The 230595-nt window shown below is 43.4% G+C and overlaps 2 protein-coding genes, 1 long non-coding RNA gene and 1 other non-coding gene across 15 annotated transcripts; 3 read left to right on the top strand and 1 right to left on the bottom strand.

The window, feature by feature from the left end:
* The first annotated feature begins 1481 nt into the window (after positions 1-1481).
* MYZAP (myocardial zonula adherens protein) lies at positions 1482-135257 on the top strand. Of its 10 annotated transcripts, XM_060005896.1 has the most exons (16): positions 1482-2782; positions 12308-12385; positions 18269-18711; positions 23324-23666; positions 46474-46560; positions 58845-59000; positions 62087-62179; positions 67629-67742; positions 71415-71567; positions 75222-75347; positions 76327-76455; positions 80867-80946; positions 82617-82722; positions 103536-103619; positions 117048-117148; positions 134316-135257. In XM_060005896.1, the coding sequence occupies exons 6-16, from the start codon at positions 58875-58877 to the stop codon at positions 134410-134412; spliced, it is 1209 nt and encodes a 402-aa protein (XP_059861879.1). In that variant the 5' UTR covers positions 1482-2782; positions 12308-12385; positions 18269-18711; positions 23324-23666; positions 46474-46560; positions 58845-58874; the 3' UTR covers positions 134413-135257. The 10 variants fall into 10 exon arrangements, with proteins under 10 accessions (XP_059861879.1, XP_059861881.1, XP_059861882.1 ...); XM_060005897.1 differs by lacking the exon at positions 1482-2782 and having other exon boundaries at positions 12190-12385; XM_060005898.1 differs by lacking the exons at positions 12308-12385; positions 18269-18711.
* On the bottom strand, positions 83323-158380 carry LOC132420962 (uncharacterized). 3 transcript variants are annotated; one of them, XR_009518483.1, is made up of 5 exons: positions 158313-158380; positions 128109-128180; positions 86639-86823; positions 86035-86253; positions 83323-84104 (listed from the first exon to the last, which is right to left on the bottom strand). It is a non-coding gene; the product is annotated as an uncharacterized lncRNA (long non-coding RNA). The 3 variants fall into 3 exon arrangements; XR_009518482.1 differs by having other exon boundaries at positions 86639-86792; XR_009518484.1 differs by having other exon boundaries at positions 86639-86789.
* Positions 135911-136017, top strand: LOC132421509 (U6 spliceosomal RNA). Its single transcript, XR_009518753.1, has one exon. It is a non-coding gene; the product is annotated as a U6 spliceosomal RNA (small nuclear RNA).
* A 124-nt stretch (positions 158381-158504) lies between the features above and the next one.
* POLR2M (RNA polymerase II subunit M) lies at positions 158505-172200 on the top strand. The gene is made up of 4 exons (XM_060005905.1): positions 158505-158747; positions 160473-161120; positions 163994-164198; positions 165932-172200. The coding sequence occupies exons 1-4, from the start codon at positions 158635-158637 to the stop codon at positions 166076-166078; spliced, it is 1113 nt and encodes a 370-aa protein (XP_059861888.1). The 5' UTR covers positions 158505-158634; the 3' UTR covers positions 166079-172200.
* The last annotated feature ends 58395 nt before the right edge of the window (positions 172201-230595 follow it).

The raw sequence follows: 230595 nt of genomic DNA, 5'->3' as shown, positions 1-230595 counted from the left end.
AATTAGATACAAATATTAAGTCCTTCGTATATTTGTGGCACACCAAATTTCTCTGCCCTTGGGCTTTGCTAACCCTCTGTCTATAGCCAGTGCCACTGGTTTCCCCTGGTTTTCCACGTACAATTCAATAGCTAAGTGTGTTGAGCACTTACTGCTGTATATTGGGCATTGTTGTAAACCCTCACTTGTATCTACTCACTTGATTCCTCTGACCACCCCCTGAGCAGGTGCTCGTGACAGAGGCAGAGGGAGTTACTAACCTTCCCCAGGGCACATGGCAGCCCATGGAAGAGCCAGGACTGGAGTCTGGGTCTGCGTCTGGAGTTCACACTCGGAGCTGAGGAGCTCTGCTGCCTCCCGCCACACGCACTGCCCCGGAGGACGACGGTCTTCCATTCGATCCTGTGTCAGGGCCTCCCAAGTCCTCCTGGTTCTTTGTCCTTCAGCTCTCCCCTTCGTTTGTGAGTGTCTGTGCAACCCAACAGCCTGCTGCTTGCCTCCACTCTGAGTGCTTTAATCAAAGGCACAGAGAAATCAAAGTTAACTTCTGAAGCCACAGACTTGAACTGCAAGGAGGTGCTGAGAGTTGCCAAGGTTTAGAAGGTATTGGGAATGGTCATACTGTGCTAGCTGAGACTGTGAGGGAATGGAAGCTGAATAACCAGAGGAAGCAGGGCAATAAAGAGAAGGGAAACTGAAAAGAGAAGCAGAGACACTGATAGAAAGAGTGGTTGAGTTTTAGAGCTTTCTTGTTTTCTGACAACTCTCAGTTGATCCATGAGTATCCTTTGAAATGTTTTCTTGAGTTAACTTGAGTAGATCTCTAGTCTTCTCAAGCATATAAGTATTTTGGGGGCCATATGATGAATTACTTTCGATGCTAGGGCAACACGTTTTTAACTCTCTAGGCCATGGGTACCTAGTAACTATTTCTGAGATGGAGAATGGTGTCATTAGAAGTGTGTTAAATGAAGATTAATCTAGAAGGAGTACGTAGGAGAGATGGAGAACCGTTTGCTACTGTGATCTTTGGATCTCTCGTTTTGCCATTGATGCCGCCTTGGTGCTGTGCTAACCTGACTTATCTGGGCCTGATCTCGTGGGGTGATCTTCGGGCCACCCCACCATCTCCCTGTGTGGAAGGTGGACTTGGGCAACATCAGCAAGTCCCTGGGTTTGGGTGAGTCTCAGGGAACATTTACCTTCTCAACCTCCAGGAGACTTTGGGATGAGAACCTTCTTCTAGAGTGGTATGTAACCATAATAATCTTCTTGTGCAATGCACCTTTCATATTAGTCTTACACTCAAAACTGCACTTGCACCCTGAAATCAGTAAGTTGTCCTCACTGGGACACCATTGACTGTGGTCACTAATAAAAGCCCTCACCCCAGAGTAGCTCGTTCAAGAGTAGGGGGTGGTCGGGCTGCAGTCTGGAGACCCTGGACAGCGGTGGGCTGCCTTGTGGAGGTGGCACGTGTTTCTGCTAAGCTGGGTGGGCCTGGGCTCTAGAGCCCTGCCAGTGGGCAGGGTCCGACCTTTGTGCAGGGAGGGAGAAGTTCTGCGGGGCAGAGCCAGCTTCAGGCCTGAGAGCTGTGTGCAGGTCATCTTGAAGGAAGGGGACCCCTCTGCCCAGCCAAGGCCCAGGAGTGGAAGGACTCAGCTGTGAAAGCTGGCTCCCCGCCTCCTTAACTTGGGGCGTCAGGGTGGGGTTATGTATGCCGGATGGGCAAATCATGCCTGGTCCATCTCTGGGATTGGCCGCCTTGCCTTTCACCAGGTGCCAGTCGTTCCCGGCCTGTCACTGGGAGTGAGTATGGCATTCTTTGGAGATGGGCACAGGGCTCCCTACAGAGCTAGACAAGGAAACAGGATCTGAAAAAGATGGGTGCCAGGGTCCCTCCGGGGCTCCTGGCACCTCCAGAAGGAGACAGTCCGTGTCCCTGTCCACTCTCTCTGGGCAGATGTATCCTGGCGTTTAGATAACGAAGAACTAGAACTAGATAACAAACTAGAACTAGAACTAGAACTAGATAACGAAGAACTGGAACACAACAGGCCTCCCCTCGACTTGCCTGCCGGCTTCTCCTGTGACCCAGGTATTGTTCCTGATTCACACATGGCTTCCTAAACCAGCTTCATTTTCTGAAACAATTCACTCTACTACCACCTCCCCTTCATGGAAATTAAAAACAAAATTTTTTTTTGGTCTGTGTCATTGCTGCTGGATTCTAAAATCCTTCCAGTCTAGGCCCCATGGAAAGGTTAGGTGTGCCCAGTATAACCAGGTTAGTCCACCCCTGTGATGGGCAGAGGCGTGCAGGCAGGAAGCATCGAGCTCTCCCTCCTGGTCATCACATGGTCAGCACGTCAGAGGACTGCCACTGTATGTCCAGAGCTGCTTCCCAGATGTTAAGAGGCCAGGTGTGGAGTTAGTCCCTGTGACTTTGCTACCAACCTCAGCAACAAAGATATTTGGGGAGCATCAAATATGGGGAGGCCAGAAATAGGCAAGATGATGCAGCATGGCACTGGGTCTTAGAATTTCCATTTGAAGACTTCTGGTTCATTTTGTTGAGAAATTTGTGTTCCCACCACCAAGAATTAATAGTGGTTCATATTTGGTCATATCTGCTTCACATTTTTAAATAAGAGAAAGAAAAGTTTCCCCCTTTGTCTCTCCTTCCCTGCCTCATTCCCTTTTCTCCTTCCCAAAGGCAACCACTGTTCAGAGGATCCGCCAGTTTGTTGCATTAGCATCTGGGATAAACGAATGACTGGAGGTGAGACTATAAGAGAATTGTTTTAAATGCTCTACGGGAAGTCAGGACCTTGATAGCTGCACTGGGGAGGGATGAGACCCCACAAGGGGGACATAATTGCCTAATGGTTTGAAGACTAAGCTGTTTCTAAAGGTGAACCCAGATAGAGGCAGAGCCTTGTCTTGCCTGGGTTGGGATGTCCAGGCTTGGGTGCCCTGAGCTTACCTTCCCTCCATGGTGGAGAAGAGACCTTATGCTGCCACAGAGATATTCTTTCCCCTTTCTTACCCAGCATACTGCTGCCTTTTGTCCCTCAAATATGCTGAACAAATATCGAATAGTATTGATCTGAGGGAACACCTAGTTCTTTGCCTGTTTGGGAAGGGGCATTTTGAGTTGCCTGTGGTGCTCGCATATCTAATTCCAGGCTCAAAAAGACCAGAGTCTCACTGGCTTCCTCCCTTGGAGAACAAAGAGCACAGCATCCTCTGTCGTCTCTGGGAACACCCAGCTCTGGCCTGGAATTGCCGTTGTCCCTTGGCTGCTGCCTTTATGGGCCCTTGTGCTTGCAACCTGGATGGTCACATGGGTGAGGAGGGATGCTATGCACCTCATTCAGGGCCAGCTGGGTGCTAGTGGCCATGTTTGTTTAGCCATGTTCTATTTGGACCCTTGATGATCAAAATGTGAACATCATCTGGTAAACTTTCCTTTTTCTTTTTTTCTTCTTTTTGGATTTTATTTTAAAAGAGTTCAGTGACATGGATCTTATTTCATGAGATGCAGTAAGGTACAAGTCATGGAAATTTTAAAGTTTGGGTAAACTTTCCTTTTACCTTCAACATTCCAGGAGCTGGAATCCTTACACACCAGGAGTAGCTCTTTGAACGTTTGTCAATAGAGGCGTGCCTTGTGGTGTTTGTTCTTCCTTACGTATACATTTCCTAGCCAGAAGTTTCTAAAAATAGGATCATACCTCAGTTTGCCAAGAGGCCTCACCCATGCTCCTGCTTGGCAGGTAGAGGGATTGAAAGATGTCCCTTCTTTCTTTACATATTTATTTTTCCATATAAAATAGAGTAACCGTATTAACAAAAAATTGGAAAATAACCCCGCCAGCCTAATGCAGCCATCCTGAGCATTTTAGCACATTTCCTTCCAGTCTTTTTCCAATGCATTTTTTTTATACTTTAAAAAAAAATTTATTCTATTTATTTTTGGCTGCATTGGGTCTTCATTGCTACGTGCGGGCTTTCTCTAGTTGCGGTGAGCAGGGGCTACTCTTCATTGCAATGCGTGGGCTTCTCATTGCAGTGGCTTCTCTTGTTGTGGAGCACGGGTTCTAGGCACGCAGGCTTCAGTAGTTGTGGCACGTGGGCTCAGTAGTTGTGGTTCAAGGGCTCTAGAGCACAGGCTCAGTAGTTGTGGCGCACGGGCTTAGTTGCTCCGTGGCATGTGAGATCTTCCCAGACCAGGGCCCGAACCCGTGTCCCCTGCATTAGCAGGAGGATTCTTAACCACTGCGCCAACAGGGAAGCCCCCTATGCATTTTTTGTTTTGAACATTAGGGTACGTGTATCTTCTTTTTTTAAAAATATATGTATATTTATTTATTTGGTTGCACCAGCTCTTAGTTGCAGCAGGCAGCCTCCTTAGTTGCGGCACGTGTGCTCCTTAGTTGCAGCCAGTGGGCTCCTTAGTTGCGGCAGGTGGGCTCCTTAGTTGTGGCATGTGCACTCTTAGTTGTGGCATGTGCACTCTTAGTTGCGGCATGTGGGATCTACTTCCCTGACCAGAGATCGAACCTGGGCTCCCTGCATTGGGAGCACGAAGTTTTACCCACTAGACCACCAGGGAAGTCCCTCCTATGATTTGTTTAAGCATAACTATACCCACAGTATTGATGTGAGTTTATATATGCTTTGCTGTCACTTAACATTAGAATAAGCATTTTTTCTGATAATAGATAACCTTTATCTCTTTAAAAGTGCTGCATAACGACGAATTGCATGAATCGCATCAGTTAATTACCATCCCTATATTATTGAATGTCTAGGTTTCTAAATTTTGCCTTCCTACAGTGAATATTTTCCGTCTGTAGTTTTTTCCGTATTCAAATTATTTGCTTTGGCTAGATAACCAGAACTGGAATTACTGGGGTATCAAGTGAAAAAGAAATCTTTATGTCTCTATAAATGTTGCCAAAGTGCTTTTCAGAAGGGTTTACCAATTTGCATAGACCAACAATATACAGATGTGGCCGTCCCTCCGGGTCCCCCACCCCTCACTTTTGCTAATTAACCTCTCTAAGTAATAGAATAACTTCTTTCATCAGGTTAGTCTCCTTTTCTATTGTCAATGGGTTTATTTTATAAGATGTCCTTCTGTGACTTGTCTATTCTTATCCTTTTAGTTGTTATCTATTAATTGTTTTTTAAGTGGCAGATGATAAAAATGAAAACAGTATAATAGAGTAAAACCGTGAAAAATAAGTAAAAAATAAGTAAAACAGTAAAAAATAAGTCCTCCATCCTTAACCCCAATCTCTCCACTCTCTACCCAGAGGCAAACACTCCTTCTTGTTTATTTTATTTCTTTCAAGTCAGCTTTTCAATGTTTCATCCAGAATTTATGTGTGTCCCACTGGACACATTCACAGAAAATTAAATGAAAGCAACTTGAGGGTATTTATAAAAGGCGATGAGGAGAGTGTGAGCCCTGGGAACACCCCTGCCCCAGGCTGACTCTTTCCCCCCAGTAAAGGAGACCTGCCTCTGGACTGCTCACCCAAGGGTTACATCCAGGATGTGGGACTCATGGGTCAGTGAGGTGATCCTGAAAGAAGGCTGCCCACCAAGTTGGGGGTTTTTTCAGTGACTCTAGTGTCAGATACATGAGGGAGCTTCAACGTAAGAGGCCAAGGTCTGTCTGAAGAGGCCTAGGCTTTCCAGAGGGAGCCAGGCACCCGAATCCCTATGCCTGCACACTCCTAGGACTTTACACGCTCAAGCCCCAGGCCGCGGCTGTGTCAGCCCCAGACTACTGCGTGGACTGTCCTTTCCCATTTGCCCACTGAGGCCTCACTATCTCTTCTTCTCTATTTTGGCAATCATCCTCTGCCTCTTACACATTTTTCTCTGAGGATCCTGATTCCTTACTCTCTGACTGCCCCCCGGCTTTCAGGTCCTCTTCCAAGGGCACTCTCTGCCCCAGCTCGTGTCAGGCCCACTGGGTGTCTCTCCTCTAGCAGGTCCACATGGTCAAAACCGTAAATGTAGGAACTTATTGGGGAGGGCAGCGAGGATGGGGACCATTGGGCAAGTGGCCCAGGAGGAGAGAAATGACAGGGTCAACACCATCTTCCTAAGATGGCAACAGGAGATTTGAACCAAAGGCTCAGGGTCTGCTGGAGGCTGCGTTCCCAATCAGGTATTAGTGGTGGCTGCTGCAGTGTAGTTTTCTCAGGGCTCCTGGGTTCTCAGGTGGGCTTCTTAAGGGGCTAAGAGGCTGATGGGATGGAAGGCTTCACGGGGCTACCTGCTGTGAGTCCCAGCATGACCACCGTGGTGGCCAGCAGGGGGCCTTGGTGGCAACTTCTGGCTGTGATGTGGTAGATTAGTGGGTGCTGGGTATCCAGGGCCCCGCCCACCAGTGGTGGAGTCCCAAAGAGGACTTTGGACAACAGCAATGTTTTGTCTTCCCAGCCTCGCCCAGGTCACCTGGTCAACTGGGGCTCCACAGTTACCTTTATGTCACAATGTTTGCATCGTACTGATTTGAATTCCAGCATTTCTTGTGAGCTACTGTTTTGTGACGGGCCAGAGTTTTTCACTTGCACCTTTCAAAGAGCGTTTGCCGGGCTTCCCTGGTGGCGCAGTGGTTGAGAGTCCGCCTGCCGATGCAGGGTACACGGGTTCGTGCCCCGGTCCGGGAAGATCCCACATGCCGCGGAGCGGCTGGGCCTGTGAGCCATGGCCGCTGAGCCTGCGCGTCCAGAGCTTGTGCTCCACAACGGGAGAGGCCACAACAGTGAGAGGCCCGTGTACTGCAAAAAAAAAAAAAAAAAAAAAGCGTTTGCCGTACACCTACTGTGCACTGGTCAACGTTAAGATAAGTAGGGCTCAGTCCCTGGACTTAAAGGAATAAAAAATGTCCACTAAGAACTAAAAAGCAGTAAGGTCTAAAGCACTAAAAAAGAGGTATAGATGAAGTGCGTTGGTGGTTCATGATGGGACAGGTCCTTACTGGCCGGGCTAATTAAGGAAGGCTTCATGGAGGAAATGGCATCTGAGAGGGCGTTAAAAATGGGTGCAATATTTTAGGGCATTTTTAAATAAGATTTTAATCTTACAGATGGACGTGTCTTTAGTGGAAAGAAGAAAGTGAACACTTGGATGCAGGCAAGATTCAGAGAATCAGTCAGTTCATTAGAATCTAGGATAAATGAAGTGGAGGAGTGATTGGAGGTGAGGCTGGAAAAGAGGTCTGGGACCATATTTTTGGAGGACTTCTAATGCCACTCCCAGAAATAGGAAAGCAGTGGATGTTTATAATCAGATTTTGGACAGAGAACAGAGGAGTTGGGTTTTATGCCTCCTTGTCCTTTCTGAGGAGGAGATGAATAATTTTTTTAAAGTGGCTGGTGAACCTTGTTCTTATAGAAGTTATGACACTTGATCATTAATAAGGAAAATTAGCTACTCCCATTGGAAAAAAATCTCTTTATTATCCGTTGCATGCGTCTCAGGGTGCAAATCACTACTTAGTCTAAGCCAGTGCTTCTCAAACTTAAAGTGTGCATCAGAATCAACTGGAGGGGGGGCTTGTTAAAACACAGACTGCTGCCCTCACTCCCAGAATTTCCGGGACAGCCAAGAATTTGTTGCTGATGCTGCCGGTCCGGGGACCACACTGAGACCCTCCCGATTAAACTTCCTACCTGACCTTTCTCAATAGATCCACTGGGTGGCAGCAGAGAGCACCACAGTCCGCCCACTGGCCAAAGCTGGAGTCCTCAGGCCGGGGCTGCTCGGGGCTGCTTCCCTGAGCCATCGATGCAGGCCTTAGCTACTGAATAGCCACACAAAACAGCCACGACACCCAGCTGTCCAACACGCAAGGACGCCTTGTAGAAGGGAGTGCTTGGTGACTTGGATCCCGTTCCTTCTCCAGGGTGTCCCCACCCCAAACACTCTCCTCCAGGCCCTCAGATCTCTCTTCAGCTTGTCCCTCCCTGAGGAGTGGAGTGTATGTGATAACGTTCAAAGTTGCTTCCACAAAGCTTCTGAGGATGAGGTGACCTAGAGCTTGGAAAGGGAACCGTGGGGTCCAGAATGGAGGGGTTAGGCTGTGGCCGCGGGGTCCACCTGATGTCCTCAAATCAGGGACGCACGGCCCACTGTGTTGGCAGAGAACAGCCCTGACCCTGACACAAGGCTGGAGGTAGCCAGGTGCCATCCTGAGTGAGACGCGTTCCGCCGCGCCTCCGGGTGTCTAATAAGTCTGCAGGTTTTTCGGTTGATCTGTGAATCACTGAGAAAGAATCCACCCTGTTCTGGTCAGAGGTGGCAAATGGAGTGAACTGTAATCAACAAAGGGCAAAGGGTCAATTATGCCTTCTGCTAATGGCTCCTTAGTTTCCCTCTGAAGGTTTTCCTCTGGTTCTTTATAGTCTAGTCTGCTTACGATATTTATTCTCCTTTGTTTTATACTTGCTAGCTAGCTATTTTTATCCTGGTTAATATACTTACTATCAATAGTATTCCATAATGTGTTAAAGCATTATTCTAGTGTTTTTGAACATTTTTGAACATCTAATGTTTTGAACATCATGAATATCTTTTAAAATCACTATATATTTTTCTATCATGTATAGAAAATACACTTTACTTAATTCTTGTAGGCATTATTTTCTTTGGTATTTGGCATCATTTTCTTGGAGTGATATCCCAAAACAGGAATTATTGTGTCAAATGCCTTTTTCGCATGCAAGTGGAATTTTTATTAACTTTTTCATTTATGCAAATAATTTATGCTCTTTATTTTAAAATACAGATAGGTAAGTGATAATAATATGAATATGAATGAGAAGGATGGGGGGGAGAAGGAAAGTCACCCTTGGTTTCACTATCTAGAAATAACTTAATATTTTTGTGTATATTTGCCTAGGCCTTTTCTCTATATACAGGTTTATTTTTATAAAGTGTGGAATCATACTTTTTGTACTGTTATATAATTTGCTAGAGATATCATAAATGTATACAAATCAGTAGTCTGTCGTAGGACATTTAAGTTGCTTCTTTTTTGTTTGCTGTCATAGGTGATACTGCTATTAATTCATTAAACAAATATTCACTGAGCTCCCACATATGCCAGGTGTTTTGCTAGAAGCTGTGTCTACAGGGGTAAAATTGTCAGCAGAAGACAGGATTGGTGGGGAAGAGACCCAGCTGAAAGGCTCCTGTCATCAGGCTGGGTTTTCTCCATTCTGTTTCCTCACATGGCTGAGAGGGACTCAGCGCTATGACAGCAGCCACTGGCTGGGTGCGGTTCTGTCTCTTCCATCAGCGCCAGTGTTTCCTGGTTTCTCTTCCTGCCCACACACCTGCCAGGGTGGGGCCTCATGGAGTTGTCCTCCTTCCTTCCTGAAACAGCCAACCAAAGCCAGAGGGGTAGCCTGGGAGCTGGTCCCACACCTCCGATTCTGTTGTTCCTTCTATGCAGTATGTTCAATGATCATGAGAGTGACTAGACATATTCATTGTCAGTTATTAAAGAAAAATGACACTGGCTGCTTCACTGTGGAAAAGTCTCCCATGGAGGCTGCTCCATCCTGCTAGATCCCTACCCTTTCTTGCATGCTATTTGCTGATACATATTTGGTGTATTGGGAGGGAGGCTAAGACCTTTTTTTTTTTTTTTTGCGGTACGCGGGCCTCTCACTGTTGTGGCCTCTCCCGCTGCGGAGCACAGGCTCCGGACGCACAGGCTCAGCGGCCATGGCTCACGGGCCCAGCCGCTCCGCGGCATGTGGGATCCTCCCGGATCAGGGCACGAACCCGTGTCTCCTGCATCAGCAGGTGGACTCTCAACCACTGGGCCACCAGGGAAGCCCAAAAGGCCTTTTTAAGTTTACATTTTCATTACCCCTAAAAGAAGCCCCATACCTATTAGTAGTCACTCCTCCTCGGCCCTGGCAACCACTCATGAGCTTCCTGTTTCTGTGGATTTGCCTGTTTGGGACATTTTATATAAATGGAAGCATAGAGTATGTAGCGTTTTGTGTCTGATTCAGTTTAACATGGTGTATTCAAGGTTCGTCCACATGGTAGCAAGTATCAGGACTTCATTCTTTTTTATGGCTGATACTATTCCATTGTGTGAATATACCACATTTTGTTTGTACACTGGTCAGTTGACTGGCATTTGCGTTGTCTCTGTTTGGCTATTATGAGTAATGCTGCTATGGACATTAGTGTATAGGTTTTGTTTGAACATAAGTTTTCAATTCTCTTTGGTGGAATTCTCTCTAGGAGTGGAATTCCTGGGTCATAACGTATCTCTGTGTTTAACCTTTTGAGGAACTGTCAAGCTGTTTGCCAGAGGCTGCGTAATTTTACAATCACACCAGCCTTGGAGGAGGGTTTCATGCGTTTTTCTTTGCAGTGACCATGACAATCTCTAAAATCCAGGCAAGTGACAAGCCACCTGGCCCAGTGGCTCCCCAGCTCACAATGCCACGTGCAGGAAGTTTTCAACTTGGCTGTGATCCTCTTATCTTTCTGCAAGACAGGTTGACGTGCGTCCTAGGTCTTCATGTGTCACGATTGCATATGTTCTTTAGACAGTTGTCTCTCGGGACTCATATTTTCCCTTCTGGTACCTGACTTTTGTTGGTGTTGGTAACCTATGAGGCCAGTGACTTCAGTGCAGAGGCTCTATCACACTTTAACCTAGAATTCCATTGCTTTGGACCAATAATAACACTTTCTTCATACAGTCCTTTGTAATTAACAAAGCCCTTTCCTTCAGGGCCTTGGGCTCTACTTTCAAAGGTGTTAGCCTTATTAAAGCACAGTAATCCCTGCTAAGGTGTGTTAATGGCCAGCAAGATGTTGACCTTTCATCGGGGACTCACTGTGTCCTCCTGTTTGTCCAGTACAAATGAGTCCGTAATGGTGAGAATAGAGTAGCTGTGGAGGCCCTTTCAAACCCAGCCCTGGAGGACTCCCCCTCTACGCGTGGGTTATAACCTTCGCATTGCTGTAGGAAGGTAGTGCCACGTTCAAGCCAAATTTTTCTAGATTTTTTCCTCATACACAAAGATCCTTGATGAAAAAGCTAAGATGGGTGGCAGGATTTCAAGGAATTTTTCTTTCTGCTTATGTTATTTGAATTTTCCAAAACATTGAACATGTAATAACTGAAAATTTTAAAGAAAGCAAAAGAGGGGTGTGAGGCCCAGGGTCTGGATGCCTCTGGAGTTGACAGTTCTTCCACAAGGACAGTTCCTATTTATGAGCACTCCTTCCTTCCTGTCCATAAGCTGGATCTCCATGGCTGAGAACATTCTCACAGCCATGGTTTCTTTAAAAGGAGAGCTTTTGCAGAAGACTTGTCAAATATTTTTTCGTTAACTATAAATTACATACAACTCTTTTCCCCCTAACAGCAGCACCAATGTACATGTTAATTCCCTCTGAAAATGGTCAGGCATGATTACTCCTCAGAAAGGCCACGTTTCTGTCTCTCTCACTCCCCAAAGTTTCTATATTCCTAAGTATTCTCAGTAGGAACTTTTCATTTTTTCAACTCACCCTGGATAAAAAAGATCGCAGATTCTATGGGTGAACCCCCTTCAAACAACTCCTATGACAGCTGTGTGTTTCCAAAGGCTGAACAGTCTAGAATCCTAGTTCCTGAAGGCCCTGTGGGTAATCTAAAGGCTGGGTGTTCCTTGTTTCAATTCAAATTTATTTTCTAGCTTGAATGCAAATACACATTTGCAATACTACCCTAACACCACGTACTAGTGCAGTCCATCTGTATGTTTCCTATCCTAGCATTATATCACTCAGAGAGTTCTAATATTCCAACAAGCTACCAGCCTGGAAATAAAGCAATTCAAATTCCCAGGAACGGTGGGCTGCCATATTACCATTGTCCTATTTCCCTGTGGTACTTATTCATCAGAGATTATTTTATAAGATGATCTCTTATAATTTCGGAGGTCATTTCATCCAGTTCTGTTTCCAAAAAGGACTGTATCTAAAATGACCCAGGATGAGGCTGTCTACCATATTCTTATATTATGAGTGTGGAAAGATGACATGTTTGACAAATAATTACTTCCAGGATCTAATTTTTATGAATTTAGGAAGTTGTACTTGATCTAACCTGAATATTTTTTTTGCTGTGTTGCATGCCATTTTCTCAGGGTGGATCTGGTAACTGAAAAGAGTAAACTCTATGCACTGAGTACATTTTATGTACCAGAAACCATACATCATGCTTTACAAACATTACCTTATTTTATTTTTAAAACAGCTCCGTGAGGTATGTATTACTGGCAGCCTTTTCCAGATGAGGAAGAAGAGGCCTAGAAGCATGAAGTAGCTCGCCCAGGTGACACAGTGAGACTTCTGGTTAAATGTGGCAGGTTGAATGCACTAGTTTACCACTACTCCTTCCTGAAATTCTGCTAAAACATCACATTCAAGAGATTTTTTTAATGGCTGTAAAACAACCGCAATAGAAGAGGACAGTAAACAATAGCAATAAAATCTGCAGAGCTGAAACGAGATGGACATGTGTCAGTTTAACAGACCAGAGAATGGTACGTTGTAGCAGACAGTGAAAGAAGCTTGAAGTATGAAGAATCCTCTGAAAATGGTACAGGTGGGGCTAACTATAGGATTTGTCGAAAATTTGCACAGATCCTCTTCCATCCTAGCAGAAGACTGGACGTTGGTTCCCTGGAGCTGCTGGCTTTGGGCAGTTGCACAGCTGAGGAGAGGGCACTACGCTACACTGGGGATTGAGCTATAATCTATATGCTGAATGATGAGACCACCGGCCCCTCCACCACCCTGCTCCAAGAGCACTGGCAGCCAGGTTGATACCTTCCAGGCAGGAGGCTGTAGGATTCCTTTCTGGGGAAGATGACCGGCTCAGGACATAGAACTTAAAGATGCTGAGGGTTAAGAGTCCCCACTGGAAGTGCCCCATCAAAACAACAGGAGCTTGGGAAGAGACAGGCAGTCTAGCTAGCAGAAGGAAACAACCCTTGGGCAACAACATCAAGGTCCTATGATCAGTTGATCACCAGAGAATACATACTCAAGCACAGGAGTTTGTAATAAGGGAATATTCAGAAAACAGAAATAATCCTTGGACTTCAGAGTTTAAGAGCAGAAAGAAAAAGAGAAGATGAAGTTAAGGAAATCACCCAGAAAGTAGAACGATAACAACATACAAGAGATGGAAAACAGACATAATAAAATGATAGGATCCTTCCAGACAGCCTAACATCTGAATAATAGGAATTCCATAGAGATGGAGCAGAGATTATAGAGGGGAGAAAAGTGTCAAAGACATGATTTGAGAAATTTCCCCATATCTGAAAGACACGAATGTACAGACAGAAAAGGTCCACAGAGCACCAAGCACAATGCGTGAATATAGATCCACACGAGGCATGTAGTGGTGAAATTTCAGACCACTAGGGGCAAAGAGGAGACCCTATAATCTTCCGGGGGGGGGGGGGGAAGGGGATATTAGGAATGAGACTAGTGTCGGACTTCTTAAGAAAAACAAAATATAAACTAGAAAATCTGGACTAATGCCTTCAAAATTCAGAGAGATAATTACTTCTCCATACCTAGAATTCTGTACATATCCAAAACACCAAGACAACTTCAGAAATGCCAGATCCTCAGGGGGCAGACAGCAGAAGCAAGAAGAACTACAATCCTGCAGCCTGTGGAACAAAAACCACATTCACAGAAAGGTAGACAGGATGAAAAGGCAGAGGGCTGTGTACCAGATGAAGGAACAAGATAAAACCCCAGAAAAACAACTAAATGAAGTGGAGATAGGCAACCTTCCAGAAAAAGAATTCAGAATAATGATAGTGAAGATGATCCAGGACCTCGGAAAAAGAATGGAGGCAAAGATCAAGAAGATGCAAGAAATGTTTAACAAAGACCTAGAAGAATTAAAGAACAAACAAACAGAGGTGAACAGTACAATAACTGAAGTGAAAACTACACTAGAAGGAATCAATAGCAGAATAACTGAGGCAGAAAAACGGATAAGTGACCTGGAAGACAGAATGGTGGAACTCACTGTCATGGAACAGAATAAAGATAAAAGAAGGAAAAGAAATGAAGACAGCCTAAGAGACCTCTGGGACAACATTGAACGCAACAACATTCACGTTATAGGGGTCCCAGAAGGAGAAGAGAGAGAGAGAGGACCCAAGAAAATATTTGTAGAGATTATAGTCGAAAACTTCTCTAACATGGGAAAGGAAATAGCCACCCAAGTCCAGGAAGTGGAGAGAGTCCCAGGCAGGATAAACCCAAGGAGGAACACGCTGAGACACATAGTAATCAAATTGACAAAAATTAAAGACAAAGAAAAATTATTGAAAGCAACAAGGGAAAAATGACAAATAACATACAAGGGAACTCCCATAAGGTTAAAGGGAACTCCCATAAGGTTAACAGCTGATTTCTCAGCAGAAACTCTACAAGCCAGGAGGGAGTGGCCTGTTGTATTTAAAGTGATGAAGAACCTACAACCAAGATTACTCTACCCAGCAAGGATCTCATTCAGACTCAATGAAGAAATCAAAAGCTTTAGAACTTCTCTAAGTGGGGAACACAAGAGAAGAAAAGGACCTACAAAAACAAACCCATAACAATTAAGAAAATGGTAATAGGAGCATACATATGGATAATTTCCTTAAACGTGAATGGATTCAACGCTCCAACCAAAAGACACAGGCTCGCTGAATGGATACAAAAACAAGACCCATCTATATGCTGTCTACAAGAGACCTACTTCAGACCTAGGGACACAAACAGACTGAAAGTGAGGGGATGGAAAAAGATATTCCATGCAAATGGAAATCAAAAGAAAGCTGGAGTAGCAATACTCGTATCAGATAAAATAGCCTTTAAAATAAAGAATGTTACAAGAGACGAGGAAGTATGCTACATAATGATCAAGGGATCAATCCAAGAAGAAGATATAACAGTTATATGTGCACCCACCATAGGAGCACCTTAATACGTAAGGCAAATGCTAACAGCCATAAAAGAGGAAATCGACAGTAACACAATAATGGGGACTTTAACACCTCACTTATGCCAATGGACAGATCATCCAAACAGAAAATTAATAAGGAAACACAAGCTTTAAATAACACAAAAGACCAGATAGATTTAATTGATGTTCATAGGACATTCCATCCAAAAACAGCAGATTACACTTTCTTCTCAAGTGTGCACGGAACATTCTCCAGGATAGATCACATCTCGGGTCACAAATCAAGCCTTAGTAAATTTAAGAAAATTGAAATCATATCAAGCATCTTTTTTGGCCACAACACTATGAGATTAGAAATCAATTACAGGGAAAAAAACGTAAAAAACACAAACACATGGAGGCTAAACAATACGTTACTAAATAACCAAGAGATCACTGAAGAAATCAAAGAGGAAATCAAAAAATACCTAGAGACAAATTACAATGAAAACATGATGATCCAAAACCTATGGGATACAGCAAAAGCAGTTCTAAGAGGGAAGGTTATAGCAATACAAGCCTACCTCAAAAAACAAGAAAAATCTCAAACAATCTAAAAAAAAAAAAAAGCCAAATCTTGAAAAATTTAATTCCTTTTTACCCTTGGTGTTTCCAAAATTGGAAGATTATCCTAGGAAGAGGAAGACTTAAAGTAAGCTGGTGATCCATCCCAGGAAACATACCTGGAGAATCGCCCAGGACAAAGGTAAGAGGAGACCCAGAGTGGCGCTGCGAGACTGGCCTGGAGAACCACCAGTCCAGGCAAGTGCAGGAGTATGGAGGGCTCTTCCAGGAAGTCGGGTGGGAGCTGTCTCCAGAAAAAGATGCCATTGGTACAGGACCAAATGAATTTTATCGTACTGAGAGACTGCTACTTTTGCAGGAAAGTTAGTGATGAGTTAGTAATAAGTACATAAAAAGTTAAGAAAAGTGACAATTGTTAACTCCAGGAAAAACACAAAGTTGTCTAAGAAAGAAGGTAGTACTATATATAGTGCACTTTATGGTCTAATAATCACATGGCCATAGGGTGTAAGCACTGAATATTGATTTAACCAAAATTATAATACGGCTCTATTTGGAGAATGGAGGAGGGCAAGTGGGCAGGGAGATTGAAGAGACCAAAACCTCTTTCCATTTGGAAAACCAATAGATAAGATCTAAAATTTAAACAGAATCTAGATATAGCCATGTAAGTGTCGTGTTTGAATATACAGAGATAAATATCAGAGTAAGTAGCTAAAAGCAGCTGTGTCTAGAGAGTGGGAATCAGGGTGTAGAAGATGGAGCAGGAGAATGCTCATTTTTGTTAAAAAGCTTGTAGAACCACTGGACTTTCAAAACCATGGATATGTATAACTTTAAATTCTTTTTAATGAAGTCAACAGCAAGTAGTTGCAGAATCACTATCTGAACCCGATTCTGTCTGAAGCCAATCCCAATTTTTCCTCTCAAGATAAATTCTTTGTACTTATTTGCCTCTGGACTTTGATTTTCTTTAGAGTTTGTTTGTACAATTGATCCAATAATCTACAAAATCCAGGAGCATATGGGCTGGGGTAATCCCACGGGGATTACCGTAACTGACAAGGAGAACTTGTTTTGGGGTAGGAGGGATGTCTCACAGAGCCAGAGGGCAGGGAACTTGAAGCAGGGACTGGGGCACCACAGGGAACCCTGAAAGTTCTTTCTCTCCTTTGCTTCTATATGCTCCCCTGCCTGTGTCTGCTTTGTTTATCTGATTCCCAGTTCACAGGCGAGGAAATAGCCCCTCATAGCCCCTCAGTCTGCACCTGAGGGGAGCGCTTGGTAGGGGATGAGATAAACCCAATTTGAATGCCAAGTTCTGGAAAGTCAGAAGGGAGGCCCCAGTGGGAAATACATGCTCTTTTAGGAGCTTGAAAGGGGTCATCTAATGAATGGCGTTTAGGGCCCTGGACCCTGTCTGCCCCAAGCGGCCTGCTGGTCCTGGGATGTCCCTGCAGATCCCAGGCGTCAGCAGGCAGCCATGCCCTGCATGGGTGGCTGGACTGGGGGAGCTGTAGGGATGTCTGCAGAGAAGTCATTTACTTGTGTTGGAACAAACACAGGGCTTAAGCAGCAGAAATGGCACTGACTTGGGGTTTGAGGAAGGCATCCCAATTCAAGCTCCTTCTTTGATTAGCTGTATAGCCACTAGCCCCAATGGGCTATTGAGAGCTTGAAGTGTAGCTAGTCTGAGAGCTTGAAATATGCTCTGAGTGTAAAATGCACACTGGATTTTGAAGACTTAGTATCCCCATAATACAAAATATCTCATTACTATTTTTTTCTTATTAATGGTAATGTTAATATTAATGGTGAAATGGATAATATTTGGGGTATATTGGCTTCAATAAAATATATTATTAAAATGAATTTCACCTTCCTTTTACTTTTTAAAAATGTGACTCTTAGAAAAATTAAAAATTACTAAGACGGCTCACGTTATATTTCTATTGGACATCACAAATCTAGGCTCTAGACGTAACACATTGCCTTTATTGAAAAGAACAAAATCACTCAGGCTTGGCATCACTCTAGAAAGCTGGGGAGAGGTGTTTGTGCAATCCTGATGCCTTAGCTTCCATTTAGTGTTAAACAGCACCTTGTTTTTCAGGGTCCCAAACCCTGGTAAAATCCACAGCTGTCCCCTCTCTACTCTGCCTGTGACAAACCAGCCCTAACCACAGGAGACAAGGTGAGGACAGTGTTCCTGACAGAAGACTCATGTACCCTTAGGGGCCTGCAGAAGTTCTCAGGGGACCTGAAGGCCATTCCACTACTCTGGAAAGCCTGACGGAAAGAAATTCTACAGCTTCCCAAGTACTGATGCCTTGGCCAATGAGATCAGTGTTTCTTGGCTCGAGGCTTCTAGCAACCCAGCCAGGCAAGGTTGATGGTCTCAACTATCAGAAGCTCCACCTGGCAATTAATTGTAAGTCTCTCTGACTTATGAAAATGCTGAAAAGTTAATTATTCATTAAGATGTAATGGGATAGACGAAGTTTTTCCAAATGTGCTATTCTTAGAGAATGATACCCCTGGTGCCCCTGGTGATGGAAAGTTTAGGAAGCTCTGACAGAAGTCATTGTGTCCTTCAGGGTCCTGGTTCTTGCATGTTTTGTTTCCACATTTGGTTGGTAAGTGATGGAATTTCCCTTAACTTTCCTGCAGGGATATGTCCTTGGCACGTACATCCCTCTGAAATCCATAGAATTTTGAGATTTGGGCGACTTCAGTTATTTCTCCATCTGGGATGATGAGCAACCTATCATCACTGTCAAAGCCCCACGACCAACCCCCATGATCAGCCCTCCTTACACCTCACCTTGGAATGTACCAAGCTTTAAATTATCTCATCACCAAGAACTAAGAGTGGTGACCACAAATTCCACAAATTCCTGCAGCTCTGCACACCACTGGCATACCCACAGAACCAGTTCTCCATGCTCCTTGGGACCACGGGCACCTGGGCCCTCCCAGTGCGCTACCATCCCACTCTCCTCGACCTCCACCCTTGGGGAAGGCGGCATTGATCAGGAATTAAGTGCGTGTGCTCAGGGGCAGGCTGCCCGGGCTGTGTCTCCACACCTTCCTTACAGCTTGTGAAACTGGGGGTAAGTTATTTCATCTTTCCAGAACTCATTTCCTTATCTGTAAGCTAGGGTTTATGAGAGCACCTACCTCACTGGGAAGGATGTGATATTTAATTATGTATGTGCATCTAAGTACATGTACATGTGATGAGATAATGTGGGTAAAGCTCTCTGTAGTGCTTGGTTCATGGTTGCTCTCAGCAACTGTTAGCTCTGCTTAGTTGTTATCGGCTCTGTCTTTTCACCTGCTTTCTCCCCCGGCCACCTGGGCTGCTCAGAGAAAGCTTGAGAATCAGACTGCTTGTCTCTGCTACAGAGTCACCATACTCTCCCACTGGGCCTCCCCATGGCCTGGCCATCTGTGTGTGTGTGTAAAAGTTTTATCCACAAATATGTGTGTCAGTGTGTCCCTTTTGGTAACAGCTTTATTGAGATATGACTCGCATACCATATAATTTACCTGATTTTTAGTATTGCTGCACACAAGCTTTCTCTAGTTGCGGCGAGCGGGGGCTACTCTTCATTGCGGTGCACGGGCTTCTCACTGCAGTGGCGTCTCTTGCTGCGGAGCACGGGCTCTAGGTGCGCGGGCTTCAGTAGTTGTGGCTCGCGGGCTCTAGAGCGCAGGCTCAGTAGTTGTGGCGCACGGGCTTAGCTGCTCCACGGCATGTGGGATCTTCCCGGACCAGGGCTCGAACCCGTGTCCCCTGCATTGGCAGGTGGATTCTTAACCACTGTGCCACAAGGGAAGTCCCCACCTGACTTTTATAACTGGAAGGTTTGTACCTTTTGACCCTCTTCACCCATTTTGCCCATCCCCCCCAACCTTTTCCTCTGGCAACCACCCATCTGTTCTCTGTATCTATGAGCTTGGTTTTTGTTTTATTAGATTTCACATATGAGCAAGATAATTTGTCCTTCTCTAACTTATTTCACTTAACATAATGCCCTCAAGGTCCATGCATGTTTTGCAAATGGCAAGATTTTATTCTTGTGGTTGAATAATATTCCGTTGTGTGTGTGTGTGTGTGTGCATAAGTATGTGTGTGTGCATATGTATGTGTGTGTGTGTGTGTATATATATACACACACACATATATATATATATTTATGTCACATCTTTATTCATCGGATGATAGACACTTAGGTTGTTTTCCATGTCTTGGCTATTGTAAATAATACTGCTATGAACATGGGGGTGCATTTATCTTTTCTTTCTTTTTTCTAAAAATTAATTTATTTAATTAATTTATCTTTTCAAGTTAGTGTTTTCATTTTCTTTGGACAAATACCCAGAAGTGGTATTGCTGGATCATATGGTAGTTCTTTTTAATTTCTTTTGAGGAACCTCCATACTGTTTTCCATAGTGGACACACCTTTTTTTCTCTTTAGATCTGCCTATTCTGAACATTTCATGTAAACGGGACCATACAATATGTGGTCCTTTGAGAAGAGGTTTTTTAAATCAGCATAATATTTCCAAGATTCATCCATGTTGTAGCATCTATTAGCACTTCATTTCTTTTTATGGCCAAATAGTATTCCATTGCATGACTGTACCACATTTGGTTTATTCATTTATCAGTTGGTGGCCGTTTGAGTTGTTTCACTTTTTGGCTACTGTGAATAATGATGCTACGAGCATTTGTGCATACATCTGTGAATGGCTACAGTTTTCATTTCCCTTGTGTATATACCTAGGAGTGGAATTGCTTGGTCTTATGTTAGGTCTCTGTTTAACTTTCTGAGGAGCTTCCAAACTGTTTTCTGAAGTGGTTGCACCATTTTACATTCCTATCAGCAGTGTAGGAGTGTCCCAATTTCTCCATATCCTTGCCAACACTTGTTATTATCTGTCTGTTTGATTATAGCCGTCCTAGTATATGTGAAGTGGTATCTTATTATGGTTTTTATTTGCATTTCCTTGATGGCTAATGATGTTAAGTAGCCTGGCAATCATTTTAACCAATGTTTGCTTATTATCTCTTAGATTGTCATTGTGGGTGTTCCAATCACTTTCCAAACTTCACAAGGTCCTAATTCCTCTCATCTCTAGAGATTCCATCTCTTCTGCTATTCTCGAACATCTTCATGCACTGATTCATTCTCCAACAAATAGTTACAGTAAGTCCCCTACCTACGAATGAGTTCCATTTCGAGAGTGCGTTCGTAAGTCCACTCTGTTCTTAAGTCCAACAAAGTTAGCCTAGGTACCCAACTAACACAATCAGCTATATAGCACTGTACTGTAATAGGTTTATAATACTTTTCACACACATAATACATAAAAAACAAAAATAAAACATTTTTAGTCTTATAGTACAATATCACTCACTCCTGGCATTGATGGTCCAGGTTCTAGTTCTTTGCTGGATTCAATTCTGTCTACCCTCTTGCTTCTGGACATCCTGGGCTTGAGATACAGATACTGTATTACTGTACTCTCTACAGTACTGTAAAGTACACAAAAGCACAGCCTCTTGTAGAGGATGCATGCACGTGACAATGTACTCCAGGCCCGTGAACTAACTTACGTGATTGGACATGTGAACGCGTGTTCACGTCTTTGAAAGTTCGCAACTTGAAGGTTCATATGTAGGGGACTTACTGTATTGAGCTTCTTTTATGTGGCACGTACTGATGGCTGGGGATGTACAACTGAGGGGCCACTTACAGTCTGATGGCAACATGTCATCATGGAACTCCTCTGCTTAAAATGCTTCAGTGACATTTAAAAATTGGGGGTAAAATTTAATAGCAAAATTCATGGCAACCAGGGTTCTGTGTATATATGAGTGTTAGGCTAGCCCAGCTACCCTCCCCGCCATTCTCCCTGCCTCACATCTTCTGCTACTGTCTTAGGCTCCAAATGAATAATACTTTCATGCAGCCTGGTCCCTGTTCTCCACTGCCCCTTCTAGACTGTAAGCTTCTGCAGGAGGGGATGATTCTAACGCATCCTTGCATTCCCCACAGCACTAGGACAATACTTGGCACCTTGAAAGTACTCAGTACAATACCACACGATGTACTTGATACATTTATCATTGAATTATTAAATGAATAGATGGCTAAATAAGTGAATGAATGAAAATATGTGGTTCTGCTAGGTAGTACAATTTACTTTAGTTTTTAGTTGGCTGAAGTTGGGCTCTATTCTTCTTTTTTCTTTTCTTTTTTTTTTTTTTTTTCTTTTTTCAGTACGCGGGCTTCTCACTGTTGTGGCCTCTCCCGTTGCGGAGCACAGGCTCCAGACGCGCAGGCTCAGCGGCCATGGCTCACGGGCCCAGCCGCTCCACAGCATGTGGGATCTTCCCAGACCGGGGCACGAACCCGTGTCCCCTGCATCGGCAGGCAGACCCTCAACCACTGCACCACCAGGGAAGCCCTGCACTCTATTCTAATCCTCATTTTAAACTAGCCTGAATGATATGCCAGGCCTGCTGAACTGAGGGCCGCTTTATTTTAGTCAAATATTTATAACAAATAGTGATGCTCTAAGGGGTTTTAAGTCATGGCGTGTTCAGATTTGTTTGTACCCTGTAGGGTTTTAAGAAAAATGAAATAAAATGACATAACACAAAATAAAATACCCACATTGCGAACGTAAACAAGTTGAACAGAGTCACGTTTGGGGGCCTGTGTGGAAATTTGCAAGGAAAGCTGGAGAGTTAAAAGTGTTCAGGCACGGTGCACCTTCCCTTTCACCCTCATACAGGCAGGACAAAGGTCTCTCTTCTCTTAGGACAGGAACATGTTTCTTTCTTGGATGGTTTTGTTGAGGGAGAGGATGGAGGGGGAGGAAGTGGGCTTCTCCTGGGGTATCCAGCTGGGTCTAGCCCTGTGGGAGACAGGATGCGGGCCAGTCAGGCCCTCCAGCCCCCTCTGTCAGGCTGTTTCCTATTTTCAGAGGTCTATAGGGTGGCCCTTGTGAGGCAACAGTAATGAACACATTGTCCTGAAATGTAAACTGGGGAGGGAGGAAATGCCTGGCATTGGTGATATGTCTGTCTGCTTATTTGCCGAGAATGTTGTTTGGGGGAGATAACGTATACTGTGGAGACAGTGTTTTCAGAGATGTTTGTGAAGATGACGTCCTGATGAAGGACTAAGACAATGATGACATCTGAAGCAGGACTCAGGTCTCGCAGCCCTCCTGAGCTTGCCGTGGGTCCTCCCTGCAGCTCCTTCCTCCATTTTCAGGGTCCTCCTAGTGGCCCGTGCTCTGACCATCACACCCCCCAGCTTCTGGCCTCGTTTCCCCCGCACACCTCCCCCAGGAGGCCCTCTCATGCTCACAGCTGCTTGCAGCTCCTCCTCTCCATTCCCTTCCTAAAACTGAATTATGAGACCTTTGCTAATAGGCAGTAGAAAAGGCTCCCGGAGACAGCCGTCTCTGCTCCTCTCCTTTATTAAGTACTTTCCATGTGCCAGTTGTTTTACTTATATCATTCATTTAATCCTAACCACCTAAAAGGCAGCGATAATGGCCATTTCTCCCAGTTTACAGGTTGGGAAACTGAGGCTCAGGGAAGGAAATTGATTACCCTCACAATGGGTAGCCCTGGGATTTGAACTCATGGTCTGATGCAGAGACCTCACTCTTGGTCAATATATTCTGTTTCCTTCCAGCTGCCTGCCAGGCATCACGTGACTGTCTGGTGCAACAGAGGTGCATAAGGCAGCCATAGCCTTGAGGAATAGGGCTGCAAAGAATGCTGAATCGCTGGGAGAAGCACTGCAGCAGCAGTGATGGAGGGGCGAAGCTGGGGAGATAAGGAAGGATGGAGAGGAGCATGAGCAAAGGCACTGTGGTGGATGCTGCAGGCTGCCGAGCACCGCTCTCACTCCCCCAGCCGCCGGGAGCAATGGATGCTGATGGCTCAACGGACTTGCCCTTGGCTGGAGCGAGCTGCCTTGCCCAATGTTAGGCTCCCTCCCCAGGGGAAGCCTGAATCCAGGGATTGGTCATTAGGTGAGTACAAAGGGCCGGCCCCCTTGCCTCAGTTGAGCACAGCACTGAAGGGCCAACCCAGCTGCAGAGGGTCAGCCCCACAGGCTCAGCTGAGGCCTCTCAGGTCAGCCCCTTCCTCTGCCATTCCTGGTCCCATCGCTCCAGGAGAGGTATGTACCCCCAAAACCCTTCTGCACAGAAGCCTACCTCAGAGCGTGTGTCCCAGGGAGCCCAAGACATGTGGAGGCATGGAAGTGTAAAGGTACCTACCGTGTTCCAGAAAGCATGGAAAGCCGTGTTCCAAGGCTGCTGGGCTCTAGGATATGGAGGGTGTAGGACTCCCGTGCAGGCGTCTCCTCCTGCGTTGTGATCTGAACATCCAGTGATGGACATGCATCTACCTTTTTTCAGGAATCTCGCCTGCAACTCTGCCCAGTGCCCCAGAAGCCTGACCCATTATAAGATTAAACTGCTTACAACTTTGGGGAAACGGCAGTTTAGAACCCCAATACGTAACAACAAAGAAGTGTTTGGGATCGTTTTATTGATGCTTTTGGAACGTCAAAGCTAAAAAGCAGCCTTAGAGCACATCCAGTCCAAAAACCCTCCGTTATCACAGGGAAGTGAAGCCCCAGAGAGGTGACGTGACTTCAGGTGAACGCAGATAGGGTCAGGGCCACCACCAGAACCCAGGTCTCCTGGCCTCCAGTCCATTGGTCTCTCCACCTCTCCTCGGGTAGGTCTCTACCTCATACCTAATAAGAACTTAAACATGAGCCCTTGAAGACTCACTCAAGGGCTCTACTAACAGTGACTTGTCCATGGGAGGGCAAACTGCGCTTGAAGAAGACGACCACCCAGCTTCCCCCAAGGGCCCCAGCAGTCCTCCACAAGGCTCCCCACAGTGAGGCTGCGTTGCCGGTGCCAGGCCTGTCAAGGCTCGGTGTTGTTCCAGACCCTTCTGTACTTCCCTACTCCCTATCAGGTCAAATCCAGCTGCTTTTCTCCAACCATGGTCAAGGTAAACGTGGAAGCCGTAGAGCACCATCGGGGGCGCTCTACCTGTCATGCACCTGCTCAGTGTTTAGTGCCGGCTTCTCTTCACCTCTTCACTCCTGGCGTTAGATGGGTCCCTCCCTTCTCTGGGGAAAGGGTTATTGGATAAGCTCACTTCCAGCTGGGGCACTTGTTACAGCGTTAACAGTCCTAAGCCTCAGGACATTGACCTCTGATAAATGGATGACTCCAGACCCAGCACCGTATTGGAGACAGCAGGGCTCAGCTTTCACTGTCCTGTCTTGAACGGTGACTTTGCCCTCGGACCTGCCTCTCGGGGCTGGACAATTATTTACTCATGTAATCGGGCTCTGTGTGAACTTCTCTTGCCAGATAAGGCAGCTTTCTGAAAAAGTTGCCTTAGATAGAGCAGGGTCTCTCCAGCTGAGTGTTGTGTTTTGCTAGTGTCCTGTGGGCTGCTTGTATTAGTCATGCCATGGGCAGGGAGCGTCCTGTGGTCAGTTAAGCTGGAGAAGCACTGCACAGTTAGTTATCTTTGGAAGATGCTCCAGCTACTTGAGGGCAATAAGTCCTATCTTAAATCTGCCTACTTTCATTTAACCTGTATCTGCCTGGTTTCACTTGTCTGCAGAAACTTTTAAAAATGGAATACCTTTTAACCTCCTTGAGGGGGGGGACTCAATCTCACCTCTTTCTGAGCTCAGTTTCTCTCATCCGTCCTGTGTTTTACAACTGGGCTTTCCTGTCTGGGTCACTCTTCTGGCGTCACTGTTGTGTATCTCTGCAGTGTCCCTTCTGCACACTGGGGTGTGGCAGTGCTCCCTGTTTCTGGTCCTGGTTTGCCTGGGACTAATGGGGTTTCCTGAGACATGGGACTTCCAGTACTAAAGCCAAGAAAATCCCAGGCAAACTGGGACATGTTGGTCATCTGTACTGAGCCCTGCTTCTTGCCTGTAGCCCCGCAGCTCTCTGGCAGCCACCCTGGTGCTTCCCAGGCCTCTTCTGGGATTCCCTGTTGCTGGGCTCAGTCTACCTGGGGCTGCAACCACAAGCTGCTTACGTGCCTAGCCTCTCCTCTTTCAGCTAAACCCAGTGTCCTCATCAGCGCCTACAGCCGGGGTAAGTTCCCTTGCTGCCCCTGTAGCAAACCCTGTCTGACCCCGTCTTATCCACCCTGAATGGACTTGAAAACCCACAGCACCATGATACTCACTCCCCAGGCTCCTGGCTCTGACCAGCACAGGGGTAGCTGAGTGGCTCTCAGGAAGGGTCATGGTGATGTGACCCAGCTGAGAGAGCTGATGAGGTAGGGGCTGCCCTGACATTCTGTGTGGAAGGCAGAGAACCAGTGTGTCCGGGGGAGAGATGCTGCTGCCTCCCAGGCCCTCCGCTCCCCTCTGCTCCTCTGCCAGTTGCAGGGTTTCAGGGGGGCGGGGGTGTTGGCACTGTGTTCGTCTCTGGGCCACAGATGCCTGCTCTGATGAGTGAGTAGTCTCTGCCTTGAGGGGCTCACTCACACTGGAGGAGAGTGACATGGGGACTAGTGAGTGCAAGCCAGTGTTAAGGTGTGTCACAGCATAACTGATGGAGTGATTAACTTCTCCCTTGTTTTTACTCCTGTAACTGTTTTTCCATGTCCCCCGGTCTTTCCCCAAGCCTTTCTATTGCCCTGCTGCAAGGCCTTTTGTGTAGGTCCAAATCAGGATTGCTTTTGTTCCTTAAAGCCCTGACGTACTGGAAGATTGGTGACATTTGCTCTTGAAGGGGAGGGGGAGGAGATGACTTGCAGGGGGCAGGCTGAAGTGTAACCACATCAGGGAAGGTTTGGACCCAGAAGTAGATGTTCTTCCAGGTCTGTGAGCAATGGATCCCAACAGCACCCCTCTCCAGAGGGGCTGGGATCTGGAATGGACTGATCTGAACATGCCGCAGCCCTGGGGACCATGGCAAAAAACCACTCGCTCACTGTAGAATGATCTACTGAATGTGTGCTCTGTGCCAGGCACTGTTGTAGACACTGGGATGAGAGGAATGAACAGAACAGATGAAAACCCCTGCCCTCATAGACCTTGGATCTTAGTTAGGGGAGACAAACCGAGTGCTCAAGACTTGGGCTTTTATCTGAAGAGCTGTGAAGCCATTGGAAGCATTTACCCAGAGGAGTGTGGGTTTAAAAGGATCACAGTGGCCTCCGTGTTGTGGATGGACTGACTAGAGGGGGGCGGAGGCGAAAGACCAGTTAGGAAGCTCTTTCAAGGATCCAGAGGAGAGGCAATGGTCGCTTAAATGTTGCTGATGAAAAGGGTTTAGGGTTTGGAGATGCTTTGAAGGGAAAGCCAGATAGATAAAATGTAAGCTATGAGATTAAAAGGAGAAATCATAGATGACTCCAGGGATTTTGGCCTGAACACCTAGAAGAGCAGAGTCCTCATTAACTGAACTGGGGAGGGCTGTGGCCGGAATGGGGTTTTTGGGGGGAGGGATTTTGCACAGAAATAACCTGTGCCCCCCGATTCCAGGCAGGGCCACACCAGCCCATATGGCTGTGTGTAGATTAGAAATGGCATCCCTTCCTCTGGCAGACACAGCTCAGGGCTGGGGGCACAGCTTGTCAAGGGGACAGTCCCTCTTATAGCCTGAAGTCCTGTTGCTATGAACAGTCTTCACAGTCACATACAGATGCCCTGCCTGGAGTGACTAGTGGTGTATCAGAAAGACCCCCACTGGCAGGATGGGAACAGATGGGTACCTGGGGCAGTGTAAACTGAACTTAGAGAAGTAACTGTTCATATCCCTATGTCATGTTTTATAGTAAATTGTATACTTGCCTCAGCAGCTGCAGTGAGAGAAGGCCTGTTTGCATGAGTTCATTAGAGGTCTAAAGGCAGAAAATAATGTTAAGGAGTATTGTTGGTCTTCTTAGGATTAAAAAATAATGAATGCTGTTTTGTTGTGAAGTTATATGGTCCTCTTTTGTTACATGCTAAGAGCAGATAAGTTCTCTGTATCAATCTCTCTTAATAGAGCAAACCAAATATAGGGAAAGAATCGCTTTTATTGTTTTCCAAATGTCTTACATTAGCAGTGGTATGGAACACTCAACATACTAGCTTTGAAGAAGTTGTTCGAAATCTAAAGGAGGGTTCCGTCCTCTATACACTCAGCATTACCCCACACGTGACCGGGCAATCCATAGTTTTCTCTAGAAGGGACTTCACGACATACTGTGGTCATACCGTTTATATGTTATACTCTCATTCAAGCCTCATAGTGACTCTAAGAGGTGGTACTGTTATCTGCCGTTTCACAGGAGAGGAGGGGAAGCCTTGGAGCGTGGAGACGACGCACCCAGGACCCGTCAGCTGATATGTGGCAGAGCCTGAACAGGCACTCCTGTTAGTTTGGCTCCAGAGTCCCCCTGTGTTAAACACTGTTCCTCAGACTGACTTCCCCGATGCAACACCTAGAATTCCACAATCCCAGGGCCACACGTTTCTAGAATTTGAAGGGACTAACTGCATCTACTCTGTGCCCCCTTCCTTACCTGATGCCTGAGTTCTCTCCAGTCATCCCTGATGAGATGTCTTCACCCTGGTCCTTGCACAAATGCCGGCTGATGGCATGAGAAGAAGTTTGGGAAGCTTATTAGAATGTGAATTTCTGGGCATCGTCCCAGATCCACTAAATCAGAGTGTCAGGGCCCAGAAGTATATTGTTACCATGACCCCAGGTGGCTCTAGCGTGCAGCCGGGCTTGGGGAGCCCGCCAGAGCCACACTCTAGTGATGGGGAGTGCCCCGTCTGCCTCACAAGTTGGTCCTGCCCATCATTTCCACCCTTAGCAATTTCTTTCCTTGATCCCCTCTCCTTGGCTAGCTCTGGCTATTAAAGTATTTCTTAGATTGCATTGAACTCCATCTCCCTGTAGCTCTCACTGGGCCCCATTCTACATTCTGGGTTACACAGAACAAGTTTAACCACTCTGCCACAGTGCCAGCCTTTCAAGAATTGAAGTCACCAAACAACCCTCCCCCCTAACCCCGACCGTAGTCTTTTCTTCTCTAGGGACAATATTCCCAGTTCTGCCACCTGAATCTCATTATTTAGTGTCAAGTTCTTATATCATCTGTGTCGTGTTCTTCTGAAATCATCTGGATGGTCCTTGTTCCTTTAAACCGTGGCACCAGAGCTGAAGGCCACTTCCCAGGCATGGTCCAGCACCTCCCAGTGAGGACTTTTGCCTTTCTGGTTCCAGACCCTGCCTTCCTCCGAAGTCATCTTGAAATTAGAGGACACGTGCTGGGTCATAGAGAGGTGGGCTTCTGTGGAGCTACTGGCCCAGCTGAGTTCCACAGATAGCCTTAGTACTATCTGTGGATACTAAGCCTGGTCCCCTGTGTCCTCTGTTGGTGTTGCTGTTGATTTTGGATGCAAGGTAAGGACTGTAGATGTATTCTTGCTGCATTCCATCTTGTCAGATTCTGCTCCTTGCTCCAGCCTCTTGAATTTGGGGATCCTGCCTCTTGCATCCGTAGTTGGAGTGTTCCTTCCTCTGACCCTTTCAGACTCTCTGTACTCACAGTGTTTTGTACCAGACTCTCTGGGCCATACAGTGGTTTAAGGTTATTGCTGTTCCAGAGATCTTTGCTCTGAGCAGTGATGTTATCGTCTACCCCTCGGTATCTGTATATGTATCCATATTTTATGTAGATATAGTGGACACAGCTGGTGCCCACCCAAATATTCTCAGCCGTCTTTTACCAGCTGTGTGTATCTGTTTCCCAGCTTGCGTGTAGCTTTGATGCTAATAGTCTGTGTTTATTAGGGTTCTTTGCCCCTATGGAGTGCCACAGTGCCTGTGAGCTATATACTTCCTCTACCCCGTTCGAGAAAATGACAGACTAGTGAAGGAGTACGAAAGCCCAGCTCTTTTGTCTGGAGGCAGGACTCACTCTGAGGCGCAACTGACATTCCAGAGCTGCCGGTGGGATCAGGCTGGATCTGGAACTTTACCTAAGATGGTGCCCTTGCTGACTTCTTCCCCTTTCTGAGCTCCCACTCCCTTCCTGGTTTCTCCTGGGGGCACTTCCTCAATAATCCCCTGCACATGGATCCTTGGTTCAAAGTCTGCTTTTGGGAAAACTCATTCCCCACCCAAGATGGTGGTCATAGCATAAATAGTTGTATCAGCCATTCTACATGAGTATACATAGAAACATTTCAGGGCTTTTTTTTTTTTTTTTTTTTTTGCGGTACGCGGGCCTCTCACTGCTGTGGCCTCTCCCGTTGCGGAGCACAGGCTCCGGATGCGCAGGCTCAGCGGCCATGGCTTACGGGCCCAGCCGCTCCGCGGCATGTGGGATGTTCCCGGACCGGGGCACGAACCCGTGTCCCCTGCATCGGCAGGCGGACTCTCAACCACTGCGCCACCAGGGAAGCCCAGGGCTTTTTCATTTAAAAAAAAAAAAAAAAGGAAAAAATTCCTTTTTGTAGATTAGTGATTTTATTTTTGGTACAGATTCAAATACAGGTATTACTTATATGTTAACAAAACGTAAGGGGTGGCAAAAGGAGACGCTCTTTGTACCGTATGCTCAGGAAGGCCCCTAATTCCTTTAACATTTCTCACCTGACTTACTCTGTCCCTTCTGTGATTTTTTCTTTTTTTTGACATTGGGTGGAGCCTGCTTCCTCTTAAAGACAGTCACCAGGATGTCTTCCTGAAAAAATAAATACACAAGATTTCCACCTCTGCATCTGCAAGTTTTCTACTACAAGCCCATTTGGCTACTTGGAAAAGCCAGGAGGCTGCCTTCCTCTGGGTGTCCAGACTTTTTGTGTAACGCACAACAAAGTCCCAGAGCTAAGAAAGGGAATCACTTATCCTTTATCCATCCATTTTCTTTACTGATTCTCCTCCCCTACGCACTAGGATAACGTACAATTCACAAAAATCCTCCAACTTTTGGTTGGTCACTCAGTTTTGTTGATTTTCTGCCTTTCGAATCCATCCCCCTCCTTTCCTTTCCACCACCGCTGGCTCCTCTAGTTCAGAGCCTCTTTATCTCTTATTAATACTTTTCCCACAGACCCCAAAGCACTCGCCCTGCGGTCTCTGCCTCCATCCATACTCTTCTCTCTGCTGCCCATCCTGTCACTGCCCTGCTCGCAAACCTTCACTAGCTCCCCATCACCTGCAGATCGATTCTCAACTTTATTCAAGGCCCTTTGCAGTCTAACCCCAGCCTGCTTTGTCTCCAGCCATTCCGTCTTGTTCTGAGATTTAAGCTAGAGAGGCTAACACACGTTTCCCGGACCCTCTGACCTCACTGTTTCCTTTGACTCCCAGTCTAGAATGCCCTGACCTTTCCCTCCTCATTTTGCAGTGCCAGCTTCCATGCCGCCTTCCCAGAGGAGCCCTCCGTCTCTCTGCAGCTCAGCGCCTTGGATTCCCTTGTCCTCTGCCCACTAGAGTGCTTTGGACACACTTCAAGTCTGGCTCCTCTCCCAGTATAGGAGGTGAGCTGTCAAGGACACAGACTCTGGAGCCATCTTGACTCGGGGTGACGCTCAGCTCCACCACTTACTAGCGTTGGTATCATGAGCAAGTTACTTCACCTCCCTGTGATGTGATTTCGTCATCTGCAAAATAGGGGACATAATAGCACCTTCCTCACTGAGTTGCTGGAAAGGTTAAGTGAGATGATGTATTTTAAGCCTCTGAGCACAGTGCTGTATAAGTGTTTGCTAGCGTTGTACTTTGCTAAGTTCACATCCCTCTTCCCAAACTGATGTTGAGCTCCCAGAAAGCAGGGTCTGTCTTACTCCTCTCTGTGTCCCCAGTGCCTTGTACGTAGTAGGTGCTTGGTACCTATTTGTTCAATGAATTGACTTATTATTAGCCTGCCAGTTGCACATTCATCCGTGAGTTAACACAGTAAGCACAGGATCGTCTTCAACGAGTTGTATTCCCCAGAGTGGGTCAGCAGCAGCTTCCAGCCCCTGCGTCTAGACAGGTTTATAAATTCTGTGTATCTGGGTGACTTGGCTGGGGTATTGGGTTCCTCTCAGTCTGCTTTCCTTATCTCTAGGCCCTGTTCTCTGCTTCTCAGACACCCGGTGAATATGGGGTGTTTCTTGTTCTACTTTATCCAGAGGAGCTTTGTAATTCAATACCCTTGTCCTTGGGTTGGAACTGCGTCCTTTCTGTATTGTGAAAGTTTGGCCTCTGTTTGGCATTCAGAACGGGAATATTCCAGGACTTTGGGATGCTGTGACACCTGAATGGAAGGGGGAAAAAAAGAGAAGCCTCAGAGACATAAGAGTGCAGAGGGCAAAAATACCAGCAAGCCAGGCATCGCTTGGGCTCACTTCTTCTGTGTCCTGCTCAGTGATTCCATTCCTGATTGGTTCTGCCAAGAAATAAAGGTAGTCTTTGCCACTCAGGACTTTGCTGGAGAAATGGGTCCCATCATAAGCTCCTCAACGAAAGATGCCGATAGAGAGTTTGGAGAGGGTTTTGTAGAGAGTAACAGGGACCATTCAGAAAGCAGAAGCTGGAACATGTGAGAGAGAAGTCCAGGCGCTGGGATGGGAGAAGGAGCTGCAATCTAGTGACTGATTTCAAGAAAATGGAGGGTGTGGATACAGACATCTAGAATTTTCTACAGACCTGTGCTTCAGCAGAGAAATTTAGGACAGCTTTTAGGCATATGTGGCTATTACTGTGGATGGGAATGGGTGGCGGCTGAGAGTTGTAACATCTTTTCCCTCCAGCCCGGTGGCACTCCTCTGTCAGCAGTGCTCAGGGAGGGCCCAGAGTTGGCTGGGGCAGTGCTGAAAGGGAACAAGCAGGGAGGCTGTCCCTACCAGAGCCCCGTCCCTCTCCCCACTCCCCACCCCCCACCCCCCCACGTCTGCCCTCTTCCTATTCACAGTTCTAGACCAGGAGGACTTCTGGCAGGGGCAGAAGTGCTTGGCCTTTGACTCCTCTTTCAAAAAGGGTCAATCCTTCCTTTTGATCTCCTCCCAGAACCCTTCATAGAAGTCCTAGTTCCTAGACTATGACTTCATTTTTTCCTTTCTCTGCCAGATCTACCTTTTCATTGGTTTTTCCATCCCTACTTGTCTTCCTATTTTCCTCCTTCTTCTCCTTTTCCACTTTCTGGGGGCTCCCACTCCCCTCTCTCTTGCAGTTCCTTAGGTGTTGGCCTGGCATGGGGGGGGGTGCGCTGTGTCATAAGCCAGAGCCTGGCATCTGCCCCCATGCACCACCTGCAGCCCTTAGTGACAGCCGGCCTGGGGAACTTTCCTGGCTGGGACAGTCCTGGGGCTCAGCTGGCAAACTGCTTGGAGACCCCCGCCTACCTTAGAAGCTGGGTTAGCAAGGGTCTTAGGTTTAGTTTTGCTTGGCCGTGAGTGAGTTGAAGTATTGCTCTGTAATATCATTTCTTTTTTTTTCCCTTTCTTTCTTTATTTGGCCATGCTGTGTGTTTAGTGGGATCTTCGTTTCCCGGACCGAGGATTGAACCCGGGCCGTGGCAATGAAAGCGCCCAGTACTAATCACCAGACGGCCAGGGAACTCCCTGTAATATCATTTCTTCATTCATTCAACATTACTGTGCACTTGAAGCATGCCAATTACTCTGTAATATCATTTCTTCACTCATTCAGTATTTACTGTGCACTTACAACATGCCAATTACTATTCTAGCCACTGGGCAGGCAGGAATGTAAACAAGATCCAGTGCCCACCAAGAGCTCACAAGCTAACGTGTAGTCTGCTGCTTTTGTAATGAAATGTAATAGAGTATAAAAAAGGATTAACAATATGAAAAACACTTGGATAATGGAGAAATGAATCCATGCCCCACCCTTCCTCTCAAATGCTGACTCCATCTTGAGTGATCACTTGGGTGTTTGCCATAATATAAACAAATATCGATGATGGCAGGTTATTTTGACTCAGAACAGCAGCCCATTTCCTAGAAAGGAGAACCTCAAGGCAACATAACAGCAATAATCATTAGCCTCTTTCTCCTGAGGTAATCATGCAGGTATCTCTAACCCATATTGGCTTTCAGCAGCTGTGTTTTGACAACTTTTTGTTTGTTTTTTATTGAAGTGCTGTACACCGAAACTAACACAACATTGACCACGTTTTATTGAAAGGCAGACCCATCTTTTAGTCACATAAAACCCTCCCAAGAAAAGGGGCCTTCATGGAAATAACGTGGGAGAAGACCTCTCATGAATGATCTCTTTTTAGAAGTGTGGGTGGATAGGAAGATGCAGGAGGACTATAGTTAAAAAAAAAAAAAGTAGACCTGGAGTTAGAAGAGTAGAGGTCTAGTCCCAGCTGTTCACCAGTTAACCTAATGCCCTTAGGTCTCAGTTCCCTCATTTGTAAAATGGGATAATAACTGTATCCACGTTTTTGGTCACGGTGAGACTTTGATGAGAAAAGGCATATGAAGCAAGTATTGTAGAATGCAGACATAGCTGGGATGATGATGACCAAGATGTTAAAGCACAGGCTGTGTGACATTGGGAAAGTCACTTAGATACTCTGGCTTCAGTTTCCTCATCTTCAGAAGGAGCAAATCCCATAGGATCAGTTGGAATTCTGTTCAGCAACAGTTCTTACGTTTCTTGAGTATCTTCTGTGTTGGTGCCACACTGAGAATTCAGAGCAGGATGAGGCTGGGTCCTCACTCTCCAGAAGCTCACCATGGGGGAAGGGGACAGACACACACACTGATGACTCTTCTTTTGAGAAGACATGGTCTCAAAAAGCATAGAGGTTCATGGGTGTAAGTGTTCAGGGCAGGAGGGTCCTGGAGAGCTTGGTAGGGAGGGAGTGTTTGGGCTTTGAAGGGTGAGTAGAGAGGGATTGTCTTCCCCTGTTGAGAAACATTTATCCTCAGGATAAAGGCCAAACTCTTCAGCTAAGCACAGCAGGTTCTTCATGATCTGGCCCAGCGCCCTTCTGCTGCTTGTCTACCATTTGCCCCTTGCACTGTGGTATTTTCAGTTTCTAAAAAATCTACCAAACCTTCTCTTGCCTTCCACCATCTTTGCACTTGGCAGTTCTTTTGGCCTTCTCCCTCTGCTGGGGGGGCAGCAGAGTTGATAAGCAAGGCACTAGGGTCAGACTGTACGGTCCATCTTAGCTTTGCCACTTTCCAGACAGTGGGACCCCTGCCTTGTTACTTAATCTCTTGGTGAGTCAATGTCCTCATCTGAAAAATGGGGATACAGGACAATAACAGTGCCTACCTCAAAGGGTGGTTGTGAGAATTAAATGAGGTAGTAAATGAAAAGTACTTGCAGCCGGAGTCACAGGAACCATTACATAATTATGAGCAGTTGTGATGAATATTCAATGCCTGGCTTGCTTCTACTTGTATTTAAGGTCTTCGGTTAGTCATCACCTCCTCTGGGAAGACTTTTCCTACACAAGCTAACCCCTAAGGCCACGTTTTGAGCTCCCACGGGTATCACCTCTTCTACCAAAGCACCGACACCAGTCATCTTTCGGTATCCCCACCAGATTGCAAACTCCATAGGATAGGAGCCCGTGGATTGTGTTGGCTGCTGGAAGGGACGCCTGGTAGGCACTCCGTCCCGCCCCGGGACTGACCCTGGGAGGGCGCAGAGCCGTGGGGGAAGGTAGGTGACCAACGCGGGCTGGGTCTGCGCCCTAGGGAGAAAATGCAGCTTGACGAGTCTGGCGAGTGCGGGACCCCGCCCCGGCTCCTCCCCCAGCCGGGCCTCAGCCCCGCCCCCGCGCTGCCCCTGCCGGCGCTACTGGCCTGCGCGGTCCCCACCCTCCCCGCCTCCAGCGGGGCGGGCCCCGGGCTTATTACACTTGCGAGAAGCACCGCGCCGAGCCCGCCACCAACGCCGCTGAGGGATGCTGCGCTCCACGTCCACAGTCACCCTGCTCTCGAGCAGCGGCTCCAGCGCTCCCGGGGCGCCCAACAGGAGGGTGAGTAGCTGCTGTCCCGCTTCCTGTCCAGGCCGCCCGGCTGTCTGGGGATGGAGACGCACGGAAACCGGTCCCTTGGCCCTGACACCCCACCTGGATTCAATTTTAGGTCCTGTCTCAGCTCTGAACGAGACCTTTCTTTTGTACGTCCCAGAGGCGCCGCACTGGCTCAAAGGGCTTAGGGGACTTTAGGGAATTCCCAGAGATTTCCTCCCCTTCCTGCCTCGCCTATCAAGCCAAGTGTATTGGCACCAGTTTAAAAAGCAAGGGAATCTTTCTGCATTGTCCGTATCTTGAGACTCAAAGGTAATGAATGTCTTTAACACCCAAACTTTCCTCCTTCCAGTGATGAAAAGAAAGGGCCACTTGTCCCCACTCGTGATAGAGTAACACTGATTTGGAGTGCGCTTAATCTAGGTAGGCTTCATTTTTATCAATACAAAGTAGAAATTAGCTGCTGGCCACCTAGGAGCCCAGTTGTGGGACTTGGGTTTATGCAAACTGCTTTCTTCTTTCTGATTTAAGTATTGGCACAGTGGGCACCATCTTCACCTAGGTTGCCCTTTGGAAGTGATGTTTCTTTGCCATCTTTGTTGCATCTTTTCTCATCTCTCCAGATGCTCTGTGAAAGAAATGCTAGCCACATCGTTCCCATTTCATATCTCTTCCAAGACTCGTACCTCAGAGCATACTGCCAGGGCTTTCGTTTGTGCCTTTTTGGTTCACCTGTTCATTATGATGTTCAGTACTCATCATCTGGGTGAGTCCTTTTCTGTGGTTGAGACTTCTCTCATCATATTTCCCCTAGGTTTAGCTAAACAAGTAGGCAAGTCCAAGCCAGGGCCCCCTTTGGGACTCCTGTTTTCTAGACTTGTAGACGTGCTTGTTTGATTTTGTGTACCTCAACCAAGAGACTAGCAGTTGTCTTCAATGCTGTTTTTCTTTAGCTCTGGAAGAAAGACTCTGTGTTACTCCTGGTGATGGGTTGTGTTGGCTGGGTTTAGGACATGGGTTCAGATATGTGCACGTGCACCACTTAGGGCTGACAGAACTCTGGTTGTCCAATCATTAGCTTCATAAATAAAGATCCCCATTAGGTCCAGGTGGGTTTCCAACCACAATCCCAGCCTTACACCGAGATGGGTGTTTGCCTTTTTTTTGGGAAATCCTTCTCAGTTGGAACATAATTATGACTGAGAAAGAATGAAGTCACTGAAAAGCTAGCCCTGAGCCTGGACAGCGTCATACATGGGATGAGATTGCATTAAATTCTCTAGGTCCCCCTCCAGAGTGGGTACTAGTTGGGTGGCTAGAGTGATAATGGGTGGATGAAATGTGACTAGTATAGTAGGTAACTTTTCTGAAGATTTTTTTTCTCAAATATTTACTTTCAAGTATTTCTGTAGTTGTAAGTGCTGTGGTGTCTGGCACAATGAGCACACTACTGAGAAGGCTTTGCTCTTTGAGTAAGACAACTGAAATACTTTGGTCTGAAGGGGTCTGCAACCTGAATCAGACCCTGTAGGGCTGCTCTTAGCACATGGGTAGGTTCTGCAAAGAAGATATCTAAAGTTTCTAGGGTCCCCTTTATGACTTCCAGCTCTGCTCAGGATTTGCAAATGGCACAAGTACTGTGTGTATGTATGTGTAAACTATGATCTTTGATTAATTGATTTATTAAGCCATGTTTATAGATCTGTGTGATGCAGGGCTAGATATTGGGGTCCACTCCAACTGTGGGAGCAGACATTGTCACAGACTACCATATGCAAAGTGATGGTTGTAATAGTGGGGTAGAGTGTTGACAAGCTTGTGTAGAAGCTAAAAGAAAAGGCTCTTCTTGAAGCATCTGAGGAAGGCCTCCCTCTGTAGGAGACGTGTGTTTAGTCTTGCAGGATGAGTGGGACTTTGTAAGGCAATTGACATCGTTGAGATACTGAAAAAAGGAAATATGATTCTTCTGAATGGAACTCTTGGCATATACCGTATCACAGTGGTGTATTGGACCTGCTTTAGGGCAAAACACTTATTTTTTTGGAAAAACAAGAACAGGATGCCTTGAAAATAAAATTGTAGACCAAACAAGTGAAAAGCAAAAAAGTGTTCCCTAAGTTGAAAGTTTTTCAATAAACTCTGTATCGTTCTGTCTTTCCTCTCAGATATTGGACAAGTGATGGTCTTGAACAGTAACAAGTTAGCCATTAAAATAACATTTCTGTTTCATCCAAAGAGCTTACCAAATTAGGGACTGCAGGGGAACCAGGATGTTTTGATCCAGGCATTCAAGCCAACCAGAAATGGCGCTGACAGCTGACACTGAGCAGGGAGTTCTCTGAGTCAGCCACCAGGGTGGTATGGCCAGACCAGACTGTCACTAGTTATCCTTTGTTCAGTAGCTGCCACCTACAATTTGTACTTACTTCTTATCTGAAATCTCTCAAGGAGAAAAAAAAAAACAGGTGGGAGAGGAATTTCTGTCAGCTGATAAACAAAGCTCTGAGAGGCATTTGTGGATGCCAACCAGCAGGGGTTATAAAATTAAAAAAAAAAAAATCTGCCTTCCAACCAGTTGTGCACTAAAAATAGTTTTATCTATGGCAACAGCAGGAAGATAAATTGGCTGGAGGATAACCATAGACAGGTTGATGACCTTGGAGAATAAACGTTTTTTAAAATATTGACATCGCTTTGTGATTTGGAAAGGAATTTTGTAAATGCAGTTAATCCCACTGAAGGAGACTTTGCAGTGAAAGGTCAGTTGTGTGGCCAGGTTGCGTGCTTTGGGGGAAAGGCATGTGTTGCTTTGTGCAGCCAGATGTATTTGGTTGAGCTGTTCAGCGAGGGTGGTGTGAGATGATAGACTTGTCAAGGGTTCCCCCAGCACCATGCTCTGTCGATAATAAGAGACTGTTGGCTACCGTTACTGGTATTGTGGCCCCTCAGTGGCACATAAAAAACAAAACCCAACCCAACAAGGCCACAGGGATAGGACTGTCTCGTGGCCTGCTTTTGCCAATATTTCTTTGTATTTGGCGAAGGCTTCCTCCGTTCAAAACTGGAATGGGCTGCTCAGTCATTACTTCCTCACTCTTCCTGGGTCCCGTTTCTGTCTGATAGGCTCAAAAGAAAGAATTCTCCTTAGCTGGCCGGTGAACAGGTCAGACAGGTGTTCACCTCACTTCCTTTTCCTTTCCCAGAAACATCTATGTGCATAACTTCTGTATCATCCTATGGGGCTCTGAGGAAGGGACACTGGGCATTGTGGGACCTCAGCGTCTGGTGGAAGGAAGCTGGCTGCAGCATCCCCCAGGGAGGGGATGGGCAGGGGGCCCGCTGTACTCAGAAAACAGTTGGCTGCTCCCCTGGGACCTCCTGAACCCAGTTGAGGGGTTTTAGCCAAAAAGCCTCTGCCACTAAGAATTGATAGTTGTAGGCTCGGGAAAAAAATGTCCCGACTTCTCTGCTTTGGTTCACCCATCTCGCTGTGTCACATGTAGGATGAAGGGGACCCGAGTTCTGGGGATCCTTAAGGAAACCTGAGACCCGGAGGCTGGGTGTTACCACTGAGCTTCTGGTCACTTAGGAAACCCTTTCAGGTCAGCCTCAAAAATCGTAGAATTGAGTGCAGGGAGCTGTGGATCCCGGGCCAACTAACTAGAGACCAAGTTGAAATGTTTCGATCTAAAATATAATACTTTCAGTGATAACGTGTGTTACGGTCTTCTTGCTTCCTGCAGCCGTCTCTCTCAGCCGAAAACTGTCCTGATAGATATCTCCCAGCACACAGAATAGTAGCACAGAGGTATTTACCTCTTTCCCTCCTTAGAAGAGTGATATTTCCTAAATGTTAGTCACCCTGTTGACTGTTCTTTGTCTTTTAAGGCCAGAGTGATCCCTCTAAAATGCAGTTACCTAGCTCCTCTACTTCAAGACCCCCCTCAGTCTTGTACCCCCAGGAACAAGCACAAACCTCCTTAGTTTAGTACCCAGGGCCTTCTGATCTGGCCTTTGCCCTCCCCTTCCCCCTCCTCTTGCATACTCTTTGCAGATGTCCCAAATTACTTGCTATTCCCCAAGCTTTTGATGCTGTTCCTCACCTCTGACAAAGGGTCAGCTCCTGCAGGAAGTCTGCTCTGAACCCCCTCTTCCGTGTTCCCCTAGAGGCCTGTGCACCCCATCATTGCTCCTACCTATGATTAACTACTTGAGAAGGTTTCAGGACCCTGCCTCCCCAAGCCTGGTGTAATAGGTGCTTAAAAAGAAGAGTGTCACCAGGGTCCTCAAACAGCCACACTTAACTCTGAGCTGGCAAACGGGAAAACAGGAAGAGAAGCTTGGGATGAAGCCAGCCCGTGACCTCTGGCCCACCTGGGCAGGAAGCAGGTGCCCTGTGGATGGGAGTGTCGGCCCAGGTGAGGAGTTTGACAGCTCTGGGAAGGCCTCCAAATATTCCAGGTGCTTCATCCTGTTGTGCTGTCAGAGTTTCATTCCTTTGGTTAAGTGAGTGGCTCTCTACTCTGGTTATGCATGGAATTCCGAGAAGCTTAGAATACCTCTGCCCAGGCCCCAGCCCAGACCGTCTAAATGAGAACATTGGAAAGTAGAGAATAACATCAGCTTTGTTTGGGCAGCTCCCCGGGTGATTCTAACATGTGGCCGAGGATCCAGGGTTGCTCTCCCAGACAGCTTTCTTGGAAATGCAGACAGTCCTGGGCCTGTGTTCTGAAAAGTCCCTTTGCCTTGGTGGAAGGGCAAGGTGTGTGTGTGTGTGGGGGGGGGGGGTCAGGGGGGGGGAGTCATAACACGCCAGGTCACACTGGTGTCTGTGTGTGTTCGTACCTGTGTTTTTCTCTCTGGGTCTTGGCATTCGGGGCACATGGTGAGCCTGGTACAGATGAGCCAGTCAGAGCAGGAAGGAGAAGTCACCATCCTCCTACTTATGAATTTTGTCTGGAGTCAGCCCTGACACAGAAAAGGGGGTTCCAGGACACTTTATACCGCCTGGAAGAAGCGTCCAAGTATGTAGGTCAAGGGTTGGCAAGCTACAACCCCATAGTCAGATCCAGCCCTCGACCTGTTTTGTATACTCTGAGCTAGAAATGGTTGTTACAGGGCTTGCAGACTCTCAGTGTTTACTATCTGGCCCTTTACAGAAGAAGTTTGCCCCATCCTGATGTAGATAATCAGGCCTGCAAGTTCAGGGCCAAAGCCTACTTCAAAGGAAGAGGCCTGCTTCAGACGGGGCAGGCCCTGTTCCACCTGTGTATTCCAGAGATTTTATGCTTGTGCTTAGCAGAGGGATTGTGGCGTCCGTCCTCCCAGCCACAACCTTAGTGGCCACACCTTCTGTTGTTAGGCGGAGCTGGGCAGGGACCCACGGTCACAAAGTGGACTAGGCCTGAGGGAAGTGTAAATGCACTTGGCTCATTTCCTTAGGGAAATCCATGTTTGTAAACTGATGAGCAAACCCGGCACCTCGCTAGGTCATCTTCACCCCTTTTTAATTGAGAGGGACAGTTTTCCCTCAGGTGAGCCCAGGTACTTGAAGCTGAGAGCATGATGGTACGTGGATCCCAGAATCCCCCCTCCATGGGGACCAGCTTTCTGCCTCCACAAAGGGGGTCAGAAACAAGTCCCCAGAGGCCCGGCTTTGCTCCTGGTTGCCCTGATTGCAGACAAGGGCTCGGTTGTGTATCTTCTTGTGGAAGAGGCTTGAATGCTCGCTGCCTCTGCCTTGCTATTCCTCCCATGGGGGTTGGTTTTTGAAGAAAGTGGAAGGCTCTCTGGGGAGTTTCAGGTACATTCTCCTTACCGTGTTTTAGTTCAACCTAAAAAGAAACCCACACTGATATTTACTGAGCAGGGCCTATTACGTGTTGATACTATGCTGAGCGCTGTAAGGGCTACAGAAGCAATTAAGGTACAAAGCCTACATGGGAGCCCTGTTTCCCCCTCTCCAGTCCATGTTGTTGGGTGTGGAACATAATAGGAGGTACTCAATAATTGCTATTGAATCACTGAACCCTTCCTCCAGAAATTTAAATGGCTCCCCAATGTCTTCCATTAGAGGCCTTGCTTTGCCATTAGGCATTTGTAGCTTGTCAGAGTTTGGTCCCTACCTGTTTGTCCATTTTCCTCCCCCACTGTTGCTCAGGCTGCAGGCCCATTTACCATTTTCAGAACGTGCCAATGTCTATGCCTTTGGCCAGCCTGGAATGAATGCCTTGCCTGGTAATTGTCTGTTGTTATTCTGATGATGGATTCTCCCAACCTCACTGACCCAAGCAGTCCTTTCCTTCTATACCCAGCTCAAATGTCATCTCTAGGAGCCTTCCGACGTACTCCCACCTCCAGTTAAGATGATTGTTCTCCTTCCTATATTCCCAGGGTAAAAAAGACGACTTACAGAATACTTGATATGTACCAGAAACTGTTCTAAGCCCTTTTCATTAGTTTCTTCATTAGTTTATTTAATCCTTGCCACAAGTTCAACAGAGTGGGTCTGCAGTATTGTTAGCTGTGTTTTACAACTAAAGTAACTGAAGCAATAAAGATTAAGTAGCTTTCCAAAGGTTTCATAGCTAGTAGGTGTCAGAACCAAAATCGGAACCCAGAAGTGCAGTTGCATCGTGCCTTAACCACAAACTACCCTGTCTCTCCCAATATTATATTGGTTATACCAAGTGCTCTTGTTTGCCCTTTGTGGGTGTGTTTCTGCATTATGAGCCTCTATGGGCATGGCTGTTTCTTTTCCATATTAGTACCCTCATAGCCCTTAAAAGTATTTTACAAGTAGTGGGTGCTCAGTACTTGAAGTACACTAAGTCCATTTCCTGCTTTTGATGCACTGGAAGGGACCCTTTCTTGTAGGGATGGCTGGTCCAGCAGTAGTGTTCAAGGTAAGTAAGATTCAGCTCTCCTCGAAGTTCAGAACACAGGGCTGAGCCAGCTGCCGTGGGAACCCCTGGGAATAAACTACCTTACCTGCCTCTCAGGTACTGTCCAGCCTGGGCTGCTCTAGGTATTATGTACCTGAGTGTCAGGAAATCATGAAGGTCAGCGTCCTCAAAGGCTCAGAGAGATAAGCAACACTGCCTTGCCCTTACTCAGTGGGACATTTTCCCACGGGGAGATTCCTGAGAGTGAATGACTAAAGGGAAGTAAACTACTGGGTCAACCTATCGGATGCGTTCAGGGGTTACTTAGTGCTTCTGTAAAGAAACTCAGAGTACTTTTTAGACCTTTGGGATGTTCTCTTTGCTGCTCCTGAAGCAGTCCTGTGGGTCTAGGAAGGATTGATCTCTCTCTCTCTCTCTCTCTCTCTCTCTCTCTCTCTCTCTCTCTGTGTGTCTGATATAGTTGCTCTCAATCTTTATTATTGCTATGACTACTATGATTTTTAATTTAAAAACTTACACATACTTGGAACAGGTGTAGACATGGCAGAAATCCCACTTTCCAAAGATCACCACCACTACCACCAGCAGCAGCTGGCTGTGTTTCCTTAAAGACATTTTTTTCCTCCCACAAATCTATACAAATTATCAGATTGTATTTAAAAAACAAACATGGGGTTATTGTTAACATTTTTCCCCCAGCACCTTTCTTTTTTTCACGTGACAGTACATTTGACCATCTTATTAGGAAGGGTCTGATCCTGTTCCAAGCTGGGTTGGGATTGCATCTGTATAGTCAGTCCATCTGTGGACCAGCACTGATTACAGAATGCAAGCACCACGTGGAATCCATGCCTTACTGCTTCCATAAAAGCACTTCTAATGACAAGAGTAAACACTCTGCACAGGGGCCTGGGTGTAGCCGCAAGCACCTGCTGCACCTGCTGCACCTGCCAGATAGCTTTGAAGTCAAATGTTTATCTTACATGTTCATTTTATTTTAATTCATTATCTATCACCAGGTAAAACTGATAGTTTAGAGACATGCATTCTCTTTATCCTGCGTCTTTGCGTACCGTAGGGCATACGTGGCTCGGGGAGACTTACAGGAAGTGTGTTGAGGAATATCGGAGTTCTGAGTAGACAAATAAAGAATTGTCTCAATCAGGGGAAGGGACTTCTCATTTTGAGTGATTGGACCCATGAGGTCCCTTCTGGGCCTTGTCTTCAGGTTTTTGGTTTATTCTGAAAATTATTGTCATTAGGGATTACCCCCGTAGGGCAATCAGCCTAAAAAAAGGTATCACTTGCAGTACTAATACCCATTAGATCCGTTGACCAAATTGCTTAGTATTATAGAAATCAGAGCCGGGAAGCCAGTTAAGCCTATATCATCATTTTGGAGCTTGTAGGATGATGATAATATCTAGATAATAATAAAAATATCTAACACTGATAGAGGCTTACTGTGTGCCAGGCATGTTCCTTTACCTGCCTTTTACCCTTGAGATTCAGAGAGATTAAATAGTTTGCTCATAATCAACACAGCCTAGTAGGTGTTGGAACCTGTGTATGTGCGTGTGCACCTGTGTAGGTATGTACATGTGTGCGCATACTGTGTGTGTGTGTGTGTGTGTGTGGGTGTGTGTGTGATGTGGTGCAGGAGAAGAGCCCTTCCTTTTCTCTGCAAAATTGTACTGTGGCTCAGATCCTGCCTACCAGACAAGATTATTGAGCATCACAGACTTGGATTACCTGCCTGGTGTGGGTTACACTCTGATGTGTGTGCAAATGCCAGCTGTTTTCAACCAGTCCAAGTGGCCTGCAGTCAAAGTGTTACCTTTCTCTGGAGGCCCTCGAATTCCCATCAGTGTCCTGGATGGTCAGCTAAGAGAGCTACGTGCCGGGACGGCTTGGTTCCTCTTTGGCCAGCATGACTGGCGATGAGCTTTGAAGGTTTATTGCAAAGTTGGCCATGTGTCAGGCCACGTCTCACCCTGGGGTCACTGGACTCAAAGCTTGCCCAGAGGAGAGTGAGGATGAAGAAGGATCTTGAAACCAAATCACATGGCTGAAAGAACTGGGGTTGTTCAGTGCAGAAGAAAGGAGGTTCAGGCCTGTGGAGAGTCAAAGGGAATTCTGTGGCAGTCCCCGAGGGCACCCTGGGTCCATTAGGTAGGAGTTCTGAGGAAGAACTTGTAAGTTCATTATCAGGAAGCTAGAGGTGTCAGGTAGCAAAATGGGGTGCCTCAGAGGGAGGCAGTGGTGTGTGTGGAAGCGCTGATGTGTCCCAAATGTGCTCTCACCTGTACATGGAAAATGTTACCTTCAGGCTGGGTGTCCACCTGCCAGGAGCACTGTTGGGTTAGGGGGTTCCTCCGTAGGCTGGCAGGTTGGCATTCAAAGGTCTTTTACAATCATATCCAACCCTGGGCTTCTTGGATGCAGGGTACTTTTGCCCAGAAGCTGCCCTGAGGACCAGTGCAGATCTGTGACCCTGCAAACCAGGTTGGGGGGTGTATTAGTTTGCTAGGGTTGCTGCAAAAAGGTACCACAAGCCAGGTGACATAAGCAGCGGCAATGTATTGTCTCACGGTTGTGGAGACCGGAAGTCCAAAATCAAGGTGTCAGCAGGATTGGTTCCTTAGGGGGGCTGTGAGGGAAGGGTCTGTTCCAGGCCCTTCTCCTTCGCATGCTCACATGGTGTTCTTCTTGTATGCGTGTCTGTCTCCCAATTTCCCCGTTATATAAGGACACCAGTTATTTGGGATTAGGACACACCCTGATGACCTCATTTTAACTTCTGTAACCTCTATAAAAACTATTTTCAGATAAAAGTCACATTCTGAGGTGCTAGGGGTTAGGACTTCAACATAATACATTTTAGGGGGACACAGTTCAACCCATAACAGGGACAAGCAGTGCTCTCATGAGTGCAGTTGGCTGTGGGCTGGGCACTCTGGGTGCTGCTTTGGCCCTCTGGGGTTTTGTTGTTGTTTTAATGGTAGGATCACTTCTCTCTGGAAAATGTCACAGTAGGACCAGGCTGTGACAATAGGATGAAATAAACACGATGTGGCGTTAAGTACATTGTCATTGTTGTGCAACCGTCACCACCGTCCATCTCCAGAATCTTTTCATCTTTTGGAACTGAAACTCCATACCCATTAAAGGATAACTCAGCCCCTGGCAACTGCCATTCTGCTCTCTGTCTCTATGAATTTGACTACTCTAGGGACCTCATGTAAGTGGAAGCATATTGGATTTGTCCTTTCGTGCCTGCCTTATTTCACTGAGCATAACGTCCTCAAGTTTCCTCCATGTTGTAGCATGCGTCAGATTTCTCTTCCTTTACAAGGCTGTATAATATTCTGTTCTATGTACGTACCACATTTTATTCATTCATGCATTGATGGACATTTGGGATGTTTCTACCTTTTGGCAGTTGTGAATAGTGCTGCTGTGAACATGGGTATATCGACTTTTAAAAAAATGTTGTGATTGAACATGTACATGTCTGTTATAGGAGAAGCCAACACAGAGTCTAGTAGAAAGCACCCTCCTACCCCATCACCACTGTGTATCGTTTGGCCTCTATCCTTCTAGCTGTATTTTGGCCTATGGATGTGAAATCAGATCGTTCTGTACTGTCACGGAACATGAGTCATTTAAAAAAAATGTTTGAACTCTGTGAAACTATTCAGTAGTTTCCCAAACAAGGAAAACATAAAACATAAGCAGTGAGGTGATGAGTGCCTGTGATGGGCCAGGCAAAGGCTGGTCTTACCGCAGCGTCCCCTGTGAGATTGGTACCGTCATCACCATTGCTAAGTAGGGGAAAGAGGCTCTGAGAAGCCCCAGGTCATCTGGCTGCTGCAATTGCAAATGCAGGTTCATAACAGGCCTCTTCTCTCGTCTCTCTTAGGCAAATGTCTGCAGACTACGGCTGACCGTACCTCCTGAGAGTCCAGTGTCTGAGTCAAGTGGAAAGAAGGTTGAAAGAAGAGAGAAGGTAAGCCATCTCTGAAGCGAAGCCCTGACTGGTTCCCATCTTTGTACTCTTTTTCATTTTAACCCCTTTTCCTGCCATCCTCCATCCAGGCTATTCACAGAGCCTGCATGTCAGCAGCTGTGTGATGAAAGGCCCTCTTGCACTTGCCCCCCATCTGCCATCTTCCCAGAAGTCAGGCTGCTTTGCTGCCTCCTGTCCTTGCTTTTGCTTCTTGGTGAATGTAGGCTCTGTGTGGCCTTGAGACTCCAGGAGTGCTGGCCTTAGTGACGGGTGCTGTGGCTGGGAACGTGTTTTTCCTGAAAGAGCCTCATCCCGTTGAGTCAAAGGGCCCATTGTGAGCTGCCCCTGAGCCTTTCTCTGTGGCTGGAGCTGGAGGCCCAGCTCACATGGTGGAGGGGTTGCCTGGAGAGGAACAGCCCAGCAGCAGCTCTGCCGCGGCAAGGGCACCCGGCTGCAGGGAGGAGTTGCGCAGGCGTTTTTGTGCCAGCTGCTGTGCTACACGCTGGGCCACAAAGATAGCTCTGACCTTGGCCTTGCCTTGAGAAACTCGTAGTTTTGCAGGTGAGACAGACGTAAGTAAACCAAGATGACGTGATCGTTCGAGTGTTAGGCTCCAGAAATGTAAGCAGGGCTCTGGGAACATGGAGAGTTGGGCCATATCAAAGGACCCAGAAGCCTGTTTGAAAGGGCTCTCACTGGTTAAAATGGAAAAATTTCAACATTAAAAAGAATTAATGACAGTGAGGAGCCGTGGCACATTGAATAATAAAAAAACCTCATGGATTTATAGTAATAATCAGAGAGAGAGATTCAGAGAGAGATTATAAAAGGGAAAGCTGTTCTTTATATGACATCGGCTGATAAATTTAGAAAATCTCTGCTTTGTAACCCCCAGGTCAGGTCATCAATGAATGCAAATGCTAATTGGTGGAAGATTACTGTGGAGCAGTATTTTCATGTGAGCTCAAGAGTATTAGTACCTCACTGATCACTTACTGACTCTAAAGGTACAACATGCCACAAGAGGGTAGCCAGTAGCTCTACCAGGTGATCCGATTCAGCATTACCAATAGTGGGCAGCCTGGTATTATGTGACTTCTGATGTGATACAATTCAGAAGTAAACAATGTTACCAGTAATATTCATGCCAAACTTGTTTAATTGAATCTAGTAATAAGGACACAGAAAAATCCAAAATGTGGGACTGTCTACAAAAAATTAGCCAGGCTCCCTTAATAAATTCAATGTTATTTAAGAAAAATGAGAATCTATTGGAGATAAAAGGGACTAGAGAGACTTAATATCATTATAACGAATTAAACCTTAATTAAATCCTGTTTCCCAAAAAAAATCTATAAAAGATATATTGGGATAACTACAGTTTTGAATATGAACCCATATATTACATATTATCGAATGAATAGTACTTTTCTTACTTGTGGTAATGGTACATTGGTTACGTAGTTCATTCTTCCAACCTCTCTGTACCTTTGAGCATTCTCCAAAGAAAAAGTTTGTGGGTAAAATCTCAGAACCAAAGAGAGCGGGAGTGGTCAGGCTTTGGTGGCCTGTGTTGCTGGGGGAAGGGGTCCCCTTCTGCCCTCATCAATCCCCTCCCTGTCCTTCCTTTCAAAGCTGATAGATTGGTCAGAGAAGTGGCCCTGGGCTGTGCCTAGGGGTTCATGGGCAGCTTAGCACATGGGGAATCAGAACGAGTGCTTGCTGGAGAAAGGGGCCCAGGCTGGGGTGAGTGACAGGACAGGGGCCCCATAGGCATGGTAGGCACAGTGGGAAATTTGGTCTTTGGGAGTTATACCCGCGCTGCACGCCTGAGGAGATGTTTGTGAGGGGCTTCTGGGCGCCGACACTGGGACAGTGGGTGATGTGAGGCACCGGAGGGCATGTCCCTGCACAAGAATAGTCAAGTATTCCCGAAGAAAGAGGCAATGTGTTCTGTGTCACAGGTGCATTGGTGACCACGTTGTGTACCGAGTTGCCTATTGGTCTTGAACAGTGCTTTTCAAACTTTTAAGAGCAATTAGACCCTCCTTTTTTTTTCTTTGTTTTTTTTTTTTTTTGATCAAAACGTCATCCTGAACCAGGATGTAATCCAGGTGAAAGTGGTGCTGGTGGGGGACAAAGTCCTTCCAGTCTCCCTGCACCCTACACCTTCCTGCCTGGGAACTCAAGGGGCGTGCGGAGAAATGCTGGGGGAGAGGATGCGCCAGTATGCTTCTTAGACTGGGGGGACCAGGTGTGCTTCCTGAGTGCCCATCTTTTCTCACTGCAGAAGAACTGGGGTAGAGAGGAGGAGAGTGCAGCTGGCTGTTACCCCAGAACCGAAGTCCTTGGGTGGTGGCCGCACTTGAAGGTCCTGATGGTAACTGTGAGGCTGTTCTGGGTGATTTCGTCACCATGTCCTAGCCAGGTGCCTGGTCTTGAGTCATTGGGAGCCAGAGGCAGGCACCAGCAAGGAGGCCCTGGGGCTGCCAGCTCCTCTGATGTGCCTTCGGTGTGGCTGCCCCTCTCTGTGACATCATACGTAGCCCGCAAAACCGCAAGATGCCGGGAACGCTGGTGAAGTGACTTTGGTTCCTTTGGAGGGGTCTGCGGCATGCAAAGGCGGGGTTTGGCGCTCGCTCGGATGTAGAAGCTGTAAATGGCCCAGTGGGTTGCTGATAAAGTGAACTTTCTCAGAGGGTTTCCAGGGCCCTGTTAGAGCTTCAGCCGGCTGAGGGCAGGACTGGGCCTTGTTCTTTTTCACAGTCGTGGAGGATGCTTAGTGTCTTTTGAGGACCTAAGGATGCCATGGGGCAGCTGGCCACACACAGACACCACTGCCAGCTGGGCCATTCTGTCTACTGGCCCCAGATCATCAGGAAGAGGAATTACAGTGGAGCAGGGGGAAGGGTGTAGCAGGTGGTACAGGTTGCCCAGCTTCAGGATGGGGTGTTTGGAGGCTTCTGGAGGTAATTACAACAGAGGCAGCGTCTCTCTCTGGAGTCATGGGTTCCTTGGGTGGATGTGGACGGCTTCCTGCTCCTAAGGCAGATGCCCAGCTGCCTGCTTCTCTTTGTCTTTCTCTTAAGGAAGATCCCACCTGCCCCGAGACTGCTTTCCCCAGTCCACGGATGGCTCCCAGACACTTTGTTTCTCTGCTGTTAGTTTCCTCATCTTTCAAGTAGGCACATTGAAGTCTAGCTGCAGAGAGTAACTGAGCTAGTATATGCAAAGGTCCCACCACAGTGTCTGGCCTGTAACACTGATTAGAGAGGCGATGACTTAATGCCAAATTGCTTCCCCTTTTTTGTCAAACCCAGTGGCCCTGGTTCTTCGCTTTTCTCCCCTGTCCCCCCTGGAGAAGTCATTCTCCTTCCTGAAACTGCATCTCCTCCTCCCTTTTGGGCTGTGCCTGCTGCATCTTTTCTGATGTTATGATGTCCTCCTCTGAGCATCCCTCTGCCAATATACCTGGGTCTCGCCTCCTCTCTCTGCACAAACCTTACCTCAGAGAACTCCTCCATACACAGGTTGGCCGCTTTCGGGAGGATGCACACCCTGTACATCAGCTTTGCTCTCCCGAGTCCTGTCCTGCTGGTGGCTGAGTTGGTGTTCATTGTTCTCTGCGTGGTGTTACTTTTATGGACAGATATTTTATTGCTGTATTACCATTACTTTAGTATTTAAAAGTATGAAATCTGGATCATTTATGAGTCTCTGCCCAGCCACACTCAGTTTATCCAAGTCTCCTCACCCTTCAAGACCCTACTGAAGGCCCGCTTCCCCACGACCTTCCTGGACTGCCTGTGCTTGGGTGATTATCCCCTCTCTTGAGCTGCAGGACACCCAGGCTACCCTCTCCCTTGGCACCTAGCCATCTGCTGCTAAGCACTCCACATATGTATACATACATACTCCTGCCACATCCGTGTACAACTTGTCCATATATACACACACTTAACAATGTGCAGTCTTTTCATTTTGCCCACAGTTGGCGCTTAGTGCGTGACTGTGGATTATGGTGATTCAGTTTTGTGTTAGTTTCCTTGGGCTGCCATAAAAAAGTTGCACAAACTGGGGGGCTTAAACAGCAGAAATTTATGGCGTCCCAGTCTTGGAGGCTGAAAGTCCGGGATCATGGTATCCGCAGGGCTACGCTCTCTCTGAGGGCTCCAGGGAAGAATGCTTCCTTGCCTCTTTCAGCTTCTGGCGGCTGTTGGCAATCCCTGGCTGTGGCAGCATCACTCCAGATTTACATGCTGTTCTCCTTGTGTGTGTTTGTCTCTCAATCCAATTTGTCCTCTTTTTGTAAGGACACTAGTCATATAGGATTAGGTCTTAACTCCAGTGACCTCTTCTTAACTTGACCCTGTCTCCAAATAAGGCCAAATTCTGAGGTACTGGGGAAGGGGGCTCCAACGTGCTCTCTATTTGCAGGACACTGTTCAACCCATGATAAGTTTCTTTGTGGAATATTATCACCTTAAATTGTATTAACAACTCGGGCAAATGAGCAATGGACTTTTATTTGTATATTAAACGTCATTAATTATATGGAAGAGGAAATGCTGATTAGTTTGTAGACACAAATGTCGTGTTGAGGGATTGATGACATGTTTATTAAATTGTTGAACATTAAAATTAAAATTGGTAGTAGATAATTGTGGTTTTTTTTGCAATATGCGGGCCTCTCACTGTTGTGGCCTCTCCTGTTGCGGAGCACAGGCTCCGGATGTGCAGGCTCAGCAGCCATGGCTCACGGGCCCAGCCGCTCCACAGCATGTGGGATCTTCCCGGACCGGGGCACGAACCCGTGTCCCCTGCATCGGCAGGCGGACTCCCAACCACTGTGCCACCAGGGAAGCCCGGTAGTAGATAATTTTGAAATTAAACCCCTATCATTTTCAAAGAACTTTGTGAATGTATGTATCCATATTCCTATCCAAATCTATGTGCAAATATTCTTATGCACACACAGATACACGCATACACAGAGAAGTAAGAGATAGAACCAACACCAGTGTTGAATCAGGGTCTCACTGCATAGTTGAATTTTAGAGAATACGATCTGAGCTCTGCCTATTCGGAGGCTGTGCGATGGTGAGGTGTTTCCAAAGTGACAAAGTAGCTTGAAGTGTATAATATTTTAATTAGCTATTAGCATCCTTCTGTCATAGATGTCCTTTAGTGACTTGTGTTTTTAAAGAAGTTGTTTCTCTCTCGATCTTGGAGAACCCTGAGTGAGGGAGAGCGGATATATGTGTATGTATGAAAAGTCGGGGACTTTCCTAGCCCAGTAAAATGATTCCAAGGAAACCCTTGCCATTCGGTTTTATAGTCCTTGTTCCCTTAAAAGCCCCGGATGAATAAGCCTGCTGCGTTCTCATCCTTGGTGTGACTGTTTATACAACATCACGGGCTGTTGCCAGATGAGGGAGTGTGCTGCTGTGATTCAGATGGGGCTGGAGCTGCCCTGGTGATAGCGTGTAGGACTCTATGTGCCTCTCAGAGATAGCAGCCCCTGGAGGGCAAAGAGGCCTGGGTTCTAGTGCTGGCTGCCTGATCACTCGAGGTCGTGGTCGGGCCACTCAAGTCATCTCCAGGGGCCTCAAATTCCTCTTCTAGCAAATGGAAATGTTAGCCTGGAGCCAGCATTTCCCCACATTTCTTTAGTTCTGGAACTCTTTATTCAAACGAATATGTACGACACCACCATCTGTAGAACGGTGAAAGTGCAGTGCCTGTGGTTTAACATAAGGTCAGGGCTGCGTCGGCTGCCCCAGCAGTGCTGCCGCCCCACAACCTCATTGGACACCGAGGAGGGGCCAGGCGATGGCGCACCAAGCTCTTGAATTTTCCTAGCAGGGAAACCAAGGCCAGTTCAGGGGTGAGCGTTTCACTGTCATAGTAAATCTGGTGACTGTGATGGGAATACCAAAAGGATCCAAGAGGAGAGAGGTGGACAGACAGGCGGAAGCATCCAGACAGATGTGGAGAGTTTAGTAGGAAATCAGATGCTCGGAAATGTCATGCCCCCACCGCTAACAATAGAATCTGTCAGTTACCTGCTAGTGTGCCCAGCGGTGCACTAGATGATTTATGTATATTATTCCATGTATTCCTTAAAACAAGCTTCTGAAACTCGTGGTATTATCCCCCTTTTACTGTTCAGGACCCTGAAACAGTGAAGTTAAGTCACTTGCACAGGGCCACACAGCTAGTAGTGGTAGTAGTTCTGTCTCGGATCTGTGCCCTGGCCGTGTCGTCATGGTGATGTCAACTTGCACACTTCCTCCTCTCAGGAAAGTCTGTTGTATCAGTCGAGGTAACTTACCTAAGGTGTGTACTATACCCCTGGGTTCCAGAAAAGAACTGATCCTCCCACCTCCCTGAAGATATTCTTCTCCTTCTCTGTTTCCTGGAGTGTTTCCTGGAGGCCTAAGCAGCTATTGTCTGCTTAGAATGGAGTAATATCTTTAAGATACTACTTAGAGATATCTTTACAGAGAGAGTATATCTTTAGAGTAATATAAAGAGTAATATCTCTAAGATATTAGGATAGAATATAGAGTAATATCTTTAAGAGGTTACTCTTATAAGGATACTGTCATTAGAACTACATTCTCTTGTGGGATTTCTGCTTGGCTAGAATTTTTCTTTCCCTTCTCATTTTTTTTTTTTTTTTTTTTTTTTTTTTGCTGTACGCGGGCCTCTCACTGTTGTGGCCTCTCCCGTTGCGGAGCACAGGCTCCGGACGCGCAGGCTCAGCGGCCATGGCTCATGGGCCCAGCCGCTCCACAGCATGTGGGATCTTCCCGGACTGGGGCATGAACCCGTGTCCCCTGCATCGGCAGGCGGACTCTCAACCACTGTGCCACCAGGGAAGCCCTCTTCTCATCTTTAAGCATTCAAAGTGATCCGTCTTTTTCCAAGCACGAGTTTATGTAGGCAGTGGTCTCTATTCGATCTGTGAGAGAGTCAGAAATAACAAGTATCTCAATAAGCCAAAGGTCTCCATTTCTCTGAGGGGACAGGCCGCCCATCCCCTCCCTATTTCCCTCCCAGGCTGTGGAAGAGCCCCTTAGGCTCAGCTGTAGCGTTCATTGATGTCACAATCGGGCAAAACAAAGTCAAGCATGAGTAATGACCAGGAACCGTAATTTGCTATGATGGACACACAGGTCAGACAGGTCAGAGCACATTCCTGAAAGTCACCTCCTCTGCCTACAAGATGGATAGGATGCCCGGAGGCTCAGCACTTACAGTCCCCAGGTCAGCTGCCACCCTCTGGCTGCAGGAAGAGGTCCCAAACAAAAAGTTTTGGAAATAACTTGGCTTATAGCTTTCAAGTCAGTCAATCCATGTTACGGTCCATCTAAGTCATATTGGCAGCTGGACGTGTGACCAGCTGCCTGTCCTAGCCTCTGGGGTCAGGGACTGACTATGGCGTTCCATCACCATCAATTTGGATTTTTGGAAAACTGTGCTTTCTGGTATTATTCTCTAAGAACCCTTCTTGACCATGGGATTTTCTTCCTTTGCACAGATCAGTGTCTAGGATGACCACATACTCCAAATATTCTGGCCTAAGCACAGTTCCAAATATTCTCTCTCTCTCTTCTTGCCTTCAAAATGGACTTATCGAGCATCTATTTATACTAAGTGTCGGGGATATAGCGGTGACTACGGCAGATACAGTCACTGCCTCTATAGAGCTTATCTCATTGTAAGATCTTCTATTCTGACTTAGGGTTTGGAAAATATGGTCATCTGTCACTGGATTCGTACCCCAGCTCTCCCTCAGCAGTAAAACCCTTGCAGCAGGAGTTGAGGCTGGGTTACTTTTCTATAGTTTTTCTTTTCTAAGGCACTTGCCACCAAGTGTGTCTTTAGGGAAAACAGCCATAGCACGAGCCTGTAAGTAAGTAGTAAGCTGTGCATACATCCCAGGGAACAGTGTCACGGAGACATTCTCTGTATAGTTGACTGATGGTGCCTGTTGATAATTCTGCGGCATTGCACCGAGGGGGTTGGGATGCTCTTTCAGCTGATCGTTTCCTTTTCCCTTCTTCGGCGATAACTTTTTCATTCGGTGCATTTATTAGGGCTTTTGTTTGCAAGGCGATTTTACCTCCTGTTGTTTCATGCCCAGGAGGCTTTTCATAGGCCTAGTGTACATTTCTGAAAATGTGATTTTTATTAATACAGAGCAGCATTATAAAGAAGTGTTAAAAACTTTTAATTCTGGAGAATTTCAAACATAAACAAAAGGAGAATAATGGACCCTTCACCCAGCTGACGACCCTCAGCCCATAGTCAGTCCTGCCCCGTCTCCCCCCACCCCGTCCACTTCCTCCACCCTGTATCCCAGATATCGTAAATAGTTTAAGCATATTTCTCTAAAAGATAAAGATTATCTCTTAATATAATCACAATGCTATTATCATGCCTAAAAATTAACACTTATCTTATGGGGAGAGTAAAGGACACGAGAGGAGAAAAATTTAGCTACAAACACAGTGCCAAACGTGTCAGCTCTTTTCATTTTCTTCTGGATCCTCCAGTTTTTGACCAAAATCATACTGACCTTTCATAAAAATGATAGCAATCTCAGCTCCTTTGCAATATTTTCTGGATGTAGATTTTATGATTGGGACAAATATCATCTCCCTGTCCCTCCATCTAAGAGGAACAAAGGATGTTCTCTTTAGGGGACCATATTTACATATTCTGGGTAATTCCCCAGAACCTCTTCCAGCTTCTAAAGCTCCCTATTCATTCAGCAAATATTCACTGGGAAACTCCTTAAGTGGTGATCACTGTTAGATGCCAGGGATTATGGTGGAAAAGACAAGACTTTAGACTTTTGGGAACTTCCAGTTGGTAGGGGAGCAGGCCTCACATATAGTAACGATGCTGACAGTCACCCCGTTGCGACTGTGGGAAGTGTTGTGGCGCCCTGACGGTCTGAAGGGTCAGTGCAGATGACCTTGAGGGAAGGACGTTTCAGCCCAGCGGTGGGCTCTGCAGGCAGAGGGAATAGCCTGTGTAAATGCCTGAGGCAAGAAGGAGGTTGGCTGGGCTTCCCTGGTGGTGCAGTGGTTGAGAGTCCGCCTGCCGATGCAGGGGACACGGGTTCGTGCCCCGGTCCGGGAAGATCCCACGTGCCGTGGAGCGCCTGGGCCTGTGAGCCATGGCCGCTGAGCCTGCGCGTCCGGAGCCTGTGCTCCTCAATGGGAGAGACCACAGCGGTGAGAGGCCCGCGTACCGCCAAAAAAAAAAAAGAAGGAGGTTGACTGATAAAGGAACAGAGAGGAGGTGGTGGGGGCCAGGGAGATGGATGCCAGGAGGCTGGAGAAGAGCCTCCCATCCCGGCCCGTCTCCTCCCAGTGGCCCTGGACCTGAGGGCCCGGCTCTTGGCTCCCGTAGCCCTGAGGTCTGTGGGCCGCAGGGACATGTGTTCTAGTTCCTCTCCTCTTAGCTATCCTGAAGGCTTTCTGGTCAAGGAAAGGGCCTAGATTTGGAAAGACATGCACAGGCACTTGAATGCTACCACCTTGGAAGAAAGAGTAATGTTTACACAGTAGGGTTACTGTGAGGATTAAATATTGTATAATAAAATGGCTAAGCAACAAATATTTTCCCCTTCTCTTTCTCCATAACCATCTGTTCCCTTTCCGCATCACAGCCCAGCAGCTCCTCGTGCTGCCTCAGGAATCCTGTGCTTGTGGGACGGCCCATGCTGGTGGCCCTGCCTCTGAGTAGAGTCCTGTGCTGGGCCCTTCCCTGTGGGTCTGTCATTTAGACCCTGACCTTGTAATAATTTTTTAGTTTTCATGTTTTGAAAATTAAAATAAAAATGATCAATTCAAATATAATGCCTGTTATTTCAAACTAGTTAAAAAATAGAATACAGAAGAGCATAAAGGGAAGAGTGAAATCCCCTTTTTCACGGAGGAAACTATCATTAACGGTTTGGAGTCCATCTTTCTAGGTGTTTTATATACTCAAACACACACTTCTAAAACAAAAAAATGGGAATATGAAATTTACTCTTTTTTACTTAACAGAACTTTGGTATCTTTCCATGTGCATAATTTTCAGACCTCCAGGGTGGTGTTTCACAGACTGTGTTGTCCTTGGCATGTTTGTATTTGCCTCCGTCAGTGATGGACCTCATCTCCCCGCGTGGGCAGGGAGGCAGAGTCCTCTGTATCCGGCCACCTGAGCATTTTCCTGTAAGCCAGTCCACCTGCCGACATCAGCTTGTTTTTCAGGAACTGGGTGGAGTTGGTGACAGAAAGAGCATGCTTTTGTTTCCTGGTATGTGGGGAGTTTCATTAGAGCTTTTCCTCTTCCTAATTAAATGTGTAGTAAAGCAGGGATATCTAATCCCAGCTTTGCACTCCACTGAGAGCCATTTAACCCCCCACTCACCTAAACTTAGGTACCAACTTCAAGAGTTGCCTCAGTGCCCGTGGGACCCAGGTATGAGGGGCTCAAGTGGAAGCATTTTCCAGAAGCAAATGCAGAGTGTCCCCCTCCTCATATTTTCTCTCTTAACAGGGTTGTACAGAAGAGTGGGAAGCAATGGCTGTTTTGTTTTCTTAATTTTTTTTAAAAAAGCTCACATTGCAAACAAACCATACACAAGGGTATAAAGAAAACATTGAAGTCATCCTCTCCTCCAGCATCCCTGCCCCTCCCCACTGTCCCCTCCTTAGAGGTCGTTAATGATTAATAATTTGTCTGGTAACTTTGCTTTACTTTTACAAACTTTGACTGAATGGGAATATAAAGTACTTACTATTCTGCTGCAAATGAATGATTTTAAAATGCAAATTATAGTTGTATATGTCAAAGATGTTTCGCAAGTGCATAGAAAGAATTTATGCAAAGGTGTTTTTTTTTTGTTTTTTTTTTTTTTGCGGTACGCGGGCCTCTCACTGTTGTAGCCTCTCCCGTTGCAGAGCACAGGCTCCGGACGCGCAGGCTCAGTGGCCATGGCTCACGGGCCCAGCCGCTCTGCGGCATGTGGGATCTTCCCAGACCGGGGCACGAACCTGTGTCCCCCGATTCGGCAGGTGGACTCTCAACCACTGCGCCACCAGGGAAGCCCGCAAAGGTGGTTTTAAAATTAGTGAAAGAACAGAGTTGCCATAATGGAATTCAGCCTTCTGTGGCATTGTCCCAAGGAAGATTAGATGTAGGCTGGTTTTTCTCTGAAGTCTCGCTGTCTCATCTTGAGTTTTTCCTGTCCCTTCCCTTCCATATTGTGAAGGCCTACTCTGTGCCTCTACATGTAACAGAGCCTGCACTGTGGGAAGGTGTACTTAGTGTCACACAGAATTGGGCTTGAATCTAGATGTGTGACCATAAGGGAGAGACTTAACCTCTCTGAACTTCAGTTTTCTCAGCTATAAAGTGGAGAGGACATTCACCATGTCATGGTGTCGTTGTGAAGATTAAATGTATAAGGAACATTTCTAGCTTATAGAAATGCTCAACAAATCTTAGTTTCTCTTCCTCCTGCTTCTTGAGCCTTCAGTCTGTGAAGATGTGTTAGGACTTGGACATGTTCCCCACTTCCCAAAGGTATTTGCACTTTAGCACTGATCAGAGCTTTAACTGAGTGAGTTAAGGAGCAGAAGATTCTTTTGGGGTGAAGTTATGCCACCTCTGCCTGGCTTTCCAGAAATATTTCATGAATGGTCACAACAGGTGTCCCTACCCCCTTTCCTCGGAACTGGCTCCAGGGTCAGCCCTAACCTCAGAGGACAATCTGGCTGCCAGATGGCTGCCAAAATTCTTCCCTTGCGTATCTCAACCTCATGCATTTCAGGCCACACAGTTAATGATGAGGACGAAGTCATACAGAGGAACTGGTATAAAGAGAAAAACAGTATTACCAAGAATGCGAGATTTTAGACACTCTTGTTATCAGGGATGGCGTAAGTCCGCCTGGCGCCTTTGTGAGAATTAAATAAAGGCACCTTCTCTGGGAAGATGGGGCCTGGCATATGTACTACAAGGTAAAGGAACAGAGCTTTGGTAGAAATTAGGGAAAGGTGCTATTCCTCGAGGGTAAAGGCAGGCTCAGCCCACGCCAGGTGTGACTTGGCAAGCAGAGACCAGGCTGGATTTCTACTGGCCGCTCTCCCCACTGCCAGGCCCCCTAGTGCTGGGTACAGCCTGCATAACCATATACAGTGGGCCCGCGATGACAGCTGTCTCTACGAGGCCTAAAGAGTCATTATTCTTTCTCTCTTTCTTTCCTCTTTTAGTATCGTGACCTGAGTAATGGCGAACCCACCATGAAACTCCCTCAGGGTGTTGTCTATGGTGTGGTACGAAGATCAGATCAAAACCAGCAGAAAGAAATGGTGGTGTATGGGTGGACCACCAATCAGTTGAAAGAAGAGATGAACTACATCAAAGACGTGAGTTGTTTAAGGATTTTTTTTTTCTGGTTTATACACTTCTTGTAGCATGTAAGAGGGTGGATATGAATGTAATAAGGCATTTTGAAACAATTCTAAGTGTTATCATTGTGGATGGAAATGTGGCCACAGATCTTCATGGTAATAGGAAAAGCGCAGATGTAACTCTGCAGTGAGGTATAGAGTGAATTTCTAGATGTTACTAAGTAGGGATACTCAGGAGACCAAATGGCTTCTTTCTTCCATGTATGATAAGTAGGCTCTTAAGTAGTTTTGCTTATTACATTGAACATTCCTAATGTACGAGTTTGGACAACTGTATTAATTTGGATGCTTTTTGCTGCAAGTAACGGAAAAGCCAACCTGAAAAGGAATTTGTCTCATGTGGGGGTAACTCTAGGGGTAGGTGGGCTCTACGCAGGCCTCTCCAAGCTCCAGTTCTACTTCTCTGAGTTTCCCTGGGTTCTTTTCTCCTTCAGCCTCATGCTCATGGCAACATCTAAAAATATGATGGTGTCTGGAGGAGGAAAAGAGGACAGTCATCTCTGGTTACTTTATAGAGACCCTCCATTAGACTTCCCCTTGTTTCTCATTGGCCAGGACCCAGGTCACATGCCCGTTCCCAAATCCATCACTGGCAAGGGGAATAGGATGACTATTGCTGGTTCAGACCAGTCAGTTAGGTTGAAATGGATGGTGGGAAGTCAACCATGATAGACATTGTCCAACCCAGGTCAATTAATTACAATTTTTTTGTAATTAATATTAATTTTTTTTTTTTTTTTTTTTTTGCCATGCTGCACGGCTTGCAGGATCTTAGTTCCCTGACCAGGGACTGAATATTATGTTTCTTTTAAACTATATGGTCTATTGAGAAATTTTGGAAAATGTAAATATGTATGAAGAAGAAAAGAAAATCACCCGTAATTCTACGATTCAACCAGAACAGTTGTTAACATTTTGGAGCATTTCCTTGTAATTTTTTCATTTCTTTTTTATCTATCTATCTATATCTATCGACTTACCTACCTGTCCCTCCATCCATCCATCCATCCATCCATCCATCAATCCATCATTTCCATTCCTTTTTGGTCCACCCCGTGTCTCCCTAGATTGACCAGTGCCTTTGTGACCCAAACCAGAGTGATTAGATAGAGAGGCAATGAGCTGCACCAAAACACTGGCCTGTAGACTAGAAAGTGAGAAGCAGGGGCAGCGTGGGCAATAGAGTCCCCATGGATCTTGGTTCAAGGTCTGGCTCTTTGGCCCAGACAAACTTCTGCCCTGTCTGGGCTTCAGTTTTCTCATGTATAGATTGTGAGGTCTGGGAAGGGACCCTTAAGGTCAAAATGAGTTCTTCGTGCCTCATTTTATTTGGTTGTGTTTGCGAATAAGACACAAAACACATGTTGTCGGCTTTTGTTTGAGTTTTTGAGAAGAACATCTCTTATCAAATATCAAAAATAATAAATGTGCATTTCTTAATGTGTCTCTAAAGATTTGGATACTTGTGTAATTTTAAGGAATAAAAGAGACAATACATGCTTAGCAGAGAAAATGAAGGAAAGGAGCCATAGTCATACACAAACACGCAGAAGATGTATGACGACCACCAGCCTCAGAGCCCCAGTCATCCAACCCCCAGAGATCAGTTTTAACCATTCACAGTATCCCATTCCTCATCTTCCCAGGTGGGAACAGCTTGCACCTTCCTAGTTTCCTGTATTTTCCTCACTGAAATGCCCCAAATAACACGGCACCACTTCAGAGGTAAACCTCCTAAGCAGATTGGAGAGTTGCAAATTGCCCAAGATGAGATAGTAGGTTCAGGCTGTCAGGTGCCCAGGTCACAGGGGAGTCACTGACCTGAATTTCCCAACCGCCACTGTGATCTGCAACTTAAAATTAATTTCTGGGTAAACACCTTCTATAGCTGGTTTCAGACCTGTCACTCGCTCCTCATTCCTGAGTGTATTTATGGGTTTGTGTGCCCTCCCTTGCTTGTGGGTGACTCTGGCTTAGTTGGCTTCCTGCAGTATTTGCCAGTGGGAGCAACACCCAGCTCCACCCACTTCCCAATGGTGAGCAGCCCAAGAGCTAACTCAGGGCCGCAGATGAGAGCCATTCTGCCTGCCCAGAATGAAAAGTTGCGCTTTTGGCTCATTTCCCCAAAGTGTTTGTAGTCAATGACAAGAAAGCAGTCTTTCTTACTAGAATTCATCTGGGGAGGGCGTGGTGTCTTGACTTGCCCTCTCTTTCCTGCCCTGGAATCTCCACCAATATCCAGTCACTCCTAATAAACATGCAGTCAGTTTAAAACAACGTGCTAGTTGTGCAAGTACAGCTTCAAAATTAGGTCCGCTCGTGCTGTGCCCTACACGCCCGTCAAACCAAACTGCTGCCTTTGAGCCTTTCCTGTGATAGAAGTTCCAGAGCATTCTGGAGAGGGCTCCCTTGAGGCTTCCTGTTCTATTCGAAGATCCCTGAGTTCTTCATCCTCCTAGGGGCACCAGAAGAAGGGGGAAGACAGAGACTATTTGTTAGGTTTTTTGTTTTTATTGAAAATGTATTTAAGGCCCCGTTACTCCTCTGGAAGAGTGGTACTGTAGAGAAATTGAAAGAGTTTGTATAAACAGGTGTTTGGGGGATCAACTGACTTTTCTTATATTTAGTGCCTTGTGTATCGTTGGTGATTACTGAGGAACTGAATTTCACATTTACGGGCTCTCTAAGCTCATACTTTCCTGACTCATATTCCAAACATTTATTTGTTCTTTGGCAGTCAGGGCAGAGATAGGGAAAATTAGAGGTGGCTTTTGCTTTTTGGTTTTTTGGTCCTCCTAGCCATGTGTTTAGAAAGTCAACTTGTTCAACATTTTCTACTTGTAAAAACATGTGATAGGAGAAGGGGAAAATCTGGCCTGAATATGGTTTTTAGGGTGGTAGGTGAATTTCAGTAAACGAATCTTTCTTTAGAGTATGTTATTTGTATAATTAATAGTTATCAATAATTATATATAATCATAATATGCATTTATTATTATTACTATAGCTTGATCTCTAACTAGCATCTTTGTGGGCTGCAGGTAAGAGCCACTTTGGAAAATGTAAGGAAGCGAATGTATGGAGACTATGATGAAATGAGACAGAAGATTCGACAGCTCACCCAGGAACTGTCAGTAAGTAAAATGTGGAGGGATGCTAGAGCTTAGAACTCCCTCTCAGTTGCTAGTGCCTGAAGATATTTGAGTTTATGATGTTCCTTATGATGGAGTCATATTTTAAATGAACCGAGGGAATTTTATCACAGAATTAAGTTTATTATTTACAGGAAAATTTTTGTGGCGAGAGTAATCTTTACATTCAAATCATTCCCTCCAAAATCAGGAATAAGATGAGGAAGCCAGCTACCACTACTATTATTTAACATTGTACTGGAGACCCTAGCCAATGGAATTAAACAAGAGAAATAAATTAAACAGTTTATAGCCAATGGAATTAAACAAGAGAAATAATTAAACAGTTTATAGAGGTTTAAAAACTGGACAGGTAGATGTAAAACTATCACTGTTTACAAACTGTATGGTAATGTACCCAGAAAGCTGAAGTGAACCAATAAAAAAACTACTATAAACAATAAAAGAATTCTGTAAGGCAGCAGGGTAAAAGATTAATGGACACATGTTAGGTTTCAATATACAAAAAACAACCAGTTAGAGGAAATAACAACAACAAAAACTACCAGGTGTCTGGAAGTAGACTTTAGCAAGTAGAAAGATGTGCCACGTACTTAGAAAGGAAGATTCAACATCATAAGATGTTAATACCATTCAAGTTAATATACAAATTTAATATAGCCCAATAAAAATACCAACAGATTTTTATGTTGCTTTTTACAACTGGACTAGGTGGTTCCATGGTATACAGAAAATAAATATGAAGAGTTGAAATTCTGGGGAAAAAAAGGCCATGAAGGAGACTATCCCTCTTAATATTACAAGAAATTGAGAAAGCCTCAGTGATTAAAACAGTATATAGTACTGGTACATAAATGAATAGACATCAATGAGAGAAAGCCCAGAAATGTACCCGAATATATGATAAATGTGGCATCTGAAATGAAGGGAGGAAAATGGACCAGTCAGTATATGTTTATACCTGGATAGACTTATACCTGGGTAAATTCTGAATAGATCAAAGATGCTAAAAAGTGAAACTTGCAAGTGCCAGAAGAAAATATGTGTGAATTCTTTTATACTCTTGGGGTGGGGAAGGCAGTTTCTTGCTATGACATGCAGTCCCAAAATCACAAAAGGAAAAGTTGATAATTTTGACTGCATTAAACTGACGACTAGTGCTGACAAAAACACCAAAGTCAAATGACAAGCTGGGAAAAATGATTTGCCTTCATATTATAGATAATAGGCTAATATCCTGAGTATTTAAAGAGCGCCCATGAATCAAGAGGAAAAAGGCCACAACTCATAAAAATAGGCGAAATATTTGTACAGATAGTTTATAGTAAAGGAAAGATGAAGAGCTCTTTAATGTATGACGAGATGCTTGGCCTCATTCTCAATAAGAGAAATTCAGATTAAAATGGTCCTGAGATGCTATTTTCACCTAACAGACTGGCAAAACTGCAAAAGTGGGACAAGATGCTGTATTAGCCGTGCTGTGGAGGAACAGGAAGATTGCTGCTTAGAATGTCGTTTGCATTACTCTTAGGGAGGACAATTTGCAGTATCTACCCAAATTACAAATGCCTACATCCTTTGACTCAGCAAGCTTCTTTCTAAGAATTTATTCTGTAGATCAAATCTCACATATGTGAGATGACGTATATATGAACTTAGTTGTTAAGCATTGCTTGTTATAGTAAAAAGATTGGAAGCCTACACGTCCATTAAGAAGGAGAAAGTAAAATAAATTCCATCTCTATAATACAGAGTTGTAAAAAAAAAAAAAAGAATGAAAAGAATGAATAAGCTCTTCAAAAAGAGATACAGAAAAATTTCAAAGATATAGAGTAAGTGGTAAAAAAAAGCAAGACATCGGAAAATACGAAAATATCATATGTAGTGTGCTACCATTTATGTAAACCAGGAGGGGAAAATAAATATATCTAGACTGTCTTGTGTGTGTACACAAAGTTACTAGAAGGATCATCAAGAAAGTAATTAACAGTGATTCCTTCTTGAGGTGCAGAGTGGGCGAGGTGGTAATTGAGCAAATAGGACAGGAGTGAAGGGGAGATTTATTTTAGTGTATACCTTTTCTACTTTTAAAATGTTTGAACTCTATGAATGTATTACCTACTAAAAATGAAAGAAAAAATAAGCTTCCTCTGGTTTAACCTAGCTAACGCATACGGCAGAAAACATTTTAAAAAATATTTGTGATTCATAACCTTGAAGAAAAACATTCGTTTTGTGTGACATACTTGCCATAAAAGTTAACATCTGCAGAAAACAGAAACACAGACAGTGGCACAGGAGAGAAAGCCCAGAGACAAACCCACACGCCTGTGGTCAACTAATCTATGACGAAGGAGGCAAGGATATACAATGGAGAGAAGACAGCCTCTTCAATAAGTGGTGCTGGGAAAACTGGACAGCTGCATGTAAAAGAATGAAATGAGAACACTCCCTAACACCATACACAAAAAGAAACTCAAAATGGATTAAAGACCTAAATGTAAGACTGGACACTATAAAACTCTTAGAAGGAAACATAGGAAGAACACTCTTTGACATAAACCACAGCAAGATCTTTTTTGACCGACCTCCTAGAGAAATGGAAATAAAAACAAAAATAAACAAATGGGACCTAATGAAACTTAAAAGCTTTTGCACAGCAAAGGAAACTCTAAACAAGACAAAAAGACAACCCTCAGAATGAGAGGAAATACTTGCAAACAAATCAACGGACAAAGGATTAATCTCTGAAATATATAAACAGCTCATGAAGCTCAATATTAAAAAAACAAACAACCCAATCAAAAAATGGAACCACCATATGACCCAGTCATCCCACTACTGGGCATATACCCAGAGGAAACCATAATTCAAAAAGACACATGCACCCCAATGTTCATTGCAGCACTATTTACAATAGCCAGGTCATGGAAGCAACCTAAATGCCCATCGACAGACGAATGGATAAAGAAGATGTGGTACATATATACAATGGAATATTACTCAGCCATAAAAAGGAATGAAATTGGGTCATTTGCAGAGACGTGGATGGACCTAGAGACTGTCATACAGAGTGAAGTAAGTCAGAAAGAGAAAAACAAATATTGTATATTAACACATATATGTGGAACCTAGAAAAATGGTACAGATGAACTGGTTTGCAAGGCAGAAATAGAGACACAGATGTAGAGAACAAACGTATGGACACCAGGGGGGGAAAGCGGCAGGGGGGAGGGTGATGGTGTGATGAATTGGGAGATTGGGATGGACATGTATACACTAATATGTATAAAATAGATAACTAATAAGAACCTACTTATAAAAAACGAATAAATAAAATTCAAAAAAAAAGTTAACATCTTCAGGAAAGAAGCACAGTTGCCACAGTTGTGTATGAGTCTAGTTTATGTCTGGTCTGTGAAATTATCGGCTTAAGTAAGACCTACTGCCTTGATTACAGCGGAGGGGGGTATACAAACATATCCACCTAGCCCATGCTCACTGACACGTAGGAAGAGATTTGTGAAATTCTCACATGTCTATGGAAATTCACTCTGCCATCCACTGACACTAATGACTGTAATTAAAGCCAAAGGATTGGATTTGCAATAGATGCAAAAACAGATCTCTGCCCCTTGCTTTCCATTGCCACCTCCTACACACCCTGTTTTCTCATGCTAGACTGTTCCAGGAGCTCAGTCTCTACCCTCAGTCTCCTCCTCCTCCAGGCCACACCATGGACTGTAGCCAGGTTAAGATGCTAACTTACTGCTGTATGAACACACCGTGAGCAGGAATGTGCCTCCTGGGCCTCAGCTGCTCTCTCTCCCACTCTCAAGGGTGCACCTCTCGCTCTCTCATGCCTGGCTGCTTCCTGTGGCTCCCACAGGCCACACGGGGTCTACCCTTGAGCCTTCCCAGAAACCTTACCCCTGGTTCTGCTGCCTCCCAGCCTTTTTTTTTCTGGCTGCACTGCGAGGCTCACGGGATCTTAGTTCCCCAACCAGGGATTGAACCCGGGCCCTCGGCAGTGAGAGCGCGGAGTCCCAACTACTGGACTGCCAGGGAAGTCCTCTCCCGGCCTTTCTATATCCAGCCCTTCTTTAAGGCCTAGTTTAAGACTGGCCTCTGTTGAGTCTCTCTCAAACGTGTTAAATACACGTCCAACAAAGACAGCACAACAACTGCAGCAGCCACAAAACAACTCTTGAGAACTGGTTGAGCCCAAAGTATATTCCTTCCATGGTGAGTAGAAATAAGCAAGATGGGACTTCCCTGGTGGTGCAGTGGTTGAGAATACGCCTGCCATTGCAGGCGACACGGGTTCGAGCCCTGGTCCGGGAAGATCCCACATGCCGCGGACCAGCTAAGCCTGTGTGCCACAACTACTGAAGCCCGCGTGCCTAGAGCCCGTGCTCTGCAACAAGAGAAGCCACTGCAATGAGACACCCGCGCACCGCAACAAAGAGTGGCCCCCACTCGCCGCAACTAGAGCAAGCCGGCGCGCAGCAACGAAAACCCAACGCAGCCAAAAACAAATAAATAAATTAAAAAAAAAAAAAAAGGCAAGATGGCACAAGAAGGTATTCAACTGCATTCTAGGTTCTAAAAGTAGCTGTTACACTTCCTAGCTATTTGCATACAAATCCCTTAACTTCTCTGATCCTGTTTCCTCCCTATGAAAGAGAATGTTCTGGCTGCCGCAAAGTGTTGCGAGGACTAAGTGAAGCCCTGTGGGGGAATGTGTGACTAGTATCCGAAGGAAAAGCAGTCTTGTCTTTCTACTCTCTGGGTCATGCAGCTGATGACTTTTTAATTTAAAGCTGTACTTGAAATATCACTGACCCATATGTGGCTACCATCAGGGGAATGTTCCAGCCTAACTGAAGGTTGTCATGAGTGTGTGTGCATGGGTTGTGTGTAACTGAAGGTTGTCTTGAGTGTGTGTGCATGGGTTGTGCGTAACTGAAGGTTGTCATGAGTGTGTGTGCATTGGTTGTGCGTAACTGAAGGTTGTCATGAGTGTGTGTGCATTGGTTGTGTGTAGCTGAAGGTTGTCATGAGTGTGTGTGCATGGGTTGTGTGTAGCTGAAGGTTGTCATGAGTGTGTGCATGGGTTGTGTGTAGCTGAAGGTTGTCATGAGTGTGTGTGCATGGGCTGTGTGTAGCTGAAGGTGTCATGAGTGTGTGTGCACTGGTTGTGTGTAGCTGAAGGTTGTCATGAGTGTGTGCATGGGTTGTGTGTAGCTGAAGGTTGTCATGAGTGTGTGTGCATGGGCTGTGTGTAGCTGAAGGTGTCATGAGTGTGTGTGCACTGGTTGTGTGTAGCTGAAGGTTGTCATGAGTGTGTGTGCATGGGCTGTGTGTAGCTGAAGGTTGTCATGAGTGTGTGTGCACTGGTTGTGTATAACTGTCTCCTCAATCTGTCCAGGTTTCACAGGCTCAGCAGGATTATCAGCAGAATTACATCCAAACCCAGTCGTCAGCCCTGGACAGTTTTAATACGATGAACTCGGCTTTGGTGTCGGACTCCATCGGCCTGCAGGTATTCATCCGCTCCCGATTCGCCTGGGTCTCCTCTGTTCCAGTGCAGGAGAGCTTAGCCAAGGGTGGGCCCTGTGTCTTTGTAGAAAAGTAAGTCACAGAATGTCTTCAGCTCATTATTTGCAATCCTCTACACACAGCCACAGTAGAGGCCAGGCCAGGGAGACGGTGAAGGAAGGAAGCCGATGGAAATGCTTCCAAGCTGAGACTCTCAACCTTGGAGTTGCAGTTGTTTTTGTGCTTATTAAAACGGGGGGCTAGATACTGAGTTCAGTGCTAGAGATGTCACTTGTTCCACTAGACACCCAAGTGGTTCTAAGTGTCAGTGCCTAAAACAGCACATCAGCCCACTCCCTTAAGCCCCAGTGTTACGAGAAGTTCCACCAACCACAGGAAAGCCAGACTTAAGCAAAGGAAATCTGTGTTCATTCATGACAAGTAACTCCCAGAGGCTGTTAGGTACTTTTTTCTAATTTAGAAATTATTACTGTTACTATTGTTTGGCCGCGAGGCATGTGGGATCTTAGTTCCCCAGTCAGGGATCGAACCTGCACCCCCTGCGTTGGAAGCACGGAGTCTTAACCACTGGACCGCCAGGGAAGTCCCTAGAAATTATTTTGCTTTGAAAGAAATCATGTGCCTTCCAAAGAATATCTTGTAGTACCAGGCAGGGAAGCCAAAAGAGTCAGGATCCCACATTTGTGCAAATGTGTGTGGTCACCACACGTCAAGGGGGTTTTTCTCTTGATTAGTTTCATTTGCTAGGAGTTAACCCCTCATATGCTGCCCATTTTTAATCTTCCGACTGACCCCCGCCCCCTACCGCGTAACATGCAAATTAACTTGAAAATGTTCAGAGTAAAGCATTATATTCACCAGAAGCAGCTTCCCTTAGCTTTAGTTTCCAAACGTGCAAATAATAATGTCTGTCCCCTTCCAACTTTATTTGACTCTTATCTCTTTACCTTCCTCTTGAAAGTTCACACAAGCTATTTCACATCCTTTCTGGTTCTCTATAAATAATTCGCTAGATAAGCAAACAAATTTTCATGTTGGGATTATCCACTTCCCTTAGGATCTAGTATTCTCTACTAACAGCTGTTCGGGCAGTAGTGCCAACAGCAAAGCTAGGCCACGGTCACGCAGTGGGCCTGGGTGGGCCCCGTGTTTGGATTTGTCTGGGAGGCCCATTTCTGGTGGGGCCTCTGAGTCCCACCCTTTTCCTGGCTCTCCCATAGTACCTGGCAGCTTTCCCCTGGCCTCAGGCCAAGCCCTACTTTGGGTCTGGTTTATTCAGGAGCCTTTATTTTCCCTTCCTCCTGCTATCAAGGGGGCTCACCCAGGCTCCCTTTCCTTCCCTCTCAGACATCTCACTACCGTCCAACCAGGAAATGCTGTATCTCACCTGAGTTCAGATCTGGTTGGTATCTGGGTTTTCTTCCCCATCATACTTCTGATTTGCCTCCCCACTGTTGATTAAAAAAAAAAACCCATACAACCCAAAAGTTCAGAGTTCTGTTTTATTCGGGGACCTTACTGAGTTCTATAGCCTGGGAATCAGCCTCTCGGACAGCTCTGATGAACTGCTCCAAAGGGGTGAGGGAGGAACCAGGATAGATAGGAGTTTCGCTTAAAAGAAATGTAGCCAAACATCAGAAGATGACTGTTAATCACAAAAAAAACAGACATCTTCAGTTAATGCTTTTAGTGCTTTTCTATGTATAAGAAGATGTAAGAGTCTGGGCTCATTGAAATTATTTCTTTGGTTTGCATCTGGACTATCTAGGGCTAGTATCCTGCTTTTTTCCATCTTGAATCCCCCTCAGGGCACACTGTCGTGGGGGCTGCGGTGGCTGATGACTTGATGGTGGGCAACAGTCATTGTTGACTGGAATGGCAGGCACCATTTTTGTCCACACCACTGACACGCCAGGCATTTACTTCAGAGGTCAACTGTTAGAACAGGGTCCCCCCTAACCCAGGGACCCTGACTAATTTCTAGTTACAGTCTAGTCTCTTATTCCAGGGTAGACAGAGGAGCCTTATAATGAAAAGATTAAAAACTGTTGTTTAAAAAAAACAAAAGAAGAGGGGGGTGGAGGCTGGGGAAGAGGGAGGAGCAGAGGAAAGAAACACATCATCTCATGGCCAGGAAACTCAGCTGAGTCTGAAAACAGTTGCCTTCTTATTTCTTCCATTGTCTAGTCTACCCCATTTTCATTATTACTGACGAGACCAGATCCTTGGTTTGATTTTATAGAATGTCAAAGCTGGAAGGCACTATTGAGATGATCTCCAACCCCCTCGTTTTATGGATAAACAAACGGAGGCCAACAGAAATGACTTGAACAAAGTGTGTAGCTAGTCCAGGGCTACAGCCCTGGTCTCTTGGTCCAGATATAGGTTCTGAGCACAAGACCGGTCTCTGTAAAGCCAGTGGGACTTGGAGAGAGGGTTGTTGGCCAGATGGTTTCTAAGGCTCCTTGCGTCTCCAATGCTCTGTGATTCCAACTTTCAAGAGGCTTCTGTATTTTCTTTAATATCTATTTACCACCATTGACAATCCTTTCTACTGATTTGAATAGGTTTAGGTATGAGGCTTATTCTCCAAAGTGGAGGCTAAGGGGTGGAGGAGCTTCAGAGCCTGGTCATCTACAAAGAGGACACAGGTATTAGGATGTGTGTTCAACACCAGAGTTTCCAGATCTTCTAATATAAAGTTGTAGGTGACTTCAGGAGGTGGTAGAAGGTGCCCATAAACCTGTGTCCGTTGGTAGAAATTCTGGGGTTGTGGAAGCCATTTCTCTGTCAGGAGAGTTAAGCAAGTGACCTGAAGCATGAAATAGCAACGATATTAATTTAAGCATTCCTGCTCCAGTGGGCAGCCTGGAGCAATAAGCAACAGGCTTCTGACACTTGGCAGGCACTTGTGGGAGTCACAGACTCGGCTCCCTGCCCGCCCCTCCCTTCATCACCACCCTTCTCTGCCTGAGCGAGGGAGGTGAAGCATTTGCAGGCATTACAGGATCCTCAGCCCTGTTGTCACTGTCCTGGCAGCTCGTCTAGAAGTACAGAAGTAAACAACCTGTTTAAGAAAAAAGGGGAATATCTCCATTTTATAAAACACGTATTTTGTTTTCTGATTTCAGTTTGGGAATATGGAAAATATAGAAGATACGAAGAAGAAAATTAATACCATCTATAATCCTATCCCATAGTGAAAATCATTGTTTGGATTTTGGTGACTCCTTCTAGTTTTTTTTTTTTTTCTAGGCTTGAATACATTTGGACAGATGCTCATGCATTATTTTTTTCAGAATGGGATTCTTCTGTACCTACTGTTTTCAAACCCAATTTTTTTCCACGTGAAATGACGTATTACGAACATTTTTCCTTGGAAAAGTGTTTTAATCCATTTCCATCCATCCTAAGCAGTGGCAAGCGGTGTTAGCAGCAGCCATGGCATGTTACGGGGGAAAGCTGGCTGGCCCACCCAGGTACAGGGCGGCAGCCCTCCTGACCACCAGGGCGCTCTAACACCAGGGTCCCAGGCTTGCAGCTCCTGTGGGCCGATGTCTCCCTCAGCCGTTAATGACAAAGGGATGTCCCGGTGTATGACTCTGGCCATGTTTCCTCACACCGCTAGATCTGGTTTTTATTTTCATCCTGACAGAAAACCCTTGTGGATGTTACCTTGGAGAATAGCAACATTAAGGCTCAAATCAGAAATCTGCAGCAGACGTATGAAGCCTCCATGGACAAGCTGCGGGAAAAGCAGAGGCAGTTAGAGGTAGCACAGGTTGAAAACCAGCTGCTGAAAATGAAGGTAAAGTACAGGAACGTAGATTTCCTGCTAACCTTTCTCTCTTCTTCTTTTCTCTCTTCTCCCATCGCCAACTCTCCCATTTCCCTTTCTCTCTTCTCTTCTCTGTTGGGCTTCCCCACCCTTTTTGTGGCCAACCCCACAGGATTTGACTTGAAGGGACTGAGGGGGTTTCTGTGTTCACAGCTGCCAGTGCAGATTGGGGGTACCCTGTATATACCCCTATTGGGCTCTCCTGCCTTGGTCCCAGTGGCCTCAAGGGCTACTGAGACCTCATCGTGGCACTGCTCTTATGTACTGAGAGGACACTTGGGCTGCCCACAGGTCCGGGACTTCAGAAGCTTCACTGTTTAGATTCCCTCTGAGGTTCTAAGGCCTCATTGTCTGGTTTGACAATGAAGAGCTGAAGGTCCGCTAGGAAGAAAATGGGTGGGTGACCAAGGACTCTGGGCAGTGTCCCTCCTGCACCCTAGGTCGTTCTTATTCCTCAGCTCAGCTTCTAAGGCCCTGGAGATGTTAGTGCTCCTTCCAGCTTTGAAACTTCCAGGAACCGACCCACGAATGGCCCACAGAAGTCACGCAACAAATTATTTCCCGAATGAATTTGTTTTTATTTAAGCCTGTGCTTTTCAGATTGTGTTCAACACAGCCTTAGTCTATTCTAGGGGAGAGCGTGTTATGGGTAGTGTCCCATGTGATTTATTGCTCAAACCAGAGTATGTTCAGGAGTGAGAGGAGGTGCTATTAAGAATTTAGTTAGGGGAACAAACTGGGCCACGTGGTCCCCCACCTATGGACTGCCTCAGGGACAGCTGATGGGGAGTACAGGCCACCACACTGTGTAGCCTCTGGGATGGCCGCCCCACAGGCTGTGCCGTCACCACCCACTTGGCCAAACACCACCACCTGGGAAGGGGGAGGGACCAGAGAGCTACCCAGTCGATCAGCTCCTCTTTGCTTTCACTTCAAACAGGGAGGCTCTTGTACTTTTTCATATATTGTATTTCTGCGTAAGAGGTACTTGGGAAAAAAAGGCGTTTGTTGCTGAAAAATTCTGAAATGGCTGGAGTCTTTTCCTCAATGTAGGATCTCTATGCAGTCATTCATTCCACAAATACGTACTGAGTATCTACTCTCTGCACCTGTGCTCTTCATCCATGTCTGTTCCAGAGGTGCTGTGGTGTCAGGGAGACCAAACCTCTAAATCCAGTCCGCAATTGCCTGTTGTAGAGACTAATGCTCTGCTTTACCCAACCCCACACCCCCCAAATTACAAAAGTGACAGGACTCAGAGTATTTCATGTGACCTGGATGCAGCGTAAACAGGACGTGAGGGACAGAGCCCATTCTAGAAGTGGAGATAGGGTGCAGGACACGCTGGGTCTCTTTCAGCTAATGATAATCTCTCTTCGGGATTTCCCGTTTTGTGGTTTCTTGGTACCAAAACTTGCCTAGAGATGAGAGGGGAGATTGAGAGGGCGTCAAGAGAGACTTTAGTCCAGTCTTTGGAGTAAACATCACGTAGCCTAGCCGGGTTGTAGTACATCTTACTTATCCAGAGGTCACCTACCCAGCTAACTCAGCTCTCTTAAACAAGCAGTAAGCTGGAAGGAAGGGATGCAAACAAACCTTCAGAGGCATAAAATCAGTGGCCTGAAGTTCACAGGTGGGGGCAGGGCCAGGGAAGAAAGGAAACACCAGCCACTCCCAACATAAGCCTGCTTGCCCACGCCTCTACTTTTTCTCATCTCCTGTGCAAGCCCCCAGGAACCCCCAGCTAAGGTCCCCCAAACCAGATGGGAATGTTTCCAAACACAACATTTGGAAAAGCACAAAGGTATGGAAAGGATGAGTCCAGATTTCTTATATGAGCTTAAGTGTTTCCTAGAGCCTGATGGGCCAGTGCAGCTAATGGGACGGCTTCAACTCCATGCGGGCAGCTTCTCTTCAAAGGCCTTCCTGCTTTTCTGACTTAAAAAATGTCTTAAAGTAATGTATGCACCTGGGGAGAAAAGTCAACCAATATGAAAGGTAACATAGAGTGCGTGGCCTGCACCATTTTACATTCCTACCAGCCATGTAAGAGGATTCCAGTTTCTCCCCATCCTTGCCAACACTGGTTACTCTCTTTTATTGTCATTCTCGTAGGTGTGAAGCTCATTGTAGTTTTGCATTTCCCTGATAACTAATGATGTTAAGCATCATTTCTTGTGCTTATTGGTCATTTGGTTATCTTCTCTGGAGTGTCTATCAGATCCTTTGCCCATTTTAAAATTGGGTTATTTATATTTTATTATTGAGTTGTAAAAATTCTTCATATATTCCAGATACAAGTTATTAGATCAATAATTTACAGATATTTCCCCCCACTCTGGGTGTTATCTTTTCAATTTCTTGATGCTATCTTTTGAAGCACAGGAGTTTTTAATATTGAATATTGATGAAGTCTTATTTATCTTTTTCATCAGTTATGCTTTTGGTGTCATATCTAATTTTAATCAAAGGTCACAAAGATTTGCCTTATGGTTTTCTTCTAAGAGTTTTATAGTTTTGGCTTTCACATTTAAGCCTTTAATCCATTTGGAGTTAATTTTTGTATATGGTGTATTAGGGATCCAACTTCATTTTTTTGTATGTGACAAAATCCGATCATCCCAGCACCATTTGTTGAAAGGTCTGTTCTTGTCCCAGTGAATGATCTTGGTAGATCGTTTAAATTTTAATATTTATAACAGATAAATTATTTACTTGGTTTCAAAGTTAAATCTACAAAACAAAGAAATAGAACATCAATATCTGTAATCTCCTCTTTTCTCTTTAACTCCCTCCTTCCTCCTAAAGCAAACCTTTTTAGTTTTTAATTTTGTAGGGCTCTGACCCAACTCTAATAATGTAGTGGTCTTATTTTCAGCCTACAGTAGAATACTGAAGAATTTAGAAAGCATATCTTTCTGAGGCCAATCAGAGTGTGGATATATTAACTAGAGAAAAAGGTTTGTTAAAACTGATAGAATAAAAGATGATAGGGCTTCCCTGGTGGTGCAGTGGTTGAGAGTCCGCCTGCCGATGCAGGGGACACAGGTTCGTGCCCCGGTCTGGGAAGATTCCATGTGCCGCGGAGCCGCTGGGCCCGTGAGCCATGGCCGCTGAGCCTGTGCGTCCGGAGCCTGTGCTCCACAACGGGAGAGGCCACAACAGTGAGAGGCCCGCGTACCGCAAAAAAAAAATAAAATAAAATTTCAGGAGCAAAAGAACATTAGACAGGAAGAGTCATTGAAGAAAGAGGTAAATAAGACAGTGGAGCATGATACATTTTAGAGAATTCAGTTTAAAAATGGCTAAATTTGGGGGGCAAGGTTGACATTTAGAGAGGTACGTTTCTGCCTTTTGAAAAATTCACTCCTGTGGAGCACCTTTTCCAGATAATATCAGTAAATTAGTGTAAGGGGCCACTTTAATTTTCTCTGCACCTGCTCACCCCTTTTCCTTCTTCCTTCTACCTCTTTCCCCGTTAGTTCCTGCTGCCTCTGTCTCCTGCAGAGCCCTGGGGCATGGGTCCACTCCCCCGTGAGTCCACACTTGATACCTACAGAGTGAAAGGTGTGGATTCCCCCTGAGCCCACCAGAGTTGTAGCTCTGAACTGAGTCTCTCTGCAGGTGGAATCCTCCCAAGAAGCCAACGCAGAGGTGATGAGAGAGATGACCAGGAAGCTGTACAGCCAGTACGAAGAAAGGCTGCACGAAGAGCAGCAGAGGCACAGTGCTGAGAGAGAGGCGCTCCTGGTGTGTTATGTGCTACCTGCTGATGGGATAGCAGAGAGTTTGGGGTGCATTATTGTTGGTGAGCTTTGCATGGTAGGGTTTGTGCTTAGAGGTGAGTTAGTGGACTCTAACGTGGGTGACGGGTCAAGGAATTTATTATTTGCCGATTCACTGCTCTCCCTTCTCCCTCCCTTCCTTTACTCACCACCTTCCCTGCTTGGAATAGTCCTCAGTCAGCACTTTCTCTAGCTGGTCTGACCGTTTGCCAGCATCCGAGCAGATGCTGGGCTTACCTGCAGCCACGCCCTTTCTCACTCCATTTGCTCTTCCTTGCCCGTCCTCGATCCTACCTACGCTCCCTGAAAGCCCCGAAGATGCCAGCATCTCCACGAATGAAGTCGTTCCCAGTCACACACCTGCAAGTGTCCTCTGTCCTTGGGAAACCCACACTTTCTCTGCTCTTTGCCATGGAATTCTCTTGTCCCTCTTATTGGAGCTGAGCTGTATATCTCACATCTTGGCTTCTCTAAAAGAGCATAAATTCCTTGAAGGCAGGGACTCCATTCTGCCTCATCTTGTGTCCTCACAGGCTTAATACATGTGCTGACTGATTGACTGAGTTGGTGGTTTGCAATATGGGAGAAAGATCTGGGCATCCTGCATTCAATTCCAGATCCAGCCCTAATTCCGTTTAGGTTGTGTGACACTCTGAGCACCTAGTCAGGGGATAAATAACATTTGTAGGCTCTTTTTAGACATAAAGAGTCAAGGGGAAAAAAAGGAGAAAAAATAAGTAGGCCCATTAAAAATCCATGCAATGTGTCTTTATTCACGGGTGAGAACCAGAATCATGGGATTTGAGTTCATGATCTGTGAGACACTTCTAGGCCCCCAGGTCATGCTTTTAAAGAGACATGATGATTTAGCCAGGCCTGAGCTGTTTGGACCCTGATTGGAGGCTCCTCCACGCTCTGCTGAGGAGAGTGCGTTTCTTTTGCAGGAAGAAACCAATAGTTTTCTGAAAGCCATTGAAGAAGCCAATAAAAAGATGCAAGTGGCAGAGATCAGCCTAGAGGAGAAGGACCAGAGGATCGGGGAGCTGGACAGGCTGATTGAGCGCATGGAGAAGGTAACACAGCTTGGGGCCCGGGGCCCCCTCACCCAGCCTCCCTTACGGTGCAGCAGTTCCCCTGCAGGCCTGCCCCAAAGTATGAGAAGCCCTCACCACTTGATCCCTCTCGTCCCTGCAATTTGTGAGTTGAAAAAACCAAAGAGAAAACTGTAGAAGAAAGTATAAGGAAGTCCCACAAAGTTCTAATTTTTCCCACGGTGAAAATTTTGATGCTTCAAAAAACATTACGTACAAAATTATTTACAGAAACTAATATTTTAGCAGCCCTGCTTTGCTGGGGCCCCAAGCATGAACTTAGATTACTTGTTGAGCAGGCAAGCCCTATTTCGACGTTACAGCGACACCCCAAGCCCTGCCTGGGTCTGACGGGTTGGCTTTTCTCTGACACTCTGTGTCGGAGCGGGGGACACTGCCTTTCTCTGTGGGTTTGTGGGGGAGGCCTGCAGAAGGCAGGAGCTCTGCCCGGATAATGAGCCAGTCTAGAGAAAGGGAAGAGGGAGCCTGGAAGTTAGGCAGGAAGTGGAGAAACGGGAAGGAGGGGTGGGAGAGAGGAAAGAGAAAAAAGAGAGAGAAAGGGCGGGTGACCTTTAGCAGGTGACGGCTAGCTGCTGGGGGAGGGGGGTAGTTGAAGGCTAGGGCTGTGGCTGCTTCCTGGAAAGTGGCTCTCTAGTGGCATGGGTTTGCAGAACAGCCCTGACCGGCCAAGACCTCACCCATCAGCATCCCGTAACTCACTCACGCTGGATGCTGAGAATCCCAGGCTGACGATGGCGGGAGGGGGAGTGACAGTGTGAGCAGGGTCAACAGCTGGGCCCCCCCGGGTGATTCTGAGAAGAGGGCCGACCTGTGGTGTCTGCGGCACGATTCCCTCCACCGTCCCCTGTTAAGGGAGGCGTAACCAGCTTGGGAACAGCCTTAAATGCAATACTGTGGAGCTTCGGGGCTGGTGGGGGGGCTCCTGTTTTGGGTAACACCTTTTTTGGGGAGGGACTTGGGCAAATAGAGAGTCAATTACAATTTCGCCTCCACCCTCTGGGAAAGCAGAATCCCATGTGGTATTGAAGAGTGGGTAAGTGGCATAGTTAGGGCTAACGTCAGCCTTGGCTGGAGGTGGCAGTCATAACGATTGGGCAACGAGGGCATTTTCTAGAACGTGGGGGGAGCTATCTCCCACACCTCCACTCTCCTACCACAGCAGGCGGTGCTGGTTAAAGCGCACACTCCCCCTGGGTGACAGATTGTCCTGCAGCAAAGCAGCAGCCAGGTGAGCGGGCAGCACGGGGAGATGTACAGACAGACTGTCCGTGTGCTGGTTAAGAACATGGGTTTTAGGATCAGACAGACCTAGGGTTTGAGTCTTGCCTCTCTTTCTCATTGTGGGCAGTTACTTGACTTTTCCAAATTCAGTTTCCTCTTCTGGAAAATGCTGACAATAGTCATTCTTATTCTTAGGCCTTCTGTGAGGAGTACACGAGAAAAATCCGTGCCAAGTGCTCAGCGCGGTGCCTGGCATGTATAAAGTCGGGGCTCACCAATGTGTGGCCCTGATTTTTATGTTACTTGCATAAAGGTCTGCCCCTGGTGTCAGCTGCTTTTTCAGCTGGACCTGTTCTACAGCTGAGTGTCTTTATACCCTTGCGATTCTGAAAGTTCCTAGCTTTTTCCCACTGATGTGCACGTGCTGCCCGGGTGAGGGCCATATGGCTGGGGGCCAGGCTGGTGTTGGTAAGGCCGGCCGTCCCTGCCAGCGTTTGTGTGACACAAAATGTTCCCCACATCCTCTTGGCTTTTTCTTTAGTGATTGAAAATCTATTGTCCTTCCTCTTAATCTTTCCCATTTAAGCTAGCGAAATGCTTGCTTTATTTAGCTAAGATTAGATTACCCATTTACTGTTTTTCCCCCTTCAGGGATAAATCTGGGACAGCAGGAACTGTGCCAAATCTCTGTCACACAGGATGTGAACAGCATGCCCACAGAGTTTGTATTCCTGTTCTCACCTATTTTTGGATTTTTCTTGAGGACAAACCATGTCCTTTTGAATGGCTTCTGTGCTGTATCCCTTAGTTTACCGTTCTCAGCATTGCGTCCCAAACACCTTTTTTTCCTGATCGGTAGAAGTCTTGTAAGGAGTGTGTTCTATCAGAGACCCTTCTGCAGAATAGATAATATTCTATGCCTTGATCCCAGTGGTGGTTTCACCAGGTAATGTGTATACAAATGTATTGATTGTGCAATACTCAAGATTTGTTGTACCTCAATTTAGAAAAAAAATGGAATTTTAAAGTATGCTGTAAGTTAGGCCTTGCCCTACTTTAAGACAGCTTTCTGGGGAGTCTGAGGGAAAGCTCGCTGTTAAAGAGTCATCATTATTTCAGGGCTAATGTAAACTTCCAGCCAGTGGCAGAACCCGTGGGGACAGTAAGAATGTGCATTCGCTGTAGAGATTTAAAAGCAGTAATAAAACCCCACTGAAAAGTCGGTCTTCCTTCATTATTCTAAGGACATCGATGATAACACACCCTTCCTCCCGTGGTGTACTGCTCCCCAGCTCTGGTCTGCCCTTGGTCTGCCACTGCTTACAGCTTCAGAAGTTGAGGGGGCTACAGTTTCAAGGATCTGCTTTGAATATTTGGTGGAAAAGACGTTTGGAATGTGTATAAGTAGCCAGAGCTTGCTGGGGAGAACGTCTGAGGTTAAAGAGGAGGCACGGCCATACTTAGAGAAGGACCTAAAGTAGAATAGTCTCCTCCCAATTAATGAGCAGAATTTGATAAACTTCATTGTAAGGAAATTTATTATACTATCATCTGTAACATTTCTAGGGCAATTTTGGTTGTGGTGGGCACTACATTTTTATTAATATTTTCCACTTTGTTCAAAGAAATGTGTCCAGATTTTATATTACTTTTTAAAAAAAATATTTGTTTGTTTGTTTGGCTGCATTGGTCTTAGTTGCGGCACGCGGGATATTTATTGCAGCGTGTGGGATCTTTTGTTGCGGGGCGCCAGCTTCTCTCTAGTTGTGGCACATGGGCAGTAGAGCACGCGGGCTTAGTTGCCCCGCAGCATGTGGGATTTTAGTTCTCCGACCAGGGATCGAACCTGCTATCCCATGCATTGGAAGGCGGATTCTTAACCTCTGGACCACCAGGGAAGTCCCTTATATTACTTATTTTAGGTAAACTTCTAAATTTACACACACACACACACACACACACAGACACACACACAGACACACACACACACACACACACACACACACACACACCCCAAAATGTACAAATTTTAAGTGCACAGCTTGATACATGAATGGGTTTCCTATTGAAACTGTAACAGTTTACCACAGTTAGAGGCCTAAAGCATCATGGATTTATCGTTTTTAGTTCTGGAGGTCAGAAGTCCTAAAATCAAGGTGTTGGCAGGGCTGGCTTCCTTTTGGGAGCTCTAGAGGAGAATCCATTTCCTAGCCTTTGTTCCCTTCTAGAGACTGACTATATTCCTTGGCTCATGGCCCCATCCTCCAGCTTCAAAGCCAGCGTTGTAGCATCTCCTAGTCTTTGTCTGTTTCTGACTCTAACCCTACTTCTTCCTTCTAATACGAGCCCAACTAGATAATCCAGGATAACCTCCCCATTTTCAAGACCATTAACTTAATCATGGCTGCAAAGTTCCTTTATCCATGTAAGGCAGCATATTCACAAATTTCAGAGATTAGGATGTGGACACTGTTGGGGGACTGTTACTCTGATTTTCACAATGTAGTTTTACAAGTGAACACACCCGTGTACACACCATCCCAGTTAACTTATAGGATATTACAGGATTCCAGACCCTCTTGATGATTCAGAAAATAATCCCAAGGAATTTGTAGTATCACAGGCCACTGATTTAGAGTATTGATTAACATTATTTAGAACCATAAATTTTCACAAGACATCTGAGCCTGGGCTGACGAAATGCTTTAAAAAATAAATAAATAAATCTTGGGGCTTCCCTGGTGGCGCAGTGGTTGAGAGTCCGCCTGCCGATGCAGGGGACACGGGTTCGTGCCCCAGTCCAGGAAGATCCCACATGCCGCGGAGTGGCTGGGCCTGTGAGCCATGGCCGCTGAGCCTGCGCGTCCGGAGCCTGTGCTCCGCAACGGGAGAGGCCACAACAGTGAGAGGCCCGCGTACCGCAAAAAAAAAAAAAAAAAAAAAATCTCGAATGGCTTTATCCAGGATATTCATCTGTAAATACACACCAGTAAATTTGACATTTTGAGCTTTGTTTGGACCCTGGCAAGTGGGTGTATAAAACCCATGGGTGTCACATAGACTTGAATTCACTAGTGCTGGAGTTGCTTGCTGTACATTCTCCAGCCAACTTGGGATCCATAGATTAAATATTAGTGTCTGTCTGTTTTAGGAACGCCATCAACTTCAACTCCAGCTCCTGGAGCATGAAACAGAAATGTCAACGGAAATTACCAATTCTGACAAAGAAAGGTAAGATGTAATGCCCTTTATCTTTTTATTTTTTTTAATTTTTATTTTTTGCGGTATGCGGGCTTCTCACTGCTGCGGCCCCTCCCGCTGCGGAGCACAGGCTTCGGACGCGCAGGCCCAGCGGCCACGGCCCACGGGCCCAGCCGCTCCGCGGCACGCGGGATCCTCCCGGACCAGGGCACGAACCCGCGTCCCCCGCATCGGCAGGCGGACCCCCAACCACTGCGCCACCAGGGAAGCCCTGCCCTTTATCTTGTAGTGGATTTAGATGGTGGACATGCTGTGTTTTTGTGGGCTCACTTGGTCCTTGCATTGTCATTCGTTTGGTCATCACCCATTGCAGACTGATACATGCAAAACATTGGACTGGGAGCTTCCAACGTGGAGCTTCCAGCCACATCTTACAACCCAGGGCTGGTTGTTAGTGCAGTGGAACACGTCAAAGCCTGTCACAAGTACCGGAGTTCAGTCTGTAAATGTTCTCCATAACCTTGAGCTCCACAGGATGCACCTTGTTGTTGAGAAAACTCAAGAGTGACTAATACCATTGCCATGGAAACTTAATTTTACAATGTCTTTGTTTCCAAACATTCCTCAGTGAAACTTGCCTTGTCCTCTGGCTATGAGTGTATAAAGCCCTGCATGGGAAATGCAGGAGCAGTCCACGGCCTCTTCTGGAAACCAGAAGGCAGCGAGGCCACGCACGGCCCTCTAGTGAAGGAAAACAAGGTTGGGATGCTTTGAGCAAGTCACTTAACAACCCTGAGATTCTTTGCTTCTCTGTAAAATGGGAATTCTTTTTTCAAGTGGGGAGAGTTGTAATGATGTGAAGAGTGCCCATCTCATTGGGGTGTTACTGTGAAGGAACTGCTGGGTGTACTGCCTGCCACATAGTATGTGCTGAAAAGATACCTGTCCTCCTTCCTCTTGTGCAACTTCAGAGTTTGCAGAGTTATAGGGATCTTCCCTAGTCTTTAACATAGTGCTGAGGAGGGACCTGGCAGAGATGGGAAGTGGTAAGCAGACCACCAGACTCTTCGTCCGTGCTCCAGTCCAGGGGCCCCAAAGGACTGTAGAGTCCATCTGCTGGTTCCTTTGGTTTATTTGAACCAAGTAAAGTCTGAGGATAATTTGTGCTTTTTTTTTTTTAAAGTATGAAATGTTTTATGAGGTGGTCTGCTCTGTTTTGATGGAGAGAGGGTCTTGCAGCATCTTTCCCATTTTCTCAAAATAAATGATGTATGGAACAATTGTAATTCCTGACTTTCCAGGACTCTGCCACTTGATTTCAGATATTTTGTTGTGTTGCTAGATTCTTCTCCTTCTCTGTTTTCCTAATCTTGGTAATTACTGGATGTTCCAATGCTGTATTAACCCAAAAAGAAAAAGCCTCTCATATCTGTAAGTGGTGCAAAAAAATTCTCTCTCAGCCCCTGGAAAGTATAGTAACTGTCCTTATACAGGATAAAACTTGCAAGTGGGAACTTGAAAAATGGTCCTATCTTCCTTCTACAGTGGGGTGGTCGATTGGTAGTTAATAAGCTAGGATACACACAAAGTAGGAAGAGCGCATCTTGTTCTGGGCAATATTCCCTTCAAGCGGTGACTCTGGGTGCTGCCCTTGTTGCTTTGCTTGAGGATTCACTTGCTCTTCCTTCTATTTGTATTAGGTATCAGCGGCTGGAGGAGGCATCGGCCAGCCTCCGGGAGCGGATCCGACACCTGGATGACATGGTGCATTGCCAGCAGAAGAAAGTCAAGCAGATGGTTGAGGAGGTAAGCCCCTGTGAAAGGGCTTGGGCCCGGGATTGCTTCCTGTGGTGGGAACACTTCAGCGCTAGAGCCAGATACGACTCTCAGCTCCATCCTCTGTGGCTCACAGTGAACTAGCTCAGGCCACTGCCATCTTGGCCCAGAGGAGAAGGTCCTCATATGTCCCCTGTGGACTGGTGATGGTCCCTCTAAAAGAGGGCCGTCCCCAGAGGAAAGGGTTACAGTTAAGAAAGCTGGAAGGTGCGGTTCATAAGCTCACTCACCTACACAGGACAGCAGTACCCTTTATGGGTGCCTGCAGCTCAGGGACCAAAGGGTGTGACAAGAACAGTGCACTTCAGCTCAGGCCTCTGCACCCTGGGACCTGCCTGCCTGTCCCCTGCTTCTGCTCTTGTCCTTTCTCCACGTCTGGTGTGTCTCTGTCATTCCCTTTCCCTGTCTGTCCCTTCTTCTTCATTTTTTCTCTTTTCTACTATCCTTTTTCTCCTTAGCTGTCTATGTAACATGAAAGCAAGTTTTAGGCTTACTGTATGCAGGACATAGTTTACTATCCTGTTTTTCTAAATGAAAAAACAGGTAAGTTGAACTTTTATGTTTCTCTAAGAGGAAAAGAGTTTCTTTTAACTTGTGTCACTGTACCTGTCTCTCTCATGGTGATGCTGCATAGGAGAAAGTCCATGCTGTGTACAGCTCATCACATATTAGTGTATTTTTCTTGCTCGATTAAAAAATCAGATGGAAATAAGAACAGTTAGTACTAACAAGGTGATAAGTATTCCCTAGGGACTAATTCTCTAACTTGCAAAGAAAAGGTTTCAATTTAATTAAACATTTGGTTGGCAGTGGAAAAACTGGAAAAAAAATTTATAATGTTGGCACTATGAGTGGAGTTAAGGTCAGGCAATTGTGAGGATGGGCAGGGACACCTTTTTTTTTAATTGTGTGTAGGATAAACGTACACATTAGATAAAATCTGCTCCCAAATGAGAAACCCAGTCACACAGTGTGATTGGCCCGTGTGTCAGTCTCAGGGCTCAGTAGAATAAGAGAATGGAGAACAAAGGCTCAGATGAGGAAACCCCGCATGCACTTTCACAGTTCCTTGGCACTGCCAGGCAGGAACAGTGCCAGCAACAGGGATGGGTAGGTCTTGCCGTATATCAGCTTTGGGTAGTTGTCAGGAGTGTGTTTCCCAAGGAAAAGCATTGCTTTGTCACATTTAGCATCTCTGGAACCATGGCTGTTAGATCATAGCTTTTCTGCTTCTGAACTTCACACACGTGAAGTCTGGGGCAAGGCCGTCCCTCATTTCCCCGTGGGGCTCCTTGGCTGTGGTGCACTCCATTTCTCCTGCCTCACTGCAGGGTGCTGTCTGCGTTGTTTCCCTGTCGAATATTAGAGAACCAGTGAACAAAACCTCATATGCCTTGGCTTCTGATTGAGTTATCATCTGTAAGCGTTTAATGATGGGTCTTTTTTAAAAGACATTTTCAAGTAGTTTAGAATTCTGTTTTCTAAGTGACTTCTGGACTCTAATAGACATACCAATTTGAAAGTAGGGGAATATTTATATATGAAAATAGGGAAGCATATAAAGATCACTGTCCATGCCTTGCTTTACTACCTGTGATTTAATATCTCCTAAATAGAGCTTCTCTAAGTGCTGACGATGTGGTCTGAAAGACCCAGCCATGGGAATGAAATGACAGGCTGAAATTTAGGATGGCGCCGTCAGAATGAGCACCACCTAGGGGCCAGCTGGGTTTCAACAGTTAGATAGAGACAGAGGAAGAGAGCTTTAATTCTAAATTTAAACTAACAACTACTTAAATCAGGTGGTAAGGATTAATGTATTTGTCTAGTACACTGTATTAACTCATACAACAAAAGGATGGTTTAAAATTTCAATTGCTGTAGCCATTTATGTGAATACTTTTTTTAAAAGTTAGAACCATGGAAAAGGGACAAATGAGCACATTGAGATGTTCAGGATCAGGCTGGAAAGGAGTTGAAAACTACAGTAATCCAGGGAGTGGTTGAAGCACTCAGGCAAGACACGGGCAAAAGGGGAGACGTGAGAGGTGAATTCACATCTTAAAAAACGGTCATGGAGAAGATGGAATATATTTTTGTTTGTGTTGCAGTGCAAAGCCAGGCTGGAGCCACTGGGTGGCAAATTTCAGCTTTCTGTTCAACATAAAGGAAACATTTCTAGCATTGGCTGTCCTGGGAAGTATATGTAGTCTTTAATCACGGGTGCATTTTATAAGGAGAGAAATCGGGATAGAAGCTCCTTATATAAAGAATTCTCTATTGTTTACTAAGCTGTGCCTGTTGTTAGGATCTCAGCCTTTTCATTGCTTTGCATAATGAGTGAAAGCAGCAAAGACATATTATATTGGTTCAAGTCATTTGGACCAAAGTTTGAAAAATCCAGACAGCTGAATTAGTCATGTGTGGCATCTTGAACTCTGACTTGAGAAGTGTCTTTCTGTCTGTGAACTCCAGCCACCCAGATATTGAGACAAATTTGACCTGGAAATAAAGGCAACCTTTACGTGTCACCAATGTTAGGGACAGTTTTCCTTCCCTCACATTAAGTCTGAAAGCTTGTCCCTGTGATGGCTTCACACTCACCAGGGGTAGGAATCTAGTTCCCATCCATTGTTGCTGTCATCTGAATCACAGTGTCTGTGAATGAAGTTAGTTTATTAAAATGATGGGCTTCTTTTTTTAGCTCAAAACATCCAGGTATGATTACTGAGGTTCTTGGAATCCTTAAACGTTAAGCAGCATATTTACTTCCACCTCAGTGGAGTGTAATTTCTAATAATAATAATAATGATGATGACATATTGAATAAAAATTAACCAGCGTAGGTGTTGCAGTCCTTAGCTCAATAATGACTTTTCATTGTGTGGGACAGTATATTTCAGTAGGGATTTGTGCATGTAAGAAGGGGGCAGGATGGGCCCTTTTGAAATGAAGGATTATGTATCTTATGGGATCAAGTTCATTGAGAAAAGATACAAAGCGTCCTGCGTGAAGTGTGGGAGCACATACCCCCACTTGGCTAGATCTTTGTACCAAATTAAGTCTCCTTTTGTGGTGTTAGACAGGGATTGGTCATCTCCCTCCCATCACTAGTTCTTCTGACTGGTTCTGGATCTGAAAGAAAAACACACACACACACACACACACAAGCCCAAATATGCCCCTTTTGGCTTTCAAGGGTTTGCCAGAAAATACAGAGGGACTGAAAAAAATAGCATTCATGAGGAAACTCACTCATCCATCCATTTACCAGTTACCCACCGGCATTTTCTCTGTGGTGGGGCTGGGTACCCAGTGGGGAGCGGGGCAGATGTGGTCCTGCCCTCATGGATCTTATCATCTGGTGTTAGCTGAGTTCCAGTCGTCCTTGCCCTTGGGCTTCATTCTTCTGTTGACAAGCCGTCTGGAATCCCGCTGAGTTCTTTAGCTTGCTATTAAAGGAACCAGGAGATCAGGGAGGAGCACAAGGCTGGGCGGAACCTGCAGCCAGAGCAGTGAACACGTGACACATCTTTAAACATCTTCAGTCAACAGGACATTGACACCTCTTTACCTGCTCTCATCAAGGCCCGGTGCCCCGCCAACCAAAGCAGCTTTCTGCCCAGGGGAAAATTATCTGGAGGAAAGCAATTTTAAAAATTTAAATTCTCTCCATCCCAAGAATCTTCCCTTTTAAATGGATCGGCCATTTGTTAGCACACAATTTATTTTAAAAGTCTCGTGTGGTGTGCTGAAACGTACAATGCGAAAGCACATGTTTGCCCAATACCCTGTGTTTAGAGGATTCAGAGTGATCTCCATCACTGATAATTAGCCACATGGGGGAAGGGGAAAGGAGCTGTGGCACCGAGCCCACCACGCTAACCTGCTCAATTGAACTGTTTCCAGATCATGTCCCACGAGCTCTTCTCCAGATTTAGTCTCTGGCTCTTTGGAAGATGACACAATGGTAGCTTGCTCTGGGTCGGAAGCAGTTCCTTTTATCGTTCGTGGTTCGAAGAACACTTTTACTCTCTCTGCTGGGAAGAGGTGGCGTGTGTGTGTGATGAGCTGATGAACAAGACACGAAGGACATGACATTGAAAAGGAAATGTGGCCACGTAGGGCTGTTATTTGTGGAAACACCCACATTCTGTAACTTCAGCTTCTACAGCCTGACACTGCAGAGTCAAGAGAACTCAAAGATCCATAGAGTATTTCTAGAAACGTGGGCTCCTAGACATCAAAGAGGGAACTGTGATGAAGAATAGTACTAAAAAATAATTTAGAAAGTGCCAGGTGGAGGCTGGTCTTGGAGGATGCAGCCTTATTCATGGAAAAGGTGCCAAGGACACATGCCAAGGAGGTGGGAAGCGGGCTCGAAGGACTCCAGCGCCCCAGGAGGAAGTGCTCCCCACCTGATCACACCCCAGAAAAGACAGAATAATCCAGGTGTCTCCGTAGTTTGATTATATTTGTATGTAGGAGGTGGCCCTGAGGATGTCCTTTCTGAATGAAGATCAACGGCACTAATCAACTTAGCACTCTTCTTGTTTAAGAAACATTTGGTTTGCTTCTGTCATCACGCATAGACAGTTCAACTCACTTCATGAAAAGGAGAAGTATATCTGATGAAAAGAAAAATGGGGACTTCCCTGGTGGCGCAGTGGTTAAGAATTCGCCTGCCAATGCAGGGGACACGGGTTTGATCCCTGATCTTGGAAGATCCCACATGCCATGGAGCAACTAAGCCCGTGCACCACAACTACTGAGCCCGTGTGCCACAACTACTGAAGCCCGCGTGCCTAGAGCCCGTGCTCCGCAACAAGAAGCCACCACAATGAGAAGCCCACGCACTGCAACGAAGAGTAGCTCCTGCTTGCTGCAACCAGAGAAAGCCTGCGTGCAGTAAAATAAATAAATAAATTAATTAAAAAAATGTACTTGGCTGAAATATACTGAAGTGAAATACACTTTATGCATGCTTTATTTTCATAGAGGGCTTCGTGAGACAGCCACAGGCCCTGGTATCTCATCAAAACTAAACGGTGTTGCTGAGAATTGTAGTAGCAGCAGTGGTAGTAATAGTCAGTGGGTGGTATTAGCCTAATAATAATGAAGTGAGTTCATTAAGGGGGGGGTGTCACTTAGACGTTGGGTAGTCTTCCGCTCCGTCCTCTTTTCCGTGGCAAAGTGGGCAGGTAAATGCTTTCTTGTCAATAGTTGTCTTTGGTCTTTAATTTAGATGCTTCTGCCCAGCTGAAGCAAGTAGGTAGTGATGGGAAAGGAAGCAGATGAATAACTTCCCACATGCGTATGAACCGTTGATGCAGTTTACCTCCACTGTGTTCTGTCTGAATGCAGATCCCCAGATACTCTTGCTGGGTTTCCAGACTTCCCCTAGGGAGCTTTGAGTCAGATCTGAGAATCGCTAATCTAGATGTCACTCTAGTGTAGGGACCTACACTGTTTCTAGGGATACCTTTACTGCCCTTGTGTTTTTCAGTCTGTGGTGGAAAAGTTACTGGCATTTGTTCTAGTGGAGTAGACTCACTGCCCAGCTTCAAAAATTGAAGTAATATCAGACAAGGGGATGTAATGACTTCTAGAGGAAGCGGGGTACCCACTTGGGCCTCTCTCCCAGGATTGTGTGCTCTCCCCCCTGCCCTTGGAGTTCCTTCTCTCTTTTGGGGCACAGATAGTACCCTGAGGCTAGGTAGACCTTATGTTCTGGGGCAGAGTGAGTGAGGTGCCAAGGCTGTCTGCAGGACCGTGAGAGTGCCTGCCCCCCGCCCCCCCAAATGCTGTGCCCTAGACGACCCCTGCACCTCCCCCTAGGCCTGATGCTGGGTCCTGGGCTAATCGGGGATCTCCTTAGATCCGGGTCCCCTGCCTGAGAGGAGCTCCCTCCACCTGCTCCTCCCTGCCTTTGCCTGTGTCCCTAAATTCACCCCTTCCTGCCAGGACTGTGATATGGTATGAACTTGACTTCCTGCATCAAACATGAGCTAGGTGCTCAAACCCTGCCCCACACTCACCCTGCACTACCACCCCATTCCCTGACCCCTAACTGGATCCTAAGCCTTGGGCTCTTAGTAAGGCCGTGATTCTGTCTCAGGGCCACTCACACCCCCACCCAAAGGAGATGCTACTCAAAAGTTGAGGCCAAATTTATTTATAGTAATCGAAAATGTTACAGTTTCCAATTCTGGTGTTTAACACTGTATTAGCCACTTTTTTATTTTAAGATCTCAGCTGCTTTATCTAAAGCATGAAGTTTTTAGAAGGTAACCAGAAAGCTCACATGGTGTAAACCTTTTTCGTATGCATTATAGAAGTATTGCAGGTTCATTGTGTGACATGTGTTGATTAATGTATTCACGATTCAAATTGTCCTTTCAAGGGAGAAGGTCTTTTCTTTGCAAATGTCATCGAACCCACTTTCTGTCTGTTGGAATTGTTTCTACTTGGCTCTGAAATGTTTCTCAGACCTGGGTGCTCACGTTCTGCCCATAGTAGTCTGTGTGCCTGTGCTCCTCATCCAACTCCTAGCTAGTGGATGTTTCTCATGTTGCCAGGTGTGCCTCATGTGTTGTAGGTGTGCATCTAACCTCCCATCCCACGTTCACCCTCTGTGGGAGGTATTATTAGCACCATTTTTTACTACTGGAAACTGAGACTTAAGAGTCTTAAAAAATAAGTAGCGAGTGGTCTCTCCACAAGTGATGATGGTGCTAGGTCCACACCCAGATTTTTGACTCCAAAGCCAGCCTTGTTCTTTGCTTCTTACTTTTTTATAATTGGAAAAAAATTTAAAATATAGAAACTTAAAGAGAATGATAAGAAATAAAACCCATGTATTCTCTTCTGGAATTGACAGATGTTAGCATTTTGGCGTATTTCATATTTTTTCTAAATAAAACATGAGAAGTTCTCATTATACTCCTCCCAGTTTGGATCTTTTCCCTTCTTACCCTCCACCCCATCCTGCCCTAACACCTCCTCCGGAGGCAATTTGGCCTCTATCCAGACCATGTTTCTATGCTTTTACTACACATACATGTATTTATTGTTGGCATATAGCTTGGTTTCTGTGTTTAAAAAAGTATGTAAAATTTTATTTATAATATATAAATAAATACTATTGTATTTATTTTGCAACCTACTGTTTTCCCCGGTTTTGTTTTTGGAGTTGTTACATATAGATCAGAATTATGCATTTTGATGGCCATCTAATATTCCATTAGATGAATATATTGTAATGTACCCTACTGACAGACATTTAGCTTGCTTCCAATTTTTTATTCTTTTGCAAACAATGCCACACATGTGTCTGTGCTTATCTAGGGAATGTACTCAGAGGAGGAATCGCCAGGGCCTGGGGTTGGCACGGTTTCTTCTCTGCTAGGTATTTCCCTATTGCTCTCCAAAGTGTACGTAGACTTCCACCCGTCATGTATGAGGGCAGATTTCTCCATATTCTCATCACCTCTTGGTGCTGTTGGACTATAATTTTAGCCAGTTGTGAAATAGTATCTCTTTGTCTTGGTTTTAACTTGCGTCAGCCTGGTGACTGCTCATTACAGCTGTAGACATTGAGCATAAACTTCTCACCAGTCAGGCTCCCATTCTTATGAACTGGTTGGTCATATCTTTTGTTCGTTTTTTCTGTTTGTTTTTCTTTTTTTCCCTGCTGATTTTTAGGAACTCTGTATACTGCCAATATTAGTCGTTTGTCAAAAAGTATTTGAATGCGGTTATCTTCTCCCTGTCAGTCATTTTCGTTTGTTTGTTTATGGTGTTTTGTATAATATACACATTTTAAATTTTGGTAGAAAGTTATCAATCTTTCTGTGCTGTGTTGTGTGTCTTGTTTGTCTGTCATAAGCTTTAGAGTTTTGTTTTGCATCTTTAGGTCTGTAATTACACCCCTCCCCCACATTCTTACCCATCGTTCTCTTCCTTACTCTGTTTTTCTCCATAGCACTTATCATCTTGTAATATATCCTACACTTATCTGTTTTGTTTATTTATGTGTTATCTGTTTCCCTCCACTAGAATGTAAGCTCCCTGAGGGCAGTGGCTTTTGTCTGTTTTGTTCATGGCTATATCCCTAACACCTGGAATAGTCACGGGCATATAGCAGGTGCTCAATAAATATTTGTTGAACAAATAAAGAATAATCCACATGGAATGTATTTCTTGTGTATATAGTATGAATAGAGCTGTCACCCTTTGTTGCCCTCATGGAAAGCTGGTTTCTCTAACACCATTTATTGGATAGTCCATCCTTCCCCCACTGATTCTTTTCATTCAACCTTTATCAAGCTGGAGTTGTTTCTCTCATGCCACTGTCTTTATATATTTCTGTTCCCCTGCCTCTGTGCTGAAGTCTGCAGGAAAGCCAGTCTTCACACACACAAGTGGGAGTGGGGGTGATGAAGGGCTAGGTTCCACTTACGGAGAGTTTTTCTCTGATGGGTCAATCGGTAAACATTTAAGAAGCAAGTTTTATGAACCAAATGTAAAAATGGACCTGAGTCCTCAAAGCCCTCAAAGGACTTTCTGGTTGACATTAAAACTCGTTATAACTCAAGGCAGAATATAAGGGTTAAGCAGGACAATTAGCTGTGTGCTGGGAACACACAAGCTGGAGAACATAGTGGTTAAGTTTGTAGGCTTCAAGTAAATTCAATCTTTGTATCCTGCATCTGCTCCTGACTGGGCTTTGTATCTTGAGCAACTTATTGATCTTCTCCAACATTTAGTTTCCTTATCAAAAAAATGGGAATGATGATAATAGTACCTGCTTCAGGGGTTGTTGATTGACTGAAAGAATGTACGCTAAGGGTGTAGCTCAGTGCCTGTAAATGTTCACTAATTCTAGTGTGCGTGGAGTCTTTAGGGAGGAGGTGAAATTTGACTGGGTCTTGCAGCATGGGTTAGATTTTTCTGGGCAGGGATCGAGTAGGTGGAAAAGGACGTGCCAGACAAGATACAGAATAAATAAAAAACAAAAGCATGGAAGCCAGAAAGTATAGGGTGAGTTCAGGGAGCATTATTCTAGTTTGACTGGATTGTAGGAGGGAGTAATGATGAAGAGACTGGAAATGTAGGTTGGGCCTAATTGCTGTGGATTACCAGCAACAAGCCAAGAAAACGTCCTTTATTACTAAGCTCCTAATTCCTCGATGGCTCCCCATTGCCTGATGAGATCTGAGCCTCAGATCTCTGGAAGGGCGTGCTTGGCAAACAGGAGAGGAGAGGGGCAGGGAGGGCAGCTAGGGGGCTCCCAGGAGAGTCCTGGTCAGTACAGTTGAGGGTCCATGTCCCAGGGCACCTGAACTTCAGGAACATATTTTTTGTGTGTGTGTGTGTGTGTGTGTGTGTGTGTGTGTGTGTGTGTGTGTGTGTGTGTGTGTGTGTAATTAAAGCCTCCTTTATTTTTTTGTTTTGTTTTGTCTTAAAATTGACAAGACTAGTATAAGCATCTTTAAAAAAATTTTTTTTTATTGGCGTATAGTTGACTTACAAAGTTGTGTTAGTCTCAGGTGTACAGCAAAATGAATCAGTTATACATGTACATATATCCACTCTTTTTTAGATTCTTTTCCCATATAGGTCATTACAGAGTACTGAGTAGAGTTCCCTGTGCTATACAGTAGGTCCTTATTAGTTATCTGCTTTATATATAGTAGTGTGTATATGTCAATAGGAACATTTATTTAAACTACTTTTTTTTTTTTTTTTTTTTTGCAGTACATGGGCCTCTCACTGTTGTGGCCTCTGCCGTTGCAGAGCACAGGCTCCAGACGCGCAGGCTCATCGGCCATGGCTCCCGGGCCCAGCCGCTCCGCGGCATGTGGGATCCTCCCGGACCGGGGCATGAACCCGTGTCCCCTGCATCGGCAGGCAGACTCTCAACCACTGCGCCACCAGGGAAGCCCCCATTTTTTTTTATCATCAGCTTTGTGCCAGGTGTGGAGCTGGGTGCTTTCATATACATGCCTACCTCAGAAATACTGCGGGTTGGGTTCCACACCACTGCAATAAAGCAAATATTGCAGTAAAGTGAATCACATGAACTTTTTTGTTTCCCAGTGCATATAAAAGTTATACTGTAGTCTATTAAGTGTGCAATAGCATTATGTATAAAAAGACAATGTGACACCTAATTAAAAATACTTTGTTCGGGACTTCCCTGGTGGCGCAGTGGTTAAGAATCCGCTGGCCAATGCAGGGTACACGGGTTCGAACCCTGGTCTGGGAAGATCCCACATGCCACGGAGCAACTAAGCCCACAAGCCACAACTACTGAAGCCTGCGTGCCTAGAGCCCATGCTCCGCAACAAGAGAAGCCACTGCAATGAGAAGCCGGCGCGCACCAACAAAGACCCAATGCAGCCAAAAATAAATAAATAAATTAAAAAAAAAATAAAAAGGGCTTCCCTGGTGGCGCAGTGGTTGAGAGTCCGCCTGCCTATGCAGGGGACACGGGTTCGTGCCCCAGTCCGGGAAGATCCCACATGCCGCGGAGCGGCTGGGCCCGTGAGCCATGGCCGCTGAGTCTGCGCGTCCGGAGCCTGTGCTCCGCAATGGGAGAGGCCACAACAGTGAGAGGCCTGCGTACCGCAAAAAAAAAAAAAAAAAAAAAGAAAAGAAAAAACTTTGTTGCTGAAAAATGATCACTAATCATCATCTGAACCTTCAGTGAGTTGTAATCTTTTTGCTGGTGGAGGATTTAAAATATTGCAAGAATTACCAGAGTGTGACACAGAGATACAAAGCGAGCAAATGCTGTTGGGAAAGTGGTGCCGACAGACTTGCTCAGTGCAGGGTTGCCACAGACCTTCAATTTGTGAAAAATGCGACGTGTAAAGCACCATAAAATGAAGTGCAGTAAGATGAGTGATGCCTGTACCTCCTCTAGTTGTTTAGCCTGAAACAGTTCTCTCCCTGGATATTCCTGCTCAGTGTGTGGTCGTGTGTCCCTGATACTGTACCCATCCAGGGAAGCACAGGGACAGAGAAGCTCAGAGGACCCTCTTTGCCACTTCTCCATCCCACCTTCCAATAAGGTCACAGAGGAGGAAAGAATAGCCTGAAGACTTAGGGCTCCAGCAAATCCTTTGTTAAAGAAGGTATCACCTGCCAGTATTCTTCCCAGCCTGGCCTGATTTCTAGGCAGCATTGCCGCGATAGGTTGTCGTCATAGGGAAGATAGACCTCTGGACATCAGGCTGGTGTGAACGGAAGAGCCTGGGCCTTGTCATCAAAGAGAAGTGGGTTTAGATCTCAGCCTGCCAGAGTCGAGCTCTAGGGTGACCACCTGACCTGGTTTGCCTGCGAATGAGAAGGTTCCTGACTCATGAGACTAGAACCTAGAAAGTTCCGGGCAAGCTGGAACGAGCTGGTTACCTCTTTAGCCCTGTGGTCTGAACCTTTCCCTCACCCCGTCGGCAGACGGCAGGTGCATCCTATCTCTTGGTAGGTGGGGAGACCTAACGTCATTCTGCCTGCTTCCTTATTGCGCTAATGTGTGTGTTTCTTTCTCCATTTACTGCCTCACTGGGATGTTGATTCCCCGAAAGTGGAGACCAGGTCTTCCTGGCTCACTGCTGTGCTCCCGGAATCTAGCACTGGGCCCGATGCAGAGGGGATCACAGCTGATTGTTAAGGAATGAACAGACAATGAAACTGTAGGAACCCCAGTTCCCTCGTCTATGGGGATAACGACTCTTAGGGTTGTTTCTGAGGATAATGAGCTAAGCCAGAAAAAGCCCTGGTGCTCGGTACACCCCTTTTTCTTCCTTCCCAGTGAATGCACACAGATTGGAACGCCGGTTTATCCATCCTTCCCTGGTGTTTACATGGCCCAGTCACGTTCAGGCACCCAGGGTGCTATTTCTCCTTAAACAGAAGTTGGGTTATCTTTAATATAAGACAGAAATCAAACCACATTAGATTATTTTACCTCAGAAGCCAGTTTCAACCGATCCTTTTGAATAGTATAGTTCTATTATTATATATTACTTCAAACTTAATAGAAAAAAATTGATTAAAATGTGTGCCCTGTTCATATCTGGCCTGGCTGAATGCCACAAGACACATTAATTGAAAATGAATTTCTACAAACCCAATCAAGCATCATGAAGATGAAAAATGTACCTTTTCCCCTCCATTCCTTCATTGATTTTTCATTTTCCCCACTCAGAGCTTCATTTAGCAATTTTTCAGTTTCGTTTTGTTGTGGCCTTAATTCATCCCCTTCACTCCCCCCAAAATGAGATAATGTACCATTTTCCTTGTCCTTTTTAAACTGTTCTTTCATGCTGCATTAGTGCAGGGCAGATCCTGTTCTTGTCTTACATCCCTGTGCTTTATTGTTTTTTAGGAAAAGAGGGTAACTTTCTTTTTAAAATTCTTACCATGGTGGTTTTTATCAAAGGGAATGCACTTTAAAAATACATAACTATGAAATTAGTGTTACAACACTTCTAAAATGAATTAAGAGAAACTGCAGCAAAAATAAAAAACCTTTTCAGAGGAAGAGTATTAGATATCAATTATTCTCATTTTTCAGGGTGAGGTATTTGGGGATCAAACACGAGTCCTGTTTTGTTGAGGGAAATGGAGAAAGCTATTTGCCAGATCACAAGAGGCTGAATTGAAAACAAGGCTGGGTCAGGACAAGAGGGAGCAAAGGGAGGTGACTAAAACCCCAGGTGAGTTCTAGAAGGTTCTTGCCTGTCTTGTGCCAACCGTGCCCCAGTCTGTTCGCCGAGTCCCTGGATCTCTAGGGGTTTTGATAACAATAATGGGGATCTTCAAGCTATCTTCCTGTCAAATTTTCAAATAATCGAACAGCATACTTTTCCCATGAAAAGTTGAGAAGGGCTCACATTCAAGTATCCTACTGCTTTACCCTGAGCTAGAATTCAGAACCCTGGTTATCTCATTTTGATTAGAAGCTTTGATTGGCAATTAGCCATCTTTGGTAGATTTTCAATGGGAAAATGAATTATTTCTTTATCAATGCAGTTTAAAGTAGAAAGTGTTTTTAAATGAGGGCCCATTAGTAGGAGTAACAAAGTGGGGTGTTGGTGACAGAGGTTTGGAAACCTTATTAATGTGTCGAGTTTCATGATAGGCACATACACACACACCCTGATTTTGAATAAAAGTACCTGTGGACTTTAATTGGTTATTCTTAAAATTAGAATGAAAACAAAATAAAACAGATTTCAAAGAAAATGAACACAAACTTAGTTTGGATTTAAAAAATTGAATTCCCTTTTCCTTACAAGATTTTAAACAATTTAATTCAATGTGATCATCAGTTGTAACATACCTTCTAATATCATGCCCTGTTCCATTGTGTCTCCTGTTTTACATAAGGCATTTTCAGATACATGTATATCATCATTTGCCAGCTGGTAAGAGAAAACACCCCAAAGCACAGTTTCTTAAAAAAAAAAACATATCAAGTGCTATCTAGTATTTAATACTTATTTGTTGCTGCATTTCTTATATTCATTCATTTCTCTCCACATCCCCAACCTCAATATTGAGTTATGTTTCATGAGTCTTGCACAATTGGGTACTATTCACATCCTTCTAATTATAGGGCTGTATCACATTCTGACATCTAACATGAAATGACCCGACATGTCTGTCACCAATGGAAAAAAATTCCAGGAAGCTGAAAAGCCTTGCAACCTCCTGGGTTGCTGTGAATCCATAACAGGACCTTACTAAATTTTTGTACAATTTCATTTTGGTCTGGTTGACATACAAGGTCTTTTTGAAAGAAATTGCGAGGGATCCTTTCACTATAGGAATCTGTTTCCAAAGAAGTTTATAAAAATGTGTGGATTGATAGGGGTGATTTCACCTCCTCAGAGGACTACTCTTTCATGTAAGATAATTGATGCACTAAACATCTGTTCCATGTGGGTTTGCTGTCTGGTGCAAGGGAAAGATGTAAACAAAGAGTGGTAGTGACAATGATGGGTTCTACTAGGGGTTTGCTCGAAGGGCTGAAACGGAACAGAGGAGAGAGACACAAAGCCAGCCTGGAGGACTTGGGAAGAGCTGGCCTGGGAGGTGACTGTTGAGTACTTCCTGACGGAAGATTTCCTGGTGGAAAAAGGAATGGAGGGTGGGAGGGCATGCCTGGTGAAGGCACCAGCCTGTGCAGAGGCCTGGTAGCAGGACCATCGTATGTCCACAGCACGCTGAGTATGGAGTGGCTTGTAAGTAGGGTTCATTGTGGGACAGAGCAGGCACGAAACGAAACTGGGGAGATAAATTGGGACCACGGCAGAGGTGCCTCATGTCAACGCTAGGGAGTTGGAACATTAGAAGCTTGGGAGGGTTGTTTTGCTTTGTTTGTACTTTTTTCTTTTATTGAAGTATAGTTGATTTACAATGTTGTGTTAGGTTCAGGTATACAGCAAAGTGATTTGGTTATATATAATTGATTCTTTTCCATTATAGGTTATTACAAGATATTGAGTATAGTTCCCTGTGCTATACAGTAGGTCCTTGTTGGTTATCTCTTTTCTATATAGTAGTGTGTATATGTGAACCCCAAACTCCTAATTTATCCCCCCCCCCAAGAAGCTTGGGAGGGTTTTTAAGTAAGAGGGTGATATATGCAGCATCTCTGGGGTAGAGCCTAGAAGTCGATGACTCCATCCAGGTGACTCCAGTGTGTGGGTCTGGTTAAGAGGGATCGCTTAGCTCGAACCATCTATGCAGGTAACTCAGTTGTGGCTGATGTGAAGAAAAGCCGGTTCTAGTTTTAAGAAACCAGATGACCCCCCCACCGCCCACCTTAAATATCAAGCTGGCCTGTAGTCTTAGAAACCTAGCATCCTGCATTATCAGTTAGGCTGTAAGACACATACACAGTTTGAATTACAAAAAAAAAAATCATGCTAACGAAGACAAAATTAGACATCAGTTCAATGAGTTAACATCAGTTAAAAGGTTCTAGATTTTACCAAGATGGGTTTCTTCCCTTTGTTCTCTACGGGGGTTTACTGTTTGATATTTAAATTTAACTGTTACAAGAAGATTACATTCTTGGGTAACTACATTTGCCAGACCTCATCTAAGTTCTCATTTCTTAATGCCTTGACTTGAGCCTGGTAACTTGGGTCATTTACCACCACCTGGTGACAGCTAGATTTAAATGCAGATTCTTGAAGTGTACATAAACCTCTTGAAGGTCAAATTTACAAACTTACATAGAGCATGGACTTGAGGATATGGGGAGCGGGAAGGGTAAGCTGGGAGGAAGTGAGAGAGTGGCATGGACATATATACACTACCAAACGTAAAATAGATAGCTAGTGGGAAGCAGCCGCATAGCACAGGGAGATCAGCTAGGTGGTTTGTGACCACCTAGAGGGGTGGGATAGGGAGGGTGGGAGGGAGGGAGACGCAAGAGGGAAGAGATATGGGAACATTTGTATATGTATAACGGATTCACTTTGTTATAAAGCAGAAACTAACACACCACATTGTAAAGCAATTATACTCCAACAAAGATGTTAAAAAGAAAAAAAAAGAAAAAAAAGCGAGAGCAAAGGTGCCAAATGGATTTTACTTGCATACCGGCTGCATAGTTCCCTGGATTTTGGGTGCCCCCGATTTTGCGAGTTGCTTTGGAGGTTATGTGTTTAGCAAGTCTGTCTTGGTTCATGTAGGCCTCCAAGAGTCTGTTCCAGACAAATATGCCCCTGGAGTCTAAGGGGTGGATTGTTTAGAGATAATGGATGGACGGATTCTTTGATTCGTCCATTCAATGTCTGAGAATATGAAGATGACCAAGGTCTTTATTCTCAAGCTGACAGTCTAGGGAGGGAGAAATACCAGTAATAACATAGTAGTAGCTAATTTTTGAGTGTTTATCATGCTAGGTGCTACAGGAGATGATATTTCAAGGCTCTTTGAAGTTGGCAGTCAGAAATAACAGCATTTTCCACACAAATGTGTGATTTAGATATTGTGGAAAAGAACCAAAGGCTTGGGAGTCAGACAATACCTAGAATATTAGCAAACCCAGAGGCGTGAGAGCCTGCTTATTTTAGAAACTGGGTGTCGCACTTGGGAGAAGGCATGGGATGTGCTCCAGGAGCAGACCTCAGGGGGGAGTAACTTGGGGTTCAAAGTTGGCACCCCTTCTAGGGCATGAGGGGCCAGCCATGAACTGACTGCCAACCTAAGCATCCTTTTTCTCTAATCCGAGCAAGTCAGCTCTGGCCACAGAATGTACTGTACAAGACGCTTCTATGAGAAATGCTCAAGGATGAAAGCAAATGAGTGTGCACAGCATTCATTTTTAGTGCAAAAGCACAATCGCTTCTTGAAGCATCAGTTGCTGAAAAATGCGATCCTTGTCAGAAGCTTCAGATCCCCTACATCCTTCCCTCGACCTATTCTTTTTCTCCAGAATGAGATGCCTCCTCACGCTAGCATTAGCCCAGAGTTCTCCCCTCAGCTGTCTCTCCAGATGATATCTCTGCTTTGCATTATTTCTTTTTAAAACTAAAATCTAGGGACAAAGGTGAGCAGAATCATCTTGGTCTCCTCCTGTGAGCTGTTCATTAGGGTGCCCTTAACCCACACCTCTTGCTTCTCTTGACTCACAAAGCACTCTGATTACTTCAGAGATAGTGAAACTAGTGTGCGTGAAGTCACTTTTTGTGTTATTTGATGAAGTACTACCCCTGACCTTCTTGGAATATTTTAGTTCATTTCAGTACACACTTTACCTATCATTTAAAGATTTTAAAAGCTTTAAAAATTTCTAACACTATAAGAAGGAATGAAAAAGGGACACTGTAAGGATGATTTTTGCAAATTATTCCTACAAAAATGAAGGAAATTTAAACAAAACAAACTTTTGTTTTGCTCATAATCCTACCCCAACCCCGGAATGATTTTGTTTATCTAACTTTTCTTCCAGCTTTTACTTTCATCATTGTAAACTCTTGTTTTTCTATCCCTGGAGGCTTTTTGTAAACACTTTTCCATTTTGTAATATATTTGTTTTTAGTGTTTGTGTAATATATTCCATCCAAGTGATATTCCATAATTTATCACCCATTCCTTTAGTGCTGGACATTAAGGTTATTTCCATTTTCTCTCTATTATAAATAATTGGAGCAAGAACATCTTTGTATATATAGCTTTCTTCCTACATCTGAATTATATCCTTAGGATAAATTCCCAGGAGTGGGATTAGTAGGTCAAAGGGTATGAACAGCTTTATGGCTCTTCATATTTATTGCTACATTGCCCAAAGGGTCATTCTAATTTACAGCACCACCTGCAACACATGAGAGTAGCCATCCCTCCCAGCCCTTCCAACACTGATTTCTTCAGTCAGTAGTTTGGGGCAAATTTAATAGGTACGAAAGGATAACTAAGTGACTGTTTTTAATTGTTAATTTAAAAAATAATTATCAATTTTCTTCTTAAGTATGTTTATTGTATTCTATTTCATATGGTTTGCTTTTCATGTCGGAGAATTATATTTTTGACACCAGGTGGAATTTAAAATATTTTATCATGAAAATGTCACATTCTCTCAGAACAAAGAGCGTAATGATGAATCATTACTTAGATTCAACAAGCAGCAACATTTGGCCACATCTGCCTTATCTACACCTTCTTTTCCTTTTATTTTTTCCTTTGTGCAGTTATTTTAAAGCAAATCCCAGACATTCTGCATGTTTCCTGTATACGTCATTAAGCATCAATAAAACATGTGGACTTTTTCTTCTGTAATCATAATGCTTATTGCCACACCTAACAAAATTAATGATAATTCCTTGGTCCCATTTACTACTAGTCTGTAATAACATTTTCCAACATGTCTTTAAAATTGTCTCTTAACTGATATTTTGTTCCAGTCAGCATACAGAGAGGTCCACTGTATTTGGTTGTTAGGTTTCTGAAGCCCTTTAATCTAGAGCATATGCTCTGTTTACTCCCCTGGTACCCCCAACTCAAATTTACCCCCAGCCAGTGACTTATTGCAGGAACTAAGTCAGTTGTCCTATAAACGTTCCCGCATTCTGAATTTGACTTTTTGTTTCCTTAATAGCTCAATTAGATTCCGTTTCAACTTTGTTTTGTCCGGGGAGGCAAGAATACTTCAAGGGTGGTGCTGTGTGATTCATTTCGTACTGCTCTGGGGGCACACAATGTCTGGTGATCCCACTTTGGGTGATGCTAAGGCTGATCGTGGATCAGGTGGTGACAGCCCACAACAAAGTCGTAAAGTCCCTCGCCGGCTTTGCCCCTCACTGTCTCTTCTGTCCGTGAAGCTTGCTTGAGTCAGTTATTTCCTAGGGGATCGCACAATGGTGATTTTTGAATTCTCTCATTCCTTCCCCACTTATTAACTGGAATTCTTCTGCAGAGTAAAACTTCTTTCTTCATAAACTGGGACTTTTTAGTAATCTCAACGTGCAGTTTGTACAAGTAAGGCAGGATAAATGCTTTTTTCTTTTATCCAAATTGCCAAGCTTCTAAGTAAGGAGTTGGTTCCACTGTCATTTCCGAGGAGTTGTTATTGCTGCTTTGTTTTTGGTTTTCTTTTTTAAGAATAATAAAATACTCAGGGTTTTAAAAAATATATATTCCATGTGTTTTACTCATTATTCTTTTTGATGCTCACATTGTCCCATCTTTGCCCCAAGGGAGACCCTTCATGTCCTTGTTTTCAGGTAGGATAAGGTGTCTTAGGCTCATCTAGTATATTTTTTAAAAAATAAAAGATTATGAATTCATACTGACACTTTCATTTCAAATCTAACAGAACTTTTTTTTTCTTTGATTTTGTACTTGTATTTCTTTTTCTTACATTAAAAATCTTGGTTCCAAATGTTATTATACTACAGTCTATCAAATAGTTTAAAAATATAATACCAATATTACTACTAAAATTTTCCCAGTGAGTGCAACTGTTTATCTTTAGAACACATTCCACTAAAAACATCCAGTCAAATTACCTTGTCCTAACAACACTTGAATTAATTCGTTTAACCAATTTGATACATGGTTAAGTTCTTTCTGTTCTGTTTCTTTTCAAATTTTAGGATTCACTTTTTTCCCCTTTTTGGTTTTTATTTTTTGAATCTGTAAAATGTGCTTTCAAAATTGAACTTATGTAACAAGGTATTATCACAAAAGTCTTTGTTCTGTTCTGTCTCCTCCATCTAATTTCCTCCCTCTCCCTGTTGGTAAATATTAAGATTTGTTTGATCTTTGCAGTGTTTCATTTTGCAAATATATATTCATTCATATGTCTTCACCAGTTTTACACCAAAGCCAGCATACCATCTACTCCTTACAATATATCGTATCAGGGTTTTAGAGATCTTCATTTTTTCTTGAAGGTTACATAGGCATCCATTGTTAAGATGAACCATAGTTTATTTATCAGGCACTTATTGATGGAGTTCTGTTTTTGTGTGTGTGTTTTCTAAAAACAAAAATCCTGTGTCCAAGTCATTTCATATTTTGGCTAATGATTCTTTGGGATCTATTCCTAGAAGTGGAGTTGCTGGGTCAAAGGTTAAATGTAATTGTATACTTCTTTTTTAAAGAAATTAATTAATTAATTTTTGGCTGCCGTTAGGTCTCCGTTGCTGCACACGGGCTTTTTCTAGTTGCAGTGAGCGGGGGCTACTCTTCGTTGTGGTGCGTGGGCTTCTCACTGCAGTGGCTTCTCTGGTTGCAGAGCACGGGCTCTAGGCACGCGGGCTCAGTAGTTGTGGTGCACGGGCTTAGTTGCTCTGCGGCATGTGGGATCTTCCCGGACCAGGGCTGGAACCCATGTTCCCTGCGTTGGCAGGCAGATTCTTAACCACTGTGCCACCAGGGAAGTCCCTACTTGTACTTCTTTTAGTTATTTGCTAGAGTCCCTTCTATACGAATTGTGTCATTTTGCACAGAGAGGGATTTTTTTAAAAAAGATTTTGCAGTTGCTCAAATGTCATATGAAAGGTTGTTGGAAAATTAGTGCATTCTTCAAAATCACATGTTATTTATCGAACCTACACACTGTTCCCACTATTGCCCAAGACATGGCCTGGTACAGAGCACCCTGGTTCCTGCTTTTAGGGAACCTACGATGTGTCTGTGGAGACATGATATGTGAATGAAAAACAAAGTCAGAGTAGTCCAAGATAGATATAGTATAAAAACAAAGGTGAAAACCCAGCTCAAGTCTCTGTCTTTCAGAAGCCTTCCCTGCTTAACCCAGGCCACGTGAGTCCTCAGTCCTCTGAATTTCATTATTACTTTCAGTGACAGTGACCTTTTTCCCAGAGCAAAACTTTTGACACGTGGTTGAACAAATATGAATATACGAACAGGAACAGCAGAGCAGAATGTATGAAATGCAGGCTGCTGCATAAATTCAAGTGAAATAATTTTTTTATGTAGAGTTATGTCTGCATTTCCCAAAGCATCGGTGGGATGTTACTAAGGGTTACACGGCAGAATCAGTGCAGAAATGTTAGGCTAAACAGACCTAATGAAACAACTCCACAACCACGTATGATGTCCCAAGCATACCTGGGCACAGAACCCCCCCGCTCTGCCTCCGTGAAGCACCTCATGTTAATACTGTTCCACGGAACACAAAAGAACCAATGTGTAGTTTCTATTTGAATGAAAACCAAACGCTTCTCTTCCAGTTGATTAACTTGTACAAATTCTGCATTTTTGATAACAATTTCCAATTTGTTTCTTTCTAGATTGAATCACTAAAGAAAAAGGTGCAGCAGAAACAGCTCTTAATATTGCAGCTTTTAGAAAAGATATCGTTCTTAGAAGGAGAGGTAAGAAGCTGTGTTTCTTTAAGCTGGGGTCTTCCCTATCATTAAATTTTATGTTGCTGAGCCTACCACCGACACTTAATTAAAAATATGGCTATTTCCTGGCCTTATAAAATTGATTGAAGGTTAACTGCCAACACTGAAAATGAGGTTCTGACAGCTAGTTTTTCTTTACCATCTGACTCTCCTCATTCCCCCTTGCTGCTCACCTCTGCTTTTTGGCTCCCATTTTTCTTATTCAGGAATTTTCTTAGCAAGTCTGATAAGCTGTCGATGAACACTGATAACTCCCCGCATCTGTGTTGTATGTTATAATTTGCCAAGTATTTTCACATACATTTCTCAGTGATCCTCTCAACAGCTTTAAGCAAGGCAAGACAAGGATTATTATCTCCATGTTAACCAAAAAAAAAGAAAAAGAAAAAAGGCACAGAGAAGGCAGGTGGCTTTTCTCAAGGTCACACAACTTAATACCAGAGCCAGGCTGAGAGACGGACTCCTCATTCCAGGTGACTTAATTTCACCTGGAACTTTTAAGATATTTAGTATTCCTGACTTTCTGGTCTTTTGAAAGGCATTTTGGGGATTTTGTGGAGGTTCTAGGGAAGGAAATTATGAAGTTGGAAGAATCTTAAAAGCTTAGGTGTTACTAGAAGGGGAAGCCTTCTGTTTTCTCTGAAGACTATTTATTAAGAACTTGGCATTGAGCCTCTTCCTTTTGAGCCTCCGTGAATCTCTCCTTGTCTGTGCCCCACTTGTAGTCCCTCCCGGGTGAGAGACAGCCCAGAAGAGAATAATAAAATAAGAAGACAGGAAAGTAATGACAGTAATTAAGCTCCTAGTGTGTGTTGGGCACTTTTACTTTGCATATCTTTTGTATAACCTAGAGGTTAAGAGTGGAATCAGACTTGCCCAAATTTGAATGCTAGATCTGCTTATTAGCTGGCTGACCCTAGGTAAGTTTCTTAGAATTAGAAATTGAGGATGAAAACTGTACCTGCCTGTGTGTTCGTGCGATGAGAGTGCATACAAAGTGCCTGACGTGCCTAAGCACCCCATCATTTTCTCTTTATTAAGAGCGATGCCCTATGAGTTAGATTATGTTTCCTGCATTTTGTAGCTGGAGAAACTGAGGTTCAGGGATGTTAAGGAATCTGCCCAAGGTGACTGTTAGAAATGGGTAAGCCTGAGCTCTTAACCACCATGTTTGTAGGGATGGGGAGCAGTGTCATTATTTACTCTGTGTGGTGGTGGGGCTGCCTATAAAAGTCGTAAGCAGAAGTCCCTCGTGGCCCATGGGGACCTGGCAGCAGACTCAAAGCCCAGGAATCTCAGTGTCCTGACAGCTGACTAAGTGGACACTTGTCTTGTCCCACTGTTTTCCCCTCTGCAGTCACTGAGTCCACCTCCAGCTTTGTGAATGGACATTTCTGTTTCTAAGATTGCCCTCTGAAATCACAGCTCTCTGTGGGAGGAATCATACTTTCCCAGTGAGAGTCAGAGAGTGAGTGTCCTGGTGAAAGTCATGGGTCCCAAGAGAGTCTGGTTCCAGGAGGGAGAAAAGAGACGCCAACAGGAGAGGCAGCAGGTTACCCAAGACAGTGCCCACCCCTCTCCCCTTCCCCTGGCTGTGCTACTCAGGCCTCCTGGGAGATTAGGAAATGTCCAAGGGGTACTCTGCATTGAGAAGAGCCTTCCTTACACATACGTGTGCTTTGTTTAATCTCAATTTATTAAATTCCTTTCTTCTCTTAGTTTAGGTTGCCCAGACTCTGAGATGTGGATACGAGTCCACTAGTTTATTTGGGAGGTGATCCCAGGAAGCCCCAGTGGGAGAGGGGAGAAATGAGTCAGGGAAAGGTCGAAGGCCAATAATGGGTGCCTTACAGAGGTTACCACTGTGGAAAGCTGCTGCTCCCTTGCCCTGGGCATCTCTGGAAGATGATGTGCACTGGCCTCTGAGTTACCCTTACCAAAAGGTCAGAAAGCTAGGGCATTTATCCATTAACTCCCATCAGTAGCTGGTGAGCGCGGCTCCTGGGGGTGTGTGGCAATTCTGGCCTGCTCTGGGCAGAGCCAACTGGGCTCCAGGGGGCAGAGGAAGCCCCAGGGAAAGAGTCACAAGTGGCATGCCAGGAAATGGTGAGTGTCCAGAGCATATGGGTGTGTCTGGCTGTGTCTGCTATGTATATTCAATAAGCCATTCAAAAATGGTTTGAAAACCATCATTCCTTGAGCATTTAAACATTGATTATAAATTTGGTTGATTAAACTATTTAAATTCTACTACAAATTTAGAATGACTAATTCCTTTTGATCATCCACCTTAAACAGCAGATCAAACGTAGACAAAGTGTCAAGATTTGATAATACATTTACACTTTAACTTATTCTAAAATATTAAGTATCTTCGGTTTAATTTATTTCTTCATTGTTTGTGTTCTTGGTTTTTAGTATCTTCCGAAGGCCAATTTCCCTTAGTTAACATCATTTTGACAGTTTCCAGACAAATGCAGTGATCTTTTAGATTCAAAGGACATGGAATACCTTCTCCGAATAGCTAAGGCTAGAGGATGCCAATTCTTGGACGGACACAATTCTTGCTTTACAATATAGGACTAGGTAGCTTCAAGGTGATTCAAACTCAGGACCCCTAATCATTGGGATGCATTGACCTATCTTTAGCACTATTAAAAAGTATGCATTCCTTATTAATATTTTACTGTTCTTTGTCAGACTAGGTAGAGATTTCACCTCCTAGGAGATGAGGTTGAGTTTGGGTACTTGGTTTTCCTCTTCAGGCTGTGTGAGTAGTTTATGATGTTACAAACACACTGCTGACTGACTCCTTGCTAACTGTGTGTGACCACTGATGCCAGTGAATGTCTGCCCCTCTTTCCACCTGCTTGTTGTATGACCACCAATGCCAAGCAGCCCTTCCAAGGGCCCTCAAATCCTGGGACGACCTGACTTAAAGTTCCTTTTGTTATTCTTTACTACTCAACACAGAAATCTTATAAACAAACATGTAATTAACACTCTATAAAAGAAACGACATCATCTTATATATTAATGCTTCCTAGTTTTAAAAGTTGATGACAAGTTGTAACATATTGTCATCTTTGTTCGCTATTAAAACTATCTTTCTCTACACTTTATATTAACTTTCCTTTTGGGTGACATCATGAACACAAGGCATTTCTCAGACTCACCTTGCTCCCACAATAATTTTTTCCTTCTCCTCCTAGTTTTTTTTTTTATCTTTATTGGAGTATAATTGCTTTACAATGGTGTGTTAGTTTCTGCTTTATAACAAAGTGAATCAGTTATACATATACATATGTTCCCATATCTCTTCCCTCTTGCGTCTCCCTCCCTCCCACCCTCCCTATCCCACCCCTCCAGGCGGTCACAAAGCACCGAGCTGATCTTCCTGTGCTATGTGGCTGCTTCCCACTAGCTATCTACCTTACGTTTGGTAGTGTATATATGTCCATGCCTCTCTGTCGCTTTGTCACAGCTTACCCTTCCCCCTCCCCATATCCTCAAGTCCATTCTCTAGTAGGTCTGTGTCTTTATTCCTGTCTTACTCCTAGGTTCTTCATGACATTTTTTGTCTTAAATTCCATATATATGTTAGCATACGGTATTTGTCTTTCTCTTTCTGACTTACTTCACTCTGTATGACAGACTCTGGTCTATCCACCTCATAACAAATAGCTCAATTTCGTTTCTTTTTATGGCTGAGTAATATTCCATTGTATATATGTGCCACATCTTCTTTATCCATTCATCCAATGATGGACACTTAGGTTGTTTCCATCTCCGGGCTATTGTAACTAGAGCTGCAATGAACATTTTGGTACATGACTCTTTTTGAATTATGGTTTTCTCAGGGTATATGCCCAGTAGTGGGATTGCTGGGTCATATGGTAGTTCTATTTGTAGTTTTTTAAGGAACTTCCATACTGTTCTCCATAGTGGCTGTACCAATTCACATTCCCACCAGCAGTGCAAGAGTGTTCCCTTTTCTCCACACCCTCTCCAGCATTTACTGTTTGTAGATTTTTTGATGATGGCCATTCTGACTGGTGTGAGATGATATCTCACTGTAGTTTTGATTTGCATTTCTCTAATGATTAATGATGTTGAGCATTCTTTCATGTGTTTGTTGGCAGTCTGTATATCTTCTTTGGAGAAAAGTCTATTTAGGTCTTCTGCCCATTTTTGGATTGGGAGTATCACAGCTCAGCTGCGGAGAGTTCTGCATTACCTCCCTCACCTGTGTAGCAGGGTTCCTGATGTTTATAGAGTCATTCTTGCTGTATGGCAACAACAGGCATTTCAGATTGTCCTCATTTTTGTCCTGTCCCTAGATACGATACTGGCTTGTCTCCGAGGAGCCCTGGGTTGTTTTAGTGGAGAGGTGTACGGCAGGCTATCTGGGCATGAGTGTTGGTAGTAGGCTAAAGTGCTGTGCCTACTGTTAGGCCCATTTTATTTGTTTTGTTAATTTATTTTTTATTGAAGTATAGCTGAATTACAGTTTTGTGTTAATTTCTGCTGTACAGCAAAGTGACTCAGTTATACATATATATACATTCTTTTTCATATTCTTTTCCATTATGGTTTATCACAGAATACTGAAAATAGTTTCCTGTGCTATACAGTACAACCTTGTTGTTTAAGGCCCATTTTAGTACTGACGGAACTGGGGAAAATGTTTCTTTTTACGATTATGAGGTTGCACTGACATTTTCCAAATTTATCTAATTGTTTTGTTTTACAATACACGGTTCTGTTGGCCACGAAGAATTTCTATTTTGTTGACCTATTCTAAAACCAGGACTTTTTATACCTTGACATTCCATCCCCTGCCTTAAACCATAATGATGCCAGTGGTGGTGTTTCAGGTATCTCTGAAAAGTTTTGGTGGACAGAGCTGGTAACCTCCTATATCCCATCTTATTAATAAAGTAGCTACCCTCTGTTAAGGGCCTAACTGCAGACTCTGGAGCTAGACTGCCTGAGTTCCAATGTCGGCTCTGTCACTTACTAGTTATGTGGTCTGGAGCAAGTTACTTAACTGCTCTGTGTCTTAGTTTGCTAAGGGAGTCCTCTCCACAGAGTTGTTATGAAGACTAAATTAGTTAACACTAAGTGATTAGAAAAGTACATGGCTCACAATAAATGCCATGTCTTTACTGTTTCTTCAATGGCTAGGTCCCAGGAACTCCTTTCATTGTTAATGATATATATGTTTCCTCTTTGTCCTTCTCGTCCTCCTCCTTCTTTTAAATAGAGAATGTAGGTGATTTTGGTCCCTGAAATCATCATTTGTACTTACCAATGCTAAAACTCATTCTATTTTGCTACTCCCACCCCCATCAGATCCCTAGAAGTTTGTGCTAGCCTGGCCCCATCAGACTACGTTTTCATCAACTGATTCAAAAATCTGTCTGATGTGAAAATATGCCCATTCTATTTTTTTTCCAAATAACTTTTTATTCACTCATCTCTTGAAGAACTATCCCATCCCCTATTTCCAATATAGAAAATTTTATTATAATAAAATTATGAGTGTCTATCTTCATAAGGTTGATCAGCTTTCTAAATCTGAACAGATTCCATTTCATTTTTCTCTGCTGAAAATTCTCACCTTACAGCTCGAGGAGTCTTGGTTTTGTCCATCTTGCATTTAATGTGTGTTGTGTTGCACATAAACCTCTCAGTGTGTCTGCTGTGCATTCCTGGGTCAGTTATGAATTTTCCGTGTAATGCTAGGGCGGCAGCACCAGGCACCATGTACGAGTTTTCCTGGACATGCATTCTTGTTTAGTGCATGTGTTACAGCCCCGGCTGCTCCCTCCCCTGGGCCTGAGGGAGCTGGGGGAGGAGGCAGCTGCCATTCATTTGACATAATTTCCCCAAAATGCCAAGAGGTGCCATACCAGGTCCTTCTTTTCGGGAAGGCGCACAGCCTCCCAAGCCCCCGGGTGGTCTGTATTTCACAGCTCAACACAAGGTGGTGGTATTTGAAAGGAAAACCCTGGAACCTGATTCTCGGTCCTGGAAGCAATCTCTTCCCCAGCACAGGCCAGGCGGCCAGCTGAGGCTGCTCTTTAGTCATAGTCGGCAAGACTCAGAGTGGAGTGTCCTTGCTTTCCTGTATCAAGGCCTGTCCTTTTTTTAAGTATTTCTGTCGTCCCTCTCTAATTTCCTCCTAGTGCCCATATTCAGGCTCTCATCATCTTTTTTTCTGTCTTGTCAACCTGGTATTAATTCATGTAAATAAAGCTGCATCTTTTTAAAGCCTGCGGTGACAAATGTGAACTAGACATACTGTGGTGATCATTTTGCAGTGTGTACAGATACCAAGTCGTTACGTTGTACAGCTGAAACTAATATAATGTCAATTAAACCTAAATTTTAAAAAGTATATAATTTAATGAATTTTGACAGTTGTATATACCTGTGAAACCACCACTGCAGTCAAGGTATAGGACATTTCCATCATTCCCCAAAGACCTCTCTGTTTCCCTTTTGCAGTCCTCTCTCCATTCACCCCCAGGCAACCAAGGATCTTTTTTGGACTTGCTTGCATTTTGTATAAATGGAATCATATAGTTGTGTGTTCTTTTGTGTCTAGCTAGCTTCTTTCACTCAGCATAAGGATCTGAGATATATCCATGTTATATGCATTCTTTTTTGTGGCAGAATATTTTTTATTGTATTAAGATTCCACAGTTTATTTCTCTGTTCTCCTGTTGATACACATTTGGGTTGTTTCCAGTTTGGGGCGATTGTGAATAAAGCTGCTGTGAACATTACAAGTCATTATGTGGACATATGGTTTATTCCTGTTGGGTAAATTCCTAGTAATGGAATGGCTGGGATGTACGGTAGATATAGGTTTAACTTTTTTTTTTTGGCGGTACGCGGGCCTCTCACTGCTGTGGCCTCTCCCGTTGCGGAGCACAGGCTCCAGACACGCAGGCTCAGCGGCCATGGATCACGGGCCCAGCTGCTCCGCGGCATGTGGGATCTTCCCAGACCGGGGCACGAACCCGTGTCCCCTGCATCGGCAGGCGGACTCTCAACCACTGCGCCACCAGGGAAGCCCTGTCAGTCTTTTTAATGTAGCCATTCTAGAGGGTGTGTGGTGGTATCTCATTGTGGTTTTTATTTGCATTTCCATGGTCACTAGCAATGCTGAGCGTGCTTTAAATGCTTACTGGCCATTTGTATATATTCTTTTTTGAAGTGTCTGTTCAAATCTTTGGCCCATTGTTTTACTGAGTTTTTACTTTTCTTATTTACTGAGTTGCTAAGAGTTCTTTATGTATTCTGGATACCAGTTCTTTGTCAGATATATGTACTGTGAATATTTTCTCCCATTTCATGACCTGCTTTTTCATTTTCTTTTCAATTTAGATCTAAGATCCATTTGGAGTTAATTTTTGTGTTTTGTGTGAAGTAAGGATTGATATTCTTTTTTTCACCATAGCTATCCAACTGTTTCCTTTTAATGTCTCCTTAATTTCTGATATTGATCATTTGTCCCCTTTCCCCCTTCTTTGATCAGTCTAGCTAGAGTGTTATCAATTTGTTGTTTTAAAAAAATTAAAATAGCTTTTGGCTTTGTTGATATTCTCTATTATCTGTTTTCTGTTTTATTGAGTTTTGCTCTGATATTTATATTCCCTGCCTTCTAATTATTTTGGTATTACTTTGCTCTTCTTTTTCTAGCTTCTTGAGGTAGACCTTAGGTCACTGATTTTAGTCCTTTCTTTTTAAATATAAGCCTTTAAAGCTCTAACTGTCCTTCTGAGCTCTGCTTCAGCTGCAACCTACAAGTTTTGATATGCTGTATTCAGCATATCAAAATGTTTTCTAATTTCCTTTGAGATTCTTCTTTGACTTACGGATTATTTAGAAGTGTGTTTAACTTCCAAATATTTGAGGTGTTCTTAAGTATCTTATTGATTTTGATTTCTAATTTGCCGTGGTCCTAGATGATGCTTTGTGTGGTTTTCATTCTGTTAAATTTATTGAGAATTGTTTTATGGCTCAGCATATGGTTTCTCTTGGTTGAATATTGTAAAAAAAAAAAAAAAAAGAGAAAAAAGTCTTCTGCTCTTTTTTTGTGTTCTATAAATAATAAGATTTAGGTCGTTGATAATGTTTATTTATGATTTTACTGGGTTTTGTATAATTGTTCTATTGCTGAGAGAGGGGTATTAAAATCCCTTGCTATGGCTTTAGACTGTCTCTTTCTTTGTTTAATTTTGTTATTTTTTTACTTCATATATTCTGAAGCTTTGTTATTAGGTACATAATTTTTGATTGTTGTGTTTTGGAGATGAATTGATCTCATTATTATGAAATGGTGGTCACTACCTTTGTTCATACTCTTTGTCTTGAAGTCTATTTCATCTGGTATTAATATTACCCTTTCTGCTCTCTTATGTTTACTGTTTGTATGGTATATCTTTTTCCATCCACTTATTTTTAACTGATCTGTGTCTCTCTATTTAAGGTAAATATTCAATACATCTCCTATTGACAATACATAGTTAGGTCTTGGTTTTTTTTTAATATATTCTGATATTCTGTCTTATATTGAAGTATACTGTCCATTGACAATTATTATTGATATGGCTCAATTTATTTAGGTCTGCCATTTTATTATTATTATTTGATTACTTTTTATTTTATTTCATTTTATTATTTTATTTTTGGCTGCGTTGGGTCTTTGTTGCTGTGCGATGGCTTCTCTTGTTGCGGAGCACGGGCTCTAGGCGCACGAGCTTCAGTAGTTGTGGCCCACGGGCTTAGTCGCTCTGCGGCATGTGGGATCTTCCCGGACCAGGGCTCGAACCCCTGTCCCCTGCATTGGCAGGTGGATTCTTAACCACTGTGTCACAAGGGAAGTCCCTATCATTTGTTTTCTATTTAGTCCCTCTGGTTTGTTTTCTTGGTCTTGTTCCCCTCTCTTGCATTCTTTTGGGTTATTCCAGTATTTTTTAGAATTCCATTTTAATTTATCTATTGGCATTTTCTGTGTCTTTAATATTTTAGTGATTGCTCTAGGTATTACAATATACTTCATTATGTGTTCACAGTTCACTTAGAGGTAATATTGTACCATTTCATGAAAAATGTAGAAGTCTTTTAATGATAAGGTCCATCTACCCCTTCCCCTGCTGTTAGTTATCTCATGTATTGTATCTTATATATACTATAAACCCACAGTACATTGTTATAGTTTTTAACAGTCATAGGTATTTTAGAGAAATTAACAGAAAATAATCATCTTTTATGTTTACTCATATAGTATTTATTTCTGATGTTCTTTACTCGTTTCTGAAAATCTGAGTTTCTTTCTAGTATCTCTCTTCAGCCCGAAGAACTTTTATTTAGCATTTTGTATAGAGCAGGCCAGCTGGGGACAAATTCACTTAGTTTTTCTTAAAGTAAGGCCTCTAGTTCACCTTCATTACTAAAATATATAGAGTTCTAGTTTGACAGTTTCTTTCTTTTAGTACTCACTCCCTTTTGGCTTTTGTAGTTTTTGATGAGCAACTTTTGGTAATTCAAATTATCGTTCCCCTATATGTAACAGGATGGCTTTCAAGGTTTTTCTTTGTGTTTTTCAGTAGTTTGACTCTGATTTGCCAAGGTATGCTTCTCTTTGAATTTATTCTGTCTGGGTTTGCTGAGATTCTTGAATTTATATACTTATGTCTTTCACCAAATATGGGAAAATTTCAGGCATTATTTCTTTTCTCCCCCCGCCCCCTCAAAAAGTATCTGGAGATGTAAGTGCTTTTCTTTCTTTCTTTTTTCCTAGCCATTATTTCTTTGAATATTTTTTTCTCAAGTTTCTCCCTTCTTTCCTTCTGTGATTCCAGCATCTCTATGTTAGGCTTTTAGAAATTGTCCCACAGTTCCATGAAGTTCCATTTATTATTTTCAACATTTTCTTTATCTTATTTTGATTGATTTCTATTAATGTGTCTCTGTGTCCTCAAGTTTACTACTGACTCCTTCCTTTGTGATATCCATTCTTTTCTTAAGTCAATCTAGTGACTTTTAAATTTCAGGCATTGTATTTTTCTGTTCTAAAGTTACCATTTGTTTTATATTTATATTTTCTATTTCTTTCTGGTTTTTTTTTTTTTTTTTTTTTTTACTCCTTCATCAGTGATGTAAAGGAAAATAGGCTTGTGATTGTTTTAAAAGGTAAAGAGTCTGGTTAGACTCAATTGCACCCTGCCATAATGTAGTGGGTGATGGCTTAGATCTCAGTTCAGTTCTTTACGCCTTGGCTGCATACTTCTTTTACTTTGCCCCACACATACGTGATTCAGGGGTCTGCCAGAGACTCGAACTGAGTTTATATACAGAATTCAGAACTTCAGTCTTCTCTGACCCTTCCTTTTTGGCTTCCCCCTTACTCTTGGTAACCATGGTTATTCTTCTATCCTGTAGACTCCTACTGGTTTTCTTCTACCAGAAAGATGATTTTTCTATTGAATTTTTACTGTGTCTGTGCTGCCAGCACCATGACTGTACTGCCCTTGGGCAAAGCTGCAAACAAAAACAAATGAATCACAGAGAACCCATTCAGTGCTTGTCATTTGCTCCAAGCTTTACCTCCCCTCTAAAACTTGCCCATCCTTGTTGAGTCTTTAAAGACCTCAGCAGTTATCTTTTGTCCAAGGTTGATAGCTGTTCTTTGAAGGAGGATCTATTCATTATGAGCTTACTCCTATATACTTGAAGTGCAGCTCTCACTCTACCTGGAAAATTGCAATGACCTCCTTGATTGATCTTCCTTGCCTATAGTTTTATTTCCTTCCAGTATAATTTCCACTCAGAGCCCAAGTGTTTGAAATAAAATCTTGACCTTGGTCTTATAGGATTGTGTGTAGAGTCTTGGTAATGGCATACATAGTCCTTTATAACCAACTCCTGCCCTCCTGTATACTGCAGTCAGGTGCCTGTTCTCAATCTGGTATGTTTCCATAATTCTGGATTACTTACCCTTTTGTTTCCCTTACTCTCTTCCCCTTGCATAACTCCAGGAAATCTTCACAGACAATTCAGTCCTTTTCCCCATTTTGAGTTAGGCATCCCCTCTGAATCACCCCATAATATTCTCTAGGTCCCTCTGGCATGGGACTTGTGACTTTGTTCTGTGATTTTCTGCTTAGGTGTCTCTACCTGCAAAAGACTGAGCTCCTCAAAGGCTGCAAATCACGACCTATTTCTTTAACTGCCAATATCCTCCCCCTACCTGATTTTACATGCTACCTGATACATACTCAGGGTTTTATTGTTTTTTTGTTTTTAACTGATAGTATTACATTTCTAAGCGTATAAGTTTTTGTATCAGTGCTTCAGTGGATAGCTGATGCGTACACACAGAGTTCCTCTGGAATAGAACAAAGGAATTGGGGCTACCAGTACACTATTCACTGTATACCAGTTGGGGCACGCTTGCTAACCTTGTCTTTTATGCCCCCTAACTATAGGAACTCAGCCCAGCATTTTAAGAAATCCTCATGATTAAAGTCTACATTAAGAAAGGATAAAACAGTAGGATTGCTGAAGCTTGTTAATAGGCAGGCCTCTTCTGCCTTTCTCTTTCCATATGAATGGAAGAGTTCAAATATTTTCAGTGAAGCTGTGTGTGTGTGTCTGTGTGTGTGTGTGTAAATGGTGAGGAACCCCTGGCAGTTAGCCAGCACCATTCTCCCATACTGAGCACCAGGTGACAGATGCAGAGCCCACAGATCTGTCATGGCTTGTTAGCTGCTAGGGAACCTGGAATGCATTCTCTTCCTTTATACTGTTTCCCATTTATCGGAAGGGATTCCTAGACCTTTACATCCTGCAGAACATGAGTTTGTACCAGAGCTGCTGCTTTGCACCTTGGTATCAGACATTTAGAGCAGGAGCTCTTTCAAAACAAATGAGCTTCTGTTTCCAAAGAACTTCTCAACTTTCATGTGCTGTCTAGTGTCTTGGAATACAGTGCCTTAGCTTCAGCTCCAACTTAAAAAGAAAAGACAAATGCTTAATTTGTTTCTAGTTATGCAAATAAAATGCTCATTTTAAAAGCATATATACATTTATTCAATAATAAATTTATCTTGCATCTGCTACATACATGCTCTGATAATACAGCCAGAAAGATAGTTACGGTCACTGCCTCATGAAAATTTAGTCTAGTATTACAGAAAATATATAGAATAACTTAAAAAAAATCCAAAAATCTCTGAATTTTTTTAAATGTGTCTTTTTGGCCTTTGGATTTTAAGCACCAGCACTTCATCTATCTTTTTAAATTTAATTAATTAACTTATTTTTGGTTGCATTGGGTCTTTGTTGCTGCATGCGGGCTTTTCTCTAGTTGCGGCGAGTGGGGGCTACTCTCTGTTGTGGTGTGCGGGCTTCTCATTGTGGTGGCTTCTCTTGCTGTGGAGCACGGGCTCTAGGCGCGTGGGCTTCAGCAGTTGTGACATGCAGGCTCTAGAGCGCAGGCTCACTAGTTGTGGTGCACGGGCTTAGCTGCTCTGTGGCATGTGGGACCTTCCCGGACCAGGGCTCGAACCCGTGTCGCCTGCATTGGCAGGCAGATTCTTAACCACTGTGCCACGAGGGAAGTCCAACACTTCATCTATTTTCATTTCAAAACCCTCAACACTCTTGCTCCCTTGTCCTTCATTTCCCCACGGGGCAAATTTCCAATTCCTGAGCATCTAATCATCAACCTATGTAATGTTTGGCTCTGGCCTGAAAAGAAACTATTTAGAATGCTAATTTTAATCCCAAGGAACTTGTTCTACTTTATATGTTTGAGATTCTGAATTCTCCACACCTATGAAATACTAATTATTAAGTTACAGAGGTATTTCCCAGTAAATTAATAGACTTACTCATTTTATAGTTTAATGAGGGAGTATTAAAACATGAGCTGTACCTTATTTATAATTGCAGAAAAAGTGATAAACATGTAAATGCCATCAATAAGAGACTAGTTAAATAAATAATGTAGATCCATACAATGGAATGCTATGAACCCGTTAAAATAATTTGTTAACATAAAAAGAAAACTAATAAACATGGAAAGAGTCACAACAAATTGTTGAGTGGGGAAAAGCAGCAAATAATGGTATAGAGTAGGATATTTTGTTTCCATTTAGGTAAAATTGGATACATATGTATGTCTATGCACTCTATCTGTAAGGATTCAATCAATGTATTTCTTCAATTCCTACTGTGTAAGAGGCGCTTAATAAATACATTGTGATAGATGTCTGTGTCTAGGGGGAAATCCAGATAATACATATAAATTGTATCATATGTATTTGTGGGGGAACGTAATTGCTTTACTGAAAGTACTTTTTTCCTCATCTCTAGAATAATGAACTACAAAGCAGGTTGGACTATTTAATAGAAACCCAGCCCAAGACTGAAGTGGAAACCAGAGAGGTTGGAGTGGGCTGTGATCTTCTACCCAGGTATTTAAGAATTTCCTGGTTTTCCAACTCAAATTCCCCTTTGACTTAAGAAAATACTTTCCTGGGCTGTTATTCCCAGAATTGCACTCTCTCTAAAGTACTTCTGCAAAGAAAAGTCGTGGCTGCTGAGGGTCTGACTGGCTTCTGCAGAGTGGGGAGATTGTGCAGGGCACAAGGGGTGGAGAAGGAGAGACCTGCGGAAGCCACTTCAGAGAGAGATGGGCCCTATCAGCGAATGCATGCATCTGGTCCTTCATTTATTCATTCATTTGCTCATTCAACAAATATCTGTTGAGTACCTTCCCTGTGCCAGACAGTGATGATAGAGAGAGGAATGAGATTGGGTTCCTGCCCCAGAGTGCAGTCTGCAAGAGAAGTCAGACATGCAGGCAGACATTTTCAATGATGTGCTTTAGTAACAGAGGAGGGAGGCTCTAAACCTTGAACAAGATCTGTCTGTTCCCCAGTACTGTAACAGAGTGTTGTCAAGCATTGGACCAGATTCAGAAATACATGATCCGCTTCAGTCATGAGCAGATAAACAGTAACTATAACCTGGTTTGTTCAGTTGCATTTCAGAGCTAGAGGACAGAGCCATGTGTTATTAAGCTGCTCACAAGCCCAGTACCTGGGTCTCTCCATAGTCAGATCAGCGAGACCCAGTAACCAACCCACTGTCTCTAGGTGCTCAAAACTGTGCTTGGCCCAAACAGGACAGAAAACAAGTTTATAACAAGGCCACTGATGGTACATAGCTTGTGACTGAGGTAACCAAAGTCACAAAGGGCCTCATACGCTGTGCGTGGGAAGGTGTATTTTTATGTGACTAGGGGCATTTGTGTGTGTGTCATGTTAGACATTAGTAGGTCAGAAAAATGTAGGCTCCGGGCCTTGAATGGTTACATGGGTGGGAAACAGGGATGAGCTGATCGCCAGACTGGGCTGTAGAAGACCTGGTTCTCATCCTTGAAGTTAGTAGTCGCAGGATGTGTTCAGGCTGGTCTCTCTTTGCTGAGGCCTCTGTTTCCCAATCTGTTAAGTCAGTTGACTAGGTGACTTCTCAGCTCTAACCAGCTCTAACATTGAGGAACAATGTCTCATCTCCTTCCCTATTTTATTCATTACTGATGTCTTTTTTGTTCATTAAAGTGAGCCACTTGCCATTCTCAAAGTATTTACCAAAAGCAGGACTAAGCTTTTTTTTTTTTTTTGACATTATTCTCATTTATGGTGCTTGCTTTTTGGTAAAAACAAGGCTATTTTTTCATTCTGATGTCATTAACAGAAAATGTTTATTTAAAAAAAGAAGGAAAAAGAATGTGTAAATAGACTCCAGGTCTCATCAATGCAGGGGACAAAGTAATTGATAAAAATAGGACCCAAAAGAATGACTGATCATGTCCAGGCACAACTTTTAAAATATAAATAGTTTGGCTATTTTCCTCCTTTTTTATTCTTCAAGAACCAAGTGGTTTAGTTCCCTCTAATTGCCCACATAATAAATCTTATTTGGTTAAGACGGGTACAAAACTACGTCTGAAACCAATAAATTGTTTGTATTCTAATTCCCACGTTTTGGCTTAAAGCAAGGTTTTCAATTTGTATGCCGAGGGATAGCCTGAAGCAAACTTTTACGGCTAAGTTATGAAACCACAAAGTGGTTTTCATAATGGAAGTGCTGACAGACCCTTAACTTATGGCCACGCTGAACTTGGAAGCCACTTTAGTGTCTAAAAGCAGCTTTTCCATAAATGTAACATTTGGTTTCCCCCAGGATCCATCTTAGCACTTTAACTACCTGGGTCAATCAGCAGAGGAAATGAAAACTACGTATCCACATTTCCGAAAAGGCAAAGTAATATTTCATTCGTTTCCTCACAAATATTTATGAAGTGCCTACTATGTGACAGACGCTGTGCACGTCTGGGTGGTGAGGAGCACAGCATCTTGAGAGGTGATTCAGGCAGTGGTTTTCCACCTGTGCTTTTTGGAACTGCGTGCTCTGTGCTAGGGCTCCGGGAGGGGCCTCCAAGGCTGAGGAGGTGAGCAAGGACCTGGCCTGTGGGGGACCTTCCCCCCTCAAAAAAACAACCTGACAAACTCAGCTTTTAGTGTGTTTTATATGTTAGATTCCAAGTAAGATTTTGCTTGAATAAAAGAGCTCTGTGGTCAAAATCAAATTAGAACCCCCTGACCTAGTTTAATCTCCCTGTTTTAGAGACACCAAAATTGAGGCCCAGAGAGAGAAAGGGATTCACTAGAAGCCACACAGCCAGGATTTGAACCATACCTTTGGAGTCCTGGTATGGTACATCTGTAGTTTTAAAATACTCAATAGAGAGCTGCTAAATTGTGTCACGTCTGTTCTAATACAATTCCTGGTCCTCACCTGGACTTCAGACTTGCATCTAACTAATAAGAAGATTCCACGGTGTTTTCCAGAATATTTTAAAAACAGGCTCCAGAAAAGTAATGAATTTAAGCCTCAGTTATGCAGATGAGTTTTGTTCTTACTCCCCTGTTCTCCTGCAGAGAACTTGGCAGTGCAGTCCAGTTGGGAAGGCTCAGGCTGTGGGTTCCCTGCCCAGTCAGCTGCTGGGCAAGTTACTCAGTCTCTCTTAAACCTCTGTGATTTCATCCTTAAAATGGGAATGAAGATGACAATATCAAATCTTATAGGGTTGTGAAGAGGATTAAATGAAAACACGTATATAAAGCATTTAGCATGGTAACTGGACCAAAGTTAGGAACTTAATAAATAATAGCTAGTATCCCTATTATCCAAATCAAAACTCTGATTTTACATGTAAGACACTGGATCAAGTATTTTTTAAAAATTTTATTGGAATATAGTTGATTTACAATGTTGTGTTAATTTCAGGTGTACAGCAGTTATATATACATATATTCATTCTTTTTCAGATTCTCTTCTCATACAGGTTATCACATAATATGGAGTAGAGTACCCTGTGCTATATAGTAGGTCCTTGTTGGTTATCTGTCTTACATGTAGTAGTGTGTGTATGTTCATCCCAAGATCCTGATTTATCCCTTCTGCCCACATTTCCCTTTTGGTAACCATAAGTTTTCAATATCTGTAAGTCTGTTTCTGTTTTGTAAATAAGTTCATCTGTATCATTTTTAAAAATTAGATTCCACATGAGTGATATCATATATTTGTCTTTCTCTGACTTCACTTAGTATGAAAATCTCTAGGTCCATCCATGTTGCTGCAAATGGCATAGGTTCATTCTTTTTTATGGCTGAGTAATATTCCATTGTATATATGTACCACACCTTCTTTATCCATTCCTCTGTTGATGAACATTTAGGTTGCTTCCATGTCTTGGCTGTTGTAAATAGTGCTGCAATGAACACTGGGGTGCACATATCTTTTTGAATTATGGTTTTCTCCAGATATATGCCCAGGAGTGGGATTGCTGGGTCATATGGTAGTCCTATTTTTAGTTTTGTAAGGAATGTCCATACTGTTTTCTATAGTGGTTGTACCAATTTACATTCCCACCAACACAGTGTAGGAGGATTTCCTTTCCTCCACACTCTCTTCAGCATTTATTGTTCGTACACTTTGATGATGGCCATTCTGACTGGTGTGAAATGTCACTGTAGTTTTGATTTGCATTTCTCTGACAATTAGTGATCACATGAGTGATCTTTTCATGTGCTTTTTGGCCATCTGTATGTCTTCTTTGGAGAAATGTCTATTTAGGTCTTCTCGTTTTTTGATTGGGTTGTTTTTTTTGACATAGAGTTGCATGAGCCGTTTGTATATTTTGGAGATTAATCCCTTGTCGGTTGCTTTGTTTGCAAATATTTTCTCCCATTCTGTGGGTTGTCTTTTCATTTTGTTCATGGTTTCCTTTGCTGTGCAGAAGCTTTTAAGTTTAATTTGGTCTCATTTGTTTATTTTTTTAAATTTTCATTACTCTAGGAGGTAGATCCAAAAAGATATTGCTGTGATTTACGATTTATGTCAGAGTGTTCTGCCTGTGTTTTCCTCTAAGAGTTTTATAGTGTCCAGCCTTACATTTAGGTCTTTGATCCATTTTGGGTTTATTTTTGTGTATGGTGTTAGAGAATGTTCTAATTTCATTCTTTTACATGTAGCTGCCCAGTTTTCCCAGCACCACTTACTGAAGAGGCTGTCTTTTTCTCCACTATACATTCTTGCTTCCTTTTCATAGGTTAGTTGACCATAGGTGTGTGGGTTTATTTCTAGGCTTTCTATCCTGTTCCAGACACTGTATCAAATATAAGTAAATTTGAGTGTGCTATGACATTAACATTTATTCTGGTGGCTGTTAAGTGATTTCATTAAATGGATTGATAGCTTAATCAAGTGGATAGTGCTTCAGTATGTATGGAGCTCTTCAATTAAACTATTAGTGGTTTGGAACCCTCTGGACACTCTGGAAGCCCCAGTGATTGATGAGGTCTCTGTCAGCTATGACATCAGAGGCATCCCAGTGTGTTCCAGGCACTGGGCACAAAGCCCAGTACTCCTGTAAAGCAGTATGGCACCTACGACCCATTTCTCCATATACCTGCAAGTCTTACATGGTATGCTACTGCTAATAGCATTTGACTTACAATTAGAGCTGCTCTATTTTTATGTGCTCCTGAAAAACTTTGAAATCAGCCTTTTCTTATAGAGCCATTAAGCCCCTTGTATTACCCTGTCCCCTTCCCTAACCACTTTCCCTGTCCCTGCCAGCACTGTGCACTCCTGTGGACAAGAACCCTAGGTTCCCATCCCCTACTCTAGCATTTTCCTGATGCTCAATAAACATTCACTGGCAGAATGAATGACAGGTCCACACCAAGTGAGAAAGGACTTTAAAGAGGCAAGTCTTGCTTACGTTTTGCTTCTTAGTGTTTATTCTCTCTCCCCTCACTAGAAGGTAAGCTCCATGAGGGCAGGGATTTACATCTATGTCACTAACTGCAGTCTTCCTGGGACTGATTTAAGAGCAGGGCCTCACACCAGGCAGGCCCTCAATCAATATTTGTTGAATGGAGCCATCTCACTGTAGCATTTGATGGTTCTTCCTAAGCAGAAGAATATCTGCTTCCTGTGGGACTCTCCTCTCCTGGTTCCTTCCCTACTTCCCTGGTCTGTCCTCCATCTTCTTGGATGGCTCCTCTTTCTGCTCCCAGATCCCCACCTTGGGTGCTCCTAAGGGTTCTATCTTGGCAGCACTTGTTCCTGCAAAGATGGCATCCAGTCTCATGGAGTTACCTCTTTCTTCCCTGTGGCTGCGCTGTCAGGTAGTTCAGACCTCTCTCTTGCATACAAGTCCTCATTCCTGGCCGCCTGCTGGGCCCCACTTGATCTTCATACCCACCCTATCTATAGCTGAATACATCGTTTTTTCCCATCAAAGTCAGATCCTCTAGTTGTGGTTAAGAGCGGTGGCTTGGAAATTAGACCTGGGTCTGGGTCCTGGATCTGCCTCTTGCCATATCTATAGCTTTGGACAAATCTCTAACCCCTTTGAATCTATTTCCTTACCAAGAATGGAAGATAGATTTTGACAGTAATTCCTCCTAAACTTGCTGAGATGATTAAGATACAGGCATAAATTGCCCAGTGTAGTGACCACGTTTGCATATTTCTGTTGATGCCGCCACCACTGCTCCTGTTGCCTAAGCTCAGTATTCTGCAGTCACCTTTGAGCCATGAGTTGCTTTGTCCTGGAATCACTCACTCGTACGGGGCTGGCTTTTTCCTTCGTGACTTGCTTCACACCTCTCCACTCCCACTGCACCAGCCTCCTGGAGACCAGTGTTCTAAGCTACTCAGTCCCATCCCTGCCTCCAGTTTCTTCTCAAATTCTCCCCCTCCTTCATCTCATCTTTGTGTTGCATAGACTTCTGGAAAGCAAGGAGAGAGGGAAGAGGTGCGAAGGCACTCAACCATGATTTCAGGGGCTTTTAAACACCTATTTAAAAGAGAAACTCGAGTTTGATTTGGAAAGTTCAATATATATATTAATCAAAGCCATTGAGAGCAATTTTAGGTCAGCTAGCCTTCATTTAAAGAGAAAAGTGGAAAACAAAATATTGAACACCAAAAAAAAAAAAGATTTCTTTCTCTCGCTCCTTAGTGAAACTCAGTTTCCAGCGAACTCATAAATTATGTCTTAATAGGTACAATTTAATGAAAAATATTCCTTGTTGTCTTAAGTGCCCAGTGCATAGTAAGGGCTTTAAAATGCCTACGTTTTCATATTTCTGTTGTAAAACCCAAAACACAAAGTAGCTTTCTGTCAAAGCTTTATTTGCTGCCTCTGCTATTGTTTCCCCCAAGGGAACTGCCCCTTTATGGATTAATAAAAGGTTAACAATAGCCTTAATGTGGCTAGGAAATGGCTGAATTTTCATTCTGGGGTTGAAATTATTTGTGTTCTTAAAAACCCATTGTTTCCTAGTGCTCAACTAAATAAAATACCTCACTTCTTTTTGAAAGGGAGGATATGAGAGCCTGTTTTTGAAACCAGAGGGTTCATCTTTATCAATATTTCTGAATTTTATGGGCTTTCAGGATAGTGTCACCAGAGACTATTTCTGTTCTGTGGCATCTGCACAGGAGGTGGCACAGATTGCCATCTGGCTCCTGCCCCTGGCACTCCACTAAATTACCTGGTCAGGCCACTGAAGAGCCCTGAATTGACAAATCTTGCGGATTCCTCTGTGCCAGGTGAAGGTGACACTGACTCCTTGAAATCCGTCGTCCTCTGGTTCCCTGTGTCATCCATCTGTGTAGTGATAGTTCTGTGCCTGGCCTGAGTGAGCTGCTGAGGTCATGAAGATAAGCAAGATATGGTTTTCACGCTTCATGAAATTATAACTAGCAGAGAATGTATATAGACCAGTGGGTGCAATGAGATGCTTCCAGTAGTGTGTCACAAGCCTCTGTGACAGTCATTTTCAAGGGGAGGAAAGCATGGAAGAAATATTGAATCTCTTGGGGAGAGACATGTGAAGTTTAACATTCCCCCCAAGCTTCTAATACACCCTATTAAGAAGTTGTCTCCCAACCATAGTTGAAAATCACTTCAGGGTAATGGGAGGTATTACTGATGGGAAAGTTTAGCAAAAGTGAACCTTGTGTAAGCAGAAAATTGAGAAGTGCTGCTCAAGGAAACAGAGCACACAGAAAGGAATGATTGATAGTTTCTATCACTGCTGCAGGGAATTGGGGAGACTGTCACAGAGGAGGTGATGTTTGGTTTGAATCTTGGAATATAGGCAGGAATTCATCAGATCAACTTGATGAGGGAAGCATTCAAGGCAGAGGGGACAGGTGAGGATGGCAGAGCTGAGAAGCAGTGTGTAAATGAGAGCTGTGTTTCTTAGCAAGGCCAGGCAGGAGATATAACAGTAGAAGGTGGAGGCCTTTACACCCTGCAGAGGAGTTTAGACTCCATCCAGGAAGCAAGGGGGAGACTTTGGAAAGTTTTAAGAACAGTAATATGGACTTCCCTGGTGGCACAGTGGTTAAGAATCTGCCTGCCAATGCAGGAGACACAGGTTCGAGCCCTGGTCCGGGAAGATCCCACATGCCATGGAGCAGCTAAACCTGTGCGCCACAACTACTGCGCCTGTGCTCTAGAGCCCATGAGCCACAACTACTGAAGCCCACGTGCCTAGAGCCCATGCTCCACAAGAGAAGCCACCGCAATGAGAAGCCCACGCACCGCAACGAAGAGTAGCCCCCGCTCACCACAGCTAGAGAAGGCCTGCGTGTAGCAACGAAGACCAACACAGCCAAAAATAATAAATTTGTTAAAAGAAAAGAGAACAGTAATATGCTCCGATTGTCCTTTTAGGAAAACATCTGTGACTGCAAAATGGATATGGGCTAAACCTGCAAGTAATGTAAATCATTTCTGCCCATTATAGTCAAGTGGCCTACCAAACTGTAAGGGAGGCTAGGAAAGGTAGTTATGTGTCTAGGCAGAAAAAGAAATGGGATATTTTCTCCATCTTAGTCACCAAATCCCATTAATTCTGCCTCCCAAATATCATCTCAACCTTTCCGTGCTTCTTCATCTACAGTGCTACTTTCAGAGTTTGAGTTCTCATGGTCTCTCTCACCTCCTAAATAGCAAAACTCTCCTAATTCACCTCCTGCCTCCAGACTAACGCCTCTGCAATCAACCAACCCTCAGCGGTGCCAAGGGATCTTGCTAGAATAAAAATAGGAACATATCCTGCCCCTCCTTAAAAACCTTTAGTGGCTCGCTGTCCCCTTCTGAACCCCTTAGCAGGGCACACAGGGCCCTGCTTCCCCACCCCGACCTCATCTTCTGCCACTTCATCATGAACTCTTTGCTTCAGTCCTGCCAAGCGTGTCTCCTTTCCACACCATGGCCTCTGTGTTCACCCTTCTTTGCCTTTGCCCGTACTGTCCATCTGCCTGGAATTCCCATCTCCTCCTCACCCACCTGAGGAATGCCTAGGCATCCTTCAGGAGTCACCTTCCCTGGGCCAATTTCCTCCCAGTGAAGCTAACTTGTTCTGCTATCACTTTGCCCATATGTTCGCTCTTGTATTGCTCAGGGTCCTGGCAGAAAGGGAAACAGAAGAGACTTTAAATGAAGGGACTGTAAAAATTTGAGGGCTGCTTTTAGGGAAATAAAAAATGGACACTGGCTTGCTCTGGAGCTATTTCCAGCCTGGGCCTGAAGAGGTGGGGAGAGAAAGCTGGTAGGAGAGATGAAGAGGTGAGCTGGAGCATGGCCTTTGCTAAAGGAATGTAGCCAACTACCAAGCTGCAGAGTGATGAGAGGGAACAGATGTCCTGGCCTCCCTGTCCTCCATTCTCTCATCCCTTGATCTCCCAATTGGTCCAAACCAACCGGAAGGTAAAGGCTGAGGGAGCCCACTGATGCTGACCTTCAGGTAAGCTTCCCAGGGCACAGGGTGGGGTGGAGAAAGGGGGATGGATCTGAACAGGCAAATGCAGAGTATCCAGTATAGCTTTTTATGTCTTTATGTATTACCTAACACATTGCAACTATTTAAATACATATCTTTCCTGCCTAATTGTGAGTTCCTTGAATGCATTTTTTTTTTTTATTTTTCTGAATCATGGATACCTAGTATAACCTTTAAAAGTTGCTAAAAATAATGGCTGGCTCCAGGTAGGGGGATCAATATGGTGGAGGAAACTCACCTTCTCCCACAAAAACACTATAAATACATCTACAAGTGGAACGAGTCACAAACATCTACTAAATAATGAAAGAAGACCTCAGACTTCTGAAAGGGCTAGAAAACCTCCACATAACCAGGTAGGACAAAAGGAAAAAGGAAAAGAAAGCACTGGGATGGGGCCTGCGTCCAGGAAGGCAGCTGTGAAGAAGGAAAGGTTCCCACACCTGTTCCTCACAGCAGGGGGACCAGCCTGGATGGGCGGGGGGAGCTTCAGAGCCTAGGAGGAGAGCACAGTAACAAGTTTGTGGGAGGCAAAAGAGAGAGTAACCTGCACAGAAGGTTGGCACTGCCACCCTGTGCTCCCCAGCCTGAGACACTCGTCGGTCAGTGTGGGCAGGGGCTGGGTGCTATAGCTCAGGCTCTGGAGGTCAGACCCAGGGAGAGGACCAGGGTTGGCTGTGTAGAAACAGCCTGAAGAGGCTGGACTGTGGCAACTGAGGGTGTATTCGGAAGAAGCCTGGGCCTGCCAGAGGCAAAGTGCCATTATTGGGGGACACATAGGGAGAGGGTGGGACCACCACAAGAGCTTCTTTCCCTGTCAGCACTCCCAGGCAACAGGACACTACCTATAGGAGCTCCAGGGGCAGGCCATAATGATCAAGGGACCAATCCAAGAGGAAGACGTAATTGTAAATATATATGCACCCAACACAGGAGCACCTCAATATATAAGGCAAGAATCTCAATATAGAAGGGAAATACAGCCATAAAAGGAGAAATCGACAGTACCACACTAATAGTAGGGGACTTTAACACCCAACTTTCATCAGTGGACAGATCATCCAGACAGAAAATCAATAAGGAAACATAAGCTTTAAATGCCACAACAGACTAGATAGACTTAATTGATATTTATAGGACATCCATCCAAAAGCAGCAGAATATACTTTCTTAAGTGCACATGGAACATTCTCTGGGACTGATCACATGCTGGGCCACAAAGCGAGCCTCAGTAAATTTAAGAAAATTGAAATCATATCAAGCATCTTTTCTGACCACAACACTATGAGATTAGAAATGAATTACAGGGAAAAAAAGGTAAAAACACAAACACATGAAGGCTAAACAATATGTTACTAAACAACCAATGGATCACTGAAGAAATAAAAAATACCTACAGACAAATTACAATGAAAACACGACTATCCAAAACCTATGGGATGCAGCAAAAGGAGTTCTAAGAGGGAAGTTTATAGCAACACAATCTTCTTAACTTAGGAAATAAGAAAATTCTCAAACAACCTAACCTTACACCTAAAGCAACTACAGAAAGAAGAAAACCCAAAGTTAGTAGAAGGAAAGAAATCATAAAGATCAGAGCAGAAATAAATAGAGATGAAGAAAACAATAGAAAAGATCAATGAAACTAAAAGCTGGTTCTTTGAAAAGATAAACAAAATTGATAAACCTTTAGCCAGAGTCATCAAGTAAAAAAGGGAGAGGGCTCAAATCAATAAAATTAGAAATGAAAAAGAAGACACCATGGAAGGGATACAAAGAGATCATAAGAGACATACAGAGGATCATAAGAGACTACTACAAACAGCTATACGTCAATAAAATGGACACCCTAGAAAAAATGGACAAGTTCTTAGAAACATACAACGTTCCAAAACTGAACCAAGAAGAAACAGAAAATACAGACCAGTCACAAGTACTGAAATTATGGCTTCACAGGTGAATTCCATCAAATATTTAGAGAAGAGCTAACACCTACCTTCTGAAACTCTTCCAAAAAACTGCAGAGGAAGGAACACTGCCAAGCTCATTCTATGAGGCCACCATCACCCTGAAACCAGACAAAAAAAGAAAATTATAGGGCAATTATCACTGATGAACATAAATGCAAAAATCAACAAAAATACTAGTAAGCCGAACCCAACAACACATTAAAAGGATCATACACCATGATCAGGTGGGGTTTATCCCAGTGATGCAAGGATTCCTCAATATCCGCAAATCAATCAGTGTGATACACATTAACAAAATGAAGAATAAAAACCATATGATCATTTCAATAGATGCAGAAAAAGCTTTTGACAAAATTCAACACCCATTTACGATAAAAACTTTCCAGAAACTGGGCATAGAGGGAACCTACCTCAACATAATAAAGGCCATATATGACAAACCCAGGGCTAACATCATTCTCAATGGTGCAAAGTTCCCTCTGAGATCAGGAACAAAGCAAGGATGTCCACTCTTGCCACTTTTATTCAGTATGGTTTTGGAAGTCCTAGCCATGGCAGTCAGAGAAGAAAAAGAAATAAAAGGAATCCAAGTTGGAAAAGAAGTAAAACTGTCACTGTCTGCAGATGACATGATACTATATATAGAAAATTGTAAAGATGCCACCAGAAAACTACTAGAGATCATCAATGAATTTGGTAAAGTTGCAGGATACAAAATTAATACACAGAAATCTCTTGCATTCCTATACACTAACAACAAAAGATCGGAAAGAGAAATTAACACATTATTGACCAGGGGATTTTTTTTTTTTTTTTTTTTTTTTTTTGCAGTACATGGGCCTCTCACTGTTGTGGCCTCTGCCGTTGCAGAGCACAGGCTCCGGATGCGCAGGCTCAGCGGCCATGGCTCATGGGCCTAGTCGCTCTGCAGCATGTGGGATCTTCCCAGACCGGGACACGAACCCATGTCCCCTGCATCGGCAGGCGGACTCTCAACCACTGCGCCACCAGGGAAGCCCGGATTTTTGTAGAAACTAACACCTGTGGCCGTAATATGCCTCCAGTCAAAAATGTGTTAAGGAAACAATCTCATTTACCATGGTATCGAAAAAGAAAAAAAAAATGAAATAAACCTGCCTGAGGAGAACAAAGACCTGTACTCTTAAAACTGTAAGATGCTGATGAAAGAAACAGATGATGACACAAACACATAGAAAGAGATACCATGTTCTTGGATTGGAAGAATCAATATTATCAAAATGACTATACTACCCAAGGCAACCTACAGATTCAATGCAATCCCTATCAAATTTCCAATGGCATTTTTCACAGAGTTAGATCAAAATATTTTTAAATTTGTATGGAAATACAAAAGACTCCAAATAGCCAAAGCAATCCTGAGAAAGAAAAATGGAGCTGGAGGAATCAGGCTCCTTGACTTCAGACTATACTACGAAGCTACAGTAATCAAAACAGTATGGTACTGGTGCAAAGCAGAAATATAGATCAATGGAACAGGACAGAAAGCCCAGAAATAAACCCACGCACATACGGTCAACGTATGACAAAGCAGGCAAGAATATACAATGGATTCAATAAGTGGTGCTGGGAGAACTGGACAGCTACATGTGAAGGAATGAAATTAGATCATTCTTTAACACCATACACAAAAATAAACTCAAAATGGATCAAAGACTTAAATGTAAGGCCGGACACTATAAAACTCTTAGAGGAAAACATAGGCAACACTCTTTGAACATAAATCGCAGCAATAACTTTTTGGATCCACCTCCTAGGGAACATATATCTCAACATAATAAAAGCCATTTATGACAAACCCACAGCCAATATAATACTCAACAGTGAAAAGCAAAAAGCCTTCCTACTAAATTCAGGAACAAGAAAAGGATGCCCACTCTCACCACTTCTATTCAACATAGTATTGGAAGTCCTAGCCACAGCAATCAGACAAGGAAAAAAAAAAGGTATCCAAATTGGAAGAGGTGAAATTGTCACTGTTTGCAGATGACATGATACTATATATATAAAACCCTAAGGACTCCACACAAAAATCACTAGATCAAATAAATGAATTAAGCAAAGTAGCAAAATACAAGATTAACATCCAAAAATCAGTTGCATTTCTTTACACTAACAATGAAATATCAGAAAGGGAATGTAAAAAAAAATACCACCAAAAAAAATACTTCAGAGTAAACCTGACCAAGGAGGTGAAAGACTTACATGCTATCAACTACAAAACATTAATGAATTAAAAAGGATCCAAAGAAATGGAAAGATACCCCATACTCTTGGATTGGAAGAATTAATATTGTTAAAATGGCAATACTACCCAAAGCGATCTACAGATTTAATGCGATCCCTATCAAAATACCCATGACATTTTTCACAGAACTAGAACAATCAAAACTTTATATGGAACCATAAAAGACCCAGAATTGCCAAAGCAATCCTGAGGGAAAAAACAAAAGGAGGCATACCTCTCCCAGAGTTCAAACAATACTACAGAGCCACAGTAATCAAAACAATGTGGTATTGGTACAAAAACAGACATATGGATCAATGGACCAGAATAGAGAGCCCAGAAATAAACCTAGACACCTACAGGCAATTAATCTTCAACAAAGGAGACAAGAATATAAAATAGTAATAAGTCTCTTTAACATGTGGTGCTGGGAAAGTTGGACAGCTGCATGTAAGTCCGTGAAGTTAGAACACACCCTCACACCACGCAAAAAATAAACTCAAAATGGCTTAAAGACTTAAACATAAAACATGACACCATAAAACTTCTAGAACTTGACACCATAACACTTCTAAAACTTCTAGAATTTATTCTCTGACATAAATCATACCAATGTTTTCCTAGGTCAGTCTCCCAAGGCAACAGAAATAAAAATAAACAAACGGGACCATATCAAACTTACAAGCTTTTGCACAGCAAAGGAACCCATATAAAAATGAAAAGACAACCTACAGAATGGGAGAAAATATTTACAAATGATGCAATAGACAAGGGCTTAGTCTCCAAAATATACAAACTGCTTATACAACTCAACAACAAAAACACAAACAACCCAATCGAAAAATGGGCCAAAGACCTTAATAGACATTTCTCCAAAGAAGACGTATGGATGGCCAGTAGACACATGAAAAGATGCTCAACATCACTAATTATTAGAGAAATGCAAATCAAAACTACAATGAGGTACCAACTCACACCAGTCAGAATGGCAGTCATTAAAAAGTCTACAAATAAATGCTGGAGAGGATGTAGAGAAAAGGGAACCCTCCTACACTGCTGGTGGGAATGTAAGTTGGTACAGCCACTATGGAAAACAGTACGGAGATTCCTCAGAAAACTAAAAATAGAATTACCTTGTCATCTAGCAGTCCCACTCCTGGGAATGTACCCAAACAAAACTATAATTCAGAAAGATACATGCGCCCCTATGTTCACAGCAGCACTGTTGACAATAGCTAAAACATGGAAACAACCTAATGTCCACCAACAGATGAATGGATAAAGAAGATGTGGTACATATATACAATGGAGTACTACTCAGCCATAAAAAAGAACGAAATAATGCCATTTGCATCAACATGGATGCAACTAGAGATTATCATACTAAGTAAGTCAGAAAGGGAAAGACAAATACCATATAATATCACTGATATGTGGAATCTAAAATATGGCACAAATGAACCTATCTACAAAACAGAAACAGGCTCGCAGACACAGAGAACAGACTTGTGGTTGCCAAGGGGGAGGGTATTGGGGGAGGGAAGGACTGGGAGTTTGGGATTAACAGATGTAAACTATTATAGATAGGATGGATAAACAAGGTCCTAATGTATATAACACAGGGAACTATATCCAATCTCCTATGATAAACCATAATGGAAAAGAATATAAAAAAAGAATGCCTGTATGTGTATAACTGAGTCACTTTTGCTGAACAGCAGAGATTGGCATCATATTGTAAATCAACTATACTTAAATAAAAAAATAAAATTAAAAAATAAAAACAAAAATAAACAAATGAGACCGAATTAAACTTAAAAGCTTCTGCACAGCAAAGGAAACCATAAATGAAACGAAAAGACAACCCACAAAATGGGAGAAAATATTTGCAAACAAAGTGACTGACAGGGATTAATTTCCAAAATATACAAACAGCTCATGCAGCTCTATGTGAAAAAACAACAACAACAAAAACCAAACAACCCAATCCAAAAATGGGCAGAAGACCTAAATAGACATTTCTCCGAAGGAGACATACAGATGGCCAAAAAGCACATGAAAAGATGCTCAACATCACTAATTATCAGAGATATGCAAATCAAAACTACAGTAAGGTATCACCTACCACCGGTCAGAATGGCCATCATCAAAAAGTCTACAAACAGTTAAGTGCTGGAGAGGGTGTGGAGAAAAGGGAACCCTCCTACACTGTTGGTGGGAATGTAAATTGGTACAACCACTATGGAGAACAGTATGGAGGTTCCTTAAAAAACTAAAAATAGAACTACCATATGATCCAGCAATCCCATTCCTTGGCATATATCTGGAGAAAGACACAATTAGAAAATATTCATGCACCCCAATGTTCATTACAGCACTATTTACAACAGCCTAGACATGGAAGCAACCTAAATGGCCATTGACAGAGGAATGGATAAAGAAGATGTGGTACATATATACAATGGAATATTACTCAGCCATAAAAAAGAATAAAATAATGCCATTTGCAGCAACATGGATGAACCTAGAGATTATCACACTAAGTGAAGTAAGTCAGACTGAGAAAAACAAATATCATATGGTATGACTCATGTGGAATCTATTTTTTGAAAATGATACAGATGAACTTATTTACAAAACAGAAACAGACTTACAGGTATTGAAAACTTATGGTTATCAAAGGGGAAATGTGGGCAGGAGGGATAAATCAGGAGTTTGGGATTAATATACATACGCTACTATATATAAGATAAATAACCAACAAGGACCTACTGTATAGCCCAGAGAACTGTACTCAATATTCTGTGATAACCTATATGAGAAAAGAATCTGAAAAAGAATGAATATATGTATATCTGAATCACTCTGCTGTACACCTGAAACTAACACAACATTGCAAATCAACTACACTCCAATAAAACTTTTTAAAGAAATTGCTAAAAATAATGGTCCCTCATATTTTTCTTTTTTAAATAAGTTTTACTGAGATGTAATCCACATAGCATAGAATTCATCCTTTTAGAATGTGCAATTCAATAGTTTTTAGTATATTTACAAAGTTGTGCAACCAGCATCACTTATCTAATTTTAGAAAATTTCCCTCACCCCAGAAAGAAACCCTGTACCCCTTAGCAGTCAAACTCCATCCCCTCCTTCTCCTAGGCCCTGGCAACCACTAATGTACTTTTTTTTTTTATTGGAGTATAATTGCTTACAATGGTGTGTTAGTTTCTGCTTTATAACAAAGTGCATCAGCTATACATATACATATATCCCCATATCGCCTCCCTCTTGCGTCTCCCTCCCACCCTCCTTATCCCACCCCTCTAGGTGGTCACAAAGCACCGAGCTGATCTCCCTGTGCTATGTGGCTGCTTCCCACTAGCTATCTATTTTATATTTGGTAGTGTATATATGTCCACGCCACTCTCTAACTTCGTCCCACCTTACCTTTCCCCCTCCCCGTGTCCTCAAGTCCATTCTCTACATCTGCGTTTTTATTCCTGTCCTGCCTCTAGGTTCTTCAGAATCTTTTTTTTTTTTTGATTCTATATATATATATGTTAGCATATGGTATTTGTTTTTCTGACTTACTTCACTCTGTATGACAGACTCTGGGTCTATCCACCTCACTACAAATAACTCAATTTTGTTTCTTTTTATGGCTGAGTAATATTCCATTGTATATATGTGCCACATCTTCTTTATCCATTCATCTGTCAGTGGACACTTAGGTTGCTTCCATGTCCTGGTTATTGTAAATAGAGCTGCAGTGAACATTGTGGTACATGACTCTTTTTGAATTATGGTTTTCTCTCCCTCCCTCATAATATTTAAATGAAATATTCAACTACATTACTGCAGTCTATTTTTAAGTGTTGAAAAGGATTTCCTAGAGTTATCTTACCACGTGAAGCATACGGTAAGTTTTGTTTCATATTCCTGACTGCATTTTCTCATTTCTCAGCCAAACAGGTAGGACTCGTGAGATCGCGGTGGCTTCCAGGAATTATACCCCATACACACGAGTCCTGGAGTTAACCATGAAGAAAACTCTGACTTAAGCACTTGGAGACGTGCACTTTTCACTGATGGACAAAGGCCCTGGAACCCTGCGGCTTGAAGTCTGGAAAGGGTGACTGTTGCTTCGTCCTATACACTGTTTAAGCTGCAGTGGAAACTGCTGAGGTTCTGATCCACTTCTTAAACATGAAGGAAAGTGGAGGGGGAGGGGGAAGGCAGGAGAGAGAGGTTTCAAGGTCATATTTCAAACACCCAACCAGTGTATGTACCCTGCTGTACTGGGCCGTCATTAGCTTTCCATGCGGACACTGAGTCCTATCAGGAGAATTTCCTCACTATTTTCTGTTTTACTAGACTTCGGCTGGGAGGAAATAAGGCATTACCTTGAAATTTCATGTTACTTATTGCCAGGATCATTTGTTACAGCATGAAGGTTTTATTTACCCGTAGAAGTATTAGAGGCGGTGTTTCTCTGCTACAGGGAAGCCTGTCCGCAGGAGTGCAGGCACATGGGGAAATGTGACGCTGGGAAGGAAGGGGCAGGTGCCGAGGACCTGTGCAGGGGTGTGGGAGCCTCGGCTGCAGCCGGTCCTCATGTGGGCAGACACGCTTCATTCTGACGTGCTAACCCCTTGGTTTACTTTGTGCCTTATGCCTTTAAGGGGCCAGCTGAAATCACTGTATTTATTCAACCTGTGATTTATTTTTTCTTTCTTTCTCACTTTAACTGAAAGAGAATTTTATATGTTGTGGAAATTTAATCACTTAATGTTTTTGATATTAATTGGTGTTTTTGTGAAAGGAATGAGTGATTTGTTCAAGCATGCTCTACTTTGATATTATAACGTATGTCACATGTTTAATAAATGCCATATATTTTGTTCTACTGATGCTATCATTGTGTGTCATCCATGACTGTGTAGAAGGGGTAGAGAACAGAATCAGGTTTTGGACTGTCCAGGTCAGGGCACCATAATCTTTCAATCAGTACAGTCACCATAAGAGAAGGGTGTGTGTGTGTGTGTGTGTGTGTGTGTGTGTGTGTGTGTGTGTGTGTGTGTGTGTGTGTGTGTGTGTGTGTGTGTGTGTGTGTGTGTGTGTGTGTGTGTGTGTGTGTGTGTGTGTGTGTGTGTGTGTGTGTGTGTGTGTGTGTGTGTGTGTGTGTGTGTGTGTGTGTGTGTGTGTGTGTGTGTCTTTAAACCCTGAAATTTATCTACTTAACCTACCTTCTAGAAACAGTAAGATGCATTCATGTTTATAAAATTAAAAAAATCATTTTTACTTAAAAAAAAAAAATCATGCTCCCTTGTGCCCAAACTCTCTACCCCTTACTCCCCCGCTTAAAAAAAAAGCCAAAGAAAGAAAGCAAAGCAACTCAGTTGAGTAAATCACCACAAGTCAGGACAATGTCAAGAGGAAAACGCATATTTTGAAACCAAATTTTTATTTAAATTGTGGTTGTGGGACCTTGGGCATGTCATCAAAGCTCTCTGAATATCAAATTCATGTTCTAAAAACTTGGGATAATCACACCTACCGGTGCTCGCTTCGGCAGCACATATACTAAAATTGGACCAATGCAGAGAAGATTAGCATGGCCCCTGAGCAAGGATGACACGCAAATTCATGAAGCACTCCATATTTTTTCCACAAAGTAAACTTAAAATGGCTTAAGGACTTAAACATAAGACATGACACCATAAAACTTCTAGACGTGAACACAGGCAAAACATTCTCCAACATAAATCGTACCAATGTTTTCTTAGATCAGTCTCCCAAGGCAATAGAAATAAAAATAAACAAATGGGACCTAACCAAACTTACAAGCTTTTGCACAGCAAAGGAAACCATTAAAAAAACCCAAAAAGACAACTTACAGTATGGGAGAAAATATTTGCAAACAATGTGACCATTAAGGGCTTAATTTCCAAAATACACAAACAGCTCATACAACTCAATAACAAAAAAACAAACAACCCAATCCAAAAATGGGCAGAAGACCTAAATAGACATTTCTCCAAAGAAGAAACACAGATAACCAATAGGCACTTGAAAAGATGCTCAACATCACCAATTATTAGAGAAATGCAAATCAAAACTACAATGAGGTACCAACTCACACCAGTCAGAATAGCCATCGTTAAAAATTCTACAAGTAACAAATGCTGGAGAGGGTGTGGAGAAAGGGAACCCTCCTACATTGTTGGTGGGAATGAAAGTTGCTGCAGCCACTATGGAAAATGGTGTGGAGATTCCTCAGAAAACTAAAAACAGAGTTACCATATGATCCAGCAATCCTATTCCTGGCCATATATCTGGACAAAACTGTAATTCAAAAAGAAACATGCACCTCTATGTTCATAGCAGCACTATTCACAATAGCCAAAACATGGAAACGACCTAGGTGTCTATCAATAGATGGATAAAGAAGATACGGTACATATATACAATGGATTACTACTACTCAGTCATAAAAAAGAATGAAATAATGCCATTTGCAGCAACACGGATGCAACTGGAGATTATCATACTGAGTGAAGTAAGTTAGAAAGAGAAAGACAAATACCATATGATATCACTTACATGTGGAATCTAAAACATGACACAAATGAACCTATGAAACAGAATCTCGGACATAGAGAAGAGACTGGTGGTTGCCAAGGGGGAGGGCGTTGGGGGAGGGATGGAGTGGCAGGTTGGGGTTAGCAGATGTAAGCTTTTATACATAGAATGCACAAACAACAAGGTCCTACTGTATAGCACAGAGAACTATATTCAATATCCTACGATAAACCATAATGGAAAAGAATATATATTATCTATAACTGAATCACTTTGCTGTACAGCAGTAATTAACACAACACTGTAAATCAACTACACTTCAACTCAAAAAAGGAAAATCACGCCTGATAGGCCAATGTGAGTGCCAACTGAGGTAGGTCACGCAGAGGCCTGGCCTGGGGATGGACGCAGAGGAGGGTGCTGCCATTCTGAGGTGTGTTTTAAAGCACTGTTGACTCCTGGCTACCTTCACCCTTTGAGCTGCTCTAGCATGAGAAACCGTTTCCTAGCGCAGCCCCAAGGAGGAGCATTTCAGGAAAAGGCAGGCCTTGGGACCAGGAGGTAGGGAAGCAGGACTCAGAGTGGCAGAAGGTATGGCAACCCCTGGGCCCCTGGAGAAGCTGGTGTGGAAACAGCTTCTAAATGAAACATGGCATAAAGAATGTCGGTTTTAATACAACAAAGACTGTTCTGCAAGCACTCCACATCACCGCCCCCGTCCCGTTTTTTCTTTTCTTAAAACAGTCAAAAAAAGGAAAAAAATTAGTGATTTTAAATTCAAAGGATGCCAGGGATCATTCCATAGCATTAAAGGTGTCCCTGGGCCCTTTATACTTTTATATATACCTTCAACATGTGGAGAATTTTAAAGATTATTTGAACTATTTAAAAAGACCACTGAAGAGACTTCCTCAGTGGTACAGACTTGAAACTGAAAAAAACCAGAGCTGATCCTTCTCAACCCTTTGTCAAAATTAGTGACACTCAACCCACCATCTGAAAGAGTGCCGTTTGTTCTTCAACCTCCTCATAAGCACGGGTATCGTGTAGAACTAGGGGAATGATCTCTAATATTACACAGCAAATTTATCTAACTGAAATGAAAAACAGCAGTGTGTTAAGTTTTTTTTTTAAAAATGTATTCCTATGATAATGCCTCAATTAATATTCTCATTCCAATCCTTCCAGACTTTCTTAAACACACCCCCCTCCCCCATTCATTTTGTTTTAGCACACATAGGACCCTATACTGAGAAGCAGAATCGTGGTATTCAGGAACATGGGCTCTGGAGACTGTTTCAGCTTAGTCACTAGTGTGTGGCTTGAGCACAGAACCTCTTTGAGTCCCTGTAAAATGGGATCAGTGACAGTTCTTTCCCAACTGTCACTGTGTGCAGATTAAATGAGCTAATATCTGTGGAGTTCTTAGAACAGTGCTTGGCACATAGTAAGCACTTAGTAAGTGCTACCTATTGTCACTACATACTTTTGTAACCACATATATAATCACTTACATATCATTCTATATAGATACAGATGTATAGAGCTACACCACTATTTCTTACAGCTAGCTGGATTCCAGTTTATTGAGGTACTATGGTTTACTTGACCTATCCCCTGATGTTGGAATTTTGGAGGCTGTCTTTACTCTTTTTAAAGCAATCCTCTGCTGAACCGTCTTGTACACATGTCTTTGTACACTTGCCTAGGATAAATTCCTAGAAGAGGAATCGCTGGGTCACAAGTTAGGCACATTTAAGTCTTTTCATGTACGTGGTTCCAACTTGGCCTCTGGAAATTGGAGTCCACTGAAAGCTCTCACCAACGGTATGAGGATGTTCTTTCCTGACTCCGTTGCCAGCACTGGGAGTGAGAAATGAAGGTGTATATAAAATTGCCTGCTTTACGCAGGCACGCCCCCCCAAACAGGCAGTGAATAAAGTTCCTTCAGGATATTGCCTTTGGATACCTGAGCTCGGGACCGTGCAGGTGTGAGATGCAGGCCTTTAAGTGTCCTCAGGGCCCAGAGAGTACCGGGCAGCCGAATGGAAATAGGACTGGGCTGACTTAGAAGAAGCTGGTGTCCCAGTCAGAAGCAAGAGTCAGCCATTGGGACAAAAAATTCAGGCCACGTGCCTGACATGGGGTTTGAGTCTGGGTGGCACATGCCCCAGAGGGTTCCTTTCAGGGCTAGCTGGGAAGAGAGGAACATTTGGGAAGTCTCTGGAGTTTGGTGATGTGACACGGTCTCCCCGACAGAGGGTGCACAAACCAAGACTGGACCTGAGCTGGTCCACGTGTCTGTCTACTCTGGGCACCCTCTTTCTCCCCACCAAATGCCATTGGCCTGCTCCAGGAGTTCTAGGGTGGTCCCCAAGACAGAGGGTGGGGTGAGGGGTGTGACAGGAAGGGCAGGATTCCTTCCTGTCCTACTTCAGGCCACATCAGACCATAGTGATCTCCCTGACATCCAGACTCAGAGGCCAGTTCAGTTCAAGCAGTGCATGCCAGGTGCTGGGGACACACAGATGTGTACCCTCAATACCCTCATCCTCATCGAAAATTATTCCCAGTGAGTCTGTCTCCTCCTAGTCTTTGATGTCTCTGAATCCCAGGGGTACTTTTTTCCTGCTCCCCTCTTTTCTACTCTCACATCAAAAGACTGACCATCGTGTCCATTTCCTTTCTCTTCATCCATGTAAGCTCCTTAGGGGCAGTTTCCTATAAAGGAGGGGACTCATTCCACACCTCAATAAGCATGGAGAAATCTACAAATGAAAAGTATCCAGAAGGAGGCTTCGCTGGGGGAAGTAAAGGAGACCAAGAGTTACGGACCTAGGCACAGCATGCAAGCAGTCAATCTTCATAGCAGTTCTGTGTAGAAAATGTCACTACCACCATTTTGTGGTTAAGGAAATGGAAACTCAAAGAGAGATGAAAATTGCCTGAAACCACCCAGGCCCGTCTGATTCCAGAACAGGGGTGGGAAGCCTGGAGTCGGTATTGCCACTAAATTGCAATACTCCCTTGGGCGGGTCACCTCTGCTCTCAAGGTGCAGGGCTCCCATGAGCAGCTCTGCCTAGGAAGGAAATGGAATTCCACCCGCCCCCACCCCCTGCCCCGCAGAGGCCTGCTGTGATGATCATGCGAAGCAGCATGGGAAAAGTTTCCAGCACTGCGCCAGAGACATGCCTACAATCGATACCAACAACTGACCCCTGCTATTGGTACTAGTCACTACTGTGAAGGAGGTGTTGCACATGAATATTTTTAAACCCAAGGATTTCCTCTTATTGGACACACATTAGAGACAATGAATAATGCTTACTTGTGAGTAGGATTGTGCAGAAGGAAAGTAGGGCAAAAAAAAAAAAAATTGTGTCTGGATAAACATAAGATTAAATAAACCATAGACTCCTTTTCCTTATATGGAAATTTGAGAATAACTCACTTGACTTTGTCAGAGGAGGACAAGCCCCAAAGAAAGACTGGAGATATGTTTCTGGAAAGAGAGACCAGAGGCAAAGAGACCACAGGGAGACGGCTGCAAAGTTTGGAGGTAATTTGTTAGGCAGGATTAGATTACTAATACATGGTATGAAGTATAAATCAAAGAGGTTTTTGCATATGGATGTCCAATTAATTGTTTTAGCACCATTTGTTGAAAAGACTACCCATTTTCCACTGAATTGCCCTTGTACCATTGTTGGAAATCAACTGCCCATACATGCATAGGTCTATTTCTATACACTCTGTTATACTGATCTAGTTGTCTATCTTAACACCAGTCCCACACTCTCTTGATTACCGTAGCTTTATCTTAAGCCCTTGAAGTCAGGTAGTATAGGCTTTTCAACTCTGTTCTTTTTCAAAGTTGTTTTGGCTATTCTAGGACCTTTGAATTTCCATATGAATTTTACAGTCTGTCAGTTTCTACCTATGGGCTGCTGGAATTCTGACTGACACTGCACTGAATAGATAGATCCCCAAGGAGAAAACCAAGACCCACTGCTGAGTATCAGGCCAGCTTGCAGCTGGTGGGACTAGGTGAGTTCCTGAATGCTGGGGCTGCTTCTCTCTTCTTCAGTTGGGAAGGTACCAGGTAAAAACTTCCATAATGTATTCAGATGAAGGTATAGTATAATCTTTGTGGAATTCTGAACAAAATATTATAAGAAACATTAATTTGTGCCCAAAGGCCATAAAACTGATGTAATTTGAATGCAATAAAATATAAATAAATGGCAAACAGTTCTTAGGGGTTTTCTCTTAATTTTTCAACACATACTTTTGAGTTTTAACATACAGCATTTACAGCATTCACCTTCCTGAATTAGGGGTGTGGGGGGCTGAGAAATAATTAGTAGGCAATTTTTTGGCCCTGGGACTTTTCTTGTAAATGTTTTCTTTGGCAGCCATTCTCTTGAGAACAGGAAGTTACTCTCTTGTTACAGATTTAAGACTTTTCTGAGCCAAATAACAGAAAGCTGGATTAGTTCTGAAATGAAGGGGGAAAAAAACAACTCTTGGCTCTTGCTGGAGATTAATGACATCTTGCAAATATTTTAATTCTCCCTTTTCCCCTCTAACTTGCCACCTCCTAAACAATGCATGTTCAGCCTGAAAAATCTTAACTGGTCACTTTGTGGCCCAACCCTAAAATAAAATATCTTTATGGTACCCACAAATTTATTTAAACATTTTTGGAGGGCTGGGGGAAGGAAATAAGGGCTGTCTCAAGTTGACCTTTTTTATCACAAAATCCCAATACGGAATTTAAAACAGAAAATGTAGTTGTAAAGATGCTAATGTTTCTACAGTAATCATAAAGATTCATAATTTTCTTTGACCTTTTAAAATGGCTTTTGCTATAGATAAAAATGTTCAATCAAGCTTTGTAAACAAACTCTATATATTATTAGAGATGCTTGCAAACAATTTCTTAGCAATTGTTCAAAATAACAAGATTATATCCTTTGACTAGAGCATTTATTAGTCTGACTACAAATCATGCTAACTGGTTTTTCCCAGAAAAGGTTCAGTTCTTTTGAATTAATATCCACTTTTTACACTTGATTCTAGCAAAAACAAACCGCGCCCCCCAAAACCAAACTTGCAATATCAATGAAGTTTACAATCTGTGGGGACATTAACTCTATGAATCACCTGACAACCATTTGTAGGGATTCCTTTTTGGGGGGGGGGCGGGGGGGGCCGCACTGCACAACATGCAGGATCTTAGTTCCCTGATCAGGGATCGAACCCGTGCCCCCTGCAATGGAAGCGTGGAGTCCTAACCATTGGACTGCCAAGGAATTCCCTGTAGAGATTCTTAAAACACAGAAGGCCTTAGGAAAACAGATTTAGAGGTAAAGAACACCTTCCTATAACAAGTGATCTAGGAAGTGATTGAGAAGTTTCCATGGTATCACAGTCATCCTTCAGTATCAAGAGAAGGTGGGGGAATTGGTTCCAGGCCCCATATTCCCACAAATACCAAAATCCACAGATGCTCAAGCCTGTTATATAAAATGGTGTAGTATTTGCATAAACTTATGCACATTTTCTCGTATAATTTAAATCATCTCTAGATTATTTACATACCTAATACAATGTAAATGCTTTGTAAATAGTTTCCCACTCACAGGCAAATTCAAGTTTTGCTTTTCGGAACTTTCCAGAATTGTTTTTTCTTTTTCTGAATATTTTGGTTCCAAGGTTTGTTGAATCCGTGGATGTGGAACCCACATATATGGATGACTGACTGTAATTGCAGCCTCTCAAAAAAAAAAAAGAGTTGGCCCACATTTTTCATTTATACTTGCATCACACACCCAAATGTCCTGGTGCCCAGGAAGTTTGCATCAAGGTGGCAAGGGTCAAAAAAAAAGGTGGCAAGGGTCTGTGGTAGGATAATGGGGGTGAGTGGCTGGTGGCAGGAAGAGGCAAGAAGGGTGCTCACCAGGATTATAAGTACATGTCCATCTTAAAGTCACTCAAATTCATTATTTTGAAAAACTCTGTGCTGCTGAGCAAATTCATCTGTAGATTGGATGTGGCCAAAGACCCGGAATCTGCAACCCTTTATTTACATTATCTAATGTTTTTCTTTCTGTGCATTATAAAGAAAATACTTATTCCTTCAAACCACCTTTTTCTCCAGTTAGCTTGCAGTGATGTTCCTCCCACATCATTCATTACCCTTTGTCTGTCTTCTGCTATTTTGACAACTTCAGGTTTTTTTAACCTTATAAACAATCTTAAATTACTCAGAGCTGTCATCCATTAGATATAAAAATTAAATTAAGTCCAAGAATTCTAGGTGATGGAAAACATGATCCAGTCCCACAAGATATGGGCAACCACAGGAGTCCAGCAAAGGTTGATAATACCCTAAACTTCATCAATGTTGGATGACTATTTATTTAAAGGGAGCTACCTGCTTCCTGGTTTACTGCATACCAAATATTTCTTCAACATTTATGAACTTAAATAGATGCAGATGTTGTCAAAGAATAACATCAGTCATCCTCGAATACTATAATTTAAGCACTGAAATACACCTTAGAGTTTGTCTGGTTCAATACCCTCATTTTAAATGGGAGAAAACTGAGGCCTGGGGAAATTAACTGGCCACAAAGTTAGCGGTACACAAACCCTCTCCTCCCAAAATCATGGCTGGAGATTGACAAATTTCACCACCACCCCTTCACTTCTCTGGTCTGGATCACCTTTACTCTCTATATACTATGCTTGACTATTCTCTCCTCCAAATTTTGGAGAAGAAAATCAAGGATGACATTTTTTTCCTTGGTCATTCTCCCAACTCTATATTATATGGGCATCCCTTGCTCCTTTTCTCCTATTCCCCCTAGCTGAAGCTTTTCAGAGCTAGCTGTGTTCTTTTTCATGCAAGCCAGAAAATTAAAGGTGACCAGATACTTGATTCCGGCCAGGTCTCATGAGAGGAGAAGGGTGGTCAGTTTTCTCTAAGTCCATTTTGCTGCCGATCACCAGTTTCTTTATTTTATGGCCTCTGATGTACATCAGATTCCAAAGAGTGAGACATACAGTGTGCCAGCATTGTGGTAGAGACCTGGTTCTACTTTCCCTCCACTAACAGCACAACTCTCAAATCCCTCTCCCATGAAACTTGAAAGGAAATTATTAAATTTCACCCTTTAGTGACTTTGCAAATTACCTCCCTTAAACAATGTACAGGATATTTTATGAAGAATCTTAGACAAGGTCCACTTACGTATAGGAGGGTCTGCCCTCCAGCAGGGACTCTGAACCAATTCTAAGCAAAGTTTGGTTTTGACATCCTCCCTTTTTGCCTGGCCTACATATTCTCCAAATTGTGAAAAGGAGGCCTTCTGTGGTCTTCCTGGCACCTGAACTCTCTGTTATAACACTTTCTCTGGTCTACTCTTCCTCTCCAATTGCTCAAAATTCTCTCCATTTTCTCGCTTTCCCTCCTAACAAAAGCCCACTCTTTTAGTGCAAGTCATCACCTCTGCTAGCCTTTTGTGAGAAAGCCATTTGGAACAAATTCATACTCAACTGTAAATGACTGATAGGCCACAACCCTTCTAGAAATATCTACTGTCTCAAAGGAAGATCCTTTTTAACCTAGTAATTTTCTTATTGGTGGAATTTTAGCCAATGCATCAAAGGGAAGTGAAATAAGTCAGGAGAGGGGAAGATATTTTACATCTTATTCAAGATTCTGTCTCCTGAAACAGACTCAGACATAGAGAATAGACTTGTGGTTGCCAAGGGGGAGGGGTTTGGGAGAGGGAAGGATTGGGAGTTTGGGATTAGCAGATGCAAACTAGTTTATATAGGATGGATAAACAACAAGGTTCTACCCTATAGTACAGGGAACTATATTCAATATCCAATATGATAAACCATAATGGAAAAGAATATGGAAAAGTATATATAACTGAATCACTTTGCTGTACAGCAGAAATTAACACAACATTGTAGATCAACTATCCTTCAATAAAATGTAAAAAAAGAAAAAAAAAAAGATTGTCTCCTAATGGGAGAGGGAGGAGGAGGAGCCTCAGCTACAGGGTCTGTATATTCTGTACCACACAGCAGTACATGTGAGCTTTCAAGGACTTTTTTTTTCTGATTTGTGAGTTTATTCATATGAAAAATCATAGAAAGGTGTTATTCAATCACCATTAGTCACATATCTAACCATTAATCTTCATTAATGTTGCTAATTACAAAGTAAATCACCTGAACTTTAGAGAATCAAACATTTAATTTTTTTTCCTGAATTCTCTCTTCACATGCTAACAAAAATATCATAAAACACTGTGGTGGCCTGAAATGGGAAATTTGTCACCAAACAACACTCAACCGTGTGAAAGTCTGAAGAGATAAGAATTCTTTCCCTTTGACTTGAACCTTATTTGGCTGGAATTTTCTCACCAGAGTCTTCCTATTTTTTTTCCATGGGCAACTGCCCCCTTGATTAATCCCATTTCCCTCAGTCTTAGTTTTTCCAAGCAGCTGAGCAAACAAAGATGCAGGCAGCCATTTTAACGTACTTCCTCCCTCAAGCCCTCTGGGATGGGCCGTCTGTTCATCCTGTTCATAAACCAATGGCCTGAATGTGCTTGGAGAAAGCAGCAAGGATCTTCTGTCAGGATTAATTTTAATAGCCCACAGTCTGTCACTGGGGAATCACAGCCCTGGTAATTGGCTTTAAATTACTATTTGCTGATAAAGAGGGAGATATGAGCTGAAAATTTGGTTCCTCATTTCAAACAGTTTGGATAACTAATGCAAGAATTTACTTTTAGTGTGGAGTGCATGCACTTTACAGCCTAAACCCTTGGGTAGCTGAAGAAAACCTTTTGTTGCAGTGGGATCACACTGAAATACAAAGAGGAGAAATGTGACATTTTATAGAAGTATAGAATTTTAGAACTGGAAGGGAAATGAATCTGTGAATTCTGCAGATGGCTTCACAGGCGAATTCTATCAAACATTTAGAGAGGAGCTAACACCTATCCTTCTCAAACTATTCCAAAATATAGCAGAGGGAGGAACACTCCAAAATTTGTTCTACGAGGCCACCATCACCCTGATACCAAAACCAGACAAAGATATCACAAAAAAAGAAAATTACAGACCAATATCACTGATGAACATAGATGCAAAAATCCTCAACAAAATACTAGCCAACAGAATCCAAAAACGCATCAAAAGGAACATATACCATGATCAAGTGGGATTTGTCCTAGGAATGCAAGGATTCTTCAATATACACAAATCAATGTGATATACAATATTAACAAATTAAGGAATAAAAACGATATGATCATCTCAATAGATGCAGGAAAAGCTTCTGACAAAATTCAACACCCATTTATGATAAAAACTACCCAGAAAATGGGCAGAGGGAACCTACCTCAACATAATAAAGGCCATATATGACAAACCAACAGCTAATATCATTCTCAATGGTGAAAAACTGAAAGCATTTCCACTAAGATCACGAACAATATAAGGATGTCCACTCTTGCCACTGTTATTCGACGTAGTTTTGGAAGTCCTAGTCACGGCAATCAGAAGAAAAAGAAATAAAATGAATACAAACTGGAAAAGAAGAAGTAAAACTGTCACTGTTTGCAGATGACATGATACTATACATAGAAAATCTTAAAGATGCCACCAGAAAACTACTAGAGCTAATCAATGAATTTGGTAAAGTTGCAGGATACAAAATTAATGCACAGAAATCTCTTGTATTCCTATACACTAACAACGATAGATCAGAAAGAGAAATTAAGGAAACAATCCTATTCACCATCGCAACAAAAAGAATAAAATACCTAGGAATAAACCTACCTAAACAGGCAAAAGACCTGTACTCAGAAAACAATAAAACACCCATGAAAGAAATCAAAGATGACATAAACACATGGAGAAATACACCATGTTCTTGGATTGGAAGAATCAGTATTGTGAAGATGACTATACTACCCAAAGCAATCTACAGATTCAATGCAATCCCTATCAAATTACTTATGGCATTCATCACAGAATTAGAAAAAACAATTTTACAGTTTGTATGGAAACACGAAAGATCCCAAAGAGCCAAAGCAATCTTGAGAAACAAAAACGGAGCTGGAGGAATCAGGATCCCCGACTCCAAACTATACTACAAAGCTATAGTAATCAAGACAGTATGGTACCAGCACAAAAACAGAAAAATAGATCAATGGTACAGTAATAGAAAGCCCAGAGATAAACCCACGCACATGTAGTCACCTAATTTATGACAAAGGAGGCAAGAACATACAATGGAGAAAAGACAGCCTCTTCAATAAGTGGTGCTAGGAAAACTGGACAGCTACATTTAAAAGAATGAAATTAGAACACTCCCTAACACCATACACAAAAATAAACTCAAAGTGGATTAAAGGTGTAAATGTTAAGACTGGACACTATAAAACTCTTAGAGGAAAACATAGTAAAAACACTCTTTGACATAAACCACAGCAGGATCTTTTTTGACTCACCTCCTAGAGTAATGAAAATAAAAACAAAATTAAACAAATAGGACCTAATTAAACTTAAAAGCTTTTGCACAGTGAAGGAAACCATAAACAAGACCCTCAGAATGGGAGAAAATATTTGCAAAGGAAGCAACAAAGGATTAATCTCCAAAATATACAAATAGCTCATTGAGCTCAATATCAAAAAAACAACCCAATCAAAAACTGGGCAGAAGATTTAAATAGACATCTCTCCAAGGAGGACATACAGGTGGCCAAGGGGCATACGAAAGGATGCTCAACATCACTAATTATTAGAGAAATACAAATCAAAACTACACTGAGGTATCACCTCACACCAGTCAGAATGGCCATCATCAAAAAGTCTACAAACAATAAATGCTGGAGAGGGTGTGGAGAAAAGCGAACCCTCCTGCACTGTTGGTGGGAATGTAGATTGATACAGCCACTATGGAGAACAGTGTGGAGGTTCCTTAAAAACTAAAAATAGAACTACCATACGACCCAGCAATCCCACTACTGGGCATATACCCTGAGAAAACCATAATTCAAAAGGACACATGTACCCCAATGTTCACTGCAGCACTATTTACAATAGCCAGGTCATGAAAACAACCTGAATGTCCAACGACAGATGAATGTATAAAGAAGATGTGGTACAGAGGATCGGTGCCAACTGGCACTCACCAGCCCGAGAGGCTTCTCTGCTCCCCCGCCGGGGCTGGCGGGGCTGGGAGTTGAGGCTCAGGCTTCAGTCGGAGTGCAAGGAGAGGACTGGGGTTGGCGGCGTGAACACAGCCTGCAGGGGGTTAGTGTGCCACGGCTGGCCGGGAGGGAGTCCGGGGAAAAGTCTGGACCTGCCAAAGAGGCAAGAGACTTTTTCTTCCCTCTTTGTTTCCTGGTGCGCGAGGAGAGGGGATTAAGAACGCTTCTTAAAAGGAGCTCCAGAGACGGGCGCGAGCCGCGGCTAAAAGCGCGGACCCCAGAGACAGGCATGAGACGCTAAGGCTGCTGCTGCCTCCACCAAGGGGCCTGTGTACAAGCACAGGTCACTATCCATGCCCCCCTTCCGGGGAGCGCCCTGCACTCCGTGCCCCTCCCTCCCCCCCCCCCCCCCCCCCGGCCTGAGTGAGCCAGAGCCCCCAAATAAACAGCTCCTTTAACACCGTCGTGTCTGAGCAAAGAACAGACGCCCTCCGGCGACCTACACGCAGAGGCGGGGCCAAATCCAAAGCTGAGCACCTGAGAGCTGTGAGAACAAAGAAGACAAAGGGAAATCTCTCCCAGCAGCCTCAGAAGCAGATTAAAGCTCCACAATCAGTTTCATGTACCCTGCATCTGTGGAATACATGAACAGACAACGAATCATCCCAAATTAAGGAGGTGCACTTTGAGAGCAAGATTTATGATTTTTTCCCCTTTTCCTTTTTTTCTGTGTGGATGAAAGGCTCTTGATGCTGCAGCCAGGAGTCAGTGCTGTGCCTCTGAGGTGGGAGAGCCAACTTCAGGACACTGGTCCACAAGAGACCTCCCAGCTCCACATAATATCAAACGGCGAAAATCTCCCAGAGATCTCCATCTCAACACCAGCACCCAGCTTCACTCAACGACCAGCAAGCTACAATGCTGAACATCCTATGCCAAACAACTAGCAAGACAGGAACACAACCCCATCCATTAGCAAACAGGCTGCCTAAAATCATAATAAGTCCACAGACACCCCAAAACACACCACCAGACGTGGACCTGCCCACCAGAAAGACAAGATCCAGCCTCATCTACCAGAACACAGGCACTAGTCCCCTCCACAAGGAAGCCTACACAACCCACTGAACAAACCTTAGCCACTGGGGACAGACACCAAAAACAATGGGAACAATGAACCTGCAGCCTGCAAAAAGGAGACCCCAAACACGGTAAGATAAGCAAAATGAGAAGACAGATAAACACACAGCAGATGAAGGAGCAAGATAAAACCCAACCAGACCTAACAAATGAAGAGGAAATGGGCAGTCTACCTGAAAAAGAATTCAGAATAATGAGAGTAAAGATGATCCAAAATCTTGGAAATAGAATAGACAAAATGCAAGAAACATTTAACAAGGACCTAGAGAACTAAAGATGAAACAAACAACGATGAACAACACAATAAATGAAATTAAAAATACTCTAGATGTGATCAATAGCAGAATAACTGAGGCAGAAGAACGGATAAGTGACCTGGAAGATAAAATAGTGGAAATAACTACTGCAGAGCAGAATAAAGAATGAAAAGAACTGAGGACAGACTCAGAGACCTCTGGGACAACATCAAATGCACCAACATTCGAATTATAGGGTTTCCAGAAGAAGCAGAGAAAAAGAAAGGGACTGAGAAAATATTTGAAGAGATTATAGTTGAAAACTTCCCTAATATGGGAAAGGAAATAGTTGATGAAGTCCAGGAAGCACAGAGAGTCCCATACAGGATAAATCCAAGGAGAAATACGCCAAGACACATATTAATCAAACTGTCAAAAATTAAATACAAAGAAAACATATTAAAAGCAGCAAGGGAAAAACAACAAAACACACAAGAGAATCCCCATAAGGTTAACAGCTGATCTTTCAGCAGAAACTCAGCAAGCCAGAAGGGACTGGCAGGACATATTTAAAGTGATGAAGGAGAAAAACCTGCAGCCAAGATTACTCTACCCAGCACGGATCTCATTCAGATTTGATGGAGAAATTAAAACCTTTACAGACAAGCAAAAGCTGAGAGAGTTCAGCACCACCAAACCAGCTCTACAACAACTACTAAAGGAACTTCTCTAGGCAAGAAACACAAGAGAAGTAAAGGACCTACAATAACGAACCAAAAACAATTAAGAAAATGGGAATAGGAACATACATATCGATAATTACCTTAAATGTAAATGGACTGAATGCTCCCACCAAAACACACAGATTGGCTGAATGGATACAAAAACAAGACCCATATATATGCTGTCTACAAGAGACCCACTTCAGACCTAGAGACACATACAGACTGAAAGTAATGGGATGGAAAAAGTTATTTCATGCAAATGGAAACCAAAAGAAAGCCGGACTAGCAATTCTCATATCAGACAAAATAGACTTTAAAATAAAGACTATTAGAAGAGACAAAGAAGGACACTACATAATGATCAAGGGATTGATCCAAGAAGAAGATATAACAATTGTAAATATTTATGCACCCAACATTGGAGCACCTCAATACATAAGGCAAATACTAACAGCCATAAAAGGGGAAATTGACAGTAACACATTCATAGTAGGGGACTTTAACACCCCACTTTCACCAACGGACAGATCATCCAAAATGAAAATAAATAAGGAAACACAAGTTTTAAATGATACATTAAACAAGATGGACTTAATTGATATTAATAGGACATTCCATCCAAAAACAACAGAATACACATTTTTCTCTAGTGCTCATGGAACATTCTGCAGGATAGATCATATCTTGGGTCACAAATCAAGCCTTGGTAAATTTAAGAAAATTGAAATTGTATCAAGTATCTTTTCCGACAACAACGCTATGAGACTAGATATCAATTACAGAAAAAGATCTGTAAAAATACAAACACATGGAGGCTAAACGATATACTACTTAATAACGAAGTGGTCACTGAAGAAATCAAAGAAGAAATTAAAAAATACCTAGAAACAAATGACAATGGAGACATGATGATCCAAAATCTATGGGATGCAGCAAAAGCAGCTGTAAGAGGGCAGTTTATAGCAATACAATCCTACCTTAAGAAACCGGAAACATCTCAAATAAACAACCTAACCCTGCGCCTAAAGCAATTAGAGAAAGAAGAACCAAAAAAACCCAAAGTTAGCAGAAGGAAAGAAATCATAAAAATCAGATTAAAAATAAATGAAAAAGAAACAAAGGAAATAATAGCAAAGATCAATAAAACTAAAAGCTGGTTGTTTGAGAAGATAAACAAAATTGATAAACCATTAGCCAGACTCATCAAGAAAACAAGGGAGAAGACTCAAATCAATAGAATTAGAAATGAAAAACGAGAAGTAACAACTGACACTGCAGAAATACAGAAGATCACGACAAATTACTACAAGCAACTCTATGCCAATAAAATGGACAATCTGGAAGAAATAGACAAATTCTTAGAAATGCACAACCTGCCAAGACTGAATCAGGAAGAAATAGAAAATAAGAACAGACCAATCACAAGCACTGAAATTGAAACTGTGATTCAAAATCTTCCAACAAACAAAAGCCCAAGGCCAGATGGCTTCACAGGCGAATTCTTTCAAACATTTAGAGAAGAGCTAACAGCTTTCCTTCCCAAACTCTTCCAAAATATAGCAGAGGGAGGAACACTCCCAAACCCATTCTACGAAGCCACCATCACCTTGAAACCAAAACCAGACAAGGATGTTACAAAGAAAGAAAACTACATGCCAATATCACTGATGAACATAGATGCAAAAATCCTCAACAAAATACTAGCAAACAGAATCCAACAGCACATTAAACGGATCATACACCATGATCAAGTTGGGTTTATTCCAGGAATGCAAGGATTCTTCAATTTACGCAAATCAATCAACGTGATACACTATATTAACAAATTGAAGGAGAAAAACCATGCGATTATCTCAATAGATGCAGAGAAAGCTTTCGACAAAATTCAACACCCATTTATGACCAAAACCCTGCAGAGAGTAGGCATATACGGAACTTTCCTCAACATAATAAAGGCCATATATGACAAACCCACAGCCAACATCGTCCTCAATGGTGAAAAACTGAAAGCATCTCCACTAAGATCAGGAACCAGACAAGGTTGCCCACTCTCACCACTCTTATTCAACATAGTTTTGGAAGTTTTAGCCACAGCAATCAGAGAAAAAAAGGAAATAAAAGGAATCCAAATCGGAAAAGAAGAAGTAAAGCTGTCACTGTTTGCAGATGACATGATACTATACATAGAGAATCCTAAAGATGCTACCAGAAAACTACTAGAGCTAATCAATGAATTTCGTAAAGTTGCAGGATACAAAATTAATGCACAGAAATCTCTTTGCATTCCTATACACTAATGATGAAATATCTGAAAGTGAAATCAAGAAAACACTCCCATTTACCAATGCAAGAAAAAGAATAAAATATCTAGGATTAAACCTACCTAAGGAGACAAAAGACCTGTATGCAGAAAATTATAAGACACTGATGAAAGAAATTAAAGATAATACAAATAGATGGAGAGATATACCATGTTCTTGGATTGGAAGAATCAACATTGTGAAAATGACTCTACTATCCAAAGCAATCTACAGATTCAATGCAATCCCTATCAAACTACCACTGGCATTTTTCACAGAACTATAACAAAAAATTTCACAATTTGTATGGAAACACAAAAGACCCCGAATAGCCAAAGCAATCTTGAGAACGAAAAACTGAGCTGGAGGAATCAGGCTCCCTGACTTCAGACTATACTAATCAAGACAGTATGGTACTGGCACAAAAACAGAAAGATAGATCAATGGAACAGGATAGAAAGTCCAGAGATAAACCCACGCACATATGGTCACCTTATCTTTGATAAAGGAGGCAGGAATGTACAGTGGAGAAAGGACAGCTTCTTCAATAAGTGGTGCTGGGAAAACTGGACAGGTACATGTAAAAGTATGAGATTAGATCACTCCCTAACACCATATACAAAAATAAGCTCAAAATGGATTAAAGACCTAAATGTAAGGCCAGAAACTATCAAACTCTTAGAGGAAAACATAGGCAGGACATTCTATGACATAAATCACAGCAAGATCCTTTTTGACCCACCTCCTAGAGAAATGGAAATAAAAACAAAAATAGACAAATGGGACCTAATGAAACTTCAAAGTTTTTGCACAGCAAAGGAAACCAGAAACAAGACCAAAAGACAACCCTCAGAATGGGAGAAAATATTTGCAAATGAAGCAACTGAAAAAGAATTAATCTCTAAAATTTATAAGCAGCTCATGCAGCTCAATAAAAAAAAAACAAACAACCCAATCCAAAAATGGGCAGAAGACCTAAATAGACATTTCTCCAAAGAAGACATACAGATGGCCAACAAACACATGAAAGAATGCTCAACATCACTAATCATTAGAGAAATGCAAATCAAAACTACAATGAGATATCATCTCACACTGGTCAGAATGGCCATCATCAAAAAATCTAGAAACAATAAATGCTGGAGAGGGTGTGGAGAAAAGGGAACACTCTTGCACTGCTGGTGGCAATGTGAATTGGTACAGCCACTATGGAGAACAGTATGGAAGTTCCTTAAAAAACTACAAATAGAACTACCATATGACCCAGCAATCCCACTACTGGGCATATACCCTGAGAAAACCATAATTCAAAAAGAGTCATGTACCAAAATGTTCATTGCAGCTCTAGTTACAATAGCCCGGAGATGGAAACAACCTAAGTGTCCATCATCGGATGAATGGATAAAGAAGATGTGGCACACATATAAACAACGGAGTATTACTCAGCCATAAAAAGAAATGAAATTGAGCTATTTGTTATGAGGTGGATAGACATAGAGTCTGTCATACAGAGTGAAGTAAGTCAGAAAGAGAAAGACAAATACCGTATGCTAACACATATATATGGAATTTAAGAAAAAAAATGTCATGAAGAACCTAGGGTAAGACAGGAATAAAGACACAGACCTACTAGAGAATGGACTTGAGGATATGGGGAGGGGGAAGGGTAAGCTGTGACAAAGCGAGAGAAAGGCATGGACATATATATACACACTACCAAACGTAACGTAGATAGCTAGTGGGAAGCAGCAGCATAGCACAGGGAGATCAGCTCGGTGCTTTGTGACCGCCTGGAGGGGTGGGATAGGGAGGGTTGGAGGGAGGGAGACACAAGAGGGAAAAGATATGGGAACATATGCATATGTATAACTGATTCACTTTGTTATAAAGCAGAAACTAACACAATTGTAAAGCAATTATGCTCCAATAAAGATGTAAAAAAAAAGATGTGGTACATATATACAATGGAATATTAGCCATAAAAAGGAACGAAACTGGGTCATTTGTAGAGATTGTGGATGAACCTAGAGTCTGTCACAGAATGAAGTAAGCCAGAAAGAGAAAAATATCGTATGTTAACGCATATATGTGGAATCTAGAAAAATGGTACAGATGAACATATTTGCAGGGCACGAATAGAGATGCAGACATAGAGAACAGACATGTGGACACGGTGGGGGGGGAGGGGAGGGTGGGACGAACTGGGTAATTAGGATTGACATATATACACTACCATGTGTACAACAGATAGCTAATGGGAGCATGCTATAAAGCACAGGAAGCTCAGCTCAGTGTTCTGTGACGACCGAGATGTGGGGGGGAGGGAGGTCTGAGAGGGAGGGGATATATGTATACATATAGCTGATTCACTTCGTTGTACAGCAGAAACTAACACAACATTGTAAAGCAATTATACTTAAATAAAATATTTTTTAAATAAAATTTAAAAATCTTTCAGTTAAAAAGATAAAAAGCACAGAAAGTTAAAAAAAAAAAGAATTTACTTTTAATGTGGAGTACATGCACTTTACAGCCTAAACCCTTGGGTCGCTGAGGAAAACCTTTTGTTGCGGTGGGATCACAGAGAAATACAAAGAGAGGAAATGTGACATTTTGTAGAAGTATAGAGCTGGAAGGGAAATAAATTTGTGAATTCCTCAGCATAGAGCTTCCTATGAGGCTTTCTGTTTCTGATATCTGTGCAGAGAAATGGATTCCCCTTATTGCCCCTTCCACTTTTTTCTCTCCCTCTCTACCAAGTCCTTTTCTCTTTCCTTTTTTTTTTTTTCACTGTTTTTCTCATACCCAATCTCAATTGCCTGTTCCTTCCCCTACTTTCTGTTCCGAACTGGCCAGGCTCCTGTCAGTTATTTGTGAAATTCTGTGCTGAAGGACAGAAAGATGAGGCAGCTGGAAAGACTGGTCCATGGAGAAAGCACTTTGGGGGACTGACTGGAAGAGGAGGGTTGGTAAATGGTACACAGGTGTCAGCCATCGTTCAATTAAGTCTTGGGTTTACCACTCTTGATTAATTTTTCATTAGCTATGGTTGCTATGGACTTGACTCAAAGTTCAGCATGTTCCATTTCCACATGGATGCTTAAGAAAAACCACATTCTCACACACACACACACGAAAATAGAATTTGTTTCATAGTTGTTTATGACCCTTGGTTTTCATCTCTTCTCCATGTGCTCAGCATGTACCAGGGCAGAGCAAAAGCGAGCCTTCCCTCTCCTCAGTCAGCTCTCTCACCCTGAAGGCCAGTCATCAATCAAGCCTTGATTTTCCTAACATTGATGAGATTGGGCTCTGTATTAGTCAGGGTTCATCAGAGTAAAAGATCCAATAGTGTGTGTGTTTTTGTGTATTTACAATTCTATCAGCCATTATGAGAGAGAGAGAGAGACAGAGAGACAGAGAGACAGAGAGAGACAGAGAGAGAGAGAGAGGGAGGAAGAGAGAGGGAGAGAGAGGGAGAGAGAGGGAGAGAGGGAGAGAGGGAGAGAGGGAGACAGGGAGACAGAGAGACAGAGAGAGACAGAGAGAAACAGAGAGGGAGGGGGAGGGGAGGGAGGGATTCATTTTAAGGAACTGGCTCAGGTAATTATCACTGCAGGGCAGACCAGCAGGTTAGAGGCCCAGGAACTTGCAGTTCAAGTCTGAAGGCTATCTGCTGGCAGAATTCCTTCTTGCTCGGGGGAGGTCAATCTTTGTTCTCTTAAGGGCTTCAGCTGATCAGCTGAGTCCCATGCATATTATAGGAGGCGATCTGATTTACTACTCTAAGTCCACTGATTTGAATGTTAATCTCAGCAAAAAAACCACTTTCACAGAAACATCTAGAATAAAGTTGGAACAAATTTCTTCACTTGCTAAGCCTCTTGGTTAGTGATTAGAGAACTAGACAGTTGGTGCACCCGTTGTTAGGAATTCGGATTTGTATTATAACTTTAAGTCCTAAGTTATGTTGTGTAAAAGATTCTGTCCCGTACCACTGAAAATATTTTCACAGTAATTATGGTTAATGTTTATATTAAAAGCTTAAGATCTGTATATATAGAAGGGTATTTCATTAAGAAGGGGAATATGGGAGAAACGCAGAGAGAAAAATTGAGAGGGAGATTCTATTAGTTAGTACCTGCTATATGCAATAGGGGAGATAGAAAAGCACAAATATAGCTCCTTGACAGAATTCCCTGACTTCACAAGTTTGTTAGGAAAGAAATCACCATGCACAATACAACTGGAGAAGCATAATATGTTCTAAGCACTACAGTTATGCTCAGAGAGCAATCTGGGTTGGAATAATCTAAGAAGGTTCAGGGAGAAGGTGAGACTTGAGCTAAGATTTATAATGAGCTAGGGGAAAAGGGACAGCCTTCCACAAAACGAAAACAGCTGGCGGCAAAATTCTGAGGCTTGAGAGAAAGCATCCTTCCTTTGAGGGCACCTGTGGCCCAGGATCAGATGGGGGAATAAAGGCCTTCAGCTGCAGTCCAGGGACAGGGTAAGAAAGGCTTTGGGGGAGTTTGTCAGGGGACTGCTATCTGACAAGGGCCTTACTCAAGTACTTCTCATTTAGCTTGGGATGGAGCAGGTTACTGAAATTCTGGGCTTCAAAGCAGGGTTTATGTTGAGAATTTTGATACACTAAACTGATCAGAATGGACTAGATTGCAAGGATACAGAAATGGCTTCAGCTGTGCTCCCTCAAGTCGCTTCAGATTTTATCTAGCCTTCTGTCTGGGAGGGAATTGCTTGTTTATTATAGCACCATACAAAGGACAGAGAAAATGTAAATTTTCCATATCAAAGAAGGGGGAGACTGGTGTTGGAGGTTATAGGGTCTTTCAAACCTCCCAGTGGATATCTATTATGACTATAGCATGCTTCCCACTATTTTCTTTGGGACACAGCTCTCCTTGCTGAACTATAAAGAGAAGGTAAGAGCCAGGTGTGATGCTTATTATACTGCTTTCTTCAACAGCCTAAAAAACTTTCTCACAATTTGGAAGAAGGAGATTTTCAAATTGGTGTGGTAGAAGGAGCACCTGGGCATTTGTGTCTAAAATCTGATGTTCTCACTTAATAGTTTTGTGCCCTGGGAAAACTTCAGTTTTTGTGCCTTTGTTTTTCTATAGGCAAAATAGGGAACTGTGAAAGAGAGGTTCTCCACTGGCTTGTACAGCATCTCCCACCCCCATCACCTCTTGTGGGGCTTTGCAATCCTGTGTGTGTGCCGGGGAGGGTTGCGTTTTAATCGTGTGTGTGTGCGTGTGCGCGCGTCGGGGAGGGGTGCGTTTTGCATTCTCATGAGGAGTGCCAAAGCAACTAGTGGGCAGAAGCCCGACACCAAGTATCCTGCAATGCCTGAGGCAGTCCGCAAACGAAGAAAAGTCCTGCTCCAAAAGCCACAGAACCCCATTAAGAAACGCTCATGGTCCCTAAGGGTCCTTCCAACTTTAACATTTGAGGACTTCACTAAGCCTTGCACTTGGAGGGCCACGCCAAAGGCCAGGGCCTCCCGTGCCCGGCACATTCCCCAACCTCACCAACTGCTAACCAAATCATCACTCAGGCTTCCACATGTATTTCACTTCTCGGAGATACCTTCCCTGGTGCCTGTTGCCGTCTTATAACTCTATTGTTTGACTGTTACCTGATTAATGTCTGCCCCCCTCCCCGACTCGGTCAACTCCTTAAGGGCAGGGCCCGGAGCACTCACCTAATACTTTCTGAACATAACAGGCGGAGAGCGGATGCACAGGGGAAGAACAAGCGACTCGAAAGCGCGCCTCGCCGGCGTCTGACGTCACTCGGCAACTTCCGTTCCTTCCCACCCCCTCCGGCCACCCCTCCTCCCTGTCCGAGTTTGTTTCCGGCGTTTCAATAAAGCTCGATTCGGCTAGAAGAAGACTGTTCTTCCGGGAAAATGGCGACTCCCGCTCGTTCGCCGGAGTCCCCGCCGGCCGCGGATCCGCCGCCAGCAGCAGGGGCTGCCGAGGACGCCGAGTGCCCGCCGCCTCGCCAGCCTCAGCCCCCGCAGAATGTTCTCGCTGCCCCGCGGCTTCGAGCCCCAAGCTCCCGAGGACTTGGGGCAGCGGAGTTTGTCGGAGCTGCGGGAAATGTTGAAGCGCCAGGAGAGACTTTTGCGCAACGTGTAAGCTTGGGTCCCGCCGAGTCACCGCCGGGCTCCTAGGGTTCAAGCTCCCTGGGACGCGTCCCTCCCCGCCACCACCCCGATCCCGTCCCTGGAAGGTGACCTTGCTTCAGTCAGGTCCCTTCCAGGCCCACGGGCGAGTGGCCGGCCTACAATCGCAGAGCCGACCGCTTCCAGCCAGGCGCGGGGCGCCTGTGGGGATGGCTTCCTAGCGTTTCAGCTCGTCATCAGCTCCTCGTTGGTTTTACCCAGCTCCTGTGTCGGTTCTCCGAAGGGGGGGATCTGTATCCCAAATCCTTTCTCCTTCCCTCCTCCCCAGTAGTGCCCCAAACATCTAGTCAATTTCATCTGTAGATCCCTATTTTTACAGGAACTGTAGGAAATGGGAAGAGTGGGATAAAAGAGTTGTTTTATTAGGCAAAGAAAGTTTGATTCCCATTCAGCTGGTAGACTTAATAGGTTTTAGCAGAGGATCGGTATAATGAAAATGATTTTTTAGGAAGCTGATTTTAGCAGGTCGGTGCAGGATAGTTTGAAGGAATAAGAGGCAGAAGAGAGTAGGAGGATATTTTCAGAGAGGTTCCCAGTAGGGGAGTTGTAAGAAAGTGAACTAGAAGGGTAGTTGTGGGATTGGGAAAACTTCATCAGGTGTAGGATAATTTGCATATGTAGTCGACAGAGATGGCTGAAGTTTCCAGCCTGTATGGAACACCATTAATAAAAATAGGAAAGTTGGGGGAGGGGAATAGGTCTGAGATTGATTTACCAGAGCTGAGTTGATGGAAGAGTTAATTATATCTGATTAAAAGCTGGAGAAGTGGTCAGAAGCTCAAGAGAGAGAGAGAGAAGGTTGGGAAAACATGGGCATCGCAACTGGAGACGGATGTTAAGTTAGAATTGGGGGAATGAATGTAGTGTCATAAAGAATAGAGGGCCTGAGATCTAACCCTCCCTTCCCATTTTATTGTATGGCTGAAGAAAAGGAAATCAGAAAAGGAACTTCTGCCACTTAGCAAAAGGGGCAAATGATCACTTGGGGGGCTTCTTACAACTATTTTGACTTGGCGAGAATGGGATTTTAGTCTACAGTGGTGAGTTAACTTTTGGTCTTAGGACCCCTTTTACTCTTAAGACAGCATCCTGAAGAGCTCTTGTGTGTCATATCTACTCATATTTATCATTGTCTTAGGAATTACAAGTGAGAATCTTTAAAACACAAGAATACACAAGCACACATATTCTATTAGCCATGAGAGCAATGATATCATCCATATCATGTGGCCTCTGGCAAACTCCCCTGTACTCATGGTAAGAAAATGAGAGTGAAAATGCCAAATAGTATCTTAGTGTTATTATTAAAATAGTTTTGATCTTGCAGGTCCATCCACCTCCCCTCCCCATGAAGGTCTTGGAGATCACACTTTTAAAAACTGATGATTTGGGGGATGTCTTTTATTAGTATCATGCTTAAAATACTTCTGCAGAAATTCTAATTAGATGAGACAAATGAGGCATATTCCCTATTCTTCCTGCAGCCCCTTCTTTTTGGGGGGTATTTGGATAATGATTCTCTTATTTCATTCCTGTTTTGGGGCAGTTGGAAATTGGATTTTTGACTTAAAGATTGATTCTTCTCCCTTTGAGAATAATGCTTTTTTGTCTGTATATCTCAAGTTTAAAAACACGGCTGTCTCTAATGTATACCTGTTCTTTTCCTTTTGCCAGAAAATTCATTTGCAAATTGCCCGACAAAGGTAAAAAGATCTTAGATTCCGTCGCCAAACTGAAAGCTGCCATTGCAGAACGTGAAGAAGTTAGAGGAAGAAGTGAACTCTTTCATCCCATTAGTGTAGACTGTAAGGAGAGGCAAAAAGCGATTACAGTTGTTGATGGGGACACAGATAAGGCCAGGAATTCTGACCAGATACTTGATACTTCATCACCAGTTCCTGGCTGTTCCTCTGTAGCTAACATCACATCATCTCAGACAACCTCACAACAACAGGGACTGGCACGTCCGACTCTCGGAGGCAATGCTGAGGCCCCTGAGGCTGAACACACAGTGAGCGAACGCCCAGCTTCCAGCATCAGAACTGCCACGCCTTCCTCATCTGCAGCTAGTGAGCCCCTCACTCAGCATCGTGCTTCAAGTCAAGTGGAGGATCATCCTAGCAGCTCGGACGACCTGCTTATTGATAGATTACAAAGGATCACCATTGCAGACCCCGTTGAACACCACTCAGAAGAAAACCAGAGTCCTGAGAACTTGGCCGGCCTTTGCAGTGGGCTGCAGAAGAAGCCTCATTACATGGAAGTGCTAGAAATGCGAGCCAAAAACCCCATGCCCCTACAGCATAAATTTAAAACCAATGTGTAAGTACCATCAGAAGCAGGCTTGTCACAGGAGCATAATGTCTGTTAAACTCAAAAAACTGGGAGAATGCTTTAAGGTCAGTGGACTTGGTGTGAGAACTACTTGTACTTGGGAATGAGGGTATTGTGGAAACAGGGAAACTAGCCTGGCTGGAGTGGAGGATTCATGTTGAAAAATGCTTTAGTTTTTTTAGCCAAATAATTGAAAAGGTCTTCAATGACAGATGGAGTGTTAAATTTCAGGAGACTTCAGCAATGTCTCATATTAAACATGGAGTTAGAGAATTTATTACAGTTTTTTCCAGAACCATTTTCTGGTATGTAGTTCCCCCTTTGACTAGCCTGTAAGCTAAGGGGAAAACAATTGCAGGAGCTGATAGCCTTTCTCAGTAAAAAATATTTGTGTGCTCACTATATGTAAGCAGCAGATGCTGTGGCCGTACAAGAGTAAAGATTCTGCTCCTTATGGAGTTTACGACCTAGATGAGGACTCGCGGCTTACACACTTGGAAGAACGTTAAACTGTATAATAATTTCAGGAGGAAGGGAGCTGAGAAGGGGTTAAAAAAACTGAAAACAGATTTGGGCAGGAGGGGCAAATGAACCCTGCTTCTAAGGTCCTTGTCATAGTTTTGTGTCCGAAATCTTCAGAAAAACAAAAGCTCTTTGCAAAGAGTATTATTTTTTTATATGCAAATATAACATTCAAATCAGGGAGTAGATTTATAAGAATGTAACATCAGATACAAAGTCTAACCACTACTGCCTTTCTTTGAAAAACTGAAAGCCTATATAGGTAAAAATACTTAAAACCAATTTTTTTGTTATAGAGACTTTAAAGTTTAGTCCTATCTTACCATTCATTTTTATAACCTCAAAACTATTTCTTCTGCATAGAAAACCAGAATTATGTTACATTAATTTTTAGTTAGGAATAAAAAGTAATCATTGATTATTTGGTCATCTTGTGCGTGGTGAGGTATCTTTCCTCACTTCTAGGGAGGCAGAAGACCAGAAGCATCATCTAGTCAATATATACAACAGAGAAGACAATACACTGATCCTGGTTCTGTTTTATGGTCATTTAGCTGGAAGTGGGAGGAGAGTAAGGGAGTATCAGTGGAGGGTTCCCAAGGGAAGTGTATGAGAGACAGAGACAGAAGTGCAGTTATCAACAGGCTGGGCCTTGGTAAGTCAGGCTGTAGACAAATGGAGGTTGGGAGGTGGGATAAGGGTGTCCTTTGGCTTCTTTTCTACTCTTCCTTTGGCCTCCTACATGCTCCTCTGGATGCTGGAGGCCGCCCATCATCTACTTCTAGTCCAAGTCTTCCCAGAACTTCAGATTTGTGTAGCTGTGAAACCCGACCATGTGGGGGTGATCTGTGGCACCTTAGGTTTACCAGGTACAAAGTAGAACTCATTTCTTCCCAAACTACTTTCTCCCATATTCCCTAAGTCAGTAGTGCCACTACCTTCTTTCTTTCCCTCCTTTCCATACCTGCTAGCCATGGAACCTGACAGTATATTTCCTTGACCTTCAACTCTAATCATTGTTATGTTCATCCTTTCTCCTGTCAAAGTGAAGACTCTCATTGCTCTCTTAGGCTACAGATGTGGTCTGTCCTGGCCTAGTTTTAATGCTACCAGTCCATCCTCTCCACTGCTGCCATAGTGCAGTTTGTAAAATGTAAACCTGAACCTGTTACATAGAATAGAAGTCTTCTCTGTGTACTGGACCCAGCCTACTCCGCCAGCTGTATCTTGCTGCCTTTTCCATTTTCTCCACTTCCAGTGCTTCCTGTGTGCTGCAGCCCTGTCACTCCTCACTCCCTGCTGGGATGCCATCAGGGATCCCATAATTTACATGCCGAATTCTTATTATTCTGAGACTCCTCAAATTGCACACTTTTTTTTTTTTTTTTGCGGTACACGGGCCTCTCACTGTTGTGGCCTCTCCCGTGCGGAGCACAGGCTCTGGACGTGCAGGCTCAGTGGCCATGGCTCACGGGCCCAGCCGCTCCGTGGCATGTGAGATCTTCCCGGAGTGGGGCATGAACCCGTGTCCCCTGCATTGGCAGGCGGACTCTCAAGCACTGCGCCACCAGGGAAGCCCTAATTGCACTCTTTTGAAGTGCTTCTGACAACCACCCTGTCTCCTATTACAACTGGCCGTTGCCGCCTTTTTGTTCCAGTGTACCATGTGTGGGCCTATTTTATGGCACCTGTGATATTATACTACACTGAAACTGTTTACAAGTTTATTTCCCTCTGCTGGACAGTAAGTCCCTTTGCAAATGTATTTGGGGTTTTTTTTTTGTTTTTTTTCTTTTGCGTTATGCGGGCCTCACACTGCTGTGGCCTCTCCCGTTGCGGAGCACAGGCTCCGGACATGCAGGCTCAGCGGCCATGGCTCACGAGCCCAGCCGCTCCGCAGCATGTGGGATCTTCCCGGACCGGGGCACGAACCCGTGTCCCCTGCATCGGCAGGCGGACTCTCAACCACTGCGCCACCAGGGAAGCCCCTGCAAATGTTTTTGAATGAAGAAAATGAAAACAGACTTCAGCTCAAGTATAAGCTGAAGAGAGAAGGGAAAGGCAAAGAGTCTATCTAAACCTATTATCTGTTAGAGCCACACGTTGTCAAATTACTTGCCAAAAAGGTGCCAATTTAAATATTTCTGTTTTTGAGGTAAACATGTTAAAAAAAAAAGTTTTATTTACACATGTAAATAGTGGTAAAGGGCTTACTATTACTTTTGTAGAAGAATTAATTGCCAACGTTAAAGGCCACATTTGTGTGTATGAATGTTGCAAATATGTGTCTATGAAAAGGAAGTAGTCTGGTGGTGTAACATAAGTGTTGCTTCCTTCAGCTTACCTTCACATCAACGTGATTCGTTGAGTCCTTGTCAGAGGAGGGGGTCTCCTGTCTCCTCAGAAGAGAGACGGCACAGGGACAGGAAGCATCTCGATGACATCACAGCAGCCCGGCTTCTGCCACTCCACCACATGCCTACACAGCTGCTCTCCACAGAAGAGTCGCTGGCACTTCAGAAACAGCAGAAACAGAGTTATGAGGTATTTAGGATATGACTTGTTTCTTTTCTGCATGTTGGACGCTGCTTGAGTAAGTCAGAATTTACTCCAGGTTGTTCAGGGAGAGCGGGATTTAGTAGAAGGGATTAGGTGCTAGAGACATGGTTAGCATCCCATCAGGTCTCAGATGTGTGCCTCTAGCTTGCAGAGTCTCAAGTTTGCTGGAACTGCAGGGAACAGCTACCTGTGACATCAAGGTGGTATTTTCCAGGAAATATGGGGAGACTACTGCAAAATTTCACATCTCTGAAAGCCCAGGCTGTAGGTAGCAGTAGTATCTCTTCTTGGTCTTCCACCTTAAAAAACCTATGTGAGAGCTTGTCAGTGGTGGAATCTAATTGGAACCCTGCTAAGAGAATCAAGGAAGTGCGGTTTCCAAGCCCCTTCAATACAGGGAGAGCAGGAGAGGGATGGGGAGGTAGTGGTGTGTTAGGAACAGACAGTTGGGGTCGGATACACAGGCCTGCAGGCCCTTGTAAAGACTGAAGCATCTTCTACTTTTGGTCACTTAATTTTGGATAGCACTTTCTTCAAAGATCTGTGTGTTCTGCATGGAACTTTAAATATGTATGTTGACAGTCTGGGTATAAAATAATGGGATGGGAGAAAATTAAGTGTGAGGACCATTGGGAGGAAAGAAAGGGTCTGATATACTTAGATAGTAATAATTAGAGCCTCCAGGAAAATAGCAGCCAAACCTAGTTTTGCTTAGGTAGATTTTAATGGGGTACCATATGTCACTTACTACAAAATTAGGTTGTTATTCTGCCTTGGCTTTCCATAAAAGCTCCGTTGGCATGGATTGGGATTTTCAAGGCACTCCTTTTTAAAAGCCAGTTTTCTTCCTCTCAGTGCATTCAAGTTATTGCCTGGTTGTAACTAAGCATTGAGGAATTATTTTTTAAGTTGTCTATTTGATCCTAAATGCCTGTCCGAAGTTATTTTTAGGTTGAATTAAACCATTCAGTTTGGAATTGGTTTCCTTGGTAGTACTAGTTCCACTTCAGTCCCACCTACCTGTGCTATCCGTGGCCTTAGGGGAGGGACATAAACAAGTTCCAGTGGTTTGGGGGGCAGTCTGAGAAAAGTGAAGAGCCAGAATAGGAATGAGCATTGCCACCTGCCATCAGTCAGTGACGGTGTCTTTGCATGTATAGAAGCACACTGCCAATGTCTAAGACTTACTTAACTTTTCATGGGAGTTAATTTGGAGAGGGATAATCAGTTTTTAGTATTTTTTGATTTTCACTGTGGCATCGAAATGTAACTCTCAAGCCTGGAAGCCATGATTTAATCTAGGAAAGAAGATTCTTCCAGTTGGAGGATCAGTACAGCATTAGTGATTTTTGACATTTGATAGCTCAGATTGTTCTTCAGGGTTGTATATACACATGCACGTGCCCACATATTTGAAAATGTTTTCATGTTTATAACTGTTGTAGTGCTAAGCTGATTCCTCAGTTTCTCATGTAGAGGTGGATATTTCAGTGCACATGGTTTATCAGTGGAAGTCTGTCATCACCACTATAGCAGGCTAGTAGTAGCTCTCCCCAGCCCTGCCATGTAGTGTCTGTGGTAGACACAGAGTGCGGTAGAGAACACTGACTGGGCTGGAATGCCCCTTTATTTCCGGTTGTGTTCCAATGACTTCCCATTGAAAAATTGTAGGGAAAAGGTGTGAGTGTATAATTTTTGCTTCATTTTTTGTTTTAAAGGAGATGCAAGCCAAGCTCGCAGCACAAAAATTAGCTGAAAGACTGAATATTAAAATGCAGAGCTATAATCCAGAAGGGGAGTCTTTGAGGAAGTACCAAGAAGTAAGGGATGAAGGCGATGATCAGTCCTCCGATGACGAATTCTGAAGATGGGCATTTGGATCTTCTCCTAAATCTCTGCCTGTTGAGATCTCATTATCTTACATCAAACTTTCTAACAAGTATCAAGATCAGTGTCAGACATGGTTGAGAGAAAGTTTTGTCAAGTTACAACAAGGAAGCTATAAAAATAGCCCACTTTCAGAAGTTAACTTTCATGTGCTTGAAAAGTTTAATATTTGAGTATTGTGTTTAATCACATTATATTAAACTTTTGCAGTATGTCGTGTGTTGGTCTGATATTTTAGCATATAGTAGAGCACATTTTTTTCTCTAAGCCAAATGAAAGCAGGTGATTAACTGCTTTTTTCTTTATACTTACCTCTACCAAATAGCATTTATTACATGTCTTTCAGTGAATTATTTAGTTGTCCCAGGCATCACCTAAAATGAATTACGAAAATATAGTTCTCTCCTTTTTTGAGTAATGAAGGGAGCAATCGAGAGAATTTTGTGCATGTTGCATGGGGCTGTTACAGGATTGGATGTGAAATACCAAGGAAGACACTCATAGAAAATGCTTAAAACGTTTGTTTCCTTCTGTCTTCCCTTAGGAAAAATGTTTTCTTTCTTCTGGTTAGGAATAAGGGGTACTTTTAGTTGATGCTGGAGGGTGGATGGTCTTTCTAGGTGACCAGATTTGTCTGGAGTAACATGAGGAACAGGAAGAGTCTAAGATGACTGATGTACGTGAAGGGAGTAGCTGTTCATAGGCCTGGCCTGACTTGACTTCATTGTTCTAACAGATGATAGGTTCAGTTTGATAAGAAAACCAAAAATTTTTTTAAAGCTACCATTGGTTTGTTATCAATATGTTGCTTTTCCGCCCCCCCCGATGAGGGTTATGTACACTGCAGAAACCTCAATCTCATATATACGCAATTTTAAAGGACGATGGTTGTCTCCAGAGAAATTAACACGTTATCAAAGTTTTCTTTGTCTAATATGTTGGCGCCTTTAAACACTGTTGAAAGAATAAAATATTAATTAGAGCAACTTCAAAATGCTAATAGTGATGTTTTACTGGTGCTTAATTAAATGTAACTTAACTTTAAAGGAGACTTTGTTTATGAAATTTGATCAAGAATACATTTAGGCAGATGTACATGTGATAGGAAGGGCTCAGTTCTATGTCATGTCCTTCCAGGAATGGCTACTGTTTACCATCTCCCTTTTGCCCTCCTCCCAACAAAAAGCAAATGTAGAAATACGCTGAGCAAACAATTCCATTATTTTTAGTTTTTAAAACTAATTGTAAATGATTTCACATCCTAAAGTTATTTGATGCTCCTTCTTTATAGAATGAATACATGTTATTTCTGGAAAGCTGGATCATGGGAGGGCTCACATGCACATACACACAGTCCCCCTGTAGTCCTACCACTGAGAGGGGGCCTCTGTTAACATTTGGGTACGTGTACATACGCATACCTTTCTATGCATAGCTATACAATTCTATTTTCAATAATACAATCATACACTGGTTAACAGGCTGCTCTATACACTGTAAACATTTTCACATATTAAATATTTTGCATTTTAGATAGCTGCAGGATATTCCATTTTATGGGTGTACTATAACTTTTAAAATCAACTTGTTGGTAAGTGAGGAAAACTGAGGAATAGTAGTAGGTTTCCATATCTAGCAAGGGAAGGAATCAGGCCTCAAACTCAAGCCATCATCCAACCCCAAAGCCAATGCTCTTCACCAATGAATGTTTATCCTGAGAACGACCCCCAGAAGACAAAATGATATCAACAAACTGACTGGAGAGGAACCAAGATGGCGGAGTAGAAGGATGTGCTCTCACTCCCTCTTGCAAGAACACCAAAATCACAACTAGCTGCTGGACAATCATCGACAGGAAGACACTGGAACTCACCAAAAAAGATACCCCACATCCAAAGACAAAGGAGAAGCCACAATGAGATGGTAGGAGGGGCGCAATCACAGTAAAATCAAATCCCATAACTGCTGGGTGGGTGACTCACAGACTGGAGAACACTTATACCACAGAAGTCCACCCACTGGAGTGAAGGTTCTGAGCCCCACATCAGCCTTCCCAACATGGGGGTCTGGCAACGGGGGGAGGAATTCCTAGAGAATCAGACTTTGAAGCCTAGTGGGAATTGACTGCAGGACTTCGACAGGGCTGGGGTAACAGAGAATCCACTCTTGGAGGGCACTCACAAAGTAGTGTGCACATCGGGACCCAGAGGAAGGAGCAATGACCCCATAGGAGACTGAACCAGACCTACCTGCTAGTGTTGGAGGGTCTCCTGCAGAGGCAGGGGTGGGGGCGCTGTGGCTCACTGTGGGGACAAGGACACTGGCAGCAGAAGTTCTGGGAAGTACTTGGCGTGAGCCCTCCGAGGGTCTGTCATTAGCCCCACCAAAGAGCCCAGGTAGGCTCCAGTGTTGGGGTGCCTCAGGCCAAACAACCAACAGGGAGGGAACCCAGCCCCACCCATCAGCAGACAAGCAGATTAAAGTTTTACTGAGCTCTGCCCACCAGAGCAACACCCAGCTCTACCTACCACCAGTCCCTCCCATCAGGAAGCTTGCACAAGCCTCTTAGATAGCCTCATCCACCAGAAGGCAGACAGCAGAAACAAGAAGAACTACAATCCTGCAGCCTGTGGACAAAAGCCACATTCACAGAAAGATAGACAAGATGAAAAGGCAGAGGGCTATGTACCAGATGAAGGAACAAGATAAAACCCCAGAAAAACAACTAAATGAAGTGGAGATAGGCAACCTTCCAGAAAAAGAATTCAAAATAATGATAGTGAAGATGATCCAGGACCTTGGAAAAAGAATGGAGGCAAAGATTGAGAAGATGCAAGAAATGTTTAACAAAGACCTAGAAGAATTAAGGAACAAACAAAAAGAGATGAACAATACAATAACTGAAATGAAAACTACACTAGAAGGAATCAATAGCAGAATAACTGAGGCATTAGAACGGATAAGTGACCTGGAAGACAGAATAGTGGAATTCACTGCCACAGAACAGAATAGAGAAAAAAGAATGAAAAGAAATGAAGACAGCCTAAGAGACCTCTGGGACAACATTAAACGCAACAACGTTCACATTATAGGGGTCCCAGAAGGAGAAGAGAGAGAGAAAGGACCTGAGAAAATATTTGAAGAGATTATAGTCGAAAACTTCCCTAACATGGGAAAGGAAATAGCCACCCAAGTCCAGGAAGCGCAGAGAGTCCCAGGCAGGATAAACCCAAGGAGAAACATGCCAAGACACAGTTATCAAATTGGCAAAAATTAAAGACAAAAATTATTGAAAGCAGCAAGGGAAAAAAACGACAAATAACATACAAGGGAACTCCCATAAGGTTAACAGCTGATTTCTCAGCAGAAACTCTACAAGCCAGAAGGGAGTGGCCTGTTGTATTTAAAGTGATGAAAGGGAAGAACCTACAACCAAGATTACTCTACCCAGCAAGGACCTCATTCAGATTCGATGGAGAAATCAAAAGCTTTACAGACAAGCAAAAGCTAAGAGAATTCAGCACCACCAAACCAGCTCTACAACAAATGCTAAAGGAACTTCTCTAAGTGGGGAACACAAGAGAAGAAAAGGATCTACAAAAACAAACCCCAAACAATTAAGAAAATGGTCATAGGAACACACATATTGATAATTACCCTAAACGTGAATGGATTAAATGCTCAAAACAAAAGACACAGGCTTGCTGAATGGATATAAAAACAAGACCCATCTATATGCTGTCTATAAGAGACCCACTTCAGACCTAGGGACACATACAGACTGAAAGTGAGGGGATGGAAAAAGATATTCCTTGCAAATGGAAATCAAAAGAAAACTGGAGTAGCTATACTCATATCAGATAAAATAGACTTTACAATAAAAAATGGTACAAGAGACAAGGAAGGACACTACATAATGATCAAGGGATCAATCCAAGAAGAAGATATAACAGTTATATATACATCCACCATAGGAGCACCTCAATACATAAGGCAAATGCTAACAGCCATAAAAGAGGAAATCGACAGTAACACAATAATAGTGAGGGACTTTAACACCTCACTTACACCAATGGACAGATAATCCAAAATGAAAATAAATAAGGAAACAGAGCTTTAAATGACACAATAGACCAGATAAATTTAATTGATATTTATAGGACATTCCATCCAAAACCAGCAGATTACACTTTCTTCTCAAGTGCGTATGGAACATTCTCCAGGATAGATCACATCTTGGGTCACAAATAAAGCCTCAGTAAATTTAAGAAAGTTGAAATCATATCAAGCATCTTTTCTGGCCACAACGCTATGAGATTAGAAATGAAATACAGGGAGAAGAACATAAAAAACACAAACACATGGAGGCTAAACAATACATTACTAAATAACCAAGAGATCACTGAAGAAATCAAAGAGGAAATCAAAAAATACCTAGAGACAAAAGACAATGAAAACACGATGATCCAAAACCTATGGGATGCAGCAAAAGCAGTTCTAAGAGGCAAGTTTATAGCTATACAAGCCTACCTCAAAAAACAAGAAAAATCTCAAGTAAACAATCTAACCTTACACCTAAAGGAAGTAAAGAAAGAAGAACAAACAAAATCCAGAGTTGGCAGAAGGAAAAAAATCATAAAGATCAGAGCAGAAATAAATGAAATAGAAACAAAGAAAACAATAACAAAGATCAATAAAACTAAAAGCTGGTTCTTTGAGAAGAGAAACAAAGTTGATAAACCAGTAGCTAGACTGATCAACAAAAAGAGGGAGAGGACTCAAATCAATAAAATTAGAAATGAAAAAGGAGAAGTTACAACAGACACCACAGAAATACAAAGCATCTTAAGAGACTACTACAAGCAACTCTATGCCAATGCCAATAAAATGGACAACCTTGAAGAAATGGACAAATTCTTATGTATAAACTTCCAAGACTGAACCAGGAAGAAACAGAAAATATGAACAGACCAATCACAAGTAATGAAATTGAAACTGTGATTAAAAATCTTCCAACAAATAAAAGTCCAGGACCAGATGGCTTCCCAGATGAATTCTATCAAACATTTAGAGAAGCGCTAACACCCATCCTTCTCAAACTCTTCCAAAAAATTGCAGAGGAAGGAACACTCCCAAACTCATTCTGTGAGGCCACCACCTGATACCAAAACCAGACAAAGATACTACAAAAAAAGAAAATTACAGACCAATATCACTGATGAACATAGATGCAAAAATCCTCAACAAAATACAAACAGAATCCAACAACACATTAAAAGGATCATACACCATGATCAAGTGGGATTTATCCCAGGGATGCAAGGATTCTTCAATATATGCAAATCAATCGATGCAATACACCACATTAACAAAGTGAAGAATAAAAACCATATGATTGGGCTTCCCTGGTGGCGCAGTGGTTGAGAGTCTGCCTGCCGATGCAGGGGACACGAGTTTGTGCCCCGGTCTGGTAAGATCCCACATGCCGCAGAGCAGCTGGGCCCGTGAACCATGGCCACTGAGCCTGCGCATCCGGAGCCTGTGCTCCACAACGGGAGAGACCACAACAGTGATAGGCCCGCGTACCGCAAAACAAACAAACAAAAAAACCCCATATGATCATCTCAATAGATGCAGAAAAAGCTTTTGACAAAATTCAATGCCCATTTATGATAAAAACTCTCCAGAAAGTGGGCAGAGAGGGAACCTACCTCAACATAATAAAGGCCATATATGACAAACCCATAGCAAACATCATTCTCAATGGTGAAAAACTGAAAGCATTTCCTCTAAGATCAGGAACGAGACAAGGATGTCCCCTCTCACCACTATTATTCAACATAGTTTTGGAAGTCCTAGCCACGGCAATCAGAAAAGAAAAAGAAATAAAATGAATACAAATTGGAAAAGAGGAAGTAAAACTGTCACTGTTTGCAGATGACATGATACTATACATAGAGAATCCTAAAAATGCCACCAGAAAATTACTAGAGCTAATCAATGAATCTGGTAAAGTTGCAGGATACAAAATTAATGCACAGAAATCTCTTGCATTCCTATACACTAATGATAAAAAATCTGAAAGAGAAATTATGGAAACACTCCCAATTGCCATTGCAACAAAAAGAATAAAATACCTAGGAATAAACCTACCTAGGGAGACAAAAGACCTGTATGAAGAAAACTATAAGACACTGATGAAAGAAATTAAAGATGATACCAACAGATGGAGAGATACACCATGTTCTTGGATTGGAAGAATCAATATTGTGAAAATGACTATACTACCCAAAGCAATCTACAGATTCAATGCAATCCCTATCAAATTATCAATGGCATTTTTTACGGAACTAGAACAAATCATCTTAAAATTTGTATGGAGACACAGAAGACCCCGAATAGCCAAAGCAGTCTTGAGGGAAAAAAACGGAGCTGGAGGAATCAGACTCCCTGACTTCAGACTATACTACAAAGCTACACTAACCAAGACAATATGGTACTGGCACAAAAACAGAAACATAGATCAATGGAACAAGATAGAAAGCCCAGAAATAAACCCACGCACATATGGTCAACTAATCTGTGACAAAGTTGGCAAAGATATACGATGGAGAAAAGACAGTCTCTTCAATAAGTGGTGCTGGGAAAACTGGACAGCTACACGTAAAAGAATGAAATTAGAACACTTCCTAACACCATACACAAAAATAAACTCAAAATGGATTTGAGACTGAAATGTAAGACGAGACACTGTAAAACTCTTAGAGGAAAACATAGGAAGAACACTCTCTGAGATAAATCACAGCAAGATCTTTTTTGATCCACCTCCTAGAGTAATGGAAATAAAAACAAAAATAAACAAATAGGACCTAATGAAACTTCAAAGCTTTTGCAAAGCAAAGGAAACCATAAACAAGATGAAAAGACAACCCTCAGAATGGGAGAAAATATTCACAAACGAATCAATGGACAAAGGATTAATCTCCAAAATATATAAACAGCTCTTGCAGCTCAATATTAAAGAAACAAACAACCCAATCCAAAAATGGCAGAAGACCTAAATAGACATTTCTCCAAAGAAGACATACAGATGGCCAAGAGGCACATGAAAAGCTGCTCAACACCACTAATTATTAGAGAAATGCAAATCAAAACTACAATGAGGTATCACCTCACACCAGTTAGAATGGGCATCATCAGAAAATCTACAAACAACAAATGCTGGAGAGGGTGTGGAGAAAAGGGAACCCTCTTGCACTGTTGGTGGGAATGTAAATTGATACAGCCACTATGGAGAATAGTATGGAGGTTCCTTAAAAAACTAAAAGTAGAATTACCATATGATCCAGCAATCCCACTAGTGGGCATATACCCAGAGAAAACCATAATTCAAAAAGACACATGCACCCCAATGTTCATTGCAGCACTATTTACAATAGCCAGGTCATGGAAGCAACCTAAATGCCCATTGACAGATGAATGGATAAAGAAGTTGTGGTACATATGTACAATGGAATATTACTCAGCCATAGAAAAGAACGAAATTGAGTTATTTGTTGAGAGGTGGATGGATCTATAGACTGTCATACAGAGTGAAGTAAGTCATAAAGAGAAAAACAAGTATCATATATTAACGCATGTATGTGGAACCTAGAAAAATGGTACAGATGAACCAGTATGCAGGGCAGAAATTGAGACACAGATGTAGAGAACAAACGTATGGACACCAAGGGGGGAAAACCGTAGTGGGGTGGGGATGGTGGTGTTGTGCTGAATTGGGTGATTGGGATTGACATGTATACACTGATGTGTATAAAATTGATGAGTAATAAGAACCTGCAGTATAAGAAAACAAAAACAAACAAACAAAAAAATTAATACTAAACTTTCTTTGGCTTATTTGTACGGAAATATGTTAATATTAATGTTTCAGACATTACATGAAATTTCTAAAAATCTTGTATGTTCTGGTATAATGTTATAAGTCATAATTCTTGTTATTACTTTAAAATGTAAATTTCAGAAATAACTTAAAAAATAAAATCAACTTGTTTCACAATTTGTTAATTATAATGTAACCTGAAAACAGTGATGAGATCAACATGTTAAAATATAATTACATCTGTATAAAAGTGATTTATTTCCAAAAGGTACCTTTCTAGAAGTGAATTGCTAGGTGAAAGTATAAGTTTTTGAGACTTGATATCCATTACCCCCCACAAAGACTGTTTCCTTTGACATTCCCACTAGCAATATATCAAACTCCCAGAATTGCAAATTGCTATTTTAAGATATTTGCCAATAATTGCAGAAAAGGACTACCTTTAAAATGTGTGTTTCTTTGATAACAAACGAAGGTTGAGAGTTTTTTCACGTTTATTGACCATTTACATTCATTGTTTTGACCATTGCTTAGTCGTATCTTTCCTATATTCTCTTGGAGAGTTTGCCATTTTTATTGGTTTATATGTTTTTTTATGAATTAAGATGTCCATTTGTTTTCATGTGTTACTGTTTTCATGTGTTACTTGCCTTTTAATACAGTTGATGGTGTTTCTGTGTAGAAGTTGTTTTCTTTAGGAGTCTACCTTTGCAGGTGTGCTAGAGCCTGCCTTCCCTACCCCAAGGATGGTTACAGATTTATCCTTATTTTCTTTTAGTACTTTAAAAAATTTCACTTTTATACTTATTTTTAACTCAGAAGGAAATTTTTAATCCATCTCAAATTTGTTTGGGAATATTGTATGAGATGAGGTTTAATTTTTAAAAAATTTTCACTGTACTGGTATAGAATATTAAATTCCTCTGTTTTTTGTGTCTTGGACCTATTTCTGGCCCTTCTAGTTTTCCACACTATTTTAATAATTATGGCTCTAATCACTGTTAATATTTCGTAGTACAAGTTCTCTCTCATTCTTTTAAATTTTGTGAAATATACAGAAAAGTACATAAAACAGATATGTACATAAAACAGATATGCAGTTTAATGGGTGAAGCCAACAGCTATGTAATCACAAACCAGATGCAGAAAAGCCACTGCGAGCACTCCAAAATCTCCCTGTGTGTCCCCTCTAGCCTTGCCTTTGTCTCCCAGAGGTAACTACTATTCTGACTTTATGGCAATACTCCCCTTTTAGAAAATAGTTTTACCGGTTATGTGTGCAACAATATGATTAGTTTGTTTTGCCTACTTTTGACATATAAAAATGGAATCACACTGTATGTTGTGTCTGGTACCTTTCACTCAACATTGCTTATATAATTCACATCACGTGTTGGTGTGATTTATTCATTTTCATTACTGTATGATGTGCCATTTCCTTAGTACCACTTTATTTTACTGCGACGGACACTTCTATAGTGATTTCAGTTTTTGGCTATTATAAGCAATGCTGCAACGAGCATCTTTGTGTGCATAAACACATTTCTGTAGGGCATTTACCTAGGAGTTTAATTGCTGGATTATGAGGTAGGCATATCTTTAACATTTAATATCCCTCTCCTTTTCCCCTGCTGTGTATGAGGCCAGTTCACCAACACTTGATATTGCCAGACTTTAACTTTGGCCAGTGTGATGTTGAGACATTCATTGTGGTTTTATTTTGCATTTCTCTAATTAGAAACAAATTTGAGCATCTGCCTATGTTCACTGGTCACTGCAATTCTTCTTTTGAAAAGTGCCCATTCAAAACTTGTCTCTGTTGTGTTCATGTCAGCTGTCTTTTACTCATTGATTTGCATATATTCTTGGTACTAATCATTATTGAGTTACATCTGTTGTAAATACCTTCTCCTTCTCTGATTATTTTTCATTCTCATCATGGTTTTTTGATGAATAAAAATTCTTCATTTTAATGGCAAATCTATTCATCTTTTATGTTTAGTATCTTTTGTATCTTTTTTTTAAGGAATATTTTCCTATCTTTAAGTCATGAAAATATTATCTTTTAAAATCTTTTCATTTAAAAAATGCTTTATAATTTTCCATTCTTACTATGTTATGTTTTGATTCCCCCTGGGATGTATTTGTGACTGTGTGAGGAAGGGTCTTTTGTATAGCTGCTGGTCCTGGCACTATGCAGTGCCCTTCTGCCATTCATCAAGCATCTGTATAAGCCTCTGGTCCTTTCTGGGTCCTCTCTGTTTCTCCATTCCATTAATCTATTTGGGCTAATATTACACTACTTTATTTATGATAGCTTTATGATAATGCGGAGTAAAGCCTGCCATCCTATTCAAGAGTGTGTTGGCTCTTTTTGGCCCTTTGCATTTTTAAATTTAAATAAATTTTAGAATCAGCTTGCCATGTTCCACAAAATAAAACAACATATATATGTCTATGTCTCTCTCTCTCTCTATATATATGTGTGTGTGTGTGTGTATATATGTCTCTCTATATAAATATGTCTATTATATATATGTCTATATATATATATATCCTTGGTAGTACAAATCTCCATTTTCAAAAAACTGCTTGATATTCTGATATTAATTAACTTTTTATTTCTGTATTTTGAGACTTAGGAAATTTGGACACTTGCCATTTACAAACTAACTTACTCTTTCAACTAGGATGACTATTATTAGTCTATACAAATTAAATAGAAAATTCGCAATGCTGTTTTACTGTAGATAACTAAAGTATTGTGTAGTTTTGATTGAGAAGAGTTAGCAAGTAAGAAAGAATTTTTAAAAAAATATTAAAGTTGTGTTTAGACAGGAAAAATAGACTGAATCTGCAGTCATGAACTCTTACCTTCAATTTTCAAGGGATTATGTTAAGAGAAGAAAGTAAAGTGCTAAAATCTGGGGCTTTACCGGATCTGTGGAAGAGGTTCTGAGGATTAATCTCATTACATAATAGTTATCTACAAGGTAATTTTCATTTTCATAGGACCTGGCTCTAATCCACATCGCATTCTCTGGGGAGCCAGGAGCTGTGAGTCAAGGTGTAGGTAGACAGCTTGTGGGATTATCCCTGTTTCCTGTAACAGGAATTGAAGTCATTTGCTCAAGGGCACTAAGAGCAGCGAAGAAAAGAACCCAGCACTTGAGATTTCTGGGCGCTGGACCCATGGATACCACAAATCAAGGTCTCGTGTGGGCTTTAAAAAGCGCTACCACTAAGCAAGAGCTCAGGTTACTCCGGCGGTATTTGTCCTGTCTCTATGACTTACACTGCAAAAGAGTTTTTTTTCTTCTGATAAGTTTTGTACCTGGAATATTTTATTTTTCAGCATCTTACAACTGTGTGACCATTTTGGCCACTGCTGGTATCTTGACCCCTCCCTCCTCACTTGGTACCACAGTTGACTGCATAAATATTTTTAGGAGAAGAGATGCCAGTGAAAGTGACATCCGGTATCACGGGCTTTCTTCAGAGGACCCAGTAAATCTTGCGGTTGACAATTTGCAGGCTTTCTGACAATTTATAACACTAAAAGGAAGTAAAATTGTTAGAAAAAAATGATTCTGTCTTTGTGTAGGAAAAGTTGAGAGTGCCTATGCTAAATAAATGAAAGGGTTCCACATCCCGCTTTTATGAGGAGCATATAGAGTCATCTACAAAATATGGCAAATTGTGTTATTGATTAGCTCTTTGACAGGGAGGGGAAACTTAAAGCTATTATTTTAATTTCTGGCTAAAGTGAGGAAGCTTTGATACAGGGCCGATGAAATAAACCTCGTGTTGGATAATACTGAACTAGAGCCAGACCACAAATCAGAAGCGATTCTGAAAGCACAGCATAAAAGCCTGAACAATTAAATATGATCTATTACGTCCCAGATGATTTTAGAAAACTTGGAATTAAAAAAAGGCAAAAAAGAGGGTAAGCCACTGGAATAGCATTAGATTATTAGATTTAGGATTTAAATGCCACTATTTCCTTTGAATCCAGTGGGAAGTTCTATACTCTCCTGACTCTTTAGTCTGTAAGATGGGGTCAGTGACCCCTTATCTAATGTATGGGGTATGTTTTGAGAGAACAAAATTTCAAAGTGTGGTCTTTATAGAACACTTTGAGGTCTAAAAGAGATTCTATATGAAAACCTTATTGTAACGATGGTAACAATTATGATTGAAGTAGTTTAGGAGGTACCTTTTGGCATCTGAAGTAAAATGTTTTAAAATCACCACCAGATGAAGCTTTTAATTTAGTGTTAAAATTAACTGAAAACAATAGAGACTCCCTAAAAAAAGCTATTTTGACAAGGGGAAATTAGGACATTGAACTAAGGAGAGACCCAGCTTTGTATGGAAAAACTTCACATTATTAAAGCAAAAGAATGAGAGTTGTAAATCGGGTCCTTGGAGCATACAGAAAAGCTCTTTGAAAGATGGAGACTCAGCTTGGTACTTATAAACTCTGTCTGAAAATATTGCTAGTAAATACATCAGTTCTCTTAATCAGTACCACATATATTTGTATTGAGTTAAATAGCTGTTCTATATATATTTGTTTGTTTGTTTTGTTTTTTTGGCCACGCCATGCAGCATGTGGGATCTTAGTTCCTCAATCAGAGATCGAACCCGTACCCCATGAAGTGGCAATGTGGAGTCTTAACCACTGGACTGCCAGGGAAGTCCCTTGATTACTTAGATTTTTAATAAAGATTTCTTCTCCCCTTCAGCTACATTTAGCAGAGTCAAAATGAAGCACATTAGGAAACTGTAACTGGCAATAGAGGGCAAATCTTACCTCAAATTAGCGTCTTTAGTTCTTAGGGAAGGAAGGAAGATTAGGTATTATTTTTCCAAATCTTATACATGGGGAAATTGAGGCACAGAGAAGCATGGAGAAGGTTGTGCAGCTGCTTCTGACAGAGCCAACTCTTTCTGCCCCATCCATGCTCTTGGCCTATTGTGGATTCTACTTATAATTAATTCCTTAGCACATTTGTATAAAATTATAGAAAAAGCACAGTGCCAGAAATCTATTTTCTAAAACTACAGAAATGTTAAATTTCCTTAGGTAGTCTTAACTATGGTGACTAGGGTCAATGACTACAATTTTCTTGAAATAAAAGCGGATAATGTATAAAAAATAAACTAAAAATAGATAATGTACTTCTCATTATTTATATGTGTGACCCTATTTTTCCTTTTCACTGTCTGACTTGGTCTGTTTTGAATGTCTCCACTCTTCTCTGGTGGTCAGAAGGTTGACTGTCACTGGCTCATCAAACCTCTCACCAGCCCTCTGTGAGATCTGTTTTGTACCACCTTCTGAAACTATAATGAAACGCCTGTGACTATAGCAGGGGGCCAGCTAAATTTAGTAGGTACTGGAAAATGATGGACAGGGGTACAGTACGGTGTTCATGGTTCGGGGTCTTTTCCCTCCTCCAATCTATGGCTGCCATGATTTCCTCGGGGGAAAAAAAAAACTGTCAGATTTCTATGTTAGAATACATATTATCTTGAAGATAGCAAAACATCAATAAACTCATTAATTAATCTCTCAGTGGATGTCCATTTATTAGATGACTTTTTCTTGGAGAAGAATAGGGCTTAAGGGAATGGGAGACAAGTTTTGAGGGAGGGAAGAGAGGAAATGGAAAATGTAGGAGAAGGACAAGGATGAGAAAGAGGCCTGGATGGACCCTGAACAGTCAAGGGGCAGCAAGGAAGCATTACTTGGAAGAGTGGTCTGTCTCACTGTCTTCAGCTCCTCTCCTCCCATTTTGTCTTGAACCCACTCCCATCAAGTGTTTGCTCCCAAAGTTCTCCCAAAAAAGCTTTTGTCAAGGCCACCAGGGGCCTTCATGTTGCCAACTCAGCACAAGTCACGAAACATTGAAATGTCCAGGGTTCTCTCCTTGAACCTCTTCTCCACCTTTGCTCGCTCCTTTGGTGACCTCATCCCACCTGTGGTTTTACATCCTGTTGATACATCATGACTCCCAAGCTCTTATCTCCAGCTCTGAATTGCAGACTCTTACTCAGCTGCAACAAGAGTGCTCTGGGCAAGTCCTGGACTCTCAGACTAGGGATCAGAGTATGCTGGTGGTGGTGGTGGCAGCTTTGCTATTAACACAATGAATATTCTTGGCCAAGTCACTTAACTTTTTGGGACTTCAGTGTTCCAGCTTCTAAAATGAGGGAGTTGGAACAGGTTAGCAACTCCCAAAATGTTATGTCTTATAACACAAATCTTGAGGAAAATGGTATCTGGTTGTCCAGTGAGCTACTGTGCCCTGTTGCCTGATTGTTGCTGGGGGCTCCTACTTCCTGTCCCTGCTTCTGCCCTTGTCCACGTCACAGAGGTGTCACAACACAGCAGCCAGCATGAGTTTTTAAAGTCATCATCAGATCAAGTCATTTTTCTGCCCCAAGCCCTCTGGTGGCTCCCAGCTCACTCAGAATAAAAGCAAAATTCCTTTTGATGACCTACACGATCCCACATGACCCTGCGCTCGGTATCTGACAGGGGCACCCAGGCACCCGGGCCTCCTTGCTGTTGCCCTAATGTGTGCAGAGTGCTCCCACCTAAGGGCCTTTGCACAGCTGTTCTCTCGGCCTTGAATGTTCTTCCCTGAGACACCAGTGGGCCTGGCTCCTCATTTCCTACAAGTATCTACCCAAATGTCTCCTGATCACGGATGCCAATGGATATAAAATAACCTCCCTTAGCTGCTTTATTTTTCTCCATAGAATTGTATGTTTTCCTGTTTGTTTGCGGCCTGACTTCCCCCACTAGAGTATGAGGTTAGGGATTTTTATTTGTTTTGTTTATTGCTACCTCCCCAGGGGCCTAGAACAATGCCAGACATCATGGGCACTCAGTAATATCTTGATAACCGAATGAGAGAGTGAATGAATGAAGTGAGAGGAGAAAATGAGTAGATGGAGGAGGAAGGGGGGCTTGAGAGCCGCCCTCTGCACGAGCCTGAGGGCCCCCTCACTCCCGTGTGTGATCATGATGCCAACACCCTGGGGCCACGTGCTGTTTAGGACAGGGCTTCACATCTGTGGTCTCTCTTGCTTCTCCTACGTATCCTGGGAGGGAGGTATTATCATTCCAGCATTTTCCAGGGAAGAAAACGAAGGGTCAGCGAGGGAGTGGCTTTCTCAAGGTCGTGCACTATTAAGACCTGCATCTGTTTCTCTCCAAGTCAAGTGCCGTTTTTAATTTCCCATGCTGCCTTGCCTATTTGCTCTGTTTGCTTGAATTCCAGGCAGCCAGTGCCTGGCTTTCCTGGGGGGCTGGCGAGGATGGGGTTGGGGGAATAAGCAAGATGACGTCACCAAGCCTAACATCGCTAGGGTGGACAGCAATGCTTGGTCTCGACAGCAGTGCTGTGACAGGCTGTGTCTTTCACAGATATTTTCCTTAATGAGAAGAGATGACGGGGGAGACAGAGGGCCAAAAGCATGAGCACAATCCAGGCGATAGCTCTTCTCTGGCTCATTCCCGTCCAGGTCTTGGATTCTACATTCTACAGCCACCACCTCCCCAGAGGGCTGCCCGGCACTTAGACACCAGCCTGAGCCAGCCACAAGACCCGCCAGGTACTCCCAGGGTAACATTACTTAACGGCTCTAAGCCTCTTCATCTGAAAAGGGGGAATAATAAGAATAGTGCCACCATCATAGCCCTGTGGTGAAGATGAGATAGTCCTAAGTTTACAGCGTTAGCTGTTTTTCTTCCTGCATCCAGCCGGTTCCTCTGAGGAGAGCTGTGTTCCACACCCCACCCGTGGAGTCACTGCTTTGTAGAAGAGAACAGAAGAGCCAGGCTGCCCACCTGGAGCCCACCCATGGGGCACGACTTGGCTCTCTGTCCCCAGAAGTGATCCTAATTTCACACATCACAGAGGCAGCAGCATCCAAAGAGAAAGGACTAGACTTCCCTTCAGTGATGGAGGTTGTTCTGGTACATCGTGGTTCCTAAGGTTGGGAGCCAGGATGGAGGAATTGGTTTCCAGGAAGAGACCAGGGATGATCTATTACCTGTGGAGATCCTTACAGACATGCCTAGTGGAAAAGCAAGCCTAACCCTCGAGAGATAGGTTGGGACTGGAGACCAAGGATGAGGCCCCTCCATATAGAGAAGGTGGTTGGAGACCACAGATTCGATGCCCAGGAAGAGCACAGAGCAGGAAGAGAAAGGACCAGTGACACAACCCTGGGAAGAACAACAGAGGGTGGGCAGAGGCAGCCTCAAAGTGGACACAAATCCTGCCCTCACGGATCTTGTAGAGCTGACACACGCATAAATAATTCTTATCCAAAGTATACAGGGCTAAGTGACTAAGAAAGACCAAGGACCTTTCAGGCATGGGGGCCAGAAAGACTGTGAAGGAGGGAATTTGAACTAGGCTTTGACCCATGGGTGGGGTGTCGACTGGTGGGTTGGGGAGACAGTTAGATGCAGCATTAGCAAAGGCCAGGAGGCAAGAGAATTCAGAACGTCTGGGAAACTGTGCGAAGGTGGTTAATATCTGGCCAGAGGAATTCATGGGATAATGCAGAGCTGGATTTGAGTTCAAAAGCATTTAAAAAAAAATATGAGTCACAGATTGAAGTTTGGGGAGACTTTGAAATGAACACTATTGCTGCAGATGCTGAGATGGAGGTTAGCGCACAGGACATCGATTAGGGAGCCTCCTGAAAGAAGTACCTGTATAAGGGAAGAGAAGGATGCAGGGTCAGGTGTGGGAGAAGCTAGCAGGTGCTGAGATCTCACCTCACCAAAGCCCTCAGTTGACCTCCCAGGGAGCTGGGAGCTTGGATGGCCCTGCAGAGCAGTTTCCCTATCTGGGATCTAGAGGGTTGAGTAGTGGCCACAAAACGATATATCCAAGTTCTATCCCTCGGGACCTGTGACCTGATTTACAAATGCAATTAAGAATCTTGAGATGAGGTCATCCTGCATTTAGGGTGAGCCCCAAATCCAATGGCCAGCATCCTCATAAGAGAAAAGAGGGGGAGATTCAGCACTCAGACATACAGGGGAGAAGGCCAGGTGAAAACAGAGTCAGAAGTTGGAGTGATGCATCTACAAGCCAAGGAATGCCGCAGATCGCCTGCAGCCAGCAGAAGCGAGGAGAGAGACCTGGAACAGACTCCCTCAGAGCCTGCAGCAGGAGCCAACCTGCTGACACCCCCTTGATTTCAGGAGTCCTGCCTCCAGAACTGTGAGAGGATAAACTTCCACTGTTTTAAGTCACCTAGTTTGTAGTAATTTGTTACAGCAGCCCTAGGTAACGAATACGGGAGGCCAGAGCTTTTTACCATGTATGATCAGTCACTGGATGTGGGCTGGAAGGAAGCCCACTGGAAGGAAGCCTGGCCCTGGGTGAGCCACTTTGCTGCAGCAGGGGCAGTCCCCTTAGAGGCCCTTCTCTGAAAAGCACTCCCAGCAGCCCAGGGAATATGTTCTTCATTCCTGAAAAACTATCTGGACAATGCATTATAGCAGCTGCTGCTCTGTCCTTCAGTCTTCCCATCTATATAATAGGAATAACAATAAGACCTATCTCATAAGGTTGCTGGGATACAAAATTAGATGACGGTACTAGCAGCTAACGTTTACTGAGCACTTACTGTATATATGCCAAGCACGCATATTCATGAGTTTATACTTGTATGTTGCCCAGCATATTGTAAGCAGCCAGGAAACAAGTAACTATTATTATAGGGGGTGTGTTCAAGGTCGCATAGCTGTCAAATCAGAACCTAGAACACCCCTTGGTCTGGAAAAGGTTCCCTCTCTGCATATGCCTAATCCAGTCTTCTTTTCATGACACAGATAGTATTTTTACGCAGTGAAACAAAATCTGTGCTTCACAAAAGAAATGTTATTTTGCCTTGTCATCTGAAGGGAAGAGCTCTGAGTGGTCTGAAATTCATTCACACTCTCACAGGCTGACTCCGTGTGACCAAAGACATTAATTTGCTAGACAGGCTGGGGCAGGAGGGGCAGCTGGGGCTGGGTACAGGTCCCCGCTGCCTACAGCTAATTGGCTCCACAGGCCCCACTCCCAGCATCTGCTGACAAGGCATTCCTGAGATGTGGGGAGAGGCCAGACACTATCGTTTTAAAGAGGACAAAGTGAAGGACAGAGAGATTAGCCGATTTGCCCTCTTAATTATGTGGTGAGCTAGAGACGGAGCCAAGAATTGAATCCAGATTTCTCAAGTCCCAGATGGGCTTTTTCATCAGGGGGTCCTGCCACATTCCTTCCCGTGGAACTGCCCCCTCTCTGCATCCCAGAAACACATACCTGGGTTGAGTTCAGGGGTGTGTGTCTCTGTGTGTTACTGCTTGCTCCCTTTGCACTATACTGATTTTTAAGAATAAAGATAAAACTTCCTACCCTAATATTGGCCCCTTAATTGAGAATAGCACAGATGATATGCAGATTGCTTACATGCCCTTAACCACATCTATTTTTCAAGAATTTTGGCTTGGCATGTCCAGCGCCCAAATGGAAGAGCTCCTGAGACTGGACCCATGCATTTTTCCAGAAGAATTTGCATACAGAAGCACTGTGCAAATTATTCATGTTAAAAGGACTTTTTTCCTTCATTTAAAAATCTGAGATAAAATTCACATTGACACAATCTGGGACGCGGAAGAGACACTGGCCATCCAGAAATTTCCATAAGCAACCCTCCTCACTCAGAGGGCCCTTTTTAAGAACAATACTGTGGACTTCTACCGCTAGAGGGCTCGGCCTGAATTATGCACTGAGAAATGTTCCAAGTACAGTCCTTACCCATTTCCAGATTTTCAGGCCAAGTTAGCTTCCCAACAAGGTAACTTGCCACAGATTATTGTTACTATTCACTTTGGGTACATCATATAAACATCCCTTTTATGTGCCCCCGTTCCTCAACTAAATTCTATACTTTAATAGCATGGGCAACACAAGACACAAAACTAGTTTGCTAACTTTGATCTAAGTGGTTACTGATCACACTGTTTTGGTAACTCTTTTCGTGAAATCACAGAGGCAAACTGCACTCCAAGAGGCCCCTTGGAGACCATCCTGCCTGGCCTCCTCTAGCAGCCCCTTTGTTCTTGCCTTGACCTTCTTTGGAAATAGACAGTTTTCTCTTCTGGTGCTGCTGGGCAGAGGGGTGTTTCGCCATTCTTTCCTTCAAAGAGCTGAGAAACTCTTTAAGACAATAGCTAGTTGGTTTGTCCCATTAGTCATTCCTTCCTTCCTTCATTTATTCAGCTGATGTTTACTAACACCTATTACCTACTAGGCACTGACAGACTATAGGACTAATTTTTTGTCCTCTTGTAATTAACAGTCTAGTGGGGAATACTAACAATTACCTATGTGGGAAGTGTGATGGAAGGGTGCTATGGAAGCATGAAGTCTACTCACCCTCCCTTCAGAAAAAGTGTTAACTGCTCCCTTTATGCTCGTCCACTCAAAAGAGACCACATCTTGCTTAAATTATTGTAGTACATCACCAGGTAATGTGCTGCATTATCTCAACTTTGGGGTTTATAATAAGGGTGTTCTCTTTGGGCTCCAATTAAAGCAAAAATAAATGTATTAGCAGGACAGCAATAAAAGAGCTCTGAGGAAGAGTCCTAGGCTGTCATATCAAGATAAATTGGGTGGCAGGGATAGCGGAGATGGGGAGGTGAGGGTGGGAGGGGAGAGAGTTCCTGCTTCGCTATTAATAAATTGAGTGCTTGGTCAAGTCACTTAACTGCTAGGGATTTGAACTGTCCAGTTTCTAAAATGAAATCATTGGACCTGGGTAGTCTTTTAAAAATGTGTCTCTTAAAATCCTCAGAAAAAGGCAATTTGGTGATGAGTTTGGGAAATGCTGCATCATCTCTCCCTCCTTGCTCACTACCCCATGGGAATTCAAAATCACCTTAGCATATTAAAGTTTTTGATAGGTCCTAGAGTAAAAAACCTGTTTAACCTTATTTAACTCAGCATTTCCCAAATGTATTTACCCAGAGATCCAATTTTATGTAATACCTATTAATAAAGAAATGTTAGACTAGTTGTTCATTGAAAAGCCAACAAACATTTATTGAGTGCCTACTTTGTGTTAGGAAGTTACCTCTCTGGCTGTATTACATGAGTTCATGAATCTCATGATTTAATCAAATAAACAGTGTAAATGGCGATTTTTCCACAGAAAAGACCTTCTAATTAATCTGTCTGCAGTTCTCAGGAGTGATTTCCTACCTTCCAGAGGGCACTGTTTAATATCATTAGTAATTTTTCACACCAGTGCCAAATATTTTCTCCATGTTGAATTGGAGGTCAAATCAGATTTAATTCTTTTAAATTAATATAGTGAACAGCCGTGGGTAAGTAGCGTTAACCTCATGCTGGTCTTAACTGTCCACTGGATCCTACCAGAGGCTTGAACGAGGCTTCAGATGCACAAGATTTTTTTGGAATGCTCACATAGACTTCGTTTACTCATGCCCCCTTTCTTTGGGTTCTAGGTGCTTTAACAATTTGGGTAAAATTCGGTTAGTTTTGGGAAGGAGGAACTTGTAGAAGTTGTTTCTTTTGTACAGCTGATGAAAAACAAAATCCCCATCTGATCAGCTCAAAAATAGACTCATTTTGTCTTCTGCCACTTTCACATGAAGGGAAAGGCCATCATTATGTCTTTAAAATGTTCTCCCAGGTGTCTTTTTCTGAAGAAACTGTAGGAAGTGAGTTTTGACAGAGAGTCTGTTTTCCTTTATTTTAAAGTCATCTTACTTTAGGTTTTCAAAAGACAGGGTATGAGAGACCGAAGGAGAGGAACGGAATGCACATGGTTCATGGTGAGAAATCCCATTGCTTGTTCTAATTTTGCCTTATCTAACATTAGGAAAAAAAGAATAGGCAGGAAGTTGAAATCTGCAAGTTAGGCATTCTAAAATCTGGATTCTGTATTCTTTTTTATTCTCTGAAATTGACTCTATGCTGCTGATTGTAATGCCAAAATGATAGCTGCTGATAAATATTATCTTTGTGGAGACATGGGGCATCGTCATATGTCAAGACAGCCGACTAATTTTTAATGCAAGCCCAGCAGATTTTTGTGGATATGGGCCAGGAATTTTAATGAAAGAAAACATCAAAGATGCAGAAGAAATGAGAATATTAGTCAAGGAAGATACACAGCGATGATCTCTGATAACCCCTGTTATTGACATTAGAACTCTGTGGGAGCAACTTAAATAAACATCTGGACACTGAGTTTAGACATTTTCAGTGACAAACCCCAGACAGATCTTTTCGACTTGCAATAATAAATATTTCAGAGGCTATATGAATCAACTGAAAATCCTGTTTTCAATTATTCTAGTTTTATAAATAGAGCATGGTTAATTATTCAAGTATAGAATTTCTTTTGAAGATTAGGTGAATTTTATATTTCCTTTGTCCATGTTATACTTCAGTTTTATTATTCATATCAAATTTATGTCTGTGTGTTCAAAAATAATATAGTTAGCTTGCCAGATACTATTAAATCAGAATCCAGCTGAGCTCGATTTTTTTATTATTTTATTTTCAGGAAAGACTCTTTTATGGCCCTCAACACTGCTGTTCTGTGGACTTGTGCAGCATGTCCAGCTCCAGAGAAGACACCAGTGGTAGTAAAAGGGGAAGAGGGACGCCCTAGGTCTCTTGACCAAAGCTCTTTGATTCTTTGGAGTTATTTGGTCATGAGTTAGTCAGGAAGGCACCAGAAGCATGCTGGTAATGCTTCAAGAGAACCGAACTTGATGAAAAAATTGACTGAAGTAAAAACAGCTAAGGAGTCCATGACCAAAGCTACTGGAATAGTCCTATTGATTGCTGTGGTACATTTTATAATATGAATACAGGCTTTCCTCTAAAAGTTGAAAATAAAAAAGAGAAATGTGATGAAGTGCATATATTACCTCTAGAGCCTAAACTCTCATGTATTAAAATTTAGCATCTGCGGTGGACAGCCCTCAATACTTACGACCCACTCTGGCATGAAGAGTGTGACATGGAGAGGGTCATCTTGGTTAAAGCCTGGCTTCATGGCTATTGGAAGCTTGTTACATGGCACTTACCAGGGTGTATTTGTGAAGTTGTTATGTATATACTTGTTCCTTCCCAACCCGACCAGACTGCAAACTCGTAGACTGGGACTAGCTCATCCCCGAGTCTGGCACCGAGGGTGCCTTTTAAGCAACCTAAATGTCCATCAACAGATGAATGGATAAAGAAGATGTGGCACATATATACCATGGAATATCACTCAGCCATAAAAAGAAATGAAATTGAGGTATTTGTAGTGAGGTGGATGGACCAAGAGTCTGTCATACACAGTGAAGTAAGTCAGAAAGAGAAAAACAAATACTGTATGCTAACGCATATATATGGAATCTAAAAAAAAAAAATGGTACTGATGGACCACATAGACATAGAGCATGGACTTGAGGACACGGGGAGGGGGAGGGGAAAGCTGGGGCGAAGTGAGAGTAGCAGCGACATATATACACTACCAAATGTAAAATAGTTAGCTAGTGGGAAGCAGCAGCATAGCACAGGGAGATCAGCTCAGTGCTTTGAGATGACCTAGAGGGGTGGGATAGGGAGGGTGGGAGGGAGGCTCAAGAGGGAGGGGACATGGGGATATATGTATGCATATGGCTGATTCACTTTGTTGTACAACAGAAACTAACACAGTATTGTGAAGCAATTATACTCCAATAAAGATCTATAAAAAAATGCTTTGAATAAAGAGGTCCTAGTTCTGCTTCTGGTTATTTTGGGAGGAGAAAGTTTTAGGCAAGCCACCGTATCTCCATTGTCCAGTTTTAAGTCTAGGATGTGATAATAGCAACCCACGTTCACTGAGTTCTTATACAATACAAAGTAATGTATGAGGAGCTACATTAAATACATGTGTATAATATAAAAAGTCAAATAGAACTACAAGGTCTATGATGAAAAACAGCAATCCCCTTCCCAACCCTATCTCATTCCTAAAGCTGCTACTTTAGTTGCTTCTCAGTTATTTCTCTCCAGATTTCTAAATAGGATGCTTATGATGTTATTGTTTAATTTTTAAAATACACACTATCTAGTGATTAAAGGTGTGGTTTAGCTCCTATACCCGTCCATGCTCTCACATTGTGCTCCTCTCATCCTCCCAATTTTTGTTTAAATATTCAGTGTTTACATTTTAATGAATGTAAACAGTATTTTCTATCGACAATACTTCCAAAGTATTCTAAGATTTCATGCCCTTTGTTATATGACTTGAATTTGCTTTGGAATTCATACTCACTTTGTTTGCTTGACTTCCTAGTTGTGCCTAGAAAAGGAAGTCTCAAACTTTCCAACAGAAGCATTAAGCTCCTCTCTATATTGTCAAACAAATCAAATAGACTTCAGTTCGCTTTCACTTGGAGCCTTCCCTGCTAGAGCCCCCTGTCCTGCTCCACTGTGGACTGACTTGTCTCTTGGTCTGCCACAACCTGTCATCCTGAGCCTTCCCTTCTCTCTCATCCTGGAATTCCCTTTAACTCACTCTTGTATGTAATCTGTTTTCTGGATCCCATGTCTTTGTCTTTCCTGTTTTTTTCTCAAGCTTTGATAACTCATATTTCATCCAATATGGAAGAGGCAGAAAGGCAGGCTTTGATACCTTTCAAGTCTGATGGTTTTATTCTACTCTCACTTTTTTTTTTTAGCATCTTTATTGGAGTATAATTGCTTTACACTGTTGTGTTAGTTGCTGCTGTATAACAAAGTGAATCAGCTATACATATACATATACCCTCATATCCCCTCCCTCTTGCGTCTCCCTCCTACCCTCCCTATCCCGTCCCTCTAGGTGGTCACAAAGCACACACTCTTCATTCATAGTTTGGCTGGGTATAGAATTCTAAGCAGGAAATCATTTTCCCTTAGGTTTTGAAGGCATTAATGACTCTACTGTTTTTTCTTTCTTTTCTTTTTTTTTTTTCTGTACGTGGGCCTCTCACTGCTGTGGCCTCTCCCGTTGCGGAGCACAGGCTCCGGACGCGCAGGCTCAGTGGCCACGGTTCATGGGCTCAGCTGCTCCGCGGCATGTGGGATCTTCCCTGATCGGGGCATGAACCCGTGTCCCTTACATCGGCAGGCGGACTCTCAACCACTGCACCACCAGTGAAGCCCTCTACTGCTTTTTAGTTTCATTCTGATCCCAAATTCTTTGTATATGACTTTTCACTCTTGCTCTCTCTCTCTCTTCTTCTCTCAACATTTAGGCTACTTAAAATCCCTAGGATATTGAAATTCCATAATGATGAGTTTGGACATCCCCCCCACCACCTTTGTTTTTTTTTGTGGAGGTATGGGAAGGGTTGCTACTGGTTGGATTTGTTCAATACAGAAAAGTATTTCTTGGTTTCTGGGAAATCTTCATTGTAGAACTATTAGATATTGGATCTCTTGGAGAATTGTTATGTTCTTATTCATGTTCATTACAGTTTTCTTTTTTATTTTATTCTGCTCCTTGAATTATCTGTTTCTTTCAAGTGTCTATTTTTCCCCCTATTTGGCTTTTGATTTATCATGTTAGAGACTCTCTTCTGATCTCGGTTTTCTAGTGAGTTACTAAAAAGCTGAGGGGAGGATCTGCATGTGGGCCTAGAGTGATGGGGACACCCAGCCTTTCTTTGGGAGATCTCTAAATGTCAGCATTTGTCTATCATTCTCTCATGCTGGCCAAGTTCTTTCGAAAGTCTCCTGCCTTTGGGGTGTGCCCCTGGCTGCCAGTATTCAGGGGAGAGTACTGGACTCTCACTGCTCAAGCTGCCATCTTTCACTCCATCGCCTTATTTTTAATTAATTGCCTCCCCCCACTTTCACTGTGCATCCACGAGTGTCCTTCAGTGCACACCGAGTGTCTTTGAGTCTATCCCTCTCTGGTTTCTCTCTCTAGAGGGGTGACCACCACATGCAAGGGTTGGAGGAAGGAGTCTGGGGGTCTGTCTACCCGCTCTGCACACCATTATTGAGTCCTCCGGTTTTTAGCCCAGCTCTCAGACTGACTTGCAGAGAATCCTGCTACCTCCGTTTCTGAAACTTTCTGGGGTTTGGTGGTGTAAATTGGCTTGCTTTTTTTTTTCCCCCTTAAATTTATTTATTTATTTGTTATTTATTTTTGGCCGTGTTGGGTCTTCTTTGCTGTGCGCTGCCTTTCTCTAGTTGTGGCAAGTGGGGGCTACTCTTCATTGCGGTGCGCAGGCTTCTCATTGCGGTGGCTTCTCTTGTTGTGGAGCACGGGTTCTAGACGCGCGGGCTCAGTAGTTGTGGCACGTGGCTCTAGAGTGCAGGCTCAGTAGTTGTGGCGCACAGGCTTAGTTGCTCCACAGCATGTGGGATCTTCCCGGACCAGGACTCAAACCCGTGTCCCCTGCATTGGCAGGCGGATTCTCAACCACTGTGTCACCAAGGAAGTCCCTTGGCTTGCTTTTTATTGGTTTCTCCCCATCTGCAGAGAGTTACAAACCAGCTTTCCCTACTCTAGTAGGTGAGTGGCTGTGTGGGTTGGTATAGTTTTTACTGTTATGCTACCATTTCAGTCAGGCTTCAGAATAGAATGGATTTAAATGCATGCACTCAAACTGCAATGTTTAACTGGAAGTCGCAGCAGTCTATACAATAACCTTACAATGTACAAAGAGTTATTATCCCTGCCTTACACAGGGTGAAACAGGCGTAGTTTAGGTCATAGCCAGGAAGTGATAGAGCTGGATCTTAAAGCCAGCTCTGTCTGACCCTCTGCCTCAGAGGACAGGACATAGTAGTCTCCAAAGCAGTGGTTCTCAACCCTGTTTGACATTAGAACCACCCAGGGAGCTTTAAAAAATGTTAATACCTAGGCCACACTGAAACCAATTAAATCAGAGTCTCTGAGGATGGACTCAGGCACTGATGGTTTTTAAGAGCTCTCCCGGGACATTCTAATGTGCGTCCTGGATTGAGAACCACTGTTCTGAATTCTCCTCCAGCTCCAGAATTCTTTCTACCACTTTCCTTTTAGAGCAGAGGATTTCCCTGCAGTGGGACAGTCTGGACCTCCCTATAAAGCTCCTCAGGTCCCTGCCTTCATTACCCTCCATCCCTTCCTCCCCGTTCACTTTGTCACCAGCTCCATTCAGATACGGTTGCCACGTTTAGCAAATAAAAAAACCCAGGACACCCAGTTAAATTTGAATTTCAGATAAACAACAAAATTTTTTAGCCTAATGTTTCATGTTTGTGGCATACTTATACTAATAAGTTATTTGTTGATTCTTTGAAATTCAAATTTAATGGAAGATCCTGCATTTCATCTGGCAACCCTTTAGAGCTCATTTACAGAACACTCAGTGTTGGTAGAACCTTCTGTCTGGAAGCAGGCAGCCTTCAAGCCTTCTCTGTCCCCCAGGCTCCCTTGGCATTGCCAGCCCACCCCTCCCCACCTCACCTGCCATAGTAGAACTCAGCGGCTGGACAGAACCTCACACACCCATCTCATCTCGTCCTCCTTTTATAAATACCACACTCATATTTCTCAATGACTTCTTCCAGTTTCTCTTCCTCACGTTTTCCTCTGTGACTCCACAGCATTTTGTTTGAGACCAACGAACAGATGAATTTATGAGTTCATTCTGTGTGTTGTGAGACGTTGCACGTCTGTTTCCTCGATTTATCCTTGAAAGCATCTTCAGGCCGGAGCCCTTGTCTTGTTCACATTCCAGTCCCCTCAGCACTTATGTCTCTTGGGTGTGGTAGCAGGCACAGAGGCACTTAGGAAGCTGGGCAGTTGCAGTCCTCCTAGCCCCCTCCTCCTTTAGGCTTCCAGCTGTCTTTGCTTTGGCAAATCTCTTCCCTGAGAGCCAGGCTCTAGGGCATACAGTTTAAGGAGGCACTCACTCTCAGGGTCTTGCAAGTACTGCCCCTGAACTGGCATGACCCTGAGAGTGAGTGCCTCCTTAAATTGTACACCACAGTGCCTCAGCCTCACTTGCCTCCCCCCTAGTCTGGCCCTACCTCTTGGGGAAGGAAGAAGCACTTACTGCCTGGCCCCAAAAGAAAACAGGCCTCGGATCACCCAAGTAACAGAGTGCGTTTCCCAACCCCAGCTGCTAGATGTGTGTCTCCCTTGCCTCATCCACTACATGTGGAGGCTGGGACCAGGCCTGTGGTTGGGTCTGTGGGGCCACCAGCACATTGTGAGAGCAAAACACACAGTCTAGGTATGCAGAAGAGTCCCCCAAACTTTGAGATCTACAGGCAAATATTTAGGAAATATGTAGTAAAAATGAGAATCAGTTCCTGTCCTCAGGAGTTCATGGTGTGTTAAGTATCCTAACTTAAATTTATATACTGTTAATAAAATAGAATCTTCCAAAAAGAAAAAATCACAAAACTTTCTGCATTATCTGTAGCAGAAAAAAGGTCTTGGAGGCTACTAACCAGCTGTGTTATCCCAGAAGTCACTTAACCTCGTGGATCTTTGTTTCTTTGTTTGCAAGGTGATGGGGATCAGATGAGACAATCTCTAGACCCCTCTGTATGTTAAAACTTCCATGATTTCTCTTATCTTCATATTTCATTCCCTACTAAACTGGCACTTAACTCCTACCAAGTGACAAAAATATTTCTATTTTGGAGACCTTTCTTGATTTATCACGTATTTTAATCTAGTTCCATAATCTGGCAATGCTTTGTCTAAAACCTGTATTATAATTTTTAAAATGCAATTTGTCCTTTATAACTCTTTTTCATGTCCCATAAAAATGATGGATAGGGGAAAGTAGATAAAGCTACAGATCAATCTTAGATTCTGATAATCTAATAAATGCTTTGCACACCAATCTTGCAGTTTATGACCTCTTGCCAATTGATTTATGGCCTTGTAGTAAATTTTCTCTCCCACTTATCCAATATTTATTGGAACATCTTGTTCTTAACAGACAAAATACTGTATAAAACATCTGTCAAAACAAAAGGCAATTCACTTTAATATCTTTTACTTCCAAATCTACTTCTGTGATTCTTTCCAGCATCCAGATTGCAAAACAACAAGCCATGCTATGCACAATCTTTGAGCAAGGTTTCAGGGAAATGGAATATACTTGAAAAATTAAAACAAACGTTCATCTGAAAGGCGTGAAAAATCCTTATTTACTCCACATTAGGGGCTGGACCCTGGCCAGACTGTTGCTGGCTCACCCAGTGGTTCCCAATCTTTTGATCAGGAATAGCTCTGTTATTTTCCCTCAGAGACCCCACGATTTCAAAGATTTCATCAGAAACAAACTTTATCTCCTTGGTGGGGACTAGCTTAATTATCAGCCCAAAGATATTAACCACCAACTTCCCTAGTTAGTCTGTGATAATCCACGTTCACTCACAGAGTTGACAGAATTCCAGCCAGAAACAAAGGGAAAAAAATGTTTGTACAATTTCTTTGGGCATTTTGCAAAACTGAAATGCTCTCAGGGTGTCTCCCTTCTACTGTCTTTGAAGGAAACACTAAGTAAAATATAAACTGATACGTTTTCCAGTCAGATCCTCGTTTTCCTACTATCAAGTCTAATGAGGAAAAAAAGAGCCTAATTCTCTAAGGATTGCAGTAGCGAGAGGGAACCTCGGGTTCTTTGAGGCAGAGACGCATGCGCCTGTGCTTCTTGTAGTGTTTCCTTCGTGTCTGGGTGAGAAGCGCTCTGATCAGGGTCCTCAACCCCTCATCTGGACTTGCAGACCCCCGAGCTCTACTCTGAAGGTCAGTTTAGGGATGGTTCATGTATGTGGCTTAGTGAGCCCCAAGTTGCAATGTTGCCACAGTTTAAATTTCTCCAGAATTCAAGGTTCCAATTTTGTTGTTCTTCCTGCTAAATGCTCCCCAAATGTAACATGGATCGATGACATATTGAAAGCATATGTATGTTTACCTCCATATTGATGTCATTTCCTATAACACCAAGAATTATATGTGAAGTGCAGGGAGGTGGGGTGTGAGGGGGGGAATCTGACAGGCAGAAGCAAAGGCCAAATGTAGTCCAGGAGAGGACTCTGTAGTGTTTTTGATGCTAAAGTTGAAGACTGAAATATATTCTCGTCTTAAGGGAGGAAAAGAAAGCATCACATAGATGGACATCAAGTGTACTTGAACCATTTTCTTTTCCATCCTGAATCATAGGACATTTTGGAAATGGCCTTAACTGTAGATTTTCATATTAACTGTCACTGGGGTGGCTATTTTTCCTCTGAGATTAACCCTTCAATCATGATATTCCCATATTCACAGGGAGCAGAGATAGAACAGATAACTCTAGTCAACAGAATGTCTTGTTCCCCAGTTGTCTTACATGCATTGCTGACAGCCAAAGGGAAAAGAGGGGGAGATGCAGGTTAGAATAATAGGGGTAGAGTTTTACAAATAGTTGTTTTTTGTCATCCCTGGCCTGGGTGCTCCCAGCTCCTCTGTAGACAGAATGCATTTTAAGTTCCATTTTTAGAACTCTGCCACTAAAGGCCAAATACAGCTTTTTTTGTTTGTTTGTTTTTGTTTTTTTTGCGGAACGCGGGCCTCTCACTGCTGTGGCCTCTCCCGCTGCGGAGCACAGGCTCCGCACGCGCATGCCCAGCGGCCATGGCTCACGGGCCCAGCCGCTCCGTGGCATGTGGGATATTCCCAGACCGGGGCACGAACCCGTGTCCCCTGCATCGGCAGGCAGACTCTCAACCATTGCGCCACCAGGGAAGCCCCAAATACAGTTTTTTAAAGCTTGAAAATTGCCCTTGGGGATTTAACGTTTAAATGTTAGCCCTAAGTTTTTCTAATACTGAGAAAAACTCCAGTGAAAGGAGGTGGACCTGCAAGACCCTTTGTTTGCCCCCTACAGCCCCCAAACCTCTCCGAGAGGTGCCAACTTCCAGAACAGGACTGGAGCAAAACTGTGAGGAAGCAATCTGAGCAGGGAGGCCCTGGGGTTACTACTCACTGTGTCCCCGTGTCCCCTGCCTTCTCGGGTAAAGCACAGATGCCACAAAGGTCACCCACCCCCGGCCTGCCTGTCTGTCCCAGCAGTGCCCCTTGCTGACCCGCTTCCCATGGGCCCAGGGTCCTGCCCCCAGAGAGCATGGGCTCCTAGATCAGAAGTCCCAGATGGGTACTGGCTGGCTACAGGAACTTGGGCAAGTTACTCAGTCTTTCTGTATCTCAGTCTTCTAACTTGTAAGATGGGTTTTGTGAAGATGAAATAATATGATGCATACAAAGCACTTAGTGCAGTGACCAGCACTCTTAGGGGCACAGGAAATATTGGCTCTTCGTATTAGTGTGATTAACAACATTTGGGTGGAAGTGACCAGGTGTGATAGTGCCTCAACACTTTCCCCTGCATCTCCACATCCAAATGCCTTAGGCCAGAGTATGGAGACCCCTGGATCTTGACTTAATGCCACCGTATAACGCTGCTTGTGGCCAGAGTATGTGACCACGAAGGAGGCCTGAGCCATCCTTGGCAGCCAGAGCTGGAAAGGCAGGGAGATGGTGGTGACATTCACCAAAGCCCTCCCCTGAAGGTTCCCGGAGCTCTGGCTGGGCGCCTAGTCTGGGGATGCCGCAGGGAGTGAGCAGAGCTGGTTCCTGTCCTCAAGGAGCTTCCAGTTAGGCAGGATACAGAGTAGCTAATAGATCATAGCCTTGAAGGTGTCCAGAAGTTTCCCTTCTATTCTACCAGCTACATGCACTGCCCTTCCCATGATGCTCACTCCCTGCCTAGCTCTACCCCGCCCCCAGCTGCTGGAAGTTTGGACCATTTCTCCCTATTCCTACATGACGCCTCTCTGCTGTGGGTCCCCATTACACTCAGGCTATGGTCCTTGTCTGTACAGAGCCACTTGCCAAGTGGATCAGCCCAGCTGCACGGTACGAAGGGCAGAGCAAGAATTGTCTTTGCCTGGCAGATTCTTAATATGGTCTGTCAGTCTGTAACCTTCAGGTAGGGCCCAACGGGCTCAGCTCCTAGGGAAGCTCCATCTCCCTAATATTCCTACTAACAAACAGTAGTTTCAAAACTTCACATAACATTGATAGAACTTTCAGTATGTGAGAAGCACTATGCTGAGCACTTGATATATATTATCTCACTCACTCGTCTTATCAACTTTTGAAATCAGTGCTATAATTATCCTGATTTTATAGATGAGGAAACCGAGGCTTACCCAGGCTAAGGAGCATGGCCAGATCCCAGAGTTTGCCAGGTGCAGAGCTGGGGCTGAATTCTGTTTCACATTCTTTCTTTTCTGTTCCATGTGGCTTCTGCTGGGGGCCCAGGCACTTCTTGCCATTTCTGGTGCTCAAGTTCTGTCCCATTCAAAGCTTTATCTCTTTGTCTGACATTCAAGTCCTTCCACGGTTGGGGCCCAGCCAGCCCCCTGCAGTCACCTGTCCTCTCCCCCTCAGTCACCCCAGACTGCTCTCTACCCTTGCACCGCCAGCCAGAGGTCCGTGCCCCCCTGCCAAAGACCCCTGCAGCCTCCAGGGCCTGGCTTGAATGGTGCTGTCTCTGCCGTGATCTCCACGACCTCACCTCCCTGATTCTCTGGCAACACTTCAAAGATCTTGCCTCTCCATCTGAAGGCTCAGCTCTGCAAGCACTTGCCCAGCTGTTTATCTTCCTATAACTCCTAGCACTGAGCAGTGCACACTGAAGGCACTGGGTGTGTGTGTACAGTCTTGCCTCTGCCCAAGGCCGCGTTCCCCATGACACAGATGAGGTAAAAAGGCTTAACCACATGTAGGCTGTTGATTTGGCATTTTGAATTATTACTGCTAGGTTGCTTGTCTGTTGTCGCCATGTTGACCAGTCAATAAATAAACAATAAGAAAGGGCTGGAAAGCCGTGGCATGATGGTGCTTTGGAAAAACGATGAGATGTGCAGCATCTGTCTGCTCTGTTGCTTGTTTCACCTCTTCTTCAAGGTGTGCCTTCGCAAGCCCAGTGACCTGTCACTTGCCCTTGGGCATGCTATCAAAACCTACTTGCAGAGCCTTCACTCACCCCCAGGAGTGACCAACTGAAAGTGTTCTTCCTGGGAGGTGACCTTTTTGAACTGGAACCCGAGCCTTAAGGTAAGGAATCGATGGAGGGATTGTAGGCAACCTCAGGCAAGGGGACATTGCTTAGCCCCCTGAAATTACAACGAGGCTACCAGAGTTTGTCCTCAAGTGGACATTTTTGTTATTCCCTAAGGGACACTTTTTTTTTGCAGAAAGATCTCAGGGTGGGAAGCTTGGGGCCCCGCTGGCTGGGGGAGTTCCTGTGCCAACTGACAAGTATGTCTGTCAGCTCCCAAAGAAAGGGACGCCCCACAACCTGACCTTGCTCTTCTCCTCTTACCTCCAGGGCTGCTCCTCCGTGGGCGCCTCTCCTTCCCCTCGCCCTCCAACAATGGCTGCTTTCAGTCCCTGCCCTTCTCTTCGCCATGCCCTTCTTTACCGGCTCATCCATTCTCATGCTTTCATTAGCACCTCTTTGCAGATGACGTGCAAGTCAACCTTTCCAGCCATGACCCTTTCCTGTGCCCCAGACTGCATTTCCAATTGCTGACAGGACATCTCCACTCACACCCTGAAGCCCCCCAGCCTCAGTGTGTCCAAAGCGCACCTCTCTACCTGCTCACCCCATTCAAGATGTGCAGGTGCCTCACCATGTGTCCATTTCAGTCGGGGCTCCTGCCAGACTTTATAAAGTTTCTGACTAGAAACTTTGGAGTTAGTTATCAAAAGTCTATTAAATGCCTGTTGTGTGACAGGCAGCACGCTTAAGCTTGAGGTAGAGGGATGAATAAAAGTCACCGAGAGATCTTAAGGCACTCGGTCTAGGGAAGGGAGAGATGCATCAACAGTTGCAGGCAATCACTAGAAGAGAGAGGTGTGCAGGATGCTCTGCACGGAAATATTCAACTGATGTTTCTTTGTGAGGAGCCTCTCAGTCTTGGCTGGCCTTGACTTTCCTCCCCATCCCTACTGCCATCCTCTTGGTTCAATCCCACATCATTCACACCCAGAGTACTGTAACCGCCTTCTCTCTGTCTCCTTAATTGTGAATTTCTCTCCATCACCAGCTAATTTCCCCAAACTATGAATGTCACCAGTTATACCAATTCTCAAGAAAAAGAAGTCCACCCTGGGGCCCCATCCTTTCCCTGTAGCCTGATTTCGACACAGTGATTGGTGTGTGGGCTCTAGAGTCATGCTCACTGAACTGGAATTTCAGTTCTGCCAGTTAATTGCTGTGGACCTCTGGCAAACTGCTTAACCTTCCCATGTCTCAGTTTCCTCATCTGTAAAATAGGGATAATAATAATACTTATCTTATAGAGTTATAAGGAGAGAATGAGTTAATATACGCAAAAATTACAGCAAGCACTGAGTGGTAGCTGCTATTATTACTCCTTTCTACTGCTTCCAAGTCATAAGGGCCCTTTGCTCTGCAGAGGCCTCCTCATGGACCTTGGGGACTTGGTCTCTGTTTCCCATGATGACACCCCTACCTGAGACACCAGGCTTCTCCGGTTATGCCGCTCCTGCCCATCTATGAGACCCAGCTCAGTTCCCTGAAGCTGCAGGTAATGTCCCCAGCTTCTGGGGACTTCTGTCACCTGGGCCTGGATCACAGATATAAGAAAGGCCCTTAAAAACATTTCTTTGTAGACTCCCCCTAAATATACTACCCTTCCCTCAAACAAGCAGGTTAAAATGGGCAGCATTTAACATGAAAACACAGTCACCTCCTGCATGGATTAGGGAACAACCTCCTAGCTGCCGTTTGCACCCTCTCGGATCAGGGGCTGACAACCCTTTCTGGTATAGCATCAAATACCACCTATTTTAGGCATTGTGGGCCATGTGCCTACAGATCAACCCTCAAACCCTCAGCTCTGTTGTTGTCCTGAGAAAGCAGCCAGAGCCAACAGGTGGTTGTGTTCAGATAAAACTTTCTTGATAAGAGCAGGGGCTGGGCCCGATTTGGCAGCGGGCTATAGTTTGGCGACCCTGCTCCAGATGAGAGTCTGTCTGCTGGATAAACTGCTCAGCAAGCCTCCCAGGATCTTCCTCCCAGGAACAGACTATTTCCTTCTTGTTTGGTCTCTAGTCAGCCTCAGCGAGTGTTGAAGTGGCCTGGGGTGCTAAGGGGAGCACGGCTCCTCCTGACAGCTCTGTTCCTGAGATCAGCCAGAGCAAGGGAGGAAGGGGCCCAGGGGGTGCTGAAGACATTTCGGCAAAAGGAAGGCAGAGGTTCTTCGCATCCCCTTCTTCCTCCCTAACCCGCGGTCCGTTCACGCTGCTCTCAGCCCTAGTCCCAGAGGTCGATAAATTCACATTTTATAACCACCACAGATTTTTATTATTAAGAAAGGAAATTAAAAGTCTCTTAAGTGTAGACAATATGGAGTCCACTACACAAACTGACAATAGCCAGGAAATTGGAAACTTAGGGCTCCAAGCTCCCCCGCTGACAGGCCTTTGCTTTGGCCTGTCATCTCTCTGGGCTGGCCTGGGGTGGCTTCAGGGCGTGGTGGTGTCAGTGGTCCCAGAGCTTCTCTGTGGGCTGAGCCGCTTTGCCCAGTATTGCTTTGGCATTTGTGAGGGTCCCTCTGCCCCAGACCCCTTCTCCCCTTTGCCCTCCTGATGGTTAGCGGGGAAGGCAATCGACTCCCCAGAGTTAAGTCCCAAGCGCTCAACTCTGGTTACCCTCTCTTAACGGAATCTTTCTTTAAGGGAGACAGAAACACCTCTCCAGGGACTGCCCTGCTTACATTTCCACCACCCTTGGGGTTGTCACCAGGGGATTAATTATAATTTAAATCTATGGGTACTTGAGAGAAGGTGAACTATTTGCCCTTCCCCTAGCACCTGACATTTGGAACACTGGACAATGAAAGGTGGCTTTGTTTATTTATTGAGCTATTATGGCTTAATGTTAAAAGGGCTTCCTGACAAGGACTGAAAAAAAAAAAAACACCTCCCGTTGGGAATTAAATTTTTAAGCACAAATTGCTTTGTTACTGGTCACTGTTTGAGAAAAAACTCAGTGAAAGCTTGATATTGCATACGTTTTTCTATATCTCACTGGGTATGCCGAAAGTAAATGCCTTCTCCAGTATTTCCGACATCTGGTCTCAATATTCGCAAGTCTTTGTTTCATGTACTTTTGATAGACAACATTTTTTTTCTGTGTGTGTAAAGCATTTTGTTATTAGACTCTATGAAATGTTGATATTAATCTGAGCTGCCCTGATCTTCATGGAACATAGGCCTGTCTGAAACTTTCCCTGGGTGCATCTTTGGGAGAGTATTTTGGGGATTATGCAATATATTTTGACATCCTTCCAAGGACATCTGACTTTGTTTGGTAGAAACACTGTGTGTGCTTTTAACCCAGAGGCCCCCTGGGCAGGGTTGCTGCTCACTTCAAATCTCCACAACCAGCATATTGGGTGCTGTTACATAGGAACATTGGCAGGTTAAGGTGAGAGGTCAGGATGTGCCTCCTCCAATTAGTGTTCTTGGAACCAAAGCAATTGAAGGACTTTGTGAATAGAGCGGTGAATTGTATTTTGAAGGGGTCTTCAACCCTTTCTGGATTGTAATGGACTTAAAAGCTGAGGTCTATTTCCCGAGAGTCCATTTTCTAGTAGGCCGGCTCATGCCAAGCTTGGAAGACAAGTTGCTCCCTAGACTTGGCCAGGCCTGTTTGCAAATGGGCAAAAATGACCTGGTCATATGCAGAGTGATGCCCACTGTCACCGTCAGCAGCTTTAAGGAAAAAAAAATGTGCTCATGAAAGTAAAGTTTAGGTTGATGAAAATGTAGGGTGGTGGTGCCATTTCCGTGGAAGAACTCGGGCTGAGGACATGTGGTGGACTGAGGCAAGGTGACCTGGCAGCCATCAGCATCTCAGACCTGGACATTCTGGGACCTGGTTAAGGTCACAGCAAGTTAGCGTTAAGAGCAGTACTAGATCATGGGTCCAGGGCTGAGCGTCCCCACTTACAAATCACCACAGGATGGAATAGAGACTCAGCTTCCCTAATTGGAAATGCTGATTTCCGTTTACATGTATTTCATGTATTTTTCTTTTTCTTTTAAATTTGTAAAGTGTTAGTAAAACTTTCTAACATGGACCCCATAGACTAGTGGAGAGGAACTAAAACCTGGACATTAAGAACCTTAGGGATATAGTGATGTGTGGACATTTGCAGAATGGCCACCCATGTGCCCCTCCTCAATCCTCTTTCCATAGCACCTGCTTTACCCCCAAGAGAATGCCATAGGCTTTTATAACATTGAAAAAACCTCATACAATTCTACTTTGAACTAAACTTCATTACTGAGTGGTTGATTCACAGGTGTTCTCTTAAGTTCACTGAAGAAGAAAATTAAATAGAAATGCATTGTCCAGTCTAATAAATTAAGATAGAATTAGAAACCTTGGATGAGAAAAATCCCAGAGCATTCCAGCCAAAGGTTAGTGGTGCCTCAAAAGAGAAAAAGATCTTTTAATCCCCAGGATGAACATTCATTTTGGCAATCAAGTTATAAAGGCTTATAAAGTTACCGGGTGCTCTCAGAGTCACAGTGGCCTGCCCCATTTGTTTAAATTCTACCTATTGATGGAAGGATCTCCAAGACCTATTGTTCAGAGAAGAGAGCAAGGTGGAAAACAGTGTGCATAGCATGCTATATATGGTGACAAAATTAAGAATATCTGTATCTGTGTTAAGTATAGAATGTATCTCGAAGGATATACAAAAGCTGGCAAGATTGCATTCAGGAAGGTAAGACGGATGGTTAGGCCCAGAGCAGGACTTGCTTTTCACTGCGGAGCCTTTTGTATCTTTTGAAACACAGATGATGTACATGCATTACCTGTTACTCCCAAAATAGTTAATGCCAATAAATGAAAAAATAACTCCTTACTGAGCCCTCTATCTACTCTCTATAGTCTTTTGAAACCCAACTTTTCAGAAGAAAACTTGCCAACACAATTTATAGAAACAAGTATTTTCACCCCAGCTGCTCTCTGTCCCACTGGCAGGCCAACCAACAAAATCCCCCAATACCATGACTTTTAATAAAGTAGTAAAATCCGTCAACCCTTTACCCCCTCCCCCTTTTATTTCAGCAATCATGCCCCAGAAAATTGAACAGGATGCAAGATATCCAAAACAGTTTTGCATTTAGACTGACGGCTTCTAATGTTTACAAACAGATGCCTCTAAGTGTGGAAAGATGTGCCTGATTGTTTGAGATCCACCTGCAGAGGGATAAGCTTATTTCCAAAGAGGGTACTCAGAGGTGGGGTAAGGTATATGGTGAATGATAAAACGAATAAAAGCGACTCTAAAAATGTCACATGGGGGAAGGAAATGAGAGTAAAGGGGAAATGGGCCCCTACAATCCCTTAATATCCCAAATATAATTGCCATCTGACTCAGACTGTCTCAAAGGTTATTGTGTATAGGTCATTTTTTAGTGGCATATCTTTGTCATTAACAATATAATAATTTGGAGGGGCAGCCTATAATGATTTCACCACAGAGTTTAAGTAGCTAGGTTATTGTCTCACTTTCTTCTATAGATCCATAGAGATCTCCTGGGAATGAAGCGGAACAAAAATATTTCCTACGGGGGCATACCTGGTGGCGCAGTGGTTGAGAGTCCGCCTGCCGATGCAGGGGACACGGCTTCGTGCCCCGGTCTGGGAAGATCCTACATGCCGCGGAGCGGCTGGGCCCGTGAGCCATGGCCGCTGAGCCTGCGCATCCGGAGCCTGTGCGCCGCAACAGTGAGAGCCGCGTACTGAAAAAAAAAAAAAAAAAAAAATTTCCTACAGTTGGGAGTTTTAGGGTCTGGTTTAGATCTACAGTGGATCTCTTAAGGGACAGGAAGTACAGACCAGGGCAAACGGATGGAGCCAGTGTCCATTTCTGTCTGCCACTGGGTAGCTGTGTAGTTTTAGATAAGCCACGCACTGTTTTTGAATTTTAGTTTTCACATCCGTAACAATGGGGTTAAGAATACTAACCTGGAAGGGCTGTTATGAGGACTAACTGTGAAAATTGGTATCAGCACCTGTGTGTGTTCAGCACTTAGCTTGGTTCCTTTCCCTTTGCAGAGATCCCTGAGAACCACTATCTCCACAATGGCTGAAGCCCTGTTCTCTTTTTACAAGCTGCCTGGGTAAGTGTTCCAGGATTCTGACCTTTCATGGAAATCGATGAGTGCTTGCTCAAAGGCCCCTGATGTGCTACAGATGACATTACCTGTTGGAGACAGAGCTTTCTCAGGAGGAGCTTGAATTTCCTTTACTTGGAGCAATGCTATTTCACAGTCCCTCAGTAGATGTCAGCAGTACAGCAAACATCCCTGTGCCACAGGGGAAGCAGGTTGGTTTTCAAAACATTAAGAAATAAAAACCAACGCTCGCCTTTGCAATTCCTTTCAGAAGTCCCAGAATGAAAAAGGTGAGATCTACTGGCCTCACGGTAGATTCTTGAGAGGTTTACCAAGGGCACATTTGCATTTTAAAGGCAACCTTTTATTCCCTCTAATGCAAACATCATCCCAGAGATGGGTAGGGATTATAGCAACCTTTCTAGAATTTTCTGCAAGTTTATCTTGCATTTACCCTCCAGGCAAGAGTGAAATAATAGAACATGTCCAATATTTTGCTTCTGCCTGTGAAGTAAATCAAAACCGTGGGAATGTTTTCCCCTAACTTAATTTACTGCTGTCTCCTTGAATATATCTTTCATTGTATTCAATTAACCCTCTGATTGAGACCACAGAAAACGACAACGAGGTCGAAGAGTAAGACAGCGTTTTCTGTAAAAAGGGGATGATTGGAGTTTGTGGCCAAGTAATAGTTGGATGTGGATATTGACCCAGGGTTTTGCTTATGACATTTAATCTGTAAGCTGACTCTCCTTCCCTCTCCCTTCTGCATTCCTGCCTGACCCACCCCCAGGTGTGACATGAGCTAGATCAGTACTGCAAAGATGTGGGAATGTCTCTACTACTTACATACCCTTTTCTCCCTCACAGTATGTAATTTTGCTGCCAAACTTGACTTCACACTAGGTTGGTTCTTGGATTTTATGTTTCCCTTGCTTCTGCTCCTCACAGCTTTCTCCTGAGTTTCAGTCTGCAGTGGTTTCCTGCCATTCCTATCACAGTCTACGTTTTGGTTGGTGGGAAAAGATCATGCCCAAGGTCTGAGAACTCACAGCGACTGTCTTTAGGTAGTGAGCTACTTGTCATTAGGAGTATCTGTTCAGTGGTTCTCAATCATCCAGCACATTGGGATCATCTGAGAAGGAAATAACTAGGGTGACCAACTGTCCCAGTTTTCCAGGGACTGTCCCAGCACTCTAAGTCTCAGGTCCCAGGGAACCCTTTTGTTCTGGGCAAATTGAGATGCTTGGTCATTGGGCTAATGCTAGGTTCCATTCCCAGAGATTCTGGTTTAAGTGAGCATTAGGATTTTAAAACACTTCCCAGGTGATTCTAATGTGCAGCCAAGGTTTAGAACCATTGACCTTGAGACCAAATGAGCATGGTCAGAAATGCTATAGAAGGGGCTCCTGGGTAAGCTGTGGGAAGAGGTGGCTTTGCAGGTTTTCTGTAACTGTCAGAGCCTTGACCTGGGATGTGGCCTCGTTTCTAACACGAGCCACTTGACTCTTGTATAGGAAGGCCTAGGGCGGCGATTAGGGTGAGGCAAGTGGGGCATTAGCCTTGTGCACAAGATTTAGGAGGGCACCCAAAACCACAGTAATCAACATAAATAATATTTGAATATTTCAAGAACTAAGTTAATGAAAATGATTCACACTGAACAAAATATTAAAGCTTTAAATAAAGACAAGAACAGTATCAGTGCCATGTGGAGCCATATTGGAGCCTAAGGCAAAAGGAAAATCAGGACTTCTTTTCCTGTTTTTGTTTCAAAGTTTGATATTTTATTCCTCATGGATTTTTTCATTAATTTTGATTTTTTGATGTTGCATTTAAGTATTATATGTCTTGATGACTGACTTTGTTTTGGTGTCCCCTTAAATTTTGCCCAAGGAGGATGCCTCTCACTTGTCTTACCCTGGCCCTGGCCCTGGGATGGACGCACTTCTGGGTTCATTTATACCAAAGAGGGCCAGCCCCTGGGGCTTCTCAGAGGCCCAGTGGGTTCCCAGATGGGCAGTTGTTGCCTCACTCCACCGGCTTCAGAGGGAAGTAGGCTTCCTAGGAGGAGAGTGGGGACGGGTGGGTCTGAATGGAATTCACAAGGACCTCGGAAGGAGAGCTGGACCTGTGGGCCTCAGCACACAAGCCAGGGCAGAGTGGATTAGCGATTGAAGGAAATGCTAGGTTACTAGTAGGTTTCAGCTGATTTAAACTCCTACAGCTTTTTTGGTTAGAAACCAAAAACAAACTGTGTTTCTTCATGTGCAGAATTAAAATTAAGCAAAAACAGAACTTTTTTTTTTTTTTGTAAGTGGAATGGAAAACAGACAGTGCAAAAACCTGTCTTAGGCAGGCTTTGGGGGAAGTGGGAGATGGAGGGATAATCCTGTCCAGAGTTGGACAGTTACCCAGCTGGCATGCTTCTGGGCCCAGGGCCAGGGCTGGCAGTGCCAACGGCAGGAAAGAAAGGCTTAGTCGGCCCATGGTGCTTGGGCTTCCTTGGACCAAGAGACCCTGCAGTGAAGGCCTCCTCCTTCCCTTGAGCCCTCCTGCTAGCTTGGATCAGAAACTGCGAAAAGCATACGTGCAGATTTTTTTTTTTTTTTTTTACTAAAAAGGTAGGAATGGACCAAAATGTCATTATTTATGCAACATGGTTTAATGGAACAGGGTGATATTTGAATTTAGAAGATCTGATTCCAATCCCAGTCCTACCCTGGCCAGCTGTGGGACCTTGGGCACGTCACTGAGCCTCCTAGAGAATTATTCCAAGCCTGTAAATTAGGGAGAACAGAATTTACCCTGCTGGCCCTAAACATACTCATGAGACTTGCCTGGTTTTATATTGGTCAAGGCGCTGTGTAAGGTATGAAGTCTCCACAAATAAAAGGCATGATTGTAGTTGTGGTCGTTATGTAATTTACTCCCTTCTCACAGTGTATACTCTTACCATTTAGCTTGCTCACCTAATTAATTAATTAATTCAATATATATCTTAGAGCCTGCCATGTGCAAGGCTCCATGCTGTGAAGCAGATAAAGCATTTTCCCACCACGGGTCTAGTAGGAGACAGGACAAATATACAGAAAACTATAAGGCAGATAGAAAGGGACACATGTGAGAGAGGCAAGCAGGGAGGAGCTGCTCCTTCTGGCTGGGGGAATCCCAGAGGATCATGTATGGAGGTAACAGGGATGAGGAATAAAAAAGGTTAGACTTTTGCAGAGTGAGCTGGGGGAAAGGGAAGGCATTGCAGTGGAAGGCTCAGAGGCCAGGAATTTGTTGGGATGTGTACGGAGAAAACAGAGGTTATTTCTTTAGCTGGACTGTGGGGTATATGAAGGGAATAGTGGGCAAAGTTTACAAAAATGTAAGGTGCCAAATTGGTGGGGGTGGGGATCTGATCTAGGGGAAGGAGGATGGACTTTATCATTTGGGGAGCTTTGTCCCTGACAGTGTTTGAGCATGGAAGTGGCACAATCGGATGTACGATGAAACTGGCTGTGGGTAGAACACAGGCCCTCTGATGCCTCGTCCAAGCCCTGGATACCATAGTTTCCCTTCCTTTTCCTTATGGGACTCACTGGCAGATGTTGACAGACGAGTAGCCAGTGAAGGCAACCAACCAGCCTCAGGTAAGATCCTTTATCATGCCTCCTCAGGGTCTTAGAACTCAGAATTCGAACAATTTGGTAAGCTTTCGTTGAGTACCCTTTCTGTTCCAGGCACGGGGGGGTCAGGGCTCGAGATTTAGTTGTGAACGAGATTCAGTTACTATCTCCAAGTCCAGTGGGAGAAAGAGTTAAGTGTTGGCGGCTGCAGTACAGGGTGGTGACTGCCACCACAGTGTGGGAGCATGGCTGGTCCGTAACTAGAGCTCAGGGATGCAGATGGAGGGGGAAGGTCAGGAAGGACTCGGAAGAAAAGGATGACTAAGCTGAGATCTAGAGGCTGAGTAGAGTTACCCAGGTAAGGTAGTGGGGAAGGCAAGGGCAGGCTGAGTGGAAGGACCAGCAGTGTCATCCAGGCAGTGAGAGGGCAGGCCATGTGGCGACCTGCATGACACTGCGTGGAGATGGAGCCCAGCATCCAGGAACTGAGGCTGTGCCCTGTAGTCAGGCCAAGATCAAGTTTTTCCTGAGGGCACGGGGCCTGCTGGCAAGTTTAAGCCTGGGAGAGACTTGGACAGACTTGCCTTTTGAAAAGGGGACTCTGGACAGGATGTGGATAGCTCAGGTTTTGGGAAGTGGCTGGAGCAGGTGGAGTTTTCCAGGCCAGAGACAATGGTGGTCAGAACTGGGGCAGGAATGCTAGAGCTGGATTCCAGGCAGGACCAACGGGACTTGGTTTGGGGTTGGGAGTGAGGCAGAGGGAAAAGCAAGAGATTGACACCTCAATTTCATCATCCACCTCTGCACTAAAATATTTTCTCTGAAGATTTTAGATCAGTTTAAAATTAACCCACTGTTCTAAACCTACTACTAAGTCTTCTGAAGGCACCGACATCACCTGACCCCCGCATTGTGGTTTTGCTGACAGCCCTGCTGTTGGACACTCCCACACTTCGATGTTAGCACTGCAAAGGGACAGCGCAGAGCAGTATCCATCCTCCTCCTCGTGCAGATGAAGCTGAAGCCCTTCCAGTACAAGAGGCATGTTTAAAGCCACAGACCTCAAGGCGGGTAAAAATGAGGGCCGGGCCCAGAGGTGTTCACTCACCAGGGCGTGGGGACGCCTTAGCTTCCCTCGGCCTCCTGCATGGCTGTCAGTGTGAGGCCAACCTCCCTCTCCCTGTCCCAAGGTGTGTCTATCTGCATCAGAAGCTAATTTCAGGGCATCCTCCTGCAGCTCTCAGCAATGCTGACAGCTTCTCCCAGCGCACGAAACCACAGAGCAGCCACCACCCACCTCGGCTCTGCTCTGTCCTGCACAGTGTTTCTGGGTCAGACGTGACTGGGAGATGCTGTGCGCCATCCATCTCCTTCTGGGAGATTCACGAGATGTGTGGCGTACTAAAGCATCCTAGAAGATGCTGACTTAGCTCTGTTTAACCCAGTTTCTCCCCCAATTTATTTATCCATAGAATTGTTTTTAAATCATATGAGACTATTAGGTTCCCAGGGAAGTGGAGTTCCACAGCACACCTGGGGAAATAAATAGTCTCCAGGTGATGAACTGTGCAGCCAGGTTGAAGCCTTGCTACTCAAAGTGTGGGCCATGGACCAGCAGCAGCAGCATCTGAGAGCTGGTTACAAATGCAGAATTACAAGTCCCACCTCAGACCTACTGAATCTAAGGCTACATTTTATAAATTCCCCAGGTGACTCATAGGCACATTTAAGTTTGAGGGATACTGTTCTAAGTCACAGTGCTGGATGTTGGCTGGACATTGGAATCAAATGGAAAGCTTTCAAAAAATCCTGTTATCTAGCAGTCAACCTCTGTGATTCTAGGGATTAGGGCCTGGGACATGGATTTTCTTTTTTTTTATTGTGGTAAGCTGTATGTAAATTTACCATTTTAACCATTTTTAATTGTACAATTCAGTGGCACTAAGTATATTTACATTGTTGTGTAACCATTATCAATTTCCACAACTTTTGCATCAGCCCAAACAGAAATTCTGTACCCATTAAACAATATGGGAAATGGAATTTTAAATGCAGCTGATTCTAAATGTAGTCAAGTTTGAAAGAGAACCACTCGTCTAGATGACCTGCTTGCTACATTTGGAATGTTCCACGAAGGCTGGGAGCCCTTCTAGGGTGAAGCCGGGCTTTGGACCCTCACAGACCCTTGTTCAAATATAGACTCTGGAGTTTGACAAGTCAGCCTCTCTCAGGAGGTCTGTTCCCTATACATGAACAGGCAATAATGTATGCCCCATATCATTGCGGTAATGATTGTCTGAGAGCCTGAGTAAAGCATCTGGCCCAGAACCTGGCCTGTACATGCCAGTGAAGAGTCATAATTATTTTGCTCTGACCTGGAGAGACAGCTCAGTGTCATGTGAGGAGCATAGGTTTTGGAGCCAGAGAACCTGAGAAATGATGGCTTCACCACTTATGATGTCCCATGGACAGGTTATTTTACCACCATAAACCTGTCTTCTTACTTGTAAAGTGAGGATAGTACTATTTACCTCATAGAATTGTGAGAATTAAATGAGATATCATATATACAGTAGGAGCCGCCCAATAAATGGTGGCAATTGTTTACATATGTGAGATGTACGTTATATCTGTATCATTTGTCATCCAAGGATGAAGGAAGCAGAGACTTTAAGCATTGAAATAGGTTTTAAGAGATGACAAAAAATTAGTAAAACACTGAAGTTTTGAATGTCTCCTTTTACTGCAGGGTAATTGAGGAAGCAATTGTGGGTTAGTTATCAGGGCCCCTGGGGTTCAAATATCAGAGCTCTTATTAGCTGTTGGTTTTCAGGCAAGTCAAACTCTCAGGGACTCAGTTTTCTCATTCGAAAAAAAGAAGAACTTAAAAATGATATATGTCCATCAATACTTGCATGAATTTGAATGAAGTTTTCCCAGGTCTCATGTCTTTCAAGGACCTATCAAAGCTTTGTTCATTTCATCCTCTGCTATTTTGCTAAACCACCAAGCTGCCAGGGGCTAGGTGAAAAACCCCTCCTCTGCCCCTCCCCTCCTTCAACTGGGGCCTCTTCCATTGCCTGAAGGACCCGACATGTGGATAACAGCATTAGTAATCATCCTCTTGTTCCCACAGATATCATTAAATAAAAAATTCTTTTCAGCACCCTCTCCACTTATCTGAACTCTCCACCAAGGAAAGATCTTTGCTAAACCAGGATCAATTTTGTTTGGGTTAAGATGATTCTGGTAATATATACACAGTCTGATCCTCCAGGAGGAAATGTCAGCATGTTACTGATACTATTCAAAATATATACTGTCACATGGATTTTCCAATTCATAATAGTCTGTGTCAGTTTATCAAATTGCTGTGTGGCACATGGGATTGTATTTGCACTCCTTATGCGTGTTTTTACTGTATTGTAGTCAGGATGAATTATACTTGAAGATTTGTAGATACCTTTTGTTCTTGATGATCTAGCTTTGATTTATCATCAAAATGACTTTGGTTATGTGATTAAACCAAATGTTATTGTCTCTTTTTTTCCATGGGTATTTTGGAATGCGTAAGGCTGATGAATACTGGTGATTTAAGGTTGAGCACCAGGATAAAAATTTCTATTTTGTAGCTAGATATTCCTTTTATAACACATCAGTGAAAAATAAAAGGCATGGAGTCACATTACCAAAAACAGTTCAAAATTGCTGAATATAGGATATGTGTGGGGGGAGGTAAACTGGAGAGGGGCCACAGGGATGAGGTCATGAAAGGCCTGAAATCCTATGCCAAATATTGGTATTTTATTCTGTGGATCAGGGGCCACAAATTTGAATACCTACTCTGACCAGGCCACAGTGAATGAAGCAAGAGAGTGAAGTTGTCCAGTACGAGAAATGGCATCTTTGATTATACTCTTTCAAATCTGACATAATTTGCTTATAAAATATGTAGGAAAAAATTTTGTCACTAAAAAGAACTATGCATTCTCATGTTTTTCTTTACGTGTGGCCCCTTTAAACTCTTTATCTGTTCTACTCTTGATAGAGGTAAAGAGAACTATTTCTTCACTCTATGAAAAACAATAGTGTACATGGGATCATATATGGCAAGTCACTGTCACTTCAGTGTCAGGGAGACTATAGGGAGTGGTAGGGACTGTGGCTGACTGCACTATCCAGTCCCTCCGTAAAGGGGATCTGCCTCTCTTGAGCTCCACTTGAGGTTGTTGTTCTGGGGGAACAGAACCTCTATGTGGGTAAGACTGAATTTTTGAGAAATGTCAGAAATTCACTTTCTGTGAAATCTCTCATTTTTAATGTTGGCCCCAAAACAAATGAAAAAATGTGCATGCAGAACACACGTGCACATAACACACATCTGTACAATGGATGCCGTGTGGGAACTGCCAGTTTAGACCACTGCCAACAACCAAAGAGCCTTAAAGATGTAAGTGATGTGATCCATTTCCATTTTAGGAAGATTTATATCTAACAGCATGTTACTACAAAGGGTGCTAATTTGTTAAAGTAGTCTCATTGGCCTCTTTTTTAAAAAACATGTGTTTAACGAACACCCATATAGGGTTAACTATATCCCAGAAACTGTTTTAAATGCTTTGCAAACATGTATTCCTTCTAATTGACTACCTGATCTACACTATAACTATCCCCATTTGATGAGAACTGAGGCACAAAGTCACAGAGCTAGTAAGGGGCAGAGCTGGGTTTTCAACTCAGACAGTCTGGTTCCAGAATGTGGTGTTTAAATACTCTGCCATGTTGCCTTTTAACAATAACTAAAACTTATTAATATGCATTCAGAAGATTATGTGTGTGTGTATGAGTGGGGACAGCAAGTATAACTTTTTGACACCACCGTATTCTGATTATGATTGAGGAAAGCATGGAGAAAAAGCAATCTTTATTGGTTAAAAAGAATTGCTAAAGGATGAGCAATTTCTCTGTAGAAAATCCAATTTATTTGACAAAAAAAGTAATAATATATTCTGTAAGGACTCTGAAAGGCAGGAGAATGAAAACCCTAAAGATTTTCCCCAGATTTGGCACACTCTATAGAGAGTCCCTTACTGGGTTTTACTGCCATATGGTGTAGCGGTGGGAGCGGTTAGTGGAAACTGACCCTCTCTTTGATGACTGCAGGGAGGGGTATCCTGACCACCCGCTGGATATGAGGTCTCTCTCGCTTCAGCACTCGCCCTGCCCAGCACCGATTCAGACCTCCTCCTGCTGTTGATGCCCTGGGCAGATGGAATGTCCACTTTCCTTGAGGCCACAGAGCAAGAAACTGAGGAGACAAACATGGGCTCCACCAGACTAAGGAAACATGACAGCTGAATGTGATGTGTGACCTCTGATTAGATCCTGGACCAGAAAAAGGCAATTAGTGGGATAACTGATGAAATTTGAATGAGGTCTGTAGTGTAGATAGTAAGTCTTGCAGCAACGTTACTTTTCTGATTTGATCTTTGTACTGTGGTTAGGTAAGATATTAACATTTGGGGAATCTGGATGATGGGTATATGGAAATTCTTTGTACTATGTTTGCAAACTTTTGGAAGTCAAATTATTTTAAATGGAAAAGTTTAAAAAGTAAAATAACGGACTCCTACGAGGGGTGGATAGACTCTTGTTCTTCTCCCGAGTATGTGGTAGACACTGGCTGTGAACAGGTAACAGGTCCACTGCAGCTGGGCCATGAACCCCACCTGGAGAACCCCATGTGCTGTTGTCCTGATTTTCCCAAAGGGCTTTGGTTTACATCCACACTGTCCATGGAACTGGTTTTGCTCTCATTTAATCTACATGTTGATGAAGGCTGTTAGGAGGACCCATCCTTGGATGGCGTGATAGGGCCGGAGGAATTCAGGCACAGGGAGGACTTTGCTGCTGGACATGAAAGCTCAGGTGGTCTGGGTCAAAATCAAAGTTTATCTGGCTTGGTTGGCTCATGGAGTGAAGATTCCATCATTAAAAATCCCAGTTACCACAGCCAGATTACGAATTCACAAAGAATTCAAATACAAGGAAATACACTTAACACTAAACAAATAAACTAGTCACATTCCAAGCTTTAACGATTCAGAAGGCCTTTGAGATTTTGCAGGATCAACATATTAATAATAGGCATCAGTGGGTATCAACGATACACAGAAGTCTTGACTCTTATCCTTCTCTCGAAGGAACAGAGTGTCTGAATTCCTTCTGACCATCTTTCTGTTCTCTTTCATTTGGAAACATCTCATGAAGTAAACATTCCATTTCGGGACTTTCAGTTTATGTATGTTAAGGGCCATAATGATAATCACAAAGGGGATATTAATGCTCCAAAACAGTAGTGGCCTCAAACCTTATCTTGATTTACTGCTTTTTATAATTAAGTACTTGCATACACTAATTTTCTGTACATTATTAGGACCATAGATTGGAGATCAAAAGAGCAGTAAATGCCCCAAGCAGAAGAGGAGGAAAAGATTAAACGTAAGACTTCTCCCCATGCTGGGAGAAGCCCCTGGTTAAACTTCACGTGGGAGGAAGACAAGAAGGGCTGAGTCAGGTATAATGCCCTCCTGACACAGAGGGATGAGGTCTCTGGGAAACACAATCCAATCAGTGTTCTGGGGTCTGGTTCCATCAGGTTTGTATCTCCTCCTGGACAAGAGTGAGGAGAATATGGGGAGAGGGATAGAGGGAGCTCCTTCTGTTTTATAATCTTACAACTTCCAGTATGTATTTTTGCTTTTACTCCCCAGCTGAGTGCCTGTTCTGTATTTCCATTATTTGCAATATGGCTGCTCCTGATAATTTTTCAAGTTGGGCCACAGCTCATGGGTTTAGTGGGATCGGCTGCCCTAATGCTAGATGAGATGGGTGTCTTTGGTCCTATTGCCTATGGTTCAGGGGTGCAGGTCACCTGCACTCTAATTACTTTAGAAAATGTTCGAGTCCACCTTCATCTCTTCCTGGGAAAAGTACTCCCAGCTTCTTGCTTTGAAGGCTTTTCTTAGGAGAATCCCCTCTGGACAGTGGATTTCCTCCTTATTATTCATTATAGTCCTTTCAAACCGAATTAAATCATCCTGCCTTTGGATTTTTGTTTGTTCAGGGAACTTTATTTTACCAAACTATTCTCTGGCCTTTACGGGGTATTTTTTTCCCTCTAGAGTGAAACTGGGGCACCCTTGGAGCTTACATGTAATACAACCTCTCTCCCAGGCCTCACCAGTCTGGGTGAAAATTGTCACATTCATGTCAATAACTCTGAGTTCCTGTTCCTGCTCCCCCACATGCTCACAGGCGGCCTCCAGCCTTGTACAAAGCTTCTCCAAATATTTCTGTGACTTAACAAAGAGAAAGCCCCCATGGGCCACAAACTAGCCAGCTGTCTGTAGTCACCAAATGGCACTTGCCCTGGTCTTCCCTCTGCTGCCCCTGGCAATGCCAGCTTCTGCACCCAGAGAGGTTCTGCTCCCTAGCTGCCCTACAGGGGGTTTGTGTGCCCAAGCTGAGCGAGAAGAGAAGTTTCCCCTGCGCCATGCTGCATTTTCACCTGGGCCTCAAAGTGTCCCTGCTTTTGCTAAATCTCACACAGTTCCTCCTGACACCAGCTTCTTCTTCCTTCTAGAATCCCCAACTCCTTTTTCCCTCTGGAGTCCCAAGAGCCCTGGTACGGAATGGGCCCCATGTGACAACCGTCCTTGTTCTCACCTCTTTCTCTTGGTACCCCCTGCAACCAACAGCAGAACCCTCCTGCACCTTCCCCAGCCTCAGACGGGGAATCTCCACTCACTCAGTAACATCCAGGATCCCCTGCCTCACCAGTGCCGCTGAGGGCAAACCTTGGGATTCCCACTTGGACAATCTAGAAAACTCTGCTTTATATCAGTGAGAGATTCCCTTAAATGTAGAGCGATTCTTGAGCTGAATTTTAAGAAGCAGTGAAATAACATTTTAATTGACTTGGAAACTAAAGATCTAATAAAATGAAGGTTTTCTTTATTTTTGGAACTCACTAAAAGTTCTTTCAGTTAATTGTATTCTTTTTATGATCCTTTTATTGTTTTGCCTTGTGGTAAGATATCATAAGTAACATAAAACATATCAAGTAACATAAAACTTGCCATTTCAACCATTTAGAAGTATGTAGTTCAGTGACATTAAGTACATTCACATTGTTGTGCAACCATCACCACCATCCATCTCCAGAACTTTCTTTTATTTTTCCAAACTGAAACTATATACCCATTACAAAATAAGTCCCCCTCCCCACTCCCCCAGTACCTGGCAACCACCACTGTGCTGTCTTTATAAATTTGACTACCCTGGGTGCTTCATGTAAGTGGAATCATACAATATTTATTCTTTTGGGACTGGCCTATTTCACCTAGCATAACGTCTTCAAGATTCATCCATGTTGTAGCGTGTCAATATTTCCTTCTTTTTAAAGGCTGTATGACATTCTATTGTACATATACACCAGGTTTTGTTTATCCATTCATCTATCCGTGGACATTTGGGTTGCTTCCACCTTTTGGCTGTCGTGAATCACATTTGTAATGTTAAATTTTCTAGCAGCCACATTTAAAAAGTCCCCAAAAGATCAGATGAAATAAAAAAAATTTTATTATCCTAACATATTCAAAACTTTATCATTTCAACATATAATCAGTATAAAGCATTTGCTAATAAGATATGCTAAATTCTTTTTTTATATGATGTCTTGGACATGTGGGCCATTCCTGAGCACTGATTTCTTGGTGCTCCTTTTGAGTGAAGTTGTTTCCTTAGGGAAAATGCCTTAAAATTAGTGGATTCTTACTAGATACCTCACTATAACATAAATGCTCCCATCAATTGATTTCTAGAATTGTAGATGAGAACCATGTGGGTTTGGAGGGAGGTTCCTGTCCTTCCCGTCAGGGCAAAGTTCTGAGGATTTCAGGTCAGAATTTTGAAGAGGCTCCGGTTTCTCTGTCAGTCCCTGTTCTATCTGGGAGGATGATTCAGAGCACAGGTCCTGGAGCGGCCCTGAGGAAAGTCAAGCTCATCTCTGTGCAGATGTCTTTCCACTACTATCAGCCAACTCAAGATCCGGCCCCTCTTTTCTCTGCCCAACTAGGCAGCACCCCCAGAGTTTGCCACCTCTGGGCCTTTCTTCTACTATTTTCCTTGTCCAGCATGTCTTCCTGTCTTTCCAGAGCCTCCCTCATATGAACTTGTGGATTTTTAAAAAATGTTTATTTATTTATTTGGCTGCGCCAGGTCTTAGTTGCAGCACGTGGGATCTTTGTTGTCACATGCATGCGGGTTCTTTAGTTGTGGCATGCGGGATCTTTTATTTATTTATTTTTTTAGTTGCGGCATGTGGGATCTAGTTCCCTGACCAGGGATCGAACCTGGGCCCCCTGCACTGGAGCATGGAGTCTTAGCCACTGGACCACCAGGGAAGTCTCGTGCTTGTGGAATTTGGCTTGTCAGACTTTTTCTTTTGCCTCAGTCCTTTGGCTACAGCCCTAAAAAGTTAAGGCAGAAAGATGAGGAAAAGAGATTTTGTTTGATTCTGTGTTGAAAAATACAACTTTTATATCCTGTAGCAAATCATGTTCTTCTGACCACCTTCCCCTCCCAGTCCACTCTCTTTAGCTGTGGATCTAGGACATTTCTAACATGCAATCCCGAATCTCTATCTGATAGGTGGTCGGTATACAAACAGAACATAGTCCTTGGACATTGAGGCCCTTTTAAAGCATCTTCACATGCAAGGAAAAATAATTCCTGCATTGAAACCTATCTGCTAACTCATTCAGTTCTCTGAAGGCATTTTTATCAACCACATTTTGTAGGGAAGGACCCCAGCTTTGAGATGAAGTCATTAGCTCATGGTTATGCAGTACACACATGCCAGAACCAGGGCTGGTGAGAGTCAGTGTAGTCACAGTTCTGCAGTCTGGCCAAGGCTTGGTGAGTGGAGCACAGGCCCTCACTTGCTCTTCCCTCCGGGCACAAGCCTACACGACCCTCTGCTCTCCTCCTGGCCTTCTGTCTAGATCCTGTGCTCTTTCTCATTACAGCAGTGTCTTTCCACTACATGGGTAAATTACAAGAGAGAGGGACATGGGGAGAAGTGGTTGTTCTTTTTGTTTAAGGCCAGCCTTCTACGTAGGCAATAGAGGTGTTGGTTCTCTCATGTGATCTGAAGGACACAGGAAATCTTCCAGACCTGCTTGCAATTCTACCATGAAGTCTAGGGTTTGATTAAGGGTCCACTTTTGACTTTGGGCTCTGCTCCTTTCAGGTGTGCAGGTATTAAGTAGGTCTCTTCATCCTTGCAGTGATTTACCCTCTGTGTCTATGAATTTGCCTATTCTATTTATTTCAGATAAATGGAATTATAGGATATGTGGTCCACTGTGTCTGGCTTCTTTCACTTTGCATGATGTTTTCAGGGTTCATTCAGGTTGAGGCACTGATCACTGGTTTTTAAACTTCTTTTTGAGAAGCAAAATGCTCTGAACAGAAATTGTGGGTGGAACCTCAGTATGTAACACAGGTAGAAGCAGAGGTACTCTGATGGAAGCAAGGCGAATTTTCTGCCTTCTTGGGAGCACTCAGCCTAGTGTCAGTCCTGAGTACCTCTGCAGAACCCAGGACATCACAGAAGGCAGTCTCAAAGGCTTGGCACTAGATCCACTCTCAAATGCTTTTAGGTGCAAAGACCTTTCTCTAAGGGTTTACTTCAAGAATGCAAATCACCCTACCAGTCATTTTCACCTGAATTAGTTCATAACACCCCTCTCTGAAACAATAGAGAGGGGAGAAAATTGAGCAAATGGGAGTTTGATGGGAGAAAAGAACAAATGTTTTGGAGCTCTGACACTACCTTGGAGAAGCAGTGGGAAGAAGAGGGGCTCTGGATATCCTGGGGAGGAGTCGGGGGGCACCTGGGAAGTAAAGCCCACATAGGAAAGAAGGGACTAAAGACAGCACAGGAGGCTGCTTTGTAATATTGCTGTGGCTGTGCTCCCGCCCCCCGCCCCCCCATCTTCCCTCACTGATCGCTTTTTCTGAGAAATGTCCTTTTCTGTGAGGCCAAAAGAGGATTGTATCGTCTGCAGCTGATCGGAGCTCTTCTTTCCCTGGAACATGATTGCCTTTCTGGGCAATGAAAAAAGTCCATGTAAATCTCTGTCCAAAGGCAATTATCTGAGATGTGAAATAGTGAAGACTGCCAACGGAAACTGCAGGTCATTTGAATGTGGCCTGGTATGTGGGATGCCTCAGACAGCTTTTCTGGCTCTTCCCTCCGTCCTCATGGGAAACTTCAGGCAGCTGCAGCAGCCTGCTCAGCTGTCGTGCACCCCAGCGCTCGCCCTGAAGGGAGGGAGTTTCTTCTGAGTTGGTGCAGCCATCTTGACCATGCAGTGAAGCCTTCATGGTCTTAGGACCTTCATTCCCAACCTGGTGCCTCTAGAAGGTGAGGCTCTAGAAGGTGAGAGGAGTCCTGGCAATCCAGAGACCCAAGGCTGACCAAGGAGACCCAGGTTTTAACCTAGGCTCTGTTGTCTTTTTTTTAAGGCAAGTTATAATATGCAAGTCATGTTGTATTCATGGGCCTTAGTTTTTTCATTTGTAAAATGACTGATAGATTTCCACCTTGTTCCAAAAAGTCCTTAAGGCAACACTTCCGTAAAATTAAAAAGTTAGACTAGGGAGTTCCCTGGTGGCACAGTGGTTAAGAATCCACCTGCCAATGCAGGGGACACAGGTTCGAGCCCTGGTCTGGGAAGAACCCACATGCCAAGAGCAACTAAGCCCATGTGCCACAGCTACTGAGCCTGAGCTCTAGAGCTCACAAGCCACAACTACTGAGCCCGTGTGCCACAACTACTGAAGACTGCGCGCCTAGAGACCGTGCTCCGCAACAAGAGAAGCCACCGTAATGAGAAGCCTGCGCACTGCAACAAAGAGTAGCCCCTGCTTGCTGCAACTAGAGAAAGCTGGCATGCAGCAACAAAGAACCAACGCAGCCATAAATAAATAAATAAATAAATTTATATAAAAAAATTAAAAAGTTAGACTAGATGATTTCTAAGTTCTTTCTTTGTTCTACAGTTTCTAAAGACTCTTCTGCAAGGTGGTTGCTGGTTTACAATTTAGAGGCTTTTAAATATTTCAACAGTGTTTCCAGCTTACTTGAATAGCTATCTTGTCACTAGTCATCTTTTCACCTTATTTATGCAATGGGTCAAGCTTCCTACTGATGAATTTAAATCCTCTTTAAAAAGCTTACCAGGGCTTCCCTGGTGGCGCAGTGGTTGAGAGTCCGCCTGCCAATGCAGGGGACACGGGTTCGTGCCCCAGTCCGGGAGGATCCCACATGCCGCGGAGCGGCTGGGCCCGTGAGCCATGGCCGCTGAGCCTGCGCGTCCGGAGCCTGTGCTCCGCAACAGGAGAGGCCGCAACAGTGAGAGGCCCGCGTACCACAAAAAACCCCACAAAAAAACAACAAAAAAAAGCTTACCAGATGGAGAGGCTGATCTACATGAAATAATTAAGGGATGTGAGAACCAAATACAATGTGTGCTCCTTAATGGGATCTTGGATCAAGAAAAAACAAAGCCAACAACCTACAATGGACATTTTGGGGAAAAATTGAGGTTTGAGACCCAGAGCTCCCCCAGCCTTCCCCAGAGTGCCTTCTTTGCCCTCCTCCCTCCCTTCCAGCCCTCACTCATCCTCCACTGACAGTCCTTCCCCAGATACTCTGGCCCACTCAGCTCTCTCTCTCCCTTGGCTGCTGTACCTCCACTGAGAGTTCCACTGAGCTCTCCCTTCACACTTACCCTCAACCAGAAGCATGCCTGAGAACTGATGGGTATTGCTTGATCTGAACACGTGTGTGCCACTGGAAGCTGTTAGAGGCCAGGGGTCCTGGCTTCTGTGCTGTCCCTGGCCAACACATTCAATAAATTGTTGTGCTATTGAACTTGGAAAAGGTATTCAAATTCAAACTTTACTGTGATGATGATGATGATGATTGTTAAAGGCAAAGTTTCATATTCTGGGCCTCTTGCTCATTATTCAGAGGTGAAGGAGACATGGGCAAGATCAGCCTGGATCCTGACAAAACCCAGCCTCCCCCAAGCTCAGAGCCCCGTGTTTATTTTACAACAATTAGAGGCATACGGGCTCCTTCCGAGACAGGTTAATCTATCAGGCCAACTTGTGCAGAGCCTCTGCTCAGATGTGCCTGGTGCGAGGTCCTTGAGCACAGCTTAAAAAATTACCTTGGTAACAGGATGTGGGGAGGCACTTTCCCTGTTTCTCTAGGAACGGTTAGCAGGCCCCCAAACTGGGGCGGAGAGATGTGACCACTCCCATTTGGAAGGAACCTTAAGAAATGGTTTTATTTTATTTTTAAAAATTTATTTATTTATTTTTATTTTTGGCTGCTTTGGGTCTTCGTTGCGGCACGTGGGTTTTCTCTAGTTGTGGTGAGCAGGGGCTACTCTTCATTGTTGTGCACGGGCTTCTCATTGCGGGGACTTCTCTTGCTGTGGAGCATGGGCTCTAGGGGAGTGGGCTTCAGTAGTTGTGGCACGCGGTCTGTAGAGCGCAGGCTCAGTAGTTGTGGCACACGGGCTTAGTTGCTCCGCGGCATGTGGGATCTTCCCGGGCCAGGGCTAGAACCCATATTCCCTACATTGGCAGGTGGATTCTTAACCACTGCGCCACCAGGGAAGTCCCAAGAACTGGTCTTAAACTGCCCTTCAGGGCCAACCTATCACCCTAAAGTAGCCTCTCTTCTCCCCACCGTCAATCAGAGCTAGAGAAGGAAGAGGGTTCTTTGGAACCATAACCGTGCTCACCAGCTTAGTGGGATGCTGTGTTTGCACCCCCTTCCCCTGCCCTCCTGGGCCCTGAAACAAAATGTGAGGGGCTGCAAAAAAATCCCATCGAAAGATGAGCTCTGCCTGCAAGAGGAGACAGGCATCCTGCTACCGGGTGGATGCCTGCTTAGGTAACAGGTTTGTCCATTAGGGATCATTTGTCAATGTCTGGAGACATTTTTGTTTGTCAGAAGTGGGAAGATGCTACAGTTATCTAGTGGGTAGAAGCCAGGGGCACTGCTAAACATCCTACCATGCACAGAAACAGTACCCACAACCTGATCCAGAACATCAGTAGTGCCACTGTTGAGAAACCCTGGTATTAAAACAGCTACTGATCAAAAGAGAAGAGATGTCATTATTCCTGGGGACACCCCAACAATTGCATTATATCCTCATGTCCTCTATCATGAACTAGCACACCTACTGCCATTCTATACTACGTGTTTGTGTACCTTTATGCAAAATGTTTGGGCTGTACCCCACATCCCTAGGGACCTACATGCTCTTATTTTTGCCCCAGGTGTTATAGCCTATTAACTGGGTGATCCCACACAGGCACTTCTGAAAGGGAAGCTGCACTATTAAAAATTTTTTTTCCAATTGCTACACAAGAATCATCTGGGGAGCTTTCAAAGCTCCCAGTATAGCAGCTGCATCCCATGTCAATTAAATCAGAATCTCTGTGGGTGGAACCCAGGCGGCTGCATTTTTTTAAAACTCCCACAGTGATTCCAACGTGCAGCCAAGTTTGAGAACCACTGCTCTACATAAGCCTTAGCTTATGGTGTGTGTGATCAGGTGAGCCCTTCGTCCTATTACTATTGGAGAACAGGGCCTGGTGGATCAGCTCTGGCACCGGCCAAGGTGCCAGCGTGCTGATATTTGGAAGGTTGCTTTGGGTCGCCCATTTCACATATTAGCTGTTCAATAATGGCTGGATTTATTACTTAACTCCAGTAAATACATATATATTACTAATTACTCATGCATTTCTATATAAGTAGATATATTTTATATATCCCTGTTTAAATATCACTCCCTCCTCACTTAGGATTGGGAAGTTGTCGCTTGTCCTCAGAGTCTATAGGTTAGCCTTTGGAAACTGGCTTTTGAGTCATCTGGTAAATCCCATGGAAGGTCATGATTTTGAGCATCACACTGGCTTTTGCTATATCAGCTGACCTCTTCCCCTGGTCTTGTGGGGGTTCCCTGGGCTCCCAAGCCTGTGATGTCACTGCCTTAATCGCTATTACCACTACCTGACTCTTTCTTTCATCTCTGCTTCTTCCTCTTTGCATTGTCCTTTTACAACAGACTCAGACTCTTTAAGGCCCAAATCAATAATTGGCTGCTGTGAATGCTGGGGCATTGGGAGGTTTTTTACAAAACTGATTTTCAAATTAAGTCATGTTATGAAAATAATACGTACGTTAAAAAGCATAATAAAAGGAATACCTATAAGCTTGCCTACCCCCAACCCAAGAACTAGATTACTGCCCATACCTGGTGCACACCACTTCTGTTCATCCCTATGCTTTGCCACCAGAGTCAGCAATAACCTGAGTTTTGTTTATAATTGTCTTCCCTTTTGGAAAAAAAAAGATTCCTCAAGGATGTATGAATTCCTGAACAATACATTATTCAGTTTTGCTTGTGTTTGGTCTGTTTAAAGTAGAAGCATACTGGATATAATCTTTTAGGACTTGCTTTTTTTTTTTTTCTTTTTTTTGCTGAGGTTCATCCTTATGGCACATAAGAGGAGTTCACTCATTTTCAGTGCTGGATAATATTTCATTGTGTAACTGTATACAATTTGTTTATCCATTTGACTGTTGATGGACATCTGTGGGGTTTGACTTTTTTGGCATAGTGAACAGTGCTCCTAACATTCTTTTACACACCTGCTATGTATACATGAGCAAGAGTTTCTCTAGATCTGGGCTTCTCAAACTTTAATAGTTTGAGATCTCACCTGGGGATCTTGTTAAAATGCAAATTCTGGTTTAGTCTAAGTGGGGAGGGCTCACAGTGATGCCAGTGCTGTGAGTCCACTGACTACACTTTTAGTGGCAAGACCCTGGGATGGAATTGGCCGAATTTACTGGAGGATGCCACACAGACTACTAAAGTGGTGGTACCATTTACATTCCCACCAGCCACCAGCCATGCATTTAGATACATATCTTCTTCAGAACTTGCTATTTTTGGTCTTGAGGTCTGAATTTGCATTTTCTTGACTACTGATTAGGTTGAGAAATCCTTTATATGTTTATTGGCCATCCATATGTATCTCTTCTTCTGTGAAATGCCTATTCATTTCTTCTATCCATTATTCCTTTAGGTTGTTTGCCTTCTTATTAATTTGTAGGAGTTCTAACCCTTCTTATTCAAATCCTTCATTGGCTGTATGTGTTGCAAATACTAACTCTCAATTTGTTTCTTCTTTTACCTTCCTTTATTGTATTCTTTGATGAATGGAAATTCTTAATTTTAATATGGTTGAATTTATCTTTTATATGTAGCTTGTATCTTAAAAAAGCCTTTAATTCAAAGAGTTTAGTAGGTAGTATTATACCAGTGTTAGTTCTGGTAACGTATTATGATCAAGTAAGATATTAACTTTAAAGGAAGCTGAGTGAAGAATATAATGGGACTCTTTGTAACATTTTTGAAACTCTTCTGTAAGTCTAAATTATTTCAAAATAACTTTTTTCTCAAGTCCATTACTGTTGGAAGGTTATAAAGATGCTCTCCTATATGTGATTCCACAAGTTTTGCCTTTCACATTTAGGTCCTTAGTTCTTCTGGAATTGACTTTGTGTTTGGCATGAGGTATTTAATTTAATTCCATGTAGCCCCACAAGGGTCATCAATTGTCTCACCATCCTTTTTGAATACTGTCTTCTTTCCCTAGTGCTCTGCAATACCATCTTGGTCATAGACCAAGTACACATAGAAGAGTGGGTCTGTACGAACGTTCAAGCTATAAAGAAAGCAGAGAATGACTTCTGGGAAGTATGCTCCTAGGAAGACTGTACCATACTCTCTCCAAACTCACATGCCCTTTTCTCCAGGATAGTTCCTCTCTGTGCAGCAGGATCAAGGGGAATGTTCACCCTTGGTTTGCAGCTCATTCAGGGTTCTCAGTCACATCCTGCTTAATTTCATGTTTTTGACATTTAGGCTTTGTCAGACCTGTCTTATTCACATTATGTCTCTTAAATCACACACTATTCAAGGTAGGAAGGAACCTGCAGTGAAGTTTTCCAGCCTTTTCAGTTTATAGTTGAGAAAACTGAAGTGGCCTAAGCACTGTATCCAAGATCAGACACGTGGCTCATGGAAGAGCTGAGATGAGACTCAATCTCTCAGCTCCTCACTGTCACTCAGATTTCACCCCGCCTCCTGTTTCTCATTCCAGTTCACAGCAACACTGTCCACCCAACCATTCAAGCTAGAACTTTGAGGTACTCCTGGCTTGTCCCTCCTTGCCTCCCTGCTCTGTCATGACATTCTGGTGATCGTGCCTCTGAAGTTTTTTTCAAATTTATTTTCTCACATTCATTCCCACATCCATAGCCCTGCTCCATACCTTTGTCAATGCTCCACTGGATTTCAAGAGCCCCCTTGTTTCTTGTCATTCCCCTCTATAATCCTTTCACTTGCTAGACTGCTCTTAAAATTCTAAATTCGAAAGCACGTGGTTGTTTAAGCACCCTGCTGCTTTGCTTACAGTCCTGCGTCTCCTTGCCAAGGGATGAAATTATGACTTTTATCATTTGCTCCCAATTTACCTCCTCAGGTTCATTTCTTATCACCTTTCTCCTCCCCTCCAGGTGCCAGAGCTGTATCCACACTGAACTATTATGTGCTCCTGAGAAATGCCATATGTGTCTGGGCCTCATACTCAGCCCACGTTCCCTCTGCCTGCAGCACCTTTACACTTTTCTCTACATATTGCAATTGCATTCACCCCTCAAGACTTGGAAAAGTACTGTCTCCACTGTGAAGCCCTCCTGCGTGCCTTACTTGCAGCTTATCAGTCTCAGCATTTTACATGATCTTATGAACCCTCTGTTATGACAATGGGCTTGTTCATGTTCTGCATTCATTCCCAGTCCTTGAGCCCCTTGAGGTCTGTAACCATATTTTAATCATCTCTGTACCTCAAGGATCTGGCCCATGGTAGAGGCACAATATATTATTATTGATCCAATCAAAACCTAGTTACTTAAGGACAATGCTTAGGAAATGTTTACATTCTTATTCTGCCAACACATCCTTATACTGGCATCACTTATGTGTTAGTCAGGACTCTTCCAGTAGCAAGTACAGAAATTCTATTTGCACAAACTTAAGTAAAATATTAATCAAGTATTGGTTCACATAATCTGCTGTGGACAGTGCAAGGCAAGAGTTGGTTTTCCAGGCAGCTGGAAACAGGTATTCAAGTGTGTTCAGAGCTCTACTCCAGACTCTGGTCTTTGGGTTTCTCTGCACAAGGGCTTTATTCTCGCCCATGGGTTTTCTGTCAGGGAAGCTCTGGACCAGAATTAACAGCAACGTGATAGAGAAAATAGCTTCTCTCTTAAGTCCGGTATGAAGCATTCTGAATTCTAGTTGGCTGAGCTTGGGTCAAATACCTGCCCTAACATTCTGGGGAAGTCAAGTCAGCTAAGGGAATGAACAAACATGGCTAAAATTGGGGAGAGGAGAAGATCTCACCAAAGATGGAAGGAATAACACTGACAGGTTATGGCTGGACAATCCCCTCCCCTTAAATTTGTGTCCATGTAGAGGACAGAAGACAGAAAATGACTTTGTTTTGTTCAGTTTTAGTGTTTGGACAAGAAAAGAGCCTAGTATTTGCACACTCAGCTGAAATACTTGGCGAAATGAGTATGTCTCGTCCTAATGAAGTTATTCCATCTTTTGGGCAATGTCTTCATGTTTGACAAGTACCAGGGACTTTAATTGAAAATTACTTTGGGAATCTTGCCAGACATTGCAAATTGAAAATATGAAAACCCTTCTCCTGGGTCAGGAGTGTAACAAGCCCCATGTCAAATGTCATTACCCCACGTGCATTCTAGGACTGTGCAGGTGGGAAACTAAGTGTTGATTGCATATTTTAGCCCAAGAATAATTTCCTGAATGGCAATTTGTTCCTTTATTTGATGAAACCGAGGTTTTCAACAGCAGTAAAATGCAATCTTTCCAGAGCGTATTTCCGTGGGTTATGAAGATTGATTATGCTGCTTAGTGAGAGATTCATTATTTGGTTATTTAGACCATGATTTATTAAAAAAAAAAAAAGTAAAAAGGTAATGATTTCCAGTTAGGAAGGTTTGCCCTGTGAGCAGTGGTATTTAGCTCAGCATTGCTTCTAATTGATGGTGCTGGGACCGGGGAGGGGGAGCCAGGAGACAGGCCTGTTTTAAGCCAAGCCATTGGCACTTTCTTGGACCTCAAAGGGCCCCCCTAATTTCTCTGGATCTCAGGACTGCACGACCCCCACTGCCCTAAGCCTGAGGGGACTGGAATTTTGATTGTGCCCTAGAATAAGGGGGTGTGGGCAGGGCAAAAGCATGGCTGGAGGCAACCGAGCCTAGGAAACACTCAGACAAAGTCAAAAAGGGAAAAGAGCTGTGAGGAAGTGAAGTGGGCAAAGGATCAAGGCAGTAAAGCATGAAGAAGTGTGAAGGAGAGACAGAGAATGGAGAATCATATAAAAGAGTTCAGACCCAGGTGGAAACCTATGAGAAGTGGCGTGAAAACAGATCAAAGGGAGAATGGAGTCCTCTCACGGCTTGTAGGGGTGCTCAGCTCCGCAACTTGTCCAGCTCTGTCCAGGCAGACTCCCTCACAGAACTTTCCAGCTGCTGCAACCCTAAACACTCTCTTTTCAGGAAAACAAACCAAACCAACAAACAAATCTGTTTCCAGTTGTGATGATCAAAAAAAAAAAAAAAAAAAAAAAAAAGAAGTGGGGGAGAGGGGGACTCTGAGAGGAATACTGTTCAGATCCAGGAGGAGCCTCGGAGAAAAGAGGAAGGCCAAGATTGTCTACTCTCCTGTACCCGGAATCGTGTCCTTCCCTATGGCTGTCACACTTCAGACCCCTGCCTTCCAGAAGCCTCCTCTTGAGAAGCAGCCCACAGTGGTGAGAATGAAGTGGTAGACAGGAATCCTTTGTTTCTGAATGAGAACCAGCTCTAGATCCTAGAAAAAGTTCCCCCCAAAATCTCAGAGCAAGAGGCAAGATGGTGACAACCCTAAATACTCATTGTTGAACTCTCAGTGGCTGGGACATGACAGTCAACATCTCCTTCAAACCTTGTGAAAACCCCTCAGGGCAGGTTTTATTGCTGCTACTTTTTTTGTTTTAAAGGCAGGTATTATCAGCTCTCCTCTGCAGAGGGGAAACTGAGGCTCCAGAGAACTGGCTATCTTGTCCAAGGCCTCTACTCTGGGAGGGGATAAGCCAGGTTGACTCTAAAGCCCCAAGTCTTTTATTCACACCTGTCCGTCTTCCATCTGGTCCATGGGCCAACTGGAGCCAATGACCAACCAATTGGTACACATGTGAACACAGCCCCTAGGCTTGTGTCAGACTTGATAATCACTTAAACTAAGGCCACTCATGTCCATCAATTCAGCGCACTTTATGGCCCCATGAGAGGCAGACCAGGCATCCCAGGGCAGATGAGGAGGAGGTGCTTTAGGCAGAAGGAGCATGGGAAAACCTTCTAATTGGGGTTTCTTGAATTTGGTAACCCAGCATCACTGGCCACCCTATCTCATGAAAGTTAGCCTTCCGTTTTGAGCTCAACTCTTGAGCCTCTGACCCTGCCCCAGGTCAAAGAACAGGGGTACCATTTGAGGAGCCTTTCCAGGCTGCAGGGGAGCAAATAACACCATCACTGGGATCAAGGAGGGGTGAAAATGGCACATTCAGTGGATCCCTGCCAAGGACAACTCATTTGAACCTCAAAGGAATCCACTGGGAAAAGCACAGTCACTGGGGGAACAGAACATCCTTTGTTGTTCCTTTGAGATGGTCCCAACCCAGTTTCCACAAAGTCATGCTTTGAATTCCTTCAGCATTCTTACATTTCCTTATAATTTTGTTTCCAGGGAAGTCCTAAGCTCTCAACATCCAGGGATCTCATTTCCAAAGATACAACTGCAAAGTCCATTCAAGTGGTTCTTTAAAAAAATAATAATTCATTTTTTTAAAGTACTGCACTGTATTGACAAATTTCACAATTAGCTGTTTTGCCATATGTTTCTCTTAAGAATTGCATTAATGAATTTCTTTTCAAGTCCATATGGGACAGGCAGATTGTTTTTTGGTGTTTTCCACATGTCATAGTTAAAGAAAATTTGATGAGGCTTCCTTTGGATCCAAGAAAAGCGGAGTGGGTTTTTATACTGCATTTCCAACTGACAAAGGCAACACTTGGCACTGAATACCAAGAGGAGGCCGGGCAGTAGCAACAAGACTTTGCTGTGCATTCAGTCTAGTTGGGTTTCACTGAGCTGTAAGTGAGAAACTCATATTTCAAAACATAATCAGAAAGAAGGGCCAGAGTAAGACAGAATGCACAGTATCCAAAGATGCGAGGTTCTTTTTTTAATGACCTATGTTAGCTGAGTGATTATCAACTTCTGAAGGTCAGGACTGTGCCTTTTTTGGTCCTTGTGTTCCCAAGACCTAGGACCAGGGTCTTCTTGTGTGGCTGTACAAACTACGCCCTACACAAAGCTTCTTGGCCGAGGGGTGAGAGTGCTACAGTGTAGCTGCTATTGACTTCCCGAACCAAGAATCCTGGGCTTTCCTTCTCCATCCTAATTCATCCATTCTGGCTTGGTGGAAGCTCTGCCTAGCACAGCACTGTCCGACACTTCAATTACAAAACAAAAAGCCACACTGGCTGATCTTATGTAAGCCATAAAAACTCTGTCTCAGTTTCCTCATCTATGAAGTGCTACAAATGCCTAGTTTGAAGGACAATTGTGAGGCTGAGATAAAAACAGAAAACACTTTGTGAAGTCCTACATGACTATATTATTCTTTTGGTGGTACAGAGCCTGCCAGGCTTCTATCATATCAATACCCCCCCCCCCCAACTCACTCATCCATACCTTCTTAGAATTTACAGCTCCACATTTACACGGCAAAATTTTTGGTTCTCAGTGAAAAAAGAACCATTCCCAATGCACCTTTCAGTCGCATTAACCAAACCCATAGAACATTGGTTATTATTTTCTCTCCTAAGTGGAAATCTTAAGAGTAGGCTCTCTGAAATAATTGCTCTTTTGCAATATTAGAAATATTTCAATAGTGACAGCTTGGAAATGCTTTAACTTTTAAATACTTAAACCAAATAATAAATAAACCCTTGTGATGAATGTTTCCAGAAGGGACGATTAACATTATCCTTACAGCTGTTCATGATATAATATCAAAATGAAAAACATGCACGAGAAAAACAGCAAGCCCATGCTGACTTCACGTCGCTTTTTTTTGCAAACAGCTCTAATGTGAAGACATCCTCGGTAAGACTTAACCAACAATATTTCATCTGATCATCATTTAGCCAAACCACAACGATACTCCCGAGGCCTCTTCAGTTTCACTGACAGCATCTGTCATTTCAGTTACTACAAATGTGAGCTCTTGCAATGATGCTAGCAGGGTGCTCTGTGGCCTAAAAGGAAAATAAACGTCTCTTTTTCAAATTTTTAACATTTTATTT

Source organism: Delphinus delphis, chromosome 2, assembly GCF_949987515.2.
Source record: "Delphinus delphis chromosome 2, mDelDel1.2, whole genome shotgun sequence".
Classification (NCBI taxonomy): Eukaryota; Metazoa; Chordata; class Mammalia; order Artiodactyla; family Delphinidae; genus Delphinus; species Delphinus delphis.
Note: the sequence above shows the minus strand (reverse complement) of the source record. Positions and strands in the feature narration are given on the sequence as shown.

Excerpts from the sequence above, each read along its gene's own strand:
- MYZAP (XM_060005894.1), top strand. The coding sequence starts at position 35,578 with ATGCTGCGCTCCACGTCCACAGTCACCCTGCTCTCGAGCAGCGGCTCC. Across the intron at positions 35,653-46,473 it reads CCGGGGCGCCCAACAGGAGG|GCAAATGTCTGCAGACTACG; the intron begins GTGAGTAGCTGC and ends CGTCTCTCTTAG. Across the intron at positions 82,723-103,535 it reads TCAAGCAGATGGTTGAGGAG|ATTGAATCACTAAAGAAAAA; the intron begins GTAAGCCCCTGT and ends GTTTCTTTCTAG.
- POLR2M (XM_060005905.1), top strand. The coding sequence starts at position 158,635 with ATGTTCTCGCTGCCCCGCGGCTTCGAGCCCCAAGCTCCCGAGGACTTG. Across the intron at positions 158,748-160,472 it reads GAGAGACTTTTGCGCAACGT|AAAATTCATTTGCAAATTGC; the intron begins GTAAGCTTGGGT and ends TCCTTTTGCCAG. Across the intron at positions 164,199-165,931 it reads AGCAGAAACAGAGTTATGAG|GAGATGCAAGCCAAGCTCGC; the intron begins GTATTTAGGATA and ends TTTGTTTTAAAG.